This window comes from Lithobates pipiens, unplaced genomic scaffold (assembly GCF_037356315.1).
Source record: "Lithobates pipiens isolate NorthernLeopardFrog02 unplaced genomic scaffold, aLitPip1_a1.2 Scaffold_8, whole genome shotgun sequence".
NCBI lineage: Eukaryota > Metazoa > Chordata > Amphibia > Anura > Ranidae > Lithobates > Lithobates pipiens.
The window spans coordinates 483,422,002-483,710,359 of record NW_027507903.1 but is presented as its reverse complement, the minus strand read 5'-3'; the positions used below and the strand labels follow the sequence as shown (position 1 = coordinate 483,710,359).

At 45.3% G+C, this 288,358-nt stretch overlaps 2 protein-coding genes across 2 annotated transcripts; one reads left to right on the top strand and one right to left on the bottom strand.

Annotated features, from left to right (window-relative positions):
* The first annotated feature begins 64,841 nt into the window (after positions 1–64,841).
* On the top strand, positions 64,842–278,881 carry WNT5B (Wnt family member 5B). The gene is made up of 5 exons (XM_077468898.1): positions 64,842–65,345; positions 234,610–234,722; positions 241,386–241,633; positions 253,650–253,942; positions 273,479–278,881. The coding sequence occupies exons 1-5, from the start codon at positions 65,340–65,342 to the stop codon at positions 273,935–273,937; spliced, it is 1,119 nt and encodes a 372-aa protein (XP_077325024.1). The 5' UTR covers positions 64,842–65,339; the 3' UTR covers positions 273,938–278,881.
* On the bottom strand, positions 186,977–191,161 carry FBXL14 (F-box and leucine rich repeat protein 14). The gene has a single exon (XM_077468897.1). It carries the CDS (start codon positions 190,653–190,655, stop codon positions 189,450–189,452), a length of 1,206 nt encoding a protein of 401 aa, XP_077325023.1. The 5' UTR covers positions 190,656–191,161; the 3' UTR covers positions 186,977–189,449.
* Positions 278,882–288,358: the final 9,477 nt, after the last annotated feature.

Genomic DNA, 288,358 nt, shown 5'->3' with positions numbered 1-288,358 from the left:
GACTGTGGTCCCCACTGCCTTGAGATCATTCACAAGCTCCTTCCATGTAGTTCTGGGCTGATCCCTCACTTTTCTCATGATCATCCTTACCCCATGAGGTGCAATCTTGCAGCATGGAGTTCCAGACCGAGGGCGATTGATGGTTTCTTTGTATTTCTTCCATTTGCAAATAATAACTCCAACAGTTGTCTCCTTCTCACCAAGCTTCTTACTGAGCACTTAGCCTTGTGCAGGTCTACAATCTTGTCCCTGATTAGTGATGGCCGAACGGTTCGCCCGGCGGTCGTTTCGCGGCGAATTTCCGACTTTCGCCGTCCGCGGGTTCGAACGCCTTTTTCCGTCGTTCGCCCCGGCGGACTTACGTGTTTAATGTATACAAGAACTTTAACCTTTCGTGACACGTTTATCATGTGTTACAGGACAACCAATTGAGACATGACAGCTCATGGACACTTGGACATTCCCCCTAACCTATAAATACACCCGATCCGGTGGCCATTTTACATTCTTTCTTCTGTCACTGTAGGGAAAGGATCCTGTGTGGAGTAGGGACAGAGAAAACGCTAGCTATTTGGTACACAAAAGTTCTTTTCAGGACTGGTATAGGTGTTAGGTCAGCAGCCTGAGTTTCTTTTGTCAGTTTAGATAAAGGGACAGAGCGCTGTATGCTGCTATTTTAGGGACAGCTCAGCCAGATTAGTCTTTCTTCATCATCATCATCATCATCATCATTAGCTGTTACTATCAGGTCCACAAAAGAGCTGTTCCAGCTAATCGTTCCAGCCTACTCTTTTTTGCCAATTTGTATAGGGACAGGCAGGAAGCAGTGTGTCAGGCAGTGAGGATAATTTTAAAGACTTGCTGTTACTATTAGTTCCACAAAGGTTCTTTTCAGGACTGGTATCAGTGGTACGGTAATAGGCTTGTACACGTATAATATTCTTTCTTCCAAATATAGAAAGAATATTATACTTGACTGCTGCCCTTCTGCTGCAGTCTGCTAATCATTCACAACTCACTTGTTCCACAAAGCTCTTTATCAGGACTGGTAACTTGGTCTGTCTAGGGTGCTACGGTACATAGGCTTGGGTGCGGTACAGTCTGCTGTTCTGTAAGGACCGCTATCGGTCCACAATACATAGGGTTGCCGTGCACTACTGCTGACCGCTGCCCTATACTGCAGCAGTCCTTCATTGGTATAGGGACTGACGTACAGTCTGCTAATCACTAACACACAACCTGCTTGGTCCACAAAAGTTCTTATAAGGACTGGTAACTTGGTATAGGGTGCTACGGTACATAGGCCTGAGTGCGTTACAGTCTGCTGTTCTGTAAGGACCGCTATCGGTCCACAATACATAGGGTTGCCGTGCACTACTGCTGACCGCTGCCCTATACTGCAGCAGTCCTTCAGCGGTATAGGGACTGACGTACAGTCTGCTAAACACTAATACACAACCTGCTTGGTCCACAAAAGTTCTTATAAGGACTGGTAACTTGGTATAGGGTGCTACGGTACATAGGCTTGAGTGCGGTACAGTCTGCTGTTCTGTAAGGACCGCTATAGGTCCACAATAGATAGGGTTGACGTGCACCACTGCTGACCGCTCACCTATACTGCAGCAGTCCTTCAGCGGTATAGGGACTGACGCACAGTCTGCTAAACACTAACACACAACCTGCTTGGTCCACAAAAGTTTTTATAAGGACTGGTAACTTGGTATAGGGTGCTACGGTACATAGGCCTGAGTGCGTTACAGTCTGCTGTTCTGTAAGGACCGCTATCGGTCCACAATACATAGGGTTGCCGTGCACTACTGCTGACCGCTGCCCTATACTGCAGCAGTCCTTCATTGGTATAGGGACTGACGTACAGTCTGCTAATCACTAACACACAACCTGCTTGGTCCACAAAAGTTCTTATAAGGACTGGTAACTTGGTATAGGGTGCTACGGTACATAGGCCTGAGTGCGTTACAGTCTGCTGTTCTGTAAGGACCGCTATCGGTCCACAATACATAGGGTTGACGTGCACCACTGCTGACCGCTGCCCTATACTGCAGCAGTCCTTCAGCGGTATAGGGACTGACGTACAGTCTGCTAAACACTAATACACAACCTGCTTGGTCCACAAAAGTTCTTATAAGGACTGGTAACTTGGTATAGGGTGCTACGGTACATAGGCTTGAGTGCGGTACAGTCTGCTGTTCTGTAAGGACCGCTATCGGTCCACAATACATAGGGTTGCCGTGCACTACTGCTGACCGCTGCCCTATACTGCAGCAGTCCTTCATTGGTATAGGGACTGACGTACAGTCTGCTAATCACTAACACACAACCTGCTTGTTCCACAAAAGTTCTTATAAGGACTGGTAACTTGGTATAGGGTGCTACGGTACATAGGCTTGAGTGCGGTACAGTCTGCTGTTCTGTAAGGACCGCTATCGGTCCACAATAGATAGGGTTGACGTGCACCACTGCTGACCGCTGCCCTATACTGCAGCAGTCCTTCAGCGGTATAGGGACTGACGTACAGTCTGCTAAACACTAATACACAACCTGCTTGGTCCACAAAAGTTCTTATAAGGACTGGTAACTTGGTATAGGGTGCTACGGTACATAGGCTTGAGTGCGGTACAGTCTGCTGTTCTGTAAGGACCGCTATCGGTCCACAATAGATAGGGTTGACGTGCACCACTGCTGACCGCTGCCCTATACTGCAGCAGTCCTTCAGCGGTATAGGGACTGACGTACAGTCTGCTAAACACTAATACACAACCTGCTTGGTCCACAAAAGTTCTTATAAGGACTGGTAACTTGGTATAGGGTGCTACGGTACATAGGCTTGAGTGCGGTACAGTCTGCTGTTCTGTAAGGACCGCTATAGGTCCACAATAGATAGGGTTGACGTGCACCACTGCTGACCGCTCACCTATACTGCAGCAGTCCTTCAGCGGTATAGGGACTAAGAGTTTTGTCACAGGGTCATTTAAAAAATGACATGCAGAGGAAGAGGCAGGCCCTTCCGCAGGGGTGGTAGGGGTAGGGCAGGAGCAACAGGCTTGAGCCAAAGTGGGAAGTTGCAGAAGGTGCGTTCAATTACTTTAAAGGATGCACCAGACTTGGTTGAGTGGCTCGCTCAGCCTTACTCTTCTGCACCCTCCTCATCCTCTCGATCTGCACCCTCTTCTTCACTCTCTGCTATGTGCACCCCCAAAGACACTACCACCAACAACACGACCACCACCACCACCACCACATACCTTCCGCTTGAGTCACTGGAATTATTTTCCGATCCATATCAAGAGGACATTTCTGATGCGCAGCCACTCTTGGTATTGGATCAGGAAGAGGAGGTAGCAACAAGCGCTACTCAGCAGTCTGACGCCAGTACCCAGATCAGCCCAAGGAGGAGGTTGGTCCCCGGTGTTGCTGCCTACTCTACTTATAGCGGTGGGGAAGGTGACGTTGATGATGACGTGTCTAGTGATGTCACGTGGGTGCCCACAAGAGAGGAAGAGGAGGGGAGTTCAGAGGGAGATATGGACCAGCAGATAGGGAGGAGAAGCAGCAATGACTTACATTGCACAGCAGGGACAAAGCAGACTGCAAATGTATCAGGAGCGAGTCATCGACCATGTACGGTCACATCTGGCGCTCCCAGGACACCGGCACATGGCTCCGCAGTGTGGGCTTTTTTTAACGTGTCCGCTGCTGACAATAGCGTTGCCATCTGCAATCTTTGCAGTCAACGCGTTAGTCGCGGTAAGCCCAATACTCACCTAGGGACGACCGCCTTAAGAAGGCACATGAGCAGCCATCACCGAGCCCAGTGGGAGCAACGGAACACACAAAGCCACACTGCAGGCTCTCACCGTCCAGCCTCGTCTTCTACTTCTCCTTCTCCTCTCTCCTCACAATTGTCCTCCACTCCACCTTCCATCACGCCAAGCTCACATTTTTCTGCAAAAAGGCAGGCTTCCGTGGGCCTAATGTTTGAGCGTAAAAAAATGATGACGCCGGATAACCCTCTTGCCCAACGGTTGGCGGCTGGCTTGTCAGAACTCATAGCCCGCCAACTACTGCCATATAAACTGGTGGACTCGGAGGCCTTTCGCAAATTTGTGGCCATTGGAACACCACAATGGAAGGTCCCAGGAAGGAAGTATTTCTCAGAGAAGGGCATCCCAGAGCTATATGGCCATGTTCAGCGGCAAGTGAATGTATCTCTGGCACACAGTGTCGGTGCCAAGATACATCTGACCACAGACACGTGGTCTAGCAAACACGGGCAGGGAAGGTATATCAGTTTTACTGCCCACTGGGTGAACCTTCTGACGGCCGTCAAGCATGTAACCCGTGGCACCCGTGTAGATTTGGTTTTACCGCCACGGATTGCATGCAGGCCTGACTCTTCTTCTCCTCCTCCTACTCCATCCTCCTCCCTCTCCTCCTCAGCTGCCTCCTCCTTTTCCGCTGCTAGCGTCTCTTCCACTGCACCGCCCAAGCTCCCCAGAACCTATTCCACATGCCAGGTGAGACGTTGCCATGCCGTGCTGCGTCTGTTGTGCCTGGAAGCAAAGAGCCACACTGGCCCGGCACTCCTTTCAGCTTTGCGTTCACAGGCAGATGAGTGGCTAACACCGCTCAATTTGACAGTTGGTAAAGTGGTGTGTGACAACGGTGCCAATCTGCTTAGCGCATTGAAACAGGGCAAAATCACGCACGTGCCGTGCATGGCACACGTCTTAAACTTGGTCGTGCAGCGATTCCTTGTCAAATACCCTGGGGTCCAGGACATCTTGCGGCAGGCAAGGAAAATCTCGGCCCATTTCAGAAGATCTTACACGGCCATGGCTCGCCTTGCTGACATTCAGCGGCGACACCATCTGCCGGTCAGACGTCTTATTTGCGATTGCCCGACGCGATGGAACTCAACCTTCTATATGCTTGATAGGCTGCTCCAGCAGAAACGTGCAGTTAACGTCTACCTGTATGAACTCTGCGAAAGAAACGGTTCTGGGGAGCTGGGTTTTTTTTCACCGCGCCAGTGGCTGCTCATGCGCGACACATGCAGACTTCTGCGGCCATTTGAGGAGATCACCAAACTGGTCAGTCGCAGCCATGGCGCCATCAGTGACATGGTACCTTATGCCTTCTTTCTGGAGCGTGCATTGCGTCGTGTCATTGATCAGGCTGTGGAGGAGCAGGAGCGGGAAGATGAGGAAGTCGCAATGCTGGATGAATTCCCAGGGGGGGCTACTCTATCTGAGACAAGTCAACAACAGGAGTCTGATGAGGAGTCAGAGGAGGATGGTGCCGGGGCGGATGAGCAGGAGCAAGAAGAGCATGCTTTAAACCTTTCTGGGATCCCTGTTGTGCGAGGATGGGGAGAGGAGAATGAAGAGGACGACATTATCCTGGATGATGAGCAGGAGCCAGGCCACCACACCGCTTCCACTTTAGTGCAAATGGGGGCCTTCATGCTCCAGTGTTTTAATAGGGACCCCCGTATAAAAAGCATGAGGGTCAAGGACCAGTACTGGGTGGCAACGTACTTAGACCCCCGGTACAAACACAAAATGGCGGAAATGTTACCGCCGTCGCAGAGGGCTGTCAGAATGCAGCACTTCCAGGCCTTGCTTCGAGAAATGCTGCATTCTGCTTTTGCGTGCGCTGGCAGAGGAGCAATTCCCACTCCCAGAGAAGGATTTGCGGGTACCAATCCAACAGCGCCTGCAAGAAGAGGCCGGTTTGAAGATGTGTTGGTGACTTCGGATATGAGGTCATTCTTTCAGCCGACCCATCGACAGGTGTCATCCGGATCCAGCATCAGGGAACGCCTAGACCGTCAGGTGTCCGACTACATTGGGTTAACGGCCGATGTGGACGCTCTGAGGAGTGATGAACCCCTAGACTACTGGGTGGGCAGGCTTGACCTCTGGCCAGAGCTTGCCCAATTTGCAATCGAACTGTTGGCTTGCCCCTCATCCAGTGTCCTGTCCGAAAGGACGTTCAGCGCAGCAGGGGGGATTGTGACCGATAAGCGTACTCGCCTAGCTCACCACAGTGTTAACTACCTCACATTTCTAAAAATGAATGAGGCATGGATCTCGGAGGAATTCAACACATGTGATCAGTAGACCATGTATATGTCTATAAACAATTTTTGGAATCAAGCACACAGACCTTCTTAATTCATTTGGCTCACTTCCCTGACCCAAAAAAGCACACCGTACTATATGCCCCTACCCTCCTCTTTGAAGAGGTTGAGCGGTGTCATATTTCTACTGGGGCTGCTTATTATGAGGGGTTCCCACCATCCCTGTGCTGTGCTGACTTCCTCCTGGGTGTTCTTATTATGAGGGGCTCCCACCATCCCTGTGCTGTGCTGACTTCCTCCTGGGGGTTCTTATTATGAGGGGATCACACCATCCCTGTGCTGTGCTGACTTCCTCCTGGGGCTGCTTACGGTGCTGCTGTCAGCGCTGTATGTCACGGAGCTGCTGTCAGCGCTGTATGTCACGGAGCTGCTGTCAGCGCTGTATGTCACGGAGCTGCTGTCAGCGCTGTATGTCACGGAGCTGCTGTCAGCGCTGTATGTCACGGAGCTGCTGTCAGCGCTGTATGTCACGGAGCTGCTGTCAGCGCTGTATGTCACGGAGCTGCTGTCAGCGCTGTATGTCACGGAGCTGCTGTCAGCGCTGTATGTCACGGAGCTGCTGTCAGCGCTGTATGTCACGGAGCTGCTGTCAGCGCTGTATGTCACGGAGCTGCTGTCAGCGCTGTATGTCACGGAGCTGCTGTCAGCGCTGTATGTCACGGAGCTGCTGTCAGCGCTGTATGTCACGGAGCTGCTGTCAGCGCTGTATGTCACGGTGCTGCTGTCAGCGCTGTATGTCACGGAGCTGCTGTCAGCGCTGTATGTCACGGAGCTGCTGTCAGCGCTGTATGTCACGGTGCTGCTGTCAGCGCTGTATGTCACGGAGCTGCTGTCAGCGCTGTATGTCACGGAGCTGCTGTCAGCGCTGTATGTCACGGAGCTGCTGTCAGCGCTGTATGTCACGGAGCTGCTGTCAGCGCTGTATGTCACGGAGCTGCTGTCAGCGCTGTATGTCACGGAGCTGCTGTCAGCGCTGTATGTCACGGAGCTGCTGTCAGCGCTGTATGTCACGGTGCTGCTGTCAGCGCTGTATGTCACGGAGCTGCTGTCAGCGCTGTATGTCACGGAGCTGCTGTCAGTGCTGTATGTCACGGAGCTGCTGTCAGCGCTGTATGTCACGGAGCTGCTGTCAGCGCTGTATGTCACGGTGCTGCTGTCAGCGCTGTATGTCACGGAGCTGCTGTCAGCGCTGTATGTCACGGAGCTGCTGTCAGTGCTGTATGTCACGGAGCTGCTGTCAGCGCTGTATGTCACGGAGCTGCTGTCAGCGCTGTATGTCACGGAGCTGCTGTCAGCGCTGTATGTCACGGTGCTGCTGTCAGCGCTGTATGTCACGGAGCTGCTGTCAGCGCTGTATGTCACGGAGCTGCTGTCAGCGCTGTATGTCACGGAGCTGCTGTCAGCGCTGTATGTCACGGAGCTGCTGTCAGCGCTGTATGTCACGGAGCTGCTGTCAGCGCTGTATGTCACGGTGCTGATGTCAGTGCTCTGTATTACGGTGCTGCTGTCAGTGCTCTGTATCTCCTGCACCCTCTTGTTTGCCTACCCTGGTCCCTGACCTTCCCTCTCCTCCATTGCCTTCATTAGCTCCATAGTCCTGAATTGTCAGAACAATTTCCCAAATAAAAAAAAAATGCTTGTAGTTATCGATCCCAAATTCACCTCATACATGTATTATGCTATTGTCCAGGTGGTGGGACTACGTGCTACCCCCTAATAATTACCCCGTGGCCGCAAATTCGACCTAAAGGTTTGCGAAATTCGCCTCCCATTGAAGTCAATGGAGCCCGCGGCGAACGGTCGTTTTCGCGAACGTTTGTGTCCGTTCGCGTTTCGCGTTCGCGAAACGTCCCGTCGGAAGTTCGTCCATCACTATCCCTGATGTCCTTTGACAGCTCTTTGGCCTTGCCCATGATGGTGAGGTTTGAATAGAAAAAGCAATTCTGTGTACAGGTTTATTTTATACACATGAGTTGTCGTTAGGAGCACCTTCTTAAATGACAGGACTTATCTGTGTACCACATGAGCACATACTGTAGCCAGCCTGTAGGAGCCAGAATTATTGTTGGTTGGTAGAGAATAAAATACTTATTTTACTCACTGAACTGCAACTCAATTTATAACATTTGTAACGTGTTTTTTTTCTGGGTTTTTGGTTGATAGTCTAACTCTATCATTTAATGAATAATGAATGTCAATGAAGATCTGCCAGCCTAGTATAGACAGGGTTCAATATGGTTAACATGCCTCTCCAAGCCCATTAACATTACATACATTTTGTAAGTTTGCCCACTTACAAAGAAATAAAGGGTCTATCATTTTTATCATAGGTGTATTTTAAATGGTAGAGACAGATTATCAACCACAAATCCAGACAAAACACATGTTTCAAATGTTATAAATTGTGTTGCAGTTCAGCAAGTAAAATACATAATTGATACCCAAGCAAAACATGACTTAGTACTTGGTGGAGAAACCCTTGTTGTCAAACACAGAGGTAAGACATTTCTTATAGTTGGTTACCAGGTTTGCACACATCTCAGGAGGGACTTTGGTCCACGCTTCTTTACAGATCGTCTCTAAGTCTTTAAGGTTTCTTGACTGTCCTTTCAGCTCCCTCCATACATTTTCTATAGGATTAAGGTCTGAAGTGCTTCTTCTTGAGCCACTCCTTTGTTGCCTTGGCAGTATGTTATGGGTCATTGTCATGCTGAAAGACCCACCCATGACCCATCTTTAGTGTTCTGGCTCAGGGGAAAAGGTTCTCATCCAAGATTTTACAATACATGTCCCCATTGGCCCCTCAATGCGGCAAAGTTGGTCTGTACCTTTAGCAGAGAAACTGCCCCAAAGCATAATGTTTCCACCTCCATGCTTGACTGTAGGGATGGTATTCTTAGGGTCATAGTCAGCATTTTTCTTCCTCCAAAAACATAGCAAGTCCCCCTCCTCAAGAAGGCGCATGTACAGTCATGCAAGGAACATCTAAATTAGGGGCAGTGAATTAAAATTCACGGGGGTCCGGTCAGAAAAAATTTCTTCTAGCGGAGGTCCGAATGTCATATTGGTGCTATGACTCCACATGATATCCTCCACATCTCAGCCTCCTGTGCATGTCACAGGCCCCTCATCTCAGACCCTTATCATAGACTGGCTCCCCTTTTCACAGACTGGTGTCCCCCATCACAGACTGGTCCCCCCATCAGAAACTGGTCCACCCATCACAGACTGCTCCCCTCTCATCACAGACTGGTCCCCCCTCATCACAGACTGGTCCCCCCTCATCACAGACTGGTCCCCCCTCATCACAGACTGGTCCCCCCTCATCACAGACTGGTCCCCTCTCATCACAGACTGGTCTACCCATCACAGACTGGTCCCCTCTCATCACAGACTGGTCCCCCCTCATCACAGACTGGTCCCAGACTGGTCCCCTCTCATCACAGACTGGTCCCCTCTCATCACAGACTGGTCCACTCTCATCACAGACTGGCCACCCCTCATCACAGACTGGCCACCCCTCATCACAGACTGGCCACCCCTCATCACAGACTGGCCACCCCTCATCACAGACTGGTGCCCCCTCATCACAGACTGGTCCCCCCTCATCACATATCAGCCCCCTCATCACAGACTGGTCCCCCCTCATCACATCCCGGCCCTCATCACAGACTGGTCCCTCCTCATCACAGACTGGTCCCTCCTCATCACAGACTGGTCCCTCCTCATCACAGACTGGTCCCTCCTCATCACAGACTGGTCCCTCCTCATCACAGACTGGTCCCTCCTCATCACAGACTGGTCCCTCCTCATCACAGACTGGTCCCCTATCATCACAGACTGGTCCCCTATCATCACAGACTGGTCCCCTCTCATCACAGACTGGCCACCCCTCATCACAGACTGGCCACCCCTCATCACAGACTGGCCACCCCTCATCACAGACTGGCCACCCCTCATCACAGACTGGCCACCCCTCATCACAGACTGGCCACCCCTCATCACAGACTGGCCACCCCTCATCACAGACTGGCCACCCCTCATCACAGACTGGCCACCCCTCATCACAGACTGGCCACCCCTCATCACAGGCTGGTCCCCCTCATCACATATCAGCCCCCTCATCACAGACTGGTCCCCCCTCATCACATTCCGGCCCTCCTCATCACAGACTGGTCCCTCCTCATCACAGACCGGTCCCTCCTCATCACAGACCGGTCCCTCCTCATCACAGACCGGTCCCTCCTCATCACAGACCGGTCCCTCCTCATCACAGACTGGTCCCTCATCCCAGACTGCTCCCCCCATCACAGACTGGTCCCTCCTCATCACAGACTGGTCCCTCCTCATCACAGACTGGTCCCTCCTCATCACAGACTGGTCCCCCCTCATCACAGTCTGGTCCCCTATCGCAGACTGGTCCCCCATCACAGACTGCCACCCTCATCAGACTGGTCTGCCCATCAGACTGGCCCCCCTCGTCACAGACTGGTCCCCCATTACAGACTGGTCCCCCCAACAAAGACCAGTCCCCCATCACAGACTGGTCCCCCTTATCACAGACTGGTCCGCCTCCCATCACAGACCCCCCCTAGATAGCAGACTCCTGTCCTCATAACAGCACAGCACTTCCTACTCCCCGCAGACCCCTACCTTATTCAAACAAGACATGCAGTGTGGCCGCTCTGGACAATGAGTGTGACTTTTCAAATTAAAGGTGAGTGATTGATTGCTAGGACCGCCCCGCTGTGTAGCAACCAATCGCCCACTTCTTAATTTAAAAAGTCCCACCCTTTGTCCAGAGCGGCCGCACTTCTCATCTTGTGTAAATAAGACAGACTGAGGGCGGGGCAGTGCAGTGATCTGATCCTGAAGGGACAGACAAACCCGTGCATGGCACCTGTGAACATAGCAGCAGGCAGGCAGGTGAGCCAGCAGAGAGGAGTGGGGCAAACAGGCAACTATTTGGCGGGGCTGCAGTCCGGGTAGTATGGCTACTGGGGCCAAACCTGGACTGCGGTCTGCCATTTAGTGATGCCCGATCTAAATGATTCAGGCAACAGTGCTGTGTCAGATGAGACCAAAATTGAGCTCTTTCGCATTAACTCAACTCGTAGTGTTTGGAGGAAGAAAAATGCTATGACCCTAAGAATACCATCCCTACAGTCAAGCACATAGGTGGAAACATGATGCTTTGGAGCTGTTTCTCTGCTAAAGGTACATGCCAACTTTGCCGCATTGAGGGGCTAATGGTCAGGGCCAAGTATTGTAAAATCTAGGATGAGAACCTTCTTCCCTCAGCAAGAACACTGAAGATGAGTCATGGATGGGTCTTCCAGCATGACAATGACCCAAAACATACTGACAAGGCAGCAAAGGAGTGGCTCAAGACAAGAGAACATTAAGGTCATGGAGTGGCCTAGTCAGTCTCCAGACCTTAATCCTACAGAAAATTTATGGAGGGAGCTGAAACTTCGAGTTGCTAAGGGGCAGCCAAGAAAATTTAAGGATTTAAAGAAGATCTGTAAAAAAGAATAGATCAAAACCCCTCCTAAAATGTGTGCAAATCTGGTCACCGGATACAAAAAACATCTTACCTCTGTGCTTGCCAACAAGGATTTATCCACCAAGTACGAAGTCATGTTGGGGATCAAATGCATATTTGACTCACTCAACTGCAACTCAAGTTATAACATTTGTATTGTGTTTTTTTCTGGATTTTTGGTTGATATTCTGTCCCTATCATTTAAAATACACCTATAATACCTATAGTAAAAATTATAGACCCTTAATTTCTTTGTAAGTGGGCAAACTTACAAAGTCTGCAGGGGATCAAATAATTATTTTCCCCGCTGTAGTTGAACCTCTCCAGGGCTATTGCAATCCCTACTGCAATAATATCCATGTGGGCAGGTACAGAGAAAATAGGTGGAGTTAGGTCTGGGGGCCCTTCTCTATTTGTGGTGGAAAAGGGAACAATCAGGAACCACAGTGCATGCTGGGACATTGTTGCTGCTGCAGTAATTTTTTCGGGGATGTTGGGGGACATGCTGAGAGCCAGTATTTAAAGCCAATGTATTTTACATACTTTTGCTGCAGCTAGTGATTACCTCTACACTGGGGCTGTTAGAACCTTATGCAGACATAAACATAGCTTAATGCAGAGGGGTATATAACTCTGTAAAACAGGAGGGGCTTAGTATTCCCTTTTGGCCCACCTCAGCTGAACTGTAGCGATTACTCCTGAGCTCTTACAATGAGAGCGGCTGTTTAACAAAAATATGAATGTTTTTTTTACTGCAAGATTTTTTTTCTTTGCAGGAGAAACTGTGTATCTTCTCTGCACAGACAATTTGGAACCTTGGCCATGCTAATTCATTTCTTACATCTATTTAATGTCTAATCCCAGGAACCGGGGTCATAGAGAATTTCGATCATTGCTTCCACCAGAGCTTTTTGGCTCTCCTAAAGAATAATTCTGAATTTCATCATCCCGTCTTTCTCCGATTAGATGACTCTAGACCTTCAAGTGTTGCTGTGTTTTGCAGACATTTTAATGAAGTGTGATAATGAATGACATTTCTTAAAATAATGGATTTCAGAACATCGTATTGAAGGGAAGAAAAAATGTCTCCTTGGTCTGTGACTGATTAAATGAAGGCTGCAAATGTTTTTGAGGTGACTGGATCGCAGCGGAGTAATAACGTATGAATTTGCTATTTGTTTGCTGTTACTATGGCGGTGTTTACACATTGAGCGCTTCTGGGAACGAATCTCCGGAATCTTTTACAAGGCACTGATTCTGGCGAGCTGGACACAGTGACGGAACTTGGACTGAGAGACATGGAGTTGTACTTGACACCTTCAACAGGGACCATGACTTATATGCAGGACCATCAATTTCCAATCTTGGGTCATGTGTAGGTGTATAATAACACATATCAGATGATATCTGATCTTATTTGATGACCAAGGTTTATATAAAATGTATGCACAAAAATGGATGTGAATAGGGGTGGGTGTAAAATATGCTCAGTTTTTTTCTGCCGGCCATTCATGGGTTTATTAATTTAGTGTGAGCCAAATCTTCTTTTAAATGAGTACATGTACAATGCGCTTATGTCTGTGGAAGCTAAAGATTGTAAGCTCCTGTGTAGTAGGGAGTGATGTGAATAATATATATAGAGGGTTTTTTTTTTGTCTTCCAAAAAGCTACTATTTGCAGGTCTACACACAGCTATTTGTAACCGATATTTATGAGTACTGAAGAGTTAAAACAACGGTCAGCCTTTTCTGTCCTGCAGTTACTACAGTTGCTGGATTTACCCACAGTAGTTTGTGACTCTGCCTCACCTATAATGGTAAGATATCCCTGTAAAGGTTGTGCCTCTTCCCCTTGAACCCCTTTTCTCGCAGTAGTGTACCTCTGCGGCTCCCAGGATGGTGAGATTTCCTTGCGGTACTTTATATCCTCCTCTCCCACAAGAACGTTTCAGGAGAGAGGACATCACTCTGTCAAAGCGCTGAATGGGGAAATAAAGTCACCTGCAGTCTGGTGTTTTGTAAAGTGGATTGCTGTTGATTTTTTTCTTGATGCAATCGCTGAAGTGCAGAGCAGAAGTGCCCATTAAATCAAAGAAACCTACTTTATTGAAAGAAAGCCAGTCTATGCCGCCCCAACATGTGAGTACAATACCTTTTAATAAAGCTCTTTCTTTGTAAACATTATTACACTATGAGAGACTTTTTCTTTTGAATGCCTGTCCCGTGGGGAAACATTGAGTGGAGGAACCGAATGGCATAACTGGAGGAATGAGGAGAGGAACCAGAAGGGCCTGTTGTGCTTTCCTACCTGGGAGAAGCCCATTGCGTAGGGAGTCTTGGTGGAGATCTGGATGGGATTATACTTACCTGTGTAAAGAGTTTCATGACTCACTTAAAGATAATGAGTCATGAAAATGTACTCTTGGAGGGGATTATAAGGGACTATATATACAAGATTTTCAGAATGAGAAGGGTATCATTAGCAGTAATCAGCATGGATTTATGAAGAATCGTTCTTGCCAAACCAATCTATTAACCTTCTATGAGGAGGTGAGTTGCCATCTAGATAAAGGAAGGCCAGTAGACGTGGTGTATCTGGATTTTGCAAAAGCTTTTGACACAGTTCCCCAGAAATGTTTACTGTACAAAATAAGGTCTGTTGGCATGGACTATAGGTTGAGTACATGGATTCAAAACTGGCTGCAAGGGCGAGTTCAGAGGGTGGTGATAAATGGGGAGTACTTGGAATGGTCAGGGGTGGGTAGTGGGGTCCCCCAGGGTTCTGTGCTGGGACCAATCCTGTTTAATTTGTTCATAAATGACCCAGAGGATGGGGTAAACAGTTAAATCTCTGTATTTGCAGACGATACTAAGCTAAGCAGGGCAATAACTTCTCCGCAGGATGTGAAAACCTTGCAAAAAGATCTGAACAAATTAATGGGGCAAATTACATGGCAAATGAGGTTCAATGTAGAAAAATATGAAATAATGCATTTGGGTGGCAAAAATATGAATGCAATCTATACACTGGGAGGAATCTAGGATGGAAAAGGACCTGGGGGTCCTAGTAGATGATGATAGGCTCAGCAACGGCATGCAATGCCAAGCTGCTGCTAACAAAGCAAACAGAATATTGCCATGCGTTAAAAAGGGGATTCATTCCAGAGATAAAACGATAATTCTCCCGCTCTACCAGACTCTGGTCCAGCTGCACCTAGAGTATGCTGTCCAGTTCTAGGCACCAGTCCTCAGGAAGGATGTACTGGATATGAAGCGAGTACAAAGAAGGGCAACAAAGCTAATAAAGGGTCTGGAGGATATTAGTTATGAGGAAAGGTCGTGAGCACTGAACTTATTCTCTCTGGAGAAGAGACTCTTGAGAGGGGATATGATTTCAATATACAAATACCATACTGGTGACCCCACAATAGGGATAAAAAAATTTGCAAGGGGGGAGTTTAACAAGACTCATGGTCACTCATTAAAATTAGAATAAAAGAGGTTTAACCTTAAATTACATAGAGAGTTCTTTACTGTAAGAGCGGCAAAGATGTGGAATTCCCTTCCACAGGCGGTGGTCTCAGTGGGGGGCATCGATAATTTAAAAAAACTATTAGATAAGTACCTGAATGACCGCTATATACAGGGATATACAATGTAATACTGACATATAATCACACACATAGGTTGGACTTGTGTCTTTTTTCACCCTCACCTACTATGTAAGAACACAGAGTACAGTGGAAAATACAGTGAAATATTGTGTGGAGTACAACATGAACTGTATTATAATTTCCTGCTTAACATGTACTGTATTATGACTTTCTGAGGACTTGAAACACTGCCACTTTAACTTGGTTTAAGCATATTGTTATCACACATGTTGGTGATGTTATAGTATTTCAATATATACATACAGTATTTGACAAAAATAAGTACACCCCTCACATTTTTGTAACTATTTTATTATATCTTTTCGTGTGACAACACTGAAAAGTGATGTCTTATGAAAAGTGTGTAAATTTTCTGTCCCCTCAAAATAACTTAACACACAGTCATTAATGTCTAAACCGCTGGCAAAAGTGAGTACACCCCTAAATGAAAATGTCCAAATTGATGTGTCAATATATTTTGTAGCCACCATTATTTTCCAGCACTGACAGTGTGTGGCGTATGGTCTGAGTACTGACAAGCTGACTCCCCACCCCTTCAGCCTCTGCAGCAATACTGGCAGTACTCATATGTCTATTTCCCAAAGACAACCTCTGGATATGATGCTGAGCATGTGCACTCTGCTTCTTTGGTTGACCATGGTGAGGCCTGTTCTGAGTGGAACCTGTCCTGTTAAACTACTGTATGGTCTTTGCCACAGCTCAGTTTCAGGGTCTTGGCAATCTTCTTATAGCCTAGGACATCTTTATGTAGAGCAACTATTCTTTTTTTCAGATCCCCAGAGAGTTCTTTGACATGAGGTGCCATGTTGAACTTCCAGTGACCAGTATGAGAGAGTGAGAGCTAGAACACCAAATTTAACACACCTGCTCCCCATTCACACCTGAGACCTTGTAACACTAACGAGTTTGGTCCCAATTGGGACATTTTGAGGGGACAGCAAATTTACACTGTTATACAAGCTGTACACTCACTACTTTACATTGTAGCACTATGTATTTTCTTCAGAGTTATCACATGAAAAGATATAATAAAATATTTACAAAAATGTGAAAGGTGTACTCGCTTTTGTGAGATACTGTAGATCTACATACAATATTTTTTTAAGGATTGGTGTTGCACATTTAATATAGCACTGTTTTTTTTTTTTTATAAAGTACATAATATGTCTACACACCCTAAGGAGATATAGGCACTAGCAGCGCTAAACTCTTATATCAATCCCAGAAATATATTATTTTTAAACACATAATATATAAAACCAGCACAATGTCCTCATTATAAATGAGAAAAAAGTCTCTGTAGCGTAATCAGCTGTAACAAAATAACCAAAAGTGCGTGGGGGAGGGTTGAAAAAATTGTAATTATAATTAATTCCTCAGAATCTTCATCTCTTCAACACACCACGTGGGACACCGCTCCCTTAAGATTTTACACTCACCAGAAATCAGGTGAAAATCAGCCTTAAGCTCCACAAATAAGCAGACTTCCTCTTCTGGTCATCGGATCATGGTACGGACTACCTCTTTCGTTTCTTACGTAATTTCACCAGTATTAGGTCTGTATGGGTTCACACTGTGTTCTATCCTGGAATGCCAGACTCCAATAGATTTCTACTGGATCCCAAGCTCATCAGCGATCATGCCCAAAGAATAAAGAAGTTCTCATAGCATAATTCAGTTTTAAACAGTTTTTAATGAAACCCCAAATCCCCCCTTACATATTGCACTTACAAATATCAGATTAAAAACAAGCATGTAAACAGTAGCTTGCCTGCCTGGTGTCACTCCACCGCTCTTAGTATTGAAAGGATCGTGGTGATGCCCGGGTTGAGCTCCATGAGGGTAGACAAGCGGAGTATTAGGTGTGAACGCATTCACACCTAATACCGTTGAAATTACGTTAGAAGCTAAAAAGATAGTCCATATCACGATCCAATGACCAGAGGAGGAAGCATGCTTATTTGTGGAGTTTAAGGCTGATTTTCACCTGATTTCTGGTGAGTGTAAAATCTTAGCCACTTCAGCCCCAAAAGATTTGGCTGCTCAATGACCAGGCCATTTTTTTGCGATACAGCACTGCATCGCTTTAACTGACAGTTGCGCGGCCGTGCAACGTTGTACCCAAACAAAATTGATGTCCTTTTTTTTCTGCACAAATAGAGCTTTCTTTTGGTGGTATTTGATCACCTCTGAGTTTTTTTTTTGCGCTATACACAAAAGAATAGCGACATTTTGAAAAAACATTATCTTTTACTTTTTGCTATAATAAAAATCCAATAAAAAACAAAAAACAAATCTTTTTACTTAGTTTAGGCCGATATGTATACGTCTACATATTTTTGGTAAAAAAAAATCACAATAAGCGCATATTGATTGTTCTGCGCAAAAGTTGAAGCAAAAGGTAATAACTGTGGGGAATGAAATGATGGTGAAAATTAAAGTACAGTTGTTTGGGTGTGGGTAGGATAGGCTTCTCTGAAGAGCAGGGTTTTCGGGGATTGTCTAAAAGCTAATAGAGTTGGAGATAATCGGACAGGTTGGGGTAAGGAGTTCCGTAGGATTGGAGAGGCTCTGTTAAAGTCCTGGAGGTGAGCAAAGGAGGAGGTGACGAGAAAGCTAGAGAGCAGGGGGTCTTGAGAGGAACGAAGAGAACAATTAGGTTGGTATTTTGAGACTAGGCTAGTGATGTAGCTGGGGGCTAAATTGTGGATAGCTTTGTAAGTTGTTGTTGGCAAGGCAAGAGATGACCAGAGAGTGAATTAAAAGCTTTGTTGGGTTTGTTTTAAAGGGCAGTCCCTTGAAATCAGGGACAGTTGGGAGCTATGGATTGGTAATAACTGAATTGTTATTGCTTGGCATTGTATGTAAGGGACAGATGATCCAGGAGTGTTTTCTTTCATCATTCTCATTACCAAAGCATGGACAAAGAAATATCCATCCAGGTCAGTGCACAGCAGCATGCAGCTGTTTTGATGGTGGTGGTGTTTGAAGTATTTGTAAGTCCTAACAATAAACTTTCCTGTTAACTTCTTTCCGCCAACATAAGACCTACAGTATTTGCAGCAGTACTTTATTGTCCACACACTGCACATCTGTTTCCATGCCTGACCAAGGTTTCTGTGCTGAAAGAGCACTCAGTGCACTCTCCCAGCACAATGACCAAGCTGTCATAGACAACTCCTTGTCTCAGTAATGATTGGGAGCCAGTTGCGCAAACATGAGGCCATTGCGACAGCCAATCATGACCAGGGCCGGACTTACCCTTGGGCTTGACTGGGCTCAAGCCCATGGGCCCCACCCAATAGGGGCCCCAGTGGACCCCGCCCATTTATGGTTTAAATACCGTATTTTTAGACACACTTTCCCCCCCCAAAAAAAATGTTGGAAAGTGCCTGTGCGTCTTATGGAGTGAATGCTCACTCTGTGCACACACATGGGACACACCACCTACTTGGTCCGCCCTCACTCACTCCAGCTAACCAGAAGCCGGCCCCACCGAAGGCAATGCCGTGCCGCTCCTAATCGCGGCGCCACTAGCTGGGGTGACACGAGAGTCTGCTGTTAGTGTTACCAATCACGGCCATCCACCCCATGACGTTTCTGGGGACACCTTCCTCCTGAGCTTCTGTGAGCCAATGGGGGCAAAGTGAGGCAGGGCCAACTGCCAGAATGAGTGGGATGGGCAGTGAGATGGAGAAGCGACCAGTGTGTTTATAATGTTGAAATATACAGTATGTATATTATGGGAGTATTTATGTGGAGATCATGCTAGGTGCTTAGATAGATGGGACGAGACATGACTAACTACACTGGTTCTCACTGTCTTTTTTTACTATTTAAGTATCTTTGCTTGTATTATGACAGTGGTGTGTGCATACTGTGCTATATCATCACAAATTGGTGCTGTGAGAAAGTGCTATATGCAATTAAAGTGCAAATGCTTCCTAATTATAAAAATGCAATCAGTATTAAATCATCATATGTATCTCATCATAATTAAATCCAAAACCATGAAAATACAATCAATATTGAGTCATCATATACGTGTCATCATGCTGTAAGTGAAACCTAAAATATAATAAACATTTACTTAGGTCATTGCAGGTATTGCGTTCCTATATAAAAAAGACAAAATTCTTTCAGACAGCCTAAGAAATACTACTGATATCCTTCAATGTCCTTATTCAAAATAAAAATGAACCGTGCAAATAAGTGCAAAGAAAGTGCAAAAAGGCTAGAGATCAGAAACCAAGTTCAGCCAATAGTCGCATAAAGACGCATGTGCGTCCAATATGTGTCCAATGTTAATATTTGGCTGATGATACTGCCACCGCAGACTACTGCTGTAATTGATATGTGAGTTCAATAGGGAACGTCTCATCCAGTAATGCAAACAGTGCGGGTGATCAATTGGAAACCTTCATCCCCGGTGCGCCACTCAGTGCTGTGATATGTAAATGCTCTCACCAGAATTTACGCCCCTTGTGGGGCTAGATGGACCTTCACAATGTAAGCCACTGTGTCGCTCTCTGGCTGCTGCTGGTGCACTTGGGTGAAGTTTCACTGTTCCGTTCGTATAGTCTCCAACGTTAATTATACATGAGGAAAGACATATCCATAGTGTAATACGTTTTTAACCAAATCGTTCGTTTATTTGTATAAAAAACTACTCACATTTATTATTGAAAGCATATGCATGTAAAAACTCCGCCGGAGTCTGGAGCCAGAGCCAGAGCACGTCAGAGTGACGAAACGCGTAGGGCGTGGCCACGTTGCGTGCACCCATCTGAACTGATAGAGACGAACGGCGGAGTTTTTACATGCATATGCTTTCAGTAATAAATGTGAGTAGTTTTTTATACAAATAAACGAACGATTTGGTTAAAAACGTATTACACTATGGATATGTCTTTCCTCATGCATAATTAATGTTGGAGACTATACGAACGGAACAGTGAAACTTCACCCAAGTGCACCAGCAGCAGCCAGAGAGCGACACAGTGGCTTACATTGTGAAGGTCCATCTAGCCCCACAAGGGGCGTAAATTCTGGTGAGAGCATTTACATATCACAGCACTGAGTGGCGCACCGGGGATGAAGGTTTCCAATTGATGACCCGCACTGTTTGCATTAGTGGATGAGACGTTCCCTATTGAACTCACGTATCAATTACAGCAGTAGTCTGCGGTGGCAGTATCATCAGCCAAATATTAACATTGGACACATATTGGATGCACATGCGTCTTTATGCGACTATTGGCTGAACTTGGTTTCTGATCTCTAGCCTTTTTGCACTTTCTTTGCACTTATTTGCACGGTTCATTTTTATTTTGAATAAGGACATTGAAGGATATCAGTAGTATTTCTTAGGCCGCGTACACACGGGCGGACTGTCTGACGGACTTGGTCCGCTGAAACGTGTTTCAGCGGACAGTCCGCTCGTGTGTGGGCTTCAGCTGACTTTTTCAGCGGACAGTCTGGCGGACTAAGTCTTTCGGAATTTCCGTAATATTGTCCGTCCAACTTTGGTTTCAGCGGACAGTCCGCTCGTGAGTAGGCAAGTTGGACGGACTAAGTATGGCGCATGCTCAGAAAGGATTTACACAGCCGAAGATTGCATTGCAGTGTATTGGACGTCGTATTTCTAGTCCCGTTGTACGTGCTGTACACGTCATCGCGCAAGCTTTCAATGGACTGTCTGTTCATCGTGTGTGGTCAAGTCCGTTCATTCAAAAGTAGGACGGACTGTCTGTCGGATTGTCTGACGGACTTAGTTGGCCAGACAGTCCGCCCGTGTGTACGCGGCCTCAGGCTGTCTAAAAGAATTTTGTCATTTTTATATAGGAACGCAATACCTGCAATGACCTAAGTAAATGTTTATTATATTTTAGGTTTCACTTACAGCATGATGACACGTATATGATGACTCAATATTGATTGTATTTTCAGGGTTTTGGATTTAATTATGATGAGATACATATGATGATTTAATACTGATTGCATTTTTATAATTAGGAAGCATTTGCACTTTAATTGCATATAGCACTTTCTCACAGCACCAATTTGTGATGATAGGTTAAATCAGCACACCACTAATCGGGTTTAGCGCCATAACCTTTTCATTTAACACTCTCAAAATTTCCCTCCCCTCCCTGTTAAGGAAGAGAGGGCTTCAGGTATAGGCAGCTCTAACCCTGTAAACATTTTTTTCATTTTTCCCACATTTCCTCTTATCACAATTTTTTATCACATTGAGGTTTGTTTGTTTTTACACAATTAGGGTGATTTTTCCATAGCGCGACTTTACTTATTCATTTATATACTGTGCTATATATCCATAGGAACATGGGAGACACATGGGAGATCTACACTGTCTGGCCTTATAAGATCCAATTACTTGCTCATCAGATTATACTCACATAAACACTGGTGTATCTTTATTTATTATAGGAATATATACCACTGGCTAATGTACAAGTTATTTGCCAGGCTTCTGTATGGGTAAGAATATTTTTTTTCTTGTTTTCTGCCTCTAAAACCTAGGTCCGTCTTATGGAGCGAAAAATACAGTATCTTCTTTACGTTTATGTATGATTTTGTTCTATTTAAAGTAATGTATAGAAGGTAGGGCCCGAAAGTGACTCAAGCCCAAGGGCCCCCACCACCCCATGTCCTGCCCTGGTCATGACATCGGCTGTCCTTCATTTTTATATCTGTTTAGTAGTTTGGTATGCATAAAAAATACCTATTGATCTTGCCAGATATCTTGTCAGATGATATCATCATGTGCTCTCTGGCTATGCTTTACTTTGATCAGCATTGTCACCCTAGGACAGGAAGTGTGTTGGATTACCAGGTAAAAATAAATGGGGAAAAAAGCTGAGAAAAAAATTGCCAAATCTAAACTGCAATATGCAAACATTTTGTATTTATGTGTAGTTCTGAAAAAACAAAAAACAAACAAGGAATTCCTTTCAATGGCTTCGCTACAATGTTTCACAAACATGTCAAAATATGCATTTTTTACAAGAAAATTTAGCAAAAACACCAAGAGTACATTTTCTAAAAGTGCAACTGTAGAATACAAATTTAGCCATCAGGCATATGAGCGGCAGCTTGACAGATGGAAGCCTAATGCGTGGGCTCCCCACCGCTCCGGCCTAATATCCCCTCCAGCACCGAGCCTCAGCCGCAAACAGACCCCGCTGTCGGGGGAAACATCAAAGAGCCCCGGGATGGCAGAGGGAACAGCGAGGAGAGTCCTCTCCCAAGTTCTGGACATGGCACCAGTATACGCGGCCCCAGCCAAGATAGCGCCGGACGCCGCCACACAAGGTGGCAAGCAATAAATAAGCTCCTTGCGGTAAAGTCAACTATCAGAGACTCTGCTATATCAGATCATTCTATGGTTACTGTCTCCCTCCGCCACTCAAATAACAAAAGAAAATAATTTAAATGGCGACTCAACAAATTGCTCCTAAGTAATCCGGTCCACTGTTCTTTGTTAGAGAAGGACCTTTTTTTTCACACGAACGACACAGAAGCAATCTCCCCGGCTGCGCTATGGGTGGCCCACAAAGCAGTGATAAGGGGCAAAATCATTCAGCTCTCACCCCGGTTAAAAAACAGAACACAGAGCCGAGATAGGCAACCTCACTAAAGAGTACCAGGAAAGCTGTAAGCATTACAAACGAGAACACACTCAGTCATCTCTACAAAAACTAGAAGCAGCCAGAGTGAAGCTCAACTTGGCCCTCACTACCGAGGCTGAAAAGCACTTTTGCTGGTTAGGATAAAAAAGATAAAATCTGGTCCAAACTAGCCCCCAAACTTTCCCCCAAACCACCATCTTTTAGCATTTCCCAAAATATGTTTGCCTTCTATGCTTTCCTTTACAAAGATGACATTTACAGCCCTTCCTCCAGCATCACAGAGTTTCTCGACTCCATTTCAGTGCCCAAATTCTCAACGAACCACATGAATCTTCTTGAACAACCCATTACATCCATAGAGATCAAAGATACCATCAAGAATCTCAAACAAGGCTCCACCCCCGGCCCTGATGGCTTCTCTGTGGGCTACTACAAAAAATTCTCGCGCACCCTGACACCTTACCTGGCCAGATTTTTCAACTCCCTATAATTAGGAACTCCCCTGGATAGATCCTTGAACCTGGCATACATATTGGTTATTCCAAAACCAGGAAAGTACCCCTCAGTGGCAGGCAACTATCGTCCGATCTCCCTGATCAACAATGATCTCAAATTGTTAACAAAAATAATGGCAAACCGTTTATCCACAAAGATCAAGCTAGATTTATCCTGGGGAGACATGGTCCTGACTAGGTAAGAAGGGCTATAGACATAGTGACCCTTCTAGGCTCTCAATGGGATGAGGGACCCTCTCAGGAGGGATTCCTGCTTTTCATTGATCTTCAAAAAGATTTTGATACGGTCACGTGGCTGTATATTTTCAAGGTCCTGGAAAAATGGGGAATGGGCCCCAACTTCCTGGGCATTCTAAACTCCCTTTACTCCAATCCCAGTAAGACTGCAAGGCAGGTACTCGGATGCGTTTAATATAGAGAAAGGCACCAGACAGGGTTGCCCATTGTCGCCCCTGATTTTTGCAATCACCATAGAATCCCTAGCAATCGCCATTTGTAGCCACCCAGACATTAAAGGAATCTCATGCGGCCCTCAAGGACATAAATGCACCCTATTCGCGGACGACCTACTCCTCTTTATTACATCGCCCCTTATCTCCACCACAAACATGGTTAAGCTCCTTGAGCAGTTTGGGGTAGCCTCAGGTCTCCGAGTCAACATTTCCAAATTTGCATGTCAGGTCACCTTGAGGCGAGGTGACAGGTGCACACCGTAGGATCAGGAGTGCACCGCAAGGTTGTGGACCCTACGGCTGACTGCTGCAGACGGGGGACAGATCCCACTGGGGTTAGAGCGTAAGATTCCCTGGGGCGCGGAGTCTAAGAGCCAGCAGGTGTTCACCAGCGCCTCTGGTGGTGAGGATGGACTTGGCTGCAACTGGCTCCAGGTCGCGACCCCCAGGGTCCCCCAGCTCACACCCACAGTAGGCAACAGGAGGATAGGGATGGTGAGGGACAAAGCCAAGGTCGGGGCCACAAGCAGACAAGAATAGTCGGGGACACGCCAAAAGGTCAGGATCACAGGCAAACAGGGATAGTCAAACACGCCAAAGTCGGTAACGGAAACCAGTAGCAGAGCACACGGCAGGAAACAGGAAGCTAACACACATAGGAATATACAATGGTTGATCAGCCCTGATGGCCTGCAGTGCACAGGTTAATATAGGGCTTCCTGATAGGGCCTGGGGTGGAGCCATGCTTAGAGGAGAGGTTATAAAAACCACCAGGTGGAAGTGCCAGGCCTCTTAGGCTGAAGACATGAGGGGAGGTAAGCAAACACAGGAAGATCACTGCATAACTATGACAGTACCCTCCCTCTTACGAGGCCTCCCCCTCCCCCGCCTGGGTCCAGGCTTAAAGGGAAACTCCAGATGGAACCTCCTTAACAGACAGGGAGCAAAGACCTCAGATGCAGTGATCCAAGACCTCTCCTCAGGACCCAACCCTTTCCAAAGTACGAGGTATTGAAGAATGCCTTTACGGAGCCGGGAATCCAAAACTTGACTAACCTCGTATTTTAGATTATCCTCAGAGACTGAAACAGAGGTAGGGAGAGGACGAGAGGACTTGAGGACAAAAGGCTTTTTAGGAATGGGTAAGGGCATGAGAAGATCAGGAGTCTGAGCAGGGACCCCCACACCCTTAAAGATGAGCTGGGCATCCATAACAGGACCACCAGACTGGGCAGAGGTCAGTGGATCCCTGAGGTCATGTTGGTTAGAAAGTGACATGTCACAAGAGTCAAGCTGGGTAGCTGCAACACAAACAGAATGCAGAGAACCCTGAGAAAAAGATTGAAAACCCCTCCTGGACGAATGAGGTATTCTATCCAAAGGATGGATTGAGCCTCTTAAACGGGTTTGAACGGACATAGTAGCAGTAGGGTTAGGCCAGGTCACCGAAGGTGCTAAACAAGAAGCAGGAAGCTCATTGGGCATGGGCTGGACTGGCATAACTGGTGCAGGGGTCGACTGAATAGTATTGTCAGGTGTAGCGACCATCTCAATCGCATTACAGGGCATAGCAACTGTGGAACTTGCAGACAAGTTAGTCTGGCTGTGCGTCCAAGGGAAATTAGGGACAGGCAAAGGTAAATGGTTATGCGAACTGGAGTGAATGATCGATTCAGGTTCATAGGTGGGCCCCTCATCCAGAGTACCACATGACCTAGAGAGTGCATCAGTCCGACTATTGCAGGACGCATCCCAGAGATCTCTATATACAGCGGGAAGAGCAGAAGAAACTGGGATGGTGGTAACAGGAAAGTTCTTCTTTGGGGTACCCTTGAGTAGGCAGGAAGAGGAACAGGAGCAACCCCAAGCCAGGACCTGACCGGCAGACCAGTCAACGTGTGGAGAATGGAGTCGTAACCAAGGAAGACCTAATATGATAGGAGATGAAGCCTTAGGTAAGACAAGGAAGGATATCCACTCCTGGTGGAGTGTCCCTACTGACATCTTAACAGGAAGAGTCTGGAAGCGGATAGGGCCCCCTGGGAGAACAGTGCCATCAATCGCCAAGACCACCAATGGCGTTGTAAGGGGCAAAAGGGTAAGTCTCATGGAGGATGCAGTTTCCCAATCCATGAAATTGGCAGTGGCTCCGGAATCCAGATGTGCTGAGACCGAACGAGAGGAAGCACCGACATGAAGCAACACGGAAAGGAGAAGACGAGAAGGTGAAGGTGATATTTCAGGGTCTAATACTCCACCTTCCACATGTATTAGCCCTGAGCGTTTTTCCGGACGAAGAGAACAAGTATCACGGAAATGACCTTTGGCCCCACAATAGAGGCATAGGCCCAGAGTTCTGCGCCTAGCACGTTCTTCGGGAGATAACTTTGTCCGGCCCAACTGCATAGGTTCCTCAGCAGGCAGGGGGTGCTCCTCGGATCGAAGAGAAGGGACTGGGGGCTCAGGCTGCCTAAAGAACGGGGAGTGCTGGCGTCTTTTTTTCCAGGGCCCTCTCCTCAAAGTGAATATCGACCTGGTTACACAAGGTGATGACACTGTCCAGATCAGCAGGAAGGGATCTTCCTGCTAATTCATCCTTCACTCTATCAGAGAGGCCATGTAAAAAGGTTGCAACTAGGGCCTCATTATTCCAGCTCAATTCAGCTGTGAGGATACGGAACTGAAGAGCATACTGTCCCACAGACACAGACTCTTGACGGAGACGTAAAAGAGCGCTAGCCGCTGAGGAGACACGACCCGGTTCCTCGAAGATATTCGGAAAAAGTTTCAAGAAATCAGACAGGCTAGAAACCACTGGATCATTCAGTTCCCACAGAGGGGCGGCCCAGGCTAACGCCTCGCTGGACAGGAGGGATATGATATATGCGACTTTTGCCCGATCGGACAGGAAGTTTTGGGGCAGAAGTTCAAAATGAATTGTGCACTGGCTAAGGAACCCCCTGCAAGTCTTGGAGTCCCCAGAGAAACGGACCGGAGCTGGAAGTTGTAATGAATGTGTGGCTGCGACTGATGCGATAGGTGCAGCGGCAGATAACGGTTGAGGTTGTTGAACCGGGGGTCCTAATGAGGCCTGAACCTGTTCAACATGGGATGCCAAATCCTGAAGGATTCTTGGGTCTCAAGTCGCCGAACTAAGCTCTGCAATGGATCATCTGCAGGAAGTGGCACGTCAGCCGGGTCCATGGCTGATCAAACTGTCAGGTCACCTTGAGGCGAGGTGACAGGTGCACACCGTAGGATCAGGAGTGCACCGCAAGGTTGTGGACCCTACGGCTGACTGCTGCAGACGGGGGACAGATCCCACTGGGGTTAGAGCGTAAGATTCACTAGGGCGCGGAGTCTAAGAGCCAGCAGGTGTTCACCAGCGCCTCTGGTGGTGAGGATGGACTTGGCTGCAACTGGCTCCAGGTCGCGACCCCCAGGGTCCCCCAGCTCACACCCACAGTAGGCAACAGGAGGATAGGGATGGTGAGGGACAAAGCCAAGGTCGGGGCCACAAGCAGACAAGAATAGTCGGGGACACGCCAAAAGGTCAGGATCACAGGCAAACAGGGATAGTCAAACACGCCAAAGTCGGTAACGGAAACCAGTAGCAGAGCACACGGCAGGAAACAGGAAGCTAACACACATAGGAATATACAATGGTTGATCAGCCCTGATGGCCTGCAGTGCACAGGTTAATATAGGGCTCCCTGATAGGGCCTGGGGTGGAGCCATGCTTAGAGGAGAGGTTATAAAAACCACCAGGTGGAAGTGCCAGGCCTCTTAGGCTGAAGACATGAGGGGAGGTAAGCAAACACAGGAAGATCACTGCATAACTATGACACTGCAGCTCTGAATATATCGATCTCGCCAAACCTTCTTAAACGCCTGCAATCAAACTTCCCTTTCACATGGAGCTCAACATTTTCCCTATTTGGGCATAAACCTTACCCCTAGATTTGACATGTTATTCGCCAACAACTACCCCAATATGTTCAAAAAACTTGAAGCTGACGTGTCTGCATGGTCCAAACATCATCTATCCTGGGTTAATTCCATTAAAATGACCCTCCTTCCCCGCCTCCTGTACCTCTTCTGATCTCTTCCTATCCCAATTAAAAAAGTGCAACTCCTGCGGTTCCAATCCTCCATCCTGAAAATCATCTGGGGATCCAAAGGCAGATGATGTTCCAAAGAAACACTATATAGACTCAAAACCCAAGGTGGTCTGGCCCTCCCTAATATTTGGTAGTATTACTAATCAATTAGCTCAGATCTCTGTAGCCTACTCTAGGGGCCCTAAATCAGACTGGCTACTGCTGGAGAGACAAGCGACACCAGAACACACGATAGATTACTTACTCTGGGCTCTTTCGCGACTCAGACCAGCAATATTAGCCCCAACCCTTTCTCACCAACTGTCCTTATGGGACAGATTTCCAAAACACTCTGCCATAACTTCCCCCATTCGCCCACTGGCCCACTTATTCCACAACCCAGAATTTCCCCCGGGTCAAAATATACTTGCGTTTAAATGGTGGCTAGACAAGGGCCTACACAGGATTAGACATTTCCTCAACTCCATGGGCCCCCTTACTGTTGAATACTGTGTAATTTGGAAATGCCTGTTTCCGAAAGGTACAGACTATTCCAAATCACTCACTTCCTGCATTCAAAATGGTCTGATAATCAAGACCCCCCGGCACTGACTGCATACGAAATGTGGTACTCCAACATAAAGGATCAGAAGGGGGGTATCTCCATTATCTACAATTCTATAGCCAGAACCTCAAACAAACTGCTTTATGCCCGACTTTGGGAACAAGATCTGGCAAATGAGTGGGACTTGAATAAATAGTATCAATGCTTCCACAGATCTTTTAAAGGCATCATGAACATTTCTCTAATGGAAGCTAGCACTAAAATCATAACTCGCTGGTATCGAGTTCCGGCCACCCTGGCAAAAATTTTCCCAGATTCTTTCCCTCTGTGCTTCAGGGAATGTGGCCATGTTGGCTTTCTACTCCATATATGGTGGACATGCCCTCAACTAAGGAACTTTTGGAACGGCTTTTTCTGCTTATTGCGGAAGATCACAGGCGTAGCCATTCCACAGGTTCCGGAAATAGCACTTCTCAATGTCCAGGTAGAGAATACTTCCAAACACGCTCAATCTTCTATATGCTCTTAGGAGCCAGAATCACCATTGTCAAGAACTGGAAAAGCCACGCACTACCTCTAGCTGTAATGAAATGATCTCACTCCTCCCTTCTTCTTCTTTCTTCATGTGGAAACAAAACACCTCTCTTGTCTGACTTTCTGACAAGTGGATGTTGGCCTATAACATTAGTTTATCCTCTTACCTGGTATAGTTAAGGCCATAAAGTAAGGCAATCAGGATCAGCTACATAATAGCAGATAGCACTGTATGTTTGAGTCTATGACCACTATGTTCAACATATCACCAAGAACTAGGGGTGCAATGGATCGTCACCGATCCGTGACCCGAATGGGTCACCCCACTCGGATCGGCACACGCCGTGATACGCGGAGTGCTCCGTGGTCTCGGCCTTAGGAAAGGCTGCGGCTTCGGCCTAGCTCCGAAGCGGCAGCCATCTTTCTACACCTGGGCTGTTTACAATGTGATCCCTCCGTCAAATGACGGAGCGATCACTTGTAAACAAACCAGTGTCATGTCATGATGCCGGTTTCTCTCTCCCCTCTCTGTACTGATCTGTACAGCGGAGGGGAGAGATCGGATGGAAGCAGCGCTGTGGGCTGGATCTGTAGTGCCCACAGCACTGCTCTGTGACAGCCATCCCTCCATACCCAGCCAATATTCTGCAATACCCTGCCAATACTCTGCGATACCCAGCCATACTCTGCGATACCCAGCCATACTCTGTAATACTCTGCAAAACCCAGCCATATGCTGTAATACTCTGCAATACCCAGCCATACTCTGCAATACCCAGCCATACTCTGCCATACCCAGCCATACTCTGCCATACTCTGCAATACCTATCCATACTCTGTAATATTCTGCGATACCCAGCTATATTCTGTAATACTCTGCAATACCCAGCCATACTCTGTAATACTCTGCAATACCAAGCCATACTCTGCAATACCCAGCCATACTCTGTACTACTCTGTGATACCCAGCTATACTCTGCAATACCCAGCTATACTCTGAAATACCCAGCCATACGCTGTAATACTCTGCGATACCCAGCCATACTCTGTACTACTCTGCGATACCCAGCCATACTGCGTAGTACTCTGCGATATCGAGCCATATTCTGCAATACTCGGCGATACCCAGCCATGCTCGGCAATACCCAGCCATGCTCAGCCGTACCTAGCCATACCCAGCCAATATTACAGTGGGGGAGATGTCCATTACAGTGGGGGACATTGTGGATATTACAGTGGGGACTATATGGTGGTTGAATTTTTACAGGCTTTTGCAAATTCAATTATTATTTGCTGATCCGAAAAATAATCCGATCCGAGGAACGATCCGATCCATGAGTTTTTTGATCCGTTGCACCCCTACCAACAACGCAACATTATTGGCGAACCAGTGTAGTCATGCTTCTTCCTTTCGACCGGCCATATCATTTCCCAGAAGGGATTTTCTCGGTCCGTCTTCTCCACAGTGTGTTCCCCTAGGGGTGGAGAAGCGGCCCAACACAAGCAATCTATCTCTCAGTTCATCACAGGTTACAATATGGGCCGTTGGAACTGAGTCGACTTCATACTACCCTAGGACATATTGACTGTATGTACTTGTCTCCCTGGTCTCGATCTAATCCTGAACGTAACCCTCCCTTGGGCAGGGTGAGCTTACACTAGCTTTAACTAGTGGTCAGTGTTAGTTGTCTACTGTTATTGTACTCATATGTTGACTCTGTTCTCTCAACTGTAATGCCTTAGCAGAATTTGATATTACCATGTATCCTTGTATGATATAAAATCAATAAAAATATTGGAAAGAAAAATTTAACCATCACAATTTTTTACAGCATGTTGTAAGATATTGGCTCAAATGTTTATCATTTACTACAAACTGGAGAGATTTTATCTCAATTCCTGTTGTATTGACAGGACAGGAAGCGAAGAGAAGTCTTTTTATTGGGACACAGGTAACAAAACAAAACACTTAGTACTCGAATACACTTAGTGCTGCTTTGGTTCAGCGTAGTGTGTTTTTGGCATATAGACTTCAATGAGAGTGCATAGAACATGCATGTACACAGGGGGCTGTGATCTTAGCTGACCCTTCCAGGCCCAGAGCTGGGATTAGCAGAGGAAACCAAACTTCTATTTCCAGAGTGAGAAGAGCAACAGAGTGCGCCCAAAAAAGAGGTGACAGCATCGCCCACCGCAAGTAAGAGAGCAGGCTTTTATCTGCAGAGGACAGGCACTACCCAGGAATAGCTATATTGCAGGGAAATTAAGGGATTGGGAAGGGGGGGGAGGTTCTAAACTGTTTAACCCTTTCAGCTAGCTGCTAATGACGGTGCATAAGGGACACCTATAGTGAGAACTGAGAGAACTTGTGTTGGAGATTTTAGCATGTGCCTGTCACCTGATCACTATGCAGATTGCCATTTAAACAGTTAGTCTTATCATTCTATCGAAATTCTCTGTTTCTTCCTCTCTCTAAATTTCCTCCTCAGAAAAACTAGAGTACTGCTGGAGGACTCTGCCTTTCCTCTATCTCTCTTCTCCTAATACTGCGTACACACGACTGGACATTTCAACAGTAAAGGTCCAACGGAACGAATCCGCTGGACAATTCGATCCTGTGTGGGCTTCATTGGACCTTTGCTGTCTAAAAATCAGACAGACTTTAGTTTTAAAACATGTTTCAAATCTTTCCGACGGACTCAAGTCCGGTCGAAAAATCCATTTATCTGTATGGTAGTCCGACGGATGAAAACCGACACTAGGGCAGCTATTGGCTACTGGCTATGAACTTCCTTATTCTAATCCGGTCGTACGTCATCACGTTCAAATCTGTAGGACTTTGGTGTGCTTGTGTGTGGCCAAGTCCGTTCATTCGGAAAGTCCATCGGAACTCCACCGAAAGTCCGTTGGGAAGACCGTCGGACCTAGTCTGCCGGAAAGTCCGGTCGTGTGTACGTGCCATTAAATACTTTTGTCTTCTGGAGGACTCTGCACCTTCCCCTATCTAAGGGTAGGTTCACACATGTGCGGGTAGTTGCAGGAATTGCACCTGTTCCTACACCCGCGACCACCCCCAGCCAAAACGTGTTGCTCTTTTACAAACGCACAGAGCTGCCATTCATTCATAATGGCACCCCCACACTTCTAAACACAGTAGTTTGTGTGTACAGGAAGTCATATGGTGCAAAAGCATCATGAGATTTGCCTTTGGTTGCAGCTTTAAAGAATCTTTTTCCTGCGCTTTCCACAAACATAGGTCACACTGAACGCATAGGTGTGAACCAAGCCTAAAGCAGCCCATACATTAGTCTTTTATTCCCATTCAACCAGCGCGACCCTCAGCACATTCAAAAGTAAATGGGTGAATCAATCCTGTTGAGCTATGGTGGGGAGACTGCCAACTATAGCCCGCGGCACTGATTGGGCACTATTTATCCAACAGGCTGGCTTTACAGAAGTAGATAAGTAGATCGACTTATGTACAACCACTGTACCCATACATGGATCGAAATTGGGCTGGCCACATTTCACTTCATGTATGTCTGGGTTAACTCTCCTCCCCCAAAATACTCTGTTCTTGTCAGGGCTGGGCTCTTAGCCCTCCTTTCTCAGCTTGCTCAGCTGTCAGTTAATTGCCAGCACTCATTGTTCCACAGTGGCTCATCTGGTGATCATTTCCTGCTCTTTGGTCCAGCCTTCAGCCAGCCCCTTTTGGCTACCTGTTTTTTTTCTTCCGTGCCTTCACCTTGGTCAAACATATCTGGATGCTCCTTCCTGATTTACTGGCTTGTTCTGACTACCTGCTTTTGCTACTATGCCCTGGCTATGTTTTGACTACGTTTACTATTTGTACCATTTTTACCATTATATTAACCACTTGACCACTGGGCACTTAAACACCCTTAATAACCAGACCAATTTTCAGCTTTTGGTGCTCTCACATTTTGAATGACAATTACTCAGTCATGCAACACTGGACCTATATGAAATTTTTGTCCTTTTTTTCACACAAATAGAGCTTTCTTTTGGTGGTATTTAATCACCTCTCAGTTTTTTATTTTTTGTGCTATAAAAGAAAAAAGACCGAAAATTCTGCGAAAAAATTAATTTTTCTTCGTTTCTGTTATAAAATTTAGCAGATTAGTAATTTTCTCTTCATAAATTTTGGCCAAAATTTATACTACTACATATCTTTGGTAAAAATAAGTACAAATTGGTGGATATTATTTGGTCTTTGTGAAAGTTATAGAGTCCACAAGCTATGGTGCCAATATCTGAAAATTGATCACACCTGAAGGACTGACGGCCTATTTCAATTCTTGAGACCCTAACATGCCAGAAAAGTACAAATACCCCCCAAATGACCCCTTTTTGGAAAGAAGACATTCCAATGTATTTAGTAAGAGGCATGATGAGTTTTTTGAAGTTGTCATTTTTTCCCACAATTCTTTGCAAAATCAAGATTTTTTTTCCTTTTTTTTTTTCCACAAAATTGTCATATTATCAGATTATTTCTCACACACAGCATATGCATACCACAAATTACACCCCAAAACACATTTTGCTATTACTCCCGAGTACGGCGATACCACATGTGTGAGACTTTTACACAGCGTGGCCACATACAGAGGTCCAACATGCAGGGAGCGCCATCAGGCGTTCTGGAGCACCCAGGACAATTCTGACATTTCTCTCCTACATGTAAAAATCATCATTTATTTGCTAGAAAATTACAGAGAACCCCAAAACATTATATATTTTTTTTAGCAAAGACCCTGGAGAATACAATGGTGGTCGTTGCAAATTTTTATCTCACACTGTATCTGCACGATTTTGCTAACGCGTTTTTTTGGGGGAAAAAACAGTTTTGTGCTTAAAAAAAACAAAAAAAACTGTAAAGTTAGCCCAATTTTTGCATAAAGTGAAAGATGAAGTTATGCTGAGTAAATAGATATCGAACATGTCACTCTTCAAAATTGCACATGCCTGTGGAATGGCGCCAAACGTCGCTACTTAAAAAATCCCCATAGGCGGCGCTTTAATTTTTTTTTACTGGTTACATGTTTTGAGTTGCAGAGGAGGTCTAGGGCTAGAATTATTGCTCTCGCTCTAACGTTCGTGGCGATACCTCACATGTGTGGTTTGAACACCGTTTTCATATGTGGGCGGGGCTTACGTATGCGTTCGCTTCTGCATGCGAGCACAGGGGCGCTTTACATTTTTTTTTTTTTTTTATTGTTCATTTTACTTTATTTATTTTAGTTTGACATTTTTTTCCCCAAAAATAAATTTTTGATCACTGTAATAGGAATATGGGGTGACAGGTCCTCTTTACAGTGAAATCTGGGGGTCAATATGACCCCACATCTCACCTCTAGGCTGGGAAGCCTGAAATAAAAAAAAAATAAAATAAAAAGATTCTGGCTTTGATCGTACTGGCGAGTTGGTAGAAGCACCGGAGGGCGGTGAGGGGTGGGGGGGCGTCTATGGCTGGGTATTGCAGGGTATCACCGAGTATGGCTGGGTATGGCAATTTATGGCAGGTTATTGGCGGGGTATTGGCGGGGTATTGGGGGGTATTGCAGAGTATTGGGGGGTACTGCAGAGTAATGGGGGGTACTGCAGAGTAATGGCAGGGTACTGCAGAGTAATGGCAGGGTACTGCAGAGTAATGGCGGGGTACTGCAGAGTAATGGCGGGTACTGCAGAGTAATGGCGGGGTACTGCAGAGTAATGGCGGGTACTGCAGAGTAATGGCGGGTACTGCAGAGTATTGAGGGGTACTGCAGAGTATTGGGGGGTACTGCAGAGTAATGGGGGGTACTGCAGAGTAATGGCAGGGTACTGCAGAGTATTGCAGGGTATTGCAGAGTATTGGCAGGGAATTGAGGGGTTAAATTCGGTGAGCAGAGACGTGGGCACTGCAGATGCAGCCCACATCGCTGCTGACACCGATCTCTTTCCCCTCCGCTGTACCGATCGGTACAGAGAGGGGGAGGGAGGAACCGGCGTCATAACATGGCGCCGGTTTATTTACAAGTGATCGCTCCGTCATTTGACGGAGCGATCACGTGGTAAACGGCCGCGACGAGCGTCCGTTTACCGTGATCCGTGATGCGCCAGGTCCACTGGACCCGGCGGTCACGGATGATCTCGTTTGCGCGCCCCAGGGGGCGCGCGAGTGCAGAATTCTGGGAAGCTGTTAATTAACGGCCTCTCAGAGTTAAACAACCGCCCTGAAGCCGTTAATCGACAATGGGCGGTTGTTAAGTGGTTAAAAGGTGTGATTTTAACTCTATTTTCTGTCTCTATCTGATTCATGGTTCCTGACACTAGGCGAAGGCCATGGATTCAGAAGATGCAGGCAGTCCACCTAGTGGTAATATTTTTTCCAGATTGAATGAGCAGGACCACCGCATGGATCAGTTTGCCATAACATTACTGATATTCCTGATTAACGCTGCTCACCTGGATCCTCCCACTGTGGCTTTTTCGGGACAACCTATGTTGCAGGCCATCCCTGCTGCTGCACCAGTCTCTGTACAGGCACCCGCTTTGAATATTACCTCTTTAAGAGGTATGTCTAATTCCGCTCTGCTTCCTTAGCGATTTGGGGGCGATCCAGTTCAATGCAGAGGGTTTCTCAACCAGGTTGGGATTTAATGAGATGTTGCCCCAGGCATTCCCCACAGACAGAAGCAAAGTAGGCTTCATTATTTCTTTGCTTTCTGATAGAGCCTTGGCCTGGACAAACCCTCTATGGGCAATGCAAAAACCCATCGTTCTGAGCAGGGGCGTAACTAAAAATCACAGGGCCCCATAGCAAAATGTTGTATGCCCCCCCCCCCCCACAAAAAAATAATTAACTAATGCCATTGAACAACAGACTACCACATCCATGTGGCACAGTACCCAGGCAACGGTTTATATTAATTTTTAACAACAAAGTATGCAGTATACTGTATGCAGCCTCTGAAGGGAACACATTGCTGACCTCCATGCCTTCTAACCAATTTCTGTTCTGTTATATAAAACAAAATAGTTCAACTCGCCATAATGCCATAATGCAAAATCAGTGGGATCCCTGAGCGTGTCACTTGCCATCATCGCCTGCCACCAGAAGCAGATTTTAACTTGTCATACGTTGCAGAATGTCACCTGCCACATGTTGCGGATTGTCCTCTTGCCACATCCCAGATTGTCACTTGCCACGTCACTTGCCACGCATTATGGATTGTCACTTGCCACGTCCTGGATTGTCACTTCCCACACATTAAGGATTGTCACTTGTCACATCACCTGCCAAACATTGCGGATTGTCCACTTGCCACGTCGCCTGCCACCAGGTGCAGATTGTCACACGTTGCAAAATGTCACATGTTGCGGATTATCCACTTGCCACGTCCCGGATTGTCACTCGCCACACATTACGGATTGTCCCTTGCCACGTCCTAGATTGCCACTTGCCACACATTATGGATTGTCACTTGCCACGTCCTAGATTGTCACTCGCCACACATTATGGATTGTCACTTGCCACGTCCTAGATTGTCACTTGCCACACATTATGGATTGTCACTTGCCACATCCCGGGTTGTCACTTGCCACGTCACCTGCCACACATTACGGATTGTCACTTGCCACGTCACCTGCCACACATTACGGATTGTTATTTGCCATGTCACGGATTTTCACTTGCCACGTCACCTGCCGCATATTACGGATTGTCACTTGCCACATCCAGGTTGTCACCACATCACCTGCCACACATTACGGATTGTCACTTGCCATGTCCCAGGTTGTCACTTGCCACGTCACCTGCCACACATTATGGATTGTCACTTGCCACGTCACGGATTTTCACTTGCCACATCACCTGCCACACGTTATGGATTGTCACTTGCTATGTCATGGATTTTCACTTGCCACGTCACCTGCCACATATTACGGATTGTCACTTGCCACATCCAGGTTGTCACTTACCACATCACCTGCCACACATTACAGATTGTCACTTGCCATGTCCCAGGTTGTCACTTGCCACGTCACCTGCCACACATTATGGATTGTCACTTGCCACGTCACCTGCCACACATTACGGATTGTCACTTGCCACGTCACTTATTTTCACTTGCCACGTCACCTACCACACTTTACGGATTGTCACTTGCCACGTCACGGATTTTCACTTGCCACGTCACCTGCCCTAGTTAGGGATTGTCACTTGCCACGTCACGGATTTTCACTTGCCACGTTACCTGCCACACATTACAGATTGTCACTTGCCATGTCCCGGTTGTCACTTGCCACGTCGCCTGCCACACATTATGGATTGTCACTTGCTCTGTCACTTTCCTGCTGTGTCACAGAGTCAGACAGAAGATAGTCAGGCAGCAGAGAGATAATGTAATCTCTCTGCTTCCTGGCTGCCTGCACAGTGAGGGGGAAACTGCACTGCAGGGATGCAGGGCGGGTGCCGGGCAGTGAGAGATGATGTCATCTCTATGGTCCCCCACCCGTCAGCTCCCTGATTGGCCAGCCCGCTCACGCCCACTCTCTCACCCGCGGAGCCGCCCGCTCTCTCCCGCGGAGCCACCCGCTCTCTCCCGCGGAGCCACCCGCTCTCGCCCGCGGACCACCCGCAGAGCCGCGAACCACCCGCGGGCCACCCGCTCTCACCCGCGGAGCCCCAAACCACCCGCGGAGCCGCGGGCCACCCGCTATCACCCACGGAGCCGCCCGCGGACCACCCGCGGAGCCGCGCTATTACCCACGGAGCCGCGCCGCCTGTCCTCACCGGGCCCCACTTGACTGCGGGCCCCATAGCGCCCGCATGTGTTGCTATGGCGGTAGTTCCGCCACTGGTTCTGAGTCACCCTGAGTTTGTGGCTTCATTAAAAGGGTATTTGATGTTTCCACATGCTCAACTTCTGCTGCCAAGAGCCTCATGTCCATCAAACAGAATACGAGAACCATTGCCAATTACACCATTGATGTCCGCACTCTGTCAGCAGAGGTCGCTTGGAACAATGAGGCACTCGTGGCTGCTTTTTCTCATGGTCTCTTGGATAATGTCAAAGATGAGACAGCAGCCCGAGACATACCTACAGATCTGGAGAGTTTGATCACATTGATCATTCTCATTGACTCCAGACTCTGAGAGACCTTCATTTAAGGAGCGCTTGTGAGAGCTTCTTGGATATTTGGCTCCGAGCTTTGCAGTCCCACCCTTGCCTCCCTCACCTCCCTCACCTCCCATGCCTTCTGGTACTGAGTCCGCCAGTGATGTAGAACCCAGGCAGATGGGCTTCACCTGTCTCTCTGGGGTTGTTTCTAATTTACCATTATATAGGGGTTTGCATACCACTATTGGTTACTGGCCAGACATATTTGTACCCATTTATCTTGCATGCTTCATATAAAGTCCCACTGTTCTCCTCCCTAGTTAGTCTTGCAATTTAGGGATGGAGGCTATAAACTTTACTTGTTATAGCCTCATATAAAGTACCACATGTTTTTAAATTCAATAGGGATGGAAGTATGCACTATGTATAGCTTTTTACTAGTATATCTTTATTATACAGCAATAGTGCAGATGTTTATCTTTTTTTACCACTATCTCCTCTTTGGTGCATCAGCATGGGAAAAGTCTATGAGAGTGTAGTCTGTGTAAATCATTTAGTCCCACCCTCTGTGGTTGTGGTCTTGTCATGGATGTCTGTGAGTGCTGTGGACTATTGATTCCGGCTGAATTTCCATAGTCTAGGGAGCTGCGAGGCACACCGCACACCTCCCCTTACCCCTTTTCGCCCTTGAGATGCGGGGTTTTGGGCCATGTTCTGCTGTGAGTCTATGCCACGCCCCCAGCGTCCTGCTCATGACGGCAGTTACGCTTGCGTCAGTGCGCCAGTGTTATGTCCAAAAATGTCCGCCTATCTAATAGTGTCTGCTGTGTACTGCGCAGGCACAGCGCTTGTGCAGTACAGAGCACAAGGAGATTCGGAAAATCTCCGAAGATGAACGGCGTCTGTGCCCGTGAGTCCAGGTGCAAGCTCCACTATCCAAGTGGACATAGGGCTGCACATATTAGAGGGCCCCTGCGGGCTCGCTTCGCTCGCCATGCTTCGGGCACGGCCTCGCTTCGCTTGGCTCTTTTTATTCTAACTCTATGTCCACTTGGATGGTGGGGCTTGAACCTGGACTCACGGTGCAGGTGCCGTTCATCTTCGGATATTTTCGGAATCTGCTTATCCTGTGTACTGCGCATGCGCAGTACACAGCGGACACTATCCGATGGGGGACACTATTTGACACGACACCAACACTGAGTATTTCCATCGGCATCTCTCATGGGAGGTTTGGCGCCTGGCGGGCTTGTCCGCTCAGATGATGGCAATTCCCCTCCCAATAGACGCCTCAATGATGTTGATGGTTACCTAGACACTCTTTGTGGCTGGTTATGTGGGCACTGTGCATCATTGAATCTAGCACATTGCTCTAGATATTAAGGTAAGAATTTGGTCCTTTACTTTCCTTTTCTGGCTTTCCACTCCTTGGATTTTTCTTTTGTTATTTTCTTTTCTGAGATTTACTGGGTTACTCCTTTATTATCTTTCTTCTATCTACATCCTAGGTCTTACCTTCTACACTTTGCTGATTTTATTCTTTATAACTGTCTGGTACCACCTGTGGTTCACCCACATACTTACTAGGTGTATTATACTGTGATTTGTTCAATCACTATGATATTTATTTACTTATATAAATTTTGGTGATGTTATCCATATCACCCTTATTCATGGGATATCACACTCCTCTGAATATCTGTTCCCTAATGGGTTGTCATCATTGTGCTTTGGGTTATACCATCTCAGCTCCCAGGACCGTTGAGTACCACGGCTGGCCTCCAGTCTTCACCGTTTCACACTCAGACTCCTACTTGATTCCTAGCAGGGTGGGTTCTCTTCCACTACCCTCTCTTTGTATCCCCCTCTCTCATGCTGAGACATAGCATTAATTTATAATTAATATCTATTTACATCTTTAGATACCGATATCGCATCTGCTCCTGATGAGTGAAGTAATTCCACGAAATGAGTTGAGCAATTGGATGCTACCCTGGTTGTTTACATTCTGGAATAATTAATAACCCTACTTTACTATGCTGGTATTATTTTATATGTTTTACATTTATGTTTTTTTATGGATCAAAGGAGTATGGCAATACCACGTATTACTATTTTATTATGCTTGTATGTATTATATGTATGGAATAGATATTTTATTTTCATATTAAGTTATTCCTTGTTTACACTTTACCACTATCTGTTACTGGCCAAACATATTTGTACCCATTTATCTTGCATGCTTCATATAAAGTCCCACTGTTTTCTCCCATAGTTAGTCTTGTTCATAGATAGTGCCTTTGTGCCTAAGCACTCAGTTCCTCTGCAGCTTCGTGCCCCTCCACTTGCCATTGAGGCTATTGATGGAAGACCTTCCAAGTAATTTCCTCACCTCATTACCCGGAGGTTATTGGTTGTCCTTGGTTACAGAGCCATAACCCCTCTTTTGATTGGCTTCATGCTGTGGTTCTTTCCTGGTCGACACAATGCAGTAAGATAGGTTTTCAGAAGGTGGCTAAGGTCTTTTACACCTCTTCACTCTCATCCTTGGTAGAGGAGAACCGCAAATTTAATGATGTCTTTGATAAAGATCGAACCGGTAGTTTGCCTCCACATCGGTCGTATGATTTCGCTATTGACCTTCAACCTGGTGTCATGTCCCCTTCGTGGCCAGGTTTACCCTTTGTCTGTCTCGGAGGATAAAGCCATGGAGGAGTATGTTGCCGACGCACTTTATCAAGGGTTCATCTGCAAACCCTCGTCTCCTGCTGGTGCTGGCTTCTTTTTTGTGAAAAATAAGAATGGTGAACTGAGACCTTGTATTGATTATTGGGGTCTCAATAGCTTCACGATTAAGAATGCATATCCAATTTTGTTGATTACGGAATTATTTGACCGTCTCAAGGGAGCAACGGTTTTCACAAAGTTCGATCTGAGAGGGGCATACAATATCATGAGGATCAAGGAAGATGACGAATTGAAAACTGCATTTAATACCAGGACAGGACATTACGAATACCTCGTAATGCCGTTTGGCCTTTGTAACGCTCCTGCAATTTTACAGGAATTCATCAACGATGTCCTCTGAGATATGTTGCAGCAATGTGTGGTGGTTTATCTCAACGATATCCTCATTTATTCTAAATCCCTAGAGAGCCATCACACGTCTCCCATGTGCTACAGAGGCTGAGAGATAAAACCCTGTATTGTAAGTTGGAGAAGTGCGAGTTCCATGGTGAACAGGTTACATTTCTGGTACTGCTAGTTTTTCGATGGACCCAGATAAACTATCTGCAGTTCTACAGTGGCCTTGATCCGTAGGTCTAGGTCAGCTACAAAGTTTTCTTGGAAATTGTCTCTTGCAATTACGAGATTGGGGACAGAGAATTGTTAGCTATCATTTTAGCTCTGAAAGAATGGAGACATCTCCTGGAAGGTACCACTGTGGCAGTCCTCATTTTGACTGACCATAAGAATCTCACATTCTTGTCTGAGGCAAAATGCTTATCTCCCAGAAGGGTGCATTTGGGCTCTTTTTCTGTCAAGCTTCAATTACATCGTTTCCTTCTTACCCGGTACTAAGAATTTAAGGGCTGATGCATTTTCACAACAGTTTTCCTCCCCTTCCCAGATGGAGTAGGTTCCTGCTTCTGTGATACCTCCCGATCATATTCTGGCCACTGTTCGTACTAGTCTCTCTTCACCTTTGGGTGACAAAATTCTTGCCTCTCAGATCCCTGCGAATCTCCACACTGCTTTGCTCCAGACTTACCATACTCCCAAGGCAGCTGTCAATCCAGGGAATATTTAACTCATCTGGGCTATTGCTCAACAATTCTGGTGGCCTAGTCTCCGCGCTGATGTGACCGCCTACGTAGCCACTTGTTCCGTGTGTGCTCAGTTTAAGACACCACAACACCTTCCAGTGGGCCTCCTTCAACCCATACGTAATGGAGAGAGGCCATGGACCCACCTGTCTATAGATTTTATTGTGGAGTTATTCTTATGGTGGTTAACTGGTTCTCTAAAATGTCTCATTGTATTCCACTAGATAAGTTGCCCACATCTAAAGAACTGGCATCCATTTTTGCTTGGAAGATCCTTCGGTTACATAGTTTTATAGTTAGTAAGGTTAAATAAAGACACCAGTCCATCCAGTTCAACCTGAGTGAGTGTCTACAATTGTCCCTATCCCTTTACATTGTACACTCACATTGATCCCTGCCATCAAGGAGCCCACAATCCAAGGTCCCCATTCATATACTAGGGCCAATTTTGGATGGGCTACCCAAGGTTATCATCTCAGACAGGGGTAGTCAGTTTGTCTTCAGGTTTTGGCAAGCCTTTTGTGCACAGTTAGGAATTCGGATTTCTTTCTCCTCTGTGTATCCCTTGCAGTCCAATGGGCCAGTAGAACGAGCCAACCAAGCCTTGGAGCAGTTTCTACATTGCTATATTTCTGACCGCCATAACAGCTGGTAAGACCTCTTACATTGGGCGGAGTTTGCTCACAATAATGCCGTCTTTTGTTCCTCAAAGTATTCTTGTGTTAGAGGAGCATCTCTGTGATCTTCGTTCTACTTGGGTGCAGCTCCTTCTACTGGCCAGCTCCAAGCGCGTAGCCTTTCATTCCACAGAGACCATACTGACCCCTTCCTCCCGCCCCCGTGCTGGTGACATTCCTTTTTCCGGTTCAAGCTGAAAAGCATGGAGCTGACTACTTCCTGGTTTTCCTGAATGTACAGCTATTCAGCACAACATCACACCAGAACCTTTCCCAGCTACCCGGATCGTGTAAGGAGCCTGCGGGACGCAGTAGAACTGCCAGGACTACATACTTATGACGAGCATTACTCCCACTTATATCTTGTAAGTGTTTTTAATCTTGTGCAATAAATGATACTGTTTTAATACTACACTTAGAGAGGTGCCTCCCACACCCCCCCTGTTTCTTTTATATGTTTTGCAGTTGCTGGACACACTCTTAGCCCCCACACACAGGGTCGGACATTCCAGAGGAGAATGTCCAATCGGACCATGTTGTCGGATAATCCGACCGTGTGTGGGCTCCATCTGACTTTTTCCGTCCGAATGTCTGACCAACAAAATTTGAGAGCTGGATATAAAATTTTCCAACAACATGATCCGAACGGACTTTGTCCAATCGTTTCTAGAGAATTCCGATCGGACAAAGTGCCACGCATGCTCAGATCAAATAACAAGACCAAAGCTATTGCCTACTAGCCTGAACGTAGTCCCTTCGTAACGAACGCACATCAACACGTTCCGAACGATTGTATTTTCCGACAACTTTGTCCGACCGTGTGTATGCAACACCAGTTTCGGACAAAATCCGTCAGAAAAAAAACAACGGATTTTGTGGTCTGAATGTCCGACCGTGTGTACGGGGGCTTAGGATGGCTTCCTCTTTTTAAATCACCCCCTTACCGTGGTTCAACTTTGTTTTACCTAAAGACTGACTAATCAAATGTACATTATTATAAACTAAGGACATTGCCTCCTGGAGCACCAGATACCCAATTTATCTTCACTTGAACAATATGTCCCAGCTTAGGACACTTTGGCGCCCCATGTCCTGCCAATATGCCCTTACATCAGAAAAAAACTTGACTTCCTTTCTATACATCCCCAAAATGCCTGACAGCCTCACCTACTTTATTTCTCCTCATTGGGCATCGAGGAACCAGTTTAATTTTAGCCATTTGGTAGACCCTAAGTCTCCTAAATTGCTGCCATTTGCTGAACTTCAGGATAAATTTGATTTGCCTCAGGTGTTTTATGGATACCTGCAGATCCGTCATTATGCCCAAACTATAACCTCAAATCTACAATTCTCCACTCTGTCCTCCTTTGAACATATTATTTTAGAAGGCTCAGCATGAAAGGGACTGATTTAATACATTTACTAGATATTGAATGCCTACTCTATTCAAGTCCAAGGTACACACTCTTACATGCTTCATAGGAAGAGGGCGTTAAATGAGGACATTTTCTAGAGGCGTAGGAGGTGATCTGGTCTCAGGCAGGTAAAAGTTCCCTTTGTACTCTTTATATGGAAAAATGCATATAAAATTCTCTACTCTTGGTACCTGACACCTGATGTACTCATCTATCCTACTAGCTCTGATTGCTGTTGGCGCTGCCACAGGGACAAAGGTACCCTCCTCCATATATTTTGGAGCTACCCATTGATTGCCCCATTTTGGCACTCAAACCACCAGTTGTGGGTGGGACTATACAGCATCATTGTACCACTTCCGGTTTCGAGCTGTGGATTGCAGATTGCGCCAGTTTCCTGTTTTTAAACACTGTTTTCACTTTTAATGATTTTTATTAAATGTGAGTACCCATCAGTATTATACATTTTTGGATATTTGTACAGTATCACACTATGGAGTCTCTTTCCTCTCTACATGTGGGCAACATCTAAGCCCCTGTCGGAAAATCAGACAGAAAAATGTCCGATTGGACCGTGTTGTCTGATAATCTGACCGTGTGTGGGCTCCATCAGACTTTTTCCGTTGGAATGTCTGACCAACAAAGTTTGAGAGCTGGATATAAAATTTTCCGACAACATGATCCGATGCGCGTCAGTTCCGATCGTGTGTGTCCTAGTCCGAAGGACAAAGTACCACGCATGCTAAGAATAAATTCTGAAATGGAAGTGCTCGGTCAGATAAAACTACCATTCGTAATCGATATAGCACTTTCGTCACGCTGCAATGTTAAAAGTTCTTTAATGCAGCGCATTCTCTTTTTCTTTATAATGCTACAAGAATGAAGTTGTTTTGCTGCTCATATTTACACACACTTCTCCCAAACGTATTTCTTCTTTTTCCTCATTTCATGAATATAATATTTTAATTCGTCACATCTCCCCAATCATTTTTTTTTGTTTAAATTTTGTGGTTGTTTTTTTTAATCAAGATCTCCTTTTTTGACATTTTGCTCATCTTCAGAATTTTTTTGGTGTGTTTTGTGTGTCAACTTATCACAGCACCATTGTTATCTTTTTAATTTATTGTTTTCTTTTTTAATCTCTAGGAGGTTGTTTGGTGTTGGTGCCCCTTGTTATTAATTTGACTTTGTATTTTTGAAATGTACCTGCCTACTCACAAAAAAACTGTCCTTTTTGAAGTAAAACACCTAGGCAAGTATTTCTTGAACCAAAAAAAAACTTTATTTAGGTTTCCAACAAATAAACAGGAAGGCAACGCTGGAGAAACTGGTTAATTTGGCGAAGCCTTTGGCCCCCAGAGCAGACATCAATTATTTTTTAAATGCAAAATTGGTGGCCTGAGGAGTACATATCTAAAGGGAGAACAGTCTGGTCCAGAAGTCCAAGAGATCAGGAAGAACAGATGACATCTATGTCCCCAGGCTGTGGTCATACAAGAGCCTGCATCTTCTGTCAGACCAGACTAAACCAGGCCATCACTCTCTGGTCTTCCTTGGGCACTTCCCTCCAGGCTTCCTTCCAGGCTGTGACTCTGCCTTCCTGGCACTTCCCCTTCTAGCCTTCCTGACTGTGACCCATCTACTCTTGTCTGGTGCCTACACCTTTTTGTCTCAACCCACCTCTGTGCCGGCCCCTGCCGTGTACGTTGCTGGCTCTCCTTTAGTATAGAGGGTCTTCTCAGTGCTGACAGTTGCTTCCCTAGATTCAGAATCTGGGCTTCCAGGGAAACAACGTGCTTACATTTTGCACAGCAGTATTCGCCCTCGATCAGATAATTAAGGACTTCATACATGCCTCAAGATGTACACCCAGTCACATCTCCACATCCGCCGGGCATCGTACCAACCAATTTAATGAGGATTGGGTTTATACCCTGTCCAAATTACCTAACAACTAGATTCTTGACACTACTACTCAACAATATAATACACAGATTCTCAACAAAGCAATAGACAGGTACTTGCAGACCCACGTGCACTCCCAGACCCACATGCACTCGCAGCTTACGTGCACTCGCAGTACACAGGTACACACAATACACAAGTATACACAATACACAGGTAATAATGATCCACACTCTACTCAGACAACACTCAGGTACTCACAGTACACAGGTACTTTGAACCCTGTTATAACCTCCTGTTTTTAACTCACCACTTAGTGCAGTTCCACTTGCTCAGAGTTCCAGCAAGCTCAAGATGAGCAGGCTCAAAATGAGTCCTACAGAAATGTATATAGGCGTCAAGCACCTGTGACCAATTAACCACTCCCCTTAATTAGTAGGCTGAAGGAAGGAAAGAAAAAGGCTGATTCCAGTGCTAGCAACAGCCATTCATCTGACAAATCACCCCCACCGCTGAATTCCCAGTCAACCCTGAGACTACATTCCCCCCCTTGTCCTTTGCAAAATTGTCCCTGAATGGCAAATGGCAGTTTGGAAATGTGGTCATCCTACCGGAGGGCAGGGTGGCAATTTCCCCCCGGGCCGCTCTGATGCCCTATACAAAGGCTGCACCCCTTCTCTCAGATCCATCCCAAACTCAATCCATATCCATAGTGCACTATTGCGTATAGTTTATATACTGTTTTTGTGCGTGTTTGCAAAATTAAAGTGGGCGGGTCCGGGTGAAGTCCTGGGCCAATTTTTTGTCCCAGTCCAGCCCTGTCCAGCAATACAAGAGTCTGAAAAGAAGAAGCAGCAGAGGTTAAGACCGAAGCCTGGCAGAATCATGTGTGTTAGAGGCTCAGCCCAAGGGGAGCCTGTTCGTTGCCAGAGGTAAAGGAGAAGCAGTTGCAGGAGGGATGATCACTCCTGTTACCAGAGGCAAGTTTAGAAGGGATAAAGTTCTGAAGGAGTACCAGAGCAGACACTTTACTAGCCGGGGATGGTGAAGTAAGTGGGAAAGCTTCAGTGGAGACTCCTCCAGGAATACAGTGGTTAGCTGTAGGTGAAGCTTGAGGGATCCAGCAGGCAGCTGAGAGTCCAAGAAGTCTAGTGAGAGACAGCAAGCTGAGCTTGAGGATCTACAGTGGGAATACTGAGAGAGAAGTTGTTGCTATAAGAGACAGCAGTTGCTACAAGAATACAGATTGCTGCATTCAAAGGCCCTTTTCTATATTGCCGTCTGCCTAGTTCTATTTTTGTCTGTAGAGTAGCCTAATTTCTATTGCATTTGCCCAAGGGTGTCCTGTGCCCTACCCCTCTCTCCCACCATCCCTGTTAAGAGAAATAAAATCTCTTTGTTCATTTTTACAAAAGGTGACTGGCGTCCAATCTTTCCACTTTGCACCACACCCACTATGCCTAGTAACCTGCACCCTGAGTAGGAATGTTAGTTCTCCCTGGCTCTGGGGGTCACCATCAGGCCCATGTTGGACGCCAAAATGTAGTGGACTCCTTGACTTCCAAGGGCCTGATGGTGACCCCCAGAGCCAGGGAGAACTAACATTCCTACTCAGGGTTGTTTTGGTCTCCCCTGGTGACGGACTGCAACTACAAACATGGGGCTCAATGTAATTGTTGTTTTGGTTGCCCCTGGTGATGGAATGTAACTACACAAGGATTTTGTCTTGCTCAGTGGAAAAGTGGCAAGTAACATCTTTATTTCTCAGAGACTGTGTTATTATCCTTGTGAACTGTGTGGGCAAGAACCTAAGTGTCTTTTTGCTCTTGGGAGAGTGTCAGCCTGGTCTTTTGTCACTTTATGCCGGTTCTGCAGGGATTAAAGCAGACTACATGATTTTGGCGCTCTGCTGGAGAAAAGAGGCAGGTGCTGAAGTCACTGAAGAACATCTGAACCAATCCCTTGGCAGGGGGAGGAGTTGTTTCTCTGCAGAGGAGGAAAAGGAGACGCTTCCTTGCGCACCATCATTACCAGTACACGTGTTGAGCTACTGTTATCAAGTGGAGAATATGGCTGAAGGAGGTTCTCACTAATACCCGAGTGTGATATGTACCAAAAGGTAGCCTGGCACTTTACACAGCTGGGGGCTATGAATCAATTGGGCTGTTGTGTGCAAAGTGTTCCAGCCTATCTACCATTGTTTGCCCCTGGATTACCTGTGGGCACTGTGGAGAACCACTATTAGAGGTATTTCCACCAGCCCTACCTCCATGGGTGCTACAAGTGAATTTTTTTTTCATTTTTATTTGGGTGGGTGAATGTTAGAAGTAAGATTATGTATCTGGAATAAAATGTATGTGTAACGCCGACTCCTGAAGAGCACGTGCTATGTGTTTTGTCATTTAACTTTACCCTTGAACTGCAGTTTGGTTTTGGGTTCAATTATCCTAAATTTAGACCTCAGCACCAGTCTAGCTGGACTGCCAGGTGTTCTGCCTGACCATAGGTGGCACTGTCATCATGGCAGGGTGCGGAATGCAGTCTGGGTGGGTGCTCTCGGAATCAGCCCAGTGGGAGTGGCACTCTTGCTGTGCCTTCTGGGAGAGGATACTTGGAGTGTGGATGTGGTATGTTTCGGGGGTTCCGGTCCAGAAGTGCTTTCTGACTGTTTGGTCCTGGTCCTCCTGACCAGCCCCCAGGATTGCCATGACCTGGGGTGCAGATCCACCCGACTTCAAACCTTGGGGCTGGCTAGCCCGATGTAAAGAAACTTAAGGAAGGATTCGGAGGTGGTCCGGTGCCGTCTCGGTTAGTGAGAGGCCCAGCAACTGTGAAGGTCTCCAGGGGAGGACTCTTTGGGAAAAGGCCACGCAAGGGTTGGCTTCTCAATAATAGCCTGCACCAGTTGGAAGACCCCAAGTGAATCCAATCTCGTGTGGTATCATGGGACCGATTGCGAGATACTGGTGCCATACGAGGGTTCTACAAGTTGTCTACAAATTCTTCAGTTTCACTAAAGTGTTCTACACTGAGTCTGTGGCAGAGACTTGTATCTGATTTAAGCACCTTGTTGGCTACTAGGCCTGGTGAGAGAAGGACTATCCAACAAGAGTGAGGATCCAGTTGTGAATGGCTGTTCTCTGGATTACCTGATATGAGAGGTGTGTTTCTTTCATACTGGCTTAACATTAGGAGTACCTGGACTTTCTTCCCTACCTAAACCCTCTAATCCCATGTTGAACTGTGTTCGTTAACTATCTTTTTGCAAATAAAAATCCCTTTGAGTGGATCTGGCGTCTCTGCAGTTTTTGGGCCATCTACCTCAGGAAATCCCTAGACGTGCACGAGGTGAAGAAGGTAACGGTAAGCCCAATTATTTCAGCCTCTCCTTCGGGAGTCAGTGCTACATATGTATAAATGTATAAGGTGTACTATTATGAAAAGAATAAAAAAAGTACTGAATCACAAAAAACAAGGGAATTGGGACAAGTGTGTCGCTATTCCTGCTGCAGAAGTTCCTGTGAACATTGCTACTATCTCCCTGCTTGCTGAAGTGGCTGCTTCTTCAGTTATTGTGACTGCTCCAAAGCCAGGTAACCCAGTGATCTCCTGTAGCCGAGATCGGGACCATCAATGATTTTTGATGGTGGAAACTCCCAGGGAGAAGACAACTGAGTCGGGTAAACCTGATGTGAGTGAGGGTAGTTTGCCCGTGAGGACTGTTAAACCTGTAGCCACTAAGGGAACAGAGTTTTGAAAGTCTGCTGTTACAAGTTCAAAGTGCAACTTGCTCCCAGCTGAGAGTTTTCAACTCAGATTCAAGTCAGATTCAGACATTCTGTCCAATCAGATATCTGAACTGTTTTCTGATAATGTGTATTGGCCTGAGTGGTGGTCAGAAAGTGCTGGTCAGAAAGTGCTGGTCAGAAAGTGCTGCAGTGTGAGTCCGCAGAGGAGGAAGTTCTCTCCACTATTCAAACCTCCGGTGCTGGGCCTGAGTTGTCAGCAGCTGCATCACCTGTTCTTTGCCCTGCAAGTTCCTTGGAAGAGCAGCGGTGGGCTCACCATGCCAAAACCCCTGATGTCATGGGGAAAAAGGTCCTCTCTATTTCCAATTTTGTCTCAAAAGCCTGCCAAAATTGCAAGCTATCATGTCAAGTGTGCCTTATTCTGCGTACACACGACTGGACTTTCTGGCAGACTGGTCCGATGGACTTTCGGCGGAGTTCCAACGGACTTTCTGAAAAAACAAACTTGGCCACAGACGAATAGACTAAGTCCGTTCAAAAGTACGTTCATTTTTGATGACGTAAACGGGACAAAACAAGGAAGTTCAATAGCCAGTAGCCAATAGCTGCCCTTGCGTCGTATTTGGTCCGTCGAACTAGCACACAGACAAACGGTTTTCCCGATTTTTAGTCCGTCTAAATTGAGTCCGTTGGATAGATTTGAAACATATTCTATTTCTAGGTCCATCTGATATTTTCTTTGAAAAACGATCGGACTAGCCCGCACACGATCGGATTGTCTGACGGACTGATCCTGTCGGACCTAGTCTGCCGGAAAGTCCGGTCGTTTGTACATGACATTAGATACACAAGTGTTACCCGGATGTGGGGATCCTAAACTATTGCCAAGATTGTCCAAGTTGCGAAGAATTGTCATGAGAAAAGTGGCTGAGGAGTATGGCTACTTATATCTATATGTGCCTGAAAGTCTGGATGCTGAAATCCAATACAAACGAGCACAGTGGGTTGATGCTGCTATCTGGGAGTACCTGAAAATTCCTGCTCACTGTGATATAAGAAAGTTGTCACCCTGGGAAGTATACAAATGTTCTTCAAATCTGGAACTATGGTGGCCATATTTACCCAGACTGTGTTGTTCTTCGTAGGCCTAATCAAGTGGATGTGCAGCACTTTATTACTACTATTGGCTCACCTTGAAAGCCTGTTTAGTTACATGATCCTCGTCACTATTGGTAACATTCTTTAATCATTGAAAGTTTGTGTCAAGTCAGTGTGGAACAAAGCAGTTTACTTAGTTTGGCTGTGTCAGTTCCACAGGAAGCTGTTCTGCATTTAAAATATGTTGAGTGGGGACACTCCTGCCTGTGCTGTTGCTGCTGGACTGTGCTCCTGATACCAGCAATTGCAGGGGGTTCCCTAAAAGGTGACAGGCTGGCCTGTGCCCTGGAATTGCCAGTATGCCTCACTGTGAAAAGTGATATGCTGATCTGTTACCCTGGATTACCAGCATGTCTTGTTCTTCCTATGTGAGTAAAAGGGATCTCAGTGCCCGGCTGTGATAAAAAAAAGGCTGAGATATGTCCTATTTGCAAGGGGACATTGATGTTCAGGAAGGTGGAAAAGTTCTTCCAGATTACAGTCCCTTGCATGCTTGTGTGGCTAAGATGCTTGTTTAAAAAAATAGCCATGCACACAGTTCCAGTGCTTGTTCTGGGAAGAAGTGGAGCTTGCTGGAAGGTTGCTGACCATGTTGCTGCAAACCACAAGGAAAATGTCTATTGGACTTTGGGGCTTCAAGGACAATGGGATGTTTAGTTAGTTACTTAGCAAAGTAGACTGTGCTGTGGCAAAGAGGCAAGTTTTTTACTTCCAATTTGAATCTCGGATTTAAAGCGGAGCTCCACCCTATAGAAAAAAAAAAAATTACGTAAAAATGCTCCTAAAAATGTAAAAAAAAAATATATTTTTTTTACTTACCAGAAATGGGTGTTAATAGGCAGATTGTCCTAATCTGCCACTTCCTACTCCGCGGTGATCTTCATTCTTCTCCCCCTGGCATTGTCTTTTGGGGAATGGGGCGCACTGTGTTCTGGGAACTGTGTGTGTCCCAGAACACAGCTGGCCATTCACAAAGCGCTGCAAGACTCACGCATGGGCAGTAGGAAATGGGCAGTGAAGCCTCAAGGCTCCACTGCCTGTTTCCCTTAGTTAGGATGGAGGTGCCAGCACCCGATCCGATGGTCGGATCGGTCTCGGGAGGCCAACATCGCGGGCTCGCTGGACAGGTAAGTGCCCTTAGTAAAAGTCAGAAGCTACAGTGTTTGTGGTTGCTGACTTTTTTTTTTTAAACGGCCAGACCTCCGTTTTAAATTGTTACCTATTGACTATTATTATCATTACTGACCACTAGAGTGTTCTTGCTTTCCAATTTTCTAGTGTATATTGCTAAGTGAAATCTCATTTTAAGATATGCTAAAATGCTTTGAAAAAATGGTGCCACTCTCACGGGAGTGAGGCCCTGTTTCCAATTGTAAATATTTCCAGTAATGGTTGTCTGCTAGGATTGTGTACATATATTAGGATATAATACTGTGTTTAATTTACACCCCTTTTTGTTGCTCTTGGCTGAGGTTATACAAAACTTCACTAATGTATATAAGGTTTATCTTTCACTAATATTGCTACAATGGTAAATTATACTATAGAAATGTTGCTAGGATGTCATATTTTCTTTGTTGCATAATCTAATGTCTTTCAGGTGTCCCTGCATCCCTTGCGTCTTCCTTGGCTGAGGACAGACAGGAGTTCACTGTATACAGTGATGTCATCTTTAATGGCTTTATCGTTTAAATATTAGATAGATAGGATATAGGATTATTACTCATTGAGGGTTTTTTTCACAGCTATTGTTTGGTACACAACACATAATTGTAAATAGTTTCATATTTGTTTGTTCTTATGTGAAGTATTATTTGTAATTGTACATCCGTTATGTTCATCCACGTTGCAACTGAATGTTCATCCTTCCCCTTATCCCTCCCTATCCACTTTTTGCCAGGACATCCACTCTTAGGATTGAGAGTATATGTTTTTTTGTTTACAAACTCCAAGACGTAGTTTTCTTGGCAGGGGTAGATTGTAGCACCCTGGTCCTAAACAGGGCTGTTAATAAAGCTAGTTGTGCTAGGTGGTAATTAGCCTGGCTAATTGGTAGTCTTTGATCCACTGATTTCTGTCCTAATTCTGAGTTCAATTTGGGGTCTCTCTCTTTTGTCAATAGGTGGTTTTGTTGCTTTTGGCATTAGGATGATGTATTACAGTTAATTCAGGTGATGAGTAAATAAGTTGTCCCAGCCAATTAGCAGGAGTTTCTTTTGGCCACTTTGCATGCTGCCGCCTGGATGGATGCGTGTCAAACAGCTCCTGGCTGCTAAGCCTGAGGCCTATCCAGGGGTCCTACTGGCTGCTAGATCTACGTGAGGCCTATCCAGTAATGCAGGGGTCGGCAAAGGAGAGGCAGAAGAGGTTAAGCCTGATGCCTAGGAACTATCACTCCTATTACCAGAGGCAGGTTGGAGTGGATGAAGTTCAGAAGGAGTACCAGAGCAGATGCTTCACTAGCTGGGTCAGTGAAGTAAGTGGGAAAGCTTCAGTGGGGACTCATCCAGGAATACAACAGTTGGCTGTAGGTGAAGCTCAAGGGATCCAGCAAGCAGCTGAGAGTCCAAGAAGGGGGTGGAAGGGCGCAGTGAAGTGTCCTTCTAAAACAGCCATCACTAGTTTGCTGGGACCGCAGGTTTCCCCAGCAACCAGTGATGTGTGCATGTGCCCACCCCTGCTCCTCACCGCAGGTCTCGGAGTTGACAGAAGACCAGCCCGCACTCAAGGGCCACGAGTACTTGCGGTTCCCGAGTCCTGGCTCTCCATATCTCGCAGCTTCCGCCCCTTCAGTATGTCAGTTGTGCCTTCAAGGTATGTGTGCCCATCAGAGTGCCCCTTAACATAAAATGTGCCCATCAGCGTGCACATTAAAATAAAATGTGGCCATCAGAGTGCCCCTTAACATAAAAAGTGCCCATCAGCATGACCCTTATTTTATGTTAAGGGGCACGCTAATGGGCACATTTTATGTTAAGGAGCTCTCTGATGGGCATATTTTATTTTAAGAGCAACACTGATGGGCACATTTTGTATTAAGGTTCACTCTGATGGGCAGATTTTACGTTAAGAGGCATGTTTTGTTGTGCCCATCAGTGCCCCTTAATATAAAATGTGCCCATCAGGGTGTCCCTTAACATACAATTTGCCCATCAGAGTGTCCCTTAATATAATAAGTATATTCTTGTTTTGAAAAGGCATTGATTCTTAAAAACAGGGGGGGGGGGGGAATTTGCCATCTTTACTCTGGGCACCAAATGGCCTTGTCCCAGCACTACCAAGAAGTCTAGTGAGAAATGGTGAGCTTAGTTTGCGGATCTACAGTGGGATTACTAATACAGAAGTTATTGCTATAGGAGACAGCAGTTGCTACAAGAATACAGATTGCTGCATTCAGTTTAAAAGCCCTTTTTCTGTATTGCCGTCTGCCTAGTTCTATTTTTGTCTGTGGAGTATGCCTAATTGCTACTGCATTTGCCTAAGGGTGTCCTGTGCCCTAACCCTCTCTCCCACCATTCCTGATGAGAGAAATAAAATCTCTTTATTAATTTTTACAAAAAGTGACTGGCGCCCAATCTTTCTTCCTTGCACCACACCCACTGTGCTTAGTAACCTGCACCCTGAGGACGAACTAAGATTGCTCCATCCACACAAACTAGGTAAATGGAGGAATCCTCAACCTCCCTCCCCCTCCCCCCGTCAGGACATTGTATTCTGACAGCAGCTCCCACTGCTGTCAGAATACACTGATCAGCAGCTGCAGTCAGCGTGTTTGAATTTGATCAGGCAGGGCCACACATAGAAGGAAATTTATCCAGTCCCTCTATGAACAAATTTACTCTCCTTTCCTGAAATACCCTGTACTGGGTGAGGACTCTGCTCCTTTCTCTAACTCTTCTGAAATGTTCTGTACTCTAGGTCAAATCCATCTGTTCTGCCTTAGCTCTGAACATCATGTCTATTGATTTGTTGTCCCGACTGGACACGACTTGTGTTTACACTGTCCCTAATCCCTGTGCTATACCTTACACAGATCACATGTCAGTAATTAGTGCTGCAGTCTTGTTGTTAAAGTAAAGTTTGTAAACACTCCAAAGCTTCTAGGAATGTATGACGGATATCGCCCGCTAATGGTGGAGGATTATTTCCCCTAACACCCTGCAGGCAGGGAAACTGACACCTGCTGGGGGATTACTAACAGACAGTGCTATCAGCCTTCCAGCTGTTGAGGAACCACAACTCCCAGCGTGCCCCAGCCAGTTGATGATTCAAGAAAAACTGTATCACAATAAACAAAAAAATAGAAAGAATATCCCCAGGTAACACAAAACTATGAGGAAAATAAATAGCATTGAAATATCTCTTGAGTCTCCTTTGGTTTTGCTTTGCTGCCTGAATAGCAATTTGCGTTCTTCAGACAGGGAGTGCTGAGGCGTTATTACCTACTCACGGCCTGTTTTTGCCCCTAAATTACTAGACGATGGGGCACATTGCACTTGCACCTGTAGCATCCCTAGGAACCACTGATGTCATGGGGAATCCCTGTCACTTTTAAAGTGTTACTAAACCCAGGACCCTGCATTCACTTTATCTGGTCTCCCACAGTTCACAGAACATGGAAATGCAAAAGTTTTAGTAGCTATAAACTCCTAAATACCTTTTCTCATTAGCGGTTAAAGCAGTCTTGTGACTTCTATCAGTGACTGTTTAAAGCTTGTAGGAGGAATTTTCATTCTCCTCTCACTGTCCTATAAAAGTGCAGGTCGTCTGACCCTCTGTCTGGAAAGGGCTGATCACATGCACTCTCCCAAGAAAAAAAAACTCTCTAGAAATACACACCAAACTGAGCATGTGCAGCTTGTCCCCAAGCATCTGTAATATCTGGAGATGGTTTGAGGTCAGTGGAAGAAGGGGGGGGGGGGGGGGGGAATCAGAGAAGACAGGATCAAACTGCCTTTTTACACAATGCATAGAATAAACCGCTTAGGATCCACAGTGAGTATAACAAGCATGCTTTACTGCATATACAGACTGATTTTACTTTTGTGGGTTTATTACCACCTTAACTAAGCATGAGGGGACAACAAAATATGGCCATGGCCATTTTTGGTCAATTATGTCACCACTATCCCCACTTATGGAGTTGTCATTTGGCTAGTGTCAACCTTGCGTGCACTGGGTCATTGTTTTTTTTTCTGAGCTGCATGGAATTTTAAAAAATTAAAAACATTTGCATCAGCTCCGTGCTATTTTTGACACTGCCTTGCTTTTTATCTCAGTATTGTATTTAAACAAGTGTATCATAGTTTATTGTGTCCTGTATCCCAGATTGACACATTTCATGATGTGATTTGTATTTTATAAATAAATGTAATTAAAGTATTCATTCAGTGACATGCCTCATTTAAAGTCCCATTTCCCTCTCTTTCCAAATGTTGTAATATATTAGGAATGGAGGCTTTGCCACTGCTACAGATAGATTGTGTTGGGTCGCATCACATGATTGTAAAGGGAAAAAAAACCTGTTTTAAAATAACAAAAATTCCATACTTACCTGTGCAATGGTTTTATACAGAGCATCCCTGATCCTTCTCTTCTTGGGTTCCCTGTTGGCTCTCCTGGCTCTTCCTCTCTGCTGAATGCCCCCATAGCAAGCCACTTGCCACCCCCATAGCAAGCCACTTGCTATGGGGACACTCATACAGGCTCATTGACACACACAGCGTGGCACAGCCCTGCCACTGGCTCCCTCCTCACTGGCTGTGATTGACAGCAGCAGGAGCCAATGGCTCCCACTGCTGACTTTGAGCCAGTGAGGAAAGAGAGCAGTGATGCTACAGCATTGGATCAGGATTGGGCTCAGGTAAGTATAAGGGGGAGCTGCAATCAGAATTAATGCATAGAATGCATTAAACACTTGAGGAACGGAAGGATTTGCCCCCTTAAAGGGGTTGTAAAGGTAAATGTTTTTTCACCTTAATGCATTCTATGCATTAAGGTGAAAAAACATCTGACACTGCCGGCGCTCCCAGTCCCCCCGTTTTACTTACCTGACCCCTCGAAAATCCCGCGCTCGCCCCCGCCGTCCTCTTCGCCGCTCAGCCTGGCCGCTGATTGGCTGGAGTGGATGGATTGAAAGCAGCGCAGCCATTGGCTCGCGCTGCTGTCAATCACATCCAATGACGCAGCGCGCCGGGGGTGGGGCCTTGTGATACAGCGAGCGGCTATAGCCGCCGGCTGTATCACGGGAGCGCGCCCGCAGGTGCTTCTCACCAATGCGAGGGAGCTCGCATGAACGTGAGAAGCACCTGTGGGAAGAAGCAGAGACAGCCGCCGAGGGACCCCAGAAGAGCAGGTTCGGGGCCACTCTGTGCAAAATGAGTGGCACAGTGGAGGTAAGTATAACATGTTTGTTATTTTAAAAAAATAAAAAATTTGACTTTACAATCCCTTTTAATGACTAATGCCGCATATACACGATCGGAATTCTCGTCGGAAAAAGCTCTGATGGTTTTCCCCACGGAATTCGGCTCAAGCTGTCTTGCCTACACACGGTCACATCAAATTCCGATCATTTATAACGCGGTGACATACAACACGTACGACATGACTAGAAAAAGGAAGTTCAATAGTCAGTAGTTAATAGCTTCTGTCTCGTAGTTGAATCTGAGCATGCGTGATTTTTGGCATGTCGGAATTGCATACACACGATCGGAATTACCGATAGAAAGTTTTTCCGTCAGGAAAATTGATGCTCTTAATTTTTGGCTGGCGGAAATTCGAACAGCTAAATTCCGATGGAGCATACACACGGTCGCATTTTCCGATGAAAAGCTCTCATCTGACTTTTTCTGTCCGGAATTCCGACCGTGTGTACGCGGCATTAGCCATTTTTTGCGATACTGCATTGCATTAACCGACAATTGCGCGGGTGTGCAGCATGGTACCGGAACAAAATGCATGTACTTTTCTTTTCCACAAATAGAGCTTTCTTTTGTTGGTATTTTATCACCTCTGCGGTTTTTATTTTTTGCGCTATAAACAAAAAAAGTGACAATTTTGAAAAAAAAGAAAAAAACATTATTTTTTGCTTTTTGCTTTAATAAATATCTCCTCCCCCCAAAAAAAAAAAAAAAAATGTCTTCATCAGTTGTTTAGGTTAATATGAATTCTACATATTTTTGGTAAATAAAATGCAATAAGCATATATTGATTGGTTTGCACAAAAGTTATAGCGTCTACAAAATAAGGGATAGATTTATGGCATTTTTATTACTTATTTTTTTTTTTACTTGTAATGGTGGCAATCTGTGATTATTAGTAGGACTGCGACATTGCGGCAGACAGATCGGACACTTTTGACACTTTTTTGGGACTAGTGACTAGAGCTAAAAATAGCCACTGATTACTGTATAAATGACCCTGGCGGGAAGGGGTTAACATTAGGGGCGATCAAGGGGTTAAGTGTTCCCTAGGAAGGTGTTTCTAACTGTGGGAGCAATGTACTGACTGGAGGAGGAGAGAGACTGCCAACAATAAGCAACAAAAATACGTTTTGTGTCAGATTTCATTTCATAGAGATCACAGTATTCCCCCCCTGACAATGCCTTCATCTGCTTTTCTCTCCAGAAGGAGAGAGGCGTCTTTGTTCAGGCATCACCCGGGTTCACTGTCTACTTCCTGGACTGAGATTCTGACTCAGAGATGATACAGTTGTAAATCCTTGTGCCCCTGAAGCTCTTGGCTGCCTTCACAAATGTCTGCCACAGGTCAGCCCCTATAGCATCCTCTCATCCTGTGACTTGCTACAAAGTTACAATGTTGCAGTCTGAGCACTGGGGCAGAAATCGACTGAGGAAATGCTGCCTACTGCCTGCAAGACTGAGGACATCATATCAGCCTAGATAAAGTCACTGACTGGAGATCAACCATGGTGTCTTAACAAGACCGGATATAGAGGGTGCTAGGGTGGGCTGTGACCCCACAGATTTTAGGTGTGCCCCTCCAGGTCTCTGAGAGTGCATCCACCGATCCACGAGTCAGTCTGATTTGGGCAATTGATGTAAGGACTCGGAGGAAGCACGCCGATGGGCACACCTGTTGTAAGGGGGCACGTTGATGGGGACACCTGTTGCAAGGGAGCACTTTGATGGGGATAACTGATCACATGTATAGGGGACCCTGATATAAGGGAGCACTCTAATGGGAACCAGATGTAAAGGGGCACTCTAATGGTGACACCTGGTGCAAGGGGTCACTCTGATGGGGATAACGGATCATATGTAAGGGTCGCTTTGATGGGGACACCTGATGTAAGAGGGCACTCTGATGGTGACACCTTGTGCAAGGAGGGCATTCTAATGGGGACACCTGGTGCAAGGGGGCACTCTGATGGGGATAGCGGATCATATGTAAGGGGCACTTTGATGGGGAAATCTGATGCAAGGGGCACTCTGATGGGGACCCTGATGTAAGGACGCACTCTAATGGGGACACCTGGTGCAAGGGGGCACTGATGGGGATAACTGATCATATGTAAGAGGCACTCTGATGAGGAAATCTGATGCAAGTGGCACTCTGATGGGGACCCTGGCATAAAGAGGCCCTCTGATGGAGATTCTGATGTAAGGGGGTACTCTGATGAGGACCAGGATGTAAAGGGGCACTTTGATGGGGACACCTGATGTAAGAGGGCACTCTGGTGACACCTGGTGCAAGGAGGGCACTCTAATGGGGACACTCTGATGGGGATAACGGATCATATGTAAGGGGCACTTCGATGGGAAAATCTGATGCAAGGGGCACTCTGATGGAGACCCTGATGCAAGGAGGCACTCTAATGGGGATAACGGATCATATGTAAGGGGCACTTTGATGGGGAAATCTGATGCAAGGGACACTCTGATGGAGAATCTGATGTAAGGGGACACTCTGATGGGGAAAAAGAAAAAAAATTCAAGAAAAAACTTCACTCTGATGGAGAACCTGATATAAGGGGGCACTCTGATGGACACCCTGATGTAAGGGGGCACTCTGATTGAGACCCTGATGTAAGTGGGCACTCTAATGGGGACCCTGATGTAAGGAGGCACTCTAATGGGTACACCTGGTGCAAGGGGCACTCTGATGAGGACCCTGAGGTAAGGAGGCACTCTAATGGGGACACCTGGTGTAAGGAGGCACTCTAATGGGTACACCTGGTGTAAGGAGGCACTCTAATGGGGACACCTGGTGTAAGGAGGCACTCAGATGGAGACTCTGATGTAAGGAGGCACTGTAATGGGTATACATGGTGCAAGGGGGCACTGATGGGCAGGGCTGTCTTTAATATTGATTGGACCCTGGGCAAAAATTTTCTTGAGGCCCCCCATGCAATTTCGCTCTCCACCTGCTCTGATACATACAATAAATAGTAGCTAGACTTAAAATCAGTTTACTGTATCAGATCAGGCAGCAATTGTGATTGGTTGCCAGTGGTTACCGCATATCATTACTGCTTAATGACTGGTTGCTAGAGGTTACAGCACACATTACAGCTCACTGATTAGTTGCTAGAAGTTACAGCAAATGATTTCTACTTGTTAATTGGTTGCTAGAGATTACTGTACAGTAATACTGCTCAGTGATTGGTTGCTAGAGGTTTCAGTACATCATCTCCTCACTGCAGGGGAGCATGATACGCATATGAATGCCACCTTTATTTACATATCAATGCTGTCGGCTGCAGCTATTTACTTAGTAATGCCGCCGCTATTTACATATGAATGCTGGTTATTTACATGTAAACACAGGGTCTGCAGGTGAGTCACCTGCACATAAAAATAGGGCAGAGCTGGGCAGCATTAGTACCAACACTTCACACTGTGACATTGGGACACAGCACAGGACTAAAACTTCAGGATAGTTGGAAAGTATGAGGCAGCTGCTTTGGGCCCCACAACAATGACAGGGCCCAGGCAGCTGCCCCTTTTGCCCTGCCTTAAAGACGGTCCTGATGATGGGGATAACTGATCATATGTAAGAGGCACTATGATGAGAAAATCTGATGCAAGTGGCACTCTGATGGGGCCCTGGCATAAAGAGGCCCTCTGATAGAGATTTTGATGTAAGGGGGCACTCTGATGAGGACAAGGATGTAAAGGGGCACTTTGATGGGAACCTGATGTAAGGGGGCTCTCTGATGGGAACCTAATGTAAGGGGCACTCTGACGGAGACCCTGATGTAAGGGGGCACTCTGACGGAGACCCTGATGTAAGGAGGAACTCTGACGGAGACCCTGATGTAAGAGGCACTCTGATGGGAACCTGATATAAGGGGGCACTGTGATGGAGACCCTGATGTAAGGGGCACTCTGATGGGAACATGATGTAAGGGGGCACTCTGATGGGGACCTGATGTAAGGGGGCACTCTGATGGGGACCTGATGTAAGGGGGCACTCTGATGGGAGACCCTGATGTAAGGGGGTACTCTTATGGGAACCTAATGTAAGGGGGAACTCTGACGGGGAACCTGATATAAGGGGGCACTCTGACGGGGAACTTGATATAAGGGGGCACTCTGACGGGGAACCTGATATAAGGGGGTACTCTGATGGGGAACCTGATATAAGGGGGTACTCTGATGGGGAACTTGATATAAGGGGACACTCTGATGGGGGACCTAATGTAAGGGGTCATTCTGACAGAGACCCTGATGTAAGGGGCACTCTGATGGGAACCTGATGTAAGGGGCACTCTTATGGAAACCTGATGTAAGGGGGCACTCTGACGGATACCCTGATGCAAGGGGTACTCTGACGGAAACCCTGATGCAAGGGGTACTCTGACGGGAACCTGATGTAAGGGGCACTCTGATGGAGACCCTGATGTAAGGGGGCACTCTGATGGAGACCCTGATGTAAGGGGGCACTCTGATGGAGACCCTGATGTAAGGGGGCACTCTGATGGAGACCCTGATGTAAGGGGGCACTCTGATGGAGACCCTGATGTAAGGGGGCACTCTGATGGAGACCCTGATGTAAGGGGGCACTCTGATGGAGACCCTGATGTAAGGGGGCACTCTGATGGAGACCCTGATGTAAGGGGGCACTCTGATGGAGACCCTGATGTAAGGGGGCATTCTGATGGAGACCCTGATGTAAGGGGGCACTCTGATGGAGACCCTGATGTAAGGGGGCACTCTTATGGAAACCTGATGTAAGGGGGCACTCTGACGGAGACCCTGATGTAAGGGGGTACTCTGATGGGAACCTGATGTAAGGGGCACTCTGATGGAGATCCTGATGTAAGGGGGCACTCTGACGTGAACCTGATGTAAGAGGCACTCTGATGGGAACCTGATATTAAGGGGGACTCTGATGAGCACTCCAGATGTAAAGCAGGTCTCTGATAGGGACAACTATAAGGGAGTACAGGTTCTGTTTAATCACCCTAACCTAATACATACTAGTGTTTCCCAGGACATGACAGACTGTCAGTGACTCACACAGTGTTGTCATTGTGCCCCCTGACTTTTTTTTACTGCACTCCCAGACAGTGGCGTACTAACTGGGGGGCGGGCCGCCCCGGGTGCCACACACTGGGGGGGGTGTCAGGCCAGCGCCCTCCCCCTCCGAGACTGAAGAGGAGACAGAACCGCAGGTTAGGCAGTGGCACCGCGCGGTGACAGACCACACAGGGAGAGCCAGAGGCAGTGGCTTTGCAGTGCACAGACCCCCCTAACAATACAGACCCATAATGTACCTCGGAACACACACGGAGAGCCCAAGGCAGTGGCATTGCAGGGGGGGAGGTGCGAGCAGCACCCAAGTGACACCTGCCGGCACAGTGATCCGGGACCCAGCGCAATGATCGCCTTCTCTCTGTGGTCACGGCTCTGATCAGTCTCGGCAGCGGCTGTCACAGCCGAGCAGAGTGAAGCCACCACCCCCTCCTCCTGCATGCACAGCACTGTGTAGACATAAAGGAGGAGGGGGAGGCGGCTTCAGTCTGCTCGGCTGTGACAGCCGCTGCCGAGACTGATCAGAGCCATGACCACAGAGAGAAGGAGATCTTTTGCGCCGGGTCCCGGATCACTGTGCCAACATGTGTCACTCGGGTGCTGCTCGCATCTCCCACCACAATGCCATTGCCTTGGGCTCTCCGTGTGTGTTCCGAGGTACATTATGGGTCTGTAGGGGGGTCTGTATTGTTGGGGGGGTCTGTGCACTGTAGGGGGTTCTTTACTGTGGGGGGTCTGCACGGTAGAGGGGATCTGCACTATAGGGGGAGGAGTCTGTACTGTAGGGGAGGATTCTGTACTATAGGGGGGTCTGCACTGTAAGGGAGGATACTGTACTGTAGGTGGGGGTCTGTATTGTAGGGGGGTCTGCACTGTAGGAGAGGATTCTGTACTGTAGGGGGGAGGGGTCTGCACTGTAGGGGAGGATACTGTACAGGGGTCTGCACTGTAGGGGGTCTGTACTGTAGGGGAGGATTCTGCACTGTAGGGGAGGATTCTGCACTGTAGGAGGCAGGGGCGGACTGACAACTCATGGGGCCCCCGGGCAATAGGAGATTATGGGGCCCCCAGGCAATCGGAGATTATGGGGCCACATAGTATACACAAACACACACACAGTATAATATCACACACACAGTACACACAGACATGTTTCTATTGGCTGAGAAGGTACTGGAGAGGTGGGGCAACTATAATCTTGGGTTTTACTGAGGCTGGCAACCCTGATGGGGCCCCCTAGTGGCATGGGGCCCTCGGGCAGTGCCCGAGTAGCCCAATGGTCAGTCCGCCCCTGGTAGGGGGGGATTATGTACTGTAGGGGGAGAGGTCTGTACTGTAGGGGAGTCTGTGCTGTAGGGAGGGGGGGGGGGTCTGCACTGTAGGGGAGGATTCTGTACTGTAGGGGGGTCTGTACTGTAGGGAGGGGGTCTGCACTGTAGGGTGTCTGTGTAACATGCAGGGGGTCCAGAGCTGTGAGGGGCTGTGTAATGTAAAGAGATGCAGAGTGCTGTCTAATGTAAAGGGATCCAGAGGTACAAGGGCTGTGTTATGTAAAGGGATCCAGAGGTACAAGGGCTGTGTTATGTAAAGGGGTCCAGAGGTGCAGTGTGCTGTGTAATTTAAAGGGATCCAGAGGTGCAGTTGTGGAGAGGGGGGTACACAGTAGTGACAAAAATATATTGAAGGGTGCAGAGGTCTGCAGGGGGCACAGTGGGGTGTTTTTACATTTTAAGGTGTGTGTGTGTGTGTGTTTTTGTGTGTGTGTGGGGGGGGGGGGGGGGGCAGATATAGAATCCTCTCCGGGTGCCAAATGCTCTAGGTACGCCCCTGCTCCCAGATCTGATAGGCTAGGTCTGGCCCACGTTTTAATAATAAAAAGTGAAGATTTTCTGAAAAAAAAAAATGATACTGTTGCTATATATTATAACAGATCAGGAATTAATTCATACAGAATGGTTACTGAAACATCCACATTCATTGCCCCTTATTTTAATTCCTAGTTAGTTTCGTTTCTACTTTATTTATTTTTTCTGACCTATCAGATGAGTGTATGGAGTTTCTGGAGTATGATGGAGTTGTGAAGAAGATATGGGGGGCGCTGGGACACCTCCAGGAACAAAGCCCGATCAGTCCTGGACATCAGCAGAGCTCAGCGATCCCCTTCTTCTCTGTACTTAGGTAGTGGGCGTGGTAATGAGCGGTAGGCGGGGAGACACACTCGCTATGCAGAGTAGGCTTGGAGGTGTGTGCTGCGGTGGGCGGGGTGATCGCGGGGAGGGGGCGTGTCTGGGGCTCTCCGCTCTGCTCTCACTAGTGACACTGGCCGCTCCGGGAAAGTTTCTCATCTGGAGTGTCAGGGGCCACACAGAAACTCTTAGGGGCCACAGTGTGTATGCAAGGGTCGGTCCTTACAGCCTGGGAGCACACCTGAAGCCAGGGGCAGCAGAGCATCTCTTTCAAGGGCCACCTTCTGCAGACAGGAACTACAGAGCTCTTTTTTTTTCCAGGGGCCACAGCACATCTCAGAGTCCAGTCTCTGCAATCGGGGGCCACACCTGCAGCCAGGGGCCACACTTTGCAGCTGGGTACCCGTACATACATTTTTGGGAACACATTTATAGCCAGGAGCCACAAATCGCCTCGCAGGGGCCACAGAGGAGCTGTCAGGGGCCAATTCCAGCGTAGGAGAGTGACTTGGACTTGTGTCTGTGGTATGACCCCTGGAGCCCGGTGACCCGAGGGTGACAAGGAAATTATTTTTGTCCTGGGATCCTGTGCTGGACATGCAGGTGAGTCCTGTCCTTGGTGACAACACTAACTAACCCACACTTACTAGTGTCCTAGGGGGTCACTAACTCTGCTAGCCGCCCCCCCCCCCCCCCAAAGGGGAAGATCAGGCATCTCCAGGGGCACGCACCCTGCTCTTCTGTCCCCTGATCACATTAGATTGTCCTTTTAGGGGGGGTCTGTTTCACTTTTGTTTCAGAATTGATTGTATTTATTTATTATTGTATTCTTTTTATTTATTTTAGAATGCAAATGTATTATGATCCAGTTTGGTAACTGGGTGGGGAGAGGGTTCTGTGCTGGAAATTGTGGGGTCAGATGCTGGACAGTTGTCAAAAATCCCTCCTTCCCCTTCAAGGGTTAATCCCGCTCTCCCATGGATGGATGTCAGTATATACTGGAAATTCCTATATACAAAGAAGTGCTCTACACTTGTATTAGGACTATAGAAGGACCCACACTGATCGTGGGAGTTACTTTGTAGCAAAGGTTGACTATAGATAGGATTTGCGTCAATCAGATCACCTCAAAGGCAATCGCCATCTGGCAATTATCAAGCAAACGGTTTTCCCCAACGCAACAAATAAAAAAAGAATAAAAAAAAAAAACCCTGTTGTGGACAGGAGACGTTGCCGTAAAAAAAACAGGCGCATGGCAATTTGCAGAAAAAAAAAAGAAAAAAATTATATATATATATTGATGATTGATCACTTACCACTATTAACTGGAATTTGAATATATATATATATATATATATATATATATATATATATATATATATATATATATATATATTTTTTTTTTTTTTAATTCCTGGCCATACACTATACAATCCGCTTCTAAATTTATTTTAGTGTCACACACCTATATATAGTAGCTGGATACACACTATACAATTATCTGTAAAGTTTTTCCTTCAGATTTACCAAAACCATATAATATGAGGTCAAACCTTAAAGCCCCATACACACTATCAGATTTTCTGCTGATTTTTGTCTTCAGATTTAACAAAACCATGTAGTAGAAGGGCCTGCCTGATTGCTTATACATTGAAACTCCTAAGGTTTGACCTCATATTACATGGTTTTGGTAAATCTGAAGGAAAAAATCTGCAGAAAATCTGATAGTGTGTATGGGGCTTAAGAGTTTCAATTTGTATGCGATCAGGCAGGCCCTTGAACTACATGGTTTTGGTAAATCTAAAGGAAAATGGACAACAAAAGTTGTATAATGTATATGGGGTCTACGTTTGTTTTGTATCGTATTGTAAAATATAGGATTTTTGAAACAGAACTATATTTTTTTTATTGTGTTTAAATATAAAAAAAAACAAATTAAAATGACATACAACATTACTATACAATCAGATTGCACAATCTGCCCAATTTATATCCAATCGGGAAGGTCCTGGCACTACATAGATGATGGTGAATCTAGAGGAGATTGTACAATCAAATTGCATTACGCACAACCAGCTTAGGTTTGGCTGGTATTCCTGAGCGCCATTACGATTCATTTTTTCGGTCGGCCGTATACGTTCGTTTAGTCAAATCTTTATTGTCTCTGGTATAGGCGGCCATACCTCCAGGTGAGTAGTCGGTGTCATACTCCCTTATCAGTCGTCTGCCGTTTATCTCAGTGGAATTGCTAGAAGTTGGTTTTTGTGAATCAGTTGTTATCCTGTACATTGTTATCTGTTTAGTTTTATTACTCAGGTATTTTGTAGCAATGCTTAGTCCTTATTCACTATCCCACAGTGTGTGTGTGTGTGTGTGTGTGTGTGTGTGTGTGTGTGTGTGTGTGTGTGTGTGTGTGTGTGTGTGTGTGTGTGTGTGTGTGTGTGTGGCGTACAGCTGAGTGCGTTAAGCTTCCTTGGAATGATGTTAGAAGATTCATGACTTTGTGGTCCTGTACTCTTTTCTTTCCATCCTGTTACTTCCCATCCCTGGTGGATTCTGATTTATGTTCCATCGTAAGCCGTTATTGGAACCAATCGGTTACAAGGGCCCGTTCACATCAGTGCTGGTGGATGTCAGCGGTACTGATATGCCGATCGTGGCGCATCACACTGTTTATTTTTTAAAATGAACTTTATTGAAACGTCACAAAGTGACATTTCATTAAGTTTTTTTTTTTTTTTGTGTAATTCCTTTATGTTGTTTTCAGAATGATGCATTTAACAGTCAAAAATGGATCATTAGGTTATTTTTGTCGCAGTGCGAGGAGATAGAGAATTAAATGCATGCAGCACTCCACCGCATCCCATTGGTGTGATTTTGGCCGGGTAGGGGACGAGGCTTTTTGCCTGGTTTTGCAGGGGAACTGCACTGGAATGGCTGCCCAACGCAGTCTTGCCGCGCTTAGTGTGAACAGGCTCTTATTATGTATGCAAACCCCAAAAAACTAAAAATAAACATGTGATACATTTTGGTCTGTTAAATGCACCACTGCAAGTGTTTTGTTATATCTGTTTGATATGTTCAAAAAATAACCTTTGATCCTACCAGAAATATTGAGACCTGATAACTTCCTATGCTGACTGTTATCAATTACTTTGTTGTCAGTTATCCCCGAGGACTACAGAGCCACACCCCCTCTGTGTTATGTAGAATAGGAGAGAGGCAGGGTTCTGTAGTGCTGTCTTGTTCCTCTTATCCTAGTACAATAGAGCAAGGGTGTCAAACTCAGTTTCATCACGGGCCGCATCAGCATCATGGTCACCTTCATATTGCTGGTTGTAAATAGTAAGACTAGATTTCCAGAGCACCTCACTCCCTCTTATATCAGATGTCAAGAGCCCCATCAGAAGTCACAAGAGTCCCCCACCCTCCCTTACATCACAGTTCACCCTCCTTACCATGTGCAGCTGCCAGGAAGAAGCTGGAGGAAGAGCTGGGAGGCAGAAAGGGCAGGGTCTGGAGGAGGATCAGAAGAGGGCTGGAGTCCGCTGCAGAGTCTGCTGAATGCTGAGACCACCAGGGGAGGCAGAAGTGCTGTGGCTGCACAGAGGCACAGGATCTGAAGGAGGGATTCTGTTCTCCTCTCTGCTGCCAACTGCTGAGATGGTAGGGTGGCAGAGACAAGCCTCTCTGCGGCTGCACAGAGAAGCGCAGGATCTGGCAGAGCAATTCTGTCCTCCTCTCCTCTGCTGACTGCTGAGAGAATGTGGGGACAGAGATCAGAGGGGTGTCGCAGCTGCAGGAGAGGTGCACATGAAATGGCCTGGCGGACTGGATTTGGCTCCCGAGCCTTGTGTTTGACACATGTGCAGTAGAGGGAGAGCATTGTCATCTTGCGACAGGAAGTGTGTTGCTGGCAGGATCAGCGGGTGAAAATAAAGCAAAAGAGGAAAACTAATGCTATCACCATATCAAAGGACTGGTAAAGTGTAATATTTTACGATTTGTTTTTGGTTCAGATATCCTTTAAAGAGGCATTAAACCCTGTTGGGTTTACTTCTTCTTTGTCTCCCTGCAAAGGTAAAGCATAATGGGCTACTATGCATCGCATAGTAGCCCATTATGTGTCCCTTACCTGACACAGGAGCCAGCGATGTCACCGCTGTCCCCTGTAGCACAGAGTGTCCATCTTCTTCTAGCTATCGCTGCTCCATCCACTAACAGCGGCGGAGCAGCGATGACGTCACTTCCGTGCATGCGAACGGGAGCCGCCACTAACGGCATATCGCCGTTAGCAGCGGCATGCTGCTAACGGCGATAGTGTGCCTGCACGCAGCTGTCTATGGCGCATGCGCCATAGACAGCGGTGCCTGTCTTTTAGTAAATATCTCCTAAACCATGTAGGTTTAGGAGATATTTTTTGGACCTACAGGTAAGCCTTAATCTAGTCTTACCTGTAGGTCAAAGTGGTTTGTAAGGGCTTACAACCACTTTAAAGGGTACATAAGGCCAAAAAAAAATGTCTTTTCCTTTTGCATGGAGAAGAGAATGTTGAGGCCGCTGTTTTTTTTTTTTCTTTTCCTGCCTGCGTCCCATCGAAGGGATTTGCCTTCACTTCCTGTCCTGCAGACACAGCAGAGCTGAGAGGTCTCCAAAGTGAAAAGATATCCCCTCCTAGATAGTTGGCACCAGCACAGTTGTCCCCATTTGAAGATTTCCTATCACATCCTATTGTGAAAACTCAAAAGTTTTGGATTTTAACTATTTGTACCAGAGCCACTAGGACAGACAAAATTGGAGAATCTCCCCAGCAGCAGCACAGACAGCAATAGAAACCTGCCAGGGTTTCTAATCCTTCCCTCACTTTATCCAAAACTAAAAAGGACCTTCTGGATGTCCAAGTTTTGATACAATAACGCACCTCACGCTGTCCGCGGATTCATATGATTTCTGCAAATGGCGCAGCGTCTATGAAAGTCATTCGTGACGTTTGGGTGATCTGTAACTTATCAAGCTGCGGGTGTGTTAAAGTGGTCTGGGAAGCCCCAATATGAATGATCATCCATAATTCTTCGGTTCTTGTGACTTTGTGTACCCACAGCAGTTGCAGCAGGTGTCAGTGGTGTTTAAATTGGACCTGTCATCAGATAAATGTTCTAATGGTAAAGGTGGCACCCTCTGTGATCCTTCTGGTCATCTGCTTTTATCTCCAAACAGTGCCATCTTTGTTCAGGAATCATCCAGGGTCACCATCTACTACCTGGACTGAGATGCCAGCCTTAGAAATGACACAGTCATGTAAATCCTGGGGCATGTGCAGGGCATGTGCAGTTCATGGCTGTGTTCACAAATATCTGACATGGATCAGCCCCTGTATGAAGCTTCTCCCCTTGCTACAAAAGTACAATGTTTGCAGTCTGATCATGAGGAGACTGAGAAAATGCTTTCTCCTGCCTGGAGAAGACTGATTACATCATCCGAACCTAGAAAAAGTCACTGACTAGGGCTTAACGTGTTACTAAACCCACAACAGTAAAATCAGTCTGTATATGCAGTAAAACATGCTTTCTATACTCACTGTGTAGCCTAAAGGGTTAATCCTCTGCATTGTGTACAATTTTGATCCTGTCTTCTCAGAACTTCCCCTTCTTCTACAGTCCCCAATCTATCTTCTAATAGTACAGAGCCTTGGGGACAAGCTGCACATGCTCAGTTTGGTGTGTATTGCTAGGATTTTTTTTCCTTGGGAGAGTGTATGTGATCAGCACAGGGCCAATCGGCACTGTCCAGACAGAGGGTCAGGGGTCCTACAGCATCATAGAACAGTCAGAGGAGAATTAAATCTCCTCCTACAAGCAGTAACCAGACACTGATATTAGTCACAAGATTGCTATACTTTATACTGCTGATGAGAAAATGTATTTAGCAGTTTATATTTACTAAAATAATTGCATTTCATGGTTAAATAATAGGTGAGGTTGAAAAAAAACACAAGTCCATCAAGTCCAACCAATGTGTGCGATTATATGTCAGTATTACATTGTATATCCCTGTATGTTGTGGTCGTTCAGGTGCTTATCTAATAATTTTTTTGAAACTATCGATGCCCCCCGTTGAGACCACCGCCTGTGGAAGGGAATTCCACATCCACTGAGCCTAGGTGGAAGGGAATTCCACATCCTTGCCACTCTTACAGTAAAGAACCCTCTATGTAGTTTAAGGTTAAACCTCTTTTATTCTAATTTTAATGAGTGGCCACAAGTCTTGTTAAACGCCCTTCTGCGAAAAAGTTTTATCCCTATTATGGGGTCACCCGTATGGTATTTATAAATTGAAATCATATCCCCTCTCAAGTGTCTCTTCTACAGAGAGAATAAGTTCAGTGCTCGCAACCTTTCCTCATAACTAATATCCTCCAGACCCTTTATTAGCTTTGTTGCCCTTCTTTGTACTTGCTCCATTTCTAGTACATCCTTCTTGAGAACTGGTACCCAGAACTGGATGGCATACTTCAGGTGCGGCAGGACCAGAGTCTTGTAGAGTGGGAGATTTATAGTTTTATCTCTGGAGTTGATGCCCTTTTTAATGCATGCCAATATTCTGTTTGCTTTGTTAGCAGAAGCTTGGCATTGCATGCCATTGCTGAGCCTATCATCTACTAGGACCCCCAGGTCTTTTTCCATCCTAGATTCCCCTAGAGGTTCTCCCCCCAGTGTATAGATCCCATTCATATTTTTGCCACCCAAATGCATTATTTTAACATTTTCTACATTAGACCTTTTTGCCATGTAGTTTCCCACCCCATTAATTTGTTCAGATCTTTTTGCAAGGTTTCCACATCCAGCGGAGAAATGATCGCCTTGCTTAGCTTAGTATCGTCCGCAAATACAAGATTGAACTGTTTATCCCATCCCCCAGGTCGTTTATGGACAAAATAAATAGGATTGGTCCCAGGACAGAACCCTGGGGGACCCCACTACCCACCCTGGACCATTCCAAGTACTCCCCATTTATCACCACCCTCTGAACTCGCCCTTTTAGCCAGTTTTCATTTTAAGTACTCACCCTATGGTTTATGCCAACGGACCTTACTTTGTACAGTAAACATTTATGGGGAACTGTGTCAAATGCTTTTGCAAAATCCAAATACACCATGTCTACGGGCCTTCCTTTATCTAGCTGGCAACTCAACTCCTCATAGAAGGTTAATAGATTGGTTTGGCAAGAACGATTCTTCATGAATCCATGCTGATTACTGCTAATGATACCGTTCTCGTTACTTATACTTCTATGTTCTGTGTACTGTGGGAGACCAGATATAGTGAATGCAGGGTCCTGGGTTAAGGCCCCATTCACACCTGAGCGTTTTGTAGCTTGAAGCCTGAAGCTACAAAACGCTGGAGGGGAAAAAATCTATTATTCTCAATGGAGATGGTTCATATCTCCACTCCAAGTCACCTGAAACCGATCAGCTGACGCTCAAACAAGTTCTGAACCCTTTTTTGTCACTCGAATTGGGCAGATTTGGGCGTTTTTCTTCTTTTTACATTGGTGCCCTTTACAAAATCGTGGCAAACACGGTAAAAAACGCTGCAAAATTGCGGTAAAATAGCGTGATTTTCTGCCTGAAAATGCTATGCTCAGGTGTGAATGGGGCCTTAGTAACACTTTAAGGATGGCTTTTTAATGACTAAGGGGGGAGCTTTTTCTGAACAATGATACTTTTGCTTTGTATTGTGTATGTTAGGAACTTCTTTGTGCAGATTTGTTAAGTTACTGAATCTAGGTGTATGGGGGAGAAAATCACAGTAAAATTGCGCAACTAGAATTGCGGGATGCCCATCACCCAAAAGAAGCTCATGTACTCCTGTTCTGTTTTTACCACGATTGTCGCTTGATGAATCACGGTAAAATCGCACCGCCTTTGGGGTGCTATTGAAATTGATGGGCAACACATGGGCTTCTCATGATTTGCCACTATTGCGAATCTCAAGCAGAATCCCAGCGATCACGCCCCAATTCGGAACGCGGACATGTGAACGGAGCCTTAGGAAAAGGGAGCCTAACACTGTTCATAGATGGATGGAAATTCATACAGTTCAGCAAAGACCAGCCAAATTTCGATCCATGTATGGCTGTTCCCGCTCAGCAGAAGTTGTATCTAAAGATCAACTAAAAATATATACAGTATATCCAGCAGTAGTGCTGCCTCCAAAGTCGAGATTCCATCCAACCCTGTACCCCTTTATGACATGGTTATCCTCACTATGTAAGAAGTAAGACGCTGAAGGAAATTTTGCTTCCCCCATTCGATTGTGAAAAGTTGTTCTATTTATGGAGAGCTAGGTCATATTTTCTGACTTTGAACAAAAAATGTAATTTTCAACCTTTGTGCTTCTTTCTCATCGCTTCCAACACACGGGCCCATATTAACACAGCGCCGGTGAAATGCCTGCGTCGGGGACTCTTGTTTCAGGGAGCGCACACAAAAAGGACATTGTATATGCCTGTCGCAGAGTGTTTAAGGTGAGCCGTGTACAATCAGACATGTGGATCCCAGACTACGCACTGTAAACATACAAAGATTAGGGAAGCTGTTAAAGTTTGTTGCCGCTTCGGTGGACAGATATGTCATGGTTATAAAGTTATACATTCACAGAGGGCAAGTGTGTGTCCAGACCTTTCTATATATGCTTTTATATATATATATATATATATATATATATATATATATATATATATATATTACATCATTTAAAATGTCTAAAATCGTATAAAACATTGACCCAGGACGACCTGGACTAATGTGTGCTCAATGTCTATAGAAATAACATGTACAGTATATCATAATTTAAATGTCCAAGTCGTACAACTGGTAACATCATGAAGACATACAATTTTATATATCACAAAAAGTCACAGCTCTATTTCCAAGGAGTGTGCAAATACACTACATTGTCAAAAGTTTTGGAACACCTGCCTTTACACCCACATGAATTTTTTTTTTAACAGGTAAGTTTTTATTTATCACCATTAAATAAATGAAACAAACATTGGTACAATACAACAGCGCATTGCACATCCCAACATAACATAGTGTTCAGTGTACAATCGGTTAAACAGACTTATAATTTAGCTGATGATGGTCAAAAGGTATGGGAGAGGAAATAAGGGAAAAGGGAAAAAGAAGGGGAAGAGGAAAAAAGGGGGGGGGGGGGGGAAGGGGGGAAAAAGAGCAGAAGTCAAATCTCCAGAAATAGTTCATAGTGACAAACAATTCACATCAGTACCGCATTTAGCCCACAGCATTCAGTAATGATCAAGTAAATACCGGAGAACATCCTGAGACCCGCAACCACCCATCCCGCTAGTTACCCATCTACACTCCCACCCAAGACCCCCAAATCTTATCAAATTTGGATGGGCATTTACGACTCATGTATGTCAACTTGTATAGTGGAAGAGCGGAGTCAATCAGCCCTTTCCATTGTGAAATCCCAGGGGGGTCCGCCTTCTTCCAGTTAAGGAGAATAGTCTTCCTGGCATAAAATGCCGCATAAAATACAAACAATTGTCTATGTGTACCCACCACTACTTTGTCACATACCCCCAACAGCAAGACCACAGGGTCCAGCCCCACCGAGAGGCCCCCCACCGAATTCAGCACCCCCACCACCCCCCTCCAGAAGGTCTGAATAGCTGGGCATTCCCACACCACATGCAGAAATGTCCCAACCTCCACACCACATTTCGGACATCGATCTGAGCTTAGTGGGTATATTCTCGAGAGTCTCTGTGGAGTGTAGTATGCCCTATGAAGAAACTTCAGTTGAATAAATCTGTCGCGCGCAGAGATCATCCGGGGAATGTAATTCTGAATGCCCTCCTGCCAGTCCTCCTCATCCAGTGATGGGAGATCAGACCTCCATTTGCTAAAAAGCGCAGACTCCGTCTCGGGTTCCGAAATGGAGAGCCTAAGGTACAGGGAGGAGAGGACCCGATCCGCATATTTGGCTATGAGAAACTTTTCAATTTGGTTCGAGCAGACCGAGATTTGGGCAGGGAATTGGGCCCGCGTCGCATGGCGCAGCTGCAGGTATCTAAAAAACATCTTATTCGGCAGCCCAAACTCCCTCTTGAGAATGTCAAAGTTTAGGAGGACCCCCCTAGGCATAATCTGCTGTATGGTCGTGATGCCGTATCTGGCCCACAGGGCCGGATCCGGGATAGATTTGAAATGGCTCAATTGCGGATTGCCCCACAGCGGCGTATGGGGTGAAACCTCCAAAGGACCATTAAGTTTCCTCGCCACCTGCATCCACACACGCACCGTCGTCGCCATATTCGACGTGACCATAGGGTGAGCTTTAGGGCCCCTAAATACCAAATTACTAAGCGCAGCATAGGACCCCAGGATGGCCGCCTCTAGGTTAACCGACGGATTGGATCTCGATTGTACGAACCACCACCGCACTGTCACCAGTACCGCTGCCCAATAGTATTGTTTCAGGCATGGTAAGGCCAGGCCCCCAGCCGAGAGAGGCCGCTGGAGGGCCAGCCTCCCCACCCTGGGCACCGCTCCAGCCCAGATAAACGTATTGATCACCCGGTCTGCCCTGAGGAAAAAGGAATTCGGGATCGGGGTGGGGGCGTTCCGAAAGACATATAAAAACTTTGGCAAAAAGGTCATCTTCAAGAGGTTAATTCTACCCACCGGTGACAAGGGCAAAGACTTCCACATCTGGCACACACCCACATGAATTTTAATGGCATCCCTGTCTTAGTCCGTAGTGTTCAATATTGAGTTGGCTCACCCTTTGCAGCTATAACAGCTTCAACTCTTCTGGGAAGGCTGTCCACAAGGTTTAGGAGTGTGTCTATGGAGTGTGTCCCTGCCCTAAAGGAGCTTACAATCTAGGGTCCCTAACTCACATTCATACATACACATACTAGGGCCAATTTTAGACAGGAGCCAATTCTTAGGAGTGTGGGAGGAAACCCACACAGGCACAGGGAGAACATGCAAACTTCAGTAGGGATGACAAAACCAATGACCCTAGTGCTGCTGGTCAGACGTGTTAGCCACTGTGCTGCCCTAAATCAATGCTTCTAAAATATGTATAGATACTTTGACACTGATAGAATTGTCAGCACTTGCGTTTGGGGGTGGAAAAAACAGGCAGTTGAACTGTGTTTTTATGCCCCCCCCCCCCCCTTAATTTGCAAAGGACAAGGATTTACACAAGCCCCTGCAAAAAAAAAAATATCCCCCCTCTCTTATTCTGCAGACAGGACCGATGCCAAACATGACTTTTTCAAGTGAACAGGGCTGCAGCCATGTGGCATTTACAGGGTTAAAACATCCAGTGAGGAGGCGACCATCTCACTGCCTATCAGACACTTCTGAAAAGCCATCCACCATGAAACGCTTTTCAGAAAGGCTGCAAAGTCTTCCATACATCTAAACCTAGGCATAATGCCATTGCTATGAAATACATGGCGATGTCAGCCCTGTAAAATGTGAAATCATTTAATCCCAATCTCTACAATCTCATATAAGTTTTAACACATTGATTGAATTTCAAAGCAGAATCTTCCACTCTTCACAATCACACCTTAATCACTTGTTGCCCAAGGTAAGTACATGGACGTCCTTGGGTTGCAGTGGTTATACCAAGAAGACGCCTGCACCTACAGGCATCATAACAGTATCACTCTTTGCAGCTGGCAATTCTCTATCTGGCAAAAGTGATCTGAGTGGCTACATAGCCCCTCGATCACTTCTGGGGGTGGCGCAAGGGTGTACCCCCCCCCCATCGCCTCTCCTGAGCTCTCCGGTGTCATTGTGGAGGTCGGGAGCAATACGACCAGAGGCCGGTCAGTGAAATTTTCTTCCAGGAAAGGTCAGAATCTCATGTTTGTGTAATGACTTGGATTCTTCACATCACAGCCCCCATCTCCTATTATATCACAATTGCTTTCTTACATCAGTGTCTTCAGTCCCCCCCCCTGCACATCACAGTCCCCCCCTTTACATCACATATCAATCCTTCACATTACAGTCTCATTTTTAAAGCGGAGGTCCACCCTAAAGTGGACCTTCCGCTCATTGGAATCCTCCCCCCCTCCGGCGCCACAATTGGCACCTTTCAGGGGGGAGGGGGGTGCAGGTACCTGTACAGTACAGGTATCTGCACCCACTTCCGGGATAGCTCTCTGCGGAAAGGGGCGTAGATTACGCCCCTTTCCGAAAGTCCCCCACTGCCTGCTGGGAAACACACAGATCCCAGAGGCAGCGGGTCCATCCTTATTGCGCAGCGCGACTCGCGCATGCGCAATAGGGAACCGGGAAATGAAGCCGAAAGGCTCCACTTCGTGATTCCCATACCCAAGATGGCGGCGGCAGCACCCGAGAGACGATCGAGAGATCGGCTTCGGGTGCCGACATCGCGGGCGCGCTGGACAGGTAAGTGTCACTATTTTAAAAGTCAGCAGCTGCAGTATTTGTAGCTGCTGGCTTTTAAAAAAAAAAAAAAAATGCGGACTCCCGGCGGACTCCCGCTTTAATACAGTATCCTCCGCACAACTTCACAGTAGTATCCTCAGTCCCCCTTGACATCAACCCCCCTTCACCCCTTTCACATAGTATTCTCAACCCCGTCCCCATATCACACCACCTTCATTCACAACAGTGTTCTCAATACCCTTCACATCAACTCTCCTCAGCAGAAGAGTTCTCAGCCCCCCTTTACATCACATTCCCTTCATAGCAGTGTCCTCAGCCCTTTTCACATCACCCCTACCCCTCCCCATCTTTCATACTTGCGTCTTTAGCCCCCTTCACATTGCCCCCCCCCCATCCTTCACAGCAATGTCCTAGCCCCCTTTGCGTTGCCCCCATTCATAGTAATGGCCTAGTTCCCATCCAGAACTGTTTTAGTGTGAAGATGATAGCAGTGGGGGCAGGTGGAAAAACTGTCTCCCAAGTGGGCGGTCTGGATTGTACAGTGACTTGGTCAACATCCAGACCTTGGTCCACTGATCTAGCCATTTTCGCCCTGGCCTGACTGTCCCTGGCCTGCGCTTTTCATTCATTGGATTTCAGTTCTTTTAAATCATGGAGGCTCAGCTGTTACCTAGAGCAGTCTGAATGTAAATACAGCATGTCTAAAGGTCCGAACACACGATACAAAATTGGAAGTCAGATTTCATCCGAACGATCTGCCTATTTTCGGATCATTATTATAGTGCTTTCCAGAGGCGTAACTAGAAACCTCAGGGCCCCGGTGCAAGAAATCAGGAAGGGCCCCCCCCCGAAAAGCATGATTTTGATACTATATTTTTTTTCCACTGTACAACAAAGTAAAACATTTCTGTGCAGCCTGTGTCCCGAGTGGAACTTGTGTCACCAGTGCAGTGGTGGCCGTGGAGAGGGGTGGTGGTACTGGAGGTGGGTGGCGGTGGTGGTACTGGAGGGGGATGGTGGTCCTGGAGAGGGGTGGTGGTGGTACTGGAGGTGGGTGGTAGTGGTACTGGAGGGAATAGTGGTCCCGGAGAGGGGTGGTGGTGGTACTGGAGGGGGATGGTGGTCCTGGAGAGGGGTGGCGGTGGTACTGGAGGTGGGTGGCGGTGGGACTGGAGGTGGGTGGCGGTGGGACTGGAGGTGGGTGGCAGTGGTGGTACTGAAGGGGGGGTGGTGGTACTGGAGAGGGGTGGCGGTACTGGAGAGGGGTGGCGGTGGTACTGGAGGGGCATGGTGGTTCTGGAGGTGGGTGGTGGTACTGGAGAGGCATGGTGGTCCTGGAGAGGGGTGGCGGTACTGGAGAGGGGTGGCGGTGGTACTGGAGGCACCCCAAGTTTAAGAGGGAATTTTAAGGAAAAAAAACTTTTAGGAGGGAAGTTTAAGGGAAAAACTTACATTTAAATGCCCATCAATGCAGCCTTATCAGTGTCCATCTGCAGCCTTGCCCATCCTTCTGCAGCCTTGTCTAGTGTCATTTGCAGCCTTGTCATTGCAGTCTTGAAGTTTTAAAATGGCGCCGCCAAGATACAGAGTCCTGTGTATATCGGTGGCTGTCGGGTCCTCTCGGCAGTGTAACGACATATTCGGTGACCCATCGCAGTTTGCTATGGAAGTGGAGTTCCGTTGCCGCCATCTTTCCACACCCCACACTCGTCCACAGTAAGGATACACTAAGAAGGGGTAAAGCGGACATGTTACACCCACCAGAGTCAATTTATATAGTGAAATACAGGACTTAGAACTCCGTCTGACTACTTAGATCTTGAATTTTAAAAGCAGCGGAAACCCTGCCCATCTCACAGGTTTGCTAATCTGACAGAAGTTCGCTGCTTTTAAAATTCAACATCTAAGTAGTCAGACGGAGTTGTAAGTCCTGTATTGTACTATATACTAACTTTAATGTTATAAATAGGTCTAAAATGCAAAACTTCGGTGGGTGTAACAACATGTCCACTTTACCCCTTCTTAGTGTATCCTTAGTGTGGACGAGTGTGGGGTGTAGCAAGATGGCGGAGACGGAATGTAACTTCCATAGAAAACTGTGATGGGTCGCCGAATATGTCCTTACAGTGGCTCTCAGGTCCTCTCGCAGTCCCGAGCAGAGCCGAGAGTAGCTGAGTGTACTCGGCTCGGCTCACAGTCACGCCCAGTCCCTGTGTTATGTCCATCATAGGGAGGGAATGGGCATGACTGTAAGTGGAGCCGAGCTGAGTACACTCGGCTATGTATCTCGGTGGGGCCCGCGGGGCCCCCTAATAGGCAGGGGCCCATGGGCTTGAGCCCAGTCAAGCCCAATGGTAAGTCCTGCCCTGCATACATACATACATCTGACGTTGTATTCTGTCATACAAGATTTTTCGTATGGTGAGTAACCTCTTCACTTTCGACATGAGACTAGCATGCAACAAAAAACAGACGAACGGTCGTCTGAAAATCTGATCGTGTGTACGAGGCCTAACATCACCCACTTCTCCAAACTGACATCCACCTATCAGGGAAATTTGATATTTGCATAATGCATATGTAATAAAAATGGAAAGTTTTTATTTAAAAATGGAATTTGCACGTTGATGAGGGAGGAACTGAGGAACCCGAAATTTAGGCAGATTAAACTTCAGCTTTAAAAATTAAGCCCTTTCAGATCACCTGATATAACAGGTCTAACTGGAAGTTAAAATTATACAGTGTATCTGAAAGCATTTTAGTTGAATGGAATAGTAAAATATTTGACCCCCTGTCGGGTTTTTATTGCTGTCTGTTTCCCCACCAGGGAGATTCACCCTCTCTGATTATTCTAATACCCACTGTCATCAAGGCAGAAAGTATTGGACAATTGTTACTGAAGGAGAAATTGAGTGGAAATCTTTCAACAGGGATACCTGCTCCAGGCCTGACAGTATAAAATAGGATTTTCTCTCACTATGGAGAGATTTCCTTTCACATACAATTGTGTCTATGAAACAGGAAGTGAAAGGAAATATCCTCAATAGAACAATTTAAAGTGTTACTAAACCCAGGACCCTGTATTCACTATATCTGGTCTCCCACAGCACACAGAACATGGAAATACAATTATTTTAGTAAACATAAACTGCTAAATACGTTTTTTCATCAGCAGTATAGAGCAGTCTTGTGATTTCTATTGGTGCCTGGTTAAAGATTGTAAGGGGAGTTTTCATGCTGCACTGGCTGTCCTATCAGGATGCAGAACCTCTGACATTTTTTGGGGGCAATGCAAGAAGGGGAGGATCTGTGCATACAGAATCAAACAGCCTTTTTACACATTGCAGAGGATTAAGCCTTAGGTTCCACAGGGAGTATAAAAAGCATGCACTTTAGGGTTGTAAAGTCAGGCCGCGTACACACGAGAGGATTGTCCGTCCAACTTAGTCCGCTGAAACGTGTTTCAGCGGACAATCCGCTCGTGTGTGGGCTTCAGCGGACTTTTTCAGCGGACAGTCTAGCGGACTAAGTCTTTCGGAATTTCCGTAATTTTGTCCGTCCAAACTTGGTTTCAGCGGACAGTCCGCTCGTGTGTAGGCAAGTTGGACGGACTAAGTATGGCGCATGCTCAGAAAGGATTTACACGCCGAAGGTTGCATTGCAGTGTATTGGACGTCGTATTTCTAGTCCCGTCGCACGTGCTGTACACGTCATCGCGCAAGCTTTCAGCGGACTGTCTGTTCATCGTGTGTGGTCAAGTCCGTTCATTCAAAAGTTGAACGGACTGTCTGTCGGATTGTCTGACGAACTTAGTTGGGCAGACAATCCGCCCGTGTGTACGCGGCCTCATGAGTTTTTTTTTATCTTAATGCATTCTATGCATTAAGATAAAAAGCCTTCTGTGTGCAGCAGCCCCCCTAATATTTACCTGAGCCCCATCTCTGTCCAGCGATGCCCACGAGTGTCTCAGCCGTCCGAGACTCTTCCTCCTTATTGGCTGAGACACAGCAGTGGTGTCATTGGCTCCCGCTGCTGTCAATCTAAATCAGTCAGCCAATCAGGAGAGAGAGGAGCAGTGCCAGGGTGGAGCTCCGTTTATGAATGGACACAGGGAGCTGTGGCTCGTCTTGGGTGCCCCCTCGACAAGAGGGGCCAGGAGCACAGAAGAGGTGCCCGAGAAGAGGAGGATCGGGGCTGCTCTGTGCAAATCCACTGCGCAGGGCAGGTAAGTATAACATATTTGTTATTTTTATAGGAAAAAAAACAAGACTTTATGTAATACCCTGATATGTAGGCAGGGTTGCTATCAAATAGTTGCCTTGGCCAATTGTTAGGAGATCGATTGATTTACCCCTAATTCTGGAATTGCTGTACTTCTCTTTTCTGTAACTAGGTAACCTGGTAGCTGGTGAAATTGGATAAGACAAGGGCATAGCAAGGACAGATTATGAATACATGGGGTGTCTCAGCCAATTGACAGGGGTTTCTTTAAGTCCCTTGGCCTGCTGGGAGAGCCTATTTATTTGGGTGGAGTCAGGTGATTGGTGTTCTATGCCCCCTGGATGGTTGTCTGGGTGGAAGTGTGTTATGCTGCCCTGGGCTGAGGCCTATCCCGGGGACATCTGGCTGCTAGGCTGTCTGAGGGCCTATCCAGAAGCAGGAGATCAGCATAGGGTTGGGACTACTGGCTTGTAGTCCAACCAGAAGGAGCGGTTCAGCTGGATGGGGAACCAGCTGTGGTTGGAGGTTGAAGGGGAAGCTGTCGCCACTAAATGGCCACCCACCTGGTTACCGGAGACCACTGTGAGTAAGCTGAAGCCAGTACCTAAGCAGTCTTCTCACCAACCGGGGACGGTGAAGAAGTGGAAAAACTTGAGCAAGTGCCAAGTCAGGGACCCTACCGGTCAGCGGAGGTGACACAATTTCCTTTTGCATTACACCCACCATGCCTTGCAACCCACTCTACACCGAGGATGTCAGCTGTCCCTAACTCTGGAGGTTACCTTTAGGCCTCAGGGGCCCTGGGACTTTGCTACACTTTACAGACACGCTACACTCCATCCAACACTAAAAAAAGTTTTGGCTTGAGATACACTTTTATGTATCAAACCCACATGAAGTATAGTTACATTGATCGAGCGTGGACCAATATAACTATGCCATACCGTTGGGATCTCTGTGGAAGCGGAGAATCACAGTGGCAGTCACTGCTACTACAGTAATCACCACTGGTTTCCAGGTCCCGTGCTGAGCATTTACCTTGCTGCATAGTAACCACAGGGTTGTCTGCTGGGCATGGGCACCACTGCACTATGCAAGATGTTCTCTGATTGAGCGAGTTGGAGAGGCGGGACATCGTCATCACAATCTCTACCTCATTCAATCAGAAAACATCTTGCATTCATTGCGAAAGGAATTCTGCTGAACCACCAGGTAGATTTCTTCTATAGCTGCAATTGGTGGTTCACTACTTTGAATTATTATACACAATTATTGTGCATATTATGAAGGGATCCCACCACCCCTTTGTTGTGTTTCCAGGTCTGCACACCTGTTGTGTCCATTTTGAGGAGCTTTCACCATCTCTGTGCTTAGTTCCCAGGTTTGCTCACCTGTTGTGCCCATTATGAGGGGTTTCCATCATCCCTGTGCTAATTTCCCGGGTCTGCACACCTACTGTACCATTGTTAAAGGATTCCCGCTATCCCTGTGCTGAGTTCTTGACTCTGCAGACCTGCTGTGCCCATTATAAGGGTTCCGCACCATCCCTATGCTAGTTCCTAGTTCTGCACACCTACTGTGCTCATTATAAGGGGTTTCCACCATTATTGCACAAGTTTCTAGGTCTGCACACCTGTTGTGCCTATTAGGGGGGGTTCCCATTCTCTGGAAATGTTCTAGAGCAGAATTTCAAGAGGCCTGCTGTCATCTCTGTTAGCCAGAAAAAGCCACTTCTGCACCTCTCTGACTTTTTTTTTCACTTTATTGCTGTAGCTCTATTATCTATTTTAATGTATATTAGTTTGTAAAGATCAAAAGTTGAAAAAACACTTTCTGTGTATATGTGGACATCCACTTTTGCTCATTACATATGAAGGATCTGTTTTCTTGAAGGAATCTTTCCTGAATTTGTTTCTTAGTCCCTCTCTCATTTGCAACAGCAGCTTTATACAGCTAATCTATTTTATCTCAGCAATTTGGCAGCACAGGCGCTAAATACTTCTCTTAGTAGATTTGATTGTTACTTTAGGTAGAATCCTCAAATCTGATAATATGGCACACTGAAAGCATATCGGCGTGAAAAAGTAAAAAATGCCTGACTTTTTCTGTATACGTATTGTGAGCTTACCTTGAGAAGAAGTTTTGTGTTCCTGGAAGGAGATGATTCCTCTCAGGAGACCCACGCCTTTCCCAGACCCGCCATCTGATAAGTCTGTTATCTGAGTGTTGTACAGCTGGGGCTGTGCTGATAAATCCTGATCACACGTTTACTGATTAAAGGGAGGCGATAACATTTGCAGTTCAGGTACTGCCTGGTATTTTGATTCTGAAATCTGCAAAACATTACAACTGGGGTGAAAGAAAAATCCCAATCCTATCTCTGTCTGACACGCAGGAGACAATTGGGCTACCCTAGAGAGTTAAGTGAGAGCAACAGACCATCTGTAAAGCTGGCCATAGATGGATAGAAATTCGGCTGAATCAGCAGGGACCTGTTGCATTCTGATCCATCTATGGCCCTTTCCCTTTAAGAGAAGTCAATCTGATGATTGGCTTCTCCTGGACTGGCTTGTTGGAAAATTTACCTTCGATCAGTGCTGCAGCCGATTGGAGTGCCTGCTGTTAGAATACAGTAGTGCATTGTGGAGGATTTCTCCATAAACCTTAGCCCTTGTACACACGGTCCGACATTCCGACAACAAAATCCATCGGAAAATCTGATCGTTCAGAACGTGATGACGTTATTTCGTTACGACGGGACTACGTTCAAGCTAGTAGCCAATAGCTTTGGTCTAGGAATTTGATCTGAGCATGTGTGGCACTTTGTCCGATCGGAATTCTCTACACACAATCAGACAAAGTCCGATTGGATCATGTTGTCAGAAAGTTTTATAGCACAGCTGTAAAACTTTGTCCGTCGGATATTCCGACGGAAACAGTCCGATGGAGCCCACACACAGTCAGATTATCCGGCAACATGGTCCGATCGGACATTTTCCGTCGGAATGTCCGACCGTATGTACAAGGGCTTACTTGTGTGGATGGAGGAATTTGTTTAGTTTTTTTGATCATTCCACTGGTCAATTTCTCCCTATAAAACAATCAATTGTTATATAGTCCCCCCTACCCTCCTCTGTTCCATATATTCACTATCCTTTCACTCCTTCGCTTCTCTGGTCACCTTCCTGAGTAAGGAGTAGAGGTCCCATGTAATCTCTGGTCAGAGCTTACACAGGGTTAAAGACTACCCCCCACCCCATGTGACAGCATTGGTGCCTAGTGATTGGCTTCTTAGGAACCTGCATTTTGGGAGGAAAGGAAACGAGTCGAGTCACGTGCCTCCCATACCTGGAAGTACTGGGAGGATGGTATGGCAATTGAAGTGAGCTTGCTGCATTGCCCTGCATAGAGCTCTGTTAAAATGGTAGCACAAGTCTTGCAAATTTGCATCATATAAATGCAAAACAATACCTATTGGAGAAAATACTGCTCCTTACTCACTCCTGTGCTGGCATTGGCTTAGGCATTGGGTCTCGTGATCTCTGTAATGCCGTGTCCACACGACCGGACTTTTCGACTGACTTTCTGCGGAGTTCCGGCGGACTTTCTGAATGAACGGACTTGGACATACACAATCACACCAAAGTCCGACGGATTCGAACGTGATGACGTACGACCGAACTAGAATAAGGAAGTTCATAGCCAGTAGCCAATAGCTGCCCTAGCGTCGGTTTTTGTCTGTCGGATTAGCATACACACATACGGATTTCTCGGTCCGGGCGGAGTTCCGGCTGGAAAATTTAAAACATGTTCTATTTCTAAAGTCCGCCGGATTTTTGGCAAGTAAAGGTCCGATGGAGCCCACACACAATCTAATTGTCCGTCGGACCTTTGCTGTCAAAAAGTCTGGTCGTGTGTACGCAGCATAAGAAGAGAAGGTCATTCTTCAGATTGGATGATCACTGAATCCTCAATGAAGTTGTTCCTGCAGCAGAAATTGTCATTTCAGTTGTGATCTGTCAGGCAATTACCTGCTTCATGGTTGGTTAATTTTGTTTGTATCTGTGACACTTTAAAGAACAACTTGACACACATATTTAGCAATTAGCTACTCTTATTTTATTTTTTGTATTTTTATTTTATTTTATTTTTAGTATAGCTAAACATAAAATATTTTGAATAGAGTATGGAATAAGGTATAACCTCTATAAGGCTTTTTTTCCTGTCTGTTTCCCACAGGGGAGATTTTTCTTTACTTCCTGACCCAAAGACACAACAAGAAGTTAGAGGAAATGCCCTTTTAGACAGTTTTCACTGGAACAGGTGTCCTCATTTGAAGATTTTTCATCAATTACTGTTTCAGTGACAGCGGTACTAATTTGGATTTCACATAGAATGTCTGTCCTGATGGCAATGGTCATTGATGGCAAGTATAGGCAAATTAAATTTCAGCTTGAGGTTAATATAATTTCAGTTTTTTCCTTATATTTGTATATTATGTATACATCATGCAGGCTGCAAGTTCTTGAAATGCTCTGTTCTGTGACCTATATGATTGCCAATACTGGGGTCATGGGTGGGCATCTTGCTCTGTCCGGGGCACCACACGGTGTATAGGCAGGAATTCTGCTGTTACCACTTGTGTGGCCAGTACGACATTTCTTCTCTCTCAATTTCATCATTTTTCACGTTTAAGCTCCTTCCACAAGGCCCTGATTGTGTAAAAAGCAGCTGGGAAGAGTTGAAGTATTGCTGAGAGTGGCGTTGATGGAGAAGAGAGTGATCAGTGACACAAAGGGACACGAGGGTTTGTCACACATGACTGATTGAGATTTGGGTGGTCCTGGGAATAAAAGTAGCAGACGGGCCTAGCAGCCTGCAACCTTGAAGGGTCATGAAGGTGAAGGTCAGTCATCTAGGGTGATGGCGATCCGGCTCGCTGAGCCTGGGGGATATCCCACTTAAGAGCCACAGAAACTTCATTTACCTCAATCAGAGGGATGGATGATGAATTGCCCATGTCAGCCATTCACTTAAGAAGTGCACAATACGCTCATTACATTCTACAATGTTCATATTACGATGTACTGCATACTTATGGTGTCCGAACACCAAGGTTAAGGGGGCCCACTACTGATTCTACACCTGATACAAAGACCCTAGAGAGCGATAAGCATTTTCGCTTAGAGCTGACTACAGTCTGCAGAATATTCAACTCAGTTCCAGCAATGTGAAGGTTAGATCTCTCACTGGCTGCAGACATCTTTTCCCTGGGCTTCTACTAGGTACCAGGCTTCTTGATTGGCAGGCAGTGATGGCATGATCCTGCTCATGCAAACAGGGTTCTTTCTTCCTAGCACAGTGGCACTGTGCCAAGAATGTACACTGAGCTGCGCATGCACAGCACAGTGTTTATTCAGTAGAACAATGGTCTCCAAACTGTGGCCCTTTGCTTGCCTTTATCTGGCCCTTTCGGGCAGTGTTCTTCTCACTGATACAAAACACTATTCCAACCACTGACACCAACCATGGAGCATAATTCCTCCCACTGATACCAATAATGGGGCATTCTTCTTCCTACTGACACCAACAATGGGTTACTATTCCTCCGACTGTCCCAACGGTCTGGCCCCTCTAAAGTCTGAAGGGCAATAAACTGGCCCTTAGTTTAGAATGTTTGAAGACCCCTGCAGTAGAAAATTGCGAACAGGCAGGTAAGTTGCTTGAACAGCAGTACAAGGCCCACTTTGGCATATAAGGTTACATTAATGTAGAGAAGAGAATAGAGAATGGAGAAAGGTGGGTTAAGCAAGAATATAAAAGTTATTATGATTTGTAAATGCTTAACAAAAATTGAACAGTGGGTGCCAGCTCTTCAGCTGGCACCTCGCATGATGCAGACACAGGCCATAGCGCAGTTCAGACGTGTCAGTCTGCAGACTGACTTGTCTGTTGTTGCTCCTCAGTGAAGTCATCAGCATGTGTAACATTCGTTTGATGGTGATTTCACTTGAAAGGAGATGGAACGGAATGGAATTAAGTTAGCAAAGAGCTTTATCGGTGTGCAGGAGACAGATCCCGCTCCATCGTAAAGATGAAAGCTCTCAGATATTATGGATAAGGTGTAGGGTTAGTGCAGTGAAGATGTTCCATCGTCTAATAGGATCCATCTTTCTTTAAAGAGATCGGCTGATAGACTGTCAGAGACACTTAGCTGAAGAGGACGTGGACTCGGGAGACAAGTGTGCCGGACAGACATGACAACCGTAGAACTGGAGCCAAGATTTTGTTCCGGCTGAGAGATTGGAGAGTGTGGCTTACACAGAGCTCCCAGGAAATCAAGTTGCAAAATAATTGTAGGGTTCCTAGGGCCAAAAACAGACCTGACGGTCATGTCCAACCTTAGAGCAAGCCAGACAATGCAAAAATAAATTGTGGTCAGTTTTAACTTAGAGGGGGAAAAATATTCCCCCGCAACCCCTCAAAGTCAGCTGAATTAGTTGTCTAAACTAAAATATCCCCAAGTTATCCTCATAGATGGTAACAATCCCAGATTTGTAGGACAGTCCTGCATCTTGGCACTCTCTCTGCCGATGCTGTGTCCCCGGATCACCGTATCCACTTTATTTGAGTTACTCACATGCACTGTAACTGAAAATGACATTCATTTGTGGAGATCAGAGGCATGATTGAATGGCCCTGTATATTTAGGGGCATGTTTTCAGCAGGGCCAACCCATAAAGTGGGTGTGATTTGGGTGCAACCATCTGGCAAAGGGCATACTATGTGAACTGTGGGTAGTTTTAACAGTGTCCTAGGACCTGCTGTAAGTAAATGTCCTTTAATAACTAGGGCACACTCTCGTAAGAAAATCCTTAATTTCTAACTTCCATGGTTGATTTTGCCATTACTACCTGAAGTGTATAGAATTATACAGCTTGAATAATCTTACTGTAATGATGCCCTTCGTATACTGGCAGTAAAATAATATTTTCTAAATCAATTGATATCCAATTGAGATAAGGCTGTGGGGACTGGTCTTACAGGCCTGTGGGAGAGAAGTATCGGGTAAATAAAAGTGCACCCTAGAGCAGTGGTCATCAACCCTGTCCTCAGGGCCCACTAACAGGCCAGGTTTGCAAGATAACTGAAATACATCACAGGTAATATCATTTGCTGCTCAGTGATTGCAGTATTCTAGTCTGCATTTCCCCCGAGGTAATACATAAAACCTGGCCTGTTAGTGGGCCCTGAGGACAGGGTTGATGACCACTGCCCTACAGCATTTAACTGGAAATACAGGCAGGTACTTATCAATCATGCCATATTATCAGGGTGGTGTGTATTTAACATCAAATGTATTCTGCCGCAGGACAATGAAGCCAAAGATATAGCCAATGTCATTAAGACCTATCTTCAGCGTAAAGAAGTTCTGTAAGTGATGGTTTGGCCCCCACAGAGCCCTGAGCTCAAGAGTATCAAGTCTCTCTGGGACATCTGTTCTGAAAGATCTGTGGTTAGTTCCCCAAGGTGTTTGAAATGACCTACCTGCTGAGTTCTTTCAAAAACTGTGTGCAAGTGTACTTCTAAGAACTGATGGTGTTTTGAAAGCAAAGGGTGGTCACGCCAAATATTGATTTGATTTGGATTTCTCTTCTGTTCATTTACTTTGCATTTTTTAATTGATAAAAACAAAATATTAACATTTCTATTTCTGAGAGCATTCTTAATTTACAGCAATTTCCACATCTGCCTTAAACTTTTGTACAATACTGTACATACATATACACACAGAAACACACACACAGACTTTTTAAAATCTGCAGTACTATAACTGCACTCACTGATGTGCCGATGTTGGGCGGAGGAGCGGGAGCTTGGTCTGATCCAAATGCCTTTCTGTACCTGGGTGCCGCAGCACCCTTGACGACCACAGGCGGCACCGCTGTTCAGAAAAGCTGGTTTCAGAACAAGGAAGAAAGGTAACTGGCAGGATCAACCAGATACATCAAATGCCAGAAGTACATGAAAACGATAGAGACAATGATTTATAAAATTCACGTACATAAACATAGAAAAAAAATATTTAGGGTAACATACCATTTCAAATGATGTGCTCAATCAAATTGATTACAAATCCCCAACAATGTAAACCCTGAAAATGAATTAAGTGCAGTGCAAAATAAATATATAAATAAAATTAATCAAACACAGTGCAATATACAGTGTGTGCGTGCGTGTGTATGTGTAATATATATATATATATATATATATATATATATATATATATATATATTCCAGTTTTCTCAACATAGTCATTGAAATCCTAACTTCTTCCCTAATACTTTCTATTGCTACAAATTCTTGGAGGGCTGTCAGGGTGAAAAATAGAAAACAAATGCAGATATCACATCTGATACAACAGATAAGCTGCAATATATTACATTTTTGGTCTTGGGTTTGAAATACACTTTATAGTGTTTGATCTGGTTCTCTGGGGTCTAGTGATGGCTTTCTCACAGATTTTGCTATCCTGTGATAGAGAAACTTCTTCTCTGTGCACTCTGCAAACGTCCTTCATGTTTAGGGCACTCTATTTATGAATTAATTATTCTACCTTCTCCAAACTGCTACCATAAACGTCCATTGCTTAAAGTGGTTGTAAACACCTATTGATTAATTGTACCTATAGGTAAGCCTATAATAAGGCTTACCTATAGGTACTGTAAATATTTTCTAAACCTGCACTGTTTAGGAGATATTTACTGTATATGCAGCCGATGACGTAATCGGCATAATCGCTCTGAAGGAACAACCACCCGTGCCGTACCTGCAGAGCGCTGTGCGTCTCTTGCGTGAATGCATGGGAGTGAAGTCACACGGCTTCAGCCAGTCACATAGTCGGAGTCTGTGGACTCGCAAGGAAGACAGGGGAAGGTGGATGCAGCCTCCAGCAGTGACAACGGGGGTTTCGTTTGCAGGTAAGTTTCACATAATGTGCTAGTATGCGATGCATACTAGCTTATTATGCCTATTATGCTTATTATGCCTTTACTTTGCAGGTTAGAAGTTTTTTTTTTTTTTTAAACAAGCAGTTTACTTCTTCTTTAAAGGACAAATCATCTATTGTCCGTCTCTCTGATTTTATTTTAAACTTGTGCAACGTTTTAGTTTATCCTTTACAACTTTTCCAAAGTACAATTGGAGAAACCTTTATGTCATGTTTAAGGCGGGAGGCTTATCTGAAAATTTTGTATCCAGATTTTGATGTTTCTGAGAGCGCTTTGAATTCAAAAAGGGGTTAACTGGAGCTTTTTGTGCGATGCTGACAGCCGTTACCCAGAGAGGACTTTTTCTCGCAGTGATTTGTAATACTCTAAGTCTTGCGGAGATGTCAGATGTAATAAAAGGGATTTTTCAATCTGCACATTAGTGCGTTCCTCTCCATCCCCCTCCCGCCGTCCCACCCTCGGCTTCCTCTCCTGCCCCTGTCTCACGTTGCTCAGTTTCCACCGGTCCCCCTTTTTTGAGCCTCCCAGTTAATCTGGGACACATGTTGCCCCAACTTTATAGACCTTGAGGGACATTTAATGATTGCTGAGGAGCCGGAGCACCGAGCAGCTCTCTCATCGTTCTCTCACTGTCCTCACTCCCTCTCTCTCACACGTACACATACCTCTCCCTTTTCTTCTGTCTTTAAATATCAATCGGTCTCTCCGTCTCTTTATTCTTCTCTCTCTCCCGTTCTTTTTTTTTACTCCCTTTCCTTTTTCTTCTACCTCTTAAGCTGGATATACACTAGTAGAATTTCGAATGAAAAGTCATACAAAAATTCTCAGAACATTTAAATGTATTTTTTTCTTCTCTGGTCCCTCTATTGCTTTCTACCTTCTCCTTACTTACATCTCTTTCTCTGTCTCTTTCTTCCTTTCCTTCTTACTTTGCATCGCTTTTCTCACCATCTTTCTTTTGACCCTCCTTCCTAAGCTGGCCATACACGTTTTTTTTTCTTTTCATTCAGCCAGTGGGATCCCCCCTTCCATACTCCCCTTTCTCCATCCCTCTCTTCGTTTTCCTCCCTCTTTCTTTCTTTCTCTTTCTCAAATTCAAATAAGCTTTATTGGCAGGACCATATACATTTTAGCATTGACACAGCAATTGAGGAGTTATTTTGGGTTGGATGGGTGGGGAGGTGTTGGGTAACTCTTAGGGCATTATTAAAGGATCATTTAAAGTGGTTGTAAACCCTGTTACACCACTTGTACCTGCAGGTAAGCCTATAATAAGCACGGTTTAGGAGATATTTACCATGTACGCTTGCGCCAATGTCATCGGCGTATGCGCGCTGAAGAAACGCAGCTCATTATAACTTTGTCTTGCAGGTTGTTTTTCTTATTTATTTTTTTATATGGGTTTACAACCACTTTAAAGGGTGGTGAGTTCGGGTCCGGTATGTTATCTTAAAGTAACACTAAACTCTGGTTTAAAAAAATAAATTCACCTATGTATTATTAACTCAAAATAGCACCTTCTATTGTGCCCAGCCTCCTCCAAATCTCCAATTTTTATTTTATTTTTTTTGCTGCTGGGGTCCAACTTCCTATTAGAGGATGGGTATGTTCATTCTCCATTGTACCACTGTTTGTAGCAATGTAGCCACCCTCACATGCTCAATTCCAAGATGGGTGATAGGCTATGGAATTTGTAGTGTGCATAGAGCAGTAAATCATATATACGGAAAGAAAAAAATGTGGGGAAAGACGCCACTTAAAGCTACTAGAAATCTTAGATAAAATAAAGATTTATTAAAATAAATACAAAAAATGTAAAAAGTAAGTCAAAACATTGTGCATACTCCATATACTGTATATCCAACCCTTTTTTTTTTCCAACCAGGTTGGCTTTTGTCTAATCAGAAACATTTTTATTATGTAATAAGTCAATTTTTGCACCATATTGTGCTCTAATACTGATATAGTCTTTACAGGTCTTGTTAGTTTGCTGTCTGCCTGGAGGGATTATCTTTGTGGTGGGATATGCGCATTGAACAACAGTGTTCATTTTAAGGCCTGTACACATGATCAGAAAATTATACAAAAAATACCACTTTGGAAGTGATTGTACGATAATCTGATTGTTAGAACACAGCTTTTGTCCAGAATTATCCAAAGGGACAAACACGAAAATGTTTCTGGTACGATACCAGATCGTACGACTTTCATTTAATCGGTATAGTTTTTGTCCCAAAATGCAATACAAATACAATACATCATTTCCAAATTTTTATTCTGTTATACGAGAATTTTCATACTTTACTACTTCATTTTCGATATGAAGACTAGCATGCAAAAAAAAAAGGACAATCATTCGACCGATAATCTCACCATGTGTGCTAGACTTTAGGGCTTGGATTTTCAGTACTGCGCAAAGGTTTTAGGCAGATGTGAAGAAATGCTGTTACGTGAAAAAATGCTTTAAAAAATATATATTTTTAATTGTTTTATTTTTATCAATTTAGAAAATGCAAAGTATATGAACAGAGGAAAAATCTAAATCAAGTCAATATTTGATGTGACTACCTTTTGGCTTCAAATCGACCTCAATTCTTACACTTGCACAAAGTTAAGGATTTTGTAGGATTAGAATCAGGTGTATGAGTAACCAATTATATGGCTTCAAAACTGTGTGCAAGTGTACTTAGAAGAATGGATGCTGGTTTGAAGCCAAATGGTAGACACACTTACATTAATTTGATTTGGATTTTTCTTCTGTTCAATTATTTTCCATTTTGTGACTAGATAAAAAACAAAACAAACAAAAAAAACCAACTTAACACTTCCATTTATAAAAGCATTCCTAATTTATAGAATTTTTTCACAACTGCCTAAAACTTTTGCACAGTAGTATATATGGGGTATGTACAGTGTTTTGGCTTACTTTTTCTTCAATTCTTTATTTCATTCAAGCTTTCCAGTAGCTTTGAGTGGTGTCTTTCCCCTCATTTTTTCTTACCTAATTTATCATTTGTATGCTTTACACAGTGATACCTCCTACCTTTAAAGCAGCTTGAGCACTGGTTACAAATATACTATGGCTCCCACTGCCTAATTCTTTAGTGTATATGTATATATCTGCTGTCTTTCCCTTTCTGCGCTCTTTGGAAAGTGCAGATTGTGTTAGAAATCTTGTTTCCTCATTCAGTAGTGAGTGTGGAGTCTGGGCTTACACTGTATGAGAGCTGATTGGAGGAAAGGCACTCCCCCTCCCAGCATGCAATGCTGCACTCTGAATAGACAAGCTCTCTGATAAACGATTTCTAAGCTCCCTCCCTGACGCAAATTTTAATTTGCTTTTATCTTGTGTGTCGGAAAAACTTGTCAGAAGTGACTGCTGATAACAGAGGAACAGAGCAGCAGAAAGACAGGCACATAGAGCTTTGGAGAGACATACGTAAACACTACAGACACATGTGCTTAGGTCAAATTTCATGAATGGGGTTTGCAACCATTTTAAAATAGAAATGAAAGGCAAAACGTTTGTGCATAGATATAAAAAAACACTATAAATACATTGGGGCAAAAAAGTATTTAGTCAGCCACCAATTGTGCAAGTTCTCCCACTTAAAAAGATGAGAGAGGCCTGTAATTGTCATCATAGGTATACATCATCTATGAGAGACAAAATGTGGAAACAAATCCAGTTAATCTCAATATTTTGTTATATAGCCTTTGTTGGCAATGATAGAGGTCAAACGTTTTCTGTAAGTCTTCACAAGGTTGTCACACACTGTTGCTGGTATGTTGGCCCATTGCTCCATGCAGATCTCTAGAGCAGTGATGTTTTGGGGCTGTTGCTGGGCAACATGGACTTTCAACTCCCTCCAAAGGTTTTCTATGGGGTTGAGATCTGGAGACTGGCTAGGCTACTCCAGGACCTTGAAATGCTTTTTACGAAGCCACACCTTCGTTGCCCAGGCGGTGTGTTTGGGATCATTGTCATGCTGAAAGACCCAGCCACGTTCCATCTTCAATGCCCTTGCTGATGGGAGGAGGTTTGCACTCAAAATCTCACGATACATGGCCCCATTCATTCTTTCATGTACACGGATCAGTCGCCCTGTTCCCTTTGCAGAGAAACATCCCCAAAGCATGATGTTGCCACCTCCATGCTTCACAGTAGGTATGGTGTTCTCTGGTTGCAACTGAGCATTCTCTCTCCTCCAAACATGACGAGTTGTGTTTCTACCAAACAGTTCTACTTTGATTTCGTCTGACCATGTGACATTCTCGCAATCCTCTTCTGGATCATCTAAATGCTCTATAGCAAACCTCAGAGGGGCCTTGACATGTACTGGCTTAAGCAGGGGGACACGTCTGGCACTGCAGGATCTGAGTCCCTGGCAGCTTAGTGTGTTACTGATGGTAGCCTTTGTTACGTTGGTCCCAGCTCTCTGCAGGCCATTCACTAGGTCCCCCCCACCATGTGGTTCTGGGATTTTTGCTCACCGTTCTTATGATCATTTGACCCCACGGGGTGAGATCTTGCGTGGAGCCCCAGATCGAGGGAGATTATCAGTGGTCTTGTATGTCTTCCATTTTCTAATTATTGCTCCCACAGTTGATTTCTTCACACCAAGCTGCTTGCCTATTGCAGATTCAGTGTTACCAGCCTAGTGCAGGTCTACAATTTTGTTTCTGGTGTCCTTTGACAGCTCTTTGGTCTTCACCATAGTGGAGTTTGGAGTGTGACTGTTTGAGGTTGTGGACAGGTGTCTTTTACACTGATAACAAGTTCAAACAGGTGTCATTAATACAGGTAATGAGTGGAGGACAGAGGAGCCTCTTAAAGAGGAAGTAAACCCTGATGGGTTTACTTCCTCTTTTTTTCCCTGCAAAGGTAAAGCATAATGGACTACTATGCATCGCATAGTAGCTCATTATGTGTCACTTACCTGACACAGGAGCCAGCGAAGTCGCCGCTGTCCCCTGTAGTCCGCCGCATCCATGTTGCTTGTGGCGTCTCGCAGCTCCGACGAATCACAGCGGCGCAACCGCGATGACGTCACTCCCGCGCATGCGCACGGGAGTCGCGCCTCGCAGCTCCGCCGCTGTCATACGGCGAAGCCGCGATGACGTCACTCCCGCGCATGCGCACGGGAGTCGACAAATTTGGCAAATCCATTCTTGGATTTGCCGCATTTACTGCGCATGCGCGCCGCTGTCTACGGCGCATGCGCCGTAGACAGCGGTGCCCATTTTCGGGCAAATATCTCCTAAACCATATAGGTTTAGGAGATATTGCTTGGACCTACAGGTAAGCCTTAATCTAGGCTTACCTATAGGTCCAAGTTGTTTGGAAGGGTTTACTTCCTCTTTAAAGAAGAAGATACAGGTCTGTGAAAGCCAGAAATCTTGCTTGTTTGTAGGTGACCAAATACTTATTTTCCACCATAATTTGCAAATAAGTTCTTTCAAAAATCAGACAATGTGATTGTCTGGATTTGTTTCCACATTATGTCTCTCATAGATGATGTATACCTATGATGACAATTACAGGCTTCTCTCATCTTTTTAGGTGGGAGAACTTGCAGAATTGGTGGCTGATTAAATACTTTTTTTTGCCCCACTGTACTTTTTTATTTACTTTTCCTCTGTTCTCAGCTGCATAACAGCTTGGGGAAGAGAAACAGCAGCACACTGATCTTCCCAGTGAATGGCTTGCAGAAGGGGGAGACGGCATGTCAGGACAAGTCTGATCATTGGAGGAGAGCAGACTGAGTTTCCTACACAGCTAGAGAATAACCACAGTGTGTTCTCATGCTTAGTGTGGTCAGTTTTTTAATAGCAAGGCAGAGGGACTGGCAGGAACACCCAGGAATTCACAAAAGGAAGCAATACAAAGAGAACAGGATACTTTTTCATACAAGTACAGGGTACAGCAGCCACATATCAGCAATATAAAATGTTTGGTTTTTCATATTCTTTAAAGTAGAAATGCAGTCAAATATTAGTTAATCTTAAACCTGCTCTTATCTCCATTCTAAACCATATACTACCCTGTAAAGGAAAGATGTCTATACTTACCTATTCTGAAGGTGCTCCGTCGCATGATCGGCTCCCAGCCCTGGCTTCAGTTAGAGGAGAGATCACCAACAACAGATGCAAATCCTGTGCAGTGACATCACCCAAAGGCTTATTATTGGGCAGCCATTGTCAGCTGTCGCTCCTCTCAGCTGAAGCCAGGGCTGGGAGCAGATCATGTGACCGGCGTGCCCTCAGAATAGGTAAGTATAGACATCTTTCCTTTACATGGTAGTTAGTGTAGAGCTTAGGCCTCATGTATACTGCTGCTGGTAAACGGATGTTTTAGGGGCAGTTGGGTGTTTTTTTCAGCTGCCCCTGCATTCTCCCAAGGGTCGTTTATAGTCGTTTCCAGGCAGTTGAGGTTAGAAGCATTTTTTGGAAAGAAAAAAAATGCATTCAGGACGGATGTTCAGAGGCATTTGAAATGCCAAACACCTGTAACAGCTTGTAAACGCGGTAACTGACCTTTAGCCGTGTTTCACTTATAGTCATTTTAAATGTAGATACATTTTTAACTATTTGCAATGCAGAAAACGCTTCTAAATGCAAACGCGGCCCAATGGACGTTCTTTAAATGTCAGTTACTATCCGTCAAGTTGCATCGTTCAGGAGAGGTTTTAAACCTCCCGTGTACATGAAGCCATAGGCCTCTTTCACACGATAAGCCCGCTCGGATCCGCCTGTCCGTCTTTCAGACAGATCCGAGCGGGCCATCCATTGACTCCTATGAGCAGGCAGATGTCAGCGGAGATGTGTCCGCTGACACCTGTCTGCCATCCGATCTGCTCAAGACAGACACATGGCGATACATCTGCCATCTGATTGGATGAGATCTGATGAAAACGTGACATGCTGCCGGTTTTCGTCCGATCTCTCCATAGAGATCAGCGGAGCTCTGACAAACCCCTTCCCGCTCAGTGAGCAGAGACGGACCTGTCATCCACTGGCTCAGTGGAGATCAATGGAGCAATCTTCTGCTGAGCTGGCGGACTCCGCTGAGCGGATCTGCCCCATGTGAAAGGAGCCTTAAAATGGGGGTGGAAGCAGGTTTCAGCTTAGATAGTATTTGACTGGACTTCTACTTTATTTGTTGAGCATTCGTAAGTTGTGTTGTAGGCTTTTATCTGTTGATTATGTCTTCAGCATACAGCAGGACCTTCGCCTCTGTGTCATGTAGAGTTAGTCCGGTGCTGAGGATTCTAGAGCTGCAGAGAAAGTTAATTGATGGTATGTGTTAAAGAGAGTTGGACTGAGGCCCCGTTCACACTTGAGCAACACTCAACGTAGTGCTTTTTAAGCTTTTTTTTGCACCATTTTAGTGCGTACTTGGAGCCACCATTCATTTGAATGGGCATCCTTCAGCTTCAAAAACACACTAAAGAAGCTCATGCACCAATTTTGGACATGACCCAAGCGTGTTTTGCGTCATGCATTTTTCTCGTGTTTTGTGCCGCAGAAAACATATCTCCCAACTGTCCCTGATTTCGAGGGTCTGTCCCTGATTTGGAGCAATGTCCCTCTGTCCCTCCTCATTTGTCCCTCATTTTGGTCTGATCTATATAGTTGTATATGAAATGCACTTTTTACCTTTCAAAAAGTTTTTCCTAGAGCTAAACCTTTCATCCAAATGCAACATTTCTGCATTTGTAAATTTGAAAAGCCAATATAAAGGAATAGTAATGGTAAAAAAAAATCACTTGTGGGTTTAAGTAATCTTTTTGTTGGTGGTTAATTCTCATTTAGGGGGGTGTGTCCTATGCCTACATACTTTTGCTAGTAGGTGTCCCTCATTCCCATCTCAAAAAGGTGGCAGGTATGAGAAAATGCGCAGCAAAGTGCACTACTGATACGTGCGTTTGGGGTTCTATTAAGAAATAATGGCTTTGCAAGCATGCTGTGCATTTTAGCGCATTTTTTGCACAGTTGCAGAAACATCGTCAGAAACCCGAGTTGCCCATGTGTAAACAGGGCCTTAGACTCTCTCATCCGCCCCCCCCCCCCCCCCCCCCCACACACACACACACACACACACACACTCTCCAGTTTATGACATAAGTCCTACCTGTTTATACCAACAAGCTCATCTCTGTCAGCATTTTGCAAACCTTTGTCCTCAGACCAAATAACGGACAGTGACCGGTGCAAGAGCAGGAACTTCTGCACACATACAAAATGTGAACTGTTTTTATTTTCCTGCAAACTTTAGTGTTTAGGTAAGGCCATTGATGAAGCAAATTTCTGGAAATGCTCTCGCTTTGCAGGAAACAACTGCTGTGTGTAAGCAGCTACAGCCATTCTTACATGCTCCTGTTGACTGCCAGATCTAAGACCAATGTTAAACACATAGAAATGCACAATACATGACATGATTATTAAGAACCTTCTCTGCCTTAAAATGCATGAACATTTGCATGAATGTGCATAGTAGTCCCCAGAAATTACATATTGGTGGTTGTGAATCTCTAGCTGACCTCATCTTTCTCTGGGTGACTTTGATAAAATTCCCTGTTGACATTTGTGTCTCTGCATCTCTCAAGACAATAGTGAAGTTATTGGTTTCCCAGAATTGTATTCATCTAATTATTTATTAAATCTACATTATGAGGAATTTTAAAGAGAGAGTAAGCTTACCATAAACGGAAAAAAAGCCAAATTTCGATCAGTGTGTGACCATCCCTGTTCGACAAAAGTCAGTCATTTTATCAACTTCTGTTGAACAAACAAGTTGGAAAACTTTTGTCAACCAGTGGCTGCGGCCATTTGACTTTACCTTCTAATCAGTGCATGTCCCAGCATGGATGGAGAAATCATTTTATTTTGTTTTTGTTCAATCTGCTGGATGGAAAAAAATGAGCACTGTACAGCCAGCTTAAGACCATCATTTGGCTTTTTAATGGCCTCTGCAGTTGGGTGGAGCTGGAAACTTGGTAGAGACATCCCACCAAAAGAATGCTTGAGACCAGGACCGGGACAAGTGGTGGGTAGAAGGCAGTGGCGGCCATTTTGGGGGGTGGCAAACAAACCCCCCTGCCAGGTCCACACTTATAACATCCAGGTCACGGCTTCCCGCCTTCTCCTTACGGCTAATCCCATCTTAAGATCTGCCTCCTGCCCTGATTGGCCGGGAAGAGAAGGCAATACTGAATATTGACTGCCCAACCTTTGTGAAGCCATTTTAGAGCCTCAAGCTCTAATAATGTGCTTTACAAAATAAAACTACTCCTAGAATCCTATGAGTCCAGTGCCTTGCTTGGAGATTAGTAGGCGGTGCATGGGGATTGGGGGGGCAGCGCCCCTTATGGACCAGCCGCTGCTGGCAGAAGGGGAGGCTGCCCTGGATACAGTGTTCAATGTAGTGATATAAATTCCTTCTACTATAAGGCTGATGGGAGTAGTGACAGTGGCATCACTACTTTTGTCAGCCCAGCTCTGGAAGCGGTAAGGAGAGGAAGAGAAAGATGGAAGGAGGTGCAGGCTTGCGCATAACTGGGCAGGGGGTGTATATAATTTGGTAGCTATCTTGGGATTCAGCCTGCTGTTGTATGAGTATGTGGATTTTTACTCAGTTCTTATGTGGTGAATAGGAAGTGGGGGTGAATCTAACACTTCTACGCTCCAGTTCTAACACTCCTAAACTCCAAAATAAATATTTTTAGCTGGAGATCCACGATAGACACCATTGCTGCCTGTCTTGTAAATTTTCTGTTGTAATGCTGCTTATGTTTTCTGTCAATTCCTGTCCTGGTGCATACTGGCACAACAAGATGTCACTGGAACAGGATGTAGGAACATAAAAAGCAATAAAAAGTTGGCAGTGGTTCTAATCCTTTTTCCTTGTCTCTGGGAGAGATTTACTAAAACTGGTTCACGCAAGAATTTGGTGCAGATGTGCATGGTAACCAATCAGCTTCCAGGTTTTATTGTCAAAGCTTGATTAAACAAGCTGAAGTTAGAAGCTGATTGGTTGCTATGCACAACTGCACAAGATTCTGTGTGCACTTGTTTTAGCACAGTAAATCTCCCCTATGTGACTATAAAAAAAAGGGAAATTAAGGTTTAACCTTACCATATTCGCTGGGTTTGAATACAAAGAGTACGAGAGGGCTAAAATATTTACCTTTTCTGGTGAGAATGCTTCCTTTAGTGCTGACCATATAACCAAAAGCCTAGGCATTTCATCACATGATTTCTGGGGGATACAAGTTCACATTGGATGGTCTTTCCATTTAGCCTAGATCATGTGACTAAAGGAGAAGGCCTGTCCTATGGACAGTATGTCATTTTTATTTGTTGTGTAGGTTCATGTAAAAAGCAAGATATTGGCTGCTTTATATCCAGGTGGGGGGCTATCTACTTTACACACTGGCCATCTAAGCTACACTATATGGCCAAAAGTTAGTTAGTTAGTTAGTTAATAACCCTAAAAATGATTGAATTCCGATATTACCAGTGAATGGTACTGTTAATACTATAGTATCATGACATTTTAGACTATTGTGTGCCTCCCACCTTATGACAACAGTTTGGGGGAAGGCTTTTTTTCTGTTCCAGCATGACTATGCCTCTTGTTAAAAGTCATCTCCATAAAGACAGACACAGTGTGGACAGTTTGTAGGGAAGGAACTCAAGTGGACTGCACAGATCCCTGATCTCAACCCTACTGAACACATCTGGGATGAATTGAATCATTGATTGTGAGGCAGGTCTCCTTATCCAACATCAGCACCTGACCTCACAAATGGACACAAATTCCCACAGACATCCTCCAAAATCTTGTGGAAAGCCTTTCCAGAAGTGTAGAGGCTGTTATAGTAGCAAAATAGGGGTGAGGGGCAGCTTCTTTCTTATGCCCATGGTTTTGGAATAGGGTGTCCAGCAAGCTGTTGTAGGTGAGATTGTCATGTGTCCGTAAACTGTATGTGCGTGTTGCCAATATAAACAAGCTTGCATTTATTAAATCCATGTTTTCAGGAGTCATTTTTGCAGGTGAGGGCAGATGATTTCATACGAAATCTTCACATAATTGCCAGGTCACATATTTGGCCTGTTTGCTTTTCTAATACAGTCCGTCAAGTGGGTACATCTCAGTGAGTCTGGATTGTCATGTCTGACAGACTGCAACCCACATAGCAATCATCTGTAATGGGAAATGTGGCATAAAAGGTTTCATTTATTAAGGCAGACTGTCAGTGGGTCAAAGATGACATAGAGGGGGGGGGGGGGTTTAGACACAGGCAGGGATGGTAGGGGGGTTAGACAGAGGCAGGGATGGTAGGGGGGTTAGACAGAGGCAGGGATGGTAGGGGGGTTAGACACAGACAGGGGGGTTAGACACAGGTAGGGTGGTTAGACACAGGCAGTGGTGGTGGGGAGGGGGTTAGACACAGACAGGGGTGGTGGGAGGGGGTTAGAAACAGGCAGAGGTTAGGTTCAATACATTATTGTCTTATCAACAGAAAATAAACAAAGATGTGACAAGGTGCAAACCAGTAGGCACGCTGGCATATTAAGCTTGGATTGTATATTTGTTAGTAATGTATTCTATATAGCAGGGATATGCAATTAGCGGACCTCCAAATGTTGCAGAACTACAAGTCCCATGAGGCATAGCAAGACTCTGACAGCCACAACAATGACACCCAGAGGCAGAGGCACGATGGGACTTGTAGCTTTGCAACAACTGGAGGTCCGCTAATTGCATATCTCTGCTATATAGTATACATGAATATGTGAAAGTCAATACCATCTGATTCAGTGTATGGAACCTGTAACCTTCAATATGCGGTTCCTGCCAGCCCAGACACCCCAATGGGAGAAAACTGTGTTTTATGGGCTGGGGGAACCGCCTTAAGTGTCGTTTACATTAATGTAAGTTTTGTCATTAGCTCAATAATGGGGAAGTTAGTATCCAGTACTTCTTGGTGCACAAATATTACATTTATGACAATTTGAGTGGCATTGAGTAGAGAACTAGAATACCGGTATTTCCAAAATGAGATTATGTTCAAACGAGGTGAAGGTGTAGATAAGAGAGAGGAAGGTGGTAAGAAAAAAAGGAAAGACATAAAAAAGAAGAAAAGAATATATAGAAAAGAGAGGGGGGGGGCAGCAAGCTCCGTTCAAGGGGGGCTTCAAGTCGGGAGGGTACAAGCAAGATTTCTAAGTGTTATTGTGGTTAGGTTCACGGGGGGTTCTCATTGACGAGATTCTATGTTTCAATTTCTCAAACGTAGAGTAATGCCTCCAGATGCTCCAGATAGTAGAGAATTTGTCCAATTTATCCAAGGCTTTGGCTTGCATCTTATCCATAAGCATGAAATTGTTGATCTCACTTACCCACTCTAAGCCCCTGTACACACGGTCGGAGATTTCCACAACCAAATCCGTTGGATTTTGCCCGTCGGATTTTGTCCGTCAGATCTTTTCCGAAACTGTTGCATACACACGGTCGGACAAAGTTGGCGAAAAAATCCGATCTTTCAGAACGTGATGACGTCATTTCGTTATGATGGGACTACATTCAGGCTAGTAGCCAATAGCTTTGATGTAGGGCATGCGTGGCACATCAAAATTCTCTACACATGATCGGAGTATGTCCGATCGGCCCAGTTGGTCGGGAAATATTTCTAACATGTTGGAAAATTGGGTCCGACGGATATTCTGACTGAATCAGTCCGATGCATACCACACACAGTCGGATTATCCGACGACACGGTCCGATAGGACACATTCAGACGGATTCTCCGACCGCGTGTACAAGGGCTAAGAGAGTTGGAGGGGAGGTGGTTTTCCAATGTCTAGGAATGAATGAATTGCCTACCTACACTGAGAAAAAATGTTAAAAGGCTAGCCTTCTGGGATTTTATTGGGGCCCGAGATAGATGACTTATGAGTAAATAGAAAGGCCTTGTGCCAGTCCTCTTCAGATATGTCTATCCCCAGCTCCTCTGACCAGATCTTAGGGTACCATGTGTATGGTCCAGGATCAGACTATAAATTGCTGATAAGGTATGGCAAGGTACTTCAGGGAGTGTGCATAACTGTTCGAAGTTTGTTAGGGGTCTATGAATTTGTTTTGAGTCATGTAGTAGTTTGCAATAGGAGGATAAATTAAGTTGTGTCAACCATGTTATGTTGGAAGTTGCGGTGGTTGGGCCTGCCACATAAGATCCATGATTGTTATGAACAAATTGTTTCACTGTGTGCCATGTGGATCTATTGTAGGTGTCTATGGTTGGGGCAGCTCTGCCCTCTGGTAGGGCTGGGTTATCGAATAAGGGGATGAGCAGGCTAGGTTCAGTGGACAGCGAGTATCCATTTCTCCTGCGGTACCAAATGTGCAGTGCATCAATTGTTAGATGGGATAAGGTAGGTAGGGATTTGTAGGCCCGTTCGTAACCCCATAACAAGGCACAAAGGTCGACTGGGGACATATCTTGTTCCACCGAAATGGAGACTTTAGTCGGGGCGGGGAACCATTCCAGAATGCGGGAGACCACTGCAGATGTATGGTAGAGCTCAATTGGCTGTGGAAGAGCATAGAAGTTTATGTTTTAATCTAGGATGGTTCCCACGCCAGAGAAAGCAAATGGCCATGGAATGTAGGGTGTGAAAAAAGGCAGACGGAAGTGTTATCAGTAGGGCCTGGAATAAGTTTAACAGTTGTTATGTGAGACGTCTGAGTTTTGTAAAAATTCAGGGCATATACATACGGTATATGAGCCGGGATTGCGATGCCTAAATATGAAATTGATTTAGATTGCCATTGAAATGGAAAGTTGGTCCGGAGGGAGGAGAGAGTGGATTGTGGCAGGGAGAGGTTGAGAGCTTTCATCTTGGAAATATTTAGTTTATAGTTGCTGAACAGACCAAACCTCTGGATCTCAGAACCTATGGAGGGAATGATAATGTGAGGTTGGGTTACATATAGGAGAAGGTCGTCCATATACAAGGAGAGTTTACATTGCGACAAGGGGGTCTGTACTCTGTGTATGTTGGGATTTGCTCTGATGGCTTGGGCCAAGTGTTCAGTGAACGAGGAGAGGGGGCATCCTTGTCTAGTGCCGTTGGTGATATTTAGTGTCTCCGATTGGATTTCATTTACTAGGACTGTGGCTGAGGGTCTGGAATAGAGGACCCTGTTGAAGGCCTTCTCCTCGTCACCGGAGAGAGGGCACGTCGGAAAGTGATTACGTTGGGCATAAGCAATGAGGTGTTGTAGGGTCTTGGTGGTGTTGTCTCTGGCTTTGCATCCAGGGACAAAGCCCACTTGGTCTTTGTGGATCAGTGCTGGTAAAAGGAGTGAAAGGTGATTTGCCAGGATTTTAGCGAATCATTTCACATCTATGTTCAAAAGGGATATAGGTCTGTAATTGGAACTCAAAGAAGGATCTTTGCCAGGTTTAGGGATGACCATGATCTGGGCTTGTAGTAGGGTGTGGGATGGGGGGAGGGGGGGTGAGTCTCATCTATGGCATTAAACACTTTCGCTAATAGTGGGGTGAACGTTTTATAAAAATGTGAAGAAAACCCATCTGGGCTGGGGATCTTCCCATTTTTGAGGCCTTTAATGGCTTGTAAGAATTAGTTTCTGATAGGGAAGACTCAATCTTCAGAATCTGGTTCTGGAATGGTTGGAAGGGTGGTTTCTTGGACACGGGAGGGCAAGTCTTGTGGTGTTTCACCACTATGAGGCGAGGGAGGTACAGTCTGAGGGGTTAGATTATATAAGGTACAATAGTATTGCTGAAATTCTTCAGCTATTGCTGAGTTAGTGTATAGTTTACCCTTGGTTGGAGAGTGGATGAAGGGGATGGACTTGCGTGTGTGTCTGGGGTTTAGGACATGTGCCAGATGTCTACCACATTTATTGGCTTCAGAATAGTGGGTGAAGCGTCCCCTATCTCTCGCCACCAGAGTTCTGCGAAGATTCGTAGTACGTCCCTCCCAGTATTGGATAAGTCAAGTTGAGTCGTGGGGTCTGGGGAACGTTTATGGGAGCCTTTCATGGATGCTATTTTGGCTAAGAGGTGTGAAATGTCAGCCGTACGTGCCTGCTTGTGGCGGGAACCATGTTGGATAAATTTGCCCCTAAGGACAAATTTAAGTGTTTCCCCCTTCGTTAGGGGGTTGGTGTCATCATGAGCATGGTCCTTGACAAAGTCTCTAATGGTGTGTAATATCTTGGGAACAGACCAAATCCAACAATACGTTGTTGTTCAGCCTCCATGAGAATCTTTTCCTATGTGTGGGCATTCGTCCGAGACTCATGTGGATTGGGGCATGGTGAGACCAGAGTGTCAGGCCTATCGATGTTACCAGGGAATAGTCCAGCAGGGATTAGAATGTAGTCTATACGGCTATATGAGGAATGTGCAGGGGAGTAGTATGTGTAGTCCCTATTTGAGGGGTATAACACTCGCCATATGTCTACCAGCGACAGCTCAGAAAAGAGCAAAGCATTTTGGTCAGGGAAGCTGGGGACACTGAGGACTTACCCGTAGATGAGTCTAAGCGTGGTACCAAGGCAGCATTGAGGTCGCCCCCCTAGGATCACATTGACGGCGCTAACCATTTCAGACGGGACGTCACCAAGGAGAGGAATCGCAGTTGATCCTGGTTTGGAGAATACATGTTAACTATAGTGAAAATCTATTTTTTTTTTCTGTCTATATGACAGTTTCAGAATGATATATGTTCCTAGCGGATCAATGTCTGAGTCGAAAACATATGGGGTGAAGGAAGCATGAAAGGCGATAGAGACCCCCTTAGACTTTGCAGAAGGGTTGGTGCTGTGAAACCATGTAGGATAGTGCTTGTGGAGAAGGTGCGGGACAGCATCGGATCTAAAGTGGGTTTCTTGAAGGAGGAGGATTTGAGTGCTAGATTTTGTGAAAATGGTATAATATTTGCCTCCTTTTCTCAGGGGTGTTAAAACCTCTGCAATTTAGAGAGGAAACCTGCAGAGAGATTCTTGGAGCCATTTGTGAAATAATATGGGGTTAAGAATAATGTAGATAAGATTGGAGCTTGCTGTCTCAATGAGAGAGATAGGAAGAAAATACAGGTGGGTAGAGCGGCCTCTAGTGGTGAAAGAATAGAAAGTAGAAAAGGAGGGTAAAGGAGGAAGACAGAAAGAAAGGAGGGTAAATAACCAAGGCCTCAATGGCCAAACTAAGAATTTTTTGTAAACAACATGTCAGCTAAGACCACTGAAAATCCTAATGTGGGGATCGCGGGTCAGCGCACAGAGGGGCCCGCACACACCGGGTAACAATAAAGAACTTTTCATGTACAGATTGCAGCTCAGAGCTCTGATAGTTGCGTGAAGAAAAAACAGAATCCGATAACTTACAATTAAACATTTTGATATACAGGGCCCATCACCAACGCTACATATACCTATGTAATGCGGTCGGTGGTGGGAGGGGGGGAGGATGGAGTTGGGAATGAGATAGCAGCATGCAGTTGTAAACGCATGTAAACGCGGTAACTCACATTTAGCAGCATTTCGTTTACAGGCGTTTTTCATTTTTGCCTATTTGAAAAATGCTTCTAAACGTAAACGCAGCATGTAAATGCAGCAAAACTTACTTTTATACGTTGGTAACTATCTGTCAAGTTTTTTTATCTTATCAATTTTTAATGAGATTTATCATAACAAATAAGAGAGAAGAAAAATGAAATTATACACTCACTTCCGTTATTAATCTTATGAATTGTGTCTCAACTTACATATACCACTCAATATATTTTCATTCCATACAATATAAATTATATGAAATATAACAAAACAAAAAAAGAGAGAGAGAGAGAAAAAAAAGAAGAAAAAAAAAAGGGGGAGGTGGCAGAGGGAGGAAGGGAGGTACGGGAATACATTCCCTCCCCCTCCTGTCACCCCATCAAAGCGTAGTTCATCTATGTAGTACAAGGGGAGAGAGGGATAGAGAGGGAGAAAGAGAAAAAAAAAAGGGAAAAGGAATTTTACCCTTAACCAACAACCTACACCCTGTATAATCAACCGTGAATATATGTGCTTAGTAAATACCTATCCAATGTGCTAAAACTCAACCCTGTGCACCACATCCCATATTCTAACTATATAATTATGTGTAAAGGGCATCTAGAGGGACTTATAATCTTTACCCCCAGATGCTTAGTAATAGTAATTTTCTATTCCAAAAAATAAAAATAGAAAAAAAAAGGAAGAGGGAGAGTCCTTTGCGCATAACAAAAAACGTACATCTCATTCCTATCTCACGTGCCACAAAATATCTGAGCACAATGATCAACTGTGAGTGTGTGTGTATATAATATATATGTGTGTGTGTATATATGTCCAAAGTGTAACAAAAATACATATATATTTTTCCCTTTTCTTCTTCCCTCCCCTTCTACCCTCTCCCCCCAAAAACAGAACAAACAAAAAAAAAATATTAATGAACTGTCAAGTTAAATTGTTCAGGAGAGGTTGTAAAAACGTCCCGTGTACATGAAGCTTTAAACAAGCCTAGGTGCCCAGACCGTCCGGCAACAAGCCCACAACCCTGGACACACAAAGTACATTACACATTGTCATAAGCATATAACATTCCACAATGGTTCAATAACAAGGTAAAGTGGACACAATATTGATCACATCTCCAAGAGATGAGCAGACAGACAGAAATAATAGGTGACTCGATTAATAATGGGAATTCACACCTAGGAGGCACACAATGGGGCAAAAACACACATAACACCTTAAACAGATTATAGCTGGAGGCCAGTATCCAGTTGTCTTGAGCTGATTAAAAAAACATCTGCTCTTAGTCTCACAGTCTAAAGCAGTCATTGCTGGTTTGGGCATTGAGGCCGCAAATATGTATCTGTGCCCTTCAGTTCCCAGAGTCTGCGTGTTTTGGGGAGACAGGGACTTGAATCCAAAGCAAGACCACTCCAAGGGTCCCACAGGCACACACCTCCAAAGAATAGAGCCCCCTCAAAAACCAGGGCCCATAGTCAGTAGACAAGAGGCTACCCTGCAGTCCCTCCCAAAAGCCCCTGTTGATGATGGTCCATGTTATAGGAAGACAATGATATGTTGCTGTCCCTCAATTGTGCTCCTGTGTTGTCACCTTGTCACATGTGCTCCTGGTGGAGCAGCCATGCCGAAACACATTATACAGGCATTGTCCACTGTTGTCACTATCACTACAAGCTGGTCCAGTGATGTGCAGATGACACTGGACCAAGTGTATGTAGATAGAATGTGAAAAAAGTGACATGACAGATATGAGCTATTAGTTGACAGTTTCAGCAGTTTTTTGGCAATGTCATGCCATTGGTTGATCCATCAATTTTAGTCTGGTAATACTTGTTGCGAGATGACAGTCACCCAATGTGCCCGGTTTGCTTCAGACTAAATAGTGATCTTGTGCTTGTGTTTGTTCCCGACACCTCTGCTGGAGGGAACAAGCAGCTTATTCTCATTTTTTTCGCCCACAGCTACTTGTTAAAGCGGAGGTCCACCCTAAAATGGACCTCCGCTCATCTGATCCCTCCCCCCCTCCGGCGCCACAATCGGCACCTTTCAGGGGGGAGGGGGGTGCAGTTACCTGGATAATCCAGGTAACTGCACCCACTTCCGGGCTAGCTGCCTGCGGAACGAGCGTAGGTTACGCCCCCGTTCCGCAAGCGCCCGCCCCCTTCAGGAAGTGCCCCGCTGCCTGCTGGGAAACACACAGCTCCCAGAGGCAGCGGGGACCGTCCGGATTGCGCCGCGCGGCTCGCGCATGCGCAGTAGGGAACCGGGAAATGAAGCCGAAAGGCTCCATTTCCTGATTCCCATACCCAAGATGGCGGCGGGACCCGGCCGCCGAGCGAGCGATCGGCTTCGGGTGCCGACATCGCGGGCGCGCTGGACAGGTAAGTGTCACTATTTAAAAGTCAGCAGCTGCAGTATTTGTAGCTGCTGGCTTTTAAAAAAAAAAAAAAAAAAACGCGGAGTCCCGGTGGACTCCCGCTTTATGACCAAACAGATGGAACTGTTTAATATCTATTAGTATTGCAAGAAGTACAATTTCTGAGACACAATATTTTTGTAGAAACATCTTTCCGCATACCAAATACGAATTCTTCAGTTTTTCTAGGTAAAGAAGTGCTATAGGCAAAACTTTTTTAGTCATTTTGAATAGAGCAAGGAATGGTTATAACCCTGATACTGCACTCTATCCAAAACTAAAAAAAAAAATTTGCCTTTAGTTATACTTGAATATTAATGACCATGTACTTGAAAAACAGAGACTCTGCGTGGCTTTGATATTGGCTTGATGGCAGATTTTGTGCCAAGGCCATGTTATTGTAAAAAATAAAAAATAAAATTTAAAAAAACTGAAAAAAAAGTGACTTTTATATTTTTCAAGAATGTTCTAGTCCTGGCTACTATAAGTAGTGTAGAGATGAAGATGTCATGAAAGATGAAGTATAAGTAGATTATTGTTAATGTGACATCATCTCCACATTGGTTTGGGACAAGGTGCAATCACAATTTTTACCTGCCTGGAATTGGCCTTTTTTAAAATAGTTTTGGATAAAACGAGGAAGAGTTAACATTTCTGTTTGTGATCCCATTGGGGGAGATTTTCCCTCACTTCCGGTCCCTGTGATTTCTATACAAGAAATGTAGGGAGTGGCTTTCACCATGCCTCCCAACTTTTTTAGTTGGGAACAAAGGACACCTATTAGAAAAAGTGCATAGACATAGGACACGCCCCCTTAAAAGAGAATTATACAAAAAAAAATATTAGTTAAACCCACAAATGCATTTTTACCACTACTATTCCTTTATACTGGCTGGCAAATACTTTTTGAAAGATAAAAAGTGCATTTTATATACAAATATATAGATGCGACCAAAATGAGGGACAAATGAGGAGAAATGAGGGACATTGTTCCAAATCAGGGACAGTTGGGAGCTATGGCTGTCACCAGAATAGGAATTATGCATATCATGGAAAGGGTTAAATCCTTGGTGGAGGTGTAAACATTGACAGTGTGGCTGGTATGTGGAATGTGTCCAGAGTGTCACAGAGGGTGAAGGAGATGGCTGTCTGCCCCCCCCAATGCCCCACTATCTACATACCAGACTGTACTTCACCCTGGTACTTCACCTCGTGACAAACTCGCTACAGCGCCAAAGTTCATCTCCATTCACTCACAGTGATATGACTGGCTTCAGTATTGGTCCTTTTAGGCATTATAGATGATCAATTTATAATAATAATTCTCAGCTATCAAGTGTTAGAAAGTCTTTAAACATTCATAGCCAATGTGTTTTGCTCATTTTCATATTACTCAGCAATTGGCCACAACAGAATTTTAAACCTTAAATCCAGGCACAAAAAATTTCCTTTAAAATGTTTTCATCAATAGCCACAAAATATATAAATCCTCTTTGCACCAAATACCTTTGCAAACACAGATATTAGCTTAGAGTAGCAATGGTATCATCCAGGGGCGTTGCTAGGTCTACAAAAAATCTGGGGCTAGAGCCCATAGCAGCGTAGTAAAGAAAGTCATACGCTTGGGCGGGCATACACATGTATATACAGTAATATATGTGTGTGTGTATATATATCCCCAGAGAGCCCCCCACTTACATCAGGGTTCCCACAGAGCCCCCCTTACATTAGGGTCCCCAGAGAGCCTCCCCCTTAAAATAAGGGTCCCCAGAGAGCCTCCACCTTGCATCAGGGTGCCCAGAGGGCCTCCCCTCCCCTTGGGACACCTGCAGAGACTCGGGGCTATGGGGCCCAAGATTCTGGGCTATAGCCCCAATAGCCACCCCCTAGCGATGCCACTGGTATCATCGCTGTGTCTGTACATACAGAAGAGCTGTGGGATGGGCCCAGCAGTCACCTTACAAGACCAGTCACCCAGCACAAGGAGAGAGATCAACAGTGACCGGTCTTTAGTACAGGAAGCTCCTACACAGAGGCTAAAGCCTCATACACACAATGAGAATATTGAACAAATGACCACCGTCTTTTTTTCTTGCATGCTCATACGACAGAATACAACTTGGGTAGTGTGTTGTATTGTATTGTAATGTATTCTTTCGTTTCTAAACGTGCGTGGTCTTGCCTGCTCTATCGATTTTTTTTTTTTGTATGAAAACTGTGCTGATTAAAAAAATCATATGATCTGGTATCGTACGAGAAAAAATATCGCGTTTGTCCCTTCAGATAATTTCAGATGAGCGGTCGTGATCGGTTCTTGAAATTTGAGTACTAACGATCAGATTATCATACGATCCTTTCATAAGTGGTAGTTTTCATCCAATTTTCTGATCATGTGTACTAGGCTTAAGTTTTACACTTAAACAAATCAGAAAGAATTACACAAAGCACACCAAGATTCAAGTAAGAATACTCATGTATTTAGGGTTGAAAATATTTTTATTGGTAATAAGAACATTGTAACAGTTACATGACTGATATATCAAAATAGTAAGGGCCGGTTCACACTGCAGGCGAGGCGAGGCGACTCCGACTTGCCTCGCCGCGACCTGCAGCGGCCTCGGCGGCGACTTGCAAATGACTTCTGTATAGAAGTCAATGCAAGTCGCCCCGAGGTCGCCCGAAAGTAGTACAGGAACCTTTTTTCTGAGTCGGAGCGACTCGAGTCGCTCCTCTCAGAACGGTTCCATTGTACAGAACGGGGGCTACTTGCGGGAGCGAGGCGAGGCGAGTCGTGTCGCCTCGCATCGCCCGCTGTGTGAACCGGCCCTAAAAGAGGGCCGTGAGCAGGCCAAGTGGCTATCGCCTGCAGCCATGCTCGTGCCATAACTCAAAGACACAGAGAAGTGCAAATAATAAATAATATCAAACAATAAATAAAAGCAAAAAGAAAAAAGGGGGGGGGGGGGGGAGAGAAGAGATAGAGAGGGGTGGAGAGCCAAGGAAGGAGAGAGAGAGGAGAAAAGAAGAGAGAGAAGAATTCTGCTGGGAAAACATGGAATAGAAGAAATAAGAACTGTACTTGTGGGGATCATCGCCACATGTGATAATTCAGGGTAGGGGCGGGGATGAGTTTGAAGGGGTAAGGAGCATATTAGTCAGAGTGTCGGATGAGGAGAAGCACAGCCAAATGGACTATAGAACTTTATATTTGAATACTCATGTATTTAGACAGTATTCACATATCTCAAAGTTCAGCTTTAGAGAAGAATGGAGCAATGTAACTATGCATATACCATGGTATTCCTCTAAATGCTGCTCGACAGGCTGCTTGGTCAGCACACCATTCAGAAAATGCTTTGCATTTTCTGAAAGAATGCAAATCGTTCTTTGATTGGACAAGGTGGAGAGGCATGGTAGTGATATCATGCTCTCCACCCCATTCAATCAGAGAAAGCTTTGTATTCATGGAGAAAATGTGAAGCATTCCTTGAATGGCACCTTTGGTGGCCAACCTCCTGTTGCTCCCTTTAGCAATGGTGTCACTTGAAAAGCCATGTAGCAACAGAATGGTCCTTTTAATCAGCTTTGCCTTCCCCCTTCCAGTGAACTCCTTTACGGCCCTGTGTTAGTTGTAACTCTCCCTGCTGCAGCTGAAATTCGGCTTCTCTTCCTCTCCCTTCAGCTGGCTTTCAGCTGTTGCAGGAAAAGTCACGCAGGGCATCAGTTCCTGTAATTACCCCCCCACAGCACCGATCACCCCTTCTGTACAGGATCTGATTCCCCGAGCTGCCTGGGCTTGCTTAAGTTGTTGAATGAACAGGAGCCTCGGTATATAGTGCCCCGTGTTCATTCATTTAGTACAGCTGAGACTAAAGAGAACGGGATTGGGGAATTTATGTCCTCAGCCCCTCTCTTTGTTTCAAAAATTAGACATTAAGGGTCTGTTTAGACCCCTGATATTTCACTAAAGCCCCCCCCCCCCCCACCAACAGTGTTGTAAAAACAAAATATGTAAAAAATTTTTTTTAAAAAGTACATTTTTTTAAAAAAAGTGTAAAAAATTAAATGACTAAAATTGTAAGGAAAAAAAATTAACTGCTCATTCACACTTGTTATGCTGGATACACACAGGAATGTTTTTTTTTTTTTAGTTCAATTCAGCAGGCTGAATGAAAAAAAAAAAAAATTGCTGTACTAGCACATCTAGTGTGGCGATCTCACCACTGAACTATTGTGTTCTTACTGGGGGACTGCCCCACCCCCCAACCCCCGGTCAGAGCACAGTGATCAGCACTCGCAGCCATCAGTGCTTTTTCAGGCTCAGTAAGTAGACCTTTATGTATTGGGACGATAGGGGAATTTATCAAAGCTGGACAGCCACAATCATATTTTATTGTATACAGGCATACCCCACTTTTAAGTACACAATGGGGTTTATTTACTAAAGCTGAAAAGTGCAAAATCAGGCTCACTTCTGTATGAGTATGTGCATCTGCATGGACCAGGAATAAAGTGACTTCTAGCTTTGTCTTTACATTAAGACTTTAAACACATGATCATTAGTGGCAATTAGGTAGTAAAGTATGTGCTGCCCAAAAGCGCATAGATCATCCTTTCTGTGGTCTGTGGGCATCCACGGTGACCATCCTCTGTTTGAGAAGTCACCATTATGGCAACAAAACCTGTTACACATGCAGTGCTACCTTGCCACACTCGAGTGTGGCCACGGTGATCTTTGTTCTCCTGGGAGGCACATACTTGATAAAGGAAGCATATCTGGACCTTATGCTGGCCATACACTATACGAAAAATTGGGCGAACCCAATTTGGAAAAACAAATGTTCGGCCGCAAGTGCAAACGATGCTGCCATCATGTAATGACCGATAAATCGTTCAGCGGACATAAATATATACATTTTATGTTTGTTTTTTTACATATACCTAGTGCAGACAGGTCGGACTGGGAAACACATTAACCTTTCAATTTATCGTTCGTTCGGCAGAAAATTTCCAAACTTTGTTTTTTCAGCTCAAAAATGTCTAAACGATTATCGATTTTGTGCCCATTAACTTGCCGAAAAAACAAACGAACGGTCTAATGACTGAATTTCGGCCGATTTTTTGTATAGTGTATGGCCAGCATAAGTCTTAGCCCTTGTACACATGGTCGGAGAATCCGTCGGAATGTGTCCTATCGGACCGTGTCGTCGGATAATCCGACTGTGTGTGGTATGCATCAGACTGATTCCGTCGGAATATCCGTCGGACCCAATTTTCCAACATGTTGGAAATATTTCCCGACCAACTGGGCCGATCGGACATACTCCGATCATGTGTAGAGAATTTTGATCGGACCAAGTGCCACGCATGCTCAGCTCAAATTCCTACATCAAAGCTATTGGCTACTAGCCTGAATGTAGTCCCATCGTAACGAAATTACGTCATCACGTTCTGAAAGATCGGATTTTTCGCCAACTTTGTCCGACCGTGTGTATGCAACAGTTTCAGACAAGATCCGACGGACAAAATCCGATGGGCAAAATCTGACGGATTTGGTTGTGGAAATCTCTGACCGTGTGTACAGGGGCTTAGTGTATACAATACTTAATTTCTAAGGAACAAAAGTTGGGTGATTTTATAGTTATGTGTAATAGTGTACAAATATATTGCTATACGTCTGTTTTTTTGGTCATTTTTGGCCCTAATTTTGTGACGAACTGTGACTCATTGGGAGTGCCGCTGTATAAACTTGATTTGAATGAATCTCTCTCAGATTACGAAGAGTGTTTATTACCATTACTTTACTCAAGTTATTGAGTGATCTGGTAGACTGTATATCATCATGTGCTTACATTTGCCAATTACATTCTGGGATAATTTCACATACAGTCTGACAACACATAGTAATAAATCCTATGCTGGATACTTTTACCATCAAACTGTGATTGTCATTATGTGGAAAGACAGATACCTGGGACATTTATTCAGAAATCACCCTTTATAAGACATCTAAAACTGAGGATCTATTCATATAAAGGTCCTAACTCCATCAATAGATCACATTGTTTTGGAACTGAAATTGCACAGGGTAAAGGTTGGTCTTTGCTATTTGGTGGAAAAATGCAGCATTGGAACTAATACATTATGTGCTGTATTTGGATGTTCATCTTTGGATATCATAACCAGCAATCAGGGCCGTCTTTAATGTGGGACAGCCCCGGACCCAGTCATCCTTATGAAGCCTAAAGCAGCTGCCCCTTCAACCTGCACTGTGCGCAAATGGTTTTCCCGGCTTTTGTTTTCCAGGGGGCACACTCCACAATGTGCGGACACACAACACATGCAGCCTCCACGCTGGGAGCCTACAGCATCCTGCCCAATCAGACGCTGCTTATTCGTAGATGGACAGCACAAATGGAAGTAGTGGCCAATGAGAGTGGTGGCCTGGGTCAGATCGCAGGGTGGCCGCAGTCATTGTTAACAGAGCAGAGGATGGGGCTCCAGACTGCTGCTGTGCTTGGCCGGGGCTGCGCTGACCTTTGTGGTTGAGCTGGAAGTGGGGAAGAAGAATGATGGTGGAGAGCAGAGAAGTGCTGGTTGCCTCTCGACCCCAGACAACGAGTTTCACCGGGAGAACAAACTTTGTGTAAAGCCTCGTACACACGATCAGAATAGCGTACAAAAAAAATACCACTTTCAAAGCGATCTTCTGATAATGTGATCATTAGTCCACAGCTGTCATCTGAAATTTTCCTAAGGGATAACATTTTCTCATATGATACCAGATCGTACAATTTTTAGTTAATGTGTACAGTTTTCATCTGAAAATACAATACAAATACATTACATTACTTCCGATTTTTTTTTTCTGTCGTACAATAATTTTCGCACTTTATTAACCTATTCGTTTTCGATATGAAGACTAGCATGCAAAAAAACAAAAAAAAAAAAAACAGACAATCATTTATCCGATAATCTCATTGTATGTACTAGGCTTTAGGCCGCGTACACACGCGCGGACTGTTCGCCCAACTTTGTCCGTCCAACAGTTTCGGCAAACAGTCCGCTCAAAATTAGCATGGACGGACATGGCCACACACGACGAACGAACAGTTTGCTGAAACCGTGCGCGATGACGTGAACGGCACGTACGACGGGACGAAAAATACGACGTCCTATACACTGCATTATAGCTTTCGGCGTGAAAATCCTTTCTGAGCATGCGCGCAACTTTGTTTGACGAACAAGCCTACACACGGGCGGACTGTTCGCTCAAACAAGGTTTCAGCGGACAGTTTTTCGGAATTTCCGAAAAACCTTGTCCGTCCAACTGTCCGCTGAAACTGTCCGCTGAAAGCCCACACACGAGCGGACTGTCCGCCCAAACACTGTTCAGCGGACAAAGTTGGGCGAACAGTCCGCCCGTGTGTACGCGGCCTTAGTCTCACTTGCCCTGTGTGACTGCTCTATTCATGGTAGGTCCTTTTACTGCAGGTGGCATGACTAGTCATTTATTCCTGGCAGCTGATTCTTGGGGGTGGGCTGCCAGGAAAATGTTTTTCCAGGATCCAATCAATATTAAAGACAGCCCTGCCAGCAATGATCCAAATTCCTTTGGGAGCCACGAAATCCAGTTTCTGTAGTCCATGGGGCATACAGAAGGGGTTCAAGTGTGGGCAGACAGCATTGCATGTGTAATGCCTTTCTTCGTCATCGTGTCAACTTTCGTAAGCAGAGGGTGGTCACTGTGGATGCCCCTTGAACTACAGAATTGTTTTTATTTTTTAAGTGTTTTTAATTCAAGGTTGTCTTTTTTGGCTAATAGAAGAAGAATATAATTTGTAACAACCAAATGGCGGCAGACGGGTCTCCTTGTGTTTTTTTGAGATCAAGGATGGCATTTTATGCTGTCTGCAGTCCCCACTACCTGAATCTGTGCAGTAATCTGGGCAAGGGTCGGTTTGAAGGACTCCAAAGGGGTAATTTTCAGGAGGAAAGCCGGAGCTCAGAAGAGAAACGTCTTGCCCCGATCACATCTGGTCACGCCCTCGTTTTTGTATGCTTTTAAAGAGATGTTTGTATAATCAAATATTTTTATAATATATTGGTTATATATAGCCTTTGTATGGTACCATTAAAGTCCAAACAGCCTCAAAACCATTCTTTCTCTATTTGATAGGACTTGGTACCCCCCTCTTTTTCATGAACTTTTATCATTTTTTTCTTAAAAGGATTGCCTATTAATTTTGTATGAGACTTTAGGGATTGAAAATCTTAACTTTCTGTATGATTTTCTTATATTTCAGGTAAAAAAAATGTGTTGGCATGCAAAGTTCCCAAGTCCAAGACCAAAATGACAGCAAATTTTTTTGTTGAGGTTTTTAAAAGTTTTTCTTCCCAAAGTTCTTTGTGAGTTATGAAGAGTGATGAAAAGTGATTTTAGTGATGCCAAAAAAAGACTTCTGACCTCTGACTTTTCTGAATGGGTAGGAAATGCCGGAGGGGATCTGATTAGCATTGGAACCTGCAAAAACCAAAACATCTGTACCTACAAAACCTAAAGAAAATGTACTCATTTCTGTAGAATTCTAAACCTACCCGACACCGGGGCAAGGAATGTTAATAAATGTTCAGCGCGGTTAATCTGGCGTTAGAAGGGTCCGGTGGATATTGCAAGTTTGATTTTTCGAACAAGTTTTTCCCAGGGCTGGACAACTTCTTTTATTTGGTTCTGCTGGCACAGGGAGAGAGGGGGAGGGGGACACAAAAATCAGCCATTTTTACTTCCTCTGTTAACTCTTTCAGGTAGTGCCATGGGCGTGCTGAATAAGAAGAGGGATTATACTTCATTCAGGCTGGGGGGAGGAGGTAAGGGGGGTTTCTGAAGAGGGATTTTGGGCAGACATCAGAGGAGCAGTGTATACATTTCTGTAGTGCGTGTGCGCTGGCTGACAGAATCTTTTTATCGTTGATGAGATACAGGACCAGCTAATCCCGCCGTTGCGCCACTCCGGAGGCCTCCTTTAAATCTTCCTACACCAGAAGGAAACACTACAAAAATAATGGTTAAATAAACCAAAAAGTTGTCCCTCCTTAGAGTAGGTAATAAATGGAGGTTTGTCAACTTAGTAAAGCACATAACATTTGTTACTGCATTGCACTGCCATTTACTTTGAAAGGCACCCCAAAGCATTGCGTTGTAGCATGCCACAATGCAAACAAAGGTTCATGTGGGGTATTTTTTTTAGCATATGTTAGGATTGCAAAAGGAAAAAGCCACGCACATACATAAATACTCTAAATACATTAAATATAAACAATTAATTAAAATTTATTGATTACAATAATAGTGAGAAAAATTGATCTACCACTGTAATAAAACATAACATAATTTATAAAAAGCATTATAAATAACAAGTGTTAATAATGAAATTCGAAAAATCCCAGTGAAGTGATAAAAAAGTCCAATAAATGAAAAATAGTCCAGTGAGAACTTAATAAATACCTAAATTGATAAAAAGTGAAAATTCATAAGAATTCATGAAAAAATAAAAAATATTAAGTTCATTATTTAAAATATATAGGTTATTTAAAATATATATTAGTGATAATAATAAAAACATTTTAGTGGTAATAATGAGTGTAATAATGATTTAAAAATAAAAAATAATAAATAAAAAAATTGTTCAATCTTCTGTGCAACCGAAAAAACACCAAGGATCGTGACCACCACCACACAAAATATGCATTACCAAAAGGCAAGCAATTTCATGCCCATAGTCAATTTCCACAGCACCTCCTCAGACCATGATCACAGTAGGGCTCCCTTATTGAATAAACAGGTCGGGACCATCAACAGCAGCACGTGAAGCAGAAAGGCAGTACTCGGGATCTCAGGGAAATGGAAAGAAGACTCACCATAGCATAATTCCGTATAACAAATTTAATAAAGGTAAAGAAATACACTTACATAGAAAGCAGTAAAAAACGCCCATAAAAAATGCTGGCCGGCATGCAATCGTCCGTCCAACCTACGCTGTATCGCAAAAACGTCAGCCCATCTGCCACCTGACGGTACGTTTCGTCGTAAAAAGACTTATTCGTGTTAGGATTTGTTCGCAGCCCTTTATAAGTAATAGGCTGCATTGATGCAATGCATGTTATCGCACGATATACAACAAACACCACGTAAAGAATTAAATAGGCCATCAATGTGGGTAAATAAATTGCTTAGAGGATCTTTGTATTATGTGGTGTGATTACAGTGGGGGAAATAATTATTTGATCCCCTGCAGATTTTGTAAGTTTGCCCACTTACAAAGAAATAAAAGTTCTATAAAAATTTTGAATAGGTATACTTTAAATGATGGAGACAGCATATCAACCAGCTATCTTTGTGAGAGGAAGGGAGGGAGAATTTCCACAATGAGTACAGTTATAAAAACCCAACACAGATCTATGCTTTAAAGTGTTAAAACATTTTAGGCCTCATGCACACGAGACGCAGATGAAACCTCTGTTAAAAAAAAGCTGAAACGCGCGTTTAGAAACGCGCGTTTTGCCGCGTTTGCATGTCGCGTTTAGACGCGTTTAGACGCGTTTAGACGCGTTTAGACGCGTTTGCGTTTAGACGCGTTTATAAAGATAACATCATGTAGACCCTCCCCAAGCTCTCAAAGCATTTTTTTTAACTATTTCTGCTATTTTGATCAGAGTGAGCAGCAGCAGCATAGAGAGCAGTTGTACACTTGCATTTGCCGTGTCACTTGCCACGGCACCTGCCACAAGTTGTGGATTGTCCACTTGCCACGTCACTTGCCACAAGTTGGGGATTGTCCACTTGCCACATCACCTGCCACGTCACCTGCCACAAATTGTGGATTGTCCACTTGCCACGTCACTTGTCACATCACCTGCCACGTCACTTGCCACGAGATGTGGATTGTCCACTTTCCACGTCATCTGCCATGCCACCTGCCACAAGCTGTGGATTGTCCACTTGCCACGCCACCAGCCACATCACCTGCCACAAGTTGTGGATTGTCTACTTGCCGCGTCACTTGCCACATCACCTGCCACGTCACTTGCCACGTCACCTGCCACAAGTTGTGGATTGTTCACTTGCCACGTCACCTGCCACGTCACCTGCCAAAAGTTGTGGATTGTCCACTTGCCACGTCACTTGCCACAAGCTGTGGATTGTCCACTTGCCACATCACTTGCCACGTCACCTGCCACGTCACTTGCCACGTCACCTGCCACAAGTTTTGGATTGTCCACTTGCCACGTCAGCTGCCTCGTCACTTGCCACATCACCTGCCACGTCACCTGCCACAAGTTGTGGATTGTCCACTTGCCACGTCACTTGCCACATCACCTGCCACGTCACTTGCCACGAGATGTGGATTGTCCACTTGCCATGTCACTTGCCACGTCACCTGCCACGTCACTTGCCACGTCAGCTGCCACGTCACTTGCCACAAGATGTGGATTGTCCACTTGCCACGTCACTTGCCACGTCCCCTGCCACAAGTGGATTGTCCACTTGCCACGTCACTTGCCACGTCACCTGCCACAAGTTATGGATTGTCCACTTGCCACGTCACATGCCAGTCACCTGCCACAAGTTGTTGATTTTCCACTTGCCACGTCACCTGCCAAGTCACTTGCCGCGTCACCTGCCAGGTCACTTGCCACAAGTTGTCTATTGTCCACTTGCCACGTCACATGCCAGTCACCTGCCACAAGTTGTTGATTTTCCACTTGCCACGTCACCTGCCAAGTCACTTGCCGCGTCACCTGCCAGGTCACTTGCCACGTCACCTGCCACAAGTTGTCTATTGTCCACTTTCCACGTCACTTGCCACTTCACCTGCCACGTCACTTGCCACAAGTTGTGGATTGTCCACTTGCCACATCACTTGCCACCTGCCATGTCACTTGCCACAAGTTGTGGATTGTCCACTTGCCACGTCACTTGCCACAAGTTGTGGATTGTCCACTTGCAATTGCAATTGTTTAAAATATTTTTCTAATGGTTTTTCATCATTTGCAATCATTTTTGAGATTTTTAATGTAAAAAAAAAGGTCACCTTTAAAAACGCATATAAACGCAAACGCGGCTAAACGCGGTAGCGGCGTTTTGCCGCGTTTTACCGCATTTTGCCGCGTTTTGCGTCTGAAACGCAGAAATTTTTGTTTCTGAACGCATTTTTTTGCTTCTGGAAAAACGAGATTAAACGCAACTGCATATAAACGGAAAAAAACGAGACTGTGTGCATGGACACATAGGATAACATTGAATGAGTTCAGGTGCAGTTGAAAAAACTGTCCAACTGCATCTGAACACGCGTTTAACTGCGTCTCGTGTGCATGAGGCTTTAGTATCCAGAACACTTCCAGGAATGTCAGATACTGGGTTCCCCTGTATACAATGTGGTTCCATCCACTTGCCCTACGTCAGCACAGGACACAGTAGTGATGGGAGGGACCACAGAGGTAACGGGGGATCAGGCATCCAGAGGGGTGTCTCTGGAATACAAAGGCAGCATGGGCAGAGGGCCAGATAAGCATTTTTGGCCCATTCACACTTAAAGCAGAGTTCCACCCAAAAATGGAACTTACGCTTTTCAGATTCCTCCCCCCCTCCGGTGTCACATTTGGCACCTTTCAGTAGGGAGGGTGGAGCAGATTCCTGTCTTATCCAGTTATTTGCTCCCACTTCCAGGCATAGATCACCACAGGCTCTACGACAGCCACAGCCCACGACCAGGGGTATGGTATATTGGTCACATGATAGGGCATTGCCATGACAGAAGCTTGTTTTTGTGATTTGTACAGGCCGTTGGAATCAGCTTAACCATTGTAGGTGCCTTCTTGCACAGTGTGGCTTGTGAAAGCCTTGAGAAAGAGAAGCAGTGAACGCAGGGTGGTGCTTTCATCAACAAGTCTGCATGAATGCATTTTGGACATGTTACTGTATACAACAACAGTATAATTTTTCATAAAAGCCATACCTTTTTACTATTAAAAATCCATCCTTGGGTTCTAGTCAGGTTTTATTACATTACAAATGCAGCATGTGTCTTTGTAACTCTTCCAGGTATACATTACTTTGCTGTGTTCACAAATGTCAGGCACAGATCAGCCCCTGCTGCTGCCTCTCATGTTGTGACTTGCTACAAGGTTACAGTGTTGAAGCCTGATCACTGGATAGAGGAGGCTGTGGAAATGCTTTCTCCTGTCTGCAGCAAAAGTATAACTTAGCCCCTGTTCACACCGGTGTGACATGTCATGCAATTTCACAGATCAAAGTTGCATGACAAGTTGCACCCTATTTCTGGGACCGTTCATAACAGTGCGATTCCAACTTGCACCGATTTTGAAAAGGTTCCTGCGCTCCTTTTGGTGAATTCATGCGTGACTTAAGTCGCACATGAAATTGCACTGACTGGCGGCTTTGCAATCGAGCTGAAGTAACACAATTTCAAAGCAGCATTCGGTGAAAATTGGGACCTGGTCCAGGCAAATTCACTATCCAGCTCCAGGATGGCTTTTTAATAATTAAAGGTGGAGCCTTTTTGAATTAAGATATTGTTGCTGTGACATGTTAGGAATTTAATAATGCAGATTTGTAAAGTTAATTAAAAAGACACTTTAAGAAACCTCCATTCGCCACGTTTCCCAGCTTTGATTGGCATAGCAGTGTCTAATGGTATTCTCTATTACCCAGCTTGTTGACACGTTGTAAATTAATGAGATTAATGATGAAACTGGGATGTTTAATAGCGGTTAGCGTTCCTGGGAGATGGAGACTGTGCACTGTGGGGGAATCTGGGGGAGGCATAGATGTCTTTTGGGTTTAATTAAGAATATTTTGTACAGTCAATTTCTCATCTGCGATGGGCGGGCAGCTCTCCCGATTTTATACAATGCACCAGGGAGGACATTAAACAGCTACGGGCCTGCACAGTTTGCTGGAACTTGTAGTTCTACAGTAGCTAGTCTGACGAGTTCTGCAGCAGGAATAGAGTACTGGCATCACATGACTATGCAGAAACTGTGGCATGTCCCAACATTGTGTCACTCATCTGTTCAGGAACTATAAGCTTTAACAAGTCACGGCAGGTGATGATTTCAGCACATTCTGAGACTTCTAGTTCCTCAGAGGCTGGAGGGCTTAGAATTAACAAATGTGAATAAGAAAAAAACAAATGTGAATATAAACAGTGGAGTTATAGGCAATTAAGTGGGCAGTAGGCAGGTCAAAATACAAGCTGACTAGTTTAAAGATTCTAGTAAATGTTCCTGCACAATCTAGTAAGTGCTGGCAATTTGTTTTGTATGGATCTTTCCCAATAGTGGTCAATGGTCACCAGTGACATTTATACGAGACTGCACTGAGTCTGGCAGCCCAGTCTTTAAACTGATTTGGTCATACATTGATATGATTTTGGCACAGCCAGTGGTATGGTTTCCTGCACCTTTGGGTGCAGGAATGATTGGTCTTAGGGGGTGCCACCTTTTGCTCCATTGAAAAACAAAAAGGAAAGGAGGGGGAAGGGGGAGTTGAGGGGCATGCATGTAATGCAACACTACTACAATAAACCAACAAAATTGGTTTATACATGTACATTTCTTTACATATTTATATTTTTTTATATATATTATATTATTTATTTTTATATGTACATTTTTAAAATATGAACGATATATAAATCAGCTAAAGGAATTCGTTTTTGAGATGTAAAATAGGAAATGGCCAAGTTTTTTTTTTTTTACACTTGAAGGTTTGTTGTGGATATAGCAGCCGATAGTAATAATCACAATCTTCTCCTGACGGGAACGGTTTCCCCCACCCTCCCTCACTGGGAGCAGACAATGGCTCGGCAGGAGGGATTCCCGTTAACACTGTCTGCGTTAATGGGAGAATCATGCAATTTTTTTTCCTGCAACTCATCGTTGCAGGACAGATATTTGCACCATGTATGGCCTGCCTAATCAAGAAATAGAGAGTAACACTTGTAACACTTAAACACTATATTTTTGAATGAAGTCTGCAGACAGTACTTGCAAGCTCCATTCATATAGAAGCTGTTGTCACATTCCAGTATGGACAGTAAGTCCCAATATTACACTAGGAAAGCAAATTTTATGTAGCAAGTAAAGAACCTGACAGTAGTAATAAAAAAACTGTCTGGTTCAATACCAAATGGGTTGCAGCCCATGCTTATCTTCTGTGCTGAGAAGCCCTGGTGCAGGAGAGGTGATTTGCAATCAAAGGATTATGTTTACTTTAGGGTTAATAGAAGGGGTACAGCATGGCTGTTTGTATTGACAAAAGCTAGCAGCGATCATCTCCGCAGGTTAACTTCAGGAACTCACAAAATTCTGAGAGCACAAACCGTCAGAAAACTAGTATTTTTAAGTAGGTGGTCAGCATTTTGTCTCAGTATGGCTTTCTTTACACTCTCACAATGGTGTCAGGCACATTCAGGCCATTGATGGATAGGATAAAGTGTGGTAGCCATTTACATTGTAGTGTGTTTAAAATCACATGACCAGTTTGTGAATTTGTTTAGTATCCTATGAGACAATAAATTAATAAAATTGATATTCCTTTAACTGAAAACCATCTTCAGTCTGAAATCCTAATGCCTTTTTCGGTCATTGGTGGCAGCCATTTTGTGTTCAGAAACTATAGCAAGAGTAACGCTGTGAGGTGAGGTATTTCATATCTGTGACCACCATGCAGCAGACAGTCCCAAGTCTGTTTTTCAGTGTTTCCGAATGTCAGTTTACATCACGGTCCACACGCAGTTCTCCGTTAGCTGGTGTTCCGGCACTCCCGAGCTTTTATTCAATTTGTGTACAGCTGACTGACTGAAAACGTGTCAGTGATCTCTAAATTAGCCTTTTCCTCATTTTAAAGCCCCGTTTTATTTAACTAGCAAATCCCGGCATAAAATATTTATACTGCAGTAAAAGGGTCCTTTTCAGGGACTCTCAAACATGGCCACCCCTGTTTCACTTCCTGTAATCCAAACCAAATCCCAGAATTGGGAACTGCGCGGTCTTCTCACCTCATTCAGGCCTGATCCATTTCCCAGCGCTGGCGGGTGGGGAGAGCAGGCCTTGACGTCTGTTGCGCCTGGTGTTGTGGGCCCGAATTTGAAAATAATGGCAATGCATAAAGCATGTAATTATATTTTTTTCCTGTCTTGGCAAACCTAGTAGAATTTTGTAAGCGTTTTCTTTCTTTTTTTTGTGCTGTCAGCAGTGGATCTGCTGAATTCATTTTTTAAAGACAAAAAAGGTCACAGAAAATGTAGGAAAGCTTAGTGGACAAGGAAGGAAAAAGTCTAGTGAAATAACTCAGAACGCAATGATAAATAGCTATAAGACAATTTTTTATAAACGGCCAATCCAAACCTGAATCGGGGCTGTACAAAATTATCTTTTAATGGTAAAATATCAATGTAAAGGTTGTCTTTCAGTAAATAAAATTATAATGAATTTAATCACAAAGAATGCATCAAAGAATATAGATTGAAGAGAATTAAGCCTATCTGTTCACTAGAATCTGATGAGGAGCACTGAGAATGTGGGTTACCTGTTCCCTAAAAAATGGTGACATCACTGAAAATGTTGCCTATCCATTCACTAGAGACCAGGGACATCCCTGAGAATGCATCTTATCCACTTACTAAAAACCAGGGACATCCCTGAGACTGCATCCTATCCACTTACTAAAGACCAGGGACATCCCTGAGACTGCATCCTATCCACTTACTAAAGACCAGGGATATCCCTAAGACTGCATCCTATCCACTTACTAAAGACCAGGGACATCCCTGAAAATGCAGCCTATCCAGTTGCTAGAGACAAGGGACATCCCTGATAATGCAACCTATCCATTCACTAGAGACCAGGAACATCCCTGAGAATGCACCCTATCCATTCACTAGAGACCAGTGACGTCACTGAAAATGCATCCTATCCATTCACTAGAGACCAGGGACATCCCTGAGAATGCACCCTATCCACTCACTAGAGGCCAGTGACGTCACTGAGAATGCAGCCTATCAATTCAATAGAGAATGGTGACATCACTGAGAATGCAGCCAATCCAATCACTTGAGACCAGTGACATCACTGGAATGCAAGCTTATCAATTCAGTTGAGAATGGAGACATGACTGAGAATGTTGCCTATCCATTCATTAGAAAGCAGTGATATTACTGGAGATGTGGCCTATCTATTTACTAGAGAATGGTGACATTGCTTAGAATTCAGAATAGAATAGAAAAGAGGCCGGTGACATCACTGAAGATGCAACCTATTCAAGGGTCATGATTTCATGGGAGTACTCCTGTTGAACCTCATAAAAGCTGCAAGCCGTTTCATATAATAAATGTTTCAGTCTAATCCCATCCTGGATAAACTCTGAGAAGAGGGGCTGCAGCCGGAGGATCGATTACCCAGCTCAGCTCAGGCTACATTCCAGGCTGCAGAATAGGCCATTGTGACGAAGCCAGAATCCTCCAACAGGAAACAGCATAATGACCAACGCCTGGCATGTGCACCGCCGTGAATTTCCTTGAGATCTGGCAGGTCCCAGGCTGCTGCTGCCCCTTTTATGTTAGAAGTTGCTTGGAAAGGTGCTCTGCATGGGGACAGGAGACACACGCAACCTACAGCAACTACCAAAGCGTTGCCATATCCCTTGAAGAAATGGCAGTGTGTGATTGCATTGGTTGTTTGAAGTCCGGATAACAGCAGCTCTTTCTGGTATCATAACACTGAGAGTGGTACATCAGATTTCGTGGGAGATCAATAAATTATCCATCTAATGCTGCTGATTTCCTATACTACATCATAGCCAGGGAATGAGAGATTGTGAGGTGTTCCAGCCTGGAAAAAAAAAGTCAATGGCTATAAATACTGTAGCTGCTGACTATTAATATTTGGACACTTACCTGTCGAGGGACCCCTCAATGTCGGCACCCCAGCTGATCTTCGGATCGGCTGTTGGGTGCTGCCACCGCCATCTCCACTAAGGGAAACCAGTAGTGAAGCCTTTCGGCTTCACAAACTGTTTCCTACTGCGCATGTACGAAGTGTGCTGCACTTTCTGATTGGCCCGGCGACTCAGTGGCACCGTCTCCCGGAACTGGGGACAGGAACCTGTCATAAACAGGTACCCGTTCCCACCCTCCACCTGAAAGGTGCAAATGGGGTGGCGGGGGGAGCAAAAATAAGCAGAAGTTCCACTTTTGGGTGGAACTCTGCTTTAAGTCAATTTACATTTTTAGCAATGTGTTAAACTTATAGTAAACTTTTTTTTTTTTTTCTAAAATAACAAACATGTCATACTTACTTGCTCTTTGTTTTGCACAGAGCAGCCCCGATCCTCCTTTTCTGGGGACCCCCGCTGGCACTCCAGGCTGCTCCTCTTTGGCGAGTGCTCTTGAGCTGCCCAGTCTGCGTCCATTGACCGAGCAACTCGGCCTGCTCTCTCGCTACAGCGTTGGATTGACAGCAGCAGGAGGCAATGTCTGCCACTGCTATTATCCTGTCCAATGAGGAGGGAGACAGTGGGGAGACCCGCTGCTCTCCTGCACATCACTGGATCAGATCAGGCTCAAGTAAGAATGGGGGGGGGGGGCTGGGTGGCTCCTGCAGCACATAAGGTTTTTTACATCTTTACATTTTTTGCATAGAATGCATTATAGTAAAACACCTTGAAGCTTTAGAGCCACTTTAAAGCGTTTATGAGATTTTAGGAACTGGGGCTACCATCTACTGTAAACTGCTGGAAAATCCCACTTTATAAAAATGTTACTTATTCAACAGATTTGTATATTGGAATGGGGGATAGGGTTTGTGTGGTGAAAAGAAGAAGAGCTCATCCTCATCTCTGTTCTATCCCAATCATCTCCAGAAATAATTAGAGGATCCAATCTTTATCCCAATGCACCCTTTCTGCATGATTAGCCCCCCTTTCATGAATCTGACCCCCTTTGTGTGACAATAGAGGGTCCAGTGCTTCCAACTGGGACATCTCTATTGAAATGAAGAAGATTTTCAGGCACCCTTTAAGCAGGTTGTGAATTTATCTGGTGCCAGAGGCAAGAGGAGGGAACCAGATTAACCTTAAAGGCAGATTATATCCCTTGTGTGCAGGATGCCTGGATGTTACGCGCTTCACTTGTCAATTAAACGTTAACTGAAAAATTTAAACCTCAAAGCCCTTGTCTATGATTCACTCCTAGCAGCCCTGGAATGTTAGGGGAGAACTCCAGTTTCTCTGTCAAAGCTATTATAAAATCTGTTGTATTTTCTCCTATCAATGATCTCCAGCTCAGGACCTGACACTCAGAAAAAATCCATTGTCTGTGCCCTCCTCTTCTACTCTATCATGCCAACAGCGCCATAACCAGAGAAGCTTGTGTACATCACTGTGCGGAGCTTTTTTTTTTTTTTTTTTTTTTTGACCAGGTTCAGACATATTCAGCTATGATATACAGAGTAGTCACACATGGGTACTTATACGTTTAAATATTTTAAAAACAAAAACCCCACTGCAGGTTGATTGACGCTGGGTAGTCAGTGAGTCCAGGGTGCTGCCTTACAAATTTTGTGCATTGTTCGATTTTCAGAAAGTTTTTGTGCATTATCAATTTTTGTCAATGGGCTGCCGTAACTCAATGCTTGTTAACACACTGCAAACATTTAACTGGGCCCTCAAAGAATTCCAAGTGATTGCAAAATCTCTGTTTAATCCTTCTGTATGCACTGAAAAATGCTGAACCTTGCTTGTATGCTATTTTTACCAGTAAGCCCTTGTACACACGGTCGGAGATTACGACAACCAAATCCGTCGGATTTTGTCCGACGGATCTTGTCCGAAACTGTTGCATACACACGGTCGGACAGAGTTGTCGGAAAATCCGATCTTTCAGAACGTGATGACGTAATTTCGTTACGATGGGACTACGTTCAGGCTAGTAGCCAATAGCTTTGATGTAGGAATTTGATCTGAGCATGTGTGGCACTTTGTCCGATCGGAATTCTCTACACATGATCGGAGTATGTCCGATCGGAGCATTTTGTCGGAAAATATTTCCGGCAAGTTGGAAAATTTGGTCCGACGGAAACAGTCCGATGCAGACCACAGTCGGAATATCCGACAAAACGCTCTGATCGGACACATTCTGTTAGAATCTCCGATCGTGCGTACAAGGGCCAACAGTTCTTCATATCAGTCCCCTTTCACATGAGGCTGAATCCGCCAGGGGTCCGCCTGCTCAATAGGGAATCTGTCCACTGATCCCCGCTGAGCAGGCAGATGGCTTGTTCGTGTCTGCTCCACTTGTTCGTGCCTGTCCGTTTACACCTGACAGCCATTAGATCCGCTGGATGGAGGGGGAATCCCCATCTGTCTGTTTTTAGCAGATAGGATCAGATGTCGGCAGGTGTCAACGGACACATGTTCGTTGACACTCGCTGCTCCATAGAAGGCAAAGGATGGTCCAATCGGGCTCCGCCTGAAAAACTGACAGGTGGACTTGATTGGTCTGCTCATGTGAAAGGGGCCTTACAGTGTATCTAAACCCAAGAACAAATATGCAATATATTGCAGCTTACCAGTTCTTAGATGTGTTGGCTGCACTAGTTTTTTCCTTTCAGTGTTTTCTCCTCTTTATTTATAGCTGGTGATCCTGCCAGTAACATGTTTTGTGTCCTAGAGTGACAACGCTCACTCAATGTACCGTATCTATGGAGGAGCAGCTAGGTCACCCTAGGACTGTACTATAAAAACCTACCACTAATAATTAGAACATAAAAAGGGAGGGTGTGGTTCTCATAGATAGCTGGGAACAATGTAACCGATAGGAGGGCAGTACAGAGTACAGGAAATTATCACCCCTGAATTTATGGCAGGATCAATAGGCATTTTTCTCTTTCTCATAAAGTAGCTATAACAAAATGCTTTAAATGGTACATTTAATAAACACAAATGAAACAAAGAAGAAGTTAATTGTAATGCTGTATACACACTAACGGTTTCTCCGACGGAATTCCAAGGGACTCCCACTCAAGCTGTCTTGCATACACACGGTCTCAGCAAAGTCCGACCGTCAAGAACGTGGTGACGTACAACGGGACTTGAAAAAGGAAGCTCAATAGCCAGTAGCCAATATCTTCCATCTCGTACTTGCTTCAGATAATGCGTAGTTTTGGGTACGTCGGAACAGCATACAGATGAGCGGTTTTCCTGATAGGAATTGGTTCAGTCGGAAAAATTTAGAACATGTTCTTTTTCTAGGTCCGTCAGAATTTTCGATGTAAAAAGTCCGATGGGGCATACACGCGATCGGAATATACGATGAAAAGCTCCCGTCAGACTTTTTCTGTCGGAAATTCTGCTCGTGTGTGCGGCATTGGGGTTTACACTCCCTTTAATTTCCGGTTTTTCCTTGCATGCCAGCTGAAATTTTTAATTGCTGAAAGGGCGAGTTCCTTTACAGCTTCTGTAAGAAGCAGACAAAGAGTGGGAGTGAAGCAAAATGATGTCTGTATCACATAAAATCTGCCCATAAATTTGGTGAAATACTTCATATAGTGAGTGAGATTTGGGGAGGAGCAGCTATACATATGAAATACTGATGCAACCTGCCACTGTATCTACAGTCTGTTTTCATCCTATTAAGATTTGGACAGTGTTCACAATGACAGTTTTGCCACAGACTATAGTAAGGCTTACCTATGGCTACAGTAAATATCTCCTAAAAGTGCACAGTTTAGGAGATATTTACTTTTGATGTTGCCGGCGCATGTGCTCTGAAGGGACTGGACAGCATACTGTGCCATTCCTTTAGAGTCCTGTGCTGTAAACAGTCAATCCCGTATGCATACGTGGGAGTGACAACATCGCGGCTCCAGCCACTCACACAAGCAGAGTCTGCAAAACCGGAATGAAGACCAAGTGAAGATAGAAGCGCCTTCAGTGACGCGGTGACAGCGTGTAGCTGGATGGCTTTGTTTTAAGGTAAGAAACACATAATGTGCTTGTATGCGATACATACTAGCACATTATGGCATTGCCTTGCACGATTTAAAAATAGACAAAAAAAACAAAAAGCGCTTTACTACCGCTTTAATTATGATAAAAATCTTTTGAGCTGATAACTTAAAGCCCAACTCAGTAAAACTTCAAATTAAAGTTAAAGTGCTTCAGCTCTCCCTTGGACTAAACAAGCTGTAAGGGCACAAGCCCGCCTGCAACGGCCAATTTTCAATTTCTCAGAGTTTGTCTTCAAACAATTGCTGTATGGGATTGGCATTCTTTGTGTACAAAATGTTCAGTTCTTTACCATAATGGTGTCTGTATCACCATGTGAAATTTTTACCGGGCAGCAAAAATGTTTCCTGACGCCTTCATGGCAGCACACACTGGGTTGTGACTCCGCCCCCACAACCTGACAGGATTGGTTAACTATAAATTTGAAGGGGAGACCTCCCGCTGCATTCTCTTTTTTATCCTCACCTGACAGGTTGGAGCGTTCGAGTTTCAAAGATACCTACAGATGAATAAGCCTCTTACCGCCTCACCCCAGCAGGTTCAAGCCTCTCCTGTTTGGAAGTCCCTCCTGTACAGTCTCTAAATGAGCTCTATGGAGGGAATCCCCGTTCTGGTGGTCTCAGGGGACTTCTCATGGATTTTTTTATAGGCTTTAAATAAGCCTTTATTATGCAGTGGGCTCCCTTTTTATATATCCTGTTCGTTTGTCTGCTTAAAGTACATTCTCCTATCTTACTTTTCTTGCAGGAGTGGCTGGGTCTTGCTGTCCTCCAGGACAGCTGTCATGGCCGCCGCTAGTGTCCTCGCCGCTCTGCGCATGTCTGTTGGCATCTGGTTGTTTTTTCTTTCCGAAGAGAGGGTTTTTCCCTCTTCCAAGATGGCGCCGGCATCCTCGAGCCGTTCTGCGCATGCGCGGAGCGTCATTCGGCGCCGTTATGGCGCCGTTTTTAAAATCACAGCTGTATGCTTCTGCATGCTGCTGTTTGCAAATTACTGCCCTGTATTTCGGTTATCAGCTGGATAAGGTAAGAATATTCCTTATTTTTCTACTGTGGCTGCATAGTTCTTTGTGTGTATATACTCCTCCTGTTTTGCAGATGCTAAAATTTTTAAAGGGACAGGTTTTCAAAAAAAAAAAATTCTTTTAAAAAAAAAAAAAAAATGTATGTTTTTTAATTATTTGTTTATTATCGGTATCGCAAGGAAAATTCTTTTCTTCTTCCTTCAGCCTACTCTGTCTACCTTTTTTCATGGAGTCCACTGCCCACGCAGACCATCGACAGCTGGAAAGGTAAGAGGCTCTACAAGTCGTAGGTGAGTATTGAAGGGGAAAAAGAGTGCCGACTGCTAAAGATGCTGCTTTTCTTGCAGCCCTACCAGATCAAGGGGAGCAAGTTCCAGGCATGGAAGAGGCTCAAATCGCACTTCCAGTAGGAGATCGCACAGAAGTCGCTCCAGGTCCTCATCTCGTCAGAGACATGGTCGCTCCCACCACGGTCGCACTCGGCATAGCCGCTCGGATCACAGGTCTCCTTCCTCTCATCACAGCCATCGCACCAGACCCGCAGCTAACGCCTGCTGGATATGTGGCGCACCGGCCCTTCCGGAGAAGCTTGCCTGTCGCTCTTGCTTCAATGAAGCAACTAAAGAGAAGGAAGCAGACGCCAGAATTGCGACTGACCTCATAAGGGAATCAGTGCGTGAATCTATTTTGGCAACAGCACCTGCTATGGAGGTGGCAGGCCCTAGCACATCCACGGCGCACACATATCATTCCCAAGCCTCAGAATCATCCTCAGATAATGACGACCAGGAGATGTCTGCAGGATTTGATTTTTCTTTGGTGGAACCATTTGCAAAATCGGTCAAGGAGGCTATCGGCTGGGAGGATATTATTCCAGAACCTCAGAAGACCCGCAAGTACTTTCCCAATTTAAAAAGACGACCAGAGTCCTTCCCATTTATTGAGGAACTCGGAGATCTTATTAAAGATGAGTGGGAATCAGACAAGCGACCCAGCATAGCGAACAGATTAGCGAAGATGTATCCGCTGGACGAATCAAAGGTTAAACCTCTGATTAATGCTCCCATAGTGGATTCCTCCCTGATGCGCCTGGCCCGTCATGTCACTTTACCCATTGAAGATGCGGTCTCTTTTAAAGACGTATTGGACCGTAAAATGGACTTGGAGTTAAAGAAAGCGTATTCCATGGCAGGGGGCTCCTGCAGACCGGCTATTACTACAGCGGCAGTGGCAAGAGCTATTTCTGGATGGGCTACTAAATTGGAGAAGGATCTGCTAGAAGGTGCAGAAATGGAGAAATTAGTCTCTTCCTTGCAAGAGATCAGATTGGCAGGCGACTTTGTAGCAGAGGCCTCAGTGGACATCATAAGATCCTCGGCCAGAACAATGTTGGCATCGGTAACAGCTAGAAGGGCCCTATGGCTGAAGCCATGGATGGCCGATACAGCCTCTAAAATAAATTGGTGTAAGATCCCTTACGATGGTTCTAGTCTCTTTGGAGCCAAACTGGATTCGGCTATTTCCAAAGTCACAGGAGGGAAATCTGGCCTGATTCCCTCCGACAGAAGACCCAAAGCTCACAAAGGGCCTTCTTTCAGGCGAAATCTTCCGGACAAGTATAGAGAGTCCAGATCCTATCGTCCCGGCAGAGAATTCAGGAGGGATTGGAAGAATACCAAGCCTTCTTTTCTGAGAATGCAAAAGACCAAGGCTACGCCCGCAGGGGAGCATCCAAAATCCTTTTGAAAGTTTGCCCGCTCACCCAGCCCAGGTGGGCGCCAGGCTAAGAGGGTTTATTCAGATCTGGACAGCACATATACAGGACAATTGGGCACTGTCCACAATCAGGTATGGGCACAAGTGGGAATTCATCAACGGGTTTCCAGGCAACCACTTTCAGCCTACCAGACTGCCTTCCACACTATTCAGGAAAAGCCTCCTGATAGAATATGTAGCGGATTTAAAACAGAAGGGGGCTATTGTAGAGGTTCCATCAACACAAAGAGGGAGAGGTTTCTACTCCCCGTTATTTTTGGTAAGGAAGAGAACAGGAGATTTTCGTCCAGTACTGGATCTCAAAAAGCTCAACAAGAACATCAAAATAGAAGCCTTCAAAATGGAGAGTCTCCAGTCCATACTTCTGGCAATAAATCTGAGCGATTGGATGCTGTCCGTAGATTTGTCGGACGCCTATCTTCACATCCCAATACATCCGGCCTTTCAGAAATTTCTTCGGTTCTCCATCAATCATTCCCATTTCCAGTTTCGATGCCTTCCATTCGGCATTTCGTCGGCTCCCAGGACTTTTACCAAAACTCTTCTACCGTTAGTAGCGTTCCTGAGGGGGAAAGGTCTTCGGATTCACCATTATTTAGACGACATCCTGCTGTTAGCAAAAAGTCAAGAGCTATTACTTCAGCATCGGGAAATTCTTCTTTCAACTCTCCACAACTTCGGGTGGATCGTCAACTTCGAAAAAAGCAGTTTACAACCTACACAGAAGATGGTGTTTCTAGGGGCACATCTGGACACCAAACAGAACAGAGTTCAGTTACCACAGGCAAAGATTCAGCTCCTAATTCAAAAGATGCGGAGACTGCTGTCAGCAAGTCATCTTTCAGCCAGGGCCTGTCTAAGCGTGCTGGGATCCATGTCGGCCACCATACCCATGGTGCAATGGTCCCAATGGCACATGAGGATCCTACAAATCTCCTTTCTCAGGCAGTGGAATGGAGTGTCCATGCATCAGACCATTGTCATTTCCAAGCCGGTGAAACGGTCAGTATGGTGGTGGACACACCAGAGCAATTTAGAGAGAATCAAGCCAATAGTCCCTCCAGACCCAGAAGTGGTGACTTCGGACGCCTGCCAGAGCGGCTGGGGAGGACACTACCAGGATCTAGCAGTCCAGGGCCAGTGGCAGTTCCAAGCCTTAGGGGTAGTTTCCAATATTCTGGAACTCAGGGCAGCCTTCCATGCCCTAACGGCATTCACATCTCTGCTTTCAGGGAAGAGCGTGCTTATCAGGATGGACAACAAGGTGGCAGTATCTTATGTGCAGAGACAAGGAGGTACAAGAAGTGTCACCTTGATGGAAGAAGTTCGTCCCATTTTGGAATGGGCCCAAGTTCACCTAGCAGACTTGAGAGCAGTATATGTTCCAGCAACACAGAATGCATTGGCCGACTATCTGAGTCGGAAGCCGTTGTCCAACAACGAGTGGTCTTTGAGTCCTCAAATTTTTTCTTTCCTGACGGGAACCTGGGGGACACCGGAGATAGATCTAGCAGCTACTCCCTTGAACACCAAATGTCGCAGGTTCCTGTCGAGGAATCCGTTTCCGTCAGCCGAAGGAATAGACTGCCTGACACATCAATGGAGCTTCAAGTTGGGGTATATATTCCCGCCTACTCCTCTAATTGCGAGGTTCCTGTCCAGACTTCGGAGGTCTTCAGTAACAGTGATCGCAATAATTCCGTTCTGGCCGAGGAGGCCGTGGTTTACGACTCTTCTTCAACTCAGTGTCCAGCCACCAATTGCTCTGCCACTAGAACCAAACCTTCTCTCACAGGGGCAGTTTCTTCATCCTGCTCCCGAGAGGTTACATTTGATGGCCTGGAAGTTGAAAGGTCTAGGTTGAAGGCGCAAGGCTGCTTCCAGGAGGTCATTTCTACTTTAATGCAGGCTAGGAAAGTTTCCACGAATTCCATCTATTCTAGAATTTGGGAAAAGTTCTGCCTTATGGCCCAAGAAAGAGGTTGGAACCCTCTTGCTCCGGGACCACCTCAAATCCTGGAGTTTCTTCAGTCAGGGATTAGCAAAGGCCTCAGTTCAAGCACCCTCAAGGTGCAGGTTTCGGCTCTCTCGGCTAAAACAGGCACAAAATGGGCTTTTCATCCCCTGGTCATCCAATTTCTTAAGGCTAGTCTGAAGATAAAGCCTCCTAGGAAGCCTATGTTTCCGACATGGGATCTATCGGTAGTTCTCCACGCTTTTTCTAGTCCACCATTTATTCCTGTGGAATCTATTTCACTATGGGACCTGACCTTGAAGCTTGCCTTTCTAATTGCCATAACATCAGCCAAAAGAGTGTCGGAAATTCAAGCCTTGGTTATTTCGGAGCCTTATCTGGTTTTCTTTCCAGACAGGGTAGTTCTTAGACCCTCAGATCGTTTTATACCCAAAGTGGCTTCTTCCTTTCACTATAACCAAGATATTGTCCTTCCATCCTTCACTGATGATCAGGGATATCCTCATCCGCTGGACATTAAATCCACCATCACCAACTACCTGTCAGCTACAACCTCTGTTAGGAAAACGGACTCTCTCTTTGTTATTCCTCATGGAACTAGACGCGGAATGCCAGCTTCCTCACGCACTATTGCGACCTGGTTGGTGAGGGCCATTAAAAAGGCATATTCTACGCAACATTTGGCGATTCCAGAAGACGTCAGGGCTCATTCTACTAGGGCAGTGGCTACTTCCTGGGCGGCATATTGCAGAGTTTCTCCGGAGACGATTTGTAGGGCAGCTACATGGTCTTCTGAACATACCTTCATTTCTCACTATAGAGTGAACTCTGCCCTTTTGTCCTTGGCAGAGTTTGGTAGATCTGTTATTAGAGCCAACTCTTCGGCATTATAGGAATTAAATATATTTTGCATTTACCCACCCGTCTGGCGAGTTATTTCCCAGTGTGTGCTGCCATGAAGGCGTCAGGAAAACGGAAAATTCTATACTCACCTTTCCGTAATTTTCCTTTCCTGACGCATCTTCATGGCACCACACAAATCCCTCCCGTTTGTTTAATTTATGATGATAGTTACAGAGAATGCAGCGGGAGGTCTCCCCTTCAAATTTATAGTTAACCAATCCTGTCAGGTTGTGGGGGCGGAGTCACAACCCAGTGTGTGGTGCCATGAAGATGCGTCAGGAAAGGAAAATTACGGAAAGGTGAGTATAGAATTTTCCGTTTTTTGGTAGGCAAAACTTCAGACCAACAATAAACCATAGGAATAACTTATTTGCTGCTTGACAGAAGTGCTAATGAACTACTCTACTATAACCCCTGAAAACCTGATTGCAACATGAACGTTTCTGTATTAGAGACCACACTAAAACTGGCTATAGACGGTTATTTTTTTTCGTTAACCCAGTAGGCTGAATAAAAAAAAGCTAAATCCTCCATCCACACAAACGAGAGGGGACATTGTATTCTGCCACTGTCAGAATACGCTGATCAACAATCAATCGACATAAAGTTTTTTAGCAGTGACTTCTGTTGAGCCACCTGAACTGCTGAACCAGCCAAATTTAGATCAGTATATGGCTAGCTTAATGATTGCAGACTGGGCCATTAGAAAAGCCATCCAGTTATGCATATAAAGCTATCTCACTTCAGGCGGGGGTCTAAATCGACATAGTAGGCCTTGGCCAGCGTTCCAAAAGGAAGGGAGCCTAGCTTGGCAAAGCAATGCAGAAATGAACAAAACTGACTGGGGGGTCCAACTTTTGCCTTTGCTCTTCTCTCTATCGATAGCCCCCAAATGTTGGAGGGGCATCAAGGACACACGTTGAGTGATTAACAATAAATGGACTTGGATTGTATACTTCAGATTAATTATGTTCTGAAAATGCAAAAAAGAGGAACTAAAACAAAAGTAACAACCCCATTCTGTCTTCTCCACACTTACATGCCAATTAATTGGGAGAGTGAGCCCAGGCATCTTTACTGTAAGGTTTGTTGTGGAAAAATGTACCCATGTAGCAGCATTTGAGGACTAGCAACTTCCCCTGGAGTATCAAACATACAATGGATACAAGTTGGCCAAGGCTTGGTTACTTTTTTACAATGAACTTAGCCAAGGCTTGGTTATTTTTCATAATGAACTTGGGCAAGGCTTGGTTACTTTTCACAATGCTTGGTTACACAATGAGCAAGGAATTCTATCTTACAAATACATTTTCCAAATCAGCCAATATGCGGCATGGTAGACTGCTATCACATTGGTTTGGGTATGACATGGGTAATGATGTACAAAGAGGGACTTAAAAAGTAATATAGAATTGACTGATTATCGTTTACATTATTGGGTTTCATAGACATCATACCAAGGGGCAGAACACACTTACCCACAAGTGGCCCGCTGGAATCCCTCCTTTGTGGAATTTCATAGCCAGGCCGTCCCTTCTTAAAATGGATGCATCATGGCAACTTCCAGGAAAGGCAAAGCTGACACTGAGACTATGCATAAGTGCATCACAAACTTGAAAGTTTAGTGAGTGGAAGTGTTGTATACTCCACCACTTCCTCCCTGTGATGTGGGGGTGCAATTGGTACATGGGTGCAATCACCTGCACCCAGTATATTGGGCATCTGAGTTAGGTGGTAAAGTGCCTATTTGATAGCCAGCCACTTACTATCAGATGTAGAGAAATGGATCAAGCAGTGTTTGTATTGTGCTGCTGCCTCCAACACCTGCCTCAGTATGTGGGATAAACTGGGTTGGCTCATTCTGAATGCTCATGCTAATGCCTACCAAATGGAGGATGCTAGGACCTTCCCTAAAGCAGGCAAGGCTCCAGTGCACATCGTTTGTGGCTCCAGATCCTTTACTACAAGCTGGAGCAACTCCTGTATGGCAGGCCAAGACAGGCGATAACGCTTCACCACCTCAGCATCAGAGAGAGAATTAAATGGAAAATTCTGAGTTTGAAACTGGCAAGGCTGTCTTAGCCCTAGAGAAAGCAGCAGCTCACGTTCAGCCAACACTAGCTGCTACTTTCTCCTGCCAAAAGCAGTGATGCTGGAGTTACATCAATAGGAGGAAGGAATAAAGCCATTCTCAAACAACCCCAATGTTATCCAGCAAATGGACAGCTACACACACCGGAGATAGAGAAATGTAAGAAAAGGTCACCTACCTACAGCATGTCAAATGGCCAAAACTACCAGCTTACCACAAGCCATAGCTTTCAGCTGGGTAAATATTTGCCAAATGTTAAATTAATCTTAATCTACATATTGATAAATAGGTTGAATAGTACAGCATTGAACGACAGATATTGGTGAATCTTGTTTGATGTTATTTTCACATTGTTTGAAGCAACTTTTTTAGCAAATAGGTCTTGGAAAATGGGCAAAAACCATAATGATAAACAGTGTGAGTCCTGGTTCACACGGATGCGGTGTGGAATTCACAACAATTCCTGTGCGTTTCTCGCACCGCATCACAATTGCACTCTGTTCATGCACTTGTGTGGGTGTTAATGTTAGTGACACCCCAAAAACAGTTCACAAAACATAGTGCGATTGGCTGAATCAGATCGTATGGGTGTGAACACCCATGCAATCCTATTCCAGTGCAGCAAAAAAGTGTGCATGCAAATTTAGGGCCATTTCACACAGGCTTCCCGATCAGGTCAGTTTTTCAGGCGGACCTGATTGGACACTCCATTCACCCCTATGGGGCAGCAGCTGTCAGCGGTGACATGTCTGCTGACACTTTCTGCTATCCGATCCAATCCTGTCCGCCAAATCCAGATGGATGGTGACCCTATTTTCCATCCGTCTATTGGACCGGATAAATCTGATGAAAACGGACAGGCGGCCTGTACACATGGTTCGGAATTTCGGCCAGCAAAAGATCGATGAGAGCTTTTTGTTGGAAAATGCGATCGTGTGTATGCTCCATCGGAATTTCCTGGCCGAATTTCCGCCAGCAAAAGATTGAAAGCAGGTTCTCAATTTTTCCAACGGAAAAAAGTTTCTATCAGAAATTCCGATCGTGTGTATGCAATTCCCACACGCAAAAACTCACACATGCTCACATTCAACTACGAGACAGAAGCTATTGGCTACTGGCTATTGAACTTCCTTTTTCTAGTCCCGTCGTACGTGTTGTATGTCACCGCGTTCTTGATGGTTGGAATTTGGTGTGACCGCGTGTATGCAAGACAGCTTGAGCGAAATCCCGTCGGAATTCCATTGGGAAAACCCTCAGAGCTTTTTCTGACCAAAATTCCGAATGTGTGTACGCGGTATTACAGATTGTATTTGCATGCAGACTGCCCTGGGTAATGCCCACATGCAATGCTAAGCCTCCATGATTGAAAAAAAAAAATGAAATCCAGTGAATGAAAGGGGTTGGCAGGGAAAGTCAGCCTGGGGAGAATGAGCTAGGTGATACTGGATGTCCTCCGCCAGGATATGAGAGGGGCTCTGACTTGCTGCAGCTTCTAATGCACATTATGAGAAGCTCACAGTGTGCAGTGAAATCAGAGTAAGTACTTTCAGCCCAGGAGTGAGCCTGCATAACTATACAAGACTGCAGGAAAGTTCAGCTGGCTTAGCAGTGGTGGAGGGTCGCAGATGATGTTTGCCGTGTATGGACTGTGATGCAGCGTGATACTAATTTATGCCGGAATTATTTTGCTCAATGCAGCTTTTTGCCCGGAGTGCAGCGAGGTGCTCGGCGTGTGTTGGCAATGTGCATTGGGCACCCGATGCCGGTGCCGCTGCATGAGAGGGGCCAAGGAATAAAAACTTAGCTTTGCCTACTTCAGTTTTTATTCATACTTTATCCCAGAGCTTCGACATTTTCCCCTAAAAGCGTTGAAGCGTTTAGCAGATTTACGGCGCAGGTGGTTTATATTAGCGAGCCAGGCAGGTAAATTGTGTGGATTTAATACTTAGGGTGGATATTAAAAGCAAACGGCAGGCTTCCTCTCCGAGTTTTTCTGTGTGTAAAAATATTGAGAAATGTTTCAGGCGCATAATACGGCAGAGTTTGGTGAGCTTGTTTGATAGGAAATTACAGCTGCCAATGTCTACCCTCTTAAAGCAAAACTCCACTTGTGTAAGAAAAAAAAAATACAACATACTGTATATCGTTGCTACAGCTACAAACCATTTAGAAATGTGAAGACATTTAAAATTCACTTTTTCATTTAAATCTGCAGCTGACATTAATTTCCAAGAATATTATAATGTTGTCCCCTTTTGTCCTTGGCAAAATGTTTATGAACAGAACAACCCCCGGGAATCAATTTTCTTGCTTCTGTGATTGGCTCACTGTTTTTCCCAGGAGTTGGCGCAGACCTTTAAAGTGCTACTAAACCCAGGGCCCTGCATTCACTATATTCCTCCCACAGTACACAGAACACGGAAATGTAATCGTTTTAGTAAATATAAATGGCTAAATACCTTTTCTCATCAGCAGTATATAGCAGTGTTGTGACTTCTATCCGTGTCTAGCTAAAGCTTATAGGAGGAGTTTTCATTCTCCCCTGACTGTCCTATGAGGCTGCAGGACCCCTGACCCTCTGGACAGTGCTGATTGACCCTGTGCTGATCACATATACCCTCCCAAGAAAAAGAAAAAAACTCTCTAGCAATACACACCAAACTGAGCATGTGCAGAGTGTCCCCAAGGCTCTGTACTATCAGGAGATGGATTGGGGACTGTAGAAGAAGGGTAGGATCAGAAAAGACAGGTTCAAACCACCTTTTTACACAATGTGCAGGATTAACCCCTTAGGTTCCACAATGAGTATAACAAGCATGATTTACTGCATATACAGGACATGGGCGCGGCCAAAAAAATTGTTTTGTTTTGTTCCGTAGGAAAAAAAGTTGTATTTCGGAATTCATGTACGAAATTCAATTCGGATTCATACGAAATATTTTTTTGCATCTTCCCAATTCATAGACATGCATTGGTTTTCCCTTTTAGGCTTTCTTTTCTTTATTTTCACTTGGTGATCTGGCCAGTAAGTCTGTTTTTTTTTTTTCAAAAGAACAAGCTGTCCTGCAGATGTAGTAGTTAGAGGGTTGAGACAAACCATTTACCACTGACAAGGGTGCTTACAATAATCAGCTTTTATTTATGTAAAACCCTTATCGCAAAAAAACTGCTGTTATAATTGCTTATAAAGTATTAGCTGGAGTATGGCTTCAATTTGTTAAATTGTTAGGACATCTAACACTCCTCTCCCCCCAGAATGACAATACTGCTGTCCATATGTGTCTCCTGTGCTCATTTCTCCAGAGTGGGGGCACTCTAATACAACAGGTATGTTACTGGCCAAATCGCCAGGTGAAAACAGAGGGGGAAAAATGTTAACAAAAAAAAACGAATGTAGCCACTACATTTGGACCTAACACCCCCCTGGTTCGGTCCATGCCAGAACTCTTGAACATCACAAAAGTTCAGACCTAAACTCCGAACCCTATTGAAGTCTATAATACCCCAACTTGAAAAATCAAAAGTGCCCATTTTGAAGGCTTATATGTAAGTTATTGGCCATAAAAGAGGTATGGGGGCCCGGGTACTGCCCTGGGGGACATGTATCAATGCAAATTTTTTTTTTTAAAGATAATTTTTAAAGGAGCAGGGATTTTAATGATGCTTTAAGTGAACCCATAAAAATTAAAAATTCCTTTAAATATAGTACCCGGGGGGGGGGGGTCCCTTTAGTCTGCCTGTAAAGTGGCGCATCTGTACTGTGTATTGAACCTGCTGTAGCAAAACGGCCATTTATGAAGAGAAAAAAAATTACACTTAAATTGGCAGCAATACAATACCATTGCCGGTAATAGACAAATGTAAAAAAAACAGCATGGGGTCCCCCCCAAAATCAATTCCAGACCCTTATCGGAGCATGCAGCCTAGCAGGCCAGTAAAGGGCGAGGGGAGAGGGAGCGCCCCTCCTTTTCTGAACCATACCAGGTCACATGCCCTCAGGCTCTGCCCCCCCTGCCCTAAAGGACCTTGTACCCATGTCCTCTTCCAGACAACCCTGGGCTGTAGTTTTGGGGGTTTGCGGGCCGGGGGCTTATGGGAATATGGAAGGGGGTTCCCAGATACTGCCCCCCATTTAAATGAATATGGGGTACATAGGGGTTCACCATTAACCCCAAAAAAGTATTTTTTGACAATTCCTTTATTAAAAATAAAAGAACAATGTCCCCCGATGTAGATCAATCACGACGACCGCCACCAACGCTGGACCCAAAAAAAGAAAAAGCTCCGCCTACAATGAAGGCAAACCGTGGACTGCAGGCTCCGCCATTTGACAGATTTTATATAGTTAAAGGGCGGGGCCACCTGGGGCCATCACCACCAATGGGCAAACAGGCTAGGTTCAGGCCGAATTTTTGCTCGGCCCGAAGCATTTGCCCAACTCTAGTAGCCACCACATCTAACGATTGGTAAACTGCAATATATCACATTTATATTTTTTTGTTTAATACCACTTTAAAGTGAATCTGCCGGTTTGTAAAAGAAAAACAAAAACCAAAAAAAACAACAACAATGAAGTCCCTGTAAAAGATTGGTAAAGGGTTTCCAAACCCAAGATATTACAGCTGACCAAATTAGTGTGAAACTACCTCTGTGCGGGAGCTTCAAGCAATGAAGACCAGTCACTGCTGCTCTCTCTCTTTGTACAGGATGACTGGTCTTGTCTCCGCCCCCTCCTGTAGTTTTCTGCAGGCAGCCTGTAGTGGGTGGAGTCTGCTGGATCCCTCCCATAGCTCTGCTCTCTGCACATGTTCTGTAGGGCACAGTGAGGCCACTGCTACTTTCACAATGTAATATCTGAGTTTGCAAAGACATTTGGTGCACCCGAAGTGGACTTTTTATTGAGTGACTCATGAAGAATATTTCTTTACACATTTCTGTGCCTGGAATTCAGTTTTAACTATGTTGTTTTGCATTTCATTTTTTTATACAGCAACATAGTCACTTTAAGATTGGCTAAAGAGATAGAAGGGCAGTTACCTCCCACACCCTGGCCTGTGCTGAGAGGTTGTTCCTGCTGTGGTTTACACTGGCACAGAAGATACACAGGAGTGGCTTACATAAGTATAATGTAGGTTATATCCTTCACAGGGGCTGGGCCACACACTAAGGAAGGGCAGTGAAGATGAATGTGCTCAGCTTCACTACCTAAGGAACTGGCAAAATAAAATTACATTGACAAAAGCAAAGCATAACCTGATCTCAAATAAACCCCAAATGGACGACCTTTTTGTTTTTAATAAAATCCTTGTTTTCACCTCTTTTTTTTTCTTCCTTTGTTATATCTTAGCGATCCTAAGATACAACCTCTTTACATCCACTTCATGTCTATATGCACTCCAGCAATGTCGGCATGGCATTTCTCAAGGTGTGTTTTCCGATGGTGACAACAGTGGACCATGTCTGCATAATGTGATCTGAAATGCCTGGTTGATCTGTCCATCTTGTGAGCCATTAACCCAGGGCAAGTATCTGGATTTAAGCCTCATACACATTATTGGATTTTCTGCAGATTTTTGACTTCAGATTTACCAAAACCATATAATATGAGGTCAAACCTTAATGTGATTGTAAGGGTTAGTTTCTTTTTTTTCTAAATAACAAACATATCATACTTACCTCCACTGGGCACAGAGTCACCCCAATCCTCATCTTCTGGGGTCCCCCGGCGGCTCTCGCGGCTCCTCCCCACATCAGATAACCTAGGACAGCCTTTCTCAGCCTTTTCAACGCAGAGGAACCCTTGACATAGTTCTCCGGTCTCAGGGAACCCCTGCTAAAAATGTGAAATCTACAATTCATGATACATTAGTGTGATGGTCAGTGGGAAGAAAGGTCCTTACACTTGTGGTCATTGGGAAGAATTACCTCCTTACAGATAGCTAAAAAGATCAATGGTGTCAGTGGGAACTTATCTCAGAGGCAGAAATTGCCCAATGCTGAAGGAACTCCTAGAAACCTCTGGAGGAACCTTGGGGTTTCACAGAACCCTGGTTGAGAATCACTGACCTAGGAGAAGTGCTCTCCCAAGGGGGTTACCTTCCGGACGCGCTCCCAAGTCCATCTTTCAGCATCCATAGCCGCCGAATGTATGACCCGCATCATGACCCTCTGGCGCCTGTGTCATTGGATTTGATTGACAGCAGCAGGAGCCAACGGCTGCGCTACTATCAATCAATTCAATCAAGAGCCGCAAAACCCCGGGCAGAGAGACAGCGCGTCCGGGCCAAGTTCCAGGGCTCAGTGCCAGTCACTGCCAGGTGTTTTTTTACCTTAATGTATAGCATGCATTAAGGTGAAAAAGTATGAAGGTTTAAAAGCCCTTTAAGAGTTTATATTTGTATCTCATCAGGCAGGCCCTTGTACTACATGGTTTTGGTAAATCTGAGGACAAAAATCTGCAGAAAATCTAATAGTGTGTATGAGATATTAGATCTTCTAAAAATCTGATCTTAGCTCAGTGGGGATTCTGCTGCATTTATTTTATTCCCCCTCGCTTAGTTAATAATTGAAGAATTACAGCGTTCTAGTAAGAAAACTCCTCTGCATTCTGGGTACTTTTTGAGGTGAGAAGGATTCTGGTTAATTAGCTGAAAATTGCTTGCCAATCTGATTTTTCATTGAATAGAACCAACCAAAAGGTGTTTAGTTTTGTCCTGTAGTGTGCATTGCCAGGTCTAGTCTGGTTTGTGAAGCCATACTGCCCCTCCCTGCCAAAGAGAAGTATTGCAGCCAACACGCTGATAGCTGGGGAAAGCAGCAGGACCTATTCGCAGAATTGTGAACCTTTCTAATAAAGAATATATATACACTACATTGTAAAAAGTATTGGGGCACCTGCCTTTACATGCACATGATCGTTAATAGCATCCCAGTATTAGTCCGTAGGGTTCAATATTGAGTTGGCCCACATTTTGCAGCTATAACAGCACTGTGCAAATTTTTGGCACTATATAAATCGTCTATAATAATAATTGTAACGGCCAAAACCCTTTGCAGGGTGGCTTAACTTTTTGGGCTTACTGGTTACCTCCGCTTGGCTTGTTCTTCCACGTCTAGGGGTTCTCAGGGTTGATACCCAACAACTTTGGACGCTGACACCAATAAAGTCCTTTTGAAAGGTTTTATTTTGCAGGGGTAACATCCAACAACACAGACTCATATAGGAACAGAGGGCAAGGGTGAAGAACTCGGGCACCTTGAACGGTAGACATAACAAAGTCTCTAGTACCACCCAGAAAGCAACCCCTCGCAGTTGGGTGCTTCAAGGCTGAACAAATCCCTACCCAGAGATTATGGCAGTCAGCACTTTGATTCAGAACTTGTAAAATCTCTGACCTTGAACAAGTTGTAACTGAAAATGAACAGGAACCTTTTTCCTCAGTACCTGGAACGTTCTCTGTCTCCTTGAGAGTACTGGAAAAAGCGTGGATTCGTCAATGTCCTTACCAACTCAGTAACCAGGCACTTCTCAGGATGCCAGCTTGTTGGCCCTCCTCCGAAGAGTCCTCCCCCGGTCACCTTCACGAGCTGTAGTGCCCCTCCAAGCCGAGAGCACACCCGGACACCTTGAATCCTCCCTCAGTTACTGTGCCTCAGACCAGCCAGTTCTGAGACTCGTAAACAGACGGATCCTTATTCCAGACCAGGCGGGTCTATTGGAGGTAACCAACAGATGCATGTTGCAGAGCGTCGAACGCTCTGTGACCAGGACCCCCCGCGGGGCTACCCCAGGCCAGGAAACAGGAACAGACCGCTAGGGCCTCACGAACGAACCACCTGTAACACGTGACCTCAACATCTTAAGTACCCTTCCCCAGACTCCTCAGCGAGGCCCAGCACACCCACTGATTGGCTCTGAGGAAGCTGATACCCAAAACGTCCAACCAGGCCTGGTTCTGGCCTGTCCTGTGCACCTCACTGTCTACATGACCAGGCAGAACTTTAACACAGCCCAGACAAACTGATGTCAAAGTTAACCTACATAACCCCATTACCGTTCTGAGGCAAAGACTAAATTTCCAATCGAATGACACTTTGTCCAAAATGTCATCCACTACATAATTATGTAAATGATCAGTGCTAAAAATATGCACTGTCACTGTAGTAATGACACTGGCTGGGAAGGGATTAATTAGTGTTTTCTCACTGTGTGGGAGATGCTTTTACTAGGGGAAGGCATAGATTCACGTTCCTGCTCAGGAACACAGGATCAATGCCTTCCCTACTGACAGAATGGCAAACTGCCTTGTTTACACAGGCAGACTGATCGGCGGGTGCGCCTCAGACCTGGAAGTGTCAGATTAGGTACTAGGTACGTTATCTGTCGCAAAGCGGCTGCCCTGCCACAGTATATTTGTTATATTTCCAGGAATATCTCATTCAGGAAAATAGCACATTATGGGCACCCGATGTAGCTGATGATCATAAGAAATAAACATATTAGACACATTATGGGAATTGTTTGCGATGGCTGTGCAAATGCTGACAAATTCACACAGTATTTTTTTTTATATAAATAGACCCCAAATGTATATATGGGTATAATTTAAAAAAATAATAATTTAATACACCTCTATAATACATGCAATTTTCCATTGTTTTGTCATTTGTCTAAAAATGCTGCAAGTACTTCCAGGTATCTAGTGAGTGCTTAACTTCCTGCAGTGAACTGACAAAGCTGCCTCTGCTGCACTGCAATCCCAAGAGCTCAGTTCTCTTTGTGGATTATAAAATACCTCCCGTTCGCGGGGGGCCCCCCCGAGGCTGGCGGTTGCCGGCCCTGGGGGGCCTACTGGAACGGGCCACTGGTTGGGTGGTCCCTGCAGCCCTCTCTTCTCTGTTCTGACTGTTCTACTATGTTGTAGTAATGCATGACGTGTAATGCACTCTTTGAATATAAATAAATATATTATTTGAAAAAAAAAAAAAAAATACCTCCCTTTGTGTTATGTAGAGTTGGAGGTGTTCTGTTATCCAGAGGCGGCTGTCAAATTAGGTACATTAGGTGGTCGCCTAGGGCCACGCAGCCGCCTAGGGCCACGCAGCCGCCTAATTTTCCCAACAGAGGAAGAGGAGAGCCCAGCATAAAGAAGAAGGATGCGGGACCAAACTCCACTTGTGGGAACTCTGTACTGTCTGCTAACACTGGACTGCTTCTCCCTCCCATTTCTATCACGGGCTGCATGAAGGGAGAACCAGGGTGAGTCACTGCCTCCCAGGCCGCTGTGATACCCGTAAAAAGGGCGGCACCAGCGATGACAGGGGAGGAAACCACCTCACTAGTTGGTCCAGAGACCAATGATCTGTAGGCTGCCAGGTTGACTGATAGCTGAATCCCTGCCCCCCACGTGTGTTGTGGTTTCATCTCAGCCCAGTGAATGCAGAGGCTGCTCAGGGTGCTGGTAGGAATGCCAGTCTGGTGAGTTTGGGGATTGGGGTAAGTCTGACGACAGGGAGGATTGTTTTTTCTACACGCGGAAACATGCCCATCACCCAGCCCCTGTATGCAAACAATTCTTCCATGTGACTGGATCGACTCCTGGAGTCCGCACACATCCAGAGACATCACAGGCTATCCCGGATCATACACAAGAGTGCAGAACAAAAAGCCCCCTCTCTCCTCTTCCCCCCCTTTTTTCTATCCCCCTCCTTCCTGTCTCTCCTCCCCTCCATTTCTCTCTCTCCTTCTCCTCCTCTCTCCTACACCCTCTCTCTCTCTCTCTACTTCCTCTCCCTCCCCCTTCTCTACCCCCTCTCTCTACTTCCTCCTCCTCTCTCACCCCCTTCTCTACCCCCTCTCTCTACTTCCTCCTCCTCTCCCTCCCCATTCTCCACCCCCTCGCTCTACTTCCTCGTCCTCTCTCTCTCCCTTCTCTACCCCCTCTCTCTACTTCCTCCTCCTCTCCCTCCCCCTTCTCTACCCCCTCTCTCTACTTCCTCCTCCTCTCCCTCCCCATTCTCCACCCCCTCACTCTGCTTCCTCCTCCTCTCTCTCTCCCTTCTCTACCCCCTCTCTCTACTTCCTCCTCCTCTCCCTCCCCCTTCTCTACCCCCTCTCTCTACCTCCTCCTCCACTCCCTCCCCCTTCTCTACCCCCTCTCTCTACTTCCTCCTACTCTCTCTCCCCTTTCTCTACCCCCCTCGCTCTCGTCGCTCTCTTTGTCTCTCTTCCCACAATATTTCCCCTCTTTTGTTCTCCCCACCTCTCTCTCATCCCCACCCACACTCTCTCACATCTTTTCCTTTCCTCTCTCTTCCTCCCTCCCGCCCTCTTCGTTTGCTCCCCCCTCTCCCTCTCCTTCTCTCATTGCTGCACCATGGGTCTCTGGGTTGTAGTCCCCTGGGCCAAGGGTTGCACTGGGATCATAGGATGTATGTATGTTTTCACTACACTGGTTTGCCTTTTCTCTACACCGCAGTACAAAGAAATTCAGCACCAGGTGCTGTTCGGTATTCAGGGTCACTGACCATAGTCAATGCACTGGTTGTGTCCGCAGCACATATGGGGCACAGGTTTAGGAAAATGGACCATAGCCTTTGTTAGGTAATGTGAAATGTAGGCATAACTGAGAGCTGTCTAGTAAGTGATGATCACTATACAGAGGGAGCTTGTGTTGTAGTGCATATCCTGGTGTAATAGGTTTCAATGACATGCTGGAATCCTTGAGGACTGGCCATGGGTGACTTGCCATCAGTTCATTGTACAGTGCAATGTATTATTAATTTTTATCGCTTGAATTATTTTTTCCATTATGGGCGTGAGTGGGGCCTCATGTCTTCGTTTTGCCTAAGGCCTCAAAAGTCTAGAGCCGCTGTTCTGCCCAATTGAGTCCGACCATCGATATGTGTCCGTTCCGTACTGCGCATGCGCAGTACGGAGCAGACGAAGCTTCTGAAAATCTCTGAAGCTGAACGGCGCCTGCGCCGTGAGTGGAGGAGGTAGCCCCACTATCCAAGCGGACATAGGGTTTAGAATTTTAGAGGGCCCCTCGCGGGCGAGCTTCGCTCGCCACGCTTCGGGCTCGGCCTCGCTGCGCTCGGCTCTTTTTTATTCTAACTCTATGTCCACTTGGATAGTGGGGATAGAACCTGGACTCACGGCGCAGGCGCCGTTCGTCCTCGGCAATTTTCGGAATCTGTGCTCCTGTGTACTGCGCATGCGCAGTACGCAGAGGACAGCATCTGATGGAGGACCCTATTTTACAAGACACCGCCTCTGCTGTTATCCTAACACATTTACTCTGTAGATAAAGTACAGCAAGTGAGCGTTGTCACCCTAGGACAGGAAGTGTGTTACTGCAGGGCCACAAAGTGAAAACAAAAGGAACAAAGCCTAAAATAATGTAAACTAACACAGCTACCACATCTAAGGACTGGTAAGCTCTAATTTATGACATTTTTGTTCTTGGGTTTAGATAAATTTTCTGTGCTGGGTGGGAGTAAAGGGGAATAATATAAAGTGTAGTAGCAGCAGTCTCATGGCTTTTGGATGTATACACACGGTAGGCTTTGACAAGTAAATAATATACATAAACACATGAAATGAACATATTATCTTATCCACTTTCCTACCACGCTATAGTTAAAAGATGGCCACAGCGCAGCTCTGGCCATGGACGTCCTCCCAGAACCGTGCCTTCTGCACACCCTGTGACTAGTGTTCTTTGGACAGCTGATCACAGATCGTGGTAAAGGGCCAATCACAGCAGCCTTTTACCATGTCCAATCATGTCTCTGTGTGAGGAAAGGAGAGCTGATAACCGGTGTCCTATCATATAGAGTCCCCCATCGGATAGTGTCCGCTGTGTACTGCGCATGCGCAGTACACAGCACACACAGATTCCGAAAATAGCCGAAGATGAACGGCGCCTGCGCCGTGAGTCCAGGTTCTAGCTCCACCATCCAAGTGGACATAGAGTAGGAATAAAAAGAGCCGAGCGCAGCGAGGCCGAGCCCGAAGCGTGGCGAGCGAAGCAAGCCCGCGAGGGGCCCTCTAATATCGGCAGCCCTATGTCCGCTTGGATGGTGGGGCTACCACCTCGACTCACCGCGCAGGCGCCGTTCATCTTCAGAGATTTTCCGAAGCTTCTTCTGCTCCGTACTGTGCAAGCACTGCGTATGCGCAGTACGGGGTGGACAGTATCCGATGGCAGGACACTATATGCCAGAACACCGGCAAGGCTGACAGTACATTGTTTACGATGATCATCTGTGCCCTGATTATCAGTGCGTGCCCATCAGTACAGCTTATCAGTGCAGCATTATTAGTGCACATCAGTAAAGAAGAAAAATTACTTATTTACAAAAATGAATAACAAAAAATAAGAAATATTTATTTTTTCACAATTTTTGGTCTTTTTTCATTTGTTTAGCAAAAAATAAAAAACCTAGTGGTGATTAAATACCACCAAAAGAAAGCTCTATCTGTCTCAAAAATGATAAAAATTGCATTTGGGTACAGTATTGCATGACCGCGCAATTGTCATTCAAAGTGAGACAGCACTGAAAGCTAAAAATTGGCCTGGGCAGGAAGGGATAAAAGTAATTGAAGAAAAAGAACACTGGCCGCACACCATGGAAGGAGGTTACTTTAATATCAAGGTGCCAAAGGACGTAGACCGGTTTCACACAGATAACTCGTTCTTGTTCACAACAAAAATATAGGCCCAAACCTGAGCTATTTAAATGCTCCACCCCAAAGTGATGCAAAAAAAGCCCAGTTTGATTGGCTGACCAACATGTATTTGCAATTAAACACACCAGACAAAATCATTAAATCACAAAGTGTGTAAAAACTAGACTTGAAAAAACAGACATAATGAAGATAGAATGAAGAGTACATCATGAGGAGAAATATACATAAACATATATGGTATATAAATATATATACACATAATAAAGACCCCCAAAAAGTACCTAGAAAAATTCCAAGCGGTGTTACACTCTTTCTGGGGGGGGGGGGGGGGGGGTAAAAGTGCCCCGGTATTGAAGTAATTATGGGGAAATTTTTGTTGGCATAAATGGTCTGGTGACAGAGTCTCTTTAACCATGTATATTGAAGCCCAGAATTAGATGTACTATTCGTGTTCTTTTTTTCTGTTCATCTGCCTTGTTGTGTTTGTAACACATGTTCTCACTGTTCTTTAGAATGCTGTCATCTTACATTTTCTGTTGCTATGGGCACACATTCCTCGCCTTCTGTTTTCAAATTTCAGTCTAATTGGCACAAAATAAAAAGGAAATGGTGGTCAGAGTAACCATTCCATGTATCGTTGCTCTTGTGCAGTCTGTAGAAGACACAGGAGATTTGGTTCTCATGGGTAATAGGTAGAAGACTATTGAATTTTTTTTAAAGCTGCTCTCCGGAATAGTGTTAAGACCCCTTTCACACTGGGGCGTGTTTCAGGCGTTTTAGCGTTAAAAAAAAAAAGCGCCTGAAAGAAGCCTCATCTGCAATCCCAATGTGAAAGCCCGAGTACTTTCACACTGAGGCACTGCGCTCGCAGGGCGTCAAAAAAAGTCCTGCAAGCAGTTTCTTTGCAGCACTTCTGGAGCGGTGAATACACCGCTCCTAAAGCGCCCCCTTCCCATTGAAATCAATGGGAAGCGCCTGCAAAGCGCTTTTGCCAGCTGCGCTTTTAACCCTTTATTTGGCCACTAGCAGGGGTTAAAAGCACCCCGCTAGCACTTGAAAAACGCTTGTAAAGCACCGCTAGTTTAAGCAACGTTTTACCAGTGTTTTTCGGGTGCTGGCAGTGTAAAAGGGCTCTTAAAGCACTTGGGCTTTCACATTGGGATTGCAGATGAGGCTTTTTTCAAGTGCTTTTTTCTTAACACTAAAGCGTCTGAAAATGCCCCAGTGTGAAAGGAGTCTAAATGTTGAATATTACTCCCTTTCCCAATGCACATTACAACATGCTTTTATTTTTTTAACATTCCTAGTTTTTGGGAATAATAACATTAAAGTCTGTGACAGCATTGCTATTCTAGAGAAAATGCAACTATGCCTGAGCACCAGGAAAAGATGTCAGTGTAGCGCCAATGTAATTTCCTCAGAATTGCTGGAATAAACTAAAATTCCTATCATGAAATGGGAATTGTAGCTGTCAATGGGGTGTGAGAGACTGGGAGTCTGAGATGGCCGGATTCTTCCACTACACGTATTGCTGGAGGAATACTGGGCAGGATTTTTAGTTAATTTGGGTGGGAGGGATAGACTGGGAGTTCGAGATGCCTGGGTCCTCTCACTACAGACATGGTGGGAAGAATATTGGGCAGGATTTGTAGTAAATCTTGGTGGGTAGGATAGACTTGGAGTCTGAAATGCCTGGGTCCTCCCACTACAGATATCATGGGAGGAATACCAGGCAGAATTTATGGTCAGTCCAGGTGGGCAGGATAGCCTGGGAGTTTGAGATGCCTGGGTCCTTCCACAACAGGTAGCGGGGTCGGGATACTGACCAGGAAGTGTGGTCAATCATAAGTGGGCAGGATAGACTGGGAGTCTGAGATGCTCGAGCCCTCTCAATGCTAGCATGGAATTTTGGACAGGATCTGTGGCTGATCCTAAGTGGGTGGGATAGACATTGAGTCTGAAATACCTTGGTTCTCCCACTACAGTTAGCTTGGGTGGGATACTGGGCAAGATCGGGTCCTCCCACTACTAGCAGTGTGGGCAGGATATTTGGCAGGATTTGTGGCCAATTCTAAGTGAGCAGGACAGACTGGGGGTCTGAGATGCCCAGGTTCTCCCACTACAGGCAGCATGGGTGGGATACTGGACAGGATTTATGGCCAATTCTAAGTAGGACAGGACAGACTGGGAGTCTGCGATGCCTGGGTCCATCAACTACAGCCATCATGGATGGAATTGTGGCCAGCATTTGTGGCCGATTCTAAGTGAGTGGGATAGACTGGGAGTGAGAGGCCTGAGTCCTCCACTACAGCCAATCTGGGTGGGATACTGATCAGGATTTGTGGCAAATGAGCGGGCAAGACAGACTGGGAGTCTGAGATGCTCGGGCCCTCCCCCTACCAGCAATATGGGCAGGATATTTGGCAGGATTTGTGGCCAATCCTAAGTGAGCAGAACAGACTGGGAGTCTGAGATGCCCAGGTTCTCCCACTACAGGCAGCATGGGTGGGATACTGGGCAGGATTTATGGCCAAACCCGAAGTAGGACAGAGCAGATTGGGAGTCTGAGATGCTTGGGTCTTCCCTCTACATGCAACATGGACGGGATACCGGGCAGGATTTATGGCTGATCCTAGGACAGCTTTCAAGACCAAAATATAAAATCTTATAGGTCATTGTAAAAATCGGTCAGATCAAGTTGGCAGTGAGTTTCTTCAATTTTTACAACAAGTCGGTTTTACACTGGCATATGGAAGGGTTAAATGCTGTGCCAGAAAGTGGGGCACCACTGGCAATGTTGTTGTAGAAACAGGAAATGAGGCTGAAATCTCCTGTGGGGTCTCCACTCTTTGTATTTCTACTGCTGCTGTGTTTCTGTTTGGAGAGATTTCCTCTCATATACACTGTAGGGGCAATGTGATGTCTGCCCTGTAAAATGATGTATAAAGTTCAAATGATAAAAATAAATACATAAGCTCTTTCATAACTTATGGGGGGTAAAAAAAAATAAGACAGCACCTAATAAAAGCCATTACACGTAACATTCTGTAACCACGCACATTAAATAATTACAGATATGCTGCAGAGGCTGCAAGTAGAAAGTATTTGAATACCGTACTTTATAGGGAAAAAAATGGAATTTTAACAGGAATAAAATGCCCCTTTAGTAGTGTGCTTGCTAATTAAAACCCAACGGGATGCAAGTAAATGTGAAATAGGAGCCAGCTGCAGGTCTGCAGTGTCCTGGCATGGAGGCCCAGGCCAATCTGCAGGTAGACATAAAAGGCAGCCAGCAGGGCTCCTCTGGTAAACATCAGAGTCTGTGCATGTCAAATGTGACGGCTGGCGGGTTCTGACAGCGCAGACAGAGCATGGCTGACCTGCCAGCATCTACTCTGAACCTGTGCTAAGAATTACATTACAGAGCTGCTCCCTGGTTAACACTTTGTGTTCCTGGCTTGGAGGAGCTAGGGCTAAAGACTAAAGCTCTTCTAAACACGTTTCTTCTGGCAGGAGAAAAGCAACTTCAAAAACGTGCCTAAGCTGCATTTTTGTAAATTATTCTAGCTACTGAAATTAATAAATGGCTGAATGTACATGTTTAGGTGTGTTTTGGTAATTTTTCTGCCTAAATGCTCCTCTCTTGAATGCACAAGTGATGGGTTTTCATCTGCCTCTAAACTTGTATAAACAGCTATGTGTGCATGAAGGGGCATTTAGAGGCAGAAAAAAACAACCGTGCCAAGTTACTTTTAGACCCCTTTCACACAGGGGCGTTTTTCAGGCACTATAGCATTAAAAATAACGCCTGCAAACCTCCTCAAAACAGCTGCTCCATGCACTTCAGTGTGAACGCCTGAGGGCTTTCACACTGGATCGGTACGCTGGCAGGGCTTCAGAAAAAGTCCTGCCAGCAGCTTCCTTGGAGCGGTGAACTCACCCATCCTCCACCGCTGCTACCCATTGAAATCAATAGGGCAGCGCTGCGATACCACCGGCAAAACGCAGCCTCAGTGGCATTTTGCGGGTGGATTTAAGCCCTTTTCGGCCGCTAGCAGGGGGTTAAAAACGCCCCCACTATCGGCCGAATAGCGCCGCTAAAATGATGGTAAAGCGGCGCTAAAAATAGTGCCGCTTTACTGCTGATGCCCGGGACGACTCGGTGAGAAAGGGGTCCAAGGCTGCTTTCAAACTGGGGTGTTGCGGGCGCTGGCGGTAAAGCGGAGCTAAATACCATCATTTTAGCGGTGCAGTTTTAACCCCCCGCTAGCAGTCGAAAAAGGGTTAAAACCGCCCGCAAAGTGCCGCTGCAGCGCCGCTTTGCAGGTGGGTTTGCAGCGCTGCCCCATTGTTTTCTATGGGAAGGGGTGCTTTAGGAGCGGTAAATACACCTACAGAGCCACAAAGATGCGACATGCAGAACTTTATTGACCGTCCTGCAAACGCACCGCTCCAGCCCTCTGGCTTTCACACTGGAGAGACAGCAGCGGCTGTTTCAGGGTGCTTTGCAGGCGCTATTTTTAGCAATGTAGCGCCTGCAAAGCACTCCAGTGTGAGAGGGGCCTTATGCCGCGTACACACGACCAGACTTTTCAACATCAAAAGTCTGACGGAATGATTCCGGCAGACTATTCGAACGTGTGTGGGCTGCAGCAGACTTTTGCAAAAGTCTGACAGACTTTAGAAATGGAACATGTTTTAAATTTTTCCGACAGAACTCTGCCGGACCCAGTTCCTACTGAGAAATCCGCTCGTGTGTGTGCTAGTCTGACGGACTAAAACCGACGCTAGGGCAGCTATTGGCTACTGGCTATGAACTTCCTTATTCTAGTCCAGTCGTACGTCATCACGTTCGAATCCGTCGGACTTTGGTGTGATTGTATGTGGCCAAGTCCGTTCATTCGGAAAGTCCGTCAGAACTCTATCAGAACTCCGTCAGAACTCCGTCGAAAGTCTGTCAGACTTAGTCCCTCGAAAAGTCTGGTCATGTGTACGCGGCATTAGTCTTTAAAGTGATTGTAAAGCTTGTTTTTTTTCTGTTTCAATGTTTTAAAAAAAGATTAATAGAGATTCCAGCGTTGATTTTGAACCTTATGCAATTTCTACACAATGGGATGCATATGGAATAAAGGCAAAAAATTATGCATTATGACTAGTCAAATAAAAAAACAGAAGGCGTATAACATTGATCCCTGCATTGGCAAAGGGCTATTCTCTCTGAAATGTCTTTCCTCTGCACATATCCGAGACACATGGCCGTGGGCAGGGCCGGACTTTCAATAGGGCTTGACGGGGCTCAAGCCCATGGGCCCCGTCCAATGGGGGGCCCCGCGAGCCCATACTTTGCACTAGGCGTCCGCGCTATAGCAGGCTACAGCGCGGACGGCAGTTGCTGGGAGGACGTCTTTGTTTACTTCCCCTGATGCGTGCCGCGGGTGCGCATCGGGGAAGTTCTGTGTCGGCAGTGTCCCTTGGACACAGCCAATCACAGATCATGCTAAATGGCCAATCACAGCGGCCATTTAGCACTGATCTGTCCAATGAGAGATGATATCATGAGATCATCTCTCATCGCCGGCTCTTCCCCTCACAGAGACAGCCTGTGAGGAGGGAGAGCGACGTGCAGCCTGTCACTGTGAGTAAAAAAATAAAAAAAACAATGTAAAGTGCTGTCCCCAGTGCCACCTGTCCCCAGTGCCATCTCTCTGTCCCCAGTGCCACCTGTCCCCCGGGCCACCTGTCCCCAGTGCCATCTCTCTATCCCCAGTGCCACCTGTCCCCAGTGCCATCTGTCCCCAGTGCCATCTGTCCCCAGTGCCACCTGTCCCCAGTGCCATCTGTCCCCAGTGCCACGTATAAGTGCCATCTGTACTCAGTGCCATCTTTTATCAGTGCCACCTGTCCCCAGTGCCACGTATAAGTGCCATCTGTCATCAGTGCCACCTGTCCCCAGTGCCACCTGTCCCCAGTGCCACCTGTCCCCAGTGCCACTGCCATGTATAAGTGCCACCTGTCCCCAGTGCCATCTGTCCCCAGTGTCACGTATAAGTGCCATCTGTCCCCAGTGCCACCTGTCCCCAGTGCCACTGCCATGTATAAGTAAGTGCCACCTGTCCCCGGTGCCATCTGTCCCCAGTGCCACGTATAAGTGCCATCTGTCATCAGTGCCACCTGTCCCCAGTGCCACGTATAAGTGCCATCTGTCATCAGTCATCAGTGCCACCTGTCCCCAGTGCCACTGCCGTGTATAAGTGCCACCTGTCCCCAGTGCCATGTATAAGTGCCATCTGTCCCCAGTGCCACCTGTCCCCAGTGCCACTACCATGTATAAGTGCCACCTGTCCCCAGTGCCATCTGTCCGCAGTGCCACGTATAAGTGCCATCTGTCATCAGTGCCACGTATAAGTGCCATCTGTCATCAGTGCCATCTGTCCCCAGTGCCACCTGTCCCCAGTGCCACTGCCATGTATAAGTGCCACCTGTCCCCAGTGCCACGTATAAGTGCCATCTTTCATCAGTGCCACCTGTCCCCAGTGCCACTGCCATGTATAAGTAAGTGCCACCTGTCCCCAGTGCCATGTATAAGTGCCATCTGTCATCAGTGCCACCTGTCCCCAGTGCCACATATAAGTGCCATCTGTCATCAGTGCCACCTGTCCCCAGTGCCACTGCCATGTATAAGTGCCACCTGTCCCCAGTGCCACGTATAAGTGCCATCTGTCCCCAGTGCCACTGCCATGTATAAGTGCCACCTGTCCCCAGTGCCATCTGTCCCAGTGCCACGTCTAAGTGCCATCTGTCATCAGTGCCACGTATACTTGCCATCTGTCCCCAGTGCCACCTGTCCCCAGTGCCACTGCCATGTATAAGTGCCACCTATCCCCAGTGCCATCTGTCCCCAGTGCCACGTATAAGTGCCATCTTTCATCAGTGCCACCTGTCCCCAGTGCCACCTGTCCCCAGTGCCACTGCCATGTATAAGTAAGTGCCACCTGTCCCCAGTTCTGTGTCGGCAGTGTCCCTTGGACACAGCCAATCACAGATCATGCTAAATGGCCAATCACAGCGGCCATTTAGCACTGATCTGTCCAATGAGAGATGATATCATGAGATCATCTCTCATCGCCGGCTCTCCCCCTCACAGAGACAGCCTGTGAGGAGGGAGAGCGACGTGCAGCCTGTCACTGTGAGTAAAAAAATAAAAAAAACAATGTAAAGTGCTGTCCCCAGTGCCATCTGTCCCCAGTGCCATCTCTCTGTACCCAGTGCCACCTGTCCCCCGTGCCACCTGTCCCCAGTGCCATCTCTCTATCCCCAGTGCCACCTGTCCCCAGTGCCACCTGTCCCCAGTGCCATCTGTCCCCAGTGCCACCTGTCCCCAGTGCCATCTGTCCCCAGTGCCACGTATAAGTGCCATCTGTACTCAGTGCCATCTGTCATCAGTGCCACCTGTCCCCAGTGCCACGTACAAGTGCCATCTGTCATCAGTGCCACCTGTCCCCAGTGCCACGTATAAGTGCCATCTGTCATCAGTGCCACCTGTCCCCAGTGCCACCTGTCCCCAGTGCCACTGCCATGTATAAGTGCCACCTGTCCCCAGTGCCATCTGTCCCCAGTGTCACGTATAAGTGCCATCTGTCCCCAGTGCCACCTGTCCCCAGTGCCACTGCCATGTATAAGTAAGTGCCACCTGTCCCCAGTGCCACGTATAAGTGCCATCTGTCATCAGTGCCACCTGTCCCCAGTGCCACGTATAAGTGCCATCTGTCATCAGTGCCACCTGTCCCCAGTGCCACCTGTCCCCAGTGCCACTGCCATGTATAAGTGCCACCTGTCCCCAGTGCCACGTATAAGTGCCATCTGTCCCCAGTGCCACCTGTCCCCAGTGCCACTACCATGTATAAGTGCCACCTGTCCCCAGTGCCATCTGTCCGCAGTGCCACGTATAAGTATCATCTGTCATCAGTGCCACGTATAAGTGCCATCTGTCATCAGTGCCATCTGTCCCCAGTGCCACCTGTCCCCAGTGCCACTGCCATGTATAAGTGCCACCTATCCCCAGTGCCATCTGTCCCCAGTGCCACGTATAAGTGCCATCTTTCATCAGTGCCACCTGTCCCCAGTGCCACCTGTCCCCAGTGCCACTGCCATGTATAAGTAAGTGCCACCTGTCCCCAGTGCGATCTGTCCCCAGTGCCATGTATAAGTGCCATCTGTCATCAGTGCCACCTGTCCCCAGTGCCACGTATAAGTGCCATCTGTCATCAGTGCCACCTGTCCCCAGTGCCACTGCCATGTATAAGTGCCACCTGTCCCCAGTGCCACGTATAAGTGCCATCTGTTCCCAGTGCCACTGCCATGTATAAGTGCCACCTGTCCCCAGTGCCATCTGTCCTAGTGCCACGTATAAGTGCCATCTGTCATCAGTGCCACGTATACGTGCCATCTGTCCCCAGTGCCACCTGTCCCCAGTGCCACTGCCATGTATAAGTGCCACCTATCCCCAGTGCCATCTGTCCCCAGTGCCATGTATAAGTGCCATCTTTCATCAGTGCCACCTGTCCCCAGTGCCACCTGTCCCCAGTGCCACTGCCATGTATAAGTAAGTGCCACCTGTCCCCAGTGCCATCTGTCCCCAGTGCCATGTATAAGTGCCATCTGTCATCAGTGCCACCTGTCCCCAGTGCCACGTATAAGTGCCATCTGTCATCAGTGCCACCTGTCCCCAGTGCCACTGCCATGTATAAGTGCCATCTGTCCCCAGTGCCACTGCCATGTATAAGTGCCACCTGTCCCCAGTGCCATCTGTCCCCAGTGCCACGTATAAGTGCATCTGTCATCAGTGCCACGTATAAGTGCCATCTGTCATCAGTGCCACTGCCATGTATAAGTGCCACCTGTCCCCAGTGCCACGTATAAGTGCCATCTGTCCCCAGTGCCACTGCCATGTATAAGTGCCACCTGTCCCCAGTGCCACGTATAAGTGCCATCTGTCATCAGTGCCACGTATAAGTGCCATCTGTCATCAGTGCCATCTGTCCCCAGTGCCACCTGTCCCCAGTGCCACTGCCATGTATAAGTAAGTGCCACCTATCCCCATTGCCATCTGTCCCCAGTGCCACGTATAAGTGCCATCTTTCATCAGTGCCACCTGTCCCCAGTGCCACGTATAAGTGCCATCTGTCATCAGTGCCATCTGTCCCCAATGCCACCTGTCCCCAGTGCCACATATAAGTGCCATCTGTCATCAGTGCCATCTGTCCCCAGTGCCACCTGTCCCCAGTGCCACGTATAAGTGCCATCTGTCATCAGTGTCACGTATCATCAGTGCCACCTGTCCCCAGTGCCATCTGTCCTCACTGCCACCTGTCCCTAGTGCCATGTGCCATCTGTTATCAGTGTCACGTGTCATCAGTGTCACGTACTAGTGCCATCTGTCATCAGTGCCGCGTATTAGTGCCATCTGTCAGCAGTGCCACATATTAGTGTCATCTGTCATCAGTGTCACATGTCATCAGTGCCGCATTTTAGTGCCATCTGTTATCAGTGTCATGTGTCTTCAGTGCCATGTATTAGTGTCATCTGTCATCAGTGTCACGTGTCATCAGTGCCACGTATTAGTGCCATCTGTCAGCAGTGCCACATATTAGTGCCATCTGTCATCAGTGTCACATCAGTGCCACGTGTCATCAGTGCCACATCAGTGTCACGTGTCATAGTCCTGGTGCTCCTGGGCCTTCAAAAGTGTAATAGGTAGTCAAAAAGTTAGATGTGTAATTTATGCTCCTAGAACACGTGACGGCGCTCCCTGCATGTTGGGCCTCTCTATGTGGCCAGGCTGTGGAAAAGTCCCACACATGTGGTATCGTAATACTCAGGAGGAGTAGAATGTACAATTTATCTTGCACTACTTTGTTCAATGAGTTATTTTGTTATATTCTTGCAATTGATTTGTTATGATTGCAACCTTACAAGGTAGTTGATTGTTTTTCAATATGTTTTCCAGTTAAATAAGTGTTTTATGTTCTCATTCTGACCAAGATATTTGTGCATTGCAATAAACACTTGATCACTTTGAACTTTTTTAATCATTATTTATTTATTGGAAAAAAAACTTTTCAAGCTTCAATCAGTAATAGATTATTACTTTGTTTAGCATTTAACACTGTCTACGGTAGAGGTCGACCGATATGGGTTTTTCTCTGGCCGATGCCGATGCCGATATTTAGAAATCATGGCGGCCGATAGCCGATATATAATGCCGATTTTTTTGGGCCAATATGTTAGGCCGATTTTATTTTATTTATTTATTTTTTTTCCTTTTTTATTTATTATTATTTTTTTTTTAATCCCCCTTGATCTAACGCACCTTTCCCACTGGGGTGTTTTTCAGGCGCTTTTGGGCTAAAAATAGCGCCTGTAAAGTGCCTGCAAAATGGCTCCCCTGCAGTCTGTGTGAAAGACAGAGTGCTTTCACACTGAGGCGATGCGCTGGCAGGATCTTTAAAAAAAAGTCCTCCAAGCAGCACGTTTGGAGTGGTGTATACCGCTCCGCCACCACTCCTGCCCATTGATATGAATGGGCACCACTGCCGAAGTGCATGCAATGCGATTTGGCAGCAGTGCTTCATGGGTGCATTTAACCTCTTCCTTGGCCGCTAGCTGGGTTATATGTGCCCCACTAGCAGCCAAATAGCACCGCTAAAATGATGGTAAAGAGCTGCTAAAACTTGCGTTTTACCATCAACGCTCCAGTGTGAAAGCAGCCTTCATAAGTGATACAGAAAATTTCTTACATTTAAACATTTATTAAACAAAAAAACCTCCAATCAGTTTACTTGTATGTATGATTTAGATTTTAAAAAAAAAACAAAAAAACCTATGTATTAAATAAAATCAGGTAGTCAAAAAATGGGCTAACTTTACTGTTTTTATTTTATTTTTAGTGTATTTTTTTCCCCAAAAAAATGCATTTGAAAGACCTCTGTGCAAATGCCGTGTGACATAAAATATTGCAACAACCGCTATTGTAGTCCCTAGGATCTCTGCTAAAAAATATATATAATTTTTGGGAGGTCTAAGTGATTTTCTGGCAGAAAATACAGGATTTTTACTTGTAAGCAACAAGTGTCAGAAAAGATTTAGTCTTTAAATGGTTAAACTGAGAACTTCTACACACTGAGATGACTTCATTCATTGAAGTGTAAACATTGTATCATTTAGTTCTTTTCTTGGCAGTCTGCCCAGAGAGGAGGAAAGTGTTGCTATGACGACTCAGGCAACTCACACTGACTTCTATACAGAAGTCATTTCAAAGTCCCGCTGTAGTTCTAAATCGGCTTTTTATCAGCACAATCGGCCGATGCCGATTATTTAAAAAACGGCAAATATCGGCCGATATATCGGTCGACCTCTAGTCTACGGTACCAGTCACCTTTTAAAAGTAGCTTGGCACTTCAAATAACATATGGATCGATTATATTGTTACGGCACCAGATGGCGACAAATTAATATAGAAGGTAGGGCCCGAAAGTGACTCAAGCCCAGGGGCCCCCAGCACCCTAAGTCCTGCCCTGGCCGTGGGCTACAAAATGTATTCTCGATCAACTGCAGTCTAACCCTTATAGTTTGCGAAAAGACTGTAAAACATAGAAGTCTCAGTAAGTCTTTCTATTTCTATGATAACAAAATGATTTGATGAAGTTTAGAGTATACCCTCTACATTCCGAAGTGCAAATGCCCTCAACCATGGTGAGAAGGATACTCTATCTTCCACAACTGTAGAATTACATAGTCTCAGTTTATTAATCTCACAGGTAACCAGAAAAAAAGAAGATTAATAAAGAGGACAATGAGGAATAGAGAGGGGGGAGGGGGTCTGCATCTACCACGAGGCACGCTAGTCAGGTATAGTCTGAGGATTGTTGGTCAAGTGTCTGAGCCACAGACCCCAGACCTTTTCAAACACCTTCATTTTGTCATTTAGGGTTGCTGTTAACCGTTCATTTATCATAAGCCAGGAAAGCTTGTGTTTGAGCTGGTCAAATGGAATGGTATAGCCAACCTCCAGTTTCTGGCTATGGTAATTTTAGCTGAAATAAATATAAAAGTGTGGAGTCATCTCTGGTTTTTTTGAGGCTTCCTCCACTTTCATACTTACCAACATTCCCGGGATTTAGACTCTTTTCTCGATTTTATTATTTCCTGGGAAATGTCCAGAGAAATCAGTTTTTCACGATTTTTCGCCACTGCCGCTAGAGGTCTCCGCTGGACGCCATTTTTAAGAAGACCAGAAGAAGTGGAGTGGAGCTGGGTGGCTACAATAGAAACAGAGCTGCTGCGGCGCCACCCACCCCCCGCCCCGCTGACGGTCTGTTATGGAAAAGGGTGGGAGGTGGTTCTATTGTAACCACATGGCTAACACTTGTCCTTCGCAGTACGAGGCAGACACTATCCGATAGGGGGACACTTCTAGTCAGAACGCCGGCTGAGACACTATTTTGTTCCCCCTTGGCCTTCCGTAATGGTGGCGGAGACACCGCTGGGAACACCTGATGTAGGGGGGGCTCCGCTGGGGACACCGGATGTAAGGGGGCTCCGCTGGGGACACCTGATGTAAGGGGGCTCCGCTGGGGACACCTGATGTAAGGGGGCTCCGCTGGGGACACCTGATGTAAGGGGGGCTCCACTGGGGACATCTGATGTAAGGGGGCTCTGCTGGGGGCACCTGATGTAAGGGGGGCTCTGCTGGGGACATCTGATGTAAGGGGGGGCTCCGCTGGTGACATCCAATGTAAGGGGGGCTCCGCTGAGGACACCTGATGTAAGCAGGGGCTCTGCTGGGGACATCTGATGTAAGGAGGGGTCCGCTAGGGACATCTGATGTAAGGAGGGGCTCCGCTGGGGACATCTGATGTAAGGGGGCTCCGCTGGGCACATCTGATGTAAGGAGGGGCTCCGCTGGGGACATCTGATGTAAGGGGGAGTTCCGCTGGGGACACCTGATATAAGGAGGGACTCTGCTGGGGGCACCTGATGTAAGGACGGACTCTGCTGGGGGCACCTGATAGCATCTGGTGGCAGGTGACATGCTCAGGGGTCGCACTGATTCTGGATTATGGTGAGTTGAATGATTTCATTCTATATTACAATGTAATAAAAGTAATAATGCGCTTCAATCATCCTGACACCACAGCAACCATGGTGCTGGGATGATTGAAGCACTAACACCAGGTGTTTGGAGTATCTTTATCTGCTGATTTGTTAAACTCTGGAATACGCATTCCTATTGTGGTGTAGGATCTGGGCCTGCTGTCCCTCCATCCCTCTTTCCTTCCTTCTCTCTCGTTCCCTCCTTCTTTCCTTATTTCTTTCTCCCTCCCTCTTTTCCCCTTTCTTTCACCATCTCTCATTCATCTCAGACTGTCATGGTTATGCAGTGATCTTCCTGTTTGTTTACCTCCCCTCATGTGTTCAGACTAAGAGGCCAGCTACTTCCACCAGGTGGTTTTTATAACCTCTCCTCTAAGCATGGCTCCACCCCAGGCCCTATCAGGGAACCTTATATTAACCTGTGCACTGCAAGCCAAGAGTGCTGATCAACCATTGTGTATTCCTTTGTGTGTTTAGCTTCCTGTTACCTGCCGTGTGCTCTTCTGTTGTTCCGTTACCGACTTTGGCGTGTCGTTGACTATCCCTGTTTGCCTGTGATCCTGACCTTTTGGCGTGTCCCTGACTATTTCTGTCTGCTTGTGGCCCCGACCTTGGCTTTGTCCCTCACCATCCCTATCCTCCTGTTGCCTACTGTGGGTGTGAGCTGGGGGACCCTGGGGGTCGCGACCTGGAGCCAGTTGCAGCCAAGTCCATCCTCATCACTCGAGGCTCTGGTGAACACCTGCTGGCTCTTAGACTCCGCGCCCCAGGGAATCTTACGCTCTAACCCCAGTGGGACCTGTCTCCCGTCCGCAGCAGTAATCCGTAGGGTCCACAACCTTGCGGTGCACTCCTGATCCCTACGGTGTGCATCTGTCACCTCGCCTCAAGGTGACCTGACACAGACTCTAACCACACCCCCAAGTAAACCACAACCATATAAGCCACGCCAACTATTTCACGTAAACCATGCCCATTTTCCTCTTTTTTTTTACAAAGCCACGCCTACAAACACATGACCTGCCCCCTAATTATAATATGACTCCGCCTACAGCCAACAAAGTGTCCCTATAAGTTTTTTTTACAATGTTGGCAACTATGCACTTTACATTCCAGTAATGGGTGTTTTGCAGACTTGATCTGAGTAAGAGTAAAAATAAAGTTGTAGACTCTGATCCAAAACCGCCTCACTTTGGGATATTGCCACCATATATGTTATGGCATCCCTTCCTGGCCACAACCTTGTAAACACTTGGACAAAACTCCCGGGACATAAGTGACCAATCTGGCCGGCACCATATACCAACTCAGCAGTACTTTATAGTTTGCTTAAATAATAGAATTATTGAGTGATCTCGAAGCTGTCTGTGCTATCGAGTGCCAATCCTCAAGTTCAAGACTTTCCTGGATATCTTGCTCCCATTTGACTATATAGCCCAGTTTAGCTGAAGTATACGTTAGAATAGTATATATTTTTTAGATTAGGACTGCAACTAATGATTATTTTCATAATTGATTAGTTGGCGTATTATTGTTTTAGAATAATCAGATAATAACCTTAAAGTGTGGTGTATAATTAAGATATGTAAAGTTTAAAAAAAAAAGGCAATTTATTCTTAAATCTCTATAATGCAGTGGTAAATATAAATAACCAACTACCGTATATGGTTAGGGAGCAAAATCTCGAATCCACTCTGAGAATAACAGACCGAAGAGATATGCTGTATATACTAGTAGAGGTTGAATCTGGTAAATATCATCAGAGCCAGAAATTTTATTTAAAGAAAAAAAAAAAATGAAACACTGTTTTGCCGATTTTTAGACAGAACTGTAATATATTATGTATGACACACTCCCTTGTCATAGACACTTGCTGTCACTTATGCTGGGCATACAAATACAATGTCTTCCTTAAAAAAAAATTTAATTTTCAAGAAAGTTTTCTAATCGTTAGTGGGGTCAAATTGACGATTGATTTCGACCACAGTGACCGGAAAATTTGAAGGAGCAGAATAGAAAACTTCTTGGTCAAAGGAATTTTCAGACAGACAGTATATGTGATTTTTGTCCAGAAATAACATTCATTTTAAAACTGAATGTTAAAAGCAAGTGAAATTTTCAAACGACATTCTTTCATTCAGCGAATATACAAAGATTTTTCTTATGAATATTCTCGTCTTAAAATCGATACGTGTATGGCCAGCATAAGGCTCAGTTCACACCTATGCAGTTTGCTTTTTATCTGTTTCTGCAGTGCTTTTTGTTGGGATTTGTGTTTTGCATTCTTTTATTTTTTTTTGCCAATTTGTTGTTGGGCAGATTAAAAAATGCAAATTGCAGCAAAAAGGCACTACATGCTTTCCTGCAGCTTCTCCATTGACCCAAAAAAAGCTTGAGTTGAAAAAGGTCCTTGACCGTTACCAAATATGCAGCGGCTGAAAAAAGCATAGATGTGAATGTGTCCCATAGGAAACCATGTTAAATGAACTGAAGTGTGTTTCTGCAAAAAGCACAAAAAAATGCATAGGTGTGAATCAAGCTTACGATGTTTAGTAGCAGCAGCATGTTTTTTTTTGTTTTGTTTTTTTGGTATCACCTGTCATAATGGGGTTAAAAAAAAAAATAATTAGCCCTTTATAGTGCAGAAAGAGCAGTTGATCGCTACTATAAGGGGTTCATTTATACTGTAAAACAGTGAAAGTTATATCATATATATAATAATAAATACACCCAGAAGTAAGATATGTGGGCATTTTAACTAGGAGTCAGACATGAAGCTATATGAAGGGTGGAAGGGAGATACATTTTTTATATTAACGTAGTATGGAAGATTTTACCCCCTTCCTGACCTTCCTTCCTGAGCACTTTTTACAATTTGGCACTGCGTCGCATTAACTGGTAATTGCGCGGTCATGTGATGCTGTACCCAAACAAAATGTGCGTCCTTTTTTTGCCACAAATAGAGCTTTCATTTGGGGGTATTTGATCACCTCTGCATTTTTTATTTTTTGCACTATAAACAAAAAAGCAGCGACAATTTTTTAAAAAAAAACAATATTTTTTTACTTTTTACTATAATAAATATCCCCAAATTTTTTAAAAAAAACAAATTTCTTCATCAGTTTGGTCCAATATATATTATTCTACATATTCTTCGTAAAAAAAAAAAAATCGCAATAAGCATATATTGATTGGTTTGCGCAAAAGTTATAGTGTCTACAAACTATGGGAAATATTTATGCCATTTTTATTACTAGTTATGGCGGCGATCTACGATTTTTATCGGAATTGCGACATTGCAGCAGAGAGATCTGACACTTTTGGGACCAATGACATTTATACAGCTATCAGTGCTATAAAAATGCACTGATTACTGTGTAAATGTCACTGGTAGGGAAGGGGTTAACACTACAGGGTGGTCAAGGGGTTAAATTTGTGTTCCCTCAGTGTGTTCTAACTGCATGGGGATAGGACTGAGTCAGAGAGTAGACATATCGTTGTTCCTATTTACTAGGAACAAACGACATGTCTCCTCTCCGCTGACAGCACAGGGATTTGTGTGTTGACACACACAAATCCAAGTGCTGGTGATCGCGCCCGCTGGCCACGCGCATCAGGTGATTTTTCAAACATGTTATACTTACCTGCTCTGTGTAATGGTTTTGCATAGAGCAACCCGGATTCTCCTCTTCTGGGGTCCCCCGCTGATGCTTCTGGCTTCTTCTGCCTTCAGAGTGCCCAATAGCAAGCTAAAAAGCACAATATAGAGTGCCTCTATAGCAAGGTAAAAAAAACTTCTGCCTTCAGAACTACTCACTTCCTGCCCAGGACCACATGTCCCATAAAGCATTGCTCCTTTGACATTCACAAGTTCTCAGCCACTTACTGACATGTATGGAGGGTGTATTGAGCTGTATATGTGCTTCACTGTATTTCCTGATATGTAAACAAATAATGCATTCTGTATGCTGGCCAACTAATCCATTATGAAAATAGAAGACAACTATTTTCATAATTCGTTCAGATACAGGACCTCAGATTTTATTATACTTGTGACATAAATATTCCATAGGTGACAAGATCACATTTGCAAGATATAGTATACGGCAATGTTTTATTTGAGTGTACCGAAAGTGTTCAGAGCCTGACAATTAGTACTTATTCTATTAGGTGAATACCCAGTGTGAGAGAGCCTCTGATTCCCAGTTAAACTTAAAGGATTGTTTAAGGGCTTCTTTTGTGCTGTCCTGTAAAAAAATGTTTAGTGCCTGTGACTTGTCATGGTTAATTTTAAGACCTGAGATCCTTAAAAAGGGCTGAAGTACCGCATAAAGGATAGGGAGGGTGGTGATAGGCATCAAGATGAGCATCAGGATGTCATCTGTGAATAGTGAGCATTCTATCCCCTTTACATCTGAACAGTTTGAATATTAATAGCAAGCAGTTTCTGGGGTCCCCCCGCTGATGATCTTGGCTTCTCTTCTGTGTCTGCCCCCATAGCAAGCCATTTGCTATGGGCAGATGTGCATCCATAGACACACATAGTACGGCTTTGCCTGCCCCTCACTGGATTTGATTGACAGCAGCACGAGCCAATGGCTCCCACTGCTGCTGAGTCTGCAGTGAGAAAGCAGGAACAAGAGCTCCTGCAGACGGGCACAGCGCTAGATTGAGATTGGGCTCAGATAAGTATTTACAGTGCCTTGCGAAAGTATTCGGCCCCCTTGAACTTTTCAACCTTTTGCCACATTTCAGGCTTCAAACATAAAGATATACCATTTTTATTTTTTGTGAAGAATCACCAACAAGTGGGACACAATTGTGAAGTGGAACGAAATCTATTGGATATTTTAAACTTTTTTAGCAAATAAAAAACTGAAAAGTGGTGCGTGCAAAATTATTCGGCCCCTTTACTTTCAGTGCAGCAAACTCACTCCAGAAGTTCAGCGAGGATCTCCGAATGATCCAATGTTGTCCTAAATGACTGATGGTGATAAATAGAATCCACCTGTGTGTAATCAAGTCTCTGTATAAATGCAGCTGCTCTGTGATAGTCTCAGGGTTCTGTTGAAAGCACAGAGAGCATCATGAAGACCAAGGAACACACCAGGCAGGTCCGTAATACTGTTGTGGAGAAGTTTAAAGCCGGATTTGGATACAAAAAGATTCCCCAAGCTTTAAACATCCCAAGGAGCACTGTGCAAGCGATCATTTTGAAATGGAAGGAGTATCAGACCATTGCAAATCTACCAAGACCTGGCCGTCCCTCTAAACTTTCAGCTCAGATAAGGAGAAGACTGATCAGAGATGCAGCCAAGAGGCCCATGATCACTCTGGATGAACTGCAGAGAACTACAGCTGAGGTGGGAGAGTCTGTCCATAGGACAACAATCAGTCGTACACTGCACAAATCTGGCCTTTATGGAAGAGTGGCAAGAAGAAAGCCATTTCTCAAAGATATCCATAAAAAGTCTCGTCTAAAGTTTGCCACAAGTCACCTGGGAGACACACCAAACATGTGGAAGAAGGTGCTCTGGTCAGATGAAATCAAAATCGAACTTTTTGCCCACAATGCAAAACGATATGTTTGGCGTAAAAACAACACAGCTCATCACCCTCAACACACCATCCCCACTGTCAAACATGGTGGTGGCAGCATCATGGTTTGGGGCTGCTTTTCTTCAGCAGGGACAGGGAAGATGGTTAAAATTGAGGGGAAGATGGATGCAGCCAAATACAGGACCATTCTGGATGAAAACCTGTTGGACTCTGCAAAAGACCTGAAACTGGGACGGAGATTTATCTTCCAACAAGACAATGATGCCAAACATACAGCAAAATCTACAAAGGAATGGTTCACAAATAAACGTATCCAGGTGTTAGAATGGCCAAGTCAAAGTCCAGACCTGAATCCAATCGAGAATCTGTGGAAAGAGCTGAAAACTGCTGTTCACAAACGCTCTCCATCCAACCTCACTGAGCTCGAGCTGTTTTGCAAGGAAGAATGGGCAAGAATTTCAGTCTCTCGATGTGCAAAACTGATAGAGACATACCCCAAGCGACTTGCAGCTGTAATCGCAGCAAAAGGTGGCTCTACAAAGTATTAACGCAAGGGGGCCGAATAATTTTGCACGCCCCACTTTTCATTTTTTTATTAGTTAAAAAAGTTTCAAAAATCCAATAGATTTCGTTCCACTTCACAATTGTGTCCCACTTGTTGGTGATTCTTCACAAAAAATAAAATTTTTATATCTTTATGTTTGAAGCCTGAAATGTGGCAAAAGGTTGAAAAGTTCAAGGGGGCCGAATACTTTCGCAAAGCACTGTAGGGGAGGTGGGGGAGGCACAAACACAAAGTTTTTTTTTTAACCTTAATGCAGAGAACGCATTAAAGGCTAAGTTCATCTTTACATTAAAAAAAATGCACATCTTTAGGCAGGTACAAAAATGTGCAGTTATTTTTTAAGACAGGATCCCGGAAAGCATTTTACCCACGATCCAGAAATTCTTAGTATCAGCCATGACACCTTCTTATGCCGCGTACACACGACCGGACTTTTCAACATCAAAGGTCTGACGGAACGATTCCGGCAGACCATTCGATCGTGTGTGGGCTGCAGCGGACTTTTGATTTGCAAAAGTCTGACAGACTTTAGAAATGGAACATGTTTCAAATTTTTCCGCCAGAACTCCGCCGGACCCAGTTCCTACCGAGAAATCCGCTTGTGTGTATGCTAGTCCGAAGGACAAAAACCGATGCAAGGGCAGCTATTGGCTACTGGCTATGAACTTCCTTATTCTAGTCCGGTCCGTTCATTCGGAAAGTCCGTCAGAACTCTGTCAGAACTCTGTCAGAACTCGGTCGAAAGTCTGTCGGACCTAGTCCCTCGAAAAGTCTGGTCGTGTGTACGCGGCATTAGAAAACAGTTGAAAGTGCAGATTTTTTTTTTCCCCAGGCATGATGTTTGAATGGGAAGGTAAAAAACCTCTCCTTTACAACCACTTTAACAATGGGATATTTGCAGCTACCTTTAGGTGATTGGACGCTGGCAAAAAAAGGAAGAAGAGGAAAGCAGTCAGAGCATCCCCTATATAACTCCACCTACTCCCAACTAGACAGTTTTTTGCTTGTGTCCTTAGGCGATAAGCATCTTCTCTATCAGTTTAACCCTTTCACACTAAGGCAGTTTTCAGGCGTTTTAGCACTAAAAATAGCACCTGAAAACTGCCTCTCATGCCTCCCCAGTGTGAAAGCCAGAGTGCTTTCACACTGGGGCGGTGTACTTGCGGGACGGGAAAAAAAGTTCTGTAAGCCGCATCTTTGGGGCGGTATACAGCGCTCCTACACCGCCCCTGTCCATTGGAATGAACAGGCAGGGCCTCGGAAGCGCTGCAAAACGATACGCTTTTAACCCCGTTTTAAGGGTTAAAAGCACCCCTCTAGCGGCTGAAAAGCACTGCTAAAACTTGCAGCGATTTAACGCTAATGGACCTGCCTCCCCAGTGTGAAAGCATCCTTCACCTCTTTCCTATGGAGGCCTTTTCTCTATGTTGATTCTCCTATCAAGAATCCTGGATGCACCATAACCACTGTGGCTCCTCCTGCAGCTCCCGGATCAGTACACTCCTCAGGCCATATTGGATCCCATTTGAAAATGAAGAACTGGCCTGTTATGTTGTTGCGGAGTTAGCCACAGGGTGCTATACAGGTCCAGGGCTGTGGTGTACCCGAGTCTTGTCCCTAAAGACACCTTCAGGGTATGCCCACTATGGATGCCTATTTGGGTGCAAACAGCCTACAGTGTCTGGCACAGAAGGCTTACTCCTTCTCTCCACAACAGCGGAGGTCATGAGTAACACTCTGGGGACACTTTTACACTACACATGGCAGATCACAAGCACAGGGGTAAAGGATCGTATGGCTTCACTAGCTCAGACTCAGCATGTGGATCTGGGGGGGAATTACCCGACATTCACAGGGCTTTAGTACCTTCTGTTCATGTTCAGATAGTTGCCCCGTCTTCCTCTGGGGACTTTGTTGGCCCTTGGCAGCTTTGCCTTCCTACTACTTGTCTAGGGAGGAATTTTCTGCCGCAATGTCTGATTTCACATGTAGAATTTCGTCCCTATTATAAGCCGTAGATAACAGGGGTCATATGTGAGCACCTTTATGCCTAGTACACACAGTGAGATTATTGGATGAATGAGCGTCTTTTTTTTTTTTTGCATGCTAGTTTCATATCGAAAATGAAGCATTTACTAAAGTGACAAAAATTCTCGTATGACAGAATTTCAGATGTTATGTGCTGTAGTGTATTTGTTTTGTATTTTCAAACAACTGCACTGATTAAATGAAAATCGCACAATCTGGTATCTTAAGAGAAAAATGTTTGTGCTTGTCCCTTTGGATAATAAATCAGATGACCTGTCATAATCGGCTCTCAAAAGCTGTGTACGAACGAGCTGATGATTATAGTACGTTTGATGCAAAAGCGATATTTTTCATAAAATTTTCTGAACATGTTTTCGGGCCATTAGTCTCACCTTCTGGGTCAATTTCTGTCTTGGTTGAAGACACTTTGCCTGAGAAGGCGGTAGATGAAAATGATCACAACTCTCCTTCTGAGGAATCGATCAGAATGAGATGCCTTTGGGTGAAATTTCAACTAAGCTTAAAGTGTATTTCTATTTTTGCAATCTACATCTACTTTAAATTTGCTACATTTAAATAGTAAAACATTTTTTTAAAAAAGGCCAATTACCTTTTCAATCCTTACATGCTTTCCCTTCTTTGTAATGTTTAGGAGGGGGCTATGGAGCAATGTTTCACAAAATGAACTCTGAATTTACTGTGTGCAGCTCTTCATTATCAGCTGTAAACTTAATTTCAACACTCTGTCCTAACAAGGGGTTAAAATTTGACCAACCACCCTCCTGCACTGCAAGTTAATGAGGGATAGCATAGTCTGTGTAGGGACAAAGACACTGAGACTGTCCAGAAATTCTTAGCTTTCAGCTAATCTAAGCAGTATCTAAGGTGGGGCCATGACCGAAGCAATAATGATTTTTTTCGGTATGTGTGAATGGAAACATACATATAGTGGGTTTTTCTCAAATCTGACCACAAAAGTGAAAATACATCCTGGCCCTTTAATTTTCTGATGCCGGAAGGGGTTTCTGATCAGGTGACCACGATTGGATGTCACGTTATCGTAAATCTCCTGATCACAAGTAGAAATCAGAAAACTTCCTTTAGCCACCGGTAACTGTGCCGAAAGCGTTCTCTTGGCATAGCTCCGTTTACATGCTGGTTGGCATATATGTGGCCTCTCTGCGTTAAGGCCCACTCGCCAAGAGGTTATTAACCTCCCTGACGGTAATCCCAAGTCTGGCTCGGGTTGGAATTTTACTATCATAAGCGGTAACCCCGAGCCAGACTCGGGATCGCATCGCTGGATACAGGGAGGACATGGAGAAGTTACTTACCTTGTTTATCATACCCAGGATGTATGCTAGACTCTGGTTTGAACAGATTTAAGAGAGTTTTTCCTAAGAATTACAGGACTACAATATAAAACACCAAATTTCCATGCAAAATAATTGTACCGCTTTCAGCACCTAAAACCAGAATGAATCATACCGCCAGGGAGGTTAATACAATTTTCTACAACTATTGATGCAGTACGCTCTTGTTCAGTGGCTTGAGACTCCTTATCGCACATGGGGTCCCTACAAATACCCAAGCCTGCCAAGACCTTTTCAGTCCATTCACTCTTAGACCCTATCCAGTATGGTGACTGGCATCACCCTGAAAAAAGGTATTCACTCCTCCAAAATGTTTTGCTCAGCCATATCCTATCAAGGAGATTTCATGCTGAAATGGATGGTCCCCATGATGGACCCTGTCCTCTCTCTGTCTAACAAGACACCATCACTGTAAATGATAACTTGGTGTTCGAAGGAGCCAGTGAATAGAAAGTTAGAGGCCTTTTTACACCCACTTTTTCCTCAACATGCCCAGTGGCAGATTTTTCCATACCCTTGCTGTCATAACTAATGATCTTTCTAACTAGCGCTTTAACTGTGATGATTCTGATCAACTGAACACCCATCCACCAACTGGGTCTGCCTTTTGAAGGAGAGACCTATTTGGTTCTTCATTGGATTAGAGAGATCACACAGTGGTGTTGTGTGGTCAGCAATCAGCATGTCCAATTTGTTGCCCTTCCCATGTCCCCCTGGGTTTTCACCAAGCTGCTTGTCACAGTCTAAGCTTTGCTCCGTTCCCAGGAGAAATACTCCTCCTGTTCTTTATACCAAAACTTCATGGGACCTGATTTTCTTGGGTCATCAACCTACTAACCCACCCTCCACAGATACATAACTCACTCCAATGGCTGTAGCCGCCAGTAATTGAACTGATCAGAGAGGGTCCTATTGAAGTCTATGGAACTGTAATATGCAGACTCGGCCAGAACAGTGAAGACTTGCACTACTCTATATACTTAAAAGCCAAAAGGCCACTGCTGTCAAATTGAGGGGAGTACACATCCATGGACGATGAGGGTGAGTGAGGTTAGCACACACTGATAACAATGCTGGGGTTTTTTGCACACCACCTTCTTCAGTGTACATTGAATTAGGCTGCAAAAAATGCAGCAGGACCAAAATTTGTGTTTGAGGTCTAATTTATCCCAGTTATTTTGAATAGGCTTCTCAACCTGGCACAAGGCATGGAAGTGTGCTGCTATTGTATGGTCCTCTGGAAGTGTTGGGGGCCACACTTATGGTCAAAATCATAGAGGGCCTCAACTGTTTATATTCATTTCAAATAAAAGCTGACCATTGTATTCACCCAACCAGTGCAAGGACATCTTGTCAAAAGCAGTTTGACAACAACACACCTCAATAGGACACATGGCACCCAAAGAAACAGTGCAATGCAAAGCAAGTTAGTCTTAAAGTGGAACTAACAAAAAATGTTAATAAGTGCAAACAGGCAGGATCTTTATTGCAGAAGAAATATGCAATGGCTCTTCTGCAATAAAATACACTTACATGCCTGGTCAAAATCTTCTGCAAAATATACATGGAGCTACAGCTGCACAGCTCCATTTACAGTACAGTGACACAATGAATTACTCTTGCGCATACACAGGAGTGACGTCACCCTGTAGCAGCTAATCAAGACTGCCAAAGTCCGCCCACCTGAAAAAAAAAAAAAACTAGGGAGAATACTGCAGAACAGGTGAGTATGACTGTCTTGTGTACTGTTCTATTAAAGAACATGGCAATATGGCTATCTGACCTACATTTGATGTGCATTTCAAATGGACATCAAACAAAGCTCATCAACATAAGCCCCAATATGGTTTGTTGCAACCCACTCTGACAATTTTTCTGGATAGCCTGGCCTCTTGAAGAACATTGGAAATTAATGGCAGTGCTGATAGGATCTGCACTGTGTTAATGCAAGTAACTATTGAAATTTTAAATTATGCGCGTAGTTCCACTTTAAAACACTATACATGAAAGACATTTCACTACCATTTTTTGACTAGTTAACACTTGTGGTTGGGGTGGAAAAAACTGTTTCCCCACTCATTGCATACGGCGGGTGCCACCCGCCAACTCTACTTATTTAGGTGAAGGTGGTATGGGTTTTTGGGGGGTAAAACAGGAGATGAAAAGGCAATAAAACCTCTCACCACCTGCCAAGCACTCTTTGAAAAGTAATCCACCACCGATTGTGCTACCACTAGTGTAACTAAGCCTTTATTGATTTGCACAAGGTACAGAATTTCATTTAGTACCATCTTGTCACACTATTTGTTCTCTTTGAAAAGGTGGTTAACAGATAAACCAAGCTTAAAAGCACAAAACTAACTTCACAGATTTTCTACACAGCAGCCCTTCTTGAACAGTCTGGAAAAAAAAGCAGCATTCATGCAGCAGGGGAGAAATGTGTAAAGGAAAGAAGCATGCCCCCTCCCTGCTCCATTTAAAGGGACCCCCCTGACACAGCGAATTCTGTATGCATGAATGAGCGCAAAGGGTGGGGGCCTAACTTTCCAACAATGGCTGAATCCTTTAAGCATGTTACATCTCCCCCACTGCTCCCTCCCTGAATCTTCACAGATCTTACCAGGATCTCCTTACAATACTGCCAAAGACATCTTTGGAAGAAAAGGATTAACATAGTTTCTGGGAGATAACACTCCCCCAGCAGCAGGACACAATGCAGTGGTACATATGCCAGATCTGGCTCCACTAATTATGTTGCTTATTTATATTTTCAAAAGTCCATAGCTTCAACATTCTAGAGTGCCTAAAATACACTATTAGTTTTAATGCTGCAGCTAAAACATGCATCTTTATGCTAAATTTGAATTCTTCCACCCTACCAACTGTCAGAATATAAAGTTCCGATTTGGTTAGCCAGGAATAGAAGGTTCCACAGACATTCAATGCAGCTGTAACTAACAGGCTGGGGTAGTGGTCTATAGCTATAGGGGCTATTGTAGAGCCTGTAAGTGAGACATTTACTTCAAGTATCTATATTGTGCTGACAATTTACACTCTCTGTACATACTGCACAATCACATCAGTCCCCTCAAGAAGCTTACAGGCTAATGTCCCTGCCTCACATGCAGGCACGCTATGAGCACTTTTTAGACAGGAACCCATAAACTTATCAGTATGTCTTTTGAGCAATGGAGGAAAGCCCATGCAAGCACAAGGAGTACATGCAAACTATGCCAGTAGCATGCTGGTCGAAATTCAAATAGGGGACCCCAGTGCTGCAAAGCAGAATTATTTTTTTCCTCAAAAGTGTAATCTATGATCAAACATTTGTTGTATTAATTTTTGGAGAGAGCTGTTAAGGGTTTGCTCCCCTGCTTTTTGAATCCCCACTGGGTAAATATGTACAAATATATTGGGGGCCATTGTTAGCAAGACAGAATGTAAGGCAAAATACAAAGTTTTAAAGTGGAAGTAAACCCATCAATTTAACAGTTTCCAAAAACATGTATATTCCTGGCATGCCGGGAATGCTAACTGTCACATTGGTTGTGCTGCCAACCAAACTGTCAAACCATCCAATGGCTGGTGTCATAACTGATCACATGTGCAGCATTATGGCAGTTGAAAATTAAACAGAGGCCAAGATGGCAGCTTCCTTGGATGAAAACAATAGGCGGGTTTACTTCCACTTTAAGCTGTCATAACTGGAATAGAGGGGGAAATCTTATAGTATGGATACTTGGTGTGACAACCAAGAGGATTTCCATAATCTATTCAAAACTAACAAAGAATTTGGCTTTAGATTCAATAATAATTAAGTTTAGGACTGAAGTATCCAAATTTAACTCAGGCATAGACAACTGGATAATTTGAGGTCAGTGATTTCTGATACTATAGCCAGAGATAAGAACCAGCATTTTCTGGAGGCCAGCAGCCTCCATATTTTTCAGTAGAGGTTTCCTTTAAGAGGAAAAAAAATGCCGTAAACTAATGTCATGGTCACCCCATGCTTAGCATGGCATAAGGTTACAGCATTTTTATTTTCCTCTAAAGGAAACCACTACTGAAAACAATGGAGACTGCTGGCCTCCTGGAAATTCTAGTTCCTATCTCTGGCTTCAGTAACTGAAATCACTGACCTCTATCATGCAGCAAGGAAAATCAGAAACCTTGCTCAAGCATAGTTGCTCCAAGTTGCATGAAGCAGTGGTGATATTGAATCAGCTTAAGGGTCCTTTCACACGGGGCGGATCAGTTCTGATCCGCCCCGTGGATATCCGTTTGCTCAGCGGGGATCACTCCGTCGATCCCCGCTGAGCAGGGAGATGACCGGTCCGTCTCTGCACACTGCGCAGGGACGGATCTGTCACAGCGCCGCTCTCCCCTATGGGAGATCGGATGACGACGGACCGCAGTGCCCGTCGTCACCCGATCCGATCCGCAGACGGATGAAAAAATAGCTTTTTCCTCCGTTACACTTTTTCGGATCGGAGCGGGACGGATGTCAGCGGACATGTCACCGCTGACATCCGACGCTCCATAGACCTCTATGGAGCACCCGTTCAGGTCCGCCTGAAAAACTGACAGGCGGACCTGAACGGGACGTCAGTGTGAAAGAGGCCTAAATCTGTCAAAAACCCATGTTATTTAAAATATTCTTTCCATGAAAAAAAAAACAATGTTTATGCAGACATTACTTTCAGTGAACACCACATATCAAAACGATCATTAGGTCAAGCTATAGGCAGGTGCTAAGATAGCTTATATATATATATACACACACTCACACATACACCTTAGTTTAGCCACGCCCCACCACTATTGATCAGCAAAATTCCTCATTGTCAGGGCCAACAGAAGGATGGGTGTGGGCCTGGTTACAACTACAGGACAATTGCAGTGGTCACCCAAGGGAATATCTGCTCATACATTTTTTTTTCAGTTTCATGTATGCCCTTACTGAGGATTGCCACTTCATATTATACAGGACTTTTCTCCAGGAAAGCTCAATGTGTCATCTTCATACATCTGCTTATATTTTTAAGAGATCTCAGCAATAGCAGCCTCTGTTTTTCGCATTAACATGTTTCTTTTATAGCCTTCAGTCCATCTTTTTTGTTTAGAAAGTAAATTTATCTGGGAGAGGGGCTTTAAACTATTAAACGTTTTGGCAGACTTTATGAAATATCTTCTCCAACAAGGGTGGGTATTAGGCAAGCTGCCTCAGACCTGTAAATCAAACATTACAGTGGATTGGGGTGTGGAATGAAGATAAAAGGCCTGCAAAATGCAAGCAGAGCCACCAATGTTAGCACATATTCAAGTAGGCTGTGCAGTAGTATCATTAAAGTGATTGTAAAGGTTTAAATTATAAATATGGTATATTTATCTGCTCTGTCTAATGGTTTTGCATAGAGCAGCCCCAAGCCCCACCCCATAGCAAGCCACTATAAGGGCAATTGTGTGAGCTTGATCCCAAGCCATGTTGTGTCCATTGACACACACAGCACAGCTCAGCCCTCTTTATTTTTTACCTTAATGCACAGACTGAATTAAGGTAAAAAAAAAAGTCAGCCTTTACAACCACTTTAACCACCTTCAGACCGGACCATTTTGCTGGTAAATGACCAGAGGTCTTTTTACAATTTGGCACTGCGCTGCTTTAACTGGTAATTGCGCGGTCATACAATGTTGTACCCAAACAAAATTTGCGTCCTTTTCTTCCCACAAATAGAGCTTTCTTTTGATGGTATTTGATTGCCTCTGCGATTTTTATTTTTTGCGATATAAACGTAAAAAGACCGCAAATTTTGAAAAAAATGATATTTTCTACTTTTTGTTATTAGAAAAATCCAATAAACTCAATTTTAGTCATACATTTAGGCCAAAATGTATTCAGCCACATGTCTTTGGTAAAAAAAAAGTCAATAATTGTATATTTATTGGTTTGCGCAAAAGTTGTCACATCTACAAACTAAGGTACGTTTTCTGGAATTTACGCAGCTTTTAGTTTACGACTGCCTATCTCATTTCTTGAGGTGCTAAAATGGCAGGGCAGTACAAAACCCCCCCAAATGACCCCATTTTGGAAAGTAGACACCCTAAGGAAATTGATAAGTGGCATGTTGAGCCCATTGAATATTTTATTTTTTTGCCTCAAGCGATTGAATAATGACAAAAAATAATTTATTTATTTTTTTTTACACAAAGTTGTCACTAAATGATATATTGCTCACACATGCTATGGGCATATGTGAAATGACACCCCAAAATAAATTCTGCTGCTTCTCCTGAGTACGGGGATACCACATATGTGGGACTTTTTGGGAGTCTAGCCGCGTACGGGGCCCCGAAAACCAAGCACCGCCTTCAGGCTTTCTAAGGGCGTAAATTTTTGATTTCACTTCTCACTACCTATTACAGTTTTGAAGGCCATAAAATGCCAAGATGGCACAAAACCCCCACAAATGACCCCATTTTAGAAAGTAGACACCCCAAGCTATTTGCTGAGAGGCATTTTGAGTCCATGGAATATTTTATATTTTGCCACAAGTTGCGGGAAAATTACAAACTTTAATTTTTTTTTTTTTTTTTTTCACAAAGTTGTCACTAAATGATATATTGCTCACACATGCTATGGGCATATGTGAAATGACACCCCAAAATAAATTCTGCTACTTCTCCTGAGTACGGGGATACCACATATGTGGGACTTTTTGGGAGCCTAGCCACGTACGGGGCCCCGAAAACCAAGAACCGCCTTCAGGTTTTCTAAGGGCATAAATATTTGACTTCACTCCTCACTACCTATTACAGTTTTGAAGGCCATAAAATGCCAAGATGGCACAAAACCCCCACAAATGACCCCATTTTAGAAAGTAGACACCCCAAGCTATTTGCTGAGAGGCATGTTGAGTCCATGTAATATTTTATATTTTGCCACAAGTTGCGGGAAAATTACAAACTTTTTTTTTTTTTTTCACAAAGTTGTCACTAAATGATATATTGCTCACGCATGCCATGGGCATATGTGAAATGACACCCCAAAATAAATTCTGCTGCTTCTCCTGAGTACGGGGATACCACATATGTGGGACTTTTTGGGAGCCTAGCCGCGTACGGGGCCCCGAAAACCAAGCACCGCCTTCAGGCTTTCTAAGGGCGTTATAGTTTTGAAGGCCATAAAATGCCAAGATGGCACAAACCCCCCCCAAATGACCCCATTTTGGAAAGTAGACACCCCTAAATTTAGGGGTACACTAGTGAGACTAGGTAATAAATGGCAGGTGCCCTGAAACTATAAAAAAAATAACTAACCAACCAGCGTCACCTGTAACAGTTATATGGTGATCACTGGTGAAAGGGTTAACTAGGGGGCAATCAGGGGGCTTTATGCGGTAGTATATGGGGGTCCCTGGCGCTATAAAAAGCTGCGGCGAACCTAAATACCTACCTGCCTAACTAGCGTCACCTGTGACACTAATACAGTGATCAGAAAAGCGATCGCTTATTAGGCTGGGTTCACACTGGAGCGATGCGGGAACGCCACGAATCCGCGGCGGTTTCCCGCATCGCATGCCTCCCGGCGGCAGTTCACACTGCCCTATGCGAACTGCTGGGAGTGTCAGTGAAATGTTAATGACACCCCCAGATCAGTTCGCATATCGCAGTGCGATCTGCAAACTCGGATCGCATGGTGTGAACACCCATGCGATCCGATTCTGCTGCGGACCAAAAAAAGGGTCCCGTGCGAGTTTGCGGCGGGTGCGACACGAATTCAGCCATACTATCTGTATGGCTGAACTCGAATCGCACAGAGATCGGATGTGATTTGCACTGCAGTGCGGTGCGAATCACATCCGTTCTCATAAACCGCTGCAATGTGAACCCAGCCTTAGTGACACTGGCGAGGGGGGGTGATCACGGGGTTAAACCTTTATCGGGGGGGTACCTTAGAACTAAAGGGGGCTAACCCTAACTGCCCTAACAGTTATTACAGTCACAAATGACACCCGCCGGGTGATCAGGGGGTTAAACCTTTATTAGGTAATAAATGGTGGGTGCCCTGAAACTATAAAAAAAATAACTAACCAACCAGCGTCACCTGTAACAGTTATATGGTGATCACTGGTGAAAGGGTTAACTAGGGGGAAATCAGGGGGCTTTATGCGGTAGTATATGGGGGTCCCTGGCGCTATAAAAAGCTGCGGCGAACCTAAATACCTACCTGCCTAACTAGCGTCACCTGTGACACTAATACAGCGATCAGAAAAATGATCGCTTATTAGGCTGGGTTCACACTGGAGCGATGCGGGAACGCCATGAATCCGCGGCGGGTTCCCGCATCGCATGCCTCCCGGCGGCAGTTCACACTGCCCTATGCGAACTGCTGGGAGTGTCAGTGAAATGTTAATGACACCCCCAGATCAGTTCGCATATCGCAGTGCGATCTGCAAACTCGGATCGCATGGTGTGAACACCCATGCGATCCGATTCTGCTGCGGGCCAAAAAAAGGGTCCCGTGCGAATTTGCGGCGGGTGCGACACGAATTCAGCCATACTATCTGTATGGCTGAACTCGAATCGCAAAGAGATCGGATGTGATTTGCACTGCAGTGCGGTGCGAATCACATTCGTTCTCATAAACCGCTGCAATGTGAACCCAGCCTTAGTGACACTGGCGAGGGGGGGTGATCACGGGGTTAAACCTTTATTGGGGGGGTTAGGGGGGCACATTAGAACTAAAGGGGGCTAACCCTAACTGCCCTAACAGTTATTACAGTCACAAATGACACCAATGCAAAAAAAAAAAAAAGCAATTGGTGTCACTGTGACTGGGGGGGCAGGGGTAATTGGGGGGTGATCGGGGGGTAAAGGGGGGGTGTGAGTGTGCCTGGCATGTTCTACTGTGTAGTGTAATGCTTGTGCAACTCACCGATGCTCTCTCCTCGGTGCCGGAACGAAAAATACCGACACGGAGGAGAGAATACATCACCTCCTCTCCTGTGTTTACATTACAGGAGAGGAAGTGATGTCACGGGACATTTTCATTCGTCGGGAGCGATCGCGAGGGGGTGGCCATGAATGAATGGCCGTCCCCTCGTCCGGGATCGCTCCCGAACGAATACCGACCGCCGCAGGCACCGGGCGGGGGCCCGATCGGGCCCCCGACCGGCGGGCAGGCAAGGACGTACATGTAAGCCCTTGCCATTCTGTCGACGTACATCGTCGTGTGGCGGTCGGCAAGTGGTTAATCTGAAAGCACATTAAACACACATTACACTTTTAAGAATCCATCGAAAGCAAACTTTTCATGTGACTTTCCAGAGATGTTCAGAACTTAAAGTGGTTATAAAGTCAGAGGGTTTTTTATCTTAATGCATTCTATGCATTACATAAAAAAAAAAAAAAAACCTGTGTGCATCAGCCTCCCTAATACTTACCTGAGCCCTTTTTCGATCCAGCGATGTTGCACGAGTCTCAGCTGTCCGGGACTCTCCCTCCTCATTGGATGAGAGAGCAGCAGGGCGCCATTGTCAAAGTCAGTAAGCCAATGTGGAGATAGAGGAAGCGGGGCCGAGCAGTGGCTCTGTGACTGAATGGACACAAAGAGCAGCTTGCTGTGGGGGGACTTGGCAGGAGGGAGGGGCAGAAGGAAGAAGAGGATCTGGGCTGCTCTGTGCAAAACCACTGCACAGAGCAGTTAAATATGACATGTTTATTTAAAAAAAAAAGAAAAAGAAGACTTTAGTATCACTTTAAAGCCCCAGCTACAGGCACAATAAAAACACTGCCCTTGCAGTGGGGACTCGTTATTTCTTGCATGGGGTAGGGGAATAAGGTGTAATACATTATTTCTCACTTTAGCAGTCCCTCCAGTGGTGTGACTGGTACCGTCGCAGTCTCTTCTCTAAGGTGCTCCCAGCTGGACTCCTGCCTCCTCTATATACAGTGCAGGGTTAATAGTCCTGCACTGTACGTGAGAATGCCAAGGGCCACCCACTGAACAAAGTGCCACAAGTAGAAGAGAATGCCATTAAAAAGAGAACAGCCAAAGCTCGATTGGCTGTATTTCTCCTATAGATCACAGGAGTGCAATTAGTTTTTCACTCCTGTGACCTGTTTTCAGCAGAGAGCTGACGTCACAGAAATTAGTCTAGGCACCAGAAGTCTGGATCTGCCAGGTGTCTTGACTGACACCCCGCTCAGCCTCTCAGTGAGCCACAGAGTCTGAGCAGGTTGCTCCCCGCCCCTCTACAGCTCAGCGCTCCAGTGAGCGAGGAGGAGGCAGAGCGAAGAGCTGCTGACTGACAGTCAGCAGCTCTCTGCTCGGGGAGCTGTCAGAACCGAGTGATTGGTGGTGTTCAATCGCTCTTTTCTCAATGTGGAGGAGGCGGGGGACCGATGCTGCATCCACCTAGGCAAGTATAATTGGGGGAAAAAAATCCTTTACTTCTCTTTTAAGGGATTATTTCATATCCCTCTAGATCAGTGGTCTCCAAACTGTTGCCTGGGGGCTGGATGCGACCCTTTGTTTACCTTTACCTGGCCCTTGGGCACACCGTTCCACCAACTGGCACACCATTCTCCCTATTGACCCCATAAATGGGGAACTATTCTTCTCATTAAACAATGGGGCACTATTCCTCACATTAAAACCAATGATGTGCCAGGGCGTTGTTTATTCCCACTGAAAATAGTCTGACCCCCCTAAAGCCTGTAGGACAGTAAACTGGCCCTTTGCTTAGTAAGTTGGGAGACTCCTGGTCTAGAAGGATCAAGCATTTAAACCTTTCATTGTTTGCGCTGAACCCTTCACCCCCCCAACATAGCCAACAGTACTCGCAGTTCCTTTCAATTAACTGCTAGCCTCTTTTCATTCGAGGTAAGAAAAGTTTGCAAAGCACATGATTACAGTATTTTGAATATATAGGCTTGTTTTTAGTCAAACTTAGACAAGTTTTTAGCCCCCAGTGTAGTATTGGAGTATTAAAAGGAAACACTGACTGGTTGCGGTCAATGGCAATTGTTTTTCCTTCACTTTCTGTGATAGGCCACACTAATGTACACATCCTATCCTGACATACTGTTAGCTGTTCATTCAGATATACAGTATCTCATGAGAGGGAGTACTACCCTCACATTTTTTTAAATATTTTATATCTTTTCATGTGACCACACTGAAGAAATTACACTTTGCTGCAATATAAAGTAGTGAGTGTACAGCTTGTAGAAGTGTAAATTTGCTGTCCCCTCAAAATAACTCAATGTCTAAACCGCTGGCAACAAGTGAGTACACTCGTAAGTGAAAATGTCCAAATTGGGCCCCAATTAGCCATTTCCCTCCCCGGTTTCATGTGACTCAGTGTTACAAGATCTCAGGTGTGTTAAATTTGGCGTTATAGCTCTTACTCTTACTGACTGGTCACTAGAAGTTCAACATGGCACCTCATGGCAAAGAACTCTTAGGATCTGAAAAAAAGAATCGTTGCTCTACATAAAGATAGCATAGGCCAGTGATGGCGAACCTTGGCACCCCTGATGTTTTGGAACTACACTTCCCATGATGAATGAAATATTTGTATAGCGCACAACGCGAACTGAATCGCCTCAAGTGTAGTTGAGCATCATTATACAGTGCAGTGTAATTACAGTGCAGTCCCCTTTATATCATAGGTGTCCCTGTACATTACAGCGTGGAGGACCGACACACCACCCCGGGTCCCTGGAAAAATTGGCTACTCAGTCTAAAATGCCCAGGCCTATTTTTTTTTTCCCCAGTACGGGCCTGGTGGATGAACAGAAATATTATATATATATATATATATATATATATATATATATATATATATATATATATATATATATATATATATATAAAACTTCTGGCTGCACGTTTAATTGCATTTGTCCAGCACTGACTGTGCTCTCACCAACAACTCCCAATCACACAGTGAAGATTGTGAGCCTGTAGGACAGACTCTCAAATGTTCACAGTGACAGCCAATCAGTAATCACATGATCAGGAGCTCCTACTGCTGACAAGAACATCCCTCTAAAGGGCCAGCTTCTACCAGCAGAAAGGCATCAATAAACACCCTTCATCAGCAATAACTACTCTGCTTTTTAAACAGATACAAGAAAACTGGAGCCATTTCTCATAACTCGGGTTTCAATTTGTCCAAGGACAGCTATTGTTAAAAGCTCCACTTCTGCTCAATAATTCTGCCCTGTTTAATTAATGCAAAGCCCCCCCCCCCCCAGATGTACAAAAAACAAAGACAGAAGCAACATCTTTCTCAAAAACATACATCATATTTCCTCTTTTATTATATAAATATCCGTTTAACCTTTTAACTGTAAGAATATAAAGCGTTTTCGGAGGATCTTTTCTTTATACAAATTCACAGACAGTACAATGAAATTCGGCACGTTTCTAGGTGAGATCCAACTGTGGAGATGCTCAGGGAAAAAAAAGGGGGGGGGGGGGGGCAAAGTTTATTTCAACAAAAAAAACAGAAATATCAAGAAAAGTCCATGTGTGAATTCAAATCAAACTCTCAAACAAGCTGAATGAGTTTTGTGATCCACAGAACAAAGAGTGAGTACATAATTCAACCCCAATCTGTTTTGACCTAGGATTGTGCTCCCACTAATACAAAATGTCTAAAAAAAAAAAAAAAAAAAAAAAAAAAAAAAGGTGCACTCATGTTTTTTTTGGGGGGGGGGGGGGGGAGATAAGGATCAGATACAGTCTCATGTTTGCATATATAATTTGACTATTGTCAACAGCAAGGAACTAGGCTTTGCACCATCTCCAGCAGCAAGAGTTGAGAAAGGCTTGCACTTCCATTCTAAAACTGAAATCTTTAACTGGAACAATAACTGTTCAACTTAACTGTCTCCGTTTTTAAACACTAATCACGCTAAAAGGTTGGATACCAATCTGAGCATGGGAAACACTTTTTTTTTTTTTTAAAACCATATAGAAATATAAAACAGCAGTCATAAACCAGTTTATAAAAACAGTAGAATACAACAGACTGACTTTCATTTCATTTAAAAACAGGGCTTATCCAACTCTTTGCTGGATGGAACACTAGTAAGTTGCTATGTGCAAGTGGGCTGGCAGGGAATGAGTGGGTTAAATTAAGGGCCAACCTCATATTGGTCTAGGCAAGAGTGGGCATATGAATTTTGTATCATTGTTAAACAATAATTGTTCTCACAAGGGCAAGGAGTTAAAGGGAGAGCAGGCATGTGAAAAAATAAAAATAAAATCTTTGAAGAACCCGTAAAATGGGACATTTTTCCAGTCTAGGTACAAAAAAAAAAAAAAAAAAAAAAACTACTTTCCAGGGCGCAAAGAAAAAAAAAATAAAAAGAAAAAAGTAAAAACGAGGTAGCAAGTTATATGGAATATATTTATGTAAAATAAAGCGAGAAGAAATGTAGAAATAAAAATATTTTATGGTAGAATCCTGTAACTAATACTGGTAAGCAAAATCAGCCACGTTACAGGGGGGGAATGTTTTGATAGAGTTATGCACTGGAAAGTTAGCGCTACTTACAAAAACGAAAAATATTAAGAAATGTTACTGGTGCAGCTCCCATTTACCCTTCCGTTGCTAGAGAACTGAATTGGTGACAAGACCGACAGCATGGGTTAACCACTTCAGTCTAAACCCTGTTATTTAGCAGGTTAAGGGCAACTCTGAGGCAATGCCACTTGTTTGCCAGCAAACTGCAAGCCCCAGGGTGCCCTGTCAAGAAGTAAAAACAAACAAAACAAAAAAAGCCATCTAAAAAGTTGAAACTGTCCATGTGTTCACAGCAGCATGAAGGGCTTGTACTTCTGCAACCAATACCATCCCAATTCTCAAAAAAAAAAAAAAAAAAAAGCTCCCTGCAGAAGAAGCCTCTTAATATGGCTTTAGTGAGCAGTAATTTCGCTGCCTTGCAGAGCTTAAAGCTTCTGCCAGAATCTTCAGCATCTGACACGTCCTGGTGTGCTGGATGCCTGCACACTGTTCCATGCACAATGGGTTCATCTGCTGGACTCTGTTACCTGTAGTGATGTAGAGAACGGCAGATGAAATCACAGGGCACAGCGGGGAGCCAGGCATTCAACACACAGCGTGATGCATACTGAAAATGCTTCAGAAGCGCTACAGCTCTTGAGTCATCAACTTGTCATTTTTAAAGGATTTCATTTTTTTTTCCCCAAGCAAGACTCGCTAAAAACAGTAAAGGCACTACATGTAATAGACATAACTTTGAAAGAATAGAATTGCCCATCATCTCCCAAAACACATCGTTTACCTCGAGTACATTCACTGTTTTTAAGGATTATAACCAAATATGATGTTATTCAAATTAGTAAGTCTCCAGGCCCTAGCACTGCTTTCCCACATAGAACAGCTCACTGGGACTTGCGGTTCCCTAGCAATGAAAACCTTTGATGAACCAAACATACATTATTTTAAAAACAGTAATATGCCAGCCACACTGGCAGTGGCTAACCCATGCTGTCAAAGAACCCAGGGAGAGTCTATTGCGTTACCCATTTACGATACTGGTGTAGAAATTGTAACAACCCCTGTGACAATCATTTCCACCGCCACAAGGGATCTGTTGCCACCTCCCTGTGGCACTAGACTCGGCCTGTCTACTTTCCTCTCACACAACCCTACAGGCAGTATGATGCATCCAGTCCTAGAGTCTCTTCCATAGATTATGCGAGCCAGGGATGGGTTGGAGGAGACCCCTCACCTGACCTTCTCACTCTCAGTCATCTGCCAGAGCCCCAAGTTGAGCACTTTGAGACAGGGCAACTGTGTGATCCTCTCCAGCCCCTTCTTGGTGATGCGGGTGCAACCGTACAGGTCGATGCCAGTCAGCTGGCTCAGGTGCTCAGCGATGAGCTCCAGTCCCTTGTCTGTAATGCGCACGCACTGGCCGATGTTGAGGGTCCTCAGGCTGTGCATCTGGCGCACCATACGGTTAATGCCATCGTCGCTGATGTGGCAGGAGCACAGAGACAGTGACTTGAGACCGTAAAGGCCTTGGGCGATGTAGGCCAGGCTCTGGTCGCCCACCTTGTCGCAGAAAGAGACGTCCAGGCCCGAGAGTCGCAGGCTGCCCATGGCCAGGTGCATGATGCCCGTGTCGCTGATGTTGTCGCAGCTGCGCAGGTTGAGGCTCCGCAGGCCACCCATATGGGAAAGGTGCAGCAGCCCAGCGTCGGAGATGCCACCGCAGAAGCTGAGGTTGAGCACGCGCAGGCCCTGGAGACCCCGGGAGATGTGTTTGAGGGCCAGGTCGGTGAGCTTCTGGCAGTCTTGCAGGGTGAGCTGCTCCAGGCCCAGGCAGCCCTCGGCGGCACTGCGGGTCATGCCGGCCAGGTGCCCGATTCCGACGTCGGAGACGTGACGGCAGCTGCGCAGGTTGAGGCTCTTGAGGCCATGGAGCCCCCAGGCAATGAGTAGCAGGCCTGTGTTGGTGATGTTGGAGCAGCCCCCCAGCTCTAGCACCTCCAGCCTCTTTAGGTACTGGGCGATGCGGCCCAGGCTGCTGTCCGTGATCTGCTTACACAGGCTGAGGTTGAGGCAGCGCAGGGAGCCGATCTCCTGTACGAAGGCGTGGCCCAGGCCGTTGTCGGTCAGGTTGTAGCAGCCGCTCAGGTTCAGGCTTTCGATGTCCGGCAGGCCCTGGATGACGTAGCTGAGCGAGCGGCGCAGGCTGAGGATCTGCACCCGGCGGATGCCGCGGGCCTGCAGGCTGGGGAAGAGAGACGGGTTGGCCCGGCGGAGGTGTAGCTTGGCCTCGGTGCCCCGCCATACCGACTTGTGGTAGGCCGCGTCCCGCCAGGCGCCGCACACCTGAGCCGCTCGGCCCTTGTCGCGCACGTCCAGGTAGCTGAAGATCATGGCCAGCAGCTCGGGGAACAGGCACGAGATGTGGGTCTCCTCCATGCTCAGCGCGGGTCCGGCATCACCTCCCACCCGCGGCTAGGCCCGAGGCCTGTTGGCGGCTTGCCTGAGGTAAAAGGATAACGGCGGGCTCTTCCTTCTCCTCTCTCGCCTCAGCCTGGGCCCGCTCTCCGAATCATCGTTGTCCCGGCTGATCTATTTCTTGTGTTACTCGGTCCCTCGCTAGACTTTGCCGGACCGGAGCCCCTTCTCTCCCACCTCAGGGTCCGTTAGCACGTGACGTGCGCGACACTGACCGCGACGTGCTCGCCACACAGAGAGGAGATGGGGCGCCACTGCGCAGCAGCAGAGAAACCGCGCGCCCCCGCAGCCCTGTGCTTTCAGTCTGTCTGGCGCTCGCAGCCGCTCTAACTGCGCAGGCGCGCCTTTTCCTGAGTTTTTTTTTTTTTTTTTAAAGAAATATGGCGGCTCAAGCGTGTTCTCGTCTTAGAGTCCAGTCCCCGACATGTATTCTCGCCTTAGTCAGCCGTCGTCTTTCAGACGTGGATAATTTTTTTTTTCTTGTAAAAGTCTGACTTTGGTTGCCACGCGACGACGTGCGCGTGCCCGCGAATTGGGTCGCGCGCCTCGGTCTTGTTTTTTTGTTTTTTTCATCTATCACACTGCGCAGGCGTGAAAGTGCGACTCGTCTTGGAGTTTGTGAGGGCGGGCGAGTGGGTGGAGCCAGAGGGCTTCCTTTGTCTCCCGCGCAGTAGTAGCTGGGGGCTCTCGGCGGTTGCCAGGGAGACGGACCCGCCCCCTTTTTCCTTCCTGTTTAACCCTGTGTGGTGACAGATGTGTGTGGACAAGATGGCTGCACTTTTGCTGCCTTGTGTGAAAGTGTTCTGAGGTGTTACCTCAGGGAGAGGAGGCTGCTGACACCATTGTGTCAGGACGGGCCCTTTTCATGTTTTTTTGGCATCTGTTCTGTACTTACCATCAGGGCCATTTCTGACACTTTGCTCCTACATGTAAAAATCAACTTTTTTGTTGTTGTAGAAAATTACCTAGAAATAGTATCCCCAACATATATATATATTAGCAGATATCCTGTAGAATAAACTGGTGGGTTTTGCAATTTTTTATGTCATACAGTATTTGCGCAGCGGTTTTTCAAACACAATTTTTTTGAAAAAAAAAACACTTTCATGAATTAAAAAAAACCCCACTAAAGTTATCCCAATTTATTTTGTATAATATGAAAGATATAATATGAAATCATTTGTCACTAGTTCGCTGGTAAACACCTGGCGAATCCTTGTAGTAATATAAATCCAGCTGCGCTTTTGCCAAGTCCTTTCCCCTTTCCGCCATGTCCTTTCACTTTTTAAGTGGTCTTGAATTAAGGCCCTCTGATTCCTCCTGTATTAAATTGTATTGTAACTGTACAGTCTGCCCGCATGTTGTAAAATGCTGCGCAAACTGTTGGCACTATATCATTCCTGTATAATAATAACAATTACTCATTCAGGGTCAATAGGTGTAAACATTTTTATGTCGGCCCTGAGCAGTGGTCAATAGAATCTATGCACGCATGTAAATTCTGCACAAACGTTACAGGGATTTTGATGCAAGCAGTATCTAAAATAAAAAAAGTAAATATACACACTCACCAGCTACTTTATTAGGTACATCTGTTTAATTGCTTGGAAACATAAATTGCTAATCAGCCAATCACAAGGCAGCAACTCAATGCATTTGGGCATCTAGATGTGGTGAAGATGACTTACTAAAGGTCAAATTAAAAGCATCAGAATGGGGAAGAAAGGGAATTTAAAGTGTAAGTTCACCTTTACAGATAATCTTTAATGCCGCGTATCAGACTATCCGCCGGACTTTGCAGCGGAGGTTCGCTGGACTTTCTGAACGAGCAGACTATGCCCACACACAACCAGACTTTTCCGGTGGACTATCCGCCGGACTATGGCGGGGGTCCGCCGGACTTTTGAAATGAATGGACTTGCCCACACACAGAGTAAAGTCCGTTCATTTTGAACGTGGCTCCAGATAGACGGAACTAGCGCAGGAAGTGAATGTCACCGCCTCCTTCGGCAAGATTGACACCTCGCGAGCCCTGTCACCTGGTATGGATTTAAAGGGGAACCCCTACGCCAAAAAACGGCGTGGGGTCCCCCCAATGTCCACAGCAGACCCTTATCCGAGCTCACAGCTCGGCCGGTCAGGAAAGGGGGTGGAGACGAGCGCCCGCCCGCCCTCCTGAACCGTACCAGGCCGCGTGCCACCAATATGGGGGGTGCTTTGGGGAAGAGGGGTCCTGCGGGCCCCCTACCCCAAAGCACCTTGTCCCCATGTTGATGAGGACAAGGGCCTCTTCCTGACAACCCTGGCCGTTGGTTGTTGGGGTCTGCGGGCGGGGGGCTTATAATCCGGGAGCCCCCTTTACTAAGGGGCCCCCATATTCTGGCCCCCCACCCTATGTGAAGGATAATGGGGTACAATGTACCCCTACCCATTCACCTGGGGGAAAAAAGTGTTACTAAAAAAACACAACACAGGTTTTTAAAATACTTTTTTAGGCAGCTCCAGGGGACTCCTCCGCTATCTTCTGCTCTTTTACTAGTGAAGGAGCCTGGCTTTCTCCTTCGTTGCCACCACCGTCCGGGGGTCTTCTTCCGACTTCGGGGGTCTTGTCCCGCTCTTCGGTTCTTCTTACCGGGTCTCCGCTATCTTCTTACAGCTCTTTTACTAGCGTTGGCCCGGTCTTTTCCTCTTTTTCTTCTTCCTTCCGATGTTGACACAACGCTCTCTCCAGAGGATGCTGGGCTGTGACATCATAAGGGGTGGGGTCACCATGTGACATCATCCGATGACCCGCCCCTTATCCCTATATAAGTCGCCACACAATGCGCCCCTGCCATTACGGCCGGAGAGAGCGTCATGTCAACATCGGAAAGGAAGAAGAAGAAAGAAGAAGGTGACAGCGACAAGACCGGGCCAACACTAGTAAAAGAGCTGTAAGAAGACAGCGTAAAGTATTTTAAAAACCTGTGTTGTGTTTTTTTATTAACACTTTTTTCCCCCAGGTGAATGGGTAGGGGTACATCGTACCCCATACTCATTCACATAGGGTGGGGGGCCGGAATCTGGGGGCCCCTTAGTAAAGGGGGCTCCCGGATTATGATAAGCCCCCCGCCCACAGACCCCGACAACCAACGGCCAGGGTTTTTGGGAAGAGGCCCTTGTCCTCATCAACATGGGGACAAGGTGCTTTGGGGTGGGGGGCTCGCCGGAGTCCACCAGATAATCCGATCGTGTGTACGAGGCATAAGGTGAACTTGCACTGGACCCCCTCCCCCGATCCCATTAACCTGGAGTCCGGCGATCCCCCGCTCTGACAGTTCAAATCACTGTTGCACCACTTCGGGGATTTGAAACCCCCACGGCTTTCTCTCCTCTTCGCCCGCGGTGACAGGACGGGCTACGTAGGCAATTAGAATGCTCCTAAACGTACTTCCTGACGAGGTACGTTTTGGAGATTAAGCTGCGGGGGATTTCTAAGCCCCGGACCGGTGAGGCGGCCACCCATTGTGTCAGTGGGGATGGGGGGAGGGGAAAGAGTCCTGTGTAAGTTCACGTTACAGATTTTTCTGTAAAGGTGAACTCACCCTTTAAGTGACTTTGAATGTGGCATGGTTGTTTGTTTCAGGCAGGTTGGTCTGAGTATTTTAAAAACTGCTGTTCTGGGATTTTCACGCACAACCATCTCTAGGGTTTACAGAGAATGGTCCGAAAAAGAGAAAATATCCAGTGAGCGGAAGTTGTGTGAACAAAAATGCTTTGTTGATGTCAGAGGAGAATGGGCATACTGCTTTAAGATGATAGAAAGGCAACAGTAACTCAAATAACCACTCATTACAAATTAGGTATGCAAAATACCACCCCTAAATGCACAATACAGTGAATCTTGAAGCAGATGGGCTACAGCAGCAGAAGACCACACCATGTGCCACTCCTGTCAGCTAAGAACAGGAAACTAAGGCGACAATTTTCACAGGCTCACCAAAATTGGACAATAGAAGATTGGAAAAAACATTGCCTGGTCTGATTAGTCTCGGTTTCAGCCATGGGCGTCCGCAGCAGGGGGCAAGGGGGGTCAAGTGCCCCCCCGAAATCCCCAAGGTGTTGCAGCCGCCGCAATGCTGCATTTTTTTTATGTGGCTGCATCCTCTGCTGTCTCCTCTGGATCACAATGCTCGCTGGCTCTGTGTTCGGCGGCCGCTCTGTAACACAGTCCCGCCCCCCCCCCCCCCCTAGACCAGCTCGTGTGATAGTAGAGTGAAGCAACGTTCCGCCTATCACATGATCCGGTCTAGGGGGGACGGGACTGTGTTACAGAGCGGCCGCCGAACACAGAGCCAGCCAGCGTTGTGATCCAGAGGAGTAGATGCTGCAGGTACAGCCCACCCTGTGTGCCACAGTGCCTGGATAGGAGAATCGAGGGGGGGGGGGGCTGCAGTGCTCTCCTCCACCACCACACTCTCCTGCCCCCCCCCAGTGCTCTCCTCCACCACCACACTCTCCTGCCCCCAGTGTTCTCCTCCACCACCACACTCTCCTGCCCCCAGTGCTCTCCTCCACCACCACACTCTCCTGCCCCCCCCCAGTGCTCTCCTCCAACACCACACTCTCCTGCCCCCCCCAGTGCTCTCCTCCACCACCATACTCTCCTGCCCCCCCAGTGCTCTCCTCCACCACCACACTCTCCTGCCCCCCCCAGTGCTCTCCTCCACCACCACACTCTCCTGCCCCCCCAGTGCTCTCCTCCACCACCACACTCTCCTGCCCCCCCCGTGCTCTCCTCCACCACCACACTCTCCTGCCCCCCCCAGTGCTCTCCTCCACCACCACACTCTCCTGCCCTCCCCAGTGCTCTCCTCCACCACCACACTCTCCTGCCCCCCCCCCCAGTGCTCTCCTCCACCACCACACTCTCCTGCCCCCCCCCCAGTGCTCTCCTTCACCACCACACTCTCCTTCCTGCCCCCCCAGTGCTCTCCTCCACCACCACACTCTCCTGCCCCCCCATTGTTCTCCTCCACCACCACACTCTCCTGCCCCCCCCAGTGCTCTCCTCCACCACCACACTCTCCTGCCCCCCTAGTGCTCTCCTCCACCACCACATTCTCCTGCCCCCCCCAGTGCTCTCCACCACCACACTCTCCTGTCCCCCCCCCAGTGCTCTCCACCACCACACTCTCCTGCCCCCCCCAGTGCTCTCCTCCACCACCACACTCTCCTGCCCCCCCCAGTGCTCTCCTCCACCACCACACTCTCCTGCCCCCCCCCAGTGCTCTCCTCCACCACCACACTCTCCTGCCCCCCCCCAGTGCTCTCCTCCACCACCACCACACTCTCCTGCCCCCCGTGCTCTCCTCCACCACCACACTCTCCTGCCCCCCCCCCCCCACAATTCTCTCCTCCCCTGTTCTTGCTGCCCTCCCTGCTCTCCAGCTCTCCCCATCCTTCTCTAGCCACCATCCCAGTGCTCCCCCCCCCTGTTCCCCCCCCAGTGCTCTCCCCCCTGTCCCCCCCCAGTGCTCTCCCCCCGTTCCCCCCAGTGCTCTCCACTCCGCCCAGTGCTCCCCCCTGTTCCCCCCCCACAGTGCTCTCCACTCCCCCAGTCCTCTCCCCCCGTTCTCCTCCCCAGTGCTCTCCCCCCTGTTCTTTCCCCCCAGTGCTTTCCACTCCCTCCAGTGCTCCCCCCTGTTCTTCCCCCCCAGTGCTCTCCTCTCTCCCCCAGTGCTCTTCCCCTGTTCTTTCCCCCCAGTGCTCTCCACTCCCCCCAGTGCTCTCCCCCCTGTTCTTTCTCACCCCCCCATTTCTCTTCAGCTCTCCCCATCACTCTCCAGCCCCCACCCCAGTGCTCCAGCCCCCCATTCTCCCCACCCCTGTTCTTTCTGCCCCCCTGGTGCTCTCCAGCCCCCCCAGTGCTCTCTACCCTCCGTGCTCTCCACCCCTGTTCTTTTTGGCTCCCCCCCGAGCACTCTCCACTCCCCACCCCTGTACTCTCCACTCCCCCTGCATTTTGCCCCCACCCATGTGCTCTCCACCCCCCATAGTGCTCTCCAGTCCACTGTGCTTTCCACCCCTGTTCTTTCTGGCCCCCACTGGTGCTCTCAAGCTCCCCCCAATTGCTCTCCACTCCCCCCTGCTCTTTATACCCCTCAGTACTCTCCAGCCCCCATGCTATCCACCCCTGTTTTTCTGCCCCCCCAATGCTCTTCACCACCCCACACTCTTAGCCCCCCCAGTGCTCTCAGCCTACCGTGCTCTCTACCCCTGTTCTTATTGGCCCCCCCAGTGCTCTCAAGTCCCCCCCCCAGCGCTCTCCGCTCCCCACCCCTGTGATCTCCACTCCCACTCGCTCTTTGCCCCCACCCATGTGTTCTCCAACCCCGCCAGTACTCTTTGCTACCCCTTCTCTCCAACTCCCACCCAGTGCTCTCCACTTCCCCAGGACCAGAGGGCAGGCTGACTGGGGCCGGAAAATTAGGAAGGCTGAAGGTGCAGGTGGCCAAGGACCACTTCATCTCACAGCAAACAGATCCTCTGGAAGGAGCACCCTCCCCATCCAAAAACGAGAACAGACCCTGCCTGCCGCTGGCCATCATGGATATGCTGCTGGCATACAAGGTACCGTACCAAGCATCAACGACACACCTTCCCACAGACAGGGACATGGGGCACAGGAGGGGCTGCAATGATGGGCACAGTGAGACTGCATTCACGGCACAGTAAAGCTGCATTTGATGGACACAGTGAGGCTGCATTTGATGGACACAGTGAGGCTTTATTTGATGGACACAGTGAGGCTTTATTTGATGGACACAGTGAGGCTGCATTGGTGGGCACAGTGAGGCTGCATTGGTGGGCACAGTGAGGCTGCATTGGTGGGCACAGTGAGGCTGCATTTGATGGGCACTGGTGAGGCTGCATTGAGCTCTTGCATCAAGTCTGCAGTCTCTGACCATCTCCTGTAGCATGTCTGCAGTCTCTGAGGGAGTCTGAGAGGAGTCAAGAGTGGGAGCACCGCCGGGATGGGGGTCATGGGAGAAGCCAGACTTGTGTGGACTGTGGACAGGAGACTATAGGATAAAACCAGAGCCACCAAGCTGGAGCCGACTGACTGAGCCCTGCACAGTGCACCTGAGAGGAGGTCAGTGAAAGCACTGCCAGGCCAGTCGGGGGTCACTGATGTAAGGGGGGAGTGAATACGATAATGTAAGGGGCACTGATATAAAGGGTTTCCTCCTTATAGTAGTAACCCACCCCCCTTACCTTAGAGTATTCTTTCTGCAGAAGGTGGTCCCCCCCACGTTCTGAGTTTCTGGGGTCCCCCTTGATGATTGATCACTTACCACTATTAACTGGAATTTGAATATATATATATATATATATATATATATATATATATATATATATATATATAAAAAGCAAGCCCTATGTGATTTCATATCTATATCTAATACTCTCTTCATCAAATGTGCTTTAAAATGTATGGTTTTCCCTTTCATGAACAAGAAAATAATGACGTTATGCTGTTAGGCTGGTATAATAATGCTGTGAGGCTGGTATGAAATTTTTTCCAGGGCTGGTTTTTGAAAGCATGGGCGTCCGCAAGGTTACTCAGGTGGCTACGTACCATGCCCATATAGCCTAGAGAATGTACATATTTTTACATTGCAATACATCTGTTGTTGCCATATTTTTATCTTGATGAAAACAGCCTATACAGTGACAGTATGAGATCAAAATATGGCCACAACAGATGTATTGCAATGTAAAAAGATGTACATTCTCTAGGCTATATGGGCATGGAACACAGCTGCCAGAGTAACTTCCAATACAAAGTGAAGATGAATTATCTGTTATCTAACACATATGTATTACCAATGGAAAGATTTTCATGAGATTGTCGAAAAGGGGCGGAGCATGAGTGGCCTTAAAATGATGCCCCCCTTGGAAAAAGTTCTGCGGACGCCCATGGTTTCAGCTGCAACATTCAGATGTTAGGGGCAGAATATGGCATAAACAACATAAAAGCATGGATCCATCCTGCCTTGTATCAATGGTTTAGGCTTGTAGTGGTGGTGTAATGGTGGGAGTTGGCACACTTTGGGTCCCTTAGTACCAAATGAGCATTGTTTAAATTAGGGTTGCACTGATACTAGTAACGGTATCAGTGTCGATACCGAGCATTTGCCTGAGTACTTGTACTCAGGCAAATGCTCCGATGCTTGATCCGATACCTGGGCAGTTACAAGCACCAATCTCCCTGTAAAGATTTCAATAAAACAGCCGACAACTGCTTCTCCTCCTCTCCATCTCACGTCTTTCAGCTGCTTTATTGAAATCTATACGGGGGATCCGTGCTTGTAATTCCCCCCAACAATCACCCCTGACTGTCCCCGTATCCTCATCCAGTCCCCCTCTGTGTCCCCCTCCATGTGCTCTGCAACTGTCCCCCTCTATCCTCAGTCCTCCTCTGTGCTCCACTGCTCCCTCTGTCCTCAATCTGTCGGGATGGAGGAAGGAGCTGGAATCTGTCATTTACCGGCTCCTTCCTTTTCCGAATGAACGGAGTCAGTGATCACTGACTCTGTCCATTCATAACTGAGCATCGTAAAAAAAAAAAAAAAAAACATAAAATCAAAAACTACCGATACAGACCACGCGTCATCAGTGCTGCATAGTAGTGCCACTGTCACATAACATTAAGAAAAAGTATTGGTATTGGTGAGTACTTGGAAAAAAGCATCAGTACTTGTACTCTTAAAAGAGTGGTATCAGTGCAACCCTAGTTTAAACACCACGGCCTACCTGAGTATTGTTGCTGACCATGTCCACCACTTTATGATTACAGTGCACCCATCTTCTGATGGCTCCTTCCAGCAGGATAATACACCATGTCACAAATCTCAGATCATCTCACCGCTGGTTTCTTGAACATGACAATGAGATCACTGTACTCCAATGGTCTCCACAGTCACCAGATCTCAGTCCAATAGAGTACTTTAGGGATGTGGTGGAACAGGAGACTCTCATCATGGATGTGCAGCCGACAAATCTGCAGCAACTATGTGATGCTATCATGTCAATATGGACCAAAGTCTCTGAGGAATGTTTCCAACACCTTGTTTAATCTATGCCATGAAGAATTAAGGCAGTTCTGAAGGTAAAACGGGGTCCAAACCGGTACTAGCAAGGTGTAGCTAATACAATGGCTGGTGAGTTCATATGGCTATGTGAATGAAGCCTAATGCCCCGTACACACGACCAGACTTTTCAACATCAAAAGTATGACGGAATGATTCCGGCAGACTATTCGAACGTGTGTGGGCTGCAGCGGACTTTTGATTTGCAAAAGTCTGACAGACTTTAGAAATGGAACATGTTTCAAATTTTTCCGACAGAACTCTGCCGGACCCAGAAATCCGCTCGTGTGTGTGCTAGTCTGATGGACTAAAACCGACGCTAGGGCAGCTATTGGCTACTGGCTATGAACTTCCTTATTCTAGTCCAGTCATACGTCATCACGTTCGAATCCGTCGGACTTTGGTGTGATTGTGTGTGGCCAAGTCCGTTCATTTGGAAAGTCCGTCAGAACTCTGTCAGAACTCCGTCAGAACTCCGTCGAAAGTCTGCCGGACTTAAGTCCTGTCGTGTGTACGCGGCATAACTTTCCCAATTTTATAACCGTCTTCAACCTCAATCTGTGCTGCTTACATCAGCCACTGTTTCCTGCCCTGCTCGCACCTCACACATGTTCGCCTCTTATTCATCACATTTGTTGGGTTATGTCCTGTGTGCCTAAACTTTTGGATTCACATTCTTCAGAAGTCTCAGTAGCTTTCAGCAAGTTTATAACAGCAAATGTTACAGTCGATGACCACAATCTGTGTTGTTTACATCAGCCATTACTTCCTGACCTGCTTGTTTCCTTTACACATACAGCATAGTCTTTATTGGCCATCTGAATGTTCCTCGGGTCATGTCTCGTTTGCCCAAACTGCTGGATTCCTTGATTTAATTACTTTCAGTAACTCTTTCCATATTTTCAACATTGAATGTTATAGTCGCCATCCGCTATCTGTGTTTTTTTACATCAAACATTGGTTACTGGCCTCATCCCACATGCTCTGCCCACACACACATATTATTCAGTGACCTGCTTCTGAGTATTCTATATTAATATTCTCATTTGTGTGCACCCGTCTTCACCCACTGCTAGGGTTACCACCCAGCCACTAACGATGCAGCTGATTGGCAATTGTTATATATTAGACTAATGCAGGCCATACATGGTCGAATTTCGAACAAAGTTTCTTTTCAAAATCAGAAAATTTGTTTTTTTTGTGATCCAATGATGCCACCATTGATTTTCGAAATTCGGCCGACCAAGCCTTCAATTTCACCTCATGTTGCTACAGAAAATAATTTTCTTGGCCGGGAATCTTCTTTTATCTCCGTAAATTTTCTTTTCTTATTACATTTCTCGCGCAATTCTCCCATCATTGATTAGAAAATTGTTCGTTTTTCAAAAAATTTCCAACATGTCCGATTCCTCAAATTTTATTTCAGCACGAAATCGGCTGTTGCTGCAACCCACTAATGGTGCGAAATTCATACGAAAATTCTTAGATATGATTTTCGTGTATGGCCGGCATTATTTTGCAAAGTTTAGAGTTTTTATTTATGGCCTAATTCACTCCTATGCAGGTTGCAGTTTGCATATTCCATTTGCATTTTGCGCTTTTCAGTACACGTTTTTGATCCATTGAAGTCTATGGAACCAAAAACCAGAAAAAAGTCCCTCACTCCTTTCCATAAAATGCACAGATATGAACTAAATCCATAGGAAACTATGTTAAGTGGACTGCAGTGTGTTTCTGCAAAACTGAAAACGCACTAAAAAATGCATAGGTGTGAACCAGGCCTAAGTGAACGTTGGCAAAAATGATGGGATTTTTTGAAATTACGCCATTTTAGTGAAATGCATTACGTCAACAGGAAAGGTGGAATTTGTTTGGTTTTTAAGGGCGCAGTTGACTTTAAATTTCCCCTTTCAGATATCCTCCAGGTCTGGGGAAACCGTTTTCACCCTGACAGGAAGTGAGGGGAAACCTCTCTCAACTGGATAGCAGTTAAAAAAACAACAAACCCTTCCCAACTCCATCCAAAAGTAAAAAAAAAAGAAAATATGGCTGGACAGATATGTTAACCATACAGTAAGTTAAACACTCAGGGGGCTCACTCACATTATAGTGTGCCTTGCTTTGCGTTTTTCTGTTCAGATTTCTATTGGAGATGCATTTGGATCACAGGCAAAGAAAGTCCAAAGCCATGTCTTACATTCAACTGCATGTGTTTAAACTGCGTTGGAATGTTAAAGCTAGCGTTTGTCGATTAGGGCTCGTTTAGACTTGTGATGGTGTTTAGCGATTTCCAGTGGATCGGTTTTCAGAGGCATTTGACAGGTGGCTCGGAGCGGAGGCGATATGTTGCCTTCTCACTGCCTGTGTTAACCATTGAGAGACTACAGCACTATGCTGCTAACATATGCATTATACACTGCTGCAGAGTGGTAACGGTGTGTCCCTATCCATATAAATGGTACAGTGGAGGTAAAACCGTGTTTTCACCATTGCTCGGACACCCGTGTAAACTAGGCCTTACACCTTGTGTAACATGTGATGATTTGGACAGGGTGCAGTCTAATTATAGGAAGATATAAATGACATATTAATGCACTGCTGTATTAATTAATACTTCATTAACCACTTGCCTACAGGGCACTTTTACCCTCTTCCTGCCCAGGCCAAATTGCAGCTTTCAGTGCTGTCACACTTTGAATGACAATTGTGCGTCATGCTACACTGTAACCCTGTGACATTTTTTATTATTTTCCTTACACAAATAGAGCTTTCTTTTGGCGTTATTTAATCACTACTGGGCTTTTTATTTTTTACAAAAAAAATAAAAGACTGATTCTTAGATTTTGTCAGTAAGTTTTGTAAATAAGTAATTTTTCTCGTTCACTCATGGGGAGGCATTAATATGCCGTACTTATGGGCACTGATAGGTGACACTAGTGGGCACCGATAGGTGGCACTGATGAGCACTGATAGGTGGCACTAGTGGGCACTGATAGATGGCACAAATAGACAGCACTGATGGGTGGCATTGATGGGCAGCAATTATGGCCATTGATGGGCAGCACTGATAGCCAGCACTGACTGGCATCACTAATGGGCACTGGTTGATGGCACTTGTGGCACTGATTGCCAGCATAGGTGGGCACTGATTGCTGGCACTGTAATGTAATCAGGGCACTGATAATCAGTGCCCTGATTACATGTCTGGATGTCCCCTGCGAGGAGATGCTGCTGATCGGCTCTCCTCGCCACACACTCTGTCAGTGTGAGGCCGATGAGAGCCGATTACCGGCATTTCCATTTTCCCTGTGACTGGCTGTGATTGGAGCCGATCACATGGTTAAAGAGCCCTGGCTCATTACAGAGATCGGGTCGCGATGTGTCCTAGCAACAGCCACCGCGATCACCACGCTGCAGGACCCCGCACGCACGACTGGCCGTCATATGACTTCATCCCAGAACGAGAGCTGCACATCCCCTCCGTCATTTGACGGTGGGTGGGCAGAAAGCGGTTGAATATATATATTTTTTTCTATTGCAAGCAGGGAAATTACCTGTACTCCTTGTACAGCAGAACTCAGACTTAAAGAGGAAAGAGCAGCAAGGGATTGTAAACCTAATGTAAAAAAAAAAAACGGACATGTTATGCTTACCTGCTCTATGCAAAGGTTTTGCACAGAGCAGTCCTGATCCTCCTCTTTTCAGGACCCCCCCCCCCCCCCCCCCGGTGCTGCTGGTTCCTCCCCCTGCCGAGTGCACCCCATAGGAAGCTGGTTGCTATGGGGCACTCAAACCAGCTTGATTCCAAGCCGTGCTCTGTGTGTCCATTGACACACAGAGCATGGCTTGGCCCCACCCCCTTGCTCTCTGCTCACTGGCTGTGATTGACCACGGAAGAACCAATAGCCAAGAGAGTCAAGAGAGCTCCTGCTATCATGCACAGCACTGGACTGAGATCAGGCTCAGGTAAGTATAAGGCAGAAGTTTTTTTTAACTTAAAGAGGAAGTAAACTCTCCTTGCGTGTTTGTACCTATAGGTAAGCCTATAATAAGGCTTACCTATAGGTACTGTAAATATCTCCTAATCCTGCACTATTTAGGACAGGGGTCTCCAAACTACAGCCCTCCAGTTGTTCAGGAACTACAATTCCCATCATGCCTAGTCATGTCTGTTAATGACAGAGGTTTACAATGCCTCATGGGACAGGAAGTTCCGCAACAGATGGAGGGCCATAGTTTGGAGATCCCTGAGTCATTGGCGCATTCATTCTGAAAAAATGGCCATCCGTGTAGTTTCTTTAGGGCCTGTGACCGCGAACCCAGAAGAAACACCGGGGGAAGACATTGGCCTTGTCATAGGTGTGCGGGCACCGCTGCAAGGCTTCGTCCTAAGGTAAATATTTCACAATGAGCTAGTATGCGATCCATACTAGCTCATTATGCCTTTGTCTTGCAGCTTTTTGGGGCTTTTTTTCCACGGTGGTTTACAACCTCTTTAATGCAGAGAATGCATTAAGGTAAAAATTGCTCTGCCTTTAGAAGGACTTTAATTCATGTGCTGACAAGGAGTATGCTGATGGGAGGAGAGAGCAGAGTTACAGACAGATGAGCTCATGACTGTGCTGCTTCTCCTTTCACTGTCCAGTCACAGGCTTAAAGCGGAGGTCCACCCTAAAATGGACCTCCGCTCATCGGAATCCCCCCCCCCTCCGGCGCCACAATCGGCACCTTTCAGGGGGGAGGGGGGTGCAGTTACCTGGATAATCCAGGTAACTGCACCCACTTCCGGGCTAGCTCTCTGCGGAACGGGGCGTACGTTACGCCCCCGTTCCGCAAGCGCCCGCCCCCTTCAGCAAGTGCCCCGCTGCCTGCTGGGAAACACACAGCTCCCAGAGGCAGCGGGGACCGCCCGGATTGCGCCGCGCGGCTCGCGCATGCGCAGTAGGGAACCGGGAAATGAAGCCGAAAGGCTCCATTTCCTGATTCCCATACCCAAGATGGCGGCGGGACCCGGCAACCGAGCGAGCGATCGGCTTCGGGTGCCGACATCGCGGGCGCGCTGGACAGGTAAGTGTCACTATTTAAAAGTCAGCAGCTGCAGTATTTGTAGCTGCTGGCTTTTAAAAAAAAAAAAAAAAAACGCGGAGTCCCGGTGGACTCCCGCTTTAATTCCTGGCCCAGAGGAAGTGAGTTGAAGAGAAAATCTTTGAATTGATTGTGAATTTTCCAACAAAAAGCAGTTTTTTTAAATTTTACCTTTGAAAGGGCTATTATCTTGTTATTTTTGGCTGGGGTTCTGCATTAAATAAAGGTAATGTAGGCTGAGCAAATTTCTTTATATATATATATATATATATATTCCTTTTCCATTACACATTTTCTGTTGATTCTCAGTGTTGGTCAGGCAGTGACGGGAGTGTGTAGTATGCTCTTTCCCCACCTCCCGGGCCTCCTTCCTCCCCGCAGGTCTTCCAGCCAGAGTTACATGTTCAGAGTACGCAGCAAGCCAAAACACGATCCTTCATCACAAGTAGTGGAACAAAGACGAGCTTTCTGAATTAGATAACAGCAGCAATCAGAATATATTTTATTTACTGGTCTGACTGGCTGCTTGTGGGTTCTGGGTCCTTACAGCATGGATGTTTACAGCTGCATCTGCTATGGGGAACTCTGTCATATGGTTTAAGAACTTAAGGGTGCATTCACACCTGCAAATGCGCTCTGTATGCGATTAGATGCAAGAACTCTAGCGGGGGTTCTCACAATTATGAGTGAGTAGGCAGCCCCATTGAAAGCAATGGGATTCTGCTGGCTCCTGCAGCTAATCGTGCCCACTTGCATACAATCGCTTATGCAGGATTCACATAGAGTGCCTTGAAAAAGTATTCACACCCCTTGAAATTTTCCACATTTTGTCATTTTACAAGCAAAAATCTAAATGTATTTTATTGGGATTGTGGCAGGAAAATGGTTTTCATTTTTTTTTGCAAATTAATATCTGAAAAGTGTGGCATACATTTTTATTCAGCCCCCCTGAGTCAATACTTTGTAGACCCTCCTTTCACTGCAATTATAACTGCAAGTTTACCAGCTTTGTACATCTAGAAAGTGCCAATTTTGCACATTCTTCTTTGCAAAATAGCTCAAGCTCTGTCAGATTGGATGGAATTTGAAAGGCTTGCCACAGATTCTCGATTGTATTTAGGTCCGGACAACCATTCCATTGTAGCTCTGGCTGTATGTTTAGGGTCGTTGTCCAGCTGGAAGGTGAACCTCCACCCCAGCCTCAAGTCTTTTGCAGACTCTAATGCCATGTACACATGATTGGATTTCTCATCAGAAAAAGATATGACGGCTTTTCCGATGGGATTCTGCTCAAGTTTGCCTTGCATACACACGGGCACGCAAAAGTTCGCTGGAATTACAACCGCCAAGAACGTGGTGACGTAAATCAGTACGATGAGCCAAGAAAATTAAATTCAATGCTTCCAAGCAAAGCATCGAATTGTTTCCGAGCATGCGTAGGAATTTTGCATGTCGGAATTGCCACAGACGATAGCATTTTCAGATAGGAACTTTTGCCAAAATTCCGATTGTGTGTACGCGGCATAACAGGTTTTCTTCTAAGATTGCCCTGTATTTGGCACCATCCATCTTTCCATCAACTCTGACCAGATTCCCTGTCCCTTCTGAAGAAAAGCATCCCCACAATATGATACTGCCATCAGGGGCGTTGCTAGTTCTGCAAAAGATCTGGGGCTAGAGCCCATAGCAGCTGTCACCAACCTTTTTGCAGACCCGCGGGGGGGGGGGGGGTTTGGGGGGACACTGGTGGCAAGCCATATTTCGCAATGGCTAGTGTTGGTGCTTCAATCATCATGGCACCATGGTTGATATGATGTCAGGTTAATTGAAGCGCATTGTTTCTATTGTTACATTCTAATATATAATGAAGTGGTTCAACTCGCCATAATGCAGAATCAGTGGGAGCCCTGGGCGTGTCACTTGCCCTATCTCCTGCCACCAGATGCAGCGTGTTACTTGCCATCGTCACCTGCCCCCAGATGTGGATTGTCACTTGCCACTTTCACCTGGCAGCAGATGTGGATTGTCACTTGCCACAATACCTGCCACCATTTGCAGTTTGCCATGTCACCTGCCACCATTTGCAGATTGCCACGTCACCTGCCACCATTTGCAGATTGTCACTTGCCACATCTCCTGCCACCATTTGCAGATTGTCACATCTCCTGCCACCATTTGCAGATTGTCACTTGCCACATCTCCTGCCACCAGATGTGGGTTGTCACTTGCCACATCACCGGCCACCATATTTGGGTTGCCACTTGCCAACTGATGTGGATTGTCACATTCCATGCCAGCCAGTGCCACCAAAGGTGCCTTGACGCCGCATTGCTGGCAGCAATGTGTCGTCAAGGTGTGAGAATCTGTCCTCAGTTGTCCTGAGGACAGATTCTCATACCTGAGCTGTGGATCTTTACTGCTCTTCCAGAGTTACCTCTTTGATTAATTCTCTCCTTGCCCGGCCTGTCAGTGTAGGTGGACGGCCATGTCTTGGTAGGTTTGCAGCTGTGCCATACTCTTTCCGTTTTCATATGATGGATTGAACAGTACTTCATGAGATGTTCAAAGCTTGGGATATTTTTTATAACCTAACCCTGCTTTAAACGTCTCCACAACTGTATCCCTGACCTGTCTGGTGTGTTCTTTGGCCTTCATGATGATGTTTGTTCACTAAGGTTCTCTAAAAAAAACCTGAGGGCTTCACAGAACAGCTGTATGTATACTGAGATTAAATTACACGCAGGTGGACTCTATTTACTAATTAGGTGACTTCTGAAGGCAATCAGTTCCACTAGTTTTTAGTTAGGGGCATTAGAGTAAAGGGCGCTGAATAAACAAATGCACACCACACTTTTCAGATATTTATTTGTAAAAAAAATTGAAAACCATGTATCATTTTCCTTCCACTTAAAAATTATGTACCACTTTGTGTTGGTCTATCACATAAAATCCCAATAAAAAACATTTACATTTTTGGTTGTAACATGACAAAATGTGGAAAATGTCTAAGGGTATGAATACTTTTTCAAGGCACTGTACAAGTAATCGGCACTGGACACAGACTGATCACTGCGCTCTCAGCGCATCCAAACTGCAAATGAAAGTACACAATGGCAGGATGCTGGAAAAGTACACAATATTATAAATTCAGTAATAAAAACCACAGCACACCAGTCTAGGCCAAAGATGGAGTAAAGCTTAAAAGGTTAGCGATATTCCAGTTCACAGGTGGAGTCTGGCCGGCTGTCACTTGATGGCTTCTTATGTGTCCAGCGCTGTGATCTCCCTCACAATAATTCAAGTCTCTTTCTTCCTCTTTTTTGATTTTTGGGTGTCCCTGTAAGGCCGCGTACACACGGGCGGATTGTCTGCCCAACTAAGTTCGTCAGACAATCCGACAGACAGTCCGTTCAACTTTTGAATGAACGGACTTGACCACGCACGATGAACAGACAGTCCGCTGAAAGCTTGAGCGATGACGTGTACAGCACGTACGACGGGACTAGAAATACGACGTCCAATACACTGCAATGCAACCTTCAGCGTGTAAATCCTTTCTAAACATGCGCCATACTTAGTCCGTCCAACTTGCCTACACACGAGCGGACTGTCCGCTGAAACCAAGTTTGGACGGACAAAATTACGGAAATTCCGAAAGACTTAGTCCGTCAGACTGTCCGCTGAAAAAGTCCGCTGAAGCCCACACACGAGCGGATTGTCCGCTGAAACACGGTTCAGCGGACTAAGTTGGGCAGACAATCCGCCCGTGTGTACGCGGCCTAAACCTTGAGGTGTTTCCTCTCTTGTTACATTCTCTGTAGCATTAAATAGCTTAAAAATCCAATGGGGTTGGCGGGAACCTTCCCTAATGGCTGCAGGAAGTGTTCTGACCCAGGAGATCTCAGGGGAATTCATAAAAACATTACATGGATCTAACGCTCAAACATTATCTCCAAAAAAAGATGAAATAGCAGTTTTGAATGGAGTAACCATTTGTTCTGTATGTGCAATTTACATTTTACACTTGCCTTTGCTTCCCTCTAGTGGACAGAAAGAGAACTTCGGCTATTTGCTGAAAAACCTTGTGAAGGATTTAAAGTGGAATTCAGTCAAACCCCAACTATACTTAGGGCCAGTTCACACCAGATGCAGTTCAGTGCGCTTTTTTTCTGCACTAAAAATGCATGCACAGTGTTTTCCATGTATTCTAATGGCTCTAATTCACACCATGCAGTCAGTTTCCGGTGCAGAAATTGACTTGCAATTGGACACAGATGGGGGAAAAATATGTATCCAAAATAAAATTTTGCAAGTTTTGCCTATAGTTTTACCCCCTGTTTCTAAGCCTATTCTATCTACCCTGTAAAGGAAACATAGTATCAGGGGTGGACTGACAACTCATGGGGCCCCCGGGCAATAGGAGATTATGGGGCCCCCGGGCAATAGGAGATTATGGGGCCCCCAGACAATAGATTATGGGGCCACACAGTATACACACACACACACACACACAGTATACACACAGACACACAGTATACACACACAATATACACACACAGAATACATATACACACACTGAAAAGGTACTTGAGAGGTGGGGCAGCTATAATCTTGGGATTTTTTTAAAGTGCCCGAGTGCCCAAATGGTCAGTCCCCTGGATAGTATACTTACTTATGCTGTTATGCTGTTGGTGCTCTGGTCCAGTCACACGATTGGCTCACCGCACCAGCTTCAGTGAAGAGGACAGATCGCCAACCATGGTTGCAGAGCCTGGGTGATGATGTCACTCATAGGCTTTCTATGGTGCATTAGTTGGCGGCTGTCCCTCCTCTACGTACCCTGGAGCCGGTGCTAGGATCCAATCATGTGACTGGACTGGAGTGCCCCCAGAATAGGTAAGTATACAGCTTTTTCCTTTCACAAGGTAGATTGAATAGGCTTAGAATGGGGGTGGGAGTAGATATAGTTACTGATAAATATTTTATCTGAATAATATATACAATGTGTGCATGGATTCGTAATTATGGGAAACATATAATTCCATAGGTGTTTAGACTGGTACAAAGGTAGTCCATGAGTCGAGGGTTGGAGACACGGCTTTACTCATGAGTTTAATTATTTTATTTTATTTATCTTTATAGCGCCAACAGCTCTGTATTCCACAGTGCTCCGTAAAACATGGGGCCGTACATATCAATTCATTCCTGCAGTTGTTAGCTTTTATGTTATGTTACTCTTAGGCCCCATTCACACAGGGGGACCGACCGGGTCCGCCTGTCAGTTTTCCAAGCAGACCCAATCAGGCCTCCAGTCTCCTCTATGGAACATCGGGTGTAAACGGCAAGTGTCCGTTGACACTCGCCGACATCCGATCCTATCCGTTAAAGACAGACAGATGGGCATCCATTTTCCATACATCTGGCGGATCAGGTGGCATTTGGGTGTAAAAGGACAGTTGGCCCGTTTACATCTGACCACCCACAGAGGAGAATGGTGTGTCTGTGTCCGCTCTGCATAAGTGGAGCAGACATGGACAAGCCATCCACCTGCTTAGTGGGGGATCATTGGACAGATTCCCCACTGACCAGGCAGACTCCAACGGAGCCCACCCATGTGGAAGGGACCTTATGCCTCTTATGTTTACACTGGGACCAGTTTTCTCAGAAGCCAATTAGCAGGTTTTTTTTCATTGTGTTATAAAGCATCCAGAGGAAGCCCCTACAAACTTAAAGGGGTGTTCTGGCTGCAATTGCTGCTGATTTTTAATAAGGGCACTTACCTGTCCAGCGAGCAGGCGATCAGATCGACTGCCAGCGCCTCCATCTTAATGGAGGGGAACAGGCAGTGGAGCCTTGCGGTTTCACTGCCTGTTTCCTACTGCCCAATGCCAAGTCGCGCTGCGCTTTGTGAATGGCCCCATTGTTTTTTGGGACGCACACATGTCCCAAAATGCAACGGGGCCACTCGCCGAAGCGCGCGGAATAGGCAGATTAGGAAGACTGCCTAGCAACAGTGGTTTCAGGTAAGTTTTCTTTTTTTTTTTAAGAATTTTAATGCCATTTTTTTTATTTTAGGGTGGCCCTCCACTTTAACAGATAAAGCCATGGTGATACCAGATACCCAGTACTTCAGGGAATGAATGCTAAGAAATTTAGGAGTGGTTCACGGCAGAACGTGGTGCCGTAAAGGCATGTTCCGTGCACATTTCCTGCACAATACTCTAATGCATTGCCCTTGTGATCAGTTGCGGGTACCAACAGGACCAGGAAATTTGGTGCGGTGTGTTTCTGAATGTAGTGCATGCAAGTGAGAAAAAAATTGTATTGTCAATGTCATTAAATCTCCCTAATAGCAATAAAAACCCCAACCAAGGCCCTCGCAGATGTAAGCCCTAGCCGAATGACATTTAGTTTGCTTTGTCCTCTGTGTATCATTTCCAGGTAAATTTCCAAGTAAATTCCAAGTAAATTTCTTTCCATAAATACTTGTTTTTCCTTTTTTTAAATTGGTTGTAAACCCTCACATATACCCAGTGAAGTGACTGGCCTCAGGTGAAACACAGAAATGAAACAAATCCTCCAGCATAGGTTGTACAGAGATTGCAAACAGTAATTGCTCTTGTCACTATCCCTCTAGCTTGCAGTTACACTAACCCACCATCAGAGGTCACCATACCCGCAGACTACCATTAAAATTGGCCAATGTTACCATTATTCAGTAGGCTGCAATGTGTTTGCTTTGCCATGTGCTAGACATGTGTGACATTGTGTCCATTAGGAGAGCTGTGAATGCCAGTCAGGTTTAGTCATTCAGGAAAGACATTCTGGGAGCGCCAGGCAGACCGTTTATAGTGCCACGAGCCAATATTCTCTCCGCCGCTGTAATGTCCTTCTTTGACTCCAACTCCAACTTCTTTTGAAGAGGACAGACAGGCAACTAGCCCTTTCCAAAGCATAACACCAATCAGCAGGGTCTTTTCATTTCCCTAGATTGAATTTGTCTTTTCATTGTGATAACTTGTTTTTTTATTGTAAATATAATTGACTCCAAATGTCACCAAAAATCAATATACATCAGTATCCCTCAGATTTGGTGACCATGGCCTGACCTGACTGAACAATTTGTTATTTTAATTTGGACTATAACAGATGGGAGTACCGGCTGAACCAGTCAGGAGGACCCCAGGGATACACAGAAAACAAACTCTGATACAGCTTGTCTTGTTTGTTATCTGTAGAGGAGATAAGCAAGTTTTTGGAATAGACCTGAGAGCTGGAGGCAGAGGAGCCCTTGTGTCTGTGTCACCTCAGGAGATGAATAGACATGGAAGCCAACTACATTCCAGGCTCTGCCCAGATGTCTTCTGTGGCCTACCAGTGCGAGAAGAGTCACCTTTATTTTTAGCAATGGGGTGAGAACACAAAGGGGGCAGCTGGAGTACAAACTGAGAATCAGGCAACAATCAGGTCCTCATCAACCTTTATCTGCGAGGGAGAGACATCCGCTGACTCCATTGTGATACTCCATACGGCCTACAATCCCTCTACTTAAAGCGGTAGTAAACCCGCTGAATTTATTATTTTTTCATACCTGTAAGGGAAAAGGCATAATGAGCTAGTATGCACCGCATACTAGCTCATTATGAAATACTTACCTTAGAACGAGGCCTCGACATATCGCACAATACACGCTGAGGGAGCTGACATGTTCCCTTGGCGTGTCTTCCGGATATCGCGGCTCCGGCGCTGTGAGTGCCCGGAGAAGCTATATCGTCACTCCCGCGCACACGCGCGCGGGGTATTTTTTTCCGACAGGGCCAGCCGTCTGTCGGGCTTCCAGCCGAGAAACTACTGTGCGCAGTCAGCGGCTCATTGTCAGGGGAATATCTCCTAAATCATACAGGTTTAGGAGATATTTTTTTTACCTACAGGTAAGCCTTATTATAGGCTTACCTGTAGGTAAAAGTAACAAAATAGACTATACAACCGCTTTAAAGTGTTACTAAACCCAGGACCCTGCATTCACTATATCTGGTCTCACACAGTGCATAGAACTTCAACACGCAATAGTTTTATTAAATATAAACTGCTAAAGACCTTTTCTCATCAAAAGTATATAGCAGTCTTGTGACTTCTATCAGTGTCTGGTTAAAGCTTGTAGGAGGAGTTTTCATTCTACCCTGATTGTCCTTTCAGGCTGCAGGACCCCTGACCCTCTATCTGGGCAGTGCTGATTGGCCCTGTGCTGATCACATGCACTCTCCCAAGAAAAACGTTCTAGCAATACACACCAAACTGAGCATGTACAGCTTGCCCCCAAGTCTTTTTTCTATCAGGAGATGGTTTGAGGACAGTGGAAGAATGGAAGGATCAGAGAATGAATGAATGAATGAATGAAATACTTGTATAGCGCACAATGCGAACTGAATCGCCTCTAGGCGCTGCAGAGAAGACAGGATCAAACAGCCCTTTTACACAATGCAGAGGATTATCCCCTTAGGTTCCATAGTGAGTATAAAGGCCCGTACACACGGTCGGACCTTTTGACAACAAACATGCAAATTAGCTGTTTTGGAGCAACATCCGACTGTGTGTACGCTCCATCGGACAAACTTTTTCTGTTTTCATCGGACTTTTGTTGGCTGTGCGAACGGACAAACTTTCTGGCAACAAAAGTCAGATGGAGCAAAGTCCGACCGTGTGTACGCAAAAGCATCGGACTTTTGTACAAGGTACAAACACGCATGCTCAGAACCAATGCAAAAGATCAGACAACAATACAGAAGTTCACCAAAGGTGGCGCTGGAGTCATTGAACGTCCTCTTTTGAAGCGGCGTCAGTACGTTGTGACGTCATTACGTTCGTGTTTGTTGTCAAAAAGTCCGACCGTGTGTATGCAATACAAACTTGTGGACCACGCCCTTTGTACAAAAGTCCCCGGAAAAGTTTGTACAAAGTCCGACCGTGTGTATGAGGCTTAAGAAGCATGCTTTACTGCATATACACACCAATTTTACTGTTGTGGGTTTAGTAAAATAGTCAACTGTCCAGGGTGCTAAACTATGGGGGAATTCCTATCTCATTAATGCCCCTGACTGGCTGACCACCAGAGAGGAGCTGAATGATTTGAGAGATATTTTTGAATGTGCAGAAGTGGAAACTCACGATTTAGCCTAAAACTTTAGCTGCTTAAAACTGAGCCTTCCCTTCAGTCTTACACAGTGGTACAGGTTCCTCTCCTGCACTAAAGTGGCTTAAGCCTAGCACACACAGGCCGTATGTCTGACGCCATCGGCCGATTCAATAGAAATAGAATAAATTTCATTGCACACTCTGAGCTTCTCACAATGTGCATTAGAAGCTGCAGCAAGACAGATGGAGCCCACCTTATTTCCTGGTTGGATGACATCCAACATCAGCTACCTCTTTCCTCTCCAGCCTGACTTTCCTTGGCCTGCCCCTTTCATTTATTGGATCGCAGTTTTCTCATTCATGGAGGCTCAGCAGCACATGTGGGTGGTCTGCATGCAAATACAGCTTGTCTAGGAACCTCCCTCATCCAGACTGACATCTACCCATCAAATCATTCGATATTTGCATAATTACTCCCAAGAGCCAATCCACCGCTTGCCTCAGGGTGGAGAGGAGTACTGTGGTAGGGTGCTGTGATGTTTTCAGAAGAACCTCCCAGGCCCCTCCCACCAGTCATGATCTGTCTGCATTGCATAGAAAAGCACAGAGACCCAGTGATGATGTCTCTGGGTCTATACTCTATATTGTCAAAAGTAGTGGGACAGCTGCCTTTACATGAACTTTAATGGCATTCCTTTCTTAGTTCATAGGGTTCAATATTGAGTTGGCCCACCCTTTACAGCTATAACAGCTTTCTCTTCTGGGAAGGCTGTCCACAAAGTTTAGGAGTGTGTCTATGGGAATGTTTGACCCTTCTTCCCACATTTGTGAGGTCAGGCACTGATGTTGGACAAAAAGGCCTGGCTTGCAGTCTCTGCTCTAATTCATCCCAAAGGTGTTCTAACTATATTACTAACGAGGCTCCGTTTTAGGCTTCATTGAGACAGATGTTGACTTGACACCCATTCTGTGATTAGCGCAGCGCTGTGCCAACTTCCTGGTGGGCTCTGCATGTTGAGAATGCGAACACGCCTGAGCTCATCCTTAATCCCTAGTAACCAAAAGCCAAAGTAGACACCTTCACCGGTCCTGTCTCAGAAGAAAAGATGCTATTTGTTGGGTTGGATATTTTTATCCTGAAACCTATTGTTCTCTTTAAAAAAATCTGAGAAATTTAAAGTATCAGAAGCAACATACGCAGCCCTGACCATGGAGCGGAGAGTTTCCATGAATTTCACGACTTGATGAACCTGGACTACATCTGCAGAGCGGGTGAGGAAATGTCTCCAGGTGTACCCTGAGTCTAGGAAATAACGGGATCTAGTCAAACAAACACGCGCAAATCTCTGTGATGGGATGGCACCATGTGGACCAACAACAGCATGGATAGGTGGAAAAAGTAGCTTCTTGTTTATCCAGTGCACAGTGCATCCATTCTAGACAAAATGACTACCACCAAATCAGCGTGAAAGTATTTATAACAAAATTGTCCAGACACCTGACGTCATGTACTGCCTGCAATTCATTCATTATTTTATGTACAGAGGCTGCAAAGTGCTCTCCGGCAACTGGACCACTGCCGGTGTCTTGTAAAATAGTGTCCTCCATCAGATGGTGTCCCCTGCGTACTGCGCATGCGCAGTACACAGGAACACAGATTCCGAAAACTGCCGAGGATGAACGGCGCCTGCGCCGTGAGTCCAGGTTCTATCCCCACTATCCAAGTGGACATAGAGTTAGAACAAAAAAGAGCCGAGCGGAGCGAGGCCGAGCCCGAAGCGTGGCGAGCGAAGCTCGCCCGCGAGGGGCCCTCTAAAATTCTTAACCCTATGTCCGCTTGCATAGTGGGGCTACCTCCTCCACTCACGGCGCAGGCGCCGTTCAGCTTCTGAGTTTTTCCGAAGCTTCGTCTGCTCCGTACTGCGCATGCGCAGTACGGAGCGGACAGCATTTGATAGGCGGACTCTATTAGGCAGAACACCGGCCTGGCCCTGCTAAAAAATAGGGAACGGTACTGTATGTCAACGGCAACTATTTTAATAACGTATAACTAAATGCAAAACTTCTTTTTAGTTTTGGATAGAGTGGAGAGGGATTAGAGCAAATGTCAGGTTCCTTTTGCTGTCTGCACCCCTGTTACTGAGATTAGGCCTAGGTTCAGACTGGATGCAGAGCAATGCAATGCAAATTTTCGGTGTGATTTGTGCTTGAGAGCTAAGAATGTAATGCAATTTTAATAGTCTATGGAACTTAAAATCGCAGCGCACTAAACACGCATAGCACCCTTTTTTTTAACCACATCAGAATCACACCTCATAGATGTGAACAGCCTTCACAGAAAATGTTATTGGCATGCAAATCTATGTGTTCTGGAATGCATCTAAACCGCATCAGATTTGCATCAGTGCTCAACGTCTCTATTTATCCTGTTTACTGTTACCATTGAAAATAAAAGTTCAAAATTTTGGATTGTCCCCAGAAAAGTAATGAAGGGGAAATCGTCCAATGGGGACACTAGTTCCGGTGACATGAGGGGGGGGGGGGGGGTTCCAAGGGATTCCCTTAATTTGCAGGGATTTCTCCACAGTTCCTGTTTTGGCTATGGGACAGGAAGCGAAGAAAAATCTCCCCAATAGGACACATAAGGCAAAAAAACTCTATCCAAAGTGGGGAAAAAAAGCTTTGCCTATAGTTATACTTTAATTTCAATGGCGCCCATACAATCTGCAGTGCTATATAGATAACAATTCTAATGTTTAACCCACAAGAGCCTACACTCTAATGTCCCCTCTATAGTCACACACTATCATTACTATACATTTATATAGTTCTAACATATTTCACAGTGCTGCATAGTGCACGCTGAGGCAATCACATACTTCTCTGCGCCAGAGGAGCTTACACTCTAATGTCCCCTCTAGTCACACACTATCATTACTATACATTTATATAATTCTGACATATTTCATAGTGCTACATAGTGCACACTGAGGCAATCACATAAGTCTCTGCACCAGAGGAGCTTACACTCTAATGTCCCACCAGAGTCTCACACTGTTATTAATATTATACATTTATTTCAGCTCTGACATATTCAGCAGTGTTGTACACTGAGATGTTTACATCAGTCTCTGCACCAGAGGAGCTTACACTCTAATGTCCCACCAGAGTCTCATACTGTTATTAATATTATACATTTATTTCAGCTCTGACATATTCAGCAGTGTTGTACACTGAGATGTTTACATCAGTCTCTGCACCAGAGGAGCTTACACTCTAATGTCCCACCAGAGTCTCACACTGTTATTAATATTATACATTTATTTCAGCTCTGACATATTCAGCAGTGTTGTACACTGAGATGTTTACATCAGTCTGCACCAGAGGAACTTACACTCTAATGGCACACCATAGTCACATAGTATTAATTTACATGTCCTGTATATAGCTCTGACATATTCTGCATTGTTGTACAGAGAACACAGCCATTTAGGTCCTCCGCACCAGGGGAACTTACACTCTAATGTCCCCACCATAGTCCCACACTATTATTATATATTTATATAGCACTGACATGTTCCAAAGTGCATCAAGCTTTACTGTAGTCTTTCAATTACATCTCCTCCATGCATACCATGTTATTGTTGATGTATATTGTGCCACAAGGTTCCTTAGAGCTTTCCAAATGTGGACAACCGGGAGTTAACAACAAAGAAATGACATAATATAACTAAACATTTACCACCTGAAGAATCTAAGTAATACATTTATTTCAAGACAATGTCTAATCTTTTAAGCAGTGTTGGGCAAATTCGCTTTATTTGGTGATTTTGAGATTATAATTTAATCGTTGGGGAAGAGGGGGGTTAAATCCAGTCTCTGATGTGCAGCTGTACAGTCTGTATATTTATCCTGGACAGTGATATGTAACCAGCCCTATCTGATGTATACACATAGCATTGACAAAGGCAAATTGAGGGGCCTGGTGCTCTGGGGGGGTGCGCTGTCCTGGGGGATTCTGACACCACTGCCAAGTGTGATTTTTTTTAAAGTGATGAATGTAGGTCGCGGCGGAGACTGCGCTAGTTTAGATTTTTGTGGTGCTGGTTAGATTGATAGGGAGTAAAATATGGACTCACTTGATGTTTGTTTTTTTAGATCACTGAGATTAAACACTCATCTCTGATTCTGGGAGACTTTGCTCCTTTCCTCTATCACTCTTCCCCTAAAATACTTTGTGAAGCTAAAGGACTCTACTCCTTCCTCTATCTAACTCTCCTCTCCTGAAATACTATGCACTGCTAAAGGACTCTGCTCCTTCCTCTATCTAACTCTCCTCTCCTGAAATACTATGCACTGCTAAAGGACTCTGCTCCTTCCTCTATCTAACTCTCCTCTCCTGAAATACTATGCACTGCTAAAGGACTCTGCTCCTTCCTCTATCTAACTCTCCTCTCCTGAAATACTATGCACTGCTAAAGGACTCTGCTCCTTCCTCTATCTAACTCTCCTCTCCTGAAATAGTCTGCACTGCTAAAGGACTCTGCTCCTTCCTCTATCTAACTCTCCTCTCCTGAAATACTATGCACTGCTAAAGGACTCTTCCTATATCTTATGCCGCGTACACACGAGCGGATTGTATGGCGTACTTAGTCCTTCATACAATCCGACGGACAATCTGTCGTAGTTTCCACTGAACGGACTTGACCACACACGGATACACAAACAGTCCGTCGAAAGCTTGCACGATGACGTGTACAGCACGTACGATGGGACTAGAAATAGGAAGTCCAAGACACAGCAAAGCACCCTTCCGCCATGTAAATCCTTTCTGGGCATGCGCCATTCTTAGTCCGTCGAACTAGCATACTGACGACCGTATTGTCCGCTGAAACCAAAGTACGACGGACAGATTTTTGGAAAATCCGAAATTCTTAGTACTCCGGACTGCACGCTGAAAAAGTCAGCTGAAGCCCACACACGAGCGGATTGTCCGCTGAAATGTGTTTCAACGGACTAAGTACGTCAAACAGTTCGACCGTGTGTACGCGGCATAGCTCTCCTCTCTTGAATTACTCTCTCCTGGTAAAGGGCTCTGTTTCTTCCTATATCCTACTCTCCTCTCCTGAAATACTCTGCCCTGCTAAAGGACTCTGCTGCTTCCTCTATCTAAATCTCCTCTCTTGAATTACTCTGCCCTGATGAAGGACTCTGCTCCTTCCTCTATTTAAAGCGGGATTCCACCCTAAAGTGGAACCTCCGCTGATCGGAACCCCCCCCCCTCCGGTGTCACAATTGACACCTTTCAGGGGGGAGGGGGGTGGAGATACCTGTCAAAGACAGGTATTTTCACCCACTTCCGGGCATAGACTCCCACGTGAGTCTACGCCATTTCCTGCCCTGCCGCGCTGTCTGCTGGGACACACACGGGTCCCAGTGACAGCGCGGAGATTTCCTATTGCGCGGCTCGCGCATGCGCAGTAGGGAACCGGGAAGTGAAGCCGATTCGCTTCACTTCCTGATTCCCTCACCTAGAATGGCGGCCGCAGCAGCCGAGGCCCGAGCGGTCGATCGGCCTCGGCTGCCGGCATCGCTGGAACCCGGGACAGGTGAGTGTCCATTTAATAAAAGTCAGCAGCTGTAGTATTTATAGCTGCTGGCTTTTAATATTTATTTTTTTGGCGGAATCCCTCTTTAACTCTCATCTCCTGAAATACTCTGTCCTGCTAAAGGGCTCTGCTTCTTCCTATATCTAACTCTCTTCTCATTAAATACTCTTCCCTGCTGGAGGACTCTGCTCCTTCCTCTATCTAAAGCCTCGTTCACACTACTATCGAACGGCCAGCTTTTGTTGGACCGGCTGCCGTACACATAGGCCGAATGTCGGCAGGGTTCTATTGAATGGGCCGATGCCATCCGACATTCAGCCCGTGTGTACTAGGCTTAACTCTCCTCTACTGAATTACTCTGCACTACTGAAGGACTCTGTTTATTCCTCTAACTCTCCTCTCTTTAAATACTCTGCAGCGCTGGAGGACTCTGCTCCTTAATCTATCCATCTCTCCTCTGTTGAAATACTCCTTCCTCTATGTCTTATCCCCTAAAAAACTCTTTGCTGCTGGAGGAGTCCACACCTTTCTCTATCTAACTCTCCTCCTAAAATACTCTGCCCTGATGAAGAACTCTGCTCCTTCCTCTATTTAACTCTCCTTTCTTGAATTACTCTTCCCTGGTGAAGGACTCTGCTCCTTCTGCTATCTAACTCTCCTCTCTTCAATTACCTTACCCTGATGAAGAACTCTGCTCCTTCCTCTATCTTACTCTCCTCTCATGAAATACTCTGTCCTGCTAAAGGGCTCTGCTTCTTCCTATAACTAACTCTCCTCTCCTGAAATACTCTGCCCTGCTGGAGGACTCTGCTCCTTCCTCTATCTAAAGCCTCGTTCGTACACAATACTACTGTATGACCAGCTTCTGTCGGACCGGCTGCCGTACACACAGGCTGAGTGTCGGCCAGTTTCCATTGAACGGGCCAATGCCATCCGACATTAAGCCCATGTGTACTAGGCCTAATTCTCCTCTACTGAATTCATTTGCAATGCTAAAGGACTCTGCTTATTCCAATAACTCTCCTCTCTTAAGTACTCTCCTATCCTGAAATACTATGTACTGCTGAATGACTCTGCTCCTTCCTCTGTCTTAGCCCCTGTTCACACCAATGCAACTTGCTATGCGATTTGCCTATGGAACTGTTCAAATCCATGGATGGAACTGTTCAGTGCGACTCCGACTTGCACTGATATGAAATAGGTTCCTGCACTATTTTTTGGCAATTCCATGTGCGACTTGCATGGACATCTGTGCATGAAATCACATAGATGTCGGCAAGCCGCACATGAAATCGCACTTACCGAGAATTCGGACTGAAGTAGTGGATTTCAAAGCCGCATTCAGTGTGAGTGGCTAACTCTCCTCTCCTAAAGTACAAACATCCGGATCACAATGTCTTTCATGTTTTTCCCATCCTGATCCCAGAGATATTAGTCAAGTGCAGAGAGGATTATCATCATAAGAATACTCAGGGCTCGCTGTGCTCCTCCTTTGTTGGTGGGCTGTGAGAGAATGCCCAGCAATGGCACAAATGATGCAGCTTTGTGTCATGTTGGTCAGAGGCCAAAATGTGCAGGAGAGGAGGAGGACAGATGTCACAGAGGCCAATCATGGCCACACAGGAAGTTCCAGTCATGTGTATCTCTGTCCTACGGCAACCTGGCTGGCTGGGCTCTCTGCAAGGTCTATGATACCCTGTATATGCAGAAAAAGATAGAGGACTACTCATCATAATATGGCCCACTACCATAATATTGTCCTACCGCTTTATCTAACTGGCACTTTCTATATAAATCTCCTCTCCTCATACACAGTTTCTTGTAGAGAAACATTGCTTCCAGATAATATTACCCAAAAAAAATGAGTATAACCAAAAACTCTTTTTCCCAACATGTTTCAACACAGGCGTGTCTTCATCAGGGATGTGTTAGGTGAGAAAGTGCTGGTGTGTGGATGGTGCTCAGAACTGGTCTTATAAATAATGTTTGTGTGCATGGTGCTCAGAATTGGTCTTATACATGATGTGTGTGTGTATGGTGCTCAGAATTGGTCTCATACATGATATGTGTATGTATGGTGCTCAGAATTGGTCTCATACATGATGTGTGTGTATGTATGGTGCTCAGAATTGCTCGTATACATGATGTGCGTGTATGTATGGTGCTCAGAATTGGTCTCATACATGATGTATCTATTTATGGTGCTCAGAATTGGTCTTATACATGATGTATGTATGTGTGGTGCTCAGAATTGCTTTTATACATGATGTGTGTGTATGTATGGTGCTCAGAATTGGTCCTATACATGATGTGTGTGTATGTATGGTGCTCAGAATAGCTCTTATAAATGAGCTCTGCGCTGAGTGGCATTCAGGATCGCAGGTATGGTGCCAGCACAGGACATTCTAATCCTTTCTGCAGCAGAATAGTAGAAGCAAATATCTATTGCTGTTTATGGAGCCTGACTTCATCACAGTAATAAAAAAACTGTGTTTAATTGGTCTGTGTAGGCACATTTGCATTGACACAGCAGCTTATTCATTCAAATTAGCTGCCGTACTTGCCGGAAATGCGGGGGAAAAGGCGTCGACCCTTATTTAAAAATGCAGCTGCATAGAATCACATGTTGCTGTGGCACCATGCGATTTTGCACACTTGAAAACATGCTGCATTTACCAATGTCACAGAGGCCAATCATGGCCACCCAGGAAGTTCCAGTCATGTGTATCTGTCCTACGACAACCTGGCTGGGCTCTCTGCACTGTCTATGATACCCTATATATGCAGAAAAAGATAGAGGACTACTCATGTTGCTGTGGCACCATGTGATTTTGCACACCTGAAAACATGCTGCATTTACCAATGCATGGGGGTGCCATTAAGGATTATTGTCACCCCCGCACATCTACTAAAGAGCAGCATGTTTTGTCTGAAGGTCAGGAAATACATGCGATTTAGATGCATTCCCAGCCCCCCTACAGTGTGAACCTAGTCTAAAGCAGGATACAGAAGGGGGATTTGTTTAAAATATAATTGGTTGTACAGTAGGTGGAAGAATTCACAATCTATAAAGGAGGATTCAGAAGAAGGAAGAACTTACACTTGTTTAGGGTAGAAGGAAGGGTAGAAAAGGCGAAAGAGCTTATAATCTATAAGGGTATATAGGAAGATGCAGTAGGAAGATCTATAAGGGAGGATACAGAAGATCGAAGAGCTTCAGGTAGGATGCAAGGGAGTATGCAATCTATAATGCCACGTACACACGAGCGGAATGTCCGACAGAAAAAGTCAGAAGGGAGCTTTTCATCGTATATTCCGATTGTGTGGACTTCGGACTTTTTACGTAGAAAATTCTGACGGACCTAGAAATAGATCATTTTCTAAATATTTCCAAAGGAACCAATTCCTATCAGGATAACCGCTCGTCTGTATGCCGTTTCGACGGACCAAAAACGACGCATGCTCTGAAGCAAGTACGAGACGGAAACTATTGGCTACTGGCTATTGAACTTCCTTTTTCTAGTCCCGTCGTACATGTTGTACGTCACCGCATTCTTGACGATCAGACTTTGGTGTGATCGTGTGTACGTAAGACAGTTTCACTGGAATTTCGTCAGAACTCGTCGGAAAAACCTTCAGAATTTATTCCGGCGGAAAAAACGGTCGTGTGTACAGGGCATTAGGCTGGGTTCACATATGTGCAAATTGGATGCAGATTTTCTCCGTATCCGATTCGCATGACATGGTGTACATCAGAGGAGAGGTGTGAGGTTAGAATTAAGGAATATACTCTTCTTCTATGAACAGATGAGTTTCAGGAAATTATTATAATTATTGTAAGCGAAGCTTGTTGGCCTGCATATCTTCCTTTTAACTCCTCTTTTTCCAAATTCGATGGCCTATTTTATTGTCCTCATTCATCGTCCCTTTCATCCCCTGACTCTATTCTTGTTTCATTTACTCTGGAGCCAGTCTATCGTCCCATTCCATCCTGTTCCTTTTCCTGTGTCCCTTATGTCATCTCCTCTCCCACCCCCGTGCTGTGCTTAGCCTTGGTATTGGAGTCAGAGTCCCCAGGAACTGTGGGCAATGTGGGGGAGGAAGGGGATCCCCGCTGACCTGACTTCACACTGTGATGGTCCCTCCTCTTCAATCTGCAGACATGTACAGTGCTGTTTATATGGGGGTTGGGATCCTGGAACAATCCTTTGAAGAACAATCAAAAGGAATGGGGGTGGGGGGCTGGAACCTAGACAGGTGAAGACTAGGCGGGGGATGCCAGGTAAAACAAAACAGGTGCGTACTTTGTAGGCTTTTGCCATTTTATTTCCATCCTATAGAGGAGAGTATAATGGATATTCAGTAGGATCACATTTTGAGTTACTATTACAATGTTGTATAACTCAATATTATCTATACATGGAAGTGCTATTATTTCTATAGAGAAGAACCATCGTCCATTGCAATTAGACATATGTACATAGGGCAGAGGAGACCACCATGGGAATATACGGATACTGCCATAAACAAGCCAACAAGAATCTTATAAGATCTGCATTAACATTTCCCATACAAACAATACAGGGCTGGTGCTTATATCACTTTCATATTGTGTAGCATCTAAATTACAAACCCATCACACTGCATAATAAAGATAAAACGTATTCTATAGAGATCCAGCTTCCCTCTCCAGAGGTACGGCACCATCTTTGTACAAGCGTTACCCCTAAGAGATGATACAATCATGTACATCTTGGTTAGGGTTGCCACCTCATCCACTTTAAAACAGAACACATATTAATTACACAGGTTTTAAGGCTAATTTAATGCAGATAAGACACTAAGTGAGTTTAATTACCACCTTAACCAGCCACAGAACCTGTGTAATTAAAGCGGTTGTAAACCGCTAGACTTTCTTTTTTTTTTTTTTTTACACCCTGCTAGGTAAAGTCATAATTTCCATGCCGGAGGCACGCTGTTCCTCTCTGCACACGGTCCCGACTCTTGATTGGATAGATTGATGGCAGTGCAGCCATTGGCTCCCGCTGCTGTCAATCCAATCCAATGATGCGGGCGCCTGGGGGGGGGGGGGGCGCGCGCCACGTCCGACATTCGTTTCTATGAACACAAATGCTGGACTCGGGAGCATGCCCGCAAGGTAACCCCCTGGGAGAGCGCTTCTCCTAGTGGGTTATTTGAAGTGAGGAGGAGCCTCAAGAGCCACCGTGGGACCCCAGAAGTCAAGAATCGGGGCCACTCTGGGAAGATTTTATGGAGTGATTGAGTGTCCTTGTACCACTTAGATAAGAGTTTAAAGTTCATCTCTTGTGTGTAACAAGCGGTGGAGAATTTATGCGTGAAGTGGAATGACTTTTTCCAGTCAGCCAAAGAGAGATCCTTTCCTAGGTCCGTGGCCCACCGCCTGGTGTAAGATGGAGGCTGGTCATGGAGCAGTGAGAGTTGTAATTTATAAATGGTGGAGAGCAGGTGTTTAGGTGTATCTGAGAGAGAGCACAGCTGTTCGTAGCCTGTCAGGGGCCTATGGATTTGGGCAGAGGAGAATAAGTCCGAACAGAAGGAAGATATGCGGAGAGCTGTAAGCCAGTTACCCTGTTCTCCTGGTACAATAGGTGCGCCCAAGGTTGGGTGCACAAATGAGCTTGCTATAGGCCATGTAGAATGGAGATATGGGCCCACCGTGTTGGATCCCATACCCTGTGGGAGGGCAGGGTGGTCACATAGTGATGTGAGAGGTGAGGGGTCTGTGGATAATAGCTATAACAATACCTTTTTGTACCATAGGTGTAGTGCCGCAATTGTTAACGGGGAGGAATTAGATAGGAGGAACAGTGTCTGCCCATACCCCCATAACAATTCCCGGAGGTCGGGGGTGGAGAGATCTTGTTCTATCATGGTGGATGCTTTGGGGAAGGGTCGGGGAACCATTCTAGGATTCTGGAGAGTATGGCAGCCCTATGGTACAATTCAAAGTCCGGGAGGCCTGCTCCACCTCGTGTTTTGGGGTATGTAAGCAAGGTGTGACGGATATGGGATAATCCTTTGCACCAGATGAAGCGTATGGACATGGATCTTAGGGAGTTAAAGAATTGTTTAGGGACATTGTTAGGGACTGTCTGGAATAAATAGAGTAATTTGGGAAGGGTATCCATTTTAAGTGTGTTATTGCTGCCAAACCAGGGCAATGGTGTTGCATTCCAGGTGTCTAGTTTCTTCCGGAGTCGGGTCAGTAGGTGACCAGATTTTAAAAATAAAATCTGGGGACATATTTTTTTTTATTGGCAAATGGTAATCTATTTTATAAGCATATATTCCTCAATTTATATATGCAGTGTATGTGGTATGCGTTTATAGAATGATTGTATGATATATACGTTATTTCTCACATTTCGTCCATGAGATAAAAAATATATACTTCTTAGAATTTTTTGAGATATAACTACCAAATGTTAAAGCGGAGGTCCACCCTAAAGTGGACTTTCCGCTCATTTGAATCCTCCCCCCCTCCGGCGCCACAATTGGCACCTTTCAGGGGGGAGGAGGGTGCAGGTACCTGTACAGTACAGGTATCTGCACCCACTTCCGGGATAGCTCTCTGCGGAAAGGGGCGTAGATTACGCCCCTTTCCGAAAGTCCCCCGCTGCCTGCTGGGAAACACACAGATCCCAGAGGCAGCGGGTCCATCCTTATTGCGCAGCGCGACTCGCGCATGCGCAGTAGGGAATTGGGAAATGAAGCCGAAAGGCTCCACTTCCTGATTCCCATACCCAAGATGGCGGCGGCAGCACCCGAGAGACGATCGAGAGATCGGCTTCGGGTGCCGACATCACGGGCGCGCTGGACAGGTAAGTGTCACTATTTTTAAAGTCAGCTTTAAGAAGATAAGATAGAGAAAAAACTTTTCAATGCATATTTTGTATTTTATTGTTAATAAGGAATTTTGGTTTAACAATAACAATATAAATTAACAATTCAGAAAAGTAAAAGATTGCATGGTAACAACGCGTAGGATACCTTTGAACATAAATAATCAAATATTATTAGCTAACTGTTAAAAGACTACACGTTTTTTTACAGTTAGGCACTGAAATGACTATGAAATTATTATTATAATAATAATAATAATTATTATTATTATTGAAATTAAGTTTTTATGGTGTCATGAGGTCCCTGAGCGCTGTCTTACCTTATGGGATTAAACCGTTTTCGAACGCAGAAACGTAGGATGCGTCAAGGTCAGGAGTCAGGAGGACCAGGATTCACATGTCCTCCCTTAAAGTTACAGCCGGCCTGCTCCGTGCCGCAAAAAACAGGACCCTGCACTGCAAGCAAGGCTCCAATCCCTGTGACAGGGGGTGCCGCTGCGGTCAGGCTGAAAAGGGAGGTATGGAGAGGTGGGGCGCCAAAATTCAAATCCAATCCAGGAACAAAACCAAGGGACAGACTTGGTCTGGGGACAGTGTCCTCAGTTCGGGGACAGTCCCCAGAAACCGGGGATGTCGGGTCAGCCTACTGTATAGTGACATTTCAGCACAAGTGGTTAGCACTTCCACCTGCCAGTGCTAAAGTCGTTGGTTCAAATCCCAACCACGGCACTACCTGCCTGGAGTTTGCATGTTCTCCCTGTCCCTGTGTGGGTTTTCTCCCACACTCCATGCTGGTAGGTTATTTGGCCCCCGTTTATATTGGCCCTAATATGTGTATGAATGTAAGTTAGAGACTTTAGATTGTCAGTTCCTTGAGGGCAGGGACTGATGTAAATGTACAATATATGTGTAAAGTGCTATGTAAGTTGTTGGCACTATATAAGTACCTGTAATAAATAAATAATCAGGCAGTTAGGTGTATGGCCTCCCCTGGGACCAGATACTGCAGAGAAATGATTTAACATGGCCAGGATTACAGCGAATTCCATTTCTTTAGTCTGGACCAGCCTTTCTCAACCTTTTCAACACAGAGGAACCCTTGAAATAGTTCTCTGGTCTTGGGGAACCCCTGCTAAAAATTTGAAATCTACAACTCTTGATACATTAGTGTGATGGTCAGTGGGAAGAATGGTCCTTACACTTGTGGTCATTGGGAAGAATTACCTCCTTACAGATAGCTAAAAAGATCAATGGTGTCAGTGGGAACTTATCTGAGAGGCAGAAATTGCCCAATGCTGAAGGAACCCCCAGCAACTTCTGGAGGAACCCTAGGGTTCCACTGAACTCTGGTTGAGAATCACTGGTCTGGACCGTGACAGTCCTAGAGAATCACATACAGTATAATAAAAGAATGATTATTATATTATTATAATACAGTATTTATATGGCGCCAACAGTTTGCGCAGCGCTTTACAATGTCGGGGCAGACAGTACTAATCAATACAGGAGGGATCAGAGAATGATGCGGCTGCTTTATTTAATTAGTGAACTAATGCGCTCAGAGGTGCTCTTTTCTTGATGAATGGTTCCCTTGAATTTGGGAGCGTGTGTTGACACTACAAGAGGAGGAGGGTCTGGGAACTTGTAAGGCGCAGACAGTGCTGATATAATCCTTCTCTGACCTCCCTGTTGTGTCCATGTCAAACAAGAAGGCCATTACCAAAAACAAAGGAATGTCCATCAACAGGCTGTCTGTTTAGAGTTTTCCACACCCAGCCGAGAGGGACAGGGGAGCCCAGGATCCCACTCAGCAAAGGGCCACTAAGCACTGCAAGAAAAAGGAAAAAACTAAAATGAATAAAAAAACACTGTAAGGCCCCATACACACTGGGCTGACAGCTGTGGCTGGACGGTGCAATAAGCGGTACTAGCGTTTAGGGCGGTATGCGTCCAAGGACTAATGTCTGGAATGTAAGAAGTCTGTGTTCTGCCATTTGTCCCTAGGCACGTTAAAGGAAAAGTATGGCCAAAGCTTTTTATGGCCCTTCTACTCCTTTAGATTACAGTAGTGCAGTTCTGCTCTCCTGTGACCCATTTTCAGCCGACTTTGGGCTAAAGTCTGCTGTTGGCTGACGTCACCCAGCCAGTCCAGATGCTAGATCAATCCCGACTTTACTTTCGGGATCCACTAAGGTGCTTGGACTAGAAGCTGGCTTAGTCCCTCCTGCCCCCTCCACAGCCCAGTGCTGCAGTGAGCTCTGGAGGGGCAGAGCAGAGAGCCACTGACTGGCAGTCACAGCTCTCTGCTCAGAGTGGAGGGGGGGAAATGAGTGATCAGCTGTGTCTGATCGCTCAGTTCTCATTGCAGAGCTGGCAGGAGGACAAATGCAGAATCAGACTGACGCTGCATACAGCTAACTCCCCTAAAATGTGTCAACTCGCCAGCGCCTCGTAATGCTCCGTACACACGATCGGATATTGATCGGACATTCCGACAACAAAATCCATGGATTTTTTCCGACGGATGTTGACTCAAACTTTTCTTACATACACATGGTCACACAAAGTTGATCGGAACTTGCGAACGTCAAGAACGCGGTGACGTACAACACGTACGATGAGATGAGAAAAATTAAGTTCAATAGCCAGTGCGGCTCTTCTGCTTGATTCCGAGCATGCGTGGAACTTTGTGCGTCGGAATTGTGTTCACAAGATCGGCATTTCCGACAACGGATTTTGTTGTCGGAAAATTTGAGATCCAGATCTCAAATTTTGTGTGACGGAAATTCCGATGGAAAATGTCCGATGGAGCCTACTCATGGTCGGAATTTCCGCCAAAAAACTCCCATCTAACATTTTCCGTCGGAAAATCCGACCATGTGAACGGGGCATTACAATGTGTTTGGTCACGTAATTCCTGCACTGGATTGGGATTTAGTGTCATACATCTGTATACATTTCTTTTTGTGAGTATCTATTTGGCTGTATGTTTGGTTTTATCCAGTAAACTTTTGAAAATGCAATAGGCATGTGCGCCCCCCTGTGTGCTCTTTTGGCATGTGCTCCTAGGTGAGTGGAAATGTTTATCTTTATATAAACCCAAACTTCTCTTTGAAGCTATAAGCATTATTATAATAAAGCTTACCTCTAGGCAGGGGCGTAACTATAGGGGGTGCAGCAGTCGCGACCGCAACTGGGCCCTGTGCTGCAGGGGGCCCATGCAGCCCCCTCTACATATGGCCGGCAGCAGCATAAGCAGCTAGGGGTACCAGTGCACCATGCACACGGGTGGCTGGAGGTGGAGGGTGACTAGCAGAGCTCCATGCTTGACTATCGCACTGGCTGCTCTTTAGTTGTGCATTCCCCGCATGACCTGTGTACTCAGCCGGCTCCTCAGAGTACCCCTTTCCTGCTCCATGCATTGCCGCTCAGTCCCATGTCTGTTCTCCCCAGCCAGAGTCCCGCTCCCCACCGGGGTCTGGCCCACACTGCACTGCATACTTCTCCCGGGTAAACAAACTTTAAGCACACAGATGCAGTGCAGTCCTATGAGAGCCCCCCGGAGGACACTGCAGGCTTGTCTGACAGCCCCCCTCCTCCCCCGTCATACACAGATGATGAAAGGTCTTTCTGGGAGATATGCTGATCGCCCGTCCAGCACACTGGATGGAGCCCAGGCCAACATGGATGAGTGTGCGGCCTGCAGCTTGGTCATGGTGAGTGAGAGGACCCCATCCCCCACATACCATTACATACCCCCTCCATCTCCCCCTGGGAACAGGGGCCCCTTCTCACGTGGGGACAGGTACCCCATCTCCCCTGGGGACAGGGGCCCCTTCTCACCTGGGAGCAGTAACTTCATCTGCCCTGGAGAAAAGGACCTCATCTCTTCTGGGGATGGGGACCCCATCCTGCCTAGGGAAAGTCCCCCAAAACTACTGATGCCAGTGGTGGAACTACAGGGCTCACAAAGGTCATACCTGTGACCACCCCCTGGAGTTCCACCGCCGGACTCGGAGGGAAGGGCCCTGGCTGGAGTTCAGGGGGGCCCTTCATGGTTTCTTGCATCAGGGCCCTGAAGGTTCTAGTTACGCCACTGCCTCTAGGTTAAAGGAAGCGCCGTTTAGAAGATCTTCTAGTGAGCAGAAGCCAGTGATGTCACTTGCACATGTGCTCTGAAGGAACGACATACCCGTGCTGTTCCTTCAGAGCTCTGTGCCGCAGCCACATGCATGCGCGGCAGTCACGTCATTGCCGCAAGGGGCCGCAACCCGTGAACCCGGAAGGAAGACCGGGTGAAGATGGAAGCCTCTGCAGCAATGACAGCGTGCCACTGCAGGGCTTTGTTTCAAGGTAAGTCTTTCTTTAATGTGCTAGTCAATGCATACTAGCACATTATGCCTTTACCTTGAAGAGGGAAATCTTTTTTATTTTTTTATTTTTTTTAAGTTTACTACTGCTTTAACATAATAAAAACACAGCGAACTAAATCAATGATTCTGAAGACAAGGCAGGAATTTTCAGTATTTGATTGATATTAAGCTGTAAAAGTTAGTTTAGGGAATGATCAATTTATTTTAGGTATATCAAAAGCCAAAACTTTTTTTTTTTTTCATTTTGGAAAGGGTAATATTAAAAACAAATTTTTGCCATCTATATGCCATTGTGGATTTTTTTCCTGTCCTTCCAACACAATCGGAAGTGAGATTAAAATATCCCCAAAGTGAGGAACCTTCCGTATTAGCTTTCTCCAGAGCAAATGTCCCCACCATAGGATGTCCCCATCATGTCACCTCTTGTTCTGGGAACAACTGTAACATTTTGGATTTACCATCACTTTCTGTCAAGGTGACTATTGTCCAGTGATAGCCAACCTTGGCACCCAAGATGTTTTGGAACTACATTTCCCATGATGCTCCACTACACTGCAGAGTGCAGGAGCATCATGGGAAATGTAGTTACAAAATATTTGAGGTGCCAAGGTTCGCCATCACTGCTATAGTCCCTAGGCGAAATAGAGAAGGTGAGGGACACAGACAGCAATAAAAACCTGACAGGGGTTCTAACCTTTTCCTACTCCATCCCAAAAAAAGTTCTAAATTTAAATGTCGTTTAAAACAGAACTCCAGCCAATAATAAGATAAAAATGATTTCCCAATGAATAGATACAATAAGGAAACCACTTTTTCTACAATTATTCAGCTTTATTGCAGAGATTTCAGTAGATATCAGAAGCAGTAACTTTTTTCTGCTGCTAGATGTCCTCAATCTGATCGCCAGCATCATTCATCCCACCTCCTCTGAGCCCAGGTCATCCTGCACACTCCCAAACCTGTGACTGATCAATGAAAGGAGTAGCAAAAATGTGATAAGCTCATCGCTCTGTCACTCTGCTTTTTACTTCTATGCTTCTTATCAGTAAATGAACTGATTGGCTCCTTGTGCTTCAGCTCCTTCTCCCAGTGTAAACTCTGCTGTACAGGGACTGCTTGAGGCTGATACCAGGTCAGATTTAGGTACATACATGACCAGGGGCGAACTGACAACTCATGGGCCCCCCGGACAATAGGAGATTATGGGGCTCCCAGGCAATCTGAGATTATGGGGCCACACAGTATACACACACAGTATACAATCACACAGTATACACAGACATGTTTCTATTGGCTGAGAAGGTACTGGAGAGGTGGGTCAGACCAAAAGGATGTCGGTAAGGGACATTTCAGGCACAGATGTAAAAAAAAAATGATTTTTACATACTGTCCCTGGTTTTACTGAGGCTGGCAACTCTGATGGGGCCCCCAGGCAGTGCCCAAGTGGCCGAATAGTCAGTCCGCCCCTGTAAATGATTTGTGTTTAAAAAATGCATTTATGCATTAGGAGCCAGCCTGAAAGCTAAAATAATCTGTTATAGCATGCAGGCTGGTGTCTGATGTGTAACAGTGATGAGGTGTGTTGCCTTTGTGTTGTTTACATTCATTCCTATACACTGTAGTGGAGTTATAGTACAGTGACCAGTGGTGATTCAGTGCTTTGTGGAACAATCCCGCATGTCTCCATTTTTAGCCATACACGCTGTAACCCACCTCAAAGGGGTGTTGTGATGTGTCCAAGGTGCATAGAAAACAACTTTGCAGCGAGCCTGCCTTGATCTGTGCAGATTAAGTCTACATGCAGATGGACGACTAGCAAACTCTGCGATTTCCAGAGGTAGTAATCTGCACATTCCTGCATCTGGAATGACAAGTGTTTGCAAATAGTGGTTGAGTTCAACCCTGATCACTACAGGCTGTAGGATCAGTCACGAATAGCTGTGGCTACCATCAGCCTGCCATTGCTTTGTATGGGCCGCAGCTAGTCACATACACAACCTGTCATTCCAGACGCAGGAATTTGAAGATCGCTGCCAGTGGAGATCTCAGGGGTGTGCTAATCACTGTCCAAATGTAGCCTAATGCAGATCAGTGCACAGGAGGTGAATGAGCCCCTAATGATTACAAAACTGCAAAAAGTCCCTTGTCACACCTGTGCGAATTGTCATGCGATTTGATCGTTCCAAATTGCATGACAAGTTACACCCTTTCGTCCGCAATGGAAGCGGTCATAGCGACCGGAGTTGCATCGATTTTGAAAGTAGCTCCTGCGCTACTTTTTTGCAAGTTCAGGTGCGACTTGCATAGACATCTGCATATGAAGTCACACAGATGTTTTCCGAGTCGCATTGACATGCGACTTTGAAATCGTGCGGCTTCAAGTGAAGTCGCACAATTTCAAAGTTGGATTCGGAGTGACCGAAGAATTAATGTGTGTCTTTTATATCTGCCCACAGATTCGTTTAATAACCAAAAATCGCAATTTGTTATTGTTTATCTGATTGAGGCTGGGTTTTCCGCATCCAATTCGCAATAGCAGGAGAATTTGACTGGCTCTCTATGGAGCCGGTTTACAAATCTTCTCTGCGGCTCCGGAGTGAATTTGCGCATGAGCTCTGTGTGTCTTTTGGTCCTCTTCAGGTCCTCTTCAGCCAAAAATTCGGGGTGAAATCGTGCCTGAAACGGTTAACCAGGACGCACTGGACCCCTGCTGGGAGCTGCATGCAGTAATGGTGGGAACCCAGCCTGTATTTGCTGATAATCATATTTTAACCAAGTGGTGTATATTGATTAGCAATTGGTTTTACAATTGATCTGTTACAATTGTTGCATCTATAGGTATGGCTTGCATTAGTTTCATTAGTTAGCTTAAAAATTATTATTCATTTTGCAGAAGGTTTGGTGAATAATCAATATCCGTTATTTGCTAACTTGAGCTATTAAAGAGGCGATTTTTTTAGGGATAATTCAGATCTCTTTGTCAGGCTTTAGACTACTACTACTACCATTACTACTACTATTACTATTTTTTTATCATTTTATTTTATTTAATTTTTTATCATTGTTATTACTGTTATTTTTATTATTGTGAAAATACAGAATTTAGGTTCAATGCATGTGGCTTTGCTGTAGATAAATCCATGGTGTACAATTGGGCAATCAGAGCGTCCATGTTAATGAAAACCTGTACTGCGTGGAGTCTGCCATTGCTGAAATCTCCTCCTGAAAATGCTAGTTGCCTGGCTGTCTTTAGCTTCAATATTTTGAAACATGAAACCACTAAAAGAAGTGCATAGATCAGAACTTCAAGCTTTGCCCTTGCCTTGATCAGGGTCAAGTGATTGTATTGAAATCAGCCCTCATATATGGCAGCCAGGCAATGAGCATTTTTTGGGGGAAATCCGCAGGGACAGCTTACCTACACCTCTCAGACCAGGTTTCCTATACTGTCTGTCGTCGGTTGTTACAGAATAGTATGGTATTTTGTGTGTGATCCTGTATGATGTGTATGTACAGCACCGGGGCTGTGATTGTCACCCAGTGTTGTCTTCGTGTCACTTGTCCAGGTAATAAAATGTTAATGAGAGCTCGGGGGAGGAGGGGAGCGTGTCCGCCAGGGGGCGGCAGAGAGCGGCTCCCTCCTCCTCCCCGGTCTGGCACAGTCACACTCACACTCCACTCTCTCCGCTTGTCTGCAGGGACGTCCGAGTAGCCGGGGATCCGCGGAGCGGCGCTGTGCGGGGGGCAGCATGAGGGGGAGCCTGCTGCTGCTCACAGCCCTCCTGCCCCTGGTGGGGACCAACTCCTGGTGGTGAGTACTCAACGGGGCAATTATTGCAATATATTGTATGGGGCAATTCCTGTGCCAATAAGAATATCTGGTTACATTGCATGGGGCAATTCCTGGGAATATCGGATTATGTTGTGTGGGGCAATTCCTGTACTAATGGGGGATATCTGATTATATTGTATGGGGCAATTCATGTACTAATGGGGAATACCTGATTATATTGTATGGGGCAATTCCTGTACTAATGGGGAATATCTGATTATATTTTATGGGGCAATCCCTGTATTAATGGGGAGTACTTGATTATATTGTATGGGGCAATTCCTGTACTAATGGGGAATATCTGATTACATTTTATGGGGCAATTCATGTACTAATGGGGAATGCCTGATTATATTGTATGGGGCAATTCCTGTACTAATAGGGAATGCCTGATTATATTGTATGGGGCAATTCCTGTACTAATAGGGAATGCCTGATTATATTGTATGGGGCAATTCCTGTACTAATGGGGAATGCCTGATTATATTGTATGGGGCAATTCCTGTACTAATGGGGAATGCCTGATTATATTGTATGGGGCAATTCCTGTACTAATGGGGAATGCCTGATTATATTGTATGGGGAAATTCCTGTACTAATAGGGAATGCCTGATTATATTGTATGGGGCAATCCCTGTATTAATGGGGAATATCTGATTATATTGTATGGGGCAATCCCTGTACTAATGGGTAATATCTGAGTATATTGTATGAGGCAATTCCTGTACTAATGGGTAATATCTGAGTATATTGTATGGGGCAATTCCTGTACTAATGGGGAATATCTGAATATATTGCAAGTGGCAATTCCTGTACTAATGTGGAAAATATTGTATGGGGCAATTCTTGTACTATTGGGGAATATTTGAATATATTGCATGGGGCAATTCCTGTACTAATGGTGAAAATATTGTATGGGGCATTTGCTGTACTAATGGGGAATATCTGAATAGTGCCAAATTCTTGAACTAAGAGTGAAGAACATTGCACGGGACAATTTCCGAAACTAATGGTGAATATTTGAATATAGAGAATGGGGCAATTCCTATACTAATGGTGACTATCTGAATATAAAGCATGGGGCAATTCCTGTACTGATGGTGAATATCTGAATATATTGCAAGGGGCAGTTCCTGTACTAATGGGGACTTGTGGAATGTACTGCATGGGACATTTCATTTACTAACAGAAAACATTGCATGGGGCCATTTCGGCACTAATGGAGAATAGCTGAAAATTGCACGGGGCAACTCCTGTACTAATAGAGAGTATCTGAATAGTGCCATATGGTTAATTCTTAAACTAAGAGTGAGGAACATTGCATGGGTCAGTTCATGTACTAATGGACAATAGTTGAATAATGCATGGTGCAATTCCTCTACTAGCAGAGAACATTACATGGGGCAATTATTTTATTAACAGAAAACATTACATGGGGCAATTCCTTTACTAGCAGAGAACATTGCATAGAGCAAGTCCTAATTTAATGGACAGTATCTGAACATTGCATGGGGCAATTCCTGTACTGAATATATCTAAATGCTGCATAGGGCAATTCCTGTACTAATAGAGAACATTAATTGGGGGAATTCCTGTATTAAGGGTGAACATTAATTGGGGCAATTCCTGTACTAAAGATGAACATTAATGTGAGCAATTTCTGTTCCAATGGAAGACATGTGAACAATCTATGGAGTAATTCCTGTACTAACAGTGTCTGAATATTAGATGGGGTGATCCTGTACTAACAGGGAATATCTGTATATTACATGGGGCAGCTCCTGTACTTACAGTAACTGAATAGGCAGTTCCTGTAGTAATAGTATCTGAATATTGCCTGTGACACTAGGGGCTCATTTACACTTGCTTCAGCTTCAACACACATTAAAGCGCCTACTGCTTCAACATGCTTTTATGATGTGTTTTTGATGCTTTTGGTGGTGCTTTGAGGAAGCTTCAGTGATGCTTCAGTTATGCTCTTTTGAAGCTTTGTTGAAGCTTGCCAGGTTCACTGTGTGTGTGTGTGTGTGTGTGTGTGTGTGTGTGTGTGGATATCTCATGCCTGCAATTTCTCCAAAACAACGCAAAGCTAAAGCTGAATTGAAGGCCTTTTAGAAGCTGCAGATGCTTCCTGCAAGCTTTGTCATAAACTTCTATGGGGGCTTTGAAGACGCTTTGAAGCACCACTAAGGGCTTATTTACACTTGCTTCGGCTTCAACAAACATTAACGGCTAGTTTACACTTGCTTCAAAACAAGGCTTCAGACAGGCTTTGTTAAAGCTCCCTGAACGCCAGTCAAAGCTCATGTCACTAAATAAAATGGTTAGCTTAAAGTCCTGTTTACACCTTGCTTTTGCTTTGCTTCGGGTTCGCTTCAAAAATGATACCCCATGTAGCTTTAGTGTTTCAAAGTGTCTTCAAAGCCTCCATAGAAGTCTATGGCAAAGCTCGCTTGAAGCCTCATCGAAGCTCCACCAAGGCCCCACCAAAGGCTCATTGAAGCACCATAGAAGCTCCACCAAAGGCTCATTGAAGCCCCACCAAAGCCTCATCAAAGTCCCACCAAAGGCTCATTGAAGCCCCACCTAAGGCTCATTGAAGCAGCAAGCAAAAGCAAAGTGTAAACAGGACTGTAAGCTAACCAGTTTATTTAGTGGCAGGAGCTTTGACTGTTCAGAGAGCTTTAACAAAGCCTGCCGGAAGCCATGTTTTGAAACAAGTGTAAACTAGCTGTTTAATGTACTATGGAGTAATCAGGGGCGGACTGAAAACTCATGGGGCCCCCGGGCAATAGGAGATTATGTGGCCCCCACGTAATCAGAGATTATGGGGCCACACAGTATACACAAACACACAATAACACAGTATACACAAACACACAATCACACAGTATACACAGACATGTTTCTATTGGCTGAGAAGGTACTGGAGAGGTGGGGCAGCTATAATCTCTGGATTTTTAGACCAAAAGGATGTCGGTAAGGGACACTTCAGAGACATATGTAAAAAAAAAAAACACAAATTTTTACATACTGTCCTTGGTTTTACTGAGGCTGGCAACCCTGATGGGGCCCCCTAGGGGCATGGGACCCTCGGGAAGTGCCCGAGTGACCCAATGGTCAGTCCGCCCCTGGGAGTAATATATACAAGTAGTTTGTAGAATTTTTCATAGTAACCTAAGTGTATGCATAATGCATAGCCAGAACTTTTTTCATTGGTTTTGGATGTGTGAACGTGGGAGGGGGGAACCTCTGTCAGGTTTTCTTTTAGTCTGTGTCCCTGTTTGTTCAATTCACCTTCTCTATTCATCCTGCTCATCATTGTCCGAAGGACTGAATGGAGAGCCCCTGTTTTGGTGACAACTGTCTGTCTAACACAGGAACTTCCTCAGTTGAAAAGATTTCTTTTCACTTCCTGTTGTGTCTTCAGGACAGGAAATGAAGGGAAAACAATGCAAGAAGCAAAAAAAAAAAAATCCCTTCTCTACTCCATACGGTTAGGTTGCGATAAGACTAAAACGCCTGTAGTGTTAGGTTGTGTTTCAGACGCATTTCAGAGGCATTAGGAAGGTTTTTTTTTTTGGGGGGGGGGGGGCTTCCTTGACTTGAATGGAGGCAGTTGGCAAAGCTTTGCCAAACATTGCGGGCAAGATCAAAATTACTCAAACAATGCAAAGTGTTGCCTGTGTGTGGGGAGGACCATCCTCTACTCATGTAAAGAACGGATGATAGCTTTGCAAAGCATTCAAAAAGCTTTATTAACAAAAAAAAACAAATACAATGTTTTTTTTTTTTTTTACGCTCGTATGAATGAGGCCTAACGGAATGTTTTGGCTGCATGTACACTTTTCTGGGAGGCAGTTTCAAGCAGACAAGTGTGAATGAGGTCCAGGAGATAAGCGGAAGGTCTACTCAACACTTCCCTGTTGTGATAATATCTCAAGGTGGTCTCATTTGGTTCATTTTGTTAGGAAAGATCAGTTGGTTAAATCCAGCCCAGAAGGTGACCCAGACGGACATTATCCAAGCTTATTTCGTATAGTGGTGTTATAAGAAACTTTGATAATATGTAACTAATTACAATAAGATAATCCCCATCCACTTAAAGAGATTTTGTGCTGTACCTTAGATCTGCAGAGTTCCGTACTCAGCCCCTAATTATAAGATAAAGGCGCCACGTCCTGCAGGATATAGCTTTTTGTGATATCCTTCTCTGTAACCCATCCGACCCAGAGCTTACTGTTTTTCCTGCATGTTGGTGGGGAGGCAGCCAAACAGCATCTCTTTGCTCCTTAGGCTGCGTTCACACCTGAGCGTAGCATCTTTAAATGCTTTTCTGGCGTGTTTTTGGCAGGTTTGCATGAAGCGTTTTTGGGCTTTGGCATTTTTTATTAGCCATTAGAGAAAACTATTATCCGTTGCATCATTTGTTGCTAGATATTTCAGCTTTTTTAGCTTTTTCCATTAGCTTTTATTTCTTCTTTTATTATTAATAATTTATTAGAAAGTTTTTTTCGTTAGGGTAAGGGGTTTGAGTTCAGTTTAGGTTAGAGTTAGGCTTAGGAGTTAGGGTTATTTATTATTATAATTTTTTGTATTTTTACAATAAATAAATGTAAAATAAATACACAAATAATTAAAAATCATAAATGAATACTAAGTAACAATAAATAAATAATTCACCCTTAAGTGTCTGTTCACACTGAGGCAGCACGACTTGCAGCGCGACTGCCTCAGGCAACCTGGACACGACCGATGCGGCGACTTGCAAAATGACTTCTCTATAGAAGTCAATGCAGGTCGCCTCAAGTAGCCCCCAAAGTCCTACAGGAACCTAATGCCCCGTACACACAATCGGAAATTCCGCCAGCAAAAGTCTGATGAGAGCTTTTGGTCGGAAAATGTGATCGTGTGTATGCTCCATCGGACTTTTGCTGGTGGAATTTCGGCCAGCAAAAGATTGAGAGCAGGTTCTCAATTTTTCGTCGGAAAAAGATCCAATCGTACAAATTCCGATGCGCAAAATTCCTACGCATGCTCGGAAACAATTCGACGCATACTCAGAAACAATTAGAAGCATTGAACTTAATTTTCTTGGCTTGTTGTAATGTTGTACGTCACCACGTTCTTGACGATTGAAAGTTCAGCGAACTTTTGCGTGACCACCTGTATACAAGCCAAGCTTTAATGGAATTCCGTTGGAAAAACCATCCAAGTTTTTTCCGCTGGAAAATCCGCTCGTGTGTACGGGGCATTAGGTGTGACTGGGTCCTGAGAGTTTAAAGGCTGAAACTGCCCACTAATGATATTATCTCTTTCACGCTTCTGATAATCTGATCATCATGGACTTTTGTAAATCCATAGCATCTCATGGCACAGGAAGGGTTTTCAAGGCAAAGTATATCATTTTCAATGAAACAGTGGGGTTAATTTACTAAAGGGAAATTGACTGTGCAGTTGCCGCAGAGCTTAGCAAATGAGGTAAAAATTTACTTTACAAAGAATACCCAATCACATGCAAGAGAAATGAAGAAAAAAAAAAAAAAGTATTTTTCCTGGTACATGATTGGATGATGGAAGTTAGCAGAGCCTCCCCTCATTTTTTATGCTCTGGAGCAACTGCACTTACAAAGTGCACAGCCTATTTATTTGCCTTTAGTAAATCAATTGCAGTGTGTAATAAATGCCAAATTATCTTTTAAAAATATATATATATATTTCAAAGTGGGAGTGGCTCCACTTTTCCATCGTTTGAACAAAGTCATGTAAAAGGTAGAATTTCCATTTAGGGCTGAATTACTCTTTGCGGTGTGTTAACGTGTGTCATGTCATGCGTTACTATGGGATTGATTTAGTAAAGGCTTATGCCGAGTACACACGACCGGTTTTCCCGTCGGAATAAACTCTGAAGGTTTTTCCGACGGAGTTCTGCTGAAACTGTCTTGCTTACACATGATCACACCAAAGTCCGATTGTTAAGAATGCGGTGACGTACAACACGTACGACAGGACTAGAAAAAGGAAGTTCAATAGCCAATAGCCTCCGTCTTGTACTTGCTTCAGAGCATGCGTTGTTTTTGGTCCGCCGGAACAGCATACAGACGAGCGGTTTTCCCAATAGGAATTGGTTCCGACGGAAATATTTAAAACATGTTCTATTTCTAGGTCTGTCAGAATTTTCCTTAAAAAAAAAAAAAAAGTCTGATGAGGCATACACACAATCGGAATATACGATGAAAAGCTTCTGTCTGACTTTTTCTGTCGGACATTCCGCTCGTGTGTACGCGGGCAATATAGTTTGTGCACTTCAAGTACACTGCAGGTACAGTTGCTCCAGATCTGAGGGGAACATGGAAGGAAAATAAAACAGCATTTTTGCTTGCACATGTTTGGAATCAGCAGAGCTTCCCCCTCAGATCTAGAGCAACTGTGCTTGCAGTGCACGGTATATTTGCCTTTAGTAAATCAACCTCCCTGTGTTGTGTTAAGGCGGCCAATTCAAAAATAATGGATTTTGACATTTTTTTTATTTTTTTTTATTTTGCTGAAAGGATGAGTGATATCATTGCTATAGGTAGCGGGGTAAGAAATGTATAGATCTTGGACCCAGTTATGTATTTTTACCCTCTTTTCCTCTTCTAGGTCGCTGGCCTTGAACCCAGTACAGAGGCCTGAATTGTACATCATCGGTGCACAGCCGCTGTGCAGTCAGCTGACTGGTCTATCCCCTGGGCAGAGGAAGTTGTGCCAGCTTTATCAGGACCACATGGTGTACATCGGCGAAGGAGCCAAGACGGGCATCAAGGAATGCCAGTCCCAGTTCAAGCAACGACGCTGGAATTGCAGCACGGTGGACAATACATCAGTGTTCGGCCGGGTCATGCAGATTGGTAAGAGCATGTGAACACTAGCCTGTCAGTCTATTCTGCTGCCATGTTTAAAGTGTATCTAAACACAAGAACAAAAATTGAATATATTGCACCTTACAAATCCTTAGATGTGGTGACTGCATTTGTTTTCTTTATTTTGTTTTCTTTATTTTCACCTAGTGATCCTAATAGAAACACCCCTCCTGTGCTAATGTGGCAACGCTCACTCACTCTTTTTTGCATCTATGGAGGAGCAGGGTTGTCACCTTAGGGTAGGACTACAGAACACATCCCCCCCTTCCCCTTCTTATTAACCACTTGACTTGAACTGCGTTGCTTTAACTGACAATTGCGTGGTCATGCAACTCTGTACCCTAATAAAATGTATATCCTTTTTTTTCCCCCCCCACAAATAGAGCTATCTTTTGGTGGTATTTGATCACGTCTGCATTTTTTATTTTTTGAGCTATCAACAAAAAAAGACCGTAAATTTTGAAAAAAAAAACTATATTTTTTTATTAGTAATGGTGGCGATTAACGATATTATATTATAGTGGGCTGCGATATTGCGGCGGACATTCTCACACTGACACTTTTTGAGGCCCAGTGACACTAATACAGTGATCAATGCTACAAAAAAAACAAAAAAAAAACTGTACTAATGGCACTGGCTGGGAAGGGGTTAACATTAGGGGAGATCCAATGGTTAACTGTGTGCCTAGCCAATGTTTTACTATACTGTGTGAGGTGCTTTCATTGGGGGAAGATGGAATTTTTGCAGGGACACAAATTCCACCCCTTCCCTCCTGTCAGAATGGCGATTTGCATTGTTTACATAGGCAGATCGTCGTTCTGCCTAACGATCGGCGGGTGCCGAAGGACATTGAGTACCGTGCACCCTGCCAAATGGCTTCTGCTGTGTGTCATCGCACAGATGCCCGCCCCTTACCCATAAGTGTATTTTTACTTCCTCTGGATCAACTGTGGGTATAGAATTGGGTATATGGGATTGTATGATTTTATTTATTTTTTGTGGTTGAACTGGATGGACTTGAGTCTTTTTTTCGACCTGACTAACTATATAACTATGTCTATCATGTGTGTGTGTGTGTGTGTGTATATATATATATATATATATATATATATATATATATATATATATATATATATATACACACGTGATCTGGTGCACAGGTGCCACCCTATAGCAATAAAACGGACCTGAAGCGGTTGATATTTGGGGGGCAGGTAGGAGTCCTAAGATATGGCAGAGGACAATGTAACCAATAACAATCAGCACAGGGAGTCAGCAGCTCACAAAACTTCTGGCAGAATCGATGGGTCATTTTTTCCTCTTATCGAACAAAACGCCTTCAATGGCAAACGTAACAGCACGAAAGGGAACACATTAGAGTAGTTCATGGTTAGGGTTGACATACCCTTTAAGTTAATCCTTGTATGGAGATTTCTAACAAGTTGTCACAGAGGATAATGATGGCAGTAGGGGCCTGTTGGTTTAGGTTTCGGAAGTGATAGGATCTGCACTCTCATTGCACCCGATAGATGTGTGAGGAGAAATATTTGTAAAGGAGATGGAGCTTTTCTGTTTCTGACTCCTCCAGGCCACACACCCACACCACAATCCTCCCAAGAGACCTTGTGCACTTTTCTTGAACTTTAGAGGTTGTGTGATGACCAGAGATGAGACAACCTGCGGCTAAGAGGTCTGGACCAGAGGATGACCATATCAGCTAGGACATCCCATATTCTGTGGAGGATATGGTTTCATAAGCCATAACAGTCATCATTTGATCTAATCAATTCTTTGATATATTACAGTGAAGTAATATTTCACTTTAGCTTGGCATTTAAGGGATACCTTTTATTAGGTAAAAAGGTATTAAAGATGCAAGCTTTCAGAATGCCTTTGATCCCTTCTTCAGGCTTTATACATTTTAATACTTAATTCTGAGAATTCCGTCGCACAAAGTGCCACGTATGCTCAAAATTTGGAGACAAAAGCTATTGGCTACTGGCCTCTACGTAGTCCCGTCGTACGTTTTGTACATCACCTCGTTCCGAACGTCCGGATTTTCTGGCAACTTTGTGCGACCGTGTGTATGCAACACAAGTTTTGGCCAAAATCCATCAGAAAAAATCTGACTGATTTTTTTGGTCGGAATGTCCGACCGCAGTGTTCAATATTGAGTTGGCCCACCCTTTGTAGCTATAACAGCTTCAACTATTCTGGGAAGGATGGCCACAAGGTTTAGGAGTGTGTCTATGGGAAAATTTGAGCATTCTTCTAGAAGTGCATTTGTGAGGTCAGCCTCTGATGTTTAGACAAGAAGGCCTGGCTCGCAGTCTCTGCTCTAATTCATCCCAAAGGTGTTCTATCGAGTTGAAGTCAGGATTCTGTGCAGGCCAGTCAAGTTCCTCCACCCAAACTCTTCCATGTCTTTATGGACCTTGCTTTATGCACTGGTGCACAGTCATGTTGGAACAGGAAGAGGTCGTCTCCAAACTGTTCCCACAAACTTAGGAGCATGAAATTGCCCAAAATGTCTTGGTATGCTGATGCCTTAAGAGTTTCCTTCACTTGAACTATGGGGCCAAGTCCAACGCCTGAAAAACAACCCCACACCATAATCCCTCCTCCACCAAATGATTTGGACCAGTGTATAAAGCAAGGTCCATAAAGACATGGATGAGCGAGTTTGGGGTGGAGGAACTTTACTGGTCTGCACAGAGTCCTGACCTCAATCCGGTAATCCATCAGTGCCTGACCTCACAAACGCTCTTCTGTAAGAATGGTCAAATATTCCCATAGAAACACTCCTAAACCTTGTGGACAGTCTTCTCAGAAGAGCTGAAGTTCTTGTAGGTGCAAAGGGTGGGCCAACGGACTAAGACTGCGATGCCAATAAAGTTTATGTGCGTATAAAGACAGGCATCCCAATACTTTTGGTATTATAGTGTATATTAATCTAGGTTAGTCATTAAAATTTTCTGCACTAATCGATGGCTAAAACAGTACAATATTCTACTCAGGGGCAGCACAGTGGTGTAGTGGTTAGCACTCTCACCTAGCAGTAAGAAGGGTCGCTGGTTTGAATCCCAACCACAGCACTACCTGCCTGGAGTTTGCATGTTCTCCCTGTGCCTGCGTGGGTTTCCTCCAGGTACTCTGGTTTCCTCCCACAATCCAAAGACATGCAGGTAGGTTAATTGCCTTCTGTCCAAAATTGGCCCTAGTATATGAATGGGAACCTAGGATTGTGGGCTCCTTGCGGGTAGGGAACTATGTGAGTGTACAATGTACAGGGATATGGACAATTGTAGACACTTACTCAGGTTGAACTAGATGGACTGGTGTCTTTATTCAACCTTACTAACTATGAAACTATGAAACTACTCTGATCACCGATCGTACTGTATCTTTGTATGAGCAGAGTTGTTCACCCTAGGGTGCTCTCCTGATTTGGACTACAAACACCTCCCTCTTTCTGTATCTCCATTACATAACAAGGAAGTGTTCACAGAAGATAGATGGCAAGGATAACGCAGAAAGTTATGAGGATGTTAGATTTCTGGCAGGACCAGCAGGTATTTTTCTGTATTTAGTGGCGTTTTGGCAGAAAAACTCTTGACGCGTGTAAATGGGTCTAATGCTAGGCATGTTTAGCACTTCAGCGTTAATTCATTATAGTGGCCAAAAGATTATTCTGTCCAATTAAATTAACACCCAAGCATATGACGTGCCTAAACACGTTACACGTGTTTACAAGTGTCAAGTGTTTTTTCTGCCAAACTGCTGCTGCTAGGAGGGAAAGCGTCTAGGAGAGATGGCCAAACTTCCACCATGTTTGAGGCCTAGTACATACATTTTTGTGCCTTTTCTAAAATTCTCAAGAGAAAAAACGATTGTTGCTGAAATCTAAGCTCACGAACAAAAGTGTAATATATTGCAGCTCCTTAGATGTGATGGCTGCATTTTGTTTTGTTCTTTTCAGGATGAATACATTTTCAGCAAGTACAGACAATACCTGTTGGTCCTGCCAGAAATCCAGTGTACTTGTAACTTCCTGTTTAATAACTGAAACCTCAATGTTATCATCTTTTCCAACTTCTGTGGACTAAAGCCACGTACACACGGGCAGACTGTATGGCCAACTTAGTCCGTCAGACAATCCGACGGACAGTCCGTCCTACTTTCGAATGAACGGACTTGACCACACACGGATGCAAAACAGTCCGTCGAAAGTTTGCGCGATGACGTGTACAGCACGTACGACGGGACTAGAAATAGGAAGGCCAATACACAGCAATGCAACCTTTCGCCGTGTAAATCCTTTCTGAGCATGCGCCATACTTAGTCCGTCGAACTAGCCTACTCACGAGCGGATTGTCCGCTGAAACCAAAGTACGACGGACAATATTACGGAAATTCCGAAATACTTAGTCCGCCAGACTGCACGCTGAAAAAGTCCGCTGAAGCCCACACACGAGCGGACTGTCCGCTGAAATGTGTTTCGACGGACTAAGTTGGCCAGACAGTCCGCCCGTGTGTACGCGGCTTAAGGCTCCATTCACACCTGTGCGTTTTGGGAACCTATCAGAATTGCTGCAATTCTTCCCCCAATCTCAATACGCACTGCAATTGCAAAATGCAGGTTCAGGTGTCATTATTTTCAATGAGACCTAAAACGCAGTGCAGTTTTGCCATGATTGTTGCAGTTTTTATAGTATGGGAATTGCGTCAAATCGCATCATGTGAAGTTTATCACCCACAAGAAGCTCCTTTTTAGGCGACAAGCTTCACGTGATGCGATTTACCACACCGCGCTTTAGGTGCCACTGAAAATAATGGCACCTGAACGTGCATTTTACAGTTGTAGTGCATTTTGAGATTGTGAGCAGAATTACGCGATTCTGCCACAATCCCAAAACGTCCAGGTGTGAATGGAGCCACTTCTTCCTTAAGTACAGCGCCTTGCAAAAGTATTCACCCCCCTTGGCTTTTTACCCATTTTGTTACATTACAGCTTTTAGTTCAATGTTTTTTTAATCTGAATTATATGTGATGGATCAGCACACAATAGTCTAAGTTGGCAATTTGCAGAAAGAGAAAAATGGCCGATAATGGAGCCGAAAATGGGGCCCTGCCCCTGGTGGCGCCCATCACGGGGGTGTCCCGTAGCACAGAAGAGAGAGCCGTTGCCGCCACCTGGTTGATTAGAGCGCCGGGAACATAACTATCATTTCAATAGCTGTGTATTCCCCGCCGCGCACCGCCATATACAGCCCCTCCCCCTTGTCCAGGGAAGTTTGATAGATAGATCACTCATCCCAGGATTGGACGGGGGATTTGTTTATCAAAGTGCCCAGACAAAGAGGAGGAGCTGTATGTGACAGTGTGCGGCAGGGAATACACAGCTATTGAAATGAAAGTTGTTATGTTCTTATCAACCAGGCAGCGGCTCTCCGCTCTCTTCCTTCTTTTCCCCTGCACAGGCTGGCTGCACTGGGGACACAGGCTGGCTGCACTGGGGACACAGGCTGGCTGCACTGGGGACACAGGCTGGCTGCATCTAACGGGCACTGGCGAGGCTGCATTGATCTCTTGTATCATGTCTGCAGTCTCTGACCATCTCCCCAGTCTCTGACCATCTCCTGTACCATGTCCACAGTCTCTGATCATCTCCTGTACCATGTCCCCAGTCTCTGACCATCTCCTGTACCATGTTGTCCCCAGTCTCTGACCATCTCCTGTACCATGTCGTCCCCAGTCTCTGACCATCTCCTGTACCATGTCGTCCCCAGTCTCTGACCATCTCCTGTACCATGTCGTCCCCAGTCTCTGACCATCTCCTGTACCATGTCGTCCCCAGTCTCTGACCATCTCCTGTACCATGTCGTCCCCAGTCTCTGACCATCTCCTGTACCATGTCGTCCCCAGTCTCTGACCATCTCCTGTACCATGTCGTCCCCAGTCTCTGACCATCTCCTGTACCATGTCGTCCCCAGTCTCTGACCATCTCCTGTACCATGTCGTCCCCAGTCTCTGACCATCTCCTGTACCATGTCGTCCCCAGTCTCTGACCATCTCCTGTACCATGTCGTCCCCAGTCTCTGACCATCTCCTGTACCATGTCGTCCCCAGTCTCTGACCATCTCCTGTACCATGTCGTCCCCAGTCTCTGACCATCTCCTGTACCATGTCGTCCCCAGTCTCTGACCATCTCCTGTACCATGTCGTCCCCAGTCTCTGACCATCTCCTGTACCATGTCGTCCCCAGTCTCTGATCATCTCCTGTACCATGTCATCCCCAGTCTCTGACCATCTCCTGTACCATGTCGCCCCCAGTCTCTGATCATCTCCTGTACCATGTCGTCCCCAGTCTCTGATCATCTCCTGTACCATGTCGTCCCCAGTCTCTGATCATCTCCTGTACCATATCCGCAGTCTCTGATCTGATCTCCTGTATGAAAATATATTTTTTAAAATAAGTTTCGGTATCGGTTTCAGTTTTTCGGCCTAGTGTATTTTTAATTTTTGGTATCGGTTTTGGCACAAAAAAACACATTCGGTGCACCCCTACTACAAAATATTGACTTTAGGGGGATGAATAGTTATGCACATTGACATTTTCTGTTATGTTGTCCTAAAGTCGTGGGCAAGTTCTGTAAATTAAATGATGGAAATCCTCAAACAATCCATGTTAATTCCAGGTTGTGAGGCAACAAAACATGAAAAATGCCAAGGGGGGTGAATACTTTTGATGCGTAGAGGGGGATGTGTTAAAGCGGAGCTCCACCCAAAAGGGGAAGCGCCGCTTGTTAGCACCCTCCACTGTCACATTGGGCACTTTTTTGGGCGGGGGGATGGGTACCTGGTTTTCACAGGTACCCGCTCCCACTTCCGGATAAGATCCCTGTGGCGATCTACAGGTATGTCCGGCCCCTCCTCTTTCCCATCACTGCCTTCTGTGACACACAGATCCCAAAAGACGATGGGACCATTCAGAAAGCGCAGCGCGATTTGCGCATGCACAGTAGAAAAAAATGGGTTCATTGCCGGCTTTTACTTAGTGAAGATGCGGCGCCTGTACCCAAAGCCGATTGAAGAATTGGCTCAGTTGAGGACATCGCTGGATACCTGGACAGGTAGGTGTCCTTATATTAAAAGTCAGCAGCTACAGTGTTTGTATCTACTGGCTTAAAATTTTAGATTTAGATTTAAAAAAGGAAAAAAGCAGCAAAAAACGCATTACACTCTTTTCTGCAGCTTCTCCATTGAAGTCTACTGAACCAAAAACGCACCATTTTGCATTTAAAAAAGTCCCTCACCCTTTTTAAAAATGTAATGGCTGAAAAAAGCATAGATGTGAATGTGTACCATAGGAAACATGTAAAATGGACTGTAGTGCGTTTCTAAGGACGCGTAGGCTGCAATATATTACATGTATGTTTTGGGTTTAGATACATTTTAGGCTGGCCATACATGTTTGATCCTTTTCCAGGATTTTGGTTGATTTTGACGTTGAATCTGGGAACTAAATTTACATCTTTAATACAATTTATTAAAGGATTGAATTAATTCAAAATGGGGAAAAAGTAACGAAAGCAATTTCATTATAAGCCATCAGATTTTTCTCCCTGCATTCGGTCTGGGCAGGTTTCCCTCCTTGTGTCCGATAGAAATCCCCATTTATTTTTGTCTTGATTGATTGGTGATTGCAACAAAAAATGGAATCAAATGTTTGATGGCTCTCATTTAAATTGCCAAGTTATGATCTTCTTAGGTCGGCAGCTGCCTCTCCCCCTCCTGTTAGGATTACATCTCCTCCCATGATCGGAGGTGTGAGGATGCATTGTTTGGGCTCCTTTTGAAATGCAGCTCTGAAATGCTGAGATCAGGTTGAGTTTGATCTGCTGTGGTGTTAAAACAAGGGACAGCGACCCCTCCTCCTCCGCATTCCTTATCCTCTCTTGGGAGAGGGATAACCCCTCAATCACTTTCCCTCATCCAGACAGAAAAAAAAAAACAAGGGGAAAAAAGCTAAATTGTTCCAAAAATTATATTGGCACGTTACATTTGTGTACAAGCCTAAATAAATAAAGCCTCATTGTGGATAGTGCTGTGGTTTTGCAGCGCTAGGGTCCTGCGTTTTATTACCAGCAGGGCTCTGCCTATATGGTGTTTGTATGGTCTAAGCTTATCCTGAGTGCAGAGACTGATATGAATGAGTTCCCCATACAGCACTACAGAATAAGTCAGAGCTATATAAATGTATAATAGTGTGCAACCGTGTTGGGGACATTATAGTGCACCTCTTAAGCTGAGACTGGTGTGACTGACTTAGGGCTTGTGCGTCGTCCTTTGTAGTTGTGGTGCATTTTGACAGCACATTCCTTTAAATGGACTGTAGAATGCACTGGGCTGTGCACATAATAGAGGCGGTGTTCAGAAAGCCGCTATCCATCAGAAAATGCAACCTTAGTGACGTTCCGTCGCGGCCATATTGGTACACCCGCACTCGTCCGCAGTAAGCCTATAGTCTGAAGTCGCCAAGCGGATATCCTTTTACACCCACTAAAGGGTTGCATTTCACACTTAATTTTACCAGTAAACTGAGCTTATATAGTGGAATATAGTATTTAGAAATCCATCAAACTGTTTAGATGCTGACTTTTAAAAGCAGCCTTGTTCTGTCAGATTAGCAAACCTGTAAGATCAGCAGGAATGCCGATGCTTTTAAAATTCAACATCAAAACAGTCAAACAGACTTCCAAATACCGTATTTGACTATATAAGCTGTTTACTGGTAAAACTAAGTGTGAAATGCAAGACTTCAGTGGATGTAAAAAGATGTCTGCTTGCGGCCTTCTGACTGTAGGCTTACTGTGGACGAGTGTGGGTGTACCAAGATGGCCGTGCCAGAACATCAGTTGTGTTACATATTGTGATAGGTAGGGGCTTTCTGACAGGACACCTGCACTACTTTTAAAAATGCACTGCATTAGACTGCATGGTATGGTGCAATTTGGTGCCTCCAAATGCACTGCGTTTGCTATCTGTGTAAGGGGTGCCATTAAAAATACATTGCCACCCGCATGCAGATGACAAGCTTAGTGCATTTGAATGCGGTGTGGGAAATGTGGAAGGAACATGCCTTTCCCATCCCACGTTCTGGTGTTAATCGGCCCTAAAGCCGGGTACACATTACAGGTTTTTTTGGTTGCACTAAAAAAACTGACATCTCCGGTCAGGAGCTGCTGTACTATCCATGCAAGGTTAGTCCAACGATTTCCCCCGCAGAGCTGTTTTGTTCTGACAGAGGGATCCCCCCCACCAGACACTCTGATCAGCACTCTCTGCTATTGGCTGAGAGCGCTTATCGGGAGTCTGATGGTCACGAACGGCATGCTTCTGTCGGACAGACGAACATACACACAGGCAGAATGTGGACCGGTATTTTTTTGTACTCCTGACATTCTATCTTTGTGTACAGGGCTTTAGTGTGCTTTGTACAGCACTGAGGAATATGTCAATGCTATAAATGTATAAAATTGTGTGACTATGGTAAGGACATTAGTGTAATGTAAATGGCTCAGTGTTCGCTGTACAGCACTTTGTAGTATGTCAGAGCTATATACACACACATACAGTGTGTGAATGTGTAGGGACATTTGAGTGTCAGCTCCTGTGGTGCAGAGGCTGTGACTGACAAAAGCTGGTCATACAATGATATATTTTTTTGTTCAGCCTGCAGGATGAATGAAAGAAAGCAAACAGATTCCTTCATCTATGCTAAACAGAGCAGATGATGAATGTCCCGCTGCTGCTAATGTATTCTTATGGCTTTTCTTTGCCAATTTTCTGCCCGGCCCCTTAGATTTTTCAATTGAAGGACGTTGGGCGGAGTGTTGCCGACTGGGCTACCAACCAATCGAATTTTAGCCGGTTCATTGCGAACCGGGCGAAATTTGCTCAGTATATATGGCCAGCTTATGTCCCATTAGAGCAGGGATCTCTAAACTACGGCCCTCCAGCTGTTGCAGAACTACACATCCCATGAGGCATTGTAAAACTCTGACATTCACAGATATGACTAGGCATAATGGGAATTGTAGTTCTTGAACAACTGGAGGGCCATAGTTTGAAGGCCCCTGCTTTAGAGCAATATCGCTGTCCACTACTCTGTTCGATCACTCACTCTCCCTTGTACAAAGTAATATTCAATCATGTCACAGGATAATTGCTATAAATGGCAATTTTCAACTGTTTGTTTTAAGTTCATCAAGTCCCCCTCACTATCTTGTGATCGGTCTCACATTTTTGTAGAGGGGAAAGTTATCCCATAAAGGATATCACAGAAATGGTGTGATTGATCTGTTAACATTCCTGTATCACACAGGCAAAGGGATCCTTCCATGACTTCTGAACCCATATTGCCCCCTGAGGAGGATTCCTTATCTTGTTTCTTTGTAAATTCCTGCATACAATTTGTCCATATTCAGAGCCTCTGCCCCAGCAACACGCCCCGCGCCCTTCCCTCCCAGACTACTGGCACCTTTCCTAATACCGTATAGCAGCTTTGCCAGCAATAGCCACAAGTGGCAGTAGGCAGCCTGCTGTGAGCGCACTAGTGGACATGGGTAGACAGGTAGCCTGCAGCACTTGTGATGCCTCCAGCCTGTGATAAGTAATTAGCACTTTATCTGTCATCACTTGGTAAGAAATGCAGACACTGCGTGCCCAGAGGTGCAAACTGATCCATATCTGCCGTGTTTTACATACTGACCACTGTGCAGACACCACTCAGATCAATACAAATGATCATTCGGCTTCCAGAAGGGCGCGCTTGTTAATCTATAGGGTCCAGCATGCTTAGTAAGGCTACTGTTATATGTCACAGATGTAAGGCTGACCACAAACATCGGGGCGTCCAGGCCTGCAGGATGCTTATGGTGTCCACACATGTATTGATATGATCATAAAAGAGTTTTTAGACCCAAAACCAAAAATGGAATTTATTGCGGCTTACCAATCCTTAAATGTGGTGGCTGCATTTGTTTTCTTCCTTTTCTTGTCCCCCAACCCCACGCCCCTCTCTGTTTTCACCTAGCGATTAGGCCAGTAACACACCTCCTGTATTAGAGTGCCCCACTCTGGATGATGGAGCACAGGAGGCACCTTTGGACAGCAGCACTTTCTGTCTTGAGGGAGGGGAGTGTTAGGTGTACTAGCAGATATAATGCACTAAACATATTGAAGCCAAACTCCAGATAATACTTATAAATAAATAAAAGCTGATTATGGTAAGTCAGCGGCTGTCTGAACCCTCTAACTTGTCCTGTTGGAAAATAACAGACTTAGGCCAACCATGTATGGGCAGGCTGAATGTACCAAGTTGATCAATCAACTTGGGTACAACCAGCCTGCCAGATATCACATGAGAATCTCGCTGGCTTGTGTGACCACTAGCAATAATCACTGTCTTGTTACGGCAGGGACGCCCCCCCCCCCCCCCCCCTGCTAGGAGAATACAATGGGTTGGTGGGGGGGATTCCGGCATCAACACTGTCTGTGGTTGCAGGAAAGAAATTTGCTTGGTGTATAGCCTGTATTACTGGCATGTTCACCAGGTGATGATAAAGGAAAAACAAAACCGAATGCAGCCATCAAATCTAAGAATTGGTAAGCTGCAATACGATAAATGTTTGCTTTTGGGTTTAATGTGACTTTAAATTGAACACCCAATGGAACTAAACTGATCAAATAGAAATCGCAAACCATTCTGTCAATTTATAGAGCTGTTGATAACTTTTTACTATTTTGTTGACCACCTCTGATCGCAGAGGGCCATTTGTAATTTAGATGAATTCATTGATTGGTAAATATATTTGGATGCATACATTTTACAGAATGAAATTTCCCCTAATTGATAACACTGTTGCCATATTAGATATAAAATCGAGTATGTTTAGGTTCCTCCTGTCTTGAAACTCATTGTTTGCTTTTGTCTTTTAGGAAGCAGAGAGGCTGCCTTCACCTATGCCATCAGCGCAGCAGGAGTGGTGAATGCCATCAGCCGTGCCTGCCGAGAGGGGGAGCTGGCTACATGTGGCTGCAGCAGGACTGCACGTCCCAAAGACTTGCCCCGAGACTGGCTGTGGGGTGGCTGTGGGGACAATGTGGATTATGGCTACAGGTTCGCCAAAGAGTTTGTGGATGCTCGAGAGAGAGAGAAAAATTACCCGAAAGGGTCTGAAGAGCAATCGCGGGCCTTAATGAATCTGCAAAACAATGAGGCAGGACGCAGGGTGAGTATGAATTATCCCTGCTGACCCAATCCTCTTATGCCGCGTACACACGATCTGACTTTTTGACAGCAAAGGTCCGACGGAATGAGTCCGTCGGACAATTCGATCGCGTGTGGGCTCCAACGGAGCTTTGCCTGCCAAAAATCCTGAGGACTTTAGAAATAGAACATGTTTTAAATTTTCCTACCGGAACACCGCCAGACCCAGTTGCTATCAAGAAATCCGTTCGTGTGTATGCTAGTCCGACGGACAAAAACCGACGCTAGGGCAGCTATTGGCTACTGGCTGAACTTCCTTATTCTAGTCCGGTCATACGTCATCACGCTCAAATCCATCGGACTTTGGTGTGATTGTGTGTGGCCAAGTCCGTTCATTCGGAAAGTCCGCCAGAACTCCGCCGAAAATGTCCGTCGGGAAGACCGTCGGACCTAGTCCGTCGAAAAAAGTCTGGTCGTGTGTACGCGGCATTAGTGTAGCCTGGATAGAAGTACTCAACAAGGGTTTTAATCCTTCCCCACTCTTTTCAAAACTAGCAAAAAAGTTTTTGACTTGACATACTGACTGACTGTGCCATGAACTTATATATATATATATTTGCTCACTACTCGGTCATACACCATGATTCAGCCAAAAATGCAACTCCCGTTTTGCAGAGTCATTACAAAAATAACAAGTGTAGCTGTTTTGGGATTTACATTGATCTTCTCCTTGTTTCTGTAGACATTCAGAAGTGGCATTCATGCAGTGAAGGGTTCTGGGAAATAAGGAATGGTCAACAAATGGTCATAGGAACTTTTCAGCATGTTGCTGAACATTTTATTTAGATAAAGCCATCCAAATGGCAGTAGCATCTAAAAGCAGTTACAGTGCCTTGTAAAAGTATTCACATCCCTTTAAATTTTCCACATTTTGTCATATTTCAACCAAAAACATAAATGTATTTTATTGGTATTGTATGTGATAGACCAACAAAAAGTGGCACATAATTATGAAGTGGAAGGAAAATGATAAATGGTTTTCAATTTTTTTTTTTTTTTTTTTTAAGAATAAATATCTGAAAAGCATGTTGTGCATTTATATTCAGCCCCCTTTACTCTGATACCCTTAACTAAAATCTAGTGGAACCAATTGTCTTCAAAAGCCACCTAATTAGTAAAGAGTCCACCCGTGTGTTATTTAATCTCAGTATAATTACAGCTGTTCGGTGAAGCCCTCAGAGGTTTGTTAGATACCCTTAGTGAACAAACAGCATCATGAAGACCAAGAAACACACCAGACAGGTCAGGAATAAAGTTGTGGAGAAGTTTAAAGCAGAGTTAGGTTATAAAAAATATCCCAAGCTTTGAACATCACATGGAGCACTGCTCAATCCATCACCTGAAAATGGAAAGAGTATGGCACAACTGCAAACCTACCAAGACGTGGCTGCCCACCTAAACTGACAGGCTGGGCAAGGAGAGCAATAATCAGAGAAACAGCCAAGAGAGGTCCATGGTAACTCTGGAGGATCCACAGCTCAGGTGGGAGAATCTGTCCACAGGACAACTATTAGTCATGCACTCCGCAATCTGGCCTTAATGGAAGAGTGTCAAGAAGAAAGCCATTGTTGCAAGAAAGCCCAAAGAAGTCCTGTTTGCGAGAAGCCATGTGGGGGACACAGCAAGCATTTGGAAGAAGGTGCTCTGGTCAGATAAGACCAAAATTTAACTTTTTGGCCTAAAAGCAAAACGAAAAAACACTGCACATCACCCTAAACACCCCATCCCCACTGTTAAACATGGTGGTGGCAGCATCATGTTGTGAGGATGCTTTCTTTAGCAGGGACAGGGAAGCTGGCCAGAGTTGATGGGAAGATGGATGGAGCCAAAAACACAGGGCAATCTTACAAGAAAACCTATTAGAGTCTGCAAAAGACTTGAGACTGGGGAGGAGGTTCGCCTTCCAGCAGGACAACAACCCTAAACATACAGCCAGAGCCACAATGGAATGGTTTCGATCAAAGCACAGTTATGTGTTAGCCCTTGTACACACGGTCGGAGAATCCGTCGGAATGTGTCCTATCGGACCGTGTTGTCGGATAATCCGACTGTGTGTGGTATGCATCGGACTGATTCCATCTGAATATCCGTCGGACCCAATTTTCCAACTTGTTGGAAATATTTCCCGACCAACTGGGCTGATCGGACATACTCCGATCATGTGTAGAGAATTTTGATCAGACCAAGTGCCACGCATGCTCAGATCAAATTCTTACATCAAAGCTATTGGCTACTAGCCTGAATGTAGTCCCATCGTAATGAAATCACGTTCTGAAAGATCGGATTTTTCGACAACTTTGTCCGACCGTGTGTATGCAACAGTTTCGGACAAAATCCGATGGATTTGGTTGTCGAAATCTCCGACCGTGTGTACAGGGGCTTAGAATGACCCCGTCAAAGTCCAGACCTAAATCTAATTGAGAATCTGTGGCAAAACTTGAAAATTGCTGTTCACAGACACTCTCATCCAATCTTACAGAGCTTGAGCTATTTTGCAAAGAAGAATGGGCAAAAATTTCTATCTCTAGATGTGCAAAGTTGCAGACATACCAAAAAAGACTTGCTGCTGTAATTGCAGTGAAAGGTGGTTATACAAAGTATTTAGGGGGACTGAATCATTATTATTATTATTATTAGTATACAGGTTTTATATAGCGCCAACAGTTTGCACAGTGCTTTACAGCATGAGGGCAGACATTAGTTACATAAAAATTTGGTACAAGAGGAAATCAGAGGGCCCTGCTTGTAGAGCTTACAATCTAAAAATACAAATGCACGCCACACTTTTCACATATTTATTTTAAAAAATGTTGAAAACCATTTATAATTTTCCTTCCACGTTTTACAATTATGTGCCACTTTGTGTTGGTCTATAACAGGGATCTCCAAACTGCAGCCCCAAGGGCCAGATGTGCCCCTTTGCTAGCCGTTATCTGCCCCTTGGGGCACTATTTCTCCCACTGACACCAACAATGGGGCAATATTTCTCACAGATTCTAATGATGAGATACTATTCCTCTTACTATTAGGGGTGCTACTCCTATTGACCACCACCCCTGAGGCTATATTTATTCTTACTGATGCTGGGCCCGGAACATTTTCTGCCCTCGCTGGCCACAGGACCTCCAGTCCCTCTTAGAGTCTGAAGGACAATAAACTGGCAATTTGTTTAAAAAGTTTGGAGATTCCTGGTCTATAACATACATTCCCAATAAAATACATTTACGTTTTTGGTTGTAACATGACAAAATGTGGAAAATTTGTGGTGTTCTTTTTTTGCACAAGGCTGACATCAAGGATGTTTACCCAATGTATAAACTTTGTCTATAATGTTGATCCATGTTTATGTCATGATCATTATACGATCCTGGCTCCACTTGGAGGGTGTGAGAAAGTGTCCTTGAGCCCCATGGGTGCTAGATGCTCCCCCATTTCTAGCACCTATGTGCTTGAAGCTTAAGGGACATGTCCATGAGCAAAATTGTGGCCAGTGAGTTTTTGTTAAACCATCTACCTCCTTCTATGGTGTTGCTCAATTGCTGTTCCTCATGTAGTAAATACGATTTTGCAGCATTCTGGAACAGCAAGAAAGTGATGCTCATGTGAATGATGTTGGTGCACCTTGGTGATTCTGTAAGTGTGACATCAACCAGGGATTGCCAGAGATGGATGAGAAGATAGAGTAGTGAGAATGGCTGACACTTGCCTGATGGCGGAAGATCAGGACCACACACACACACAGAGAAATTCTCCCTGTGCAATAACAGCTCCCATCAGCCACTAATTCCAAGTAATGATTGAAACTGGGACCATCATTTGTAGTAATTGGCCTGTTTATGGCCACCTTTTGGCTGATCCTTTTTTTTTTGGTCGGGTTGAAGCTGATGATGCTTCACCTGTTAGAAAATTCCTTTAGAGCGTAAGTGCTTTGTTAGCAAAGTAAATGCAGCTGCTGAACCAGCAACAGAGCATTCAGCTGACATAACATAATACGAGGGCATGAATTGCCCTGTGCATGTTATATAGGAGGGGGCTGCAGAAATCTCTCATACATCCTTAATCTGGAATGACATTTCCATATACTGAAAACAAAACACAATGGGCCTGATAAACTGTCAGTGATGCAACATTAAAATAGCGCAGATTGCTACATTTTATTCTAGTGCTACAAACAATGATATACAATGCATGTTCTTGTGGAATACGACATAAATAAGAGTCACTATTTATGTGACATACAGTTAAAAAGACTACATATATTTTGGGCACATAGAATAAGCACATTAATGCACCATGTAGTAGATGGTGCAGGAATCCTTATAAACTATGGTCACTGCATCATGATAGGTAATTTGTTGCAGCTTGCTACTTTTTGCAACAATTTTGTACAAAGAGGTTGATTTACTAAAGGCAAATAGACTGTGGGGGTTATTTACTAAGGGAAAATCCACTTTGCACTGCAAGTGCACTTGAAAGTGCACTGAAAGTGTACCTGGAAGTAAAGTCACTGTAGATCAGATGGGGACATGCAAGGAGAATTAAAAACAGCAGTTTAGCTTGCACATGATTGGATGATAAAATCAGCAGAGCTTCACCTCATTTCAGATCTACCCCTTAGATTTAGAGCGACTGCACTGCCAAGTGCACTTTCAGTGCACTTTCAAGTGCGCTTGCAGTGCAAAGTGGATTTGCCTTTCGTAAATAACCCCCTGTGCCTTTTGAAAAAACAGTTGCTCCAGAGCTTCGTAAATGAGCTGAATGAGCAGAAGCTCTTGTGACTTCCATCATCCAATTATGTGCAAGCAAAAATGCAGTTTTTTTGTTTTTTTTCCTTGATTGGATATTCCTTGCAAAGTTAAGTTTTACCTAATTTACTAAGTTCCCTGGAGCAACTACTCTTGCAAAGTGCACAGTCTATTTCCCTTTAAATCGACCTTACTAACTATGTAAAGCAGGCCATGGATTGATTTTTTTTTTTGTTTGTTTGTTTTTTTTAACAGCCAGCACATTCCCCCATCCACTCATTCAAGGAAGATTAAAAAATCCTCACTGTGCTATTGTATTCCGACAGTGGGAGAACTCTGCTGTCAGAATGCACTGAATAGCGCTGCAGCCAATGTGCTGCATCTGCTGATTAAAAGAAAAATTTCCAACATTCCCTTCCAAAAGAAGCTGATCATTCGATTTTTTTTCTCTAGCAGGAACCGCCATAAATGCATGGAAATTTGGTTGGTTCCTGCTGAACCGGACACATCTCAATCCGTCTATTTATGGCCAGCTTAACACTGTAAGGCCCCATGCACACTGGGATGACAGCCGCTGTGGCTGGACGATGCACAGAGCAGTACTAATGTGTAATGTCCATCTCTGGTCAGCTTTAGGATTGGACAGATCCCAGGAGCCAGGTAGCCAATGCCCCAGTGCGCCAAACTTTTGAGTTTTTTTTCTAGTTGTCAATGGAGCTGGCTCTGAAAAAAGTCCTGCTGGCTCCTGGTTTGGACAGACTGACTCCTGAACTCCATATTCATTTGTCCACCCCTAGATTGGCTCGAATGGTCCCAGTCAGTCATGTGCTAAACTCAGAGACTTGTGATCATCACTGCAAGACTACAATCTTATGTCTGTGCTTAGCCTTGGTTTACAGCCTACATACAGTCCTCCCCTGCAGGAGATCTTATACAAACACCCCATATCTATAGGTAGAACAATTTCACATCAAAGCAGCTTTCAAAAAAAAAACTTGCAGTGTTTTTGTCTCTCTAATTACAAGCGGAGTGTTTTAAGTAGCAAACACAAAATCAGATTTGTCCAAGCAATGCCTCTTCAAGCTGGTCTTTGTCACTTTATCAAGCTGCACCAAATGTTGGGAAAGAGTGACAAGGTCAGGAATGTCACATCTCCTCCGCTGGCCATAAAGCAGTACACAACTAACAAATACAATCTCACCTAGGGGTCCAGAGCCCCCTACACTCTCACTGTAATAAAGAGGTCATAAACCGACTATCACACCTCCAGCATAGCACAAATGTTCTGTTCCTGTCCTGGCTGGGGGTGGGGGGTGTTTACTCTCCCCCCTCCTCTGGCTTTTATGGTCCTACATTTCTTTGTTTATGCCTTGTGCTGTTGTTGTGGCACTTCCTCTCTTTTCAGCTGCCCACCCCCCCCCCCCCAAATAACTGCAGACCACCCCCCTAACATTCCTGTTTGTCCTACCTGGGACCCTTCATTACTTGGGATGTGTTTGACTTTTGAGGATGAATAAGGCACAACAAACTTAGACTGAGGTCAAACCTAAACACTTACAATTTGTATGCAATCAGGCAGGCCCTCACACTACATAGTTGAAGGTATATCTATAGCAGCCCATACACGAGGTTGCAGGAAAGAAATTCGCTTGATTCTCCCATGAACACAGACAGTATTGACAAGGCAATTCTCCTGCCAAGTCCTTGGCAGGAGGGATTGAAGACAATGGTTATTGCTAGCGGCTATACCAGCTGCTAGCAATAATCGCATGGCTGGCTGTACCATTGATCAACTTGGTACATTCAGCCTGCCCATACATGGTTTGAACCTCAGTCACCTTCTTTAAGAGCCCTTTCACACTGTGCCGTCTAGGGCATCAGCGGTAAAGCGGCGTTATTTTTAGTGCTGCTTTACCGTCCTTTTGGCATTGCTATTCGGCCGCTAGCGGGGTAGTTTTAACCCCTCACTAGCGGCCGAAAAGGGGTTAAATCCGCCCCCGCAAAACGCCGCAGCAGGAGTGCTGCCCTATTTTCAATGGGGAGGAGCGGTGAGTTCACCGCTCCAAAGAAGCTGCTGGCAGGACTTTTTCTGACGCTCTGCCAGTGCAACGCTCCAGTGTGAAAGCCCTCGGGCTTTCACACTGGAGTGAATGGAGCTGCTGTTTTAGGGTGGTTTGTAGGCGATATTTTTAACGCTATAGTGCCTGCAAAATGCCTCAGTGTGAAAAGGGTCATAGTCTTTATAGCTTGGCTTGTGGTATTTACAATTTACTCTTTGCTATGGTGTTTTTTTTATTGTTGAGCTATGCAGTGTTGCTGAAGTTCAATGTATTTTCATATGTTAATGCGCATATTCATTTTGTGGACTCATTCACACCATCAGCTTTGAGCTGTGTTGGGGAGCGTTGTCCAATGTAGTCCCAATGCAAGAACAAGGCAATGGGGGTTGTTTACGAAAGGCAAATCCACTTTGCACTACAAGTGCACTTGGAAGTGCAGTCGCTGTAGATCTGAGGGGACATGCAAGAAAAATAAAAAACAGCATTTTGGCTTGCATATGATTGGTTGATAAAAATCAGCAGAGCTTCCACTCATTTCAGATCTACCCCTCAGATTTACAGCAACTGCACTTCCAAGTGCACTTTCAGTGCACTTGCAGTGTACAAAGTGTATTTGCCTTTGGTAAATAACCCCCAATGCGCCTTATATCCTATGGCTTGAGTGCACATCATGCACTGCTTCGCACTTGCACTTTTGTACAGTGTGTCCTGATTTAAAAAAAAAAAAGAGAGAAAAAAAACAAGTACTGCAATGCGTTTGAACAACAGCATTGCGTCAAAGAACAGAACAAGTTTATGCGGCAAAATATCATACATGCATTATGCATGCAATAACTGGTGTTTTGAGGCTTTGTAAATGATCCCTTAACAGGCTCTCAATGTTTCTTAGCACAGACACAAAATGTATAAACGCACAACAGGTGTAGTATGCTATAGTGCCTATGTATTGGCCAAAAAAAGTCACGTCTATTTTTTTATCTGTTGATGTGTCATTATAGTGTTAGAAACGCATGTCAACGCACCATCAAGCACATTAAAAACGCCCCTTCAAAGACATGCTGCAAAGCATGCACATACATGTGAATCCAGCGCAAGAGGGTACTTGCATCTTTGGGGTGTGGACATTAGAGTGTAAAATTTCAAATTGTGACGTGTCTTGCAGTAGTGTGCATTTTTACAACACACAAATTAGAATTTGTCCTTTAGGCCCGCTCACAGCTGCAGTACAGCTCAGCATATGGTGTGTTGTTGTGCACTGTTTTGTTGAAAATGCTGCAGGTGTGTATTTTTTATGCATTGGGGCAGGGATGTCTTAATGCAGTACACCTTAACACAGTTAAAATTGTGCCTTACTGTGCATACAAGTGTGAAGGGTCTTCCCTTTTTAGACTTGTGTGTTGTGGTAATGCATGCAGCATTGCACATTACATGCAATGCAGTTCTTTTTGAATGGCAACCCAATGAACTAAGGCGATGCATATGTTGTGTCACAGGGTGGTAATTATGTGGTACATATGATTTTTGGATCTTTTGCATTGGCAGCCCATTATTTTCAAAGGCTGCCTTAATACAATGAACGTTAACATGCAACATAACGAATCTTAACACACCACAAAAATGCAAATGGCTCCTTAAACTTTTATAAATAGCTCTCTGTTGACCATCGACCCTGAGCACAACTAGTGATTATTTCATTTGTACACAATCCCGCAACTTTCTTGCTGCCTTTTCTATAACAAACACCTTCAGTGCTCCCATAGGGAGTTACCTGGATTGGAACAAATGATGCTCAATTAACTCTCATCACTTGCAGGCATCATGCCGGGTAGGGACCTCTGTCCTATCTTAGCAGTCCTTTCAATAAGCAGATCCCCATCTTATTATTTGATGTGTGATCTCCGTGAACTGACTTCTGTCCTAGTCCCTAGATGTAAGACCCCCTGTGTGTATCCTAATTGCTGAGTTCCTATGTGAGGAAGCTGAGGCTTTAATGTGGAAATGGCCGAGGTGTCTTTGAACAGAAGTGGCGTTGGCAGAAAATAAACCCTTGTGTAACTCTTCTTTCTCTTTTCCTTCAACTCTTCCACATTGTTCTTCCACTTCCACTGAATATCAAATAGAGATCCTCAGTGTTCTATTCAGTGCGTTGTATTGTTGTTCACACTTGTCTTGTCCTTACTGCAAACAGGACATGAGTTTGTCACCCAAGCTTGGCACACTTATTGCTACCACTGTGGAGAATTGCAGATTTTTATTTTCTTAGGCTAATATAGTTACTACGGCTGAAAATTCTGAACGAACCCTTTGCACACTGCTATACACCCTTAAATATCTCTAGCAAAGCTTTGCAAAAAAAAATAGGGACTTTTCCATACATTACAATGCGTATTCAATCTGACCAACTGCATCAAAGTAATCCGTCTCTGGCCAGTCCCTACTCTGCAAACTGCCAAATACTTAATTTTAGCATATTTTAGTGGACATATAGTGCCAGTATGAGAAGACAGACAGAGGAGAGCTTTAGGCTCCATTTCTATTGCATAGAGCAGCTTAGTGACCAGATCTCTGTAGCCTTTCTCCAACTGTGTCTGTCTCCCCTATATTGGCAATACATATCAACAGTTTGTTGCCTTAGTGCCTTGGGGTGCCATTTAAAATCCAATGCTTGAAAATGCCACTTACAGCTGCACACATGCTGTGCTTCGCAGCTATGGCAAAAATCAAACAGAATTTCTGCAGGTGTTGCCTCCACCGAACGCAACTAACGTAGGTTTATGGGGCCACCTAGCAACTGCTCCATGCAATGATTGTGCCACAGTAGTGTGGCATTTGAAGGATTAAATTAGGCAACATATCACCTCCTCACTGCCCCCTAAATGTCGCAGAGAAGTGATCTGGGTGTAGATCGCTTTTCAGGGAAGTGGCAATCCTTGCTGCACATCTGAATGAGCCCCAAGACATAGCAAGTGAGAACCAGCAGGTGGTGGGGTGGATTTACTAAAGCCAAATAGACGGTACACTTTGCAAGTGCAGTTGCGCACTCATTTCCCTAGAGCTTAGTAAATGTGGTAAAAATCTACTGATATACATCATCCAATCATGTGCAAGGAAAAATGTTCATGTTGCACCACTTTTTACGGTATAAAAATGCAAAGCAAGGTTTTGATTATCTTTAAGCCACATGGCACCACCTGCTGGTTCTCACTAGGTACTGCACCAGATGTTTGGGTCTGTGCTCCTTGTGCTATTGACAGAGGACCTTCATCCTTTTTACTCCCTTGTACCATGAATATTTAGCTCCCTACTTTAAAAAAAAATATATATATATATATATATATATATATATATATATATATATATATATATATAACTGGGGGGGGGAATTTTTACGTAAAATAGGGGTCAATTCACTAACATGGTACTCCCACTGCTACTGTGTTATATACAGAATTTGACTTTTTTTTTTTTTTCCAATATGCTAATTTTTTTATCCCTAACATTAGGTGAAATTACTCTTTAGAGGTGATTATGTATGTAATATTAACATTTTTGTGCTGCAATGTGTATGAAAAAAACGTGTTTTCACTTCTTAAAATGCCTCTTGTTAAAGTATACCTTAAAACCATTTTTTTTTTTAATTTTGAAAGGCGTGTGGAAGGATTAGACCCCCCAGTCAAGTTTTTATTGCTGTTTTTGTCTCTACTGGGGAGATTCATCCTCTTATTTGTCATGGTGACCGCTGACACTGAGAAAGAAAGTGATGGGAAATACTAACTTCTAGCTGTCACCAGGACAGGAATAAAGGGGAAATCTAATGGTGATGCCTGTTAGATCTTTAATCACTTTGGAGAGATTTCCTCTTACTTCTTGTTATATTGTCTGGACAGGACATGGAGGAAATTTCCTCATAGGGTACACATATAGGCAGCAAATAAAATTTCAAGACTTTCAACCTCTAAAACAACATTAAAGCTGAGCTCCAGCTTTCCTTTCAGTCTTTGCACAGTTGTACAGGGTCCTTTACTGCACTTACTCGGATTTCACTGCACACTGTGAGCTCCTCACAATGTCCATTAGGCCCCTTTCACACATGCGGACAGTATGTCCGTATTTCATCCATCCGTTTGCGGATAAAATACGGACATACATGCATCCCTATGGAACATCCGCAGACACCCACTATTGTCCGCCTCCGCAACAGTCCGATTCTGCAGACGGAGGAAAATCCTATTTTTCTATCCGTCTGCAGAGCGGATCGGATGAACACGGACAGACAGTCCGTGCTCATCCGATCCCCATAGAGGAGAGCTGACAGGGCGGTCCCTGTACAGTGTGCGGAGACCGCCCTGTCCGCCGCCGGCTCAGCGATCCCCGCTGGGCGAGCGGATCATCACGGGGCGGATCATTACTGATCCGCCCCGTGTGAAAGGGGCCTTAGAAGCTGCAGCAAGTCATACAGAGTCAGACAAGTTAATTTCCTAGGACAGTGATGGCGAACCTTGGCACCCCAGATGTTTTGGAACTACATTTCCCATGATGCTCATGCACTCTGCAGTGTAGAGGAGCATCATGGGAAATGTAGTTCCAAAACATCTGGAGTGCCAAGGTTCGCCATCACTGTCCTAGGGCATCCAGCATCATCTAGCTCAGGGGTCAGCAATCTTTTTTTCAAGGGCCGGATTCAATGTATATGAATGCATGGAGCGCTGAATTCACCTGCTAATAAATGAAGATAATAATAATCCTAACATAGTAATAATAACAGTACAGGTTTACCTCACTTTAAGGTGCTTCACTAATACAAAGCCAGTCCACCCTGAGGGAGCATGTGGCTGGGGATTCAGATTTTACTGCCCCCTCCCTCATCCTGGCCACCAAGGGTGACTGACGCCAGCCCTGCCAGCCAGCATGGTCTGGAGATGGGATTTCTGTCCCTAGGGGCGATGGGGTCCCTGACTGTCCCCAGGGGAGAAGGGGTCCCTGACTGACCCCAGGGGAGATGGGGTACCTGTCCCCAGTGGTGAAGGGGTCCCTGTCCCCAGGTGAGAAGGGTTCCCTGTCCCCAGGGGTGATGGGTTCCCTGCCCTCAGGAGTGATGGTTCCCTAATAGGGTCCCCCCTATTGCAGTGTCTTCTGTACCCCATAGCAGTGTCCTCTGTCCCCCTTCACATCTCTCCCATAGTGTCCTCTGCCCTCTCCCCCTATAGCAGTGTCTTCTGTCCCCTGCACCCCCTCCCCCCACTGTAGTGTCCTCTGTACCCCCATAGTGTCCTCTGTACCCCCACATTGTCCTCTGTCCCCTTTACTCACCATAGTGTCCCCTGCCCCCACCATAGTGTCCCCTGCCCCCACCATAGTGTCCCCTGCCCCCACCATAGTGTCCCCTGCCCCCACCATAGTGTCCCCTGTATCCCCATAGTGTCCCCTGTATCACCATAGTGTCCCCTGTATCCCCATAGTGTCCTCTGTACCCCCCATAGTGTATTCTGTCCCCCCATAGTGTATTCTGTCCCCCCATAGTGCATTCTGTCCCCCCATAGTGTATTCTGTCCCCCCATAGTGTCCTCTGTCCCCACCAGAGTGTCCTCTGTCCCCACCATAGTGTCCTCTGTCCCCACCATAGTGTCCTCTGTCCCCACCATAGTGTCCCCTGCCCCCACCGTGTCCCCTGTATCCCCATAGTGTCCTCTGTACCCCCCATAGTGTCCTCTGTACCCCCCATAGTGTATTCTGTCCCCCCATAGTGTATTCTGTCCCCCCATAGTGTATTCTGTCCCCCCATAGTGTCCTCTGTCCCCACCATAGTGTCCTCTGTCCCCACCATAGTGTCCTCTGTCCCAACCATAGTGTCCCTTTTCCCCAACCATAGTGTCCCTTTTCCCCAACCATAGTGTCCTCTGTCCCCACCATATTGTCCTCTGTCCGTCCCCACCATATTGTTCTCTGTCCCCACCATAGTGTTCTTTGTATATGTATATATATGTATGTATGTGTATGTATGTATGTGTATATATATATATATATATATATATATATATATTTATGGTATGGAGCCCTCTGACCGATACGGTTAAGGATGACAAACAAGGTTAACATAAACTCGCTTACTTGAAATGGACCTGAAAGTGTGCCCTGGTCTAACGTACGGTATACCAAAATAAGGGGGCATACCCTAGATAGAAAGTGGGTGATAAATGAAATGAATATGAATGGGGAGAAAAGAGTACTCTCATGAGGAGTATGATGCTTGAGAAATGCCCTGAAAAGGGGGATGGGTGGGTGGGTATCGCGCACCGGAACCGACGAGGAGGACAGGCGAATGGGCTGGTTATATATTCCACCGGGCTCCTCCCATAATTTCAGGCCAGCATACTGGCCTTTCTATTTATGGTATGGAGCCCTCTGACCGATACGGTTAAGGATGACAAACAAGGTTAACATAAACTCGCTTACTTGAAATGGACCTGAAAGTGTGCCCTGGTCTAACGTACGGTATACCAAAATAAGGGGGCAAAATCATTCAGGTAGGGGTTGTATTTTATTGATCCAAGTTTGTTACTGGGTGCGCTCGACAAAGGCCTGGGTCATCTCCGCTTGCGGATTGGGTATGTAGCGGGCGAAACAGGTGGACCTCCATCTGCCCCACTTCTTGATAATGTGAGTAGGACAGAGGTGAAGGACACCCGGGAGTATCCTGACACGTTGCACCGGGCAGCGTTCAGGGGTTTAGTGAGAAATGGCAGAAGAGGACTAACTCCTGGTTGATCAGCCAAAAGGGGCCGACAGGCGCGTGAAAATGGCGACCGGGTACCGACGGTTGTTGGACTTATAGCGGTGTATGTCCGAACCCGAGCCAAGCTGCTGCGTGTTGGAGACTGCTAAGTGTAAGGCGAAATGGTCTTTGTATCGGACCAGGTGGTGCTGGTACAGCATGCGTGCCGTGAGGCTACAACAAGTAAACTTGCTTGGCCGTAAGAAGCCGGGGAAGGCGAGGTGTATGGCTGCTTGTAAATGACACCAACGTGGAGAGCGAAAAGGTGAAGTAGCCAGGAAGTCTGACGTATTTCTAAACGTCTCCTGTGATAGGCGGTCGTTTTGGTGCCGGTCATCGGCTGGCGCTTCCTGGATACCGCGCGTAACAGCCCGAACGGCGTGGTAAAATAGGAAGGGTACGGTAGGGTCCTGGAGGGACGTAAGATGTTGTACACCGGTCATGTATAGCCGGATCGTATTAAAGGATGACGCCAACTGCGAGTGACAGTAGGAAATGAAGGCTGTGACTTGCTTGACACGGGACGTCTCTGTACTGTGACACGTGACGAAGTTGGTTAAAGGCCCTCCAGGCTGATTGATAGGCCTTGAGGGTATTGCGGGAAAGGGAGTGATCAAACGAGTTGGGTAGCCGCTAGGAGGTGAGGGGCTAACCCAGGGTCAGTTGAGACCAGTCCGGGATAGCTGCTGATGTTGGTCCGGCTCCGGGTACCTGAATGAAAACGCGACAAGGTTAAAGCGGGAGAGGGCGTCCGCTGCCTGATTGAACTTACCGGGGATAAAGGAAGAATGGATGTTGAACTGAAACAACAACAAGAGCTGGACCAGTTGACGTAGGAAGTACATACCACCAGAGAGGGCGCCTTGGCGCAGCCAGGAATTGCCAGTAACTGGGGAGGCCAGGGAGCTGCGAGCCAGAGGTGGCCAAAAAATCAGCGGCAAGCCCGTGGAGGCCGCTGCGTCAGTCATCACCTGGGGAGAAAGGGAAGACGCGAAGGGAATGAACAGAGAGACGTCACTCCCAGACGATAGGAATTCCTCCCGCATAGCAAGGACTGCTATTGCCGCGGGGACCCGGCTGAGGACTTGCTCCGGATCCTGTGAGAGAGACAGTAAGACCAATCGGCGTGACACAGAGGCGCGACCCCTGAGGGATGACGTGCATAGGGACGCTCGACATACCGTGAAGGGACTGTAGGTGTCTCTTGGATGACTAAACTGGGGAATCTGCGAGGGTATTATGTGTCCGTAAAGATGGCAGTTGTAATGGGCGAGCATTGGCCGAAGATTATGGGCTGATGCCTCTGGACGCATCGTAGTGGGGATCTTGCTGTATGGGCTGTAACAACAGATGGTTCTCCGAGCATGTAAGAATAAGAAATGTTGAACGCTGGCTAGAAATAGCCTGGGCGTGCTACGGAAGAAGCCAGTTGCGTGTGACAACATGATCCTGGTGCGGACGGAGGTTGAACTCAACTGTCCCAAGGAAGAGACAGCCGGACAGGCGACAGTGAGTGGCTTGTAAGAAAGGCCACAGGAGACGAGTGGCCAATTAAGTGCTGCTGAAAATGAGGTGTAGCCAGTTAGCGTACCACTGAGAACGTGCTTGCAACAAACGATTGCAAGAAGTTATGCTAAGTCGCGAGCCTTGGCATGAGTAAAGGTTGTGTTTGTACGTGTGCTTGCGACAATTGCCCGGGAGTTTGTCGGAGGAGATGTGTACGTGGTGACTGCGAGCAATTCGCGTTCCGCATGTGCACTGCGAAGACTGCGGGAGTTATGCTTGCATGTATGTTAGGACGCGTGCTTGCGACGGTTGCAAGATGTTACTCAGTATGCGTGCTTACCATGATTGCAAGATGTTATGCTAGGACGCGTACTTGCGACGGTTGCAAGATGTTACCCAGGATGCGTGCTTGCCATGATTTGCAAGATGTTATGCTAGGACGCGTGCCTGCAGCGATTGCAAGGATTTACAGTAGGCTTCGTGGGTAGCCAGGCCGGAAAAGACAGAAGTCCATCCGGTCCAACCACAATTGAAATAATAAGGTATCACACCACCCGACACCCCAATTCTACGCCCGCAGCTGATCCAGAGGAAGGCAAAAAACCCCAACAGAGCATGGCCAATTTGCTACAGTAGGGGAAAAAATTCCTTCCTGACCCCTCGAGAGGCAATCGGATTTTCCCTGGATCAACTATGCCTATAAGTATAAGTACCCTGTAATACAACGAACATTTAGGAAGGTATCCAGGCTTCCCCCAAAGCAACCTATTGAGCAGGCAGAAGTGCCTGCCAGCAATGATTGCCATAAGTTGAGCCCGGACATCAGCTTGCAATGATCGCAAGAGGCTTATGCTTGAATGCGTGCTTGTCATGACTGTAAGAGGTCTACGCTCGAATGCGTGCTTGCAACGATCGCTAGAGGTGTATGCTCGAATGCGTGCTTGCGACGATTGGAAAAGGTCTATGCTCGAATGCGTGCTTGCAACGATTGCAAGAGGTTTATGCTCGAAAGCGTGCTTGCAACGATAGCAAGAGGTTTGTGCTCGAATGCGTGCTTGCAACGACCGCAAGAGGTTTATGCTCGAATGCGTGCTTGCAACGACTGCAAGAGCTCTATGCACGAACGCGTGCTTGTAATGAGTGCAAGAGGTCTAGGCTCGAATGCGTGCTTGCGACGACTGCAAGAGGTCTATGCTCGAATGCGTGCTTGTAACGAGTGCAAGAGGTCTAGGCTCGAATGCGTGCTTGCGACGACTGCCAGAGGTCTCTGCTCGTATGCGTGCTGGCACAATGATTGCGATTAGTCTATCTCTGGATGCGTGCTTGCAACGACTGCAAGAAGTCTGCGCTTGGATGTGTATTTACGACGATTGCAGGAAGTCTGCGCTTGAATGTGGAGAAAAACAACGCAACACGCCTAAACGAAGCTGTTTTCCTTTTGAGGCAACTTTATAATGAAATGAGGCCGAGGAGCAAGGCCCCCCTGGTAGGCATCCAGACCGCATGTGATAGTGAGATGAGAGAAGCTGCCATGACAGAGATCCGGATCGCCATGCCACAACTTTGCGACTGAGCACGAAACGGATTCTGGAGCATGTACTGAAATGAGGCCGTTCCTGGGGCACGCCGAGACGAATTTGGTACACCGAAGTGACTATTCGTACCGGAACGTGATAAGGTGAAATGAAATGAAAACCCATGACAAAGACAAGAATCAGAGGACGAGGCCCTTGAACCAAACGGATGAATCCTGTCCTTGGAGCATGTACTGAAATGAGGCCATTCCTGGGGCACGCCGGGATGAATTTGGTACACAGATGTGACTATTCGTACCGGAACGTGATAGGTGAAACGAAATGAAACCCATGACAAAGACAAGAATCGGAGGACGAGCCCTTGAACCAAACAGATGAGTCCTGTCCTTGGAGCATGTACTGAAATGAGGCGTAACAGCTGGGCGCACCGGAACGAATCGGTGCATAAATAAATGCGACAGGATTCGAATCGGAGCGTAATAAGTGACCGAAATGATATGCCATGACAGAGATAAGATTCAACGACTGGACTGATGGTTACAACAAAGAATCCGACTCTGGAGCATGTACTGAAATGAGGCGTAGCAGCTGGGCACACCAGAACAAATCGGTGCATAAAAGAATGCGACAGGATTCGAATTGGAGCGTAATAAGTGACAGAAATGATATCCCATGACAGAGACAAGATTCAACGCCTGGACTGATGGTAACAATAAAGAATCCGTCTCTGGAGCATGTACTGAAATGAGGCGTAGCAGCTGGGCACACCAGAACGAATCGGTGCATAAAGAATGCGACAGGATTCGAACTGGAGTGTAATAAGTGACAGAAATGATATCCCATGACAGAGACAGGATTCAACGACTGGACTGTAGGTTACAAAGAATCCGTCTCTGGAGCATGTACCGAAATGAGGCGTAGCAGCTGGGCACACCAAGACGAATCGGTGCATAAGAGAATGCGACAGGATTCGATTTGGAGCGTAATAAGTGACAGAAATGATATGCCATGACAAAGACAAAAATCAGGGATCGTGCGTGAACCTGCGAGTGATTCAGTCTCTGGAGCATGTACAGAAATGAGGCCAAACCCTGGGGGCACTCCAAAGCGAATCGGTGCACCAGAGGTGCAACAGGATTCGCGCCGGAGCGCGACTAGTGACAGAAATGATTCGAAATGGAAGAAATGACTGGGAGTGAAATGAATTGGAATGAGATCGAATGAAATACATAACATAACTGCATGAATGAAGGGATATTCGAATTGAAGCAGGGCAAGCGAAACGTGCGGACTGCTTGCCTTGTCGTAACAAGCAGTTGGCTGTGAGTCGAACGATTCGACCGATACTAATAGAAATGCTCGGGCAGTCGAACGGTTTCGAATGCCGTACCTGCGAATGAATCGCCTGACGTGGCGTAATCGAACGTGTCGAAAAAGTGATAACGACTGCATCGAAAGTAGAAAATAGCGACATGCGTACGAGGCCACAGAAAACATTCGATTTGAAAGCAGCGAGCGGCTCGTGAGTACAGGGAATGTTGACGGTACATCGAATACATGAATTGAAAAAGGGGGTGCCGAAGCCCTACCTGCGACAGCCAGCCCGACGTGCAACGACAAATTCGACGGGTACGGCGACACTCCGACGGCGAAACCGACGGACGCTGCTGAACGGGAAGACGAGCTGTCAAGACGGGGACGAAAAATGCGGGAACTGACGAACGGGCTCACTGCGTCTGGTCTGAATGGCCGGCGCTTGATACCTGACGTATCGGGTATCGCGCACCGGAACCGACGAGGAGGACAGGCGAATGGGCTGGTTATATATTCCACCGGGCTCCTCCCATAATTTCAGGCCAGCATACTGGCCTTTCTATATATATATATATATATATATATATATATATATATATATATATATATATATATATATATATATATATATATATATATAATCTTTTGGTTGGAATATTTATTATAGCAAAAAGTAAAAAATATTGCTTTTTTTTTTTTTTCAAAATGTTTGCTCTTTTTTTGTTTATAGCGCAAAAAATTAGGGGTGATCACATACCACCAAAAGAAAGCTCTATTTGTGGGAAAAAAAGGACGTCAATTTTGTTTGGGTACAACGTCTCACGACTGTGCAGTTGTCAGTTAAAGCGACGCAGTGCCGTATCGCAAAAAAGGGCTTGGTCAGGAAGGGGGTAAATTCTTTCCCGGGGCTGAAGTGGTTAAAGCAGAGGTCCATCCTAAAGTGGACCTTCCGCTCATTGGAACCCTCCCCCCCTCCGGCGCCACAATTGGCACCTTTCAGGGGGGAGGGGGGTGCAGGTACCTGTACAGTACAGGTATCTGCACCCACTTCCGGGATAGCTCTCTGCGGAAAGGGGCGTAGATCTACGCCCCTTTTCGAAAGTCCCCCGCTGCCTGCTGGGAAACACACAGATCCCAGAGGCAGCGGGTCCATCCTTATTGCGCAGCGCGACTCGCGCATGCGCAGTAGGGAACCGGGAAATGAAGCCGAAAGGCTCCACTTCCTGATTCCCATACCCAAGATGGCGGCGGCAGCACCCGAGAGACGATCGAGAGATCGGCTTCGGGTGACGACATCGCGGGCACGCTGGGCGAGTAAGTGTCCTTATTTTAAAAGTCAGCAGCTGCTGTATTTGTAGCTGCTGGCTTTTAAAAAAAAAAAAGGGCGGAACTCCGGGCGGACTCCCGCTTTAAGCTTTACATGTATTTTAGGGAAACTTATATTTATATTGTACATATATTTGTAATTGTATATTTATATTGAAAAATAAACCTACAGTATGTCCAGCTTTGTTAACAGATAATCTATTTCCTTTTCCTAATCCGTTGTAATTTTATTTTCTCTAGGCTGTGTATAATTTGGCTGATGTGGCCTGCAAGTGTCATGGCGTTTCGGGTTCCTGTAGCCTGAAGACCTGTTGGCTTCAGTTGGCTGACTTCCGCAAAGTGGGCGAATATCTGAAGGAGAAATATGACAGCGCAGCAGCCATGAGACTAAACAAGCGCAGCAAACTGGAACAGGTCAATCAGCGCTTTAATGCTCCCACTGCGGACGATCTCGTCTACCTAGACCCCAGCCCGGACTACTGCCTACGCAATGAGACCACAGGCTCCCTTGGCACGCAGGGTCGGCTCTGCAACAAGACCTCAGAGGGTATGGATGGGTGTGAACTGATGTGCTGTGGGCGGGGCTATGACCAGTTCAAGACGATGCAGGTCGAGCGCTGCCACTGCAAGTTTCACTGGTGCTGCTTCGTCAAATGCAAGAAATGCACGGAAATTGTAGACCAGTATGTGTGCAAATAACACAGCGCTTGCAAGCGACTTGTGCTTCTCTGTGCTGCTCCTAAGCCACCCTTCCCCGCAACAACCACGCTCCGCCGTGCCCTCATCTCCTTCCCCAGCACAAAAACAGAGGCAGATATATATGTATAGAGTATAAAAGTAAATATATATATGTAGATATATATTTTTATATGTGTATAAAGGAAAGGAACTACATGAAAAGGACTTTGATTATGAGGGATGGACAACACACAGCGGCAATCTTTAAGGACATCGCACATGCGAGACCATTGGCTGTCCACAGCTGATAAGTTGGAAGAGTCTGGAATCCGCGAGGAGTGACTGGGTTGGCTCAGGGAGACGTGACGTTGGCCATCATGATAATTCCCTTACCAGCACTTGTCTTGGAGATTGATCCAAAAAAGAAAAGGACCCAAAAACCCAATAGATCTCATTGGGGGCTCAACAGACTGATCCACCCATCCCAAAGAACTGATTGGCCAGTAGGTCAAAACGATCAGCAAATGGGATGCATCTTTTAGCCAAAAAAAAGGGAAATGGTCAACTGATTGAACGCATTATTGTGGATTGAAATCCCCTGTATCGGGGCTCATTTCCACGCCCGCCCTGTTGGTGGAAACCATAAACTGCCTTCCATCGTTGTAGAAGCCGTTCTAAACTGTTGCACTATACACTGATGTTGAGTATTTGTACACGCATTTATTTCAACTGATTTCAACACTTTCAAATATTTTTGCAGCAAGCGTCATTTAACGATAAATGTGCCTACCACCACCTTTCTGTTTCCATCCGTCTGTCATCCGTTCTGATCCACCAGACGGATGGGGAATGGATCCTCTTCTGTCTGTTTTTAGTAGAAAGGATCGGATATCGGCAGATGACAGCTGCCGCTCCATAGAGAGCAATGGATGGTCTGATCGGGTGAGTCTGAAAAACTGACAGGCGATACCTGATTGGTCCATCCATATGAAAAGAATAGATTTCAACTCCCCCCAGCAGAACACAGCAAAAAATAAATAAAAAATGGATAGGGATTTTAACTATTCCCTAGTGTATCCAAAACACTTTCTTATAAATATTGGGTGGGAGAACTTGTTGCAAAATCTGGCACAATCCCTCAAAAAAGTCATAAATTATAAAAGAATTGCCCCCATGTCACTCCAGCAGGGAGACTATGGAAAATGCGGATTTTAGAGTGCCCGCAAAAAAATTCTATAGTCTCCCTGCTGGAGTAACATGGGACAATTATTTTATAATTTATGACTTTTATTTAAATATATTTATCAGTAGCCACAAAGGATATAAATCGACATTGAGTGCATTAAATATCTTATAATACCTTCTAAAAGTAGCAATGACTTCACCACTGTAGATGCATAGCCAGGGCAAAGAGCAGAGCTGTGGGAGGAGATCATTAGACCCCACCCACACAGGCTACCTGCTGGAAGCTACAGGAGGGGGCAGAGACAAGTAAATCTGCACAAGAAGAGAGCAGCAGTGGACACAGTTGTCCACACAGGGTTTTCTTAACTGAAAATGCCAAACCACCTGGTTCTCTTGTCAGAAGAACCGCTTGCTCTTCTTACCAGTCCCTTTGACTGTGTTGCCCCGCTCTCCTGGTTCTCTCAGCCATTAATTGCAGGTTCCTGCTGCAGGGCCCACTGGCCCCCCCTGGCTGGGACACCCCTGACCCCCTGGTTGAGACCTCATGTCTCTTGACTCCTGGATGGCACACCTCTGGCACCTGATTTTGACTTGTGAAACCCAAAGTTGCAGGACGTGTCAAATGTCATGTATCTATATGAGAGCCATTCCAATTTACACTACTGAGGTCGCTGCGACTTCAGAAAAGGTTCCTGCACGACTTTCATCCAACTTGCCAGAGAGTCTAAAAGTCTTATCAAAGTCACTTCAAAGTCAGACTCCAAAGTTGCACTGAAAATTAAGGCTCCATTCACACTTGTACGACTCCAGAGTCACGTTACTTTGGACTGAAACTTTGATGTAACTTTAAAACAACTTTGACGGAACTTTGGATGGGTGCTACTTGGATGTGACTTGTCCCTCTGCAAAGTCGGACCCACTGTTACATGTAAAACATTCATATTAAGGATGAGCTCAGGCGTGTTCGCATACTCCACGTGCAGAACCTGCCAGGAAATCGGTGCAGCACTGCGCTAATCACAGGCAGTGAGGCATTTCCCGATGTGCGGCTGCAGAGATCGGGCAATGTCTCACAGCCTGTGATTAGTGCAGCGCTGCCCCGACTTCCTGGCGGGCTCTGCACGTGGAGCATGCGAACACGCCGGAGCTCATTCTTAATTCAGATATGACCTTCATGCAACTGTTGAGGGTTAACATTGAAGTCTATGGCCCTCAAGTTGCACGAAAGTCAGACCAATGTAGTGCATGAACTACTTTGAAGTCGCTACAACTTTAAGTCGTACATATATGAATGGTTATCATTGGAAACACAGAGTGCGAATTGTAATGCGACTTTTATGTCCAAAGTCTCAAGACAAGTTGCACAAGTGTGAATGGGGTGTCAGGCTTGAGTATATAAGGGCCCTGTACACCTGTGTACTCAGACAGGCTGCAGGCCTCCAGTAAAATCTAGACACAGGATTGAAGGTTCTGTCCCGCCCAAGAAACTCTGGAACCTTCAAGGCCCCAATCCAGGTTTACAGAATCCAAAGAGAGCCAAAAACAGCTTACTCTGCTCAGAAACGAGTCTGATTGGAACCTCCCATTAAGCCTTAATGCAAATCCTGTGTCATTTTCTCCTACATTTACACAGTGGCAGCACCTCGCACTGTCACACAGGACACGACACATTTTACATACGTTTTTATTTTCATTTCTCTATTTTGTGGGCTGTGTATGTGCTGTTTGGAAATATGAACTTGTCACTTGAAAAATGAACTCATTAAAATGTATATTGCGTTTGTAGTGCATTTTCAATGCCTTTTCATACATTGCCATTGACTGTAATGTAATGCACGCAGGATTTTTCGGAAATGCAACAAACTGATGTGAACAGCTTCATAGGTTAAAATGGAACCATGTGCTTTTAGCGCAATGTATTCCTGCATTGTAGTGTTCATATGGTATAAATGGGCCCTTACGTTTTTTTTTTTTTGTTTTACCTGTTAATGCTGGCAGTAGAACTGCACAGCATCGTTGTCACTCTGTGGATAGGGTAGTCTTGAATGGACATGTAGTTTTAAATGGAATTTAGGTAAGTGACAAACAAATAAAACCCTAACTCCAGCTAACAAAGCAGTTAAAGCAACAGTTTTTTTTTTTATTCTAAACTATATTACCAAAAGCTGACCGCTGTAATCACCCCCAGCAGTGTTATATGGTTTGTTCTAATACCTGTAACTGCCACTTTTGTTGGACAGCTTGGCCTAGTCCAGGAAGGAAAAAAATAATGGCTCTACTGGGGTAAGGGTAAACCAGAGTAAAGTAAAAATGACTGTGTTAATGCTACCAACAGACTGCAGCATACTGTATACATCAGTTTTTTTTTTTTGCCCAATTAAGGACCAGCCACCGTCATACTGTGGCAGGTTGGCTCTCCTGTGCGAATTGCCGTAGGTGTACCTCGGGCACTTTACAAGCGATAGGGGGCGTGTGTGTGTCGCAATGTTCGCTGTCCACCAGTGATCACTCCACAGAGAGCCAGAACGGGGATCTGTCAATTTAAACAGACTGATCCCTGTTCTGACAGGGGAGTATAAAGAGATCTGCTGTTCCTAGTGGTTAGGAACAGCGATCTCTCTCTCTCCCCCCCCCCCCACAGTTAGAAATACCTAGCAGGGAACACATTTAACCTCTTGATCGCCCCCTAGTGTTAACCCATTCCCTGCCAGTGACATTTACACAGTAATCAGTGCATTTTTATAAAACTGATCGCTGTATAAATGTCAGTGGTCCCAAAAAAGTGTCTGATCTGTCCACCACAATGTCGCAGTCCCACTAAAAATTGCAGATCGCCACCATCACCAGTATAAAAATAAATTTAAATGCCATAAATCTATCCCCTATTTTGTAGATGCTACAACTTTTGCGCAGACCAATCAATTTAAGATTATTGTGATGTTTTTTACCAAAAATATGTAGAAGAATACATATTGGCCTAAACTGATGAAGTATTTTTTTCCACATATTTATTATAGTAAAAAGTTTTGTCCCCCCCCCCCCCCCCAAAAAAAATTGTCGCTCTTTTTTTGTTTATAGGGCAAAAAACAAAAACTGCAGAGGTGATCAAATATAAAAGAAAGCTCTATTTGTGGGAAAAAAAGGATTGTTTGGGTACAATGACGCATGATCGCACAATTGTCAGTGCCGTATCGCAAAAAAAAATGGCCTGGTCATTAAAGGGGCAAATTATTCTGGTCCTTAAGTGGTTAAACCCCAACTGCCATTTGTTCTACAGCCTAATTTCCTAATGCTACTATAGTAACACAGCAATGTGACACTTCCAAAATACACTAAAACCATTATTGCTGAACTATTTACAGCATCTACCTCCCTTACTTTTATTCTTTATTGTACATTACGTGTCTGCATTTTTTTTTTAAAGGTTTTACTTTAACAATGTTCCCAGCATGCCCCACTGCTGTTGTGATTCATTTGTAATTTTTTTTAAGTTTGCTATTTATTTTAATTAAGTTTTGTGTTTTTTATATATATATAAATATATAATTATTCATCGCAGGTCATCTAGTCAGACATCAACAGTGCAACAGGTTATGTACATATTCCATGGCTCTATAATGTGTCTCCGTGTCTCATTTAGGGGTGCTTCAGACCCAACAAGGGGGAGACCAGAAGGACTGGGAAAAACATCAGTTTTGTACAGATCTTCTCTCCGCTTTGTTTGATGATGATGTATCTTGGAAATTTTATGACAAAAAAAAAAGAAAATATGTAAACATATTCTGTGGTTTTTGTTGTCTGTTGTTTTTGGGACGTAGATCACAGTGCACAACACACTGATACAAATTTTTACCAAAAAACGAATAATGATATATAATTTTGCCATACAAATAACAGCAAGAAACAAAGGTGTCGATTTATAAACAATTTGCTGTGTTAGGGCCGGTTCACACTAGAGCATGGTGCGGGAAAGGCGTGTTCCTTGCGTGTTTCTGGCACCATGTTCAAAGTGCACTGGTTTTGTGATCTGCTGCAGGTGCCAATACATTGTTAATGGCACCCCACAGATGGCAAATCCAATACGTTTCCCTGCATCAGATTGCGTGGTACCACAATACCATTTGATTCTATTTGTTGCATTTTTTGAAAAGTAGTGTACACACTAATTTTTGTGTGATTTCAGCCCATTCAAATAAATGGGCTAGAAATCACACAATAATGCTGTTCCTGTGCGATTCAGATGTGAATTGGCCCTTAAAGCAGTGGTAAACTGTTAAAAAAAAAAATGAAAAATAGCCAGACCCCTAGGTCGTTAATGCAATAATGTGCATGTCTGCACCAAATTTAACTATCAAGCAAAGCCCTCTAGTGGCATACTATCACCATTGCAGATGCTTCCACCTTTGCCTCGGTCTTCCTTCTGGGTTTGCTCTCTCCTGCCATTTGAATGGCTGTGCTGCAATGATGTAACACGCGGGAGCCATAATCACATAACATCGCTCTCTGCATTGACGGCAAACTCGGCATGCCCTGAATGCAGAGCGCACTGTGCATGCACAGTGACTTAACCCCTTCAGCTCTGGAAGAAATGACCCCCTTCCTGACCAGAGCACTTTTTGCGATTCAGCACTGCGTTGCTTTAACTGACAATTGCGCGGCCGTGCGACGTGGCTCCCAAACAAAATTGATGTCCTTTTTTTCCCCACAAATAGAGCTTTCTTTTGGTGGTATTTGATCACCTCACACAAAACACATTGTTTTTTACTTTTTGCTATAATATCCCCAAAAAATATATAAAAAAAAATGTTTCCGTCAGTTTTGGCCGATACGTATTCTACATATTTTTGGTAAAAATAAACAAAAATATATCACAATAAGCATTTATTGATTGGTTTGCATAAACGTTTAAGCTCCTACAAAATAGGGGATAGTTTTATAGCATATTTATTGATAATTTTTTTTTTTTTAATAGTAATGGTGGCGATTAGTGATTTTTATCGTGAATGCAACATTGTGGCGGACACATCGGACAATTTTGACACATTTTTGGGACCATTAGCATTAATATAGCGATCAATGCAAAAAATTGCATTGATTACTGTAAAAATGTCACTGGCAGTAAAGGGGTTAACCACTAGGTGGTGCTGTAGGGGTTAAGTGTGTCCTAGGGAGTGATTCTAACTGTGGGAGAGAGGGGCTGTGTGTGACATGTCACTGATCACCGCTCCCGATTACATATTTGATCCAGAACACTTGGTCCTAAGAGAAGATACCCTAAAAACATTCAATCAGAAGACAAAATACACTAAAAGCATTCAATCCTAAGAAGAGATACCCTAAGAACATTTGATACTAAGAGAAAATACCCCAAAAACATTCAATCAGAAGGGAGAACAACCAAAGAACATTCAATCCTAAGTAAAAATACCTTAAACGAGGATTGTAAACCCTTGTCATTAGGCAGAATGGGGAGATGCTTGTTAACATTAGCATCTCTATTTTCCTCACGTGAGACGATCGCGGGTATGCCCGCTGACATCGAGTCCACAGGACACGGTAACGGAGCTCCCAGCGGGCACGCGACCGCAAGCCGCATCTTAGAGGGCATCATACAGGTACGTTAATCTGCCTGTACGTGCCCTTCTGCCGCAGTAAATCTGTGAAAGGCGGTCAGGAAGCGGTTAATCAACTCCTGCCAATGTGACTGTCTCCTAAACTGTGTACGTTTAAGAGATATTCACTGTACCTGTAATGTACAAGTTAAAATAATGAGTTTACTATTGCTTTAACCATTATACATGTTGATGTGTGGATTTCAGTGTTGAAAGTAAGGTCTAGTTCACCTGGGGCGTACAATACTGTACACTCATGCAGGGCTACATTTATCTGCCCATCCCCGTGCAGGCAGTCCTATTGATGACTATTGGGACATATGCGCTGTTTCCTAATATCACATTGGTGTGGGTGCGGGTGCATGTTCCTGAACACACAGAATGAGTTCAGGGATATATTGATATTGGGGTGCAACATCTGTGTTTCGGTAGACATCAATAGTATTGCCCCAACGGGGATGTACAGAACACCTGTGTATCCTGGTGTGGGTAAACCCCACCCTGAAGGGACGTGCGGTATTGTACATCCTGTGTGAACGAGGCCTTAGCAGCATTAGATGCAACATATTTGATCCAGAACACTTGGTCCTAAGAGAAGATACCCTAAAAACATTCAATCAGAAGACAAAATATGCTAAAAGCATTCAATCCTAAGAAGAGATACCCTAAGAACATTTTATACTAAGAGAAAATACCCCAGAAACATTCAATCAGAAGGGAAAATAACCTAAGAACGTTCAATCCTAAGTAAAAATACCTTAAAGTGGGGGTCCACCGGGACTCCGCGTTTTTTTTTTTTTTTTTTAAAGCCAGCAGCTACAAACACTGCAGCTGCTGACTTTTAAAATAGTGACACTTACCTGTCCAGCGCGCCCGCGATGTCGGCACCCGAAGCCGATCGCTAGGTCGTCTGTCGGGTCCTGCCGCCGCCATCTTGGGTATGGGAATCAGGAAATGGAGCCTTTCGGCTTCATTTCCCGGTTCCCTACTGCGCATGCGCGAGCCACGCGGCGCAATCCGGACGGTCCCCGCTGCCTCTGGGAACTGTGTGTTTCCCAGCAGGCAGCGGGGCACTTGCGCAAAGGGGCGGGCAGTTGCGGAAAGGGGCGTAATCTACGCCCCTTTCCGCAGACAGCTATCCCGGAAGTGGGTGCAGTTACCTGGATTATCCAGGTAACTGCACCCCCCTCCCCCCTGAAAGGTGCCAATTGTGGCGCCGGAGGGGGGGGGGGATTCCGATGAGCGGAGGTCCATTTTAGGGTGGACCTCCGCTTTAAAGGGGTTGTAAACCCTCGCAGTTTTTTTACCTCAGTGCATTGAGGTGAAAAACCTCCTGTAGTGCACCAGCCCCCCAGAGCCCCCTTTTACTTACCTGTGCCAGATCGTTCCTGCGCTGGGGATGAGCATACCCACTCCAGCCGGTGTCTCGGGTCCTGGTTGGATAGATTGATAGCAGCACAGCCATTGGCTCCCGCTGCTATCCATCAAATACAATGACGCAGGATCCGGGGGCGGAGCCAAGTCCTGCTGTCTGTGTCAGCAGCAGAACACGGGAGCATGCCTGCACGGGTCCCCCGAGGGAGAGCAGCTTTCCAACGGGGCACTCGAAAAGAGTAGGCGCCACTAAGGGACCCCAGAAGAGGAGGATCGGGGCAACTCTGTGAAAAGCCAACTGCACAGAGGAGGTAGGTATGACATGTTTGTTGAAAAAAAAAAAAAAGAACGTTTACATATCCTTTAAGAACTTTCGATCAGGAGGGAAAATACCATAAGAACTTTCAATGCTAAGAGACAATACCCTAAGAACATTTAATCCTAAGGGAACATATCCTAAAATCATTCAATCAGAAGAGAGAATATCCTAAAAACAGTTGATCCTATAAGAAAATATCCTAATCCCCTGTACACACAAGCAGATTTTCCGTCAGAAAAAACTTGGATTGTTTTTACAACGGAATTTCGCTCAAGCTTGGCTTGCATACACACGGTCACACAAAAGTTCCCTGAACTTTCAACCATCAAGAACGCAGTGACGTACAACAATACTACGAGCCGAGAAAATTAAGTTCAATGCTTCCGAGCATGCGTCGAATTGTTTCCGAGCATGCGTAGGAATTTTACACGTCGGAATTTGTACAGACGATCGGAACTTTTTCCGACCAAAAAAATAGAGAACCTGCTCTCAATCTATTGCTGGCTGGAATTCTGCTAGCAAAAGTCCAATGGAGCATACACACAGTCGGAGTTTCTGACCAAAAGCTCACATCCGACTTTTGCTGGCAGAATTTCTGATTGTGTGTATGGGACTTAAGAACATTTGATCAAAAGAGAAAATTCAAAAAAGGAAATTTGATTTTGCCCATTTGCACATCAGCCACAGCTTTATACATAAAGCTAAAGAGCGAATGCTGATTAATTCACAAAGAACGAATGTACATTACACAATGGGGGTTATTTACGAAAGGCAAATCCACTTTGCACTACAAGTGCACTCAGTTTTTTAGGCGGACCTGAACAGATGCTCCATAGAGGTCTATGGAGCGTCGGATGTCAGCAGTTACATGTCCGCTAACATCCGACCCGATCCGATCCGAAAAAGTGTGACGGAGGAAAAACCTACTTTTCCATCCATCATCGGATCAGATCGGGTGACAACACACTCTGCGGTCCATCCTCATCCGATCTCCCATAGGGGAGAGCTCTGCACTGCCGGAGCGATCCACGATGAGCAATCGGATGTGCACGTGTGAAAGAGCCCTTAGGGGTAGATCTGAAATGAGTGGAAGCTCTGCTGATTTTATCATCCAATCATGTGCAAGCTAAAATGCTGTTTTTTATTTTCCTTGCATGTCCCCCTTCGGATCTACAGCGACTTTACTTCCAAGTGCACTTTAAGTGCAAAGTGGATTTGCTGTTAGTAAATAACCCACACAGTGTCGCTTGATGAATGCTATGCATGTTTTTTTTAAATAAATCAACCCTAATGTGTGTGTTCTGTATGCCAGAATGTGGAGCCCGCATGTCTGCCAAAATAAAACCACCTACAGCATGAACCATGTAGCGCTTAAATGACTAAAGAAGTGAAATACTTTGATGGTGTTTTTTTTCATGGTATCTCTTCGTTGTGACATGTTTTCTCTGAGGGTGGCAGCAGAGGGCACTATAACCAAATATTTCCAATAGACCAATAGCATCAAGAACCACTCTTCAGACAAAAAGAACCTGTACTCCCCACACAGGACAGAATAGCAGATTCGCTGCTTAGACACCTTAAGGTTACAGTACCTACCTTCTCTCCATAGTCACTGTAATAACAAAAGTATACTAGGAAAAGTAGTCATCATGAGCAAGAAATCACATTTCCAGGGGAGTACACAACAATGTGTACACCCCAAGTAAGGGTTCATGCACACGGGGCATTTAGAGGCATTTTATAAGCCTAATATAACACCAAAGATTATTTGCATTAGCAAAGCACATTCATGCATTCCAGCCAAGTTTGACTGACACTTCTTTATTAAGGGCAGGTTCACGCCACAACACAGTGCAGGAAAAGCACATTCTGTGTGCATTTCTCACACTGCAGGTGAATTAACAGCCCTTGCAATCTGTATGCAAGTGCAAATGTATTGTTAACGGGACCCCAAACGCAGTGCGTTTACAGTAATTAAACACATGGCACCACATTACCATGCAGTTTGGTGCAGGGTTTTTAAAAGTAGTGCAAGCACTATCTTTTGTGTGGTCCAGTGTGTTTTGCAGCCCATTCATATAAATGTCTAATGCAGGGGTGCAAGGGCCACTTAAGCGACTTGATAACTGGCCACGGGCCACAATGAGCGGAGCAGGTGGATGACAGGTCCGTGCAGAGTGGACACAGACACAGCCCACTCTACTCTATGGGTCCTCCGATCCACCCTGATAGAAGGGGATTGATTGGAGGTAGGCGGGTGTAAAAGAACAAAAATTTTATATCTGCCGTTTCGTAGAGGTGAATGGAGGGTTCGATTTAGTTGGACCGATTGAAAGGGGCCTTTCACACTAATGCAGTGCAGTGCACCTGTGTCTTTCCTGTGGTTTAGCTACACTTTGCCATCGACTTCTATTATATCCTGCAGGTGTGGTGCACTTTCTGAAAGCTCACCAAACCCTGCAGGTAATAACAGAAGTCTATGCCTCAGTGCAGTTAACCTGAAGGTGCACTGCACCTGCAGATCAGTTTGAAAGCAGCCCAGTAACCACTGCGCAGATATGCCCAATTGCCCATATATACACTGCAATTTTAGTAATAAACTGACCTTTATTAAAGTGGTTGTAAACCCTTACAAACCACTTTGACCTACAGGTAAGCCTAGAATAAGGCTTACCTGTAGGTCCAAGCAATATCTCCTAAACCTATATGGTTTAGGAGATATTTGCCAGAAAACAGGCACCGCTGTCTACGGCGCATGCACCGCTGTCTACGGCGCATGCGCCGTAGACAGCGGCGCACAGACGCACTGAGCGCGGCATCCTCAACGACGGAGCTGCCGCACGTGTCGGCTCCCGTGCGCATGCGCGGGAGTGACATCATCGCGGCTTCGCCGAATGATAGCGGCGGAGCTGCGAGACCCCACCAAGAAGATGGATGCGGCGGACTACAGGGGACAGCGGCGACTTCGCTGGCTCCTGTGTCAGGTAAGTGACACATAATGGACTACTATGCGATGCATAGTAGTCCATTATGCTTTGCCTTTGCAGGGAATGAAAGAGGAAGTAAACTCATCAGGGTTTACTTCCTCTTTAACAGTCTTCCATTCAGGTATCGCCTGCTGTTGCTGTCCCCGGCAGAGTGCATTTGGTATCACTCCGCCTGTGGCAAGAGACGGCGCTATACAGGAAGCATCGGCTTATACAGCTCTGCTCCACAGCTGCTTGCTTTGCCGGCTTCCTTAACAACACAGATGCTCTGGGATGGCGGGTCTGCAACCCATGATCTGGGTTTGTCAATCTGCCATCCCACAGAAGGAGGTCACGGGCCACATCAGAGGGCTTCACGGGCCACTGGTTGGGCACACCTGGTCTAATGCATCGCATAGGAACACGCAGTGGCGTTGCTAGGGGTGGCTTTTGGGGCTATAGCCCCGAGTCTCTGCAGGGGTCCCCAAGGTGAGGGGAGGTTCTCTATGGACCCTGATGTAAGTGGGGGGCTCTCTGGGGACCCTGATGCAAGGGGGAGGGTCTCTGGGGATGCTGATTTTAAGGGGAGGCTCTCTGGGGACCCTAATGTAAGGGGGGCTCTCTGGGAACTCTGATGTAAGTGGGGGGCTCTCTGGGGACCCTGATTTAAGGGGGAGGCTTTCTGGGGACCCTAATGTAAGGGGGGCTCTCTGGGAACTCTGATGAAAGTGGGGGACTCTCTGGGGACCCTGATGTAAGGAGGCGGCTCTCCAGGAACACTGATGTAAGGGGAGGCTCTCCGGGGACCCTGATGTAAGGGGGGCTCTCCGGGGACCCTGATGTAAGGGGGGGCTCTCCAGGGACCCTGATGTAAGGGGGGCTCTCTGGGGACCCTGATGTAAGGGGAGCTCTCAGTGGACCCTGATGTAAAGGGGGGCTCTCCGGGGACCCTGATGTAAGGGGGGCTCTCTTGGGGATATATAAACACACGTATATTATTGTATATACATGTGTATGCCCACCCAAGCATATGACTTTCTTTACTACGCTGCTATTTGGTCCATTTTGCGTGCGTGGCACCTGAAATTTTTACACCTTTGGCTGATGGCTTAGTTAAGCAGGAAATTTGTCAAAACCTGGATCAAAAGTCCCTAAAACAGATGCAAAAAGTGTTTAACCACTTGCTTACTGGGCACTTAAACCCCCCTCCTATCCAGACCAATTTTCAGCGCTGTCGCACTTTGAATGACAATTGCGTGGTCATGCAACTCTGTACCTAAATTACATTTTTATCATTTTTTCCCCACAAATAGAGCTTTCTTTTAGTGGTATTTGATCACCTCTGCGTTTTTTATTTTATTTTTTTAATTAAAAAGACTGAATTGAAAAAAAAAATTTCATTATTTTACGGGTAATTTTTGTCTGTCTTTTGTCTGATTTACGCTGATGAGGCGGCACTGATGGGTGGCAGTGATGGGCACTGATCGATTACACTGATTGGCACCACTGGTGGGCATTGTTAGGTGGCACTTGTGGGCATCAATAGGTGGCACTTGTGGGCACTGTTGGTCGGTTTAAATGAGGCATAATTGCTTCTTCCTCTTAGGGAGCTATGTCCCTTTAAGATAAGCCGGTGATCGGCTTTTTTTTTCTCCTCCACTGTCAGCGTGAGGAGAAAAAAAAAAACTATCACTAAGCTTTTGTTTACATCATGAGATCACATGGTAAGGGGGCGGGACTCAGATCGGTGATCACCCGAGTCTCAGTGACTCGTGATCACGGCGCGCGCAGGGAGCGTGCACAGGGCAGGTATCCCGGAAATTCACATCCGCACTGTGGCCGTCATTCGGCCATAACGCGGATGTCAGGTAGTTAAAGGCCAAAATGTCAAGTAGAAAAGTGTTTAAGACCATTTCCGGATTTGAGGAGGTTACTTCCATTTCATGAAATGGCAGTTTCCTATGCAGTTGCTTGGCTTTTTAAAGTTGAAATCCAGTCATTTTTCATCCCTCTGGTAATTTCTTAGAAAAAGGAAGCCAAAACAGGTAAAATGGCTGAAAAATACATTTGGCCCGATTTGCGGGCGTGGTCCCTGTAATTTTCAAAACTGGATCAAAAGTCCCTAAAATGTATGCAAAAGGCATTTAAAGGCCAAAATGGCTCAGTTAGGTAGGAAATGTGTCAAAACAGAATCAAAAGCCCCTAAAATGGATGCAAAATGCATTTAAAGGGCAAAATTTAAAGGATAAATGTGTTTAAGGGTCACTTCTGGTTTCAGGAAATGGTCGTTTCCTAAACAATTTCTTGGCTTTTTAAGGTTAACCATTAAGCCCCGGACCAATTTGCAGCCAAACGATCAGGCCCCTTTTTGCGATTCGGCACTGCGTCACTTTAACTGACAATTGCGCGGTCGTGCGACGTGGCTCCCAAACAAAATTGGTGTCCTTTTTTTCCCACAAATAGAGCTTTCTTTTGGTGGTATTTGATCACCTCTGCGGTTTTTATTTTTTGCGCTATAAACAAAAATAGAGCAGCAATTTTGAAAATAATTGCAATATTTTTTACTTTTTGCTATAATAAATATCCCCAAAAAAATATAAAAAAAATGTTTTCCTCAGTTTAGGCTGATACGTATTCTTCTACATATTTTTGGTAAAAAAAAAATCGCAATTAGCGATTATTGATTGGTTTGCACAAAAGTTATAGCGTTTACAAAATAGGGGATAGTTTTATAGCATTTTTGTTAATATTTTTTTTTTTTTACTAGTAATGGTGGCAATCAGCGATTTTTATTGTGACTGCGACATTATGGCGGACACTTCGGACATTTTTGGGACCATTGTCAGATATACAGAAATCAGTGCTATTTAAATGCATTGATTCCTGTGTAAATGACACTGGCAGTGAAGGAGTTAACCACTAGGGGGCAGTGTAGTGTTATGTATGACGTTATGAGTTTTTTTTTTATCGTAGGGGGGCGTACACC

Bases quoted from the DNA above. Each gene is read 5' to 3' on its own strand.
- WNT5B (XM_077468898.1), top strand. The intron at 234,723-241,385 runs GTGAGTACTCAA...TTCCTCTTCTAG, and splicing joins GTGGGGACCAACTCCTGGTG to GTCGCTGGCCTTGAACCCAG. The intron at 253,943-273,478 runs GTGAGTATGAAT...TATTTTCTCTAG, and splicing joins ACAATGAGGCAGGACGCAGG to GCTGTGTATAATTTGGCTGA.
- FBXL14 (XM_077468897.1), bottom strand. From the start codon at position 190,655: ATGGAGGAGACCCACATCTCGTGCCTGTTCCCCGAGCTGCTGGCCATG.